Here is a 288,358-nt window from a genome sequence, read left to right as displayed (position 1 = left end):
AAGGAAGATAAAAAATATGGACAATAAAATGGCAACAAACTCATAACTATCAACAAATAAACCTAAAAAATAAAAGAAAGAAAACAACAAAAACTAAGTAAACAACTAGAACAGGAACATTACCAGGAAATGGACATCACATGGAGGGTTTTCAGTGGGGAGGGGGAAGGGAGGAATGGGGGGCAAAGGTACTGGGAAGAAGAAGCATAATTGGTAGGCATAAAATAGATGGGAAGAGGTCAAAAATGGTATAGGAAACAGAGGACTCAAAGAACTTATGTGTATGACCCATGGACATGAACTAAGGGTGGGGGAAAGCTGGAAGGTTGGGAGGTGCAGGGTGGAGAGGGAACAAAGGGGGGGAATTGGGGAAACTGTAATAGCATAATCAATAAAATATACTTTAAAAAAATAAAATAAAAATAAGATTTTATTTATTTATTTTTAGAGAGAGGGGAAGGGAAAAAGACAGGGAGAGAAATATTGATGTGTGGTGTCCTCTTGCATGTCCCCAACTGGAGACCTACTCCACAACCCAGAAATGTGCCCTGACCAGAAGTTGAACTGGTAACCCTTTGGTTTACAGGCTGGCACTCAATCCACTGAACCACACCAGCCAGGGCACAAAACCACTTTTTAATAAAATGTATATATCCATGGGATTTAAGCAAAGAGAAGGTAAAATAAAAAATTAGTGGCAAACAATGAATACATTTAAATATGGAATTAAATAGCTGTGATATATAGCATTATCTAAAGTGGTGTCCACTAAATATTTGTGATGATTTTTTCTGGGTGATATAACTTAAATATTTTTTAACTTTCTTATTAATATGCTTCTGGGTTATTTGAATGTTTTTCAAAGAATATATACTCTGGTTTCTCTTCAGATTGTATAAATCATCTTTTACAAAGAATATGCTATATTTTTATATTAACAAACATAATCATTGGTCTAAATATAAATTCATGATACAGCTTAAGTAAATTATCTCTAGAAAGTTTAGGAGAAGATAAACTTTAGGACAAAATTTAGCTTGATTTTTATTTTTTAAATATTAAATAACTTGTTCATAAGTCTACCTTTGCATGTAATATTTTGTATTCTTATAACCCAGATGTGTAGAATTATTCAACACAAAGCCGACTTTAATTTTCTTGGCTTTAGTGAATTACTAAGGCCTTTCTAAATTCTTGGAAAAAAAATAGAACTTAGGAAATAGAAGTTAGGAAGTGGGAACACCCTAATTTGTTATTACCCTAATATCAAAACCAGACAGACATCACAAGGAAAAAAACAAAATTAAAGACCACGACTCCTTGTGCACATAGTCACCAAAAACTTCAGCAAAATAATAGCTGCATATTTGTGCATTTGCAAACAAATTAAACAACACATAGAAAGAATTACACACTATGAACAAGTGGGACTTATCCCAAGGATGCAAGGTTGGTTCAACATACAAAATCAATCAGTATAGTACACCACATTAACAGAATAGTTAAAAGCCACACCATCGTCACAATATTTCTGATAAAAACATTCAACGAACTAAGAGTAGACAGAAACTTTCTTAGTCTTCCCAGAGTCTTTAGCAGCCGAAATGCAAAAACAATCTTTCACCCTGGTTGGTGTGGCTCGATGCATTGAGCTTTGGCTCTGCAAACTAAAGGTCACTGGTTTGATTCCTAGTTATTTTGATTCCTGGTCAAGGCACATGCCTGGGTTGCAGGGCTAGGTCTATAGTTGTGGGTGGGCAAGAGGCAACTGACTGATGTTTCTCTCACATACACAAACTGATGTTTCTTTTATACATTGGTGTTTCTCTCCCTCTTTTTATCCTCTCTTCCCTCTCTCTAAAAAATAAGTTTTTAAACAATCTAACAATAGTCAGAGGGGAGGGAGGAGGGGACAATGGGGGGAAGTGTTTTCAGGAACTACTGTAAAGAGCACATGGAAAAACCAAGGGGGAGGGTGGAAGCAAAGGAGAGAAGTGGGTTTGGCTGGGGTCGGGGGAGTGGTGGGGGGAAATGCACACAGCTGTAATTGAACAACAATAAAATAATTTTAGAAATAAATAAATAAAATAAATGTTTAAAAAGTTTTTAAAAGTTACCTTTCGAGTGTGACATGATCAACTCCTCTCTGCCTATCTTTTACTATCCAGCATCTGCTTTTCTCCCTGCCACCAATTGACTCTCTCACCTTTGTCTTTTGTCTGGCTCACAGTGGTTGTGTACTCAGACTTCCAGTTATTCTCTTCAACATGCTCATAGCCCCTGTAGAAGAGGAAAGACTTATTTCCTACCTACTTAGAGTCTGAGACCAGGCTTAAGAATTAAACTGACATGAGACATATTCATAGGAAAACTGAAGACCTGAAGAAGCAGTTAGGATTAAGAGCTTATCTACTGTTTTTAATGCAAAGAATGATAAATTTGTGGCAAAATGACAAGGCAAAGAGTTTAAGCTTCTTAAGAGTTTAAAAAGCTGTAAATTGTGAGGGACTAGGAAATCTATGGAGTAAACTAATGGAAAATGACCGTTGTTCTCATAGTTTTGTTTGTACAGATGTATTTTGGCATTCACTCCCCTCTGATAAGAACGTTCTTCTCACCTGGGCTGGTATGGCTCAGTGGATTGAGTGCCGGCCTGCAGACCGAAAGGTTGCTGGTTCGATTCTCAGTCAGGGCACATGCCTGGGTTGCAGGCCAAGTCCCCAGTTGGGGGTGTGAGAGAGGAAACCAATCACTGTTTCTCTCCCTCTCTCTAAAAAATAAATAAGTAAATTAAAAAATCTTAAAGAAAAAAAAAAGAATGTTCTTCTCTTCCTGTACAAGCAGGTCAACTTTCTCATAGGAAATTTTGTGATATGTTCTTAGGCAGAAAGAGGAAGGTCAGAGAGCCCTTCCTGCATATTTCTCCAGAGCCCTCCACTCGAAATAAATATGCCGCAGCATTATATTTTGAGGCTGGCAGGTCCTAATCCCCTCAGGGATCTCACTTCTGACCTGCTGCTCTCATCTTTATTTACTGAACTCCTATGAGTGAGAATCTGCTTGCCATAGCTCACTCTCCAATACTGCAGATTGCCACACAGGGCCAGAACTAGGCTAAAGCAAGCAAGATGCTCAGGGCATAAAATTTCATAAGGTACTTTTCTTACTTGTGATGCCCAACCAGCATTACACAACCCTGAAAGAGAGTACTTCTTGAAATGTTTCACCCTGGGCATCTTCTTGCCACACCCTAGCACCAGCCGGAAGTGCTGCAGCACAGTGTTTTGAAACTATGCCTTCTCCTATTCTCATGTGAGAGCCTAATTCTTGCCAGAGCGCCCTTGAGCAAATTTCTCCTCCCTAACATCCATTTCTCAAATTTCCAAGGCTCAGAGTAGGGAAATTGTTTTATCTTTCCAACAGAATCCTCATTTTATGCTCCAGAATTTCCTCTTCCCAGGATAATTAAAGGGTAAAGGCAAAAGCACACCTTCTCTTCATCCTCCAACCTTTCTGTAGTGTAGGCTCTCACTGAAATGTGCCTCTGAAAATAATGAGCAGTACATTTTCCAAAATAGGAATAGTTCACATATAGGCTTGCAACCAAACAGTAAAGTTTGTTTTGAATAATTGTGGTTTGTCTTTGGTTCTCATTTCCTATTTTTACTCACTTGAACAAAATCACTTTTATTTCTCCAAAACAACAGTTTTTAGGTATAAGCTATTCTAATATTAGATTAGGGGAAATGCCTTTAATATCATGATCAGGGATGTGGTTCTGCTGAAAGATATTCCAGTTTTTCTAAATAGGACACATATTTTCAACACAGATCTTCTATATTGGGGCATCTTCATTGAATTTCCCAAGAAAAGTTTATATAGATACTTAATTTATATCCATATAACTAAAAAGTCATGCAAAAATAATACTTCTCAGAACACAGGGAGCATCTGTTCCCCAAAACAAGCTGTTTTTTCACCCTGGCTGGCAGAAGGTGCTTATAATATGTTGGGTTGGTCAAATATCCATTTTGTTCTTTTCATAAAATACAGGACACATTTTTCATTTTAATCAATTACTTTATTGATTTGAATATTTTGAGTATGTCAGCTATTTCTCACTATTGGATTCCAGTGGGTAGAGGCCACAGCTAAACATCTTCCAATGCATACAACAGCATCACAGCAAAGAATTATTTGACCAAAATGTCAATAGTATCCAGAAATTTCATAAATTACTATTGACATGTTTGATCAGCCACAGAACCTTCTCCATACACTGCACAATTTTTTTTGCTGTCACATTACAATCTAAAAAAATTGTCTTGAATTAAGTTAAAAATAACTAAGCACTACTAGGACCATTGTATGAAAAAACTAAATGAACTTTTGGGTCAACCCAATAGAAATTGAAAATCTTTATACCTCTACATTTTTTGTAAAGTTCAACTGTTTTTTAAATTATATTTTATTGGTTATGTTAGTATAGTTGTCCTGATTTTTCCCCCTTTGCCCTTCCTGCCCATAGCACCCCCAACTCCTGAGGTAATCCACCCAATATTGTTCATGTCCATGAGTCATTCCTGTAAGTTCTTTGACTACTCCATTTCCTATACTGGACTTTACAACTCCATGGCAATTCCATAACTATCTATTTGTACTTCTTAATCTCTCACCTCTTCACCTACTTCCCTATACCTCCTTCCAATCTGGCTACCATCAAAATGTTCTCTGTATCCATGATTCTGTCTCTGTTCTTGTTTGCTTAGTTTGTTTGTTAGACTCAACTGTTGATAGATTTATATATTTTACCATTTTATTGTTCAGAGTTTTGATCTTTTTTTTCTTAACATTTCATATAAGAATGCTTTGGTAATGATGAACTCCTTTGGTTTTTTCTTGTGAGGAAGCTCTTTATCTGCCCTTTGATTTTAAATGATACCTTTGCTGGGTAGAGCAATCTGGCTTGTAGGTCCTTGTCTTTCATGACTTGGAATGTTTCTTTCCAGCCCCTTCTTGCCTGTAAGGTCTCTTTGGAGAAATCAGCTGACAGTCTGATGGGAACTCCTTTGTAGGTGACTGTCCCCTTATCTCTTGCTGCTTCTAGGATTCTCTCCTTCATTTTTACCTTGGCTAGTGTAATTATGATGTGCCTTGGTGTGTTTCTTCTTGGGTCCAACTTCTTTGGGGCTCTCTGAGCTTCTTGGATTTCTTGGAAGACTGTTCCCTTTGCCAGATTGGGGAAGTTCTCCTTTATTATTTGTTCCAATATGTGCTCCATCTGTTGCTTTTCTCCTTCTTTTTCTGGTACCCCTATAATTTGGATGTTGGAACGTTTAAAGGTGTCCTGGATGCTCTTAAGCTTTTCCTCGATTTTTTGAATTCTTATTTCATCATGCTTTCCTGCTTGGTTGATTCTATCTTCCTTCTGGTCCACTGTATTGTTTTGAGACTCAGATTCCTTCCTTTCACTATTGGCTCTCCTCCGCATATCTTCCTGCATCTCTTTTATGGTAACCTGCATCCTTTCATCTAAATTGCACCCAAAATCAACCAATTCTGTGAGCTTTCTGATCACCAGTGTTTTGAACTGTGCCTCTGATAGATTGGCTATTTCTTAGTCGCTCAAAAGGATGAGTCCTGGGGACCTGATCTGTTCTGTTGGATACATATCTTAAGTCTTTCCCTGTCTCTGGTCGCTCTTGTTACGGTGCGGGGCGGAGCCTTAGGTGTTCACTGGGGCTGGGCACCCTGGTCGCTAGATTGTGACATTATATGTGTGGGCGGGGGTGGGAGCGGGAGGGGACAATGGCGATAGTTTCTTTCTCCCGGGCTCAGGCCCTTCCTTGGGATCCTGGGCTGCGAGCTCTGCCCTGGTCCACAATCGCTGCCCCACAGGGTCCGCCAGCCGCAGCTTGCGTACTCAGGGATCACCGCTGCGTTCTTGCGCCCCGGATGGCTGTCGCACCGATTTCGCACCAAATTTTCCCCGACCTCCACGCGCCGCCGACCCGCGCCAGCCCCGCGCCTGCCGGGCTCGTCGTCTCCTACCGATCTGGATGTATGGGTTTACTTCAACTTCTTGGCTGTCCGACTTCCATTCAGATAAATCCTGTCAGTTCTGAGTGATATTCTATCTGTAAATTATTGTTGTTCTAATCTTGGTTGTGCGAGGAGGCACGGTGCGTCCACCTATTCCTCCATCTTGCCGGATGTCTCTGAATATTTATCAATCCTTTCTAGCCTGCAAAGTTTCTTCAGAGAAAACAGCTGACAGTCCTATGGAACCTCCCCTGTAGGTAGCTGTCTGCTTTTCTCTTGCTGCTTTTAAGATTCTCTCTTTGTCTTTAACCTTTGGCATTTTAATTATGATGTGTCTTGAAGTAGTCCTCTTTGTATCCATCTTGTTTGGGACTCTCTCTGCTTCCTGGACTTGCATGTCTATTTCCTTCACCAAAACAGGGAAGGGTTATTTCATTATTTTTTCAAATAGATTTCCAATTTGTTGCTCTTCTTCTTCTCCTTCTGGCACATGTATCATGTGATAGTTGGAACGTTTGAAGTTGTCCCAGAGGCTGCTTATATTATCCTCATTTTTTTGTGGGTTCTTTTTTCTTGTTATTCTGATTGGTTGTTTTTGCTTTCTTATGTTCCAAATCATTGATTTGATTCTCAGCTTTATCCACTCTCCCCTGTAAGTTGTTCTTTATTTCAGTTAGTATCCTTCATTTCTGACTGGATCTTTTTTATGCTGTTGAGGTCCTCACTAAGTTCCTTGAGCATCCTTATAACCATCTGCATCTGATAGATTGCTTATTTCCATTTTGTTTAGGACTTTTTCTGGGGTTTTGATCTGTTCTTTCATTTGGGCCATGTTTCTTTGTCTCCTCGTTTTGGCAGCCTCCCTGTGCTTGTTTTTATGTATTAAGTAGAGCTGCTTTTACTCTGCATCTTGGTAGTGTGGCCTAATGTAGTAGGTGTCCTGTAAGGCCCAGGGGCACAACCTCCTCTATCACCCAAGTTGGGTACTCAAGGTGTGCCCTTTGTGTAGGATGAGTACACCTTTCTCTTGTAGTTGAGCCTTGGTGGCTATTGGCAGACCAATGGGAGGAACTTATCCAGGCCAGTCAGATTTAAGGACTGGCTGTGACCACTAACCACAAACCCCCACGCTCCATAGAGGATCAGCTGTGCAGGGGCAAGGTGATGTGTTGGTACTCCAATGTGGTCTGTAGCTGTCCACTGGGAGCACAGGCTCTGGGGTTTCCTGGGTGGTGCAGACCAAGGTCATCCCTTACCTATGTTTTGCCTGGGGCCAACCTACATGAGCTATAAAGCAATCTGAAATGGCTGCTACTTGTGCTGGGCTTGGAGATGCTCAGGCAAAGTCAAGCTGTGAATATACGTTGGCTGCTGCTAGTGCTTGGTCTGGTGCTGGCTGAGGTCAGCTGTTGCTTATTTGCTAGGATTTACAAAGTTGTAAAGCATGAGCCAAGACCAGCCATTCATAGGGAAAAGCAGCTAGGGTGGGCCTGAAGGTTGGTACGGCAGACTCTCTAGGGATTTTCAAGGTCAGTCAAACAGTGTTAACCAGATTTCTGGCTCTGTTGAGGAAGGGTTTAGAAGAGGGACAATGGCCTCTGCTGGCTGTGATATGAGGCACTTCAGGTTCTCCCTGTATAGGCAGGGAGAAACACTAGCACCTTTCAAGCTGCTACCCTAGTGCTGGGAGTCAGGTGGAGTGAATCTGAGTAGCTAAGTCCATGTGTGGGTTCTTCAAGAGAAACTACTTGGAGCTCCAGCACTTTCTTCCACCCACTCAATCCCCACTGGTTTTGTAGCCAGAAGTTGTGGGTACTTACCTTCCTGGCACTGGGACCCTGGGCCGTGGGGCCTATAGTAAAGCTGGGACTTCTTGCTCTTGAGATATCGCTCCTGAATTTTTATCTACCACATCTGGGTAAGGGACCAGCCCATTCTGCATCTGTGCCCTCCTACCAATCTCGATGGATGTGGTTTCTTTAATTCCATAGTTGTCAGACTCCCATTCAACTCAATTTATGACTGTTCTGAGTAATGGTTGTTCTATATTTTAGTTGTAATTTTGATATGATCCTGTGAAGTTGTGAGCCACATCTCCTTACACCACCATCTTGACCAGAGTCCTACATTCAGTCTTCAGTGAGCAAACCCCTATCTCAGTTAAGGAAGACTTTAGCCCTGGCTGGTGTGGCTCAGTGGATTGAGTGCCAGCCTGCAAACCAAAGGATCACTAGTTTAATTCCCAGTCAGGACACATGCCTTGGTTGCAGACCAGGTCCCCAGTAAGGGGCATTCAATAGGCAACCACACATTGATGTTTCTCTCCTTCTCTTTCTCCCTCCCTTCCCCTCTCTCTAAAAATAAATAAATAAAATCTTTTAAAAAATAAAAGGAAAAGACTTTATGGCATCCCACTGTATAGTATGTAGGCCAGCCTATGTTTTGGTTGTTCTTTAGTCAGTTTTACTCTGTCAGCTATGGCAATTGAGTATGGGATGAGGTGGTCACATGATAGAAAACAGGGTTACTAGGTCAGCATGGGCCATGAATAGTGCTGGGGACATGGCAAATGTCTTTCAACATCATTACAAGTAAGTTCTGACCACAGCAAGGAGCTTGGTGGAAAAAACACATATAACACAGAGTTGGTTGTTCTTCCATAAAAACCCACCCAGTCTTCCACAAACAGTGGTGCAAAAAGCAACTGAGTTCCTTATTGGTGTTCCTGCTTCCACTGGTTGGTGTTAGGCAACCTGAATAGATGGGTTGCCCAGTCTATTCATCACAAGCTACCCTGGAGGAAGAGCAAGTATCCAAAGACCAGAACAGAGTAGGTGAAAGACGGAGCCCACTAAATAGAGGTGTCTGGTCAGTTGGTAGGAATGCAGTGATTGTATAGCACTAGAAATGTAGCCCTTTATTTGGTTTTTTGAATTTCCTTTAGGCAGGTAAAGAAGAAAGAAGCAAGTGAGACAAATTCCTATGTGGAAACCTCTGGCTTAGAACCACATTCCGCAGGACATTATTTTGCTTTTGCTTTAGTTTTATTTTATTTTGTTTTTGTTTGGTTTGTTTTTAAGCTTGAACAGATGACTAGTTAAAAGACAAATGTTAAAGGGTAGAAAAGATTTTGCAATTCCTTTCCTTTTACCTCCATCTTCAGGAAGATTTTTGGTTTCATGGAAGCTTTATTTATTGTGTTTCATTTTTAAAAAATCTTTGTCTAATTATTATTATATGTGTGAAATACCTTTCTTGAAATAGTGTCTTATTTATTTGACACTACCTCTACTTTTGAGAAAAATTCTTACCTTTTAAAAGAGCTTTAGACTTCTGGTCAAGATGGAGGTGTAGGTAAACACAGCTAGCCTCCTCACACAACCATGGCAAAAACTGCAACTAAACTATGAAACAACTATCACCCAGAATCACAAGAAAATTGAGCTGTATGGAAGTCTAACAACAAAGGAATTAAAGAAATCACTTTCATTTGGATGAGAAGAAGGAGTGGAGACAGAAAACATGGAATGGGTGGTGCCACACCCACATGTGATGGATAAAAATCAGGAGAGATATCTCAAGAGTAAGGGATCCCAGGCCCATACCAGACCATCCAGCCTAGAGTTCCAGTGACAGGAAGATAAGTTCCCATAACTTCTGGCTGCAAAAATCAGTGGGAGTTGGGATGGCGGAAGACACTGCACAGCAGACTTACGACTTATGCATACTCACTCCCTCTGGGATCCAGCACCAGGGCAGCAGCTTGAAGTGCATCTGTGGTATATGAGGAGAAACGGAAGTGTCTGGCATCAGTGCAAGTGCCAGGGAACAGCTTCATCATGAACAAAACTCCAAAGGCCAGGCAGTGACCATTATCCCTTTTCTGGGTCCTTTTTCACACAGAGCTATATATCTGAGACTCCATCAGCTGCTTCACATGGGCTGCCCACCCAAACAATTACCCAGGGCTTTCCCCCATCTAGCTTATGGGTGTGCTTTTCTACAGAAGGCCATGCTACGAAGACAGGGAGTCAAAGCAGCTCTATCTAATATATAGAAATAAATATAGGGAGGCTGCCAAAATGTGGAGACAAAGAAATATGACCCAAATGAAAGAACAGGCCAAAACTCCAGAAAAAGGACAAAACAAAATAGAGATAAGCAATCTATCAGATGCAGAATTCAAAACACTGGTTATTAGTATGCTCAAGGAACTCATTGGGTACTTCAACAACATGAAAAAGATCTAGGCAGAAATGAAGTATACACTAAGTAAAGTAAAGAAAAATTTATAGATAACCAACAGTGGAGTGGATGAAGCTGAGAATCAAACCAATGGTTTGGAACCCAAAGAAGGAAAAAATTCAATCAGAATAGCAAGAAGAAAAAAGAATCCCCCTGCCCCCAAAAATGAGTGTAGGATAAGGAGCCTCTGGGACAATTTCAAACATACCAACATTTGAATCATACGGGTGCAAGAAAGAGAAGAGAAAAAGCAAGAAACTGAAAACTTATTTGCAAAAATAATGAAAGAACCCTTCCCTAATTTGTGAAGGAAATAGATATGCAAGTCCAGGAAGCAGAGAGAGTCCCAAACAAGATGGATGCAAAGAGGCCCACTTCAAGACACATCATAATTAAAATGCCAAAAGTTAAAGACAAAGAGAGAATCTTAAAAGCAGCAAGAGAAAAGCAGACAGCTACCTACAAAGGAGTTCCCAAAAGATTGTCAGCTGATTTCTCAAAAGAAACTTTGCAAGCTAGAAGAGACTGGCTAGAAATATTCAAAGTCATGAAAAGCAGGGACAGACCTACAACCTAGATTATTCTATCCAGCAAAACTATCATTTAGAATGGAAGGACAGATAAAGTACTTCCCAGACAAAGTAAAGCTAAAGGAGTTCATCATCACCAAGTCATTATTATATGAAATGTTAAGGTGAGCTATTTAAGAAAAAGAAGAATATTAAAACTATGAACTTTAAAATGGCAATAAATTCTCAACTATCAATAATTGAATCTAAGGAACAAACTAAGAAGCAGAACAGAACAGAATCAGATATGCAGATCATTTAGAAGGTTATCAGTTAGGAGTGGGAAGGGATAAAAGGTGCAGGGATTAAGAAGTACAAATTGGTAGGTATAGGATAGAAGGGGGATGTTAAGAATCATACAGGAAATGGAGAAGCCAAAGAACTTAATGCATGACCCATGGACATGAACCATGGGGGTGACAATACCAGAGGGAAGTGGGATACCAGGTGGAGGGGGACAAAAGGGAAAAATTGGGACAACCATAGTAGCATAATCAATGAACTATATTAAAATTATCATATCTTTAAAGAACATTTTTAAGGTTAGTGTATAAAATGCATGAAAGTTTGATGAGAAATAGGATTATTTACATGGTCTCATAATAAATTCCCACAAGGTACTTAATAACTGCAAAGAGAAAAATAATAACTTCATAGAAGAGAAAGTGCAGACACCACATTAATATAGATCAAAATGTGAATCATTAATAATGGGACAAATTGACATCATGTTCCTCATAATAGGATGCATCAAGGGTACAATGTCACCTCTGAGATATTCCTGCCAAAAATGCATAACTTGATTCTAATCATGGGGAAATATCAAACAAACCCAAACTGAGAGACATTTGACAGAATAAATGATCAGTATTCTTAAAAAATGTCAATGTCGTGGGGATTTTAATATTCCCTGGTTTCTATTGTGATTGCCTTCCACTCACCAATATACCATCACACTATTATCTGTGTGTCATTGGTGGCTTAGAGGAAAGCTACTGGGTTTTGTACATTTTTCTCATATGCCCCCATTTTACCTACTGTGAATTAATGTTAAGAGCTTTCAGCTGATTCTCTTGCAGTTTTTAAAAGGTATATTATTATATTGTTTGCGCTTAACAGTAATTTTGACTCTTTTTTAAAATAATTTTACCTTTTATTCTTGTCTGATGACTTACTGCATCAGATAGAATTTCCAGAAGAGTGCTACATAATAATGAAGACATGTAACATCTCTGCCTCTTCCTAAGTTAATGGGAATATTTCTGGTATTTCGATGTTAAGGATGACACAGGCTGTCATCCTTATAAGATGCTATACCTCATCAATATAAGATGTTATATGTTACAAGGAGTATCTTCCTATTCCTATATTTCTACAAAAAATACTTTTTAATCAGACAAAATATTGAATTTATCCAAATATTTTTGTCACCTACTGAGATTATCATACAGTTTTCCTTACTGAGGTGGTTGAACTGATGTTTTTGCATTAATAGATTTGTCTAACATGAAACTATCCTTGCTTCCCTGGAGTAAACCTGATTTAGCTGTGGTAGATAATTCTCATAATACTTCATTTTGCTCTTCTCATTGTATATTTTGTCCTTTTGCAACCGTGTGGTAAATGTATATTGTGTCAGTTCAGTTTGGCTGGGACTGTGTCCAGAATTCCCTTCCCTGCGTAGTTCTGGGTTAGCCAGGTCACAGGAGACAGTTGTGTGAGATTAGGAAGGCAAAAGTGAAGCAGAAGCCATGTTCTCATTGCACTCAGGTCAGTACTGAGCACAAGGAGGTGATGCCACTGCTCTGCGGCCTTACCTGCTTGAGATCTAATGACAGCTGGGCCAACACCTTTACCCTCACTGCCTCCTAGGCTGGACACATTGCAGCTCCATGATAAGAGCACCAATTTCTCCCGCAGATCCTATCCCTCAGTTGGTTGTACCCAAGCCAAGAACCTTGGCAGGATGTCCATCTAGATCTGAAATCTGGGACAGAATCCTTTGAGGAAAAGTATCAACTTTTGCCCCCACCATGGAAACAGGAAAACAGGTGCGTCTCACAGAGTGTATATATCCTTAAGGTCACTATCGTACCGGGGCCTGACTGCTGGGCCAGCCACAACTTAGGCTGTGGTCTGTACTGACATTTTCTGGATATGAGGAAGCAGATGTCATTTCTCAGGAGAACAGCCTTTTAGGAAGAAACAAGATGTTACAAATCTCTGTGCCTTATTGAGGAATCTGAACACCATCATTTCTTTCTCCCCCTGATTTTTCTAGCTCTTTCTGAGGTAGAGGAACCACATGTCCTGTGGGCATCACCATAACACCCTTGTGAACGTACTGACGGAAGAGGTGTCCTAATGGCCTCTCAGCCCGTTGGTCAGGCTACCAGTAATGTTGCCCCTCAGCTCCTGACTGCTCATCCCTTGGGGCAGGGGCAGGACCCCATCCCTGTCACACCATGCTTCCCTGGGCTGCCAGTGTCTCCAGAAGCTCTGGCATGGCTAGAACATGTTCTCACACCCACACTCACTTGTTCTGGTTTCTTGTGCAGAATGCCACATGGTGTATGAGGATGGCCAAGGTTCATCCTGGGCCTGGGGAAGCACTCTGGCCTGACCTTGGGGTTGGCCCCTCAGTTGTAGTTATCTTTGGGTCTGTGACCACCCCAGCTGGCAGGCTGGCCTTGAGGGGGTCTCGAGGGCTTCCAAGGGCAAGTCCTCCTGAACAGAAAACATAAGCCTCAGTTTCCCAGGTTCTAAGTAACATCTCCAAGCCAGCTTCCTGCAGCTGACAAGGGTCCTCACTGTGCTAATTGTGGACTGAATCTCATCATGACTGTGATGCTGACAGTAACAGGGCTGATTAACCAAGTGCAGGATGAACATACACGAATACCGTTCACCCCTCCACCCCTCTGTACTTGGCACCTTTATTACATGCATTGTAATAGTAATGTAATAGCATAATCAATAAAATAAAATTTAAAAACAGAGCTTTAGAAATTTGCTAATTTTACCTCTGGAGCAGGGAGAAGGGGCCTTGCAGTGCAATAGACAAAGCTTGTGAGGATTGTTGTGTGACTGAATCTGGGGGTCTCCTATCCTAATCACCAAGTTGCTTTACTTCTTAGTTACCACTGTACAGGGGCCTGAGTGCTGGGCCCCTTTCAGGTGAGATAAAAATGAAATTCAACACTTAGTGTAGAACTTGGTATGCTTGAAACCTCTGCTGAAAACATAAGTTTAAAGCCAGACCCCCAAATCAAATTTGATCAAGTTGCCCATATTTAAGCCTTAGATTCCCATGGGAGAATGGAATGAGTAAACCTACCATTTATTGAATATATATTGTGTTCTAGGCATATAAAGTATATGTAATACTTTATATTCAATCCACACAACAGATCATTGTAGGAAGTGCCATTATTTCTACTTTTCGGTTGAGATAAAAATGCAATTCTGAGTTGAGTAAACTGCTGCCTGAGGGCCACCCAATGGCTGGGAGGCAGAGATAAAACTCTAATTCTGACCTGTTTGGTTCTTAACACTATTTTTCTCTTGCATCACTTCAGATCATGACTACATAACACTTACATATTGCTTATGAAAACAATTTTTACCTTTACATTCATATACCATATTGTTAAATATTTGATGAACTCCAATTCTATCTTAAAGTTTCTTTGTAATTCTGCCATTTTACAAATATTTGTGTCTTTCTTTCCTTAATAAATGACTTTCTTGGATGACACCACTGTAACACTTCTCACATATTAAAAGGTTTAACTCAATTTCTTTAGCATTATCACACCTTTGAATATCACAAAGTTTTTTTTATCTGACTCTCTTCCAAGATAATATAGACTGCTGTCTGATTCCTTGAACTGTGAAGCTGTGAGGCTAAAAACAGAATATCTTTTATTTGCTGTCAAAGATCTTAGGGCAAAATGGTGCATAATAAAGTTGTATCTGAGACTGAGATAGGATGTTATGCATAAAATGGGTCTTATTTAGTCAGGAATGTCAGAGGCAAATAGTAAGAGCCTCAGTGCAGAGCTAAAGAAGTGAGAAGAGCCCTGGCACCTTCCTTCCCCTTTCTCTAAAATCATGTCCATGGGTGAAGATAAAAAAAAAGTGAGATGATTCAGCAAATAGGAAGTAGTAGTAGTTTTCAAACGTGTGTGCTGAAAGAGATTCTGATTTGTAGTTCTTGAGTAAAAGCGAGGTATTTGCTTCATTAGCAAAATGATTCTAATTTGAGAATCCTTTGGAAGGGCATCAGCAAAATCAGAATATGTCTAGCAATAAGTTCCCATTAAGGAGAAGGAACAGGGAATACCTGTGGTTGGGATTTGTCCTGCTTTACTCCCAGCCCAACTTGATGTACAAGAGTCTAATCCATGTAAAGGGGAGAAGGTTCAGAGGACAGGTTGAGGGAGTAGGACATTTGGCTTAAGACCAACACTTCCAAAGGGCATAGTGAATTAGGGAGATTACTGGGTTAGATAACTAGAGGGTGCTCAGAGCTGTATAATTTAGTATGTTCCATCCTTTTTAAAAAATGCATCATGACCCTCACTTCCCCTTGTAGATGCTGCTTTATTTCTCAATTCCACTTTACAGCAAGACTCTGCAAAAGCGTTGTCCACTCTATTTCCTATTCTCCTATTCCCTCTTAAATCCACATCAATCAGGCTTTGTCTCGACAACTTTGACATTATCAAATTTCACGTTTCCAAATCCAATGGTTATTTCTCAGTTTCATATTGTTAACGTCTTAGCAGTGCTGACAGAGTTGACCACTTCCTTTTTCTCAAAAAAGTTCTTTACTTAGCTTCCAGAACATTGTATCCATTTAATTTTCCTACTACCTCATACACCACTCCTTCTGAGGTTCCATTGTTGATTCCTCCTCCTCAATATCTGCTGGAGTCCATCAAAGATTAATGCTCAGCCCCCTGTTCTATCTATCTTCCCTTTTCAGATTATTTCATCCAGTCTCATGGCATCTATCTGCTGATGACGCACAACATTCTTATCTTTAGCCCTGATCACTCAACCCCGTCCCAAGTCAGTAGCTTTCTCCAGTCTCTACTTGGTAACTGCATTTGGAGAGTGTGTATGTTCAATAATGTTTTTTCTTCCCCAAACCTATTCCTCATATAGTTTTTCTTAATATCTGTATATATTTAAACTTTTATTTATTGATTTTGGAGAGAGAAGAAAGGGGAAAGGTAGAGAGAAAGAGAAACATTGCTTTGTTGCTCCACTTATTTATGTGTTCATTGGTTGTTTCTTGTATGTGCCCTGACCAGGGATTGAATCTACAACCTTGGATTATTGGGACAATGCTCTAACCAACTGAGCTACCCAGTCATGGCAGTTTATCTTATTTTAATAAATGACAACTCCACTCTATTAGTTGCTCAGACCAAAATATCATCCTGCATTTCTCTTATTCTCCTATCTCACATCTAAAACCTCTGGATATCTTATATTTTCTATCTTTAAAATATAACTTGAGCACTGACTGGTGTAGTTCAGTGTACTGAACATGGGCCTTCAAACCAAAGGGTCTCTGGTTCGATTCCCAGTTAGGGCACACGCCTGGGTTATTGGCCAGGTCCCCCGTAGGGGGCACATGAGAGGCAACCACACATTGATGTTTCTCTCCCTCTCTTTTTCCTTCCTTCCCCTACAAATAAATAAATAAATAAATAAATAAAATCTTTTTTTAAAAAAGTCTGATTTAAATAATAAAATAAACTATAACTTGTGTCTGACCATTTCTTTTGACAACTTCTATTACTCTGGTCCCAGCCACCATGGCTTTCAACTAGATTAGTTAAAACTTCTCACTTATCTTCCTTCATTTATACTTCCACCTTCCTACATAGTCTGTTGTTGAGACAGCAGTCATAATGATCTTTTAAAAACATATTACTCTTGCACAACTCTCTCAGCCAACACCCCATCCCTGAATTTCCAATCATGGAGAAAAGGATACATTCTCAGTACTTGTCATTGGGTATAATTTGATATTCCTTTGGCAAAAATTTGAACTAAGAAATCTGTATTATTTTTCTATTGCTGCTTAACAAATTACCACAAGTTAAGTTAGTGGCTTAAAACAACACAACTTGCAAACCAAAGTATCGCAGGTTCAATTCCCAGTCAGGACACATGCCTGGGTTGCAGGCCACGGCCCCCAGCAACCACACATTGATGTTTCTCTCTCTCTCTTTTTCTCCCTCCCTTCCCTCTCCAAGAATAAATGAATAAAATATTTTTTAAAAAACCCACAAACTTATTCTTTTACCGTTCCAGAGATTGGAAGTCTAAAATCAAGGTATCAGAAGGGCTACATTCCTTCTGACCATAAAATTCATATGGAATAACAAGAGATCCAGAATAACCAAAATAATCTTGAAAAATAACAAAGTTGGAGGACTCACAGTTCTAAACTTCATAACTTACCACAAAGTCACAGTAATCAAAACATGGTGGTATTGGCATAAAGATATAGATCAAGGGAATAGAATTGAGGGTCTAGAAAGAAACCTTTACATGGTCAATTGATTTTCTTTTTTTTTTCTCTTTTTTAGGTCTTTTTTTTTTAATTTTTAAATTTTTTTATAATTTTCTTTTAGTCATTGTTCAAATACAGTTTTCTCCTTTTTACTCCCAATCCAGCCCCCGCTCCCACCCCTCCCCTCTTCCCTCCCATTACCACCCTCCCCTTACTTTATGACCTTGTGTCCTTTAAGTTTGTTCCCGTGAACCCTTCCCACTGCCCCCTTAAATTCCCTCTACTCTCTTCTGTGGGCACTGTCAGCCTGACCTCTATTTCAGTGTCTTTGGTTGTATTTTGCTTGTTTCTTTGTTTTGTTATTTAGGTTCCTGTTAAAGGTGAGATCATATGGTATTTGTCTTTCACTGCCTGGCTTGTTTCGCTTAGCATAATGTTTTCCAGCTCCATCCACACTGTTGTGAAGGGTAGGAGCTCCTTCTTTCTTTCTGCTGCATAGAATTCCATTGTGTAAATGTACCATAGTTTTTTGATCCATTCATTTACTGATGGGCATCTTGGTTGCTTCCAGCATCTAGCTATTGTAAATTGTGCTGCTATGAACATTGGGATGCATAGGTTCTTTTGGATTGGTGTTTTAGTATTCTTAGGATAGAGTCCCAACAGTGGAATTGCAGGGTCAAAAGGCAGATCCATTTTTAGTTTTCTGAGGAAGTTCCATACTGCTTTCCATAGTGGTTGTACCAGTCTGCAGTCCCACCAGCAGTGCACTAGGGATCCCTTTTCTCCACAACCTCTCCAACACTTGTTGTTTGTTGCTTTGTTTATGATGGCCATTCTGCCTGGTGTGAAGTGGTATCTCATTGTGGTTTTAATTTGCATCTCTCTGATAGCTAGCGATATTGAACATCGTTTCATGTGTCTTTGGATTTTCTGTATGTTCTCCTTGGAGAAGTGCCTGTTCAAGTCCTTTGCCCACTTTTTAATTGGATTCCTTGTCTTCTTAGAGTGCAGTCGTGTAAGTTCTTTATATATTTTGGAGATTAAACCCTTGTCTGAGGTATCATTGGCAAATATGTTTTCCCATACAGTTGGTCCTCTTTTAATTTTGATACTGTTTTCTTTAGCTGTGCAGAAGCTTTTAATTTTGATGAGGTCCCATTTGTTTATTCTTTCCTTTATGTCCCTTGCTCTAGGGGACAAGTCAGTAAAAAAGTTTCTTCGTGAAATATCTGAGATTTTCCTACCTACGTTCTCCTCTAGGACTTTAATGGTGTCACATTTTATATTTAAGTCTTTTATCCACCTTGAATTTATTTTTTGTATATGGTGTAAGTTGGTGCTCAAGTTTCATTTTTTTGCACGTGGCTGTCCAGTTCTCCCAACACCATTTGTTGAAGAGGCTATTTTTACTCCATTTTATGTTGCTGCCTCCTTTGTCAAATATTAATTGATGATCAATTGATTTTCAACATAAGTGCCAACACCATTCAAATGGGACAAGAATAGTCTTTTCAACCAATGGTGCTGGGACAACTGAATATCCATATGCAAAAATAATGAAGTTCAACATTACCTTACATCAAATACAAAAATTAACTCAAAAATGGATCAAGATCAAAATATAAAAGCTAAAGAGATAAAATTCTTAGAGGAATATATAGGGACAAATTTCCATTTCTTGAATTTGGCAATGGATTCATAGATATGATACCAAAAGCACAAGCAAATATATATATACTTGTATTTATATTTGTATGTGTATATATTTGTATATACATATTGGTGTATATATAAACAAAATAGAAAAGAAAAATAAATGTCAGACTTCATTAAAATTAAAAACTCGTGCATTAAAGAGCTATCAAAAAAGTTTAAAGACTACCCATAGAATGAGAGTAAATATTTACAACTCATATCTGATAAGGATCTAGTATCCAAGTAACAGTTAAAAAAACTGTTACAACCCAACAACAAAACTCTAATTTAAAAATGAGGAAAGAATTTAAATTGAAATATCTCTTTTTAAAAGGTATATGAATGGCCAATAAGCATATGAAAAGATGTTCATAACATTAATATTTAGAGAAAGGCAATAAAAAACCAAAATGGTATATCAGTTCACAGCCACTAGAGTGATTATAGTTTAAAAATAAGAAAATAGTAAGTGTTAGCAAGGATATGGAGCAATTTGGAGCTCTCATATGTTGCTGGTAAGAATGTAAAATGGTGTAGCTGTTTTGGAAAATAATTTCGCAGTTTTTCAAAATATTAAACATAGATTTCCTACAAGACTCAGCGATTCTAATCCCAGGTATATACACAAGAGATTGAAAACAGTTGATCAGACAAAAACTTGCACAGGACTGTTCATAGCAGCATTAGTCATGACAGTCAAAAATTATAGTAAACAACCCAAAATGCCCATGGCTGAAGAATGAGTAAATAAAATGTAATATAACCACATAATGGAATATTGTTTGGTAATAAAAATGAATAAAGTACTGATACAACATGAATGATCCTTGAAAACATTATGCCAAGTGAAAGAAGCCAGATGCAAAAAACCCCACAGATTATGATTCCATTTGTATGAAATGTCCAGTATAGGCAAACCTACAGAGATATAAGCTGACTAGTGTTTGCCCAGGGACTTGGTTGGGAATGGGGGATATGGAGTGGATGCCTAATCGGTATAAGGTTTCTTTCTTAGAGGATGATTTTGTAGTGCACAAAACATAATTTTCCTCCCAATTTTCTAATTCTTCTGTCTAGGCTAATAATAAAATTAATGTGAGAAAGATTGATAAGCAAAAACATCCAAATTTATTATATATGTACATATGGGAGCTACATAAGAATATGAAACCCAAGAACACACTGAAATATTGAGGCTCATATGCCATTTTGAACTAAGGGGAGGGAGGCAAGGGTCTTGGATTTCAAAGGGAAAGCAGGCAATTCACAAGTGGATGAGAAAAAGCAAACATGAGGTAAAGAAATTCTTGCTGGGCCACCCTGAAACGATGGGGCACAGAAGGGAGTCCAACAAACAGGCTTGGCCAGAAATCTTCCTGACAGCCAGACTTAGTTTCTTTTATGATTCTAAGATGATGCTCTCTTCCTTGCAACTGGTTTTTCTAAATAAACAGGTTTTTCTTGCTGAATTTCTTTAGGTAGGTAAGGTGGAGCATCAGCGGTTCTTTCTGAGGCTTTTATTTGTCAGCTTAAATTCACTATCCCAAAAAGCGTATTTTGGGGTGGCAAACTCTGGTCTCCCTCAAAGTTCTAGAAATATGTAATGGTGAGGGTTACATAACATTGTGAATACATCAAAATCATTGGATTGTGTACATACTTTAAAATTTCTAAAAGGGTGATGTTTTATGTGAATTTTACCCCAATTAAAAAAGGATAAAGTCATAAATCAACTTTATCAACATTTAAAACTCTTTTCACCAAAGACATTAGTGGTGAGAAAAAAGACCACGTGTATAGAAAAGATGTAAAAGATGTAAACAGACAACTCACAAAAGAAATATAAATAGCCATAAAGGTATGAGAAGACACTGAATTTAACTAGGAAACAGAAAAATGCAAATTATAACAGTGAAATAGCATTTTCTTTGTAGATTTGCAAAATAAAAAGAATCTGGAAATATCATGGGTTGTTAAAGGTTAGAAAAAGAAATCATCTCATATACTGCCAAAAGTAGTTTAAATTGCAATCATTTTGGAGGGCGATTTGGCAGTAAAGTGTTAAAATTTTAAAACATACACACTCTGCAACTCAGCAATTCTACTGCTCCATATTTGCCACAAAGAAATAGCAGTAGAGGTGCACAAAAATACATGTACAAAGATATTCATTGCAGCATTGTTTGTAAATGCAAAAATATGACACAAGCCAATGAAGGTAGAGAAATAAACTCATACCACAAAATACTATCTAATCACTAAAACAAATAGTATTGTCACAGGTGTGCACAGGTGTGCACAGGTAACCAGGTTCTTAGTGATCGAGAACAAAGAATTGAACCGAACACACAAAGTTTATAGCATAAAGAAAGAGGGGAGGTTTATTAAGTGATAGTACACACCACAGAACACGGGAGTGAGCCAGCTCTGAGCAGAGGAAAAAAAGGGCACGTGGGCTGGGGGATTCTATTCTTATAGGGGCAGAAGCCCCCCTGCTAGTCTTTGGCGGGCTTTTCCTGCGCAGGTACAAGGAGTTGGATTTCAAAGCTACTGCGCATGCGTGGTTTCCCATGACTTTCTTGATTGGCTACTGGAGAAGGGAGTCCCACAATGTTATTTCATTATAATGATATTATAATGAATCAGGGGGTAGCGCACAGGCGCATTCTATGATTCAGAGTTATCCCAGAAAACAGGAACAACCCATCTTAGGGGGTCTTTGTCATGTATAGATGTTTTCTACCTCAGCCCTGCGGGGCCTCGGGAGCTTCCTTCCTGACTATCTCCTGCCTCAGTATTAATATGGAACCATTCCTAAGACATAATGTTAAATGGAAAAAAAAAACAAACCAGTTTCAGAATGTTATTTATTTTTGTAAAATCTACAAATCTTACAAAATCAAACTAACAAATAACTTTGTTTCCCATTGTTATCATTGATATTGAGCTAGAAAAGGGTAGAAAAGGCAACTAGACCTTGAGCTTAATAAAATGGGAAACATACCCTGGCTGGTGTGGTTCAGTGGATTAAGTGCCAGCCTGTGAACCACAGGATCACCAGTTCTATTTCCAGTCAGGATGTTACAGGGTGCAGCCAAGAGGGGGGACCCCAAACAGGCATTTGAAATGGGGTCCAGAACTCAAGGTGTCTGGGAGATTTTAAGGTGTCTTCACCCCTTCCCCCACAGGTGTGAGTTGGGGGAAGGGGCACACAGAGCAAGAACATGCAGGGCAGCTTTGCAGCTAATCCATGGCATGGTCATTTAGCATACCTATAGCCTTTGGCTGGTCACTTAGATATGCTAAATAGCTATGGCCATGCTCAAGGCCAGGGGGGATGGAAAGGGATCTCCCCCCCAAGATGTGACTGGGGGGCAGGTCCCCTGAGTTACAGCGCCTGCGTGGGAACTGGGAGAAGATTGGCTCCATGACATGGGGTGACACCTGCCCAGACCCACGATGGCGACCAGAAAAGCTGGAGAAGACAGCAGATTGAGGGCAAGTGTGCCCAAGTGTAGGAGGAGTTGGAAATGGGGCTGCAGAAGAAGATTGGTGCAGGGGATTTAAACCCAGACACGGCAGCCATTGAGGGGGAACCACGCGGCTTTGGACAGAGTGGGGATTCTCCCTTCCCGCATCCCAGAGGAGGAGAACCACGCGGCCTTGACAGAGTGGAGACTCCTGTGGCCCTGGGAGAGAGGACCACGTGCCTGTGCCAGAGTGGGGACCCCCACAGCTTTAGAAGGGGGAACCACCACCTGGTTTTAGCAGAGATCCTGGAGACTCAGCCAAGGGTGCCGGGAACCCAGGGCGGTCTCCCAGTTGAGATGGAGGACTAACTAAGAACCAGAGGACTGCCTGAGCCATGGACTTCTATTTCCTTTCCTGAGATACGGTACTCCGGACTGGGCAAAAGGGGAAGGAAGGAAGGACTGTGTGTGTTTGTGGGTGTTTTTAGGGACTTTAGGATTTTTGATAAAGACATTAGGCCACTACTTTAAGTTAGTATAGCATTAAATAAACATTTCCTTTCCTTTTCATGAATCTCTGGTATTGAGAGACGTCTTTCCTAGGGCGGCGGACATAACGGACCCGGGGTCTTCTTTCAATAATAGTATATCGTCCCAGCCCCCCCGCCCTTGTTGTGTTCTGTAACAAGGACATGTCCTGGGTTATGGGCTAGGTCCACAGAGGTGGGTGTGTGAGAGACAACCTCACATTGATGTTTCTCTCCCTCTCTGTTTCCCTCTCCTCCCCTCTGTCTAAAAATAAATAAATAAAATCTTTAAAAAAATAAAATAAAATGGGGAACATAAGCCTGCTTGTTAGCCAGGAAGCTACAGCTTTTCACACTCCAGGAGACAACAGCACTGTGCTCCACCAAGGAGATTAACACTCTTCCCTTCCCCTGCCTCCAGTACCAGATTGTTGAGGGATGCATGGGAGATACTAGACCATAGAGGCCTGACAATCTAACAAGGGGGTATAAACCCATCCAAAACCTACTAAAGTTTGGGAAGTTGATTGGTCATTTTGAAAAACTACCACGTCCAAGCTAATATAACCCCAAGGAAACAAAGAAACCCTCTCTCTTACTCACCCACCTGGTAATGCACTCACCCCATATGCTCATGTGCTGTCTCTCCATAGCCATGTGGCCACTGCAGCTGCATGGCCAGCAGCCAGGTGAACTGTGCCACCTGAGCAGCAGGGAACAAGCTAAGCTACCTAGACGGGGACTGAGACCACTTAGCAGCCACCGGTGGGCTCCAAAGGACTAAGCTTTCATTTAAAACAAAAACTCTGAACAATGGCTTCTGTCTTGGCCTTGCTGAGGATACAGTTGGACTTTTTCTATGGTGGAACGGAGCAAGATGGGACATTGGAAATCCATGACACAGCTTCTATTTTCACATGAATAAACCATACCACACCACAGTCTCCCACGTGTGGGTCAGTGGAATGCTTTACTCATGGTCCTGTGGAAGAGCCTAATCTACCAACAACACCATGGGATTGTATGTATGTATGCATGTGTGTATACATGTATATACATTGGGGAAAGCCCCAAAAGTATAAATTCAGGATTGATTCTGAAGAACTGACACATAGTCTTATTCAAATTTGTAAGAGCTTTAATAGAAGAAACTTGCATATTGAATACATGCGCAAAGCAGCTGCTTCCAGTGGTGGTGGGCCAGGAAAAATCCACACTCCTCCCAGGACAGAATTTCTTTTTAAGTGGGATTAATAGCAGGGTTAATAGGAAAATCAGTTGGCAGGAAGACCTCCCAAGAGAACGATGAATCACTGCATTAAAAGAAAAGTTAAAAGATAACATTAGGCAGTTACTACACTCGATACATTCATTTACCTCCTTCCTGGGGGCATGATGTTCATCTTTAGGCAACATTCTGGTTTTGGGGTAGTCAGCCCCGTGTGAGGTTACAGAGAGCTCAACAGTCACAGAGAGTTCAACATCTCCCAGGTGCCTCTGTTGCTGGAGCCATATTGCATTTCTAAAATGAGTTTCCTGGTACTCTACCACAAATGTGATATGGGTCCTTCCATTCTATGTGATAATTTTCTGCAAATCCCTTGGATTTGGCACGATAATAGTTTGTCTGAGAGCACAGCAACAGTATATCCACAGATTCCCAGCACAATTCGACAAACAGATAACAGTAATGCCCAGTAGAGCCCCCTTCCAAGGTAGAGACAAGGACTGAAACCAAGTGGACACAAGATCAATTCCTATTTGCTGAATAGTTGAGATTTTATAAGTCTTTTGTGTCGGAGCAAGGGATTTATTATGATGGTTGTCAGGAATATATATATATTACAATCAGCATGTATAAGGGCACAAGTTCCTCCCTGAGCATCTGCAAGTGTATCTAAAGCCATGAGGTTTGGTAACACGACTTTTCTTCTCATTTGCCTAGTTTCTTGATGTAAAAGAGCTATGGAATACTTACAACTATTAAAGGCTTGGGCAGTACGAGTAGCTAACACTTGTCTGGTATAGCTGTTGAGTTCCACCAGAGCTTCTGCAACCTATATGGGTCCACTCCTATAAAGAATGGGTTTCTCTTTGCAGAGCCAGTTTCAAAAGGCTGTTCATTCCCTCAATCAATCCAGTGGTTTTAGGATTATAGGATTATATTGTTGTTTTTGGCCCACTCCTGCACCTGCTGACCGGTGAAATGAGTGCCTTGGTCACTGTTGATGCCCATGGGTTGTCTGTATGTAGCACACAATGCCTAAGTCCCTGTATGGTAGCCTGCATTGCTTTCTTGCTAGGGAATGCTTGTAACAGAGCAGTGGCAGTGTCGACACACATCAAAGAGTATGTACAGTTCTGAGACAGTGGTAAGGGCCCAATGTAGCCCACCTGCCATCTCATGGCAGGTGCTTCTGCCACTGCTATCTGTCTGAGATGCCATGGTAACTATCTCTTGCAGTCAGGTAAGCAAGGGGTATACTCCTGGCATGCCTCTTTAATACGCACATGGATGACGTTCATGCCCATCTGTTTGGCAATTTCCCAAAGGGTATGCACCCACTTGTGCTCATTCTTTCTGTGTAGCCAGTGGGCCACCCTTTGAGGGTCATTGATGTCTTCTCTGTGTCATACCTGGGCCAGCTGATCTGCCTCCTGATTCCCCAGAGGGACACATAACACTGTGGGCTGGTACATGGTACACTGTGCCCTCCAAGCCTCTTGTCCTTTCCCAGATCTCATTCCACATTTCAGCTTCCCATAGAGGGCAGTGCTGAATTTCCCAGTTGTCTTTTTTCTGTTGTCCCATCCACAAGGTGAGGGCTTTGTAGACAGCCCAACTGTCAGTCACCAGAGCAATAGGGTTTGGTTCATGCATCAGTACCATCCAAGTGCTCACTGTTCAATCCATTGACTGCTTGGCTGGCTTCCTCCATTCAGCCGTATAGTATTAGTACTTGGTTGTATTGGCACTGTGGTCCAATGGGGCCAATTGCCCTTAATAGACCCATTGGTGTACTATGCAGTCATGGGGATCAGTATTTGACTTTCCTTAACATATGATTCTAATGATGTCCATATGCCCAGATCGGTGTCTTCAGGCATTTCACTAATATATGTGAATGGTCCAAAATGTCATGCAGCTCAGCACTGAGTGGACTAGTCAACAGAGTACATCATTGCTGCAGGTAAGCATACCACTTATGCAGGGTAGTGGACTGGGCCACTCCCAATTGGGGTTTAGTCAATTCCTGGATCTATCCAGCAATGGGATATTATGTCCTTAATGTCACTGGCTGGGCTTTTGTGATTCTTTACATGCTGTGAACTAAAGTATGCTGCCAAAAGTTGTTTCTTCACAGGGCTATACCTCTGTAGCTACTTTCCATAATGAGACCACAAATCTAGGGGCACCTATCTCCCAACCTGCCTTTGCCATAAGCCCCACCCAAAGCCCTCCAGATAGACCAAAATACCTAATTCACAGTGTTGGTTGCATCCACTATCCCCAATTCTTGACTTTGTTTTATTGCCATCTTTGCACTGGTAAAGGCATCAGTATGTTTGTCTCCAATTCCAAATGGCTCCTTTTTTTTTACTAATCTGTACAAGGGACGTAACAACTGGGCCAGATGGGGAACAAAAGGCCTCCAATATCCAAGCAAACCCAAGAATGTTTACAGTTGTTTAACAGATTCTGGCAAAGGATAATTTTGAATTTTATCCAACACAGCAACTAGAATGACTTTTGTCTTTCCAGACCAATCAGCTCTTAAGAATTTGACAAAGGGCCCAGGCTTTTATTGTGGTTTATAGCCCATCCCATTCCTTCTAGATGCTCCAGAGGACTCTCTACAGCCTTGTGTAAAATAGCTAGGCAATTACCAGTTAACGTAATATCATCAATATAATGATGCAGTGCTACTCCTTCTGCACTTTTCCACACAGATATATCTTTTGCTACTAAACCATGGCAGATAGTGGGGCTATGCAGGTAGCCTGGTGGTAACACCTGAAACCTCCAGTGTCCTCTGTTCCAGCTGGAGGCAAACTGGTCTTGGCTTTGTGGGTCTGCAGGAACACTGACGAAGGCATTAGCAAGATCTAATACAAAATGGTATGTTCCCAGAGACTCACTGACTGCACTTGCTAATTGGGTAATGTTAGGTACAGACAGATGGACTGGGGGAACTGCTTTGTGTTAAGCTCTCTGTAGTCCACAGTCATCCTCCACGCCCCATCTGGTTTACAGACTGGCCAGAGAGGGCTGTGAAAAGGCCTATGAGTGGGACAAATTATGCCTACTGTGCATAGCTCTTTAACTGTATGGGTGATCTCTGTGCCCCCTAGATAAGCAATACTATCTCACTGATATTACCTGCTTTGGTGCAAGGGCTTCACAGCTGTCCATTTTGCCTTTCCTCTGAGCATGGGCTTGATTGCTCTTATTGGCAAACAAACTCTCCTATGGTGGTAGATGTTTGGCCTAATAATGGACACCTGATGGAGCCTCAGGGGCAACTGACCAATCTGCATGCAGAGCAAGACTCACTTCGCCTTTACAGAACTACCCCCATAGTCCTCTATAGCAGTAACATGGTCCATAACTTTATGGATATTACCATAGATCAATGTGCATTCTACTCCAGCATCTACTAGAGCCAAGACCGGTCATTTATTTTGTGGGCATCCATGGATGGTTAGTTCTACATGGGGCCTCTGGTCCCCTTGTTCTATCCTTACTAAGGGATGTCAGCCAGTGTCCTATGCCAGTGACTGTTTCCTCCCATAAAGGGGAAATGGACAGCATAGCCTGATTTCCGTCTATGTGAGGTCCCTTCTTAGGTGGCAGCTTTCTGTTCAGGCTTTAGTTTCTGCCACAGTTGTACTAAAGCAGCATTCAGCTGTTCGTCAGTCTTTCCTAGAGGTGTTTCTGCTTTCATCAAATTGAACCATAATTGTCAGCAGGACACCTTGATCAGACCCTTTTCACCATCTCTTCCATGCTTTTTCCCCGTAACCCGAATGTTTGCCCACCCTCTAGCCTTACTCAGTTTCTCCCAAGCCTGCTATGGCCACAGGATTTAGGACAGAGACCAGAAGTACATACCACTGATTAGGAGTGGATTACAGGATGATCTCTTTCATGCCAGCAGTAAAGATTTTATTATCTGGCCCTAGGAAATGCTAACATACATAGCATTCCTTATTTCTAGCTCCCTGACTAGCTCTTGTAATTCTTCAATAGTTTGCCAGTGAAGTTGGGAGGAAAAAGATCTCTCACTTTCAGCCATTCACCTCTGTATGCACTCTGTACCCTGACCAGTAAAGAAACTACCTGGTCTTCATTCACTACACCATACAATTGTCTCAAGGTTGCTGGGTAGTTACTAAGGCTAACTTGGACATATCTCCCCCAGTTAGGATGATGCCCCCTACACCCGAATTCCACAGACAAAGCAGCCATCCTGCTACAGGCCCTTCTTTTTCTGTCTATATCTGTTCTCCAAGCCTCCTAGTTTGGCCTCTGTATATTCTCTCATGGAGATAAACTGATGCAGGGTAAACTATGGTGCAGGGGGATACAATGGATCTACACCCTGAAGTTTCAGCTGTTCTGTTTTAATTTTAGTTACCATGATGGGGTGGGGGTCTGTAGTGAGTCCTGGAGTCCTGAGAGATGTCAATCATTGCATCCTCCTCAGATGAAGGGGAAGAGAGGGTCTTCTGTTGGATCCCAGGTCTTTAGACCCAACTGGCCTTAACCATAACCACCCGGACTCGGCAGTGTGGCCCTCGTTTTCAGTTTCACTACCTGGCAGGCTAAGGTTCTTAGCTTATCATCACTTTCCTGCAAATGGTGCAAGAGCCCTTCAGTAGCAGCTACCTGTGTTTGGCCGTCTTTCCTTTCTAATCTGAATTCATCTTCCAACCGCCAATCCTAGTGGCCAGTGTCAGTTCCTTTTCCCAAGAAGACCTCCAGGCACAAAGGAGGGACCAGGCTACCGTGAATATAGCGTTAGCATCTTTGTTTTATTTATGTATCCTCTCCCATAACTCTGCTACTCCAGCAGGCATTTTGGGGGCATCCCTGTACTCACACACAGGTCCCCAAGTATCCAAATGTGTGTACCAGCTGGCCTAGAGCATGGGTACTTGGCAATCCTGGATTTTCCCCCAGCAGCACCTGTTTTTCCCCCTCATTTCACCCTCAGCTTTTGGGGGTTCTTTGGAATCCTGCTCACAGGCCAATTGTTGGAGGAAAAACCCCAAAAGTCTATATTTAAGGTCGATTCTGAAAAACTGACATGTAGACTTATTCAAATTCATAAGAGCTTTAATAGGAGAAACGTATGAATATGGGCAAAGCAGCTGCTTCCAGTGGTGGTGGGCAGGAAAGATCCACACCCCTCCCAGGAAAGTTTCTTTTTAAAGGGATTAATAGCAGGGTTAATAGTAAAACCAGTTGGAGGGCAGACCTCTCAAGAGAACAATGAATCACTAAGTTAAAAGAAAAATTAAAATATAATATCAGGCAGTTACTACACCCTATGCATTCATTTACCTCCTTCCTGGGAACACAACATTCATCTTTGGGTGACACTCTGGTTTTGAGGATAGTCAGTCCCGTGTGAGGTTACAGAGAGTTCAATGGTCGCAGAGAGTTCAACATCGCCTTTGTTGCTGGAGCCAAAGTGCATCTCTAAAGTGAGTTCCCCTACATATATAAATGTACACAAAAAAGTTTGGAAAGTCAAAAATGAAAGAGATATCATTGGTTACCTATGGTGGAAGGGGACAGATCCATATTGTTGAAGGTAATAAAAGGTGATGTTAGTCTTATTAAAAATTATTTACATGAGACATAATATTAATCATAAAATAAGAAAAGTGGATTCAAAGTCTAATATGTAAATAGTGAATATATTTTAATTCTGATTAAACATATTCTGAACTGCTCAAAGTCACTTGGTTGAAAGCAAACTTTGATTTATAGTCTTGTCTTCCTGAGGGTAGGAAAAGTAGAAGGGGACAGAAAAACATATTGGAGTAGTTTCTGATTTTACTCTGCCAAAATGGAAGCCAGGTGAATCTCAGGTAACAGTTTTAAAATGCCTTGGGTCAATTATTTAGTCACACAAAGAACTCATTAGAAAAGCTCTTTTGAAATATCTAAGACTTGAGAATTCATCAGTAAGGAATTCTATCTACAAATAATTTTTCAAGAAACACTTGAATTGGGTTAGCAAGCTCTCTTGATAAAACAAACTTGGATATGAAGGGAAGCTTGCTGCTGTTGCATGTTAATTATTCAGTAAACTAATAGACTATGGGGTGGGGGGGAAAGACAAGCTAAAAAGCAAAAAGAGTAATGGCAAAAAAAAAAAAAATGGAGGAGGATGGTATTTTAGAATGCCAGTGTGACAAAATGCAAACAGCACACAGTCTAGAGATAATAACCTTGGCTAATTTTGAGTCTTCCAGTTTCTAGTGTGACCTTAGGCAAACCACTTAACTGATTTGTAAAATGAGAATAAGAATACCTACCTTGCTTACCTCACTAGGTTGCTGAGAAAGGCATTGTAAAAAGAAAAGTACTAACAAGATCAAAAGAGTTCAAAAGAGTTAGAAAAGAATGAAAGAGATCAGCTCAATAATGTAAAATTCTCAGGAGAATGAAGAGCTGCCAAAAGACTTGAGACAGGACAGACTGTTCAGAGACACTCATTCTAGACCAAGTACAACTTAGTTCTTTTTTCCTCCGCCTAGCAATACACACCTTCTTTGTATTATGCCCAGGTTTCACCCTCATGGTTTCAGGAAAACTGCTCTTTAATCATCCACTAAATTATTTTTATCATGTATATATCACAGTTTCATTGACTTAACTAAAATATATATCAGTCTCTCCCACCCATTCAAACCATGTGTTTTTGAGAATTATGTATTCAAGTGAGGCAGTACCAGGGAATAATTAACATGAAGACTCTTGGATCAGATTGCCTTGATTTAAAGTCAAAATCCAGCCATCGTTGGTGTGGCTCAGTGGATTGAACGCCAGTCTGCAAACTGAAAGGTTGCCAGTTCAATTCACAGTCAGGGCACATGCCTGGGTTGCGGGTCAGGTCCCCAGTCGAGGGCATATGAGAGGCAAACAATCAATGTGTCTCTCACACATTGATGTTTCTCTCCCTCCCTTTCCCCCTCTCTTCCCTAAATAAAAGTAAGTAAATAAATAAATAAATAAAATCTTTTTAAAAAATTCACCAATTATAGTAAGTTTTAAAAAATAAAGCCCAAATCCATGCCTTAACAAATATGTAAGAGTAGAAAAATTACTTAACTTCTCCATGCGTCAGTAAAATAGGTGAAGGTCCATAACAGGATTCTTCCTTTTGGGGTCTGTAATTGACACTGTCCTGTTGGGTGGGTCTGTAACTGACTGGCGGTAGCATGAGGGCTCCCCCTTCTGGCCTCCCAACTCCATTTTTTTTTATATTTGTTGTTTTATTATAGTAACAAAAAGTTGTTACAGTGAAATCTGCATGCATACACAAAATCTTTACATTTAAATTCATACAAAACAATATTTACATTTTTAAGTTACAACTTGTGAAGTTAGAAGATAAAGTACAGCTTAAGGTTTACAACAAAGAAAACAAAAATACACAAGACAAAAATAGAGTTGACAATAAAAATATAGCCATCTGTTCTTGATACAACATATGGAAACTCTTTGTCAGAAAGCTACATCTTCTTAATCTGACTGTCAAAATCATTAAAATATGGAGGATTCAGTGCCATTTTGCCAGAAATTTGTTTGTCAGGCTCGAAGACTAACATCTTCAAGAGCAGATACAGGCCATTTTCATCCATGTTTTTGACATGGGATGCTAGACTTCCTGGTTTCCACATGGGGAATGTATTATGGTAGTCCTGTAAATTCCACTTCTGGCTTCACAAAAAATTTTTCATAGTTGGGATACCTAAAGCTCTGAAAAGTCTGAAGAGTTGATCGATTTCTGAATCCTCATGGAAAAGTGTTTGTTTAGTTGCTAATTCTGCAAATGTGGTGCTTACATTTCAAATGTCAGCTGGAGTTGAATAGTAAGCTGATCCCAGCAATACTTCTGGAGACTTATACCAAAGTGTTACTACTTCATGTGTATATACTCTAATAGTTATTCCAAAAGCTCTGGCAAGGTCAAAATCAGCCAGTTTAATTTCTCCTTTGTTATTCAATCAGTAGCACTTGAGGTTTTAAGTATCTGTGAAGATCTGTTCTAGACTGACAAAACACAATCTCTTGCATGATTTGGTACAAATAACTCTTTTTTTTAAAAAAAGATTTTATTTATTTACTTTTAGAGAGAAGGGAAGGGGAGGAAGAGAGGGAGAGAAACGTCAGTGTGCAAGAGGTACATTGATCAGTTTCTTCTCACATGCCCCCAACTGGGGATCTAGTCTGCAACCCAGGCATGTGTCCTGGCTTGGAGTAGAACCAGTGACCCCTCAGTTTGTAGGTCAGCACCCAATCCACTGAGCCACACCAGCCAGGGCTGGCACAAGTAACTCTTAACAAGAGAAGAATCCATGGACTGACCAGGAGGGAGACAATCCAAGTATTTCTTTAGATCTATGGAAAGGTATTCCAAGATGATATATAACCTGGAATCCTGCATAAACACATCTTCAAGACTGACTGTATTTGGATGACAGTTATTTTAATAGAGAAATTTCCCAAATTGCAGTACTGCTAGGAACCCCTTTCTAGTCTGTTTTTCTTCATGGCTACCACTTCACCTGTAGTTTTGTGTCTGTCCACCTTTATGCACAACTCCACAGGCACCTTCTCTAATTTTCTCTGTTTTGGTGTAGTCTTCCATAGTCAATCAATAGTTATGGTAGATACCAGCTAATGACCCAGCAGCAGTGCTACTAAAGCGGCATCACTTTTTCCTTCCCAACTCCATTTTAAATGAGGTTACCCTTCATTAATTTTCACAGAGGTTAGTAATCAGATCACTACAGTGCATCCTGATTTCCTCACTGGACCTAGCCTGAATGGAGCCACTGATGCTTGTGATCCTGGACTATCTACTGCAGAGTCACCTCAAGTTGATTTATGTTTTCAAAGTGTAGGTCAGACCTTGTGCTTCCAAATCAAGCATGTAATAGCTAACAAGCTATTCATGATCTATTAAGGGAGAACACCAGGATAATCAAAGTTTATAAATTACATTCTTTGGGGCTAAGAAACAGGCTGTTTATCTCAGTTTCCTTTAAGTGATGGAAAGCGTGCAAATTTCTGAGACCCATTCTTTGTTCTGCCTTGTATTATAAGGAACGGAGTTTCCCTTCCCAACTGGCTTTTCAGTAGGCTCCACCAGTTGGAGGCATCAGGACAAAATTGAAATTTGGAAGGTTAGAGGGGGAAGCTTAGGTATTTCTTCAAATATTTAAAAAAGTAATTATACCAACTCTACACAAATACTTATAGAGAATACAAAAGGAGGAAGAATATATCAATTTATTTTATAAATCTAGTATTACTTTTACACAAAATCTTGTAAAAACCTAGTAAGAAAGAAATTGTGGGTAATTCTCACTCATAAACATAGAAGCAAAACTCTCAAAATAGTAGCAAACCAAATTTGGTGATATTTATCTATAAAACCAGTAAGGAACAAGTAGAAAATAAAAATTTTAAATGACATAATTTAAAATTTTAAAAACCATAAAATAGGAATACTTAGAAACAGAAGATGCACAAGGCTTCTATATAAAAAAATCACAAAACATTACTGAGAAAAAATCAAAAGGATTTAATTATGTATGGATTATAAAACCTATTATTATAACAATATTAATTCTCAGCCCTGGCCAGTGTGGCTTAGTTTGTTGGGGCATTGTCCTGTAAACTGGAAGGTGGTGGGTTCATTCCCAGTCACAGCACATGCCTAAGCTGCAGGTTTGGTGCCAGTCATGGTGTGGACAAGAGGCAACTAATCAATGTTTCTCTGTTTCTCTCTGGAATTGATGTTTCTCTCCCTCTCTCTCTTCCTCCTTTCCCATCTCTCTAAAATCAATAAGCATGTCCTCAAGTGATGATAAAAAAAAATCAATTCTCTCCCAGAAGATTTCTAGGTTCAGTGGAACTCTAAACATATCCCAGCAAGTATTGTCTTGTGTATAAAAACTGACAAGCTGTTTTAAAATGTATATATGGAAAAGCAAAGAGCCAGGAATAGCATCATATTCATAAAAAACATTACAGAGGGGAATATTTTCATGATTTTGGAGTATGCAAAATATTTCATAAATTTGATTAGTTTAAAATTAAGAAATCTCAAAAGATGCTATTAAGAGAAAAGGCTTTAAGAATATATGTGTGTGTGTGTATATATGTGTGTGTATATACATATATATAAAAACAATAACAACCTCATACATAGAATATATAAAGAATGCCTATAAATTGAATAGACAATGCCCCCTCCTGAAAAGGGCAAGAGACTTACTTCACAAAAGAGGATAGAGAATAAACATTTGAAAAGATACTAAACAGTCATCAAAAAATGCGAGTTAAGAGTAAACTACTATACATCTACCAGAATGACTAAAAATTAAAAATAGTGAAAATGCCATGTCTGGGAAATTTTAAAGCTACTGGATCTCTCAAAACACTGATGATGTAAAGTATATTGAGGCAATCAACTTTAGTCCTTGATATAGGAAATGAAATCACATGCATATCAAAACATATGTAACACTGTTCACAGAAACACAATGCATTATAGCCAATTGGCTATTATCCAAAAATCTATCAAGACAGACAAAAACTAATCTAAGGTGCTAGAAGTCAGTCTGTGGTTAACAGTGGGGAAGAGGCAGTGGCAAGAAGGAATTAAGATAGAGGTTTCTGGGACCCTGGCCATAGTCTAATTCTTGAATTGGGTGTAATTACCAGAGCATGTTCACTTATGATAAGTTATTGATCTTCACACTTACAGTTTATGCACATATCTGCATCTGTATATATGTTGTACTTCAATAAATTTTTTAAAAGCCAAAACAGTGTTATGTGTTTCAAGAATATGAGTATAAATGCTTGTAAAAATGAACATATGGAAGGTACATTGAAAACACACGCACTTAGGATGCTAAAATGAATGCCTATAAAGAGAACAGGAATGGAAGTGGGGAAAAGGGAAGAAGGAGAAATGTGCAATTTCCTTTCTTCTAATTTTCTCTATCTGTGACCCATTCCTCCTTTTATGTCTTTCTGTTCTCTCTCTCTTCTTTCTTAGACTAGCTAGTTTATCTTCTAAATTGCTTTCTTTTGATTTTTTTCTCCAAATAGCTATATATCTTTAATTTATTTTTCTTCCCCATGTAATGGTTCCCTCCAATCTATTCTTCATGTTGCCACAAGAATTATCTTTCTAAAAATGGAAATTCATCAATTGCTGTAATGATTCCCCATGACTTTCAGGAAAAAAAACGAGTTTTTCAAAACATGTGATAGACCCTTCAAAATCTGGCTCCATTTCCATCGATATGTTTTATTACATTTTTCAAACACAAACAACTCTGCTTTTTATTTTTATTAAATAATTCATTCATTAATAAATATTTATTGAGTATCCATGTTCCCGAACCTGGGTATAGAAGTGAACAAATGAAATTCCTCTTCTCGTTGCACTTACATTCTAGTGTCAGCTAGGTGGAAGAGAAGGGAGCAGAAAATTTTTTTTCTTAAATCTTTTTTAAAGATTTTATTTATTTATTTTTAGAGAGGGAAGGGGGGAGAGAGAGAGAGAGAGAGAGAAACATCAATGTGTGGTTGCTGGGGGCCATGGCCTGCAACCCAGGCATGTACCCTGACTGGGAATCGAACTTGCAATGCTTTGGTTCGCAGCCCATGCTCAATCCACTGAGCTATGCCAGCCAGGTGGGAGCAGAAATTTGAGTAAACAAAAAGACAGAATGAGGGAGGCTCTAGAGAGTCAAGAGGGGTGGGAGGTTGTTTTAGATAAGGCGGAAAGAAAAGTTTATTCTGACAATGCGATAATTAAGAATGGGCTAAAGTGAGGCTCTGGTGGAGAGAACAAGCATGAAAGCCTTGAGGAAGGAACTGGCTCAGTGTATTTGAAGAACTGGAGGACCAATGTGGCCAGAGTGGAGTGATTAGGGAAAGAAGGGGAGGAGACAAGGAAAGGTGATCAGAAGCCACATCATGCAGGGCCTTGTAGGCCAAGGTAAAGGCTTGGGGTTTATTCTAAGTGTGACAGAAAGTAATTTGAAGTTTGAGACAAAGACAATTAAATGATTCGATTTGTGTTATAAAATACTTTGGCTACTATGTAGGGGTCTAAGAGTGAGAGCAGAAAGGCCACTTAGGAGGCTATTACAACAATCAAATGTGGGATGCGCAGAGCAGGGCTAAGATGATAGTGGTGGGGAGGTAGGAAATGACTGGAATAGGGGTATGTTTTGGTGTTACAGCCAGCAGAACCTGCTGACAGACAGGATGTAGGGGGTGAAAGAGAGAAGAATCAAGAATGACTCATAGTCTTGGGTCTGAACAACTGAGTGAATGACAGGGCCATGAACTTAGAGAAGGATAACTGAAGGAGAAGCAGATTTGGGGTGGGTGGGTGGAGGAAACCAAGAGTTTTGATTTGGATATGCTGCCTTTAAGATGCTTGATAGAGAGGATGTTATGTGCAATGAAAAAAATATAGTCATTAATATTGTAATAACTATGTATGGGCACAGATAGTTACTAGACTTATTGTTGTAATCAATTTGTAAGGTCTATAAATGTGGAATCACTATGTTGTACCCCTGATACTAATATAATATGATATATCAACTATAATTCAAAAATATAAACAAAGCAAGACCAAACAGATCCTGAGAACATTAAAAAAAAAAATGGATGCCTGATAGACTGACCTTCAAGTAGAGAAACTGAGAAATCAAACATCTTAACACAATCCCAAAGCTCAGGGGCGAGTCACTGGTGTCACTGAAGTCATGAGACATTCAGAAGAGAGAGGATAAGTGAAGTCCTCAGTAGAGGGGAAGAGATCAATGAATAAGTTACAGAGCATGTCAGTTCTATCCATTGTAACCTGAGGATCAACAGGGTAAAAGGGTACAGATGCTGGAGGGTTGGTAGATTTGTGGTGAGCAAGTACCTGATTTTCTCTAAAATCAACAAGCTTATCACTTGAGGGTAGAAAAAGGGAAGGAGATGTCAGAGACTTGAAGAGAAAGGAGGGTCAAATAATGATTTCTGGAGAGTTGAAAAGACTAAATGTAAATACTCCCAATAAAACTAAATGCTGGCAAGTTTGTGTATAACATGCACATTCTTAAGGTTATATAAGTAGTCTAGAGGTTAACGAGATAAAAAGTATGAGAACAACAATAATTTTCTTTGATGCAATCTTATTGCTGGAAATTGTCCCAAGGCAGTAATTAAAAAGAAAATAGTAATGTTTGCCAAATGTTAGTTTTAAGTTTTATTAGTGTCATCAATATGTTTTACTCTACATGTTGCACAAAGTGACAATTTATGTAGTAGTCACTGGGAGACCAGTCAGAAGGTTCCATTTCTCAAGCATGAGGAAGGGAGACAAACTGGCCCTCTATCACCCACATGCTTCTTTGTAAGTCGTGTGAGCCATTCCTGGCCTGGCTCCTGCGGATCTCTCTCTCTCATCTCCCACTGGAGTCGTCTTGTACACTGTGCCCTAGAAACACTGCATGACTTGTAGTTGGCTGCATTCAAGGCATTTGGTTCATTCTTAGCATGGCTCAAAGGACTGTGCTGTCATGAGTTCAGTACCAGTGCTGTGTTCTTTAAAAAGACAAATCCAAGAGACAAAGCATATAGATGAGCATTTTATAGCAGATAAGTTCTACACAATTTAAAATAAGTGTTCTCTTTTCTTCATTCAACCCAGGCCAATCACCTGAGAACAGAATCATGAATGTTTTTGGGTCCCAGATTTGTCTTTTCCTCATTCAGATTATTAATTTAATGCAGCTTTTCAAAGAAGAAGGGCAAGCCTTGCAGGAGGTTTGTGACGTACAACATCCCAACTTTCTCAAGAGGCAACACAGGACAGTTGTGAAATCACAAACCTTGCATCCTAGCTCTGCCACCCACTCGTAGAACTTTGAGCAAGTTATTCTCTCTGTACCTCAATGTTCTCCTTGTAAGAACGGGAATAATAATAGTGTATATATATTATAGACTTATTAAGATCAGATAAGTTTATCTGTACAAAGTGCTTAGAATGGCTCCTAGTGATTTCAGTTGTACTTGCAGGATTTTAATTAATGAAGATGACAATGATGACACAGAGAGATTAATGTCATTGAAAGAAGATTTTAATCTCATGTTTTTAGTGGAGGTGGAGACATTACACCATGCAGGGCCACATGGGGGAAGCACCAGGGTTTATCAGGAGGCTGAAAGAAGTGGGAGGGGAAAACTGGCCCAGAGCTTTCATTGTTTCTCATGGGAAAGGCAAGGCACAGCAGGAGAAACTGCTTAGGATTCACTAGTTTGAATAATTGTAGTGGGCACTGGGCTATCATCTCCAGTTGTCTGGCACCTGGCCCTCAGCGATTTAGGGCAGGGGAAATACTGTCTTGGTGTGGGAGAGTAAAGTAAAAAAGGTAGTTTGGGGTAAGCACTTGGGATTGGTTGGTTTATGCATAAAACACATGTTTTCAGGCAAATTGTTCATTATATCTGGGAATTAGCTAGCCCTGGGAAGGACAGTTTCTCCTCAGCCAGGTAGACTCCCCCAGTAACCCCCCAGTATATATAAAAACATCATAAAATATTAAAAATACAGTTAACACATGAGCCAATGGACAGTGCTGCATAAGTTCTTGCTTTGACCATGGTAGTAAAGCCTTTATGACATTGATTATCAATCTTTAAATAAGACAGTGTGAAACTAGTACCACCAAACCAGAGTAACAAAACAAAAGTATGGGGGCAGGTGTGAGCAAAACATGCTAGTGGCATACACCATCTGGCACTGTTGCGCGTGGGTCACCGGCTAGCAGTGACCACGGAACGCTGTGGATGGCTCGACAATAAACACGCGAGAAATAACAACATGCACAGAGACAAACTAGTTTCTGTGGGGAAGTAGGGACAGAATGGCCACCCCCCCTAGTGGGGAGCGCGCTGATCCACCGTCCATACCTGCTTTTATTAGGCTCATTTTGCATAATAACTCAGGTAACGTACAATACTCATTAGGGGAAGTAAGGAATATAGGAAACAAAGAACTCTGCCGGTCTATTGAGTTGGGGGGTCAAAGAGCTGTAAGGCTGAGGAACAAACTAGCTTCCTCCTAAGACCCTCCTCATTCAACTGAGAGCATTCTCGAACAAAGAAGGTTTCACAGTAATTTACATGTTCTTTCTTAGGCCTGATCACCCCCGGGAAATCCGCACTTCCCAGTACCGAGCTGTACTTCCCCGTCATTGTTTCAGGCTTAGGTGGAGCGCGGGAACTAAGGCCACCGAGAGATAAGGAGATTTTCTTCCGGACGCTGAGAACTCAGACTTTGTCAAAGCCGAGGAGTGAGGGTCCATCACCCCCTTTGCTGCAGCCCCCCAAGTCCTTCTTTTGGGGGGCCTCCCAAAAGTGATCGTGCCTGGCTTGGGTTGTTCCCCCGTGGGGAATCTTACCCGTCTTTGGCTAACCGACCAAGCTTTTGGGGGTTCAGTAGCAGAAACAGCATTACTGCCAGGGAGATAAGCTTTTGTCTCCTTGCCGGCTCACGGTTCCAAGGGCGTTCCCTTAGCCTTAGCTAGGCGGGGGTTTCAGTTTCTGATACCAGTCAGGGCGGTTCCCAACATGGCACAAGTGGTAAGGAGTTGTAGAAACACTATTCTGAGCAAGAGTGTGGTGATTATTGAGGGAAAGGGGTGGGGGACATAGAAGAGGGTAAAGGGGAGATGAACGGTGATGGAAGGAGAATTGACTTGGAGTGAGGAACACACAATGCAATACACAGATGATGTGTAATAGAACTGTACACCTGAAGTCTATATAATTTTATTAACCAATGTCACTATAATTAATTCAATAAAAAGCAAGAATAAAAAATATAAATAAATACAATCTCAATGTATTAGTTATATCAGTTCTTCGTGACACCATGTGAAAATGACCCTCATATTTGATCAATTGTTCATTGTATCTTCCTCAGCTCTTAGGGCCTAATTTGCCTTCGAAGTTGGTGCATGACTTGCAGGTTAAATCTCTTCCTAAGTCTCCCTTGATCTCATGAACAAGACACTTGATGAGCAATTGAACAAGTAGTAGAAGTGGAATGGATGTGAATAAATTGGTTTGAGAATTTTTCCAAAAAATACTTGCAGAACTTTCTGGCAACTGATTAGATATAGGGCATGAAGGGGCAAGGGAACAGAATCTAATGACTTTAGGAAATGGTTGTTATGACTAAGAAATGAAGTTGAAAGGAAGATGATTTGGAGGGTAAGTGGGTCCATATCCAGACATACCTTATTTAAGGTGATGTGTTATACAAGTAGGTAAGAGGGTGCATGAGCCTGGATGAGAAGAAGCTGGAATAGGAATGGCTGTGAAACCACTGAGCAAGGCCTAGGGTAGTCTAGGACATGTTCCTTGGGTGTGATGGGAAGAAAGATTACCGAAGAATGTAGAGACCAGGTGTTTGGAAGTAGAATACCCAGGGTGGTATTGTACCTGGGCAGAGTTCACAGAACTATGCTCACAAAGCAAAGAGTAGGCAGTCATATGTAATGCAGCGTAGAGGTTATCTGGGATAAAGAAATACCTGAGTATTTCTTTGGCAACACAGGATGTGGTAACACAGGAGCTCTTGGCAAGAACAGTATGAATGGTGAAATAAGAAAGCCACATTTCAACCATTAAAGAAACACCTTATCTGGGTTGCATAGAAGTGACTTTTAAATCACTTAAGAAGTTTCACAATGAAGAGAATGGGCTGAACCCACAGAAAGTATTCAGTATATATATATCCTTTCTGTTTTAAAATTGTTATATTTGCAGTGGTGATTACCAGAGGGAAATGGGGGTGAGGGGAGATAGGAGAAGGTAAAGGGGAGATAAATGGTGATGGAAGGGGACTTGACTTGGAGTGGCTAACACACAATACAATGTATAGATGATGTATTATAGTAGAATTGTACCCCTGAAACCTATACAATTTTATTAAACAATGCCACCCCAATAAATTCAATAAAATTTTTTAAAAATAAAAATAAATGAATAAAAGTGTTATATTCTATTTGATTCACAGATATTCTCTTTGGAAAAGAAATTCCATACTAATGTAAAGTTACTGAATTGAATTTCAAGATTAAGGCTAAAGTAGTTGAGAAATATAATGAAGTTATTTTAGAGAATATTTTTATTAAAACATATTTTCAGCCCTTTTTTATTAAGCAAAATAAGAAGAAGCTATCTGCCATGTTGCTAAATTTATCCTTTGCAACAAAATTATAACATAGTACGTCTGAAAAAAATAAAAAGAATCTTATGTTGTGTTTCCCTTATATGTATATTACTATGCTTCATGAGCATAATATAAAAAAATAGATTTTCATAAAGTAAGAAATCTGTGCTATGATTTCAACTGCCAACCTCTGAATAGCAACTTCACAGAATTTCACAGTACAAATGAACAAAGCAATAAATATGCATGAAATTTTCAATATTCATGTTATAATGTTTCATTATTATCATTTGTAGAGCATAAGTAATTGACTATTAACAAAAGTTAAAGTATCAATGTTTAATCATAGCTGCCTTTTCTGCAGGAAATCAGTGGGAAAATGCCCTAGCCTTTCATCCTTCAGAGGGACAGTTCTGAGGCCCATTTTGCATGGCTCTTTAGAGGGTCCTGAGAGGGACTGAACCCCAGTTGTTTGCACCATAACTAGCTTACTCACACATCCTTTACCAGCGGTTCTCTTTATCTGCTTCATTCTCTCTACCCCTTTACTCCTGCATCCTGAGGCTGCACGAGTCCTACACCCAAGTCCTTGTGCAGACTTCGCTTTGTGAGAAATTTTGTTCTCACAAACTGTACAACAGTTGTTCTCCAAATTAACTTTACACATGTTATGTGTGATATACGGTAATGCAAACACGTGTGGGGACCCTAGTTATAGGGCTTGTGTTAGAAGGTTGACTGCCTTGAAGCCCTGACATGAGAATTCATCCAGGTTGCTTCAAGGTAACTGACCATTTATCACCAACAGCAGGTGCCAAGAATGTAACTTTTTTTTTCTCTTTTTAAAAATTTTCCACTGGGCAAGTTTTATTAAGATAAAAATAGTAATTTGGTTACACTATACCTTATAGGAAAACATCTGTAAAAGGTGTTTGTGAAAATCTTTACCAAAGGCCCTTAGAGATAAGGCCCTCCAGGCTCCTTTTCACCCCAGACTTGTCCCCAGACTTGCCCCAGAGTAACTATTCAGTAGCAATTTGGAGTGAGTGTGGCTGTAAGACACACCGCTGGGAATCAGAGGTTACTTTTCAAATCCATTCACACGTTCTTGGACAGAATTACAAAGTGGAAATCCAGTAGAATCAAGTCACAAAGATTTTCATCCTGGCTTTTTTTTATGCACATCTAGGTGTTCCCTTTAGACCCTCGGAGAACAGCTGTTAGAGAAGAGGTCACAAGAGGAGTGTCCCCACAGTTAGAAAACCAAGGGTGATATGACAGCCCTCCATACTGGAGAAGCCCATATGCAAAGACACTTCAGCGAGGCTAAAAGGCACCCAGGCTTTCAAGAGAGTAAGAGACCAGAGGGGAACCCTTATCTCCGGGCGCCAGCCATTGTCATCCAGAAAGGCTGCTCTTGGTCCCAGGCCCATGGAGTCCTTACAACCAGCTTCCCTGCATCCAGTCTAGCAGTGGCTTTTTGGGTTGTCAGGGACTAAACTGGCATTTTGGTTTTACACGCCAGTCTCTTGAATGTGGTTAATGTGAATACAGCCCAAGAAACAAAGCCCCCTCAGGGACTAACAAAATGAGCTCCTGAGCCCGCAGGACTAACATTCACCAAGGTCAGGAAGGCATCCTGGGTGAGCCTCCTGCAAGCCAGCTGTGTGGCTTCCTATGCACAGCAATCCTGCCAGCTGTGGGGAGAGCACACTTAGAATGATAAACGTACACTAGCCTGGCTTTTAAAAACAGGGATATAAGCGGTTCTAGTGTTGTTTCTTATAGACATGATTATTGGGATAAAGGGAACTGTTCACAAAAGTGGTCTCCTTCCACTATTTTGTCCCAAGAATTGTGTTACATATGCAAATGCAATCAACCACCACTTACTGCAGCTGCTTTCTAGTTAAAAGGAAATGGGAGTTGTTTGAATGATCACTTTCTCAAAGCCTTTTAGATGGAATTTATAATGGTACCCCAGGAAGCAAAGTTTTCTTGGTCCCCCCACTCCTGTCTCCAGAGGCCACGAAGAGAAAGAAAGGCTCACCTGTGTTAACCACCCCAGGCCCCAAGCTGTCTCATGTGCCACCAAGGCCTCAACAAAGGCAGAGCTGGTCCTAAAGGCCTTCTGGATGTCGGTCACCAGATGAATGCAGTCCTGGCAAATGCCCCCACTGGCCTGTGGCTGGAGATCTCTGTGGGGGGCATCCTGAGGGTAGAGGAGGAGGGGGATGTTGGCCATGAAGGGAGTCATCGCCTCAGCCAAGTCCAGTTCTCGGATCTTACTGGACTTGAGCTGTTTCTGGTGACTGAGCTCTGCCAGGTGCTTCTGAAGAGACTTGCAGAGACTGAGAGTGGAGCATATCTCCCCCAAACAGCTTCTTTGTCGTTCAGTCATGTCCAGGGTGATTGGAACGTGGGAGTACACCATCTCCATAAATGACACAGGTACATCTGGCTTAGGAAGCCAGTCTCAGGTCTTCTCCAAGTACTCAAGGATCTCTTGCTCAGGGGTATTGTCTTTCCGCTTGTCGCCAGCTGTGGTGATGACATCTTTGCATATGCAGGGAAGGACTTTCAAGGTCAGCTTGTTCCAGACTGCCTGCAGGCAGTGAGTGCCTCACGGCCCTACAGTCAGCTGCTGACTTCACATTCTGGCACCACACTGCTGAGCCTGTGGTGCATTCTTTTAGGCCAAGGACGAGGCTGGCTCCAGCCCTGCCCAGGACTCTGGCCAGGAGCAAGAGAGAACACATGGAGCCACCGGACCCTGAAGTCTGCAATGCCTGTTTTTCTTTGTCAGATTAAATCTTATGTCAAAGTGAGTGGTAAGTTCAGTATCAGTCATTCTTCACAGTCCCCTTCCCTTTCTTTGGGCTTTATCAGAATTCCAGAGCTTAGAATAAACTCTGGCCTTTATTATGTTGTGATCACTATTGAATATATGCTCAAGCACTAGCCTTTTAGTCCATGATTTTACCACAGAATTATATCTAATTAGACCACGTTAGACAGAAGATAGAGGGTTCATTTGTGCCCACTCAGCAATGGGACCTTTGTCATAGATCATCAAACCATGGTGCTCAGGATTCTGCCTAGCTTAATGCAGGCACATATATCCTTCCCACCTTTGAGTGGTTCTACTTTCTACCAGTAAAAGAGACCCACTACTTTTCCCCCACTTCTCCACAGCTTTCTCCCACTTTTTCCTAATCCACCTCTCCAGGGACAAGGCTTTTTACTCTTCCAATACTTGAAAAACACCCAGCCTTCCCTTTCCCATTACTTTCTTTAATAATAGGCTTAATAGCATATGAGGAAGCTCTAGATTTTTTAAATAATGAGAACCTAACCTTAGTAACAAAAAAAGAAAAACATTTTCTGGGCATACGATGCTTCCATAAAGATTGGTAACAAGTATGCCTTGTTCATTTGCGTGTGTACACAATCATGTGCAGCATAACACCTGAGTCAGTGATGAACCGCATATACCACAGTGGTCCCATAAGATCATAATGGAGCTGACAAATTTCTATCCCCTCGTGATGTCCTAGCTGTTGTAGTGTCCTAGCACAATGCATTGCATGTCTGTGGTGATGCTGGTATAAACAAACCTACTACATTGCCAGCCATGTGAAAAATAGCACATACAACTATGTATAGTACATGCTACTTGATAATGGCAGTAAATGACTATGTTACTCATGTTCATTGTGTCTTTTGATTGCATCATTTTCCCTTGTTCTTGCTTTAATCTCATATTGTTTTGTTCATTATGTACTTTAAATGTACAAAATTCACTGCCAATATTGTCAGGAAGAGGCTAGGTCTAGCAATTGACTTGGACACAAAATTTAAAGTGACCTATGACAATGAAGGTGGGAAATCAGTGATGGTTTTTGCTTGCCAGTCAGGCATGTCCCATGCCATCATAGCTATGAACTTGAAAGACAAGAGTAAAGTCATGAGAGCTGTTAAAAGATCCACTTCATCGAAGGTAACAAGACGAACAGAAATTTGAGAGGAGCCTGTATCAGACATGCTCAAACTTATAATGACCTGGGTTGTGAGGCAGACAGGGAAGTGTATCCCTCTCAGCACCATGACGATCACAGCTAAAGCAAAACATTTGTTCGCAATGTTGGGGAAAAAAAGGCTGAACCTTATTATGATGTTGAATTTACTGCTAGCTCTGGGTGGTTTAAATGATTCAAAACCCATTATTCATTACATACAGCAAAAGTGAATGGTAAGTCTATGAAGGCTGATATAAAGCAGCAGAATTTTCAGAAACTCTAAATAAGTTGATGGTGGAGGAAAATTACTTGCTGGAGCAAATACTCAACATAGATGAAATCATCCTATTCTGGAAACAGATGTCTTAAAGGACTTTCATCCATAAAGAGGCCAAGTCAATGCCAGGTTTCAAGGCTTTTAAGAACAAGATAACAGTCTTGCTTGGAGACAATGTTGCAGGAAACAAATTAAAAGCCTTTCGGATCTGGTGCGGTGAGAACCCTCCGGCCTTCAAACATATGGACAAGCATGCACCGCGAATGTACTACAGGAGCAATCAAGCCATGGATGAGCCAGCTCCCCTTCCAAGATGTCCTTCTGAATTGCTATGCCAACAAAATGGACAAATGCTGTTTGGAGGGTACATACCTTTTAAGATTTTTGTTAATAATGCTCCCAGACAGCCTCCTTTTATTGGTGATCTTCAATACAACATCAAAGTGACATTTTCCCTCCAAATACCACCTCTTTGATCCAACCAATGGATCAAGGAGTTATAACATCTTTTAAGGCCACTACCTGAGGGGTACCTTTGCCTAGACTAACACTGTAACTGATGAAGACACTCATAACAATTCTGAAAGGATTACAAAATCTATGCACCAAGAACTATGCTTGGGCTTAGGGTGGTGTTGCCAAGGAGTGTACAAGGGCATCTGGACAAAAACACTCAGGGGGTTTCTCCATGACTTCAAAGATTCGCCAAGGATAATGAGGTTGCAAAATCAGCAAAACTGTGGTTCAAATGGCTGAGAACTTTAACCTGGGTGTGGTTGAGGACCTCCTAAGAGTGGTTCCCGAGGCAGTGACTAATGGGAAGTCATGGGAATGGGAACAGGAATGCATAACTAAAGAAGAAGAGGCAAGAGAAAAGGAAATTTCAGAAGAAGAAAAAGAACTCCCAAGAAAATACACAATGAAGAGTTTAGCAGAAGCTTTTGCAGACCTCAACAAGCTCCTTGAAAGGTTAAGAACATAGACTCCAACACTATAAGCTTTTCATTCACAGACAGGAATATTTGTGGCACATTATCAGCTTATAAGCAAATCTATAATGAAAAAAAGAAACAAACCAAGCAAACTACCATAAACGTATTCTGAAAAGAAGGACACCTTCTTAAAAAGAGTCTTAGGCAGGTCTTTCAGGAGCTGTTCCAAGAAAAGGCACTGTTATTACAGGAGACATTCGCTCTGTGCACATTACTATTACCCCTGAAGCTCTTCCAGCAGGACAAGATGTCGAGGGTGGGGGGGAAGACAGTGGCATTGGTGATCCTGCCCATGTGCAGGCCGAGGCTAATGTGCGTGTGTCTTAGTTTTCAACAAAAAAGTTTTAAGGGTAAAAATAAATTTTAATTAAAAATACAAAAATGTTAATAAAGATATAAACATATTTTTGTATAGCTATACAATGTATTTGTTTTAAGCTAAGTATTATTACAAAAGAGTAGAAATTTTTTTTTAAATTAAAATTTTTATAAAGTAAAAAGTTACAGGAGGCTAAGGTAAATCTGGTTTTGAAAATTTTTTCATAAATTTAATGTAACCTAATTGTAGAGTAGTGTAGAGCAATGTCCCAGGCCTTCACGATCACTCCCTACTCACTCACTGATTCAGCCAGAGCAACATTCAGTTGGGCAAGTTCCATTCATAGTAAGTGCCCTATGGAGGTATACCATTTTTATCTTTTCTACCACATTTTTCTGTACCTTTTCTATGGTTAGATATGCAAATACTTACCATTGTGTTATGGTTTTCTACAGTATTCAGTACCTTAACATGTTGTACAGGTTTGTTCACTAGGAGCAATGGGCTATACCATATGGCCTAGGTGTGTAATAGTCTATACTGTCTAGTCTGTACGATACTATATTATGTCAGTGTGTTGGGAACTTCCCTGCCTGGTTTCAGAAGCTGTAACCCCCCATGGCTAAGGCTGAGTGAGTGACCTTGGTGCCATAAGCCACTGAGGAGCCAAAGCTTATCTCCCTGGCAGGGGTGCCACCTCTGCCTCTTTTACTTTGCCCTGCCTGGCCCCCAATGCATGCTCAGTTAGCCATTGACAGATAAGATTCCTCAAGGGAGGGGCAACCTAAGACAGGCATGATCACGGGGGGCCCAGGGAAGGATTTGGGGGACTATAGCAAAAGGGGGTGATGGACCCTCGCCCCTCAGTTTTGACATAGCCTGAGTCCTCATTCTGTCTTCAAGAAGTCTCCTAATCTTTTCGCTGCCTTACTTCCCCACCTGACTTAAGCCTGAAACAATGACAGAGGGTGGTGCAGCCCTGGGCTGGAAAGGGCAGGTTCCAGCTGATAAGGCCTAAGAAAGAATATATAAAATCCTATGAAACCTGCTTTGATAAGAATGCTCTCAATTATATAATGATAAGGGTCCGAGCAGGAAATGAGTTTGTTTCCCAAAGATTTGTAGCCCTTTAGCTAACAGACCCGGACTCAGAATAAGCTCTCATAGTTCTTTGTATGCTAGCTATTGTTTGATCCTTACTGCCTGACAATGATTGATGAGCTTAACCTGTATTCCTGTGCAAAATGAACCTAATAAAAGCCCATTGAGGAAAAGGCTCTTTGTCCTTCTCCTTTGAGAGCTGGGCCACCTTTCCTCCCCAAGCAGATCATGTCTTGGTAGACTTATTCTCATCTGTGGTGGCTGGGGGGCCCTGCAGGCAGAACCCCCCAACATCAGTGCACTCTATGATGGCCACACAACAAAATTGTCTAACGATGCATTTCTCAGAACGTATCCTCGTTGTTAAGTCAGGAATGACTATAAATAAAGTTGTATTTCTTTTACTGTTTAAATGATTATAACCTAAATCTTATTCTCAGTTTAGCAGCAATACAGTTAGCAGAAAATATAGTTTTCCCTCTTGGTTCTCCTGCTCCAAGATACCTCAATGACATTTCTCAATGTTAATTTTGTTGATCATTTCACAGAACCAACTTTTGATTTTGTTGATTTTTTCCAAGTATTTTTCTATTCTTTATTCATCTCTGCTTTTGTCTTTTTTAAAATTACAGTTTATTGATTATGCTATTATAGTTGTCCTGATTTCTCCCTCTTTGCTCCGCTCCACCCAGCAGCCCCCACTCCCTCAGACAATCCCCCTACCCTTGTTTATGTCCATGGGTCATGGGTGTAAGTTCTTTGGCTATTCCTTTTCTTATATTGTACCTTACATTCCCATGGCTATTCTGTAACTACCTATTTGTACTTCCTAGCCCCCTTACCTCTCACCCATCCTCCCATACCCATCCTCCAATCTCTTTATCTTTAACCTTTGGCATTTTAATTATGATGTTTCTTGGAATGGGCTTCTTCATCCATCTTGTTTGGGACTGTCTGTGGTTCCAGGACTTTCATGTCTATTTCTTTCACCAAATTAGGGTGAAAGTTTTCTTTCATTATTTTTTCAAATACATTTCCAATTTCTTGCTCTTTCTCTTTCCCTTCTGGCACCCCTATGAAGTGAATGTTGAATTGCTTAAAGTGGTCCCACAGGCTGCTTATATCATCCTTGTTTTGTTGTTTGTTTGTTTTTACTTCTATTTTCTTCTTCTTGTTCTGATTGGTTGTTTTTTTTGCTTCCTTATATTCTAAATCACTGAGTTGATTCTTGGCTTCCACCACTGTACTGTTGTTTCCTTGTAAATTGTTTTTTATTTCAGTTAATGTATCTTTTGTTTCTGACTGGATAGTTTTTATGTTGTTGAGGTCCTCACTAAGTTCCTTGAGCATCCTTAAAACCAGTGTTTCGAACTTGGCATCTGATAGGCTGCTTATCTCCATTTTATTTAGCTCTCTTCTGGAGTTTTGATCTGTTTTTCATTTGGGCCACTTTTCTTTATCTCCTCATTCTGGCAGCCTCACTGTGTTTGTTTCTATGTATTAGGTAGAGCTGCTTTGACTTCACGTTTTGTTAGCATGGCCTAATGCTATAGGTGTCCTGAAGGGTCCAGTGGTACAGTCTCTGCTATCACCCTGGCTGGGTGAGAAAGGTGCACACCAGGTGCACCTTTCATATCGGTTGAGTACACCTGCCTCTTGTAGTTGATCCTTGGTTGTTATTGGCAGATCAATGGGAGAGATTTCCTCAGGCCAGTCAGCTTTGAGGACTGGCTGTGACCACTGACCACCAACCTCCACCCTCCGTGGAAGATTGATCAGCTGTGCAGGGACAGGGTGGTGGTGCTCCTAAGTGATCTGTAGCTATCCACTTGGTGTGCTAGCCCCTAGGGTTTCCTGGGTGGTGCAGGCCCAGATCAGCCCCCACCTATGTTGTATCCTGGGCTTTCCTGCCTGAGTTATAAAGCAATCTGAGACAACAGCTGCTTGGGCTGGGCTTGGAGATTTCCAGGTGTAGCCACACTGTGAATCTAGGCTGATAGTCCTCATTGAGGCCAGTTGTTGCTATTTGAAAGGATTTAGGAAACTGTGAAGCATAAGGGAAGACCATTCATATGGAAAAGCAGCTTGGGTGGCCCATAAATTGGGTGGGGCAGAGTCTCTGGCGATCTCCATGGTGGGACAAACACTGTTAGCCAGGTTGATGAATCTTAGATAAAATACCAGTCTATCAACTCCTTGTGGGAAGGGCCCAGAAAAGGGACGACGGCCTCTGCTCGCCTTGATGTCAGACACCTCAGCCTCCCCCTGCACACCACTAGTGCCCTTCAAGCTGCTTCCCCATTGCCGAAGCCAAGAGGGAGTGAGTCTGAGTAGATGAGACTGTGTGTGGATTCTTTAAGAGGAACTGCTTGAGGCTCCAGAAGTTTCTTCCACTAACTAAATCCCTTCTGGCTTTTGTAGCCAGAAGTTGTGGGGACTTACCTTCCTGACACTGGAACCCTGAGCTGGGGGGCCTGGTGAGGGGCTGAGACTCCTCACTCCCAAGATAATCCTCCTGAATTTTTATCCACTGCATGTGGATGTAGGACCAGTCCGTTTTGTGTATTCACCTCCCCCCCCCACCCGCCCCACACACACACCAGTCTGGATGGATGTGGTTTCTTTAATTCTGTAGTTGTCAAACTTCCATTCAGCTCTACTTCTGTCATTTCTGAGCAATGGTTGTTCTCTATCTTAGTTGTAATTTTGTTGTGGTTGTGTGAAGAGGTAAGCCATGTCTCCCTATGCTGCCATCTTTTTTTTAATAGCTTGTATAAAAGATTTTATTTATTTATTTTTATAGAGAGGAAAAGGGAGTGAGAAAGGGAAAGGAACATCAATGCACGGTTGCATGTCGTGCACCCCCTACTGGGGGACCTGGCCAACAACCCAGGCATGTGCCCTGACTGGGAATTGAACCAGCGACCCTTTAGTTAGCAGCATACCCTCAATCTACTGAGCTACACCAGCCAGGGCGTTATGCCACTATCTTGACAGGAAGTCTCTGCTTTTGTCTTTATTGTTTTTTTTCCTTCTAGCTTAAAATTTTTTTTAAATATGTAATCTTTATTATATATTTTTTCCATTACCATTTAGTACCTTTACATTCCTTCCCCCTTCTTCCCTCTAGCTTGGGTTTAACCTGCTTAAAGGTGCAAAGTTAGGTTATTCATCAAATGACAACACTCTTACATGGGTCTTCTGAATCAGTGCCCCTTGACAATGATAGGAGAGCTTGAGGATTCAAGTGCATTGTCCGTTTCTGAAGTAGACCTTGACTTTTCGACTGTAGCTCTTGATTGGCAGGCTTTTCCACTGCTTCTGTACACAGCATTCACTAGGATCACAAGCTTTTTCTCATGCAAACTGAAACAGTGCAAAGGCTAATGTCTGCTGTCCCACAGACCCTAAACCTTCTTCACTTTCATAGTAGGGCAGAAGTCAGCCCACCTCCTTCTCTATTTTTGATGGTCATAGGCATTTTTTAATCTTAGGGACCAGTTGCCTGACACCCCAAACTGTTCAAGACCACTGCTTCAATAACTCTGAACATCAAAGAAGGATCTGGAGTGTGTCCCTCTTGGAGGCACTAGTTCTCCTTATACAAATTTTCTTTCCCCTATACAGTAAACTTCAGATTCTGCATATGTCACACACATACATAGAAATGTGACTGAAAAGATTTTCACCAAAACACTAACAATGGTCATGGAATAGTGTGAGTAGTGTTTAGTTACTTTTTTTTTAACTTGCATATACTCCTGAATATTTGAAGTGATGGACATGTATAATCTACTTACACTTACTAATCACTTATTATGCATAAACACTTCACATTTAATCCTTCACGGGATCTCTATGAAGTAGCTACTATTATTATCTTCATTTTACCAACAAAAAAACTAAAGCAGAGAGAGGTCAAGTCACTTGCCCAGGTCACAGAGCTGGCAGTGGCAGAGCCAGAGTACCAACCTAGGCAGCCTGTTTTTACTTTCTATGTATAATGCACAAAGAATTTTTGTTGGGGTGGCTGAAATAAACCCAAAGATGAATGTAAATTATGCGCTCAATATATTAATGTTAAACTGTGAGTGTCTAAAAGATGAACACTCTGGTAGGACCACAAGGTGTATTTCAGGATCTTGCCACATTTTTATCACTGATAAAAATCTACAAAGTGTTTTAAGTGCTACTGCAGTATATTCTCATGCATGATACAATATTCCCTGCTTTTCAAATTTGTTGGTTTGCTCAGCAGGACTTATTGTTTCCAGAAATTATGCTCTTATATTATGATGACTCTAGAATTTTTTTCTAGCACATTAGTAAGGCCTGAGGCAAAGCTACAAATGATCACTAATCAGACACTGTTAAATAATAGATCTATAGAAAACATTCTGTAACTTAAAGCGGGTTGTGGCTTTATTGAGACCCACCAGCCACCCAGGCAATTTTTAGAAATTATTTTTCAAGTTAAGAAAATATGTGTGATTATAAAATCAATCACATTTTAAAGCAAATGTAGATGGACAGGAAAGTTAGGTGAACAAGCTCAGGTTACTGGATTTGGGCAGAGAGAACAAAGTAAGAAAATTTAGGGGACTTCCAGATTTTTAAATTGAATTTATTGGGGTGACACTGGTTAATAAAATTGTATACGTTTCAGTGGTACAATTCTGCAATATGCCATCTGTGCATTGTATTGTGTGGTTCACTACCCCAAGTTGACTTCCAGATTCTTGACTTGAGTGATCAGGTATATACTGATGCCTCAACCAGGATGAAAAAACAGGCGTGACAGACTGTGGGGAAAAAAATGAACTGGATTGTAGGCACTGAGTTATGAAGTCTGTGAAGAATGTCTAGATGGGGCTGGCTGGTAGAGTGTAGGAATTACACATCTAGGATTTGTGATTGTTTGGCTGAAAATTCAGGCATGGGAGTGGTAAGTGTATATATTTTAAGTTGTTGAACTCTAGGCAAGTTACTCAGACTCTCTGGGTGCTAATCCAGTAGTTCCTTCACAGAGACATTAGGAGGTTGAATCAACTCTTGTATGTACACTGCCTGGCATAGGGGCCAGCACAGTGCAAAAATACGGGTCTCCTGCGAGATGAATCAATGACAGGTGATGACAGGTCTAGGTAGCAACAGTACTAACAGACTAGTCAGGCAGGGAGTGAACACCACCGAGTAAGAGCACGTGGACTTCTGTGCCATTGCAATATAACTGGACTAGACCATACATATCCAAGTTTTCTGTATATAATAGCTCCTCTGGAAGTAAACACACCTAGCAGAGAGTTAGTGACAGTGAAGAAGTGACATAAAGTATATTAGAGCTTTAAATAAATATATTCTTAGAAATTGTTATACAACAGAAGGCAATATGATGATATACGAATCCAACTATATTGTACAATTTGCTTTTGTAAGAATTTTAAATTACTTTCATTAATATTTTCCTACCATAAACAGCATTGCTAGCCTATAAAACACAGTATAGTACAGTGCAATGAGCAGAAGATTTGAAGTCAGAAGACCTGGGATTGAATTCTGGACCCACCACTTACTGGCCCCAAATCCTGGGTTCTATGTATGGAGAATGCAGCATTATCATCCACCCGGTAGTTTAAACATGGAGTCATTTTTTTCTCCTCCTGTTCCCTTAAACCCACAAATGCAACTGATCACCCAGTTCTGACAAGTCTGACTCCTGGCATCTCCCAGTACTGCCTTTTTGTCCTCATCTTTGTTGTGCCTTGGTTGCCAGTGTCATCATTTCATGCTTGACTACTCCAGCAGCTCCCAGCTAATTCACCTCATTTAGTGTAGCTTCCTCACTACTCCAGAATTATCTTCCCAAGACGTTAATCTGCTGACTTTGTAAGCAGTGGCAATGCTCAGAGATTCAAAACCCAACCTTTTTAGAATGGCACAGAGGCCTTTTACAATCTGGTTGCAACTGTGTTTCCTGGGCTCAATCCTATGACTTCTCAGCAGGCACCTGATGCTCTAATCCAGGGTATCAAAGTCATTTTCACCGGGGGGCTGAAATAGTTTTAGGACTGTGTAAATGTAACTACTTCTTAACTGTTAAGAAGTTGAAATTACATTCAGCCCTTTGAGGGCAACCATGAAGCTGATGTGGCCCCCAGTGAAAATGAGTTTGACACCCCTGCTGTAATCAGGGGAATTTTCACCATTCTCTTACTGCCTGGGTCTTCTGTAGTCCCATATCTTTATGTATGATTTCCCCCCTGCCTAGTAACCTCTTCCCTACATAGCAAATTTATTTTCACTTTTGGAGATCCAACTCGCTGCTTTTAGGAAGTATTTCCCAACTCTTCCTATCACAACTGGAGGCTTCCTCTGTGCTATAATTATTTTATATACTTAAAATGAACAGTGAGTTTCTCAAATTTATTTCTCCTTATATCCCTAGAACCAGGCCAAGTGTATAGTAAATAGTAGAAGGTACTCAATTTTTTAAAGTACTTTCTAAAACAATAATCTTGGGCAGATCTCTGCTTTTCTGATTCCCAGTTTTCTCATCTGTAAAGTTAGAATATTAATACCTACCTCGAAGAGCTATTAGAAAAACAAGCCCACTACATTTATTAAAAACGTTTTTGAAATATTTTAAAACTTGCATAAAAGCATCTCGTAAACCATATATTTTTGTAACATTTAACTTTTGATTCCAAAGTGGTCTGTCTCCAAGTATCCATCATTTCCGAGTCAGTCTAACACTTGTATAATTAATAGACTTTTTATAAAGCTTACTGAATTACATCCAGTGCTGGCACATTATGCATTAGCCAGTCCGGCCACTATGACAAAGGATCCGCAGTACCTAAATGAACAAGAGGTCAAATTAGCCATTTTATTTGGTCCCGCCTCCCGCTTCCCTCCACTGCGGCTCTCTTCTCTCTCCGCTTGGTGGCAGTATCACTCAAGTTCAGTAACAAGAAGCAACACCAGGGGGCTCCCTCCGTTTTCTAAATGAAGTCTGCGGAAAAAAACGTTCTTCAACACCTGAATTAATACTTGAAAGTTCTCAAATATTCACTTTCTTTTCAAACAAGACAATAGAGAAAATACAAAACAACACATAAGCCTGGAAATAACACTTTAAATTTCTATCAAACTACTGTCCAAGACTTAATTTTTCTTAGTCTGTTAAAGAGCCAGCAGGAGGAATTATTAACCCTCTTTTAGTGAAGGGATTTAGAAACTGACAACCTACCCCTCAGCTGAGGACTCCAATAAATTGTTTATTATTCAAAGAGATTCGAGCCCAGGTTGAACTAAACAGAAGACAAACCTGAGAATACAAACATTTATTTAATTACTATGATCCCAAGAAAATCTAATGAAGAACACGAAGGGGGGTACCTAGATAAATGAACATACATTTGATGCTTTTCTTTCTAGAAAATCAGGTGCAAATTGTAACACAAAGAGCCCTAGGTGAGGGGTCAAGGACCGGTTCTGATGCAGGGCAAACCTCTAACTCCTGCCACTTGTGCAATCACTCACCTTTAGATCTCAGTGTTTTCACCCTTAAATGAGGTTTTGGGGTGATGCTCTTTTTTAAAAAATAACTTTAATGAGATATGTGCATAAATAATCCACTTTTTAAAAATTTATTTATTGATTTTTAGAGAGAGAGAGTGAAAGGGAGAGAGATTTATTGTTACACTTATTTATGCATTCATTGGTTGCTTCTTATCTGTGCCTTAGATACAGGGTGCAGCCAGGGGGCCCCCAAACAGGAATTGGTCATGGGGTCCAGAACTCAGGGTGTCCAGGAAATATTTTGAAAAATATATATAGGATGTCCTCACCCCTACAAGTCTGAACTGGGGGATGGGACACATGGTGCAGGGCTATTGAGAACTGTTCTGAATAGCAATAGTTTTGAAACTAATCTCACACGTAGTCATTTAACGTATCTCTAACTTTTAACTGGTTTCATGAATATGCTAAATACTTGTGGCCATGCTTTAAGCCAGGGAGATGGGAGTGATGTGGACCCAGGATGTAACTGGCAGGCAGCTCCCCCTGGTTACAGGGCCTGCATGAGAACTTGGAGTAGTTTGGGGCCATGTGGCTTTGGGGCTCCCTTAGCCATGTAGCTTAGGAAGCTGGGAAGCAAGATGTACCAGCAATGCAGAGCTCTCTCTTAGCAGTTTGGAAGAATGCAGGAGAGGTGCTGTGGGAAGAAAAGGGGTAAAAGGACTCTTGCTGGTGGGCCATGAGAAGGCGCCACATGGTTTTGGATTAACTGGAGATTGAGGTGGTGACAGCTGATGGTGCTGGGAACTGAAGGAGGCCTGCCAGCTGAGCACCAACTACTGGGAAGAACTGGGGGCTACCTGAGCCATGGACTTCTATTTCTTTTTCCTGAGATACAGTATCCCAAACTGTGCAAAGGGGAAAAGAAGGACTGTGTGTGTTTGTTGGTATTCTAAGGAACTCTGGGATCTCAATGAAAACATTAAGTCATTACTCTAAGTTAAGTCTGTACAACCTTTGAATAAATAATTCCTTTTCTTTTCACCAATCTCTGGCATTGAGAAATGTCATTCCCTGGTGGTGGGCAAGGTAAACCTTGTACAGGGGGACCCCGGGAGAAGACAGGAGAATCCATTCGGTAATAGTATTTTGTACCCAGCCCCCACAGGTCCATTCTGTAACACTCTGACCAGGAATCGAGCCTGCAACCTTGGCATATCAGGATGATGCTCTAACCAGCTGAGCTACTTGGCCAGAGCCAATTTGCCAATTTCTTAAATATAATTTGATGAGTTCTGAAAATGTATATAGTCCTTTAACCACTGCCATCATTATGATTTAGAACATTCCATTTCCATCACTATAAGAATTCCCTCCTGATCTTTTGTAGGCAATCTCCTTCCCTTATTCCTGGCTCTTGGAGAACACAAATACAAATATAATTTTTATCATTGCAGGAAATTTCCCTTTTCAAAAATATTTCTGAGGTATGGGAGGAGAGCGCAGCTCAGGGATCCTGGCAGCTATCCCTTCAGCTTTCTCCCCAGAGCCGCAAGCCCCATTGTCTCTTCAGCCACTCTGGTCTGATCTACCCTCCCTCCACCAGAGCCCAGGGACATTTTATTTCCTTACATAAAAGAAAATGTTAACAAGTATTTATTTGCAGAGGCATTGGGAAGAAGAGTGCCAGCAGGATGTCAATCTTTTGAGGAACCAGCTGAAGAGGACTCTCACCTGGATGGGCCTGCTGGGATCCCTGCTGCACCTGAGAATGGGGAGGATGACCTAAAACTGACGATCCAGGTGGTGGTTGACTATGTGTGCTGGCAGATGTCTCTGGACCGAAAGACCATGGCGCTGAAACAGCTGCAGTGCCACATGTGAAGGGCAGCATTCACAGCTCGGCCGGGAGAGCAGAGTTCTTTGTAGATGTAGCTCCAGCAGTCAGGAAGTGGAGAGAAGCTGGAATGAAGTTGTATATTTATTCTTCAGGGAGTGTAGAGGCACAGAAACTATTATTTGGGCATTCTAACTCTGGGGTGGGGGGAGGATAGTCTTGAGCTTGTTGATGGTCACTTTGATACCGAGAATGGACACAAAGTGGAGAATGAGAGTTATTGGAAGATTGCGAACAGCATGGGGTGCTCAACCAACATCTTGTCTCTGACAGAGATTGCTCTAGAGGCCAGAGCGGCTGAGGAAGCAGATGTACATGTAGCTGTGGCGGTGCAGGAGTAACAGGTAATGAAGAGAAGACTTACTACAGCCTCATCTCCTCCTTCAGTGAACCGTATCTCCCTTCCTCAACCGAGAGGAGGATTTCTAAGGAAAACCCAACTGTCTTCACAGAGTGGTCACTGTAGTCTAGGTTTTTCTAGCGGTATTTATAAAAGTGACTTGCTTTAAACATACATATAAACACACATACATATGCAACTATGTATGTATGTGTTCAATTTGCCTTTCACAGGCACAGAATTCGGGGGGATCTCAGTTCAGTTTAAAGGAAACTAATTTAAAGATGCTTTATATGTAGGAATTGTTTCAAACCACAATTCTCACCCTTATTAAAGGTAAAATGTAGATGATAGAAGAAATTATTACAATACAGATCCAATGTGTTATGTTTATCAAGTTATATACCAACATGGAAAGATAGTTTGAGAAGTTATTCAGAAGCCTTGGTATTTTTAAAACTGGAAGTATTTCAAAGACTTACTCCTAATAATAATCCATCCCCCCTTTAAATTGTGAGTTAGAAGATCACAGCAACTGAATTTCAAAATATTAGCACCCTTACATACAAAAGACAAAGTTATTTATTTCTGCTCCAAATGAGACAAAATTGGGAAAGGAAGTTTGAGTCTTGATCAATCAAACATCTATTACTTAAGAAACTTGCTCATCATTTTGGCACCCTCGACAAACAGTTGCCTTATCAGTGAAAAGGGTGCACTGATGTAACTGGTGAAATAGAAACATGGTTCCTAACATTCCTAACAAAACAGTTCTTTAAAAAAAAAAGATTATTGCCCTGGCTGGTGTGGCTCAGTGGATTGAGTGCCAGCCTGCAAACCAAAAGGTCGCTGGTTCAATTCCTAGTCAGGGCACATGCCTGGGTTGCAGGCTGATCGATGTATCTCTCACACATGAATGTTTTTCTCAATCTCTTTCTCCCTCACTTCTCCTCTTTCTAATACAAATAAATATTAATAAATATATATTTATATTACAGAGAGAGGGAGGGAAACATCAATGTGTGAGAGATCACATCAGTTGGTTGCTTATCACCTGTCCCCAACTGGGACCTGGCCTGCAACGCAGGCTGGGAATCGGTCCAACAACCTTTCAGTTTGCAGGTAGGTGCTCAATCCACTGAGCCACAGTCGCCAGGGAACAAGACAGTTCTAATCCTGCCACTTGTTCTCACCGTAGTTTTCACAGTTGCCTTTCTAACTCCTTAGCACAGTTTGAGAATATATGTTAATTGCTGTTTACTATTTTTAAAAGTTTACTGAAATCAATTTATAAGATCTAGAAAAGCCCTACTATGTACCGCTTTCCTCAAAATGAATGTGCAAAATGTAAATTGTATAACAGCATTATTTATTTTGGTTCAGTTCTAATGGGATGTCATGTTCATTTTATGTTGTGAATAATAAAAACACTTTCTTCACTCAGAAAAATCATACCTGGCTTCTTTTACTTAACATAGTGTTTGTTAAATGCATTAAAGCAATTTATTTATTTCTGAATATATGCCACTGTATGAATGTATCATAGTTTTAACCAATTTGTCAGTTGAACATTTGGGTTGTTCCCAAGTTGTTTTCTTTTTTAACTATTATTATTAAGTCTACAAGTCTTTGAGTGATCAAATTTTCATTTCTCTTGGGTAAATAGTTAGATGTGGGATTGCTGGGCTAGAGAGTAAGTGCACATTTAACTTTTTGAGAAGCTACATTGTTATCTAAAGTGGCTGTGCCATTTCTCATTCCCACTGGTGAAGTAGAGTTCCATTTATTTCATATACTTATCAACACTTGGTATTATCAGTCTTTTTCATTTTAGCCATTCTAGTGGCTGTGTAATGGTATCTATAGTGGGTTTAATTTGCATTCCCCTAATCACTAATGATGTTGAGCATCTTCACTTGTATTTTTATCTTTACATGTAAAGATATATATCATTATTAGTCAAAGAAAATGTTTTCAAACCTTTTACCTATTCTTTATTGAGTACTTGTCTTATTACTGAGTTCTTTGTATATTCTGAATAAATGCCACCTGAGTGGCGTGGGGGCGAGAATAAAGACTGTATCTTACAGGTTTCTCAATTAGATGGATATCACTCAATTATTTATTCATTTAAAGAATATTTATTGACTTCTGGTCAAGATAGTGCCATAGGTAAACACAGTTTGCTTCCTTCCAAAAGTACATCAAAATTACAGCCAAAATATAGAACAGCCATCACTCAGAACTGCCAGAAATTGAGTTGAATAAAAGCGTGACAGCTATGGAATTGAAGAAATCACATCCATCCAGACTAGTAGGAGGGGCACAGTCATAGCATGGGCTGGTTTCACATTCATGTATGGTGGACAAAAATTCCAGTTGGATATCTTGGGACCAAGAAGTCACAGCTCCAAACCTCATTCCCCAGCCCAGGGTTCCAGGGCCAGAATGATAAGTTCCCATAACTTCTGCCTGCAAAAACCAGCAGAGTTTGAGTTGGAAGAAACTTTGGGAGTCCCAAGCAGTTTCTCTTAAAGAACCCACACATGGACTTACTTAGACCCACTCCCTCTGAGCTCCAGCACCAGGGTAGCAGCTTGAAAGGCACCAGAGGAATATAGGGAGAAACTAAACTGTCTGGTATCAAGGTGAAAGCTGGGAGACAGCTTTCTCCCAGACAGAAAGGTGGGCAGAGGCCATTGTCCCTTTTATGAATCTTCCTGCACAGCCACAGAACTGGCAGGCTGGTGTCATATCTGAGGCTCCATCAACCTGGCTAACACTGTTGGACTTGCTTTGAAGATCCACATAAACTCTGCCCCACCCAACTTATGGGCCCACCCAAGATTTTCCATATGAATGACTGGTCTTGGTTCATGCTTCACAACTTTCTAAATCCTCTCAAATAAGCAAGAGCCAGCCTCAGTGAGCCCCAAGACCCTGTACCTCTTTTTAAGTGGCCCCAGGCCTGGCAATAGTAGCAACCAGCCTAGATTCACAGCTTGGCTTTGCCTGAGAATCTCTTAAGCCCAGTACAAGTAGCAGCCATTTCAGATTGCTTTATATAGCTCACACATGGTGGCTCTGGGCAAAATACAAGTTGGTGATGACCTTGGCCTGAACCACCCGAGAAACCCCAGAGCCAGTGCATCCAATAGAAGCTACAGACTATGTCAGAGCACCACCACCCTGTCCCTGCACAGCTGATCCACCACGGAGGGCAGAGATTGGTGGCCAGAGGTCACAGTCAGTCCTTGCAGCTCATTTGGCCTGGGGAAATCCCTCCTATTGATCTGCCAACGGAAACCAAGGCTCAAGTACAGGAGGAAGGTATACTCAGCCCACAGAAAGGGTGCACCTTGGGTACGCAGCTTGGGTGACAGGGAAGGCTGTGCTACTGGACCCCACTGGACACCTATTATACTAGGCTACACTACCAAGACACAGAGCCAAAGAAGCTCTCCCTGATACATGGAAACAAATACAGAGAGGCTGCCAAAATGACGAGGCAGAGAAACATGGCCCAAATGAAAGAACAGATCAAAACTCCATTTAAAAAATGGAGATAAGCAATCTATCAAATGCAGAGTTCAAAACACTGGTTATTAGGATGCTCAAGGAACTTAGTGAGGACCCCAGAGCATAAAAAAGATCTAGTTAAAAATGAAGGATATACTAATTGAAATAAAGTAAAATTTACAGGGAAATAATAGTAAGCTGGATGAAGCTGAGAATCAAATCTATGATTTGGAACATAAGGAAGCAAAAAAAAAACCAATCAGAACAACAAGAAAAAAAAGAATACAAAAAATGAGGATAGTATAAGCAGCTTCTGGGACAACTTCAAGCAGTCCAACATGAGCATCATAGGGGTGCTAGAAAGAGAAGAGGAAGAGCAACAAATTGGAAATCTATTTGAAAAAATAATGAAAGAAAAGTTCCCTAATTTGGTGAAGGAAATAGACATGCAAGTTCAGGAAGCAGAGAGAGTCCCAAACAAGATAGATGTAAACAGTCCTACTCCAAGGCACATAATAAATTAAAGTGTCAAAGAGTAAAGATAAGGAGAGAATCTTAAAAGCAGCGAGAGAAAAGCAGTTAGTTACCTATAGGGGAGTTCCCATAAGGCTGTCAGCTGATTTCTCAAAAGAAACTTTGCAAGCTAGAAGAGATTGGCAAGAAATATTCAAAGCCATGAAAACCAGGGAGCTACAGCCAAGATCACTATACCCAGCAAGGATATCATTTAGAATTGAAGGGCAGAAAAAGAGCTACCCAGACAAGGAAAAAACTAAAGGAGTTCATCATCACCAAGTCATTGCTATATGAAATGTTAAAGGGACATATTTAAGACAAAGAAGAAGATCAAAACTATGAACAATAAAATGGCAAAACAAAACACATCTATCCCTTGATTCTGAATAACAAACTAGGTAAACAAGAAGAACAAAGACTGAATTGTGGAAACAGAGAGCCTTTTGATGGTTACCACATGGGAGAGGTGTGTGGGGAAATGGGTGAAGAAGGGAGGGGATTAAGAAGTACAAATTGTAAGCCCTGGCTGGCGTAGCTCAGTGGATTGAGCTCGGGCTGCAAACCAAAGTGTCACAGGTTCAATTCCCAGTCAGCGTACATGCCTGGGTTGCAGGCCATGACCCCCAGCAGCCGCACATTGATGTTTCTCTCTCTCTCTCTTTCTCCCTCCATTCCCTCTCTAAAAATAAATAAATAAAATCTTTTAAAAAATTGGTACATCCATTAAAAGAAAAAACAAAGAAGAAATACAAATTATTAGTTATAGAATAGCCAGGGGATGTAAAGTACAGTACAGGAAATAGAGTAGTCAAAGAACTTATTATACACATGACCCATGGACATGAACAATGGTGTGGGGATTGCCTGAGGGAATGGGGGTCTGGGTGGAAGAGAGAAAAGGGAGGGGGAGAAACCAAGACAACTGTAATGGCATAATCGATAAAATATAATTTAAAAAATAATAAAGAATATTTATGAAAAGCCTATTATGTGGGGAGAATTAGTGATATAATAAGACTAGACAATGTCACTGCCATTTGAAGTTTACTTTCTTGTCTGGAAGACATACAACAAGGAATCTCACAAATAAAATAATTACAACAAAAAAATTTCAGGTTGCTGTAAAGAAAAGAACAATGTGCCATAATTAAGAATACTAAAATAACTTCTGTAGATGGGGTGTTCCAGAAAGCCTTTTTGAAGAGTTAAAATTGTATCACCTCATGAAAATAAGAAGAACTAGCTCTAGTCAAGAGCATTCCAAACACAAAAAGTACAATAGAAAGTCCCTGAGGCAAGAAAGATCTAGATATACTCTAGGAAGTGACAGAAATCCAAAGTGATTGGAATGTGCTGTGCAGAGAGGACAGTGACACTGGAGAGGTGAGCAGGCAGTATGTGCAGGGTGTCAAACTGACTCAGAAAGAATCTGGAGGCTTTGGCTAAAAATAAATGACAAAGATTTATTAAACGGTCTTAAGATTTGCAAACCAGAAACACAACTAGGTAAAAACCAGAAGTATTCCCCCCCAAAAAAGAGAAAAGTTAAGAGTTTTTATATTAAAAAGTACATTCGGGAGAAAAATTATCCCTGCATTTTCAGTCCTAGGATTGGTCCATGGCATTTATCAGTCAGGTGTCAGGTGATCTGGGTGATGGATGCCGGGTGGTCTGAAGGAAGCTACACCTGGAGGTCTGGTCACATCCAGTGCTCTGGGTAATGTAGGTCAGGTGGCTATCAAGTGTTCTGGTCATGTGAGCCCTTCAGGGGATAATTGAAGGATTATCTGGAAGTCTGATGTAAATCCAGGCATTGATACAGGATTGGAAAATTTTGTGCAAGCTCCCAGGCCAGTTAAAACAGAAATAGAATTGTTTCCTCATGCCTCACCCTATTTGATTTTAGTAATTTAACAGCTTGACTATGGTGACTACTTTTTTTTCTTCACTGTATTCCTCAAGGTCATTTAAGAACTGATTTATCCAAAGTGCAACTGGACCCTTTTGAAGGATTTTAAGCCAAAAAAATGTTGTGATCTGATTTACATTTTTAAAGCCCACTCCGGCTGAGTCGTGTAGAGGGAGTTGTGTATGTAGGGTAAACAAGATCAGAATTAGGAAGTCCAGCTAGAGGCTATTCCTGCAGTGAAAGAAGGGTGCCTCAGACTAGGATGGTACTCGTGGAGGTAACAGAGATCAATGAATAGATTCTAGATCTAATTTGGAAGTGAAATCAACATGTGTATGCTCAAGTTTCTAGCTTTAACTTTCTGAATGGTGGCATCATTTGCAGAAATGAGGAAGAATAGGAGAGAACTAGAGATTATATGGATTTTTAACATTATCAGTAATTTTATTTTAAATGTGTTAATTTTGAAATACCTATTAGATTTCCAAAGGGAATGTAGAATGAGGGTCATCAGGCTTTTCCAGCAAGTAAAGCATCGGAGCAAGAAGTCTTACTCTCAAGGGAAGCCTGACTCCCTGGGTGCTAGGGCAGGTGTCAGATGAAGGAGAAAATTATCCTGAGAGTCAGAGAAACAAAAACCAAGAACTAGTGGTGCTGTTTAATAAAATTTAAAAACATTTATTTTAAGTGATAGCTAATAAGTTTAGTAATCAAGCATGTAAAAGTTATTGTTCCAGGAACTAGAAGTATGATCCACCAGTAGACTCCACCTGACTCCAGCAGACCATAAGCAGTTCCACCTTTGTGACTCCGGAAGACTGCGAGCAATTCAGGATGGGACTGAGCCATTGTACTCCAGGGTGAGAGGCTCAGGACACTACTAAAGATCATCGCCTAGGGCACAGCTAAAGACCACCACCCAGAGCAATAATGCTGCAGTTTTTTAAATCCAATTAACTTTTCCCTGAATTCCAAACCCCTTACCTACACTTTGTTCTCCTTATAAAAAGGGCCATTTTAAAATGGAACTTAAGACAGTCTGTTAGAGTACAAAACCACCATCTTCTCAGATCGCTGGCCATCTGAATAAAGCACCCATAAAGATTCAATCCCTGTTTCTGCATATTGGGTTTGGTAGGTGACAGGCAGCAGGAACACTGGCTTTTCCACTTACAGCAGGTGTGTCGAGCTCATTTTCACCAGGGGCCACATCAGCCTTGCGGCTGCCTTCAAAGGGCTGAATGTAATTTCAACTCCTTAACAGTTAAGGAGTAGTTACATTTATACAGTCCTAAAATTATTTCAGCCCTTTGAAGACAATCATGAGGCTGATATGGCCCCCAGTGAAAACGAGTTTGACACCTCTGACTTACAGTGCTCTTTTGGCTCATCTTAGCAAATACTTATTGAATGCCCACAGTGCTGCCGAACAACACATGGGGTCCTGCTGCCCAATGCTACCCTTTATCAAAATTCCAGAGGCAGAGGTTTAGGTAAAAAAAGGAAAGGCATACCTTTACTGGCATGTACTGCCAAAATTTGGGGCTAATGCTGACAGGTGGGCTGTGAAAGAAGGTACAAGAAGTATCAACAACCCTCTGATGTTTGGGCTGCAATCACAAAGATGGCAGCCAGTGTAACTGAGCTGTGGCTGTTAGTCATGGTCAAATGCAATCAGGGTAAAGATCTGCTGAGACCCATGGTCTCTGAGGTGTGTTCTTCACCCACATGGGAGCTCAGTGTACACACATCATTCTCCATGGTGTCATTTTGTCCTGATCTTTTCACCTGGTTAATGCAAGAGCTGATCAGGGCACATGCCAGTAACCCAGGCATGTGCCCAGACTGGGAATGGAATGGGCAACCTTGTGCATTTTCTGTATAGCTGCTACGAGAACTCCAAGTTTTATTAAATGTGTTCTTGATAATATTCAGTGTCATTGAATATAAGGCCAACAGGACTTAGGAATTCAAACAGAAAAGCCTTTACATAAGTGCCCTCAAGAAAAGAACGACAGTCCGACATCATTGATTTTTATCTCTTTTTTATGCTTCACCTCCAAGAACTCAGATAACAAAGGAGTTCTTGTCCTGAACCCCATTTGGGACTTGGGAAGGAAATCACTGGTTTGTGTGGCTCTGTACAAGAAGTATAATTAAGTTTGTTGAGTGACCTGGTTAGGTAGAGAGAGGGTTCACTTTGCTCTCTCAAGTGCCCTGGGTTTCCTTGTGGTGGTAATTATGAGTCGAGGGGCAGTGTTTCTGGCATGTGCTGATAATAGAAATAAGATGATCATCTAGCAAAGGCATAGACACTGGACAGCCCAGGCTATGCCTGGTTGGAGAATGTGGTGGAAACTGAGAGTGGAAATTGTAATACCCAGAGACAGGAGAAACTAAATCATCAAGGAAAGGCCACTGGAAACTGAGCAAATAACAAATAGGCCACTAATTTCATGCCAAAGGTCAGGAATAAACCACCTATATTTATTTGGATGACAGGGCATACATATAGATGAACCAACCCAGGTGTGGGGCTTTTTCCTCATCAATGTTACAAGACCGTGAAGGCCAAACCCCTCTGCCTTTACACCTGGATGTCATCTTGGAGGGGAAAAAGGCAAGGGGGTGAATTTAGAAGGGTTAAGTTAAAGTTATAAATCCCCTTCAATGAGTGACTTGAACTAACTTTTTATTTTATTTTTTTACTGTAGAAAAATATACACATAAAATTTACCATTTTAATCATTTTTAAATGTACAGTTCTGTGGTGTTATGTACATTCACACTGTTCTACAGCAACGACCACTACTTAATCCCAGAACCTTTTGATCACCCAGGCTAAAACTCTGTACCTCTTACAGAACCACTCCCCACTAACCCCTACTTCTCACCCCCTGGCAACCACCATTCTACTTGCTGGTGCTATGAATTTGACAGATAGTATAATATTTGCCCTTTTGTGTTTAGCTTATTTCAATTACCATAACATCTTCAAGGTTCATCCATGTGGTGACATGAATCAGAATTTCATTCCTTTTTAGATTTGAATAATATTCCATAGTATGTATATACTACATTTGTTCATCCATTCACCTGGTGATGGACATTTGGTTTTCTACCTTTTGGTTTTTGTGAATAATGCTATGAACACGGGTATACAAATATCTGTGTGAGTCCATGTTTTAAATTCTTTTGGGTATATACCTGGAGTGGAATTGCTGGTTCATATGGTAATTCTGTGTTATTTTTTTTTTTTTAGGACTCACCATGTTTTCCACATTGGTTGTGCCATTTTATAGTTTCACTAATAGTGCACAGGGTTGTAAGTTCTCCACATCCTCACAAACACTTGTTATCTTCTGTTTTGCTTTTGTTTTTAAACAGTTATCCTGATTGGTTTGCGGTGGTATGTCATTGAGATTTTGGTTTACATTTCCCTAATGACTATTCATGTTGAGCATCTTTTCATGTATTTATGGGCCATTTGTTATCTTCTTCAAAGAACTGTCTACTTAATTCCTTTACCCATATGTTTGCTTTGTTGTTGAGTTGTAGGAGTTCTTTCTATATCGCAGATATTAATCTCTTATCAGGGATATGAGTTGCAAATGTTTTCTCCCATTCTGTGGGTTGTCTTTTTACTCTGTTTAGGACTTCTCGTACTATGTTGAATAGAAGTTAAAAGAGCAGGAATCCTTATTTTGTTTCTGGTATTAGAGGAAAGTTTTCAGTCTTTCATCATTCAGTATACTGTCAGCTGTGGGTTTTTCATGTATGGTTTTTATTATATTTCCTTTTAATCCTAGTTTTCTGAGTATTTTTATCAAGGGTGTTGAATTTTGTCAAATGCTTTCCTGCACCAGTTGAGATAATCATGCCTTCCCCCCTTTATTCTGTTAATGTAATATATGCTAAACCATCTTTGCATTACAAGAATATATCCTACTAGGTAATGATTTATAATTGAACTTATTTTTTTTTTAGGTTTTATTTATTTAGCTTTAGAGAGAGGGGAAGAGAGGGAGAAAGAGAGGGAGAGAAACATCAATGTGTGAGAGATACATTGAATGGTTGCTGATATGGACCCGGGCTCATGGGGTCCGCAACATTGTGGATGAGATACGAGACAAATTCACATGGACTACTGAGTCCTGTGGAGGAAAAGGGACAGTATGGCCACTCTCTCAAAGGGAGAGTGCCTTGGACCATCTCAGTCACTCTCTCAGAGGAGAGCGCCCACTCTCAAAGAGGAGAGCGCCCCAACCCTTGCCTTGACAAGCTTTTATTGCTTTTCTGGGCACATTACATGATGGTCCTCATTTGCTATGCACAGGTTCACTTTAGGTAGTTACCTTTTACAAAAAACAAAGAAAGGAGAGGATGCTGCTAATCACATCATAGAAGAAGGATATTTGCAAATGCAAAGGGAAAAGTGGTGGAACTGGTTACACTTATTCTTGGAAGGTTTATGCATAAATTTTAGCATAAAGAAGTTACTTTAAAGATATGCAGTAAATGTTTGCTGTCTCACTTCAGGGTTAGGGAGTTTTAGCAAAAAGCAAGTCTCAAAGCGGCGTAGCTACAATGTAGTCCTGATTCCCCACGGGAGAACCTATCTGTGGATGTGGGTCCTGTGTGGGCCCATGCCACGCAGAATGGTCTCCTGTAGGTTGCCTCTCGCACACCCCCAACTGGGGGCCTGGTCCACAACCTAGCCTTGTGCCCTGACTGGGAATTGAACCAGTGACCTTTCCGTCTGCAGGCAGATGAGTGCTTAGTGCACTGAGCCACACCAGCTAGGACAAACTTATTTTTAAACTTAATCTAATTCACGATATTTATGCCCTTGCTAATAGGCTTTTGGGGAGCTTGAGAAGATCAAAATAATTTTGGAGATTAGAGAAAATGTAATCCTCACATGTAAATTATAACATGAGTAAACATACTTTAACATACCATTTCAGTGTGAGTGTGTGTGTTGGAGGGGTAGGTGGACAATGAAACATAATAATTATAAAATGTTTTCTGGAGTTAAACTCCTGTTGAAATTATGTCTCTGCCATTATAGTTGGGTAACCCTGGACAAATATTAAACTTTCAGATTCCTCAGTTGTAAAATATGGGTTAAAATAGGCCCACTTCAGTATTGTTATAAAGATTAAGGAGAGAATGTTTTTAAAAAACTTAGAGTAGTTCTTGACATTTAGTGAGTGCTCTATAAGGGTAATTATTATAATATTATTGCATTCCAATTAATGAAAAATAAGTCTTTTGCTGAATCCAGGCTTAAAATCAGATTTTCAGCTGAACTATTTAGTGTCAAGGAGAGCATTTACAGTTGAAAAACTATAGGCAGAGATCTTTACACTGGATAAAAGATTGTCAGCTTTATCATTTGTGAGTGTCATCTAATTTACACTTGAAAAGAAACCAAGAATCCTATCCTTCAATGCTCCCTCAGGTTAAAAGAAGTAATCTTCCAATCTGCAGAGATTGCATGTAAGTGCAGGAATCTGACCTTGAAACTTCTTACCACCTACAGGAATAAGGTTGTGTGCAGGTTAAACAGCCACATCTGCCTTTCTTTCCCACTCCAGTGCACCTGGTATTATTGTAAACCATATTTGTCTGTTTTCCTCACTCGAGCATACATTTCTCAAGGTCAGGGTCAATGCTTGGTCTTCTCTATAATCCCATACCTTCCAAAACAGGACCTCAACCTTAGCAGGTATGTTTTGAATTGAATTTCCTGTTTCCATTCTATTGACCTTTATTCTCCACAGTACAATGTTGAGGGGAAGAAATAAACCATGGATATAAAACACATTGGTTTAAATTCTGGCTGTGTTCACATAGTAGTTGAATAAACTTGAACCAGTAACTTCATAAGTTTAAGCTATAGCTTTTCACTTAAAGTATAGAAATAATATTTACCTCACAGATAGAGTGAGAATCAAACAAGATTGCATAATATAAAATACTATGGGAAGTGACAACAAATGATCCAAGAAATCTTGTTTGACTCAATTTTGCTGTGTGGTCACCTCTCTAATTCTCAATTCAATTCCTAAACTTCTTTCAAAATTGAGAGTTGTAATTGCTTGCCATTTCTCCATAAATATTTTTAAGTAATGGACTTCATTTTTTAGAGGAGTTTTAGATTTACAGAAAATTGAGCAAGTAGCATAGAGGGTTCCCATATACTCACTCCTACACACAGCTCCCCCATTATTAACATGTTATATTAATAATGTATTAGTATGGTACATTTGCTGTAGTTAATGAGCCAATACTGATACATTTTATTAACTAAAGACCATAATTAATTTATATATCCATAGTTTTTAGTTAATGTCCCTTTCTTGTTGTACCATATTACACTTAGCTGTCATGTTGCCTTAGGCTCCTCTTGGCTGTGACAGTTTCTCAGACTTCCCTTGATTTTGATAACAGTTTTGAGTCCTGGTCACCTATATTGTAGGATGTCCCTCAGCTGGAGTTTGCCACATGTTTTTCTCATAATGAGGCTGAGAATATGGATTTTGGGGAAAAAAATCACAGAGGTAAAATGTCATTTTCACCACATAATGTCAAGGACACACTCTATAAATATGACCTATTACTGTTGCTATTGATCTTGATCACCTGGCTGAAGTCATGTTTTGGGGGGGGTCCTCCCACAGAGCTCCCCCTACCCCTCCCCGGCCACCATGGATGAGAATAAGTCTACCAAGACACGGTCTGCCTGGGGAGGAAAGGTGGCTGATTTCTCAAAGGAGAAGGGCCAAGAGCCTTTTCCTCAATGGGCTTTTATTGGGTTCATTTACACAAGAATTCAGGTAAAACTCATTAATCATTGCCAGGCATAAGGATCAAACAATGGATAACAAAGAACTCTGAGGGCCTATTTTGAGTGAGGGTCAGATAGCTAAAGAGCTGTAAAACTTTGAAGAACAAACTTACCTCTTGTTTGGACCCTTATCACTTAATTGAGAGCATTCTAAACAAAGCAGGTTTCACAGGATTTTACAAATTCTTTCTTAGGCCTGATTGCCCGGGGAACCCACCCTTTCCAGCACAGGGCTACACCACCCTGTGTCATTGTTTCAGGCTTAGGTGGAGCAAGGGGGGTAAGGCAGCCAAGAGATTAGGAGATTTTCTCACAGACAATGAGGACTCAGGCTATGTCAAAGCCGAGGAGGGAGGGCCCATCACCCCCTTTTGCTGTAGCCCCCCAAGTCTTTCCTTGGGGGCCTCCCACATGATCGTGCCTCTCTTAGGTCGTTCCCCCCTTGGGGAATCTTACCCGTCATTGGCTAACTGACCAAGCATTGAGGGCCATTTATGGATGAAGTAAAAGTAGCAGAAGTGGTGCTCCTGCCAGGGAGATAAGCTTTTGTCTCCTTGGTGGCTTATGGTCCAAGGTTGCTCCCTCAGCCTTAGCCTTGGCAGGGGTTACAGATTCTGAAACCAGGCAGGGCAGTTCCCAGCAATGTTTATTGGGTTACTCTACTGTAAAGTTATGCTGCCCCCCGCCATACTGTGCTGTTTAGAGAAAGTCACTCTGCACAGCCCACACTCAATGAGGGGAGAGTTGCACTTCCTCTTCTACACATTGTTTGCAGCACACCTGGTGCACGAGCTGATGCTGTAAGGTAGGTGTACATCACAGCCTGCCTTGCTCTGACACATCTCCTCTTAAGAACAGTTGTCCCCACACAAAGTCCTTCTTTAGTGTACAGTAGGCCACATGACCATGATTGGGACAGGGATGGCCATCTGACCTTCAGTTTTTATTCTATTCAAAATGAATGATCAAATTATTTTTGTGATTTTTTTGTTGATTCAGTTCTCTCACATTTAAAAACCCATGGTCTCTATTTAACAAATATAGTTAGAGAATCCACAGCTAGATCTATATATTGAAGTCATACTTTCTGAAGAAAGGGTTCCCAAAATTCTTGCTGACTTTTAAAATATTTCATTAAGTGAAGTCTCCTTATTTCTTGTTTATGGTTTTCAGTATTTCCTTAGCAGTGATTATTCATATTTAAAGAAGAGCAGTCTTATTAAAGTGCTCCATTGCTTTAAGGAAATTGTTGAATATGTTAAAGAAATAGTTGATGAAAATATCCATTTAAGTGCCTGTTCTTAAAAAGGACAATTCTGCTTATGAAAAGGAAAAGAAATTCCAACTAGAAGTGAACAATGATTCTGGCATTTGTCCTAACTATCTTGAAGAATTTGATTCTTTTACGTGGATATTTTTGAATAGTCATCCAGCATGGGAATGAGTGAAATCATCATGTGTGGTGATGAAGAAGAGGGGAATCAAAATTCATGACAATGTTCTCTTTTCAGTCAGTGGATAATTATTTAAAAGTCATTAATTAAGAGATGAAATCTAGTCCTGAAGAATGGAAAGCAGTTGATGTCATGAAAGATGGTATTATATGCTTTAACAAATAGAATTTGAAGAGTGGTTCTTGGAGTTGTTGATTTTTATTCCAGTACATATTCAGGATATCAGCTCATAAGATAATGTTGAGCATGTTTTCTTATTAAAGTATGTTCAGTGCAAAAAATGAAGTAATTTAGATATAGAAGCTATGTTACCATGTAATTGAAACATAAACTGTAACTTCAGGAAACTCTATAAGCAAATGCTACAAAATAAGAACTGTTAAGAAAAGCCAAATTAGCCCTGGCTGGTGTGGCTCAGTGGACGGAGTGTCGAAAGTGTCACTGGCTCGATTCTCAGTCAGGACACATGTCTGCATTGTGGGCCAGGTCCCCAGTTGAGGGCGCATGAGAGGCAACCACACATTGATGTTTCTCTCCCTCTCTTTCTCTCTCCTTTCCCCTCTCTCTAAAAAATAAATAAATAAAAATTTTTAGAAGATTTTATTTATTTATTTTTAGAGAGGGAAGGGAGGGAGATAGAGAGAGAGAGAAACATCAATGTGCAGTTGCTGGGGGTCATGGCCTGCAACCCAGGCATGTACCCTGACTGGAAATCGAACCTGCGACACTTTGGTTCACAGCCTGCGCTCAATCCACTGAGCTACGCCAGCCAGGCCAAAAAATAAATAAATAAAATTTTGTTTTAAAAAAAGAAAAGCCAAATCATCAAGAAAATATAACTTTAAAAAGAGGTATATAATTTAGATACTTATAATTTATTACAGATAAATACAAATAATTTTTAATATAAATATGTCCCATGCAATATTTTTCTTTTATTTCAATGTATATATATGTGCACAGGCAATTTGCAATGAGTCTAATTTAATTGGGTGTCCTGTGGAGTTTTCTTCATTCCTTTTTTTTTCATGTTGTGAAAAGAACATTTACCATGATATCTACTTTTAGGATACAATATATTGTTGTTGACTGGTGTCCAGTGTTTTGGGTTTTTTTTTTAGCAGGGGACAAGGAGTCGGCACATGAAGTCAGAGCTATGCTCCCACGTGGTGGTGTCCAATATTTTTATTTGCTGAATATGGTAACATTAGTAATGCCAAGATCTGAACTAAGGTCTTCTGGCTCTAAGTCTAGCAATCTTTCCATTGTGACCTTCCCTCTAGTTGATTTCTTAAAATAACCAACCACATGAGTATGTTTGGAATTAAGTCTCACAGTGACTTTTTCACACTTTATTGGGAAGTTAGACATATGGAGAATGTCCCTGGAGGGGAAATATAGAATCTTATCTGCCTGCCTGTCTTTGTGCCCATTAGAGAGTTCTTCTTGACAATTTGTTGAGTTAAGCCATGCTGAAAATTCTCTTCATTGTTGAAAGATGAAGTGAATAGCATTCTAGGTTGAGCCTTTAGAGCAGCTCTGTGATGCTCAAAATGCCATTCAATCAGCTTAGAAGGGGGACACAAAAGCTGCAAATTGCAATTATATCACCTTAACAGGATTTATGAAAATAATGTTACTACTGTTGATTGTGAACTTAATATTATGCATGCATGATATGTATGCATGACAAAGTTCATTATTCTATAGGATCCTTGTAACAACTCTATGGGATAGTTAATATCTATTATTCTGTGGAAATTAAGGTTTTGTAAAAAAGATGACTTATTCTGGGTTGTGCAACTGTTACTGTAGGTAGCTAGTTATTAATAAAGGAAAGAGAGCAAAGGGAATTAGACAATGAGCTTAATAAACCAGGGAGCATAAACCTCTTTGCTTCACCAGGAAGCTACAGCTTCATACCCCAGGGGATTAGAGCATTGCTCTGCCAAGGAGATTAACACTCTTCTCTTTCCCTCTCTGGTACTGGAATCCTGGGGTGGTACAGGGGGAGGTGCTGGACCATAGAGACCATTCGGTCTAACTAGGGGGTATAAACCTACCAAAAGCCCTTGAAAGCTTAGAAGGTTGATTGAATATTTTGCAAAAGCACCTGGTGCATCTCAAACCCAAACTAATATAATCCTGGGTAAACAGAGGAACTGCCACTCTCTCCCTCATTCTCTATCTCTCTCTCTCTGGCTTGGTAACACACTTTCCTTGTATATTTGTGTGCTTTCTTGCCCAAGAGCAAGTGACAATATGGGTCTAGCAGCCACCAGGGCCCACTGCAGACTGCATGGGCTCTGAAGGACTAAGCTTTAATATGAAGCAGAAACTCTGGACACTGGCTTTTGTTTTGGCCTTGCTGAGAATATGGTTAGACTTTTTTCCATGGCAGGGGAGATGGAGAAGGGACACAGGGGCAGCCTTCCACACTAATAAACCATCATTTGACTTGTGCATGGGTCCTTGGAATGCTTTCCTCACAATCCTGTGAAAGAGCCTGATTTCCACCGATGACGCAACTAATAAGCGCCAGAACTACAACTTTTACCCTCATCTTTCATACTCAGGTCCTGCCCATTTCCACTGTACAGTGCTGCTAGGTGAAGAATGTAGCTTCTAGGGATGCTTGTCAGTATAACTTGTGTAGGAGTTCACTTTTAGCACATTGTGTTACCAACAATACAAAGATAGGCTTCATTTTCGTTTGAATTTACAACTCCTTGTGCAATTGGCAAATTCAGAATGGATTTTATGAACATCGTAACAGCCTACTGCCTCTGAATTCTTGGCATTTTATGTGGCTGGGCTGGTAGATCTTGTTGGCAGAGAGTAGGTTGGGCCCTGAAGCTCAACACTCTACATGTTTATTACTGGAGACATCTGGAGTGAGGTGGAGCCATCTGAGGCAATGGGCCAGGGACACTTTCAGATTTAGATTCAACATGCATGTTTTTAAATGCCAGTTATATGCAAAACACTTTCACATTTAATAACTCTTGTTCGAAAGCTCCATTCAAAGGAAGGAAGGCAGTATTCTACTCTAAGATGTGGAATTTGAGATCTAAAAGGTTAAATGCTCTAACTTAAAAAAATCACATGACAACAAAATTCAAGGAGAAGTTTGTAATCAGGGAAAAAGACTAAGGTTTCTGTACTGTCTGACTCAAGGTGTGTCACAAATCTTTGCTGTATTGGATCAAATCTTTACTAAATTATGGGTCAAAACCATAATTTAGACCACAGTATCAGCATTCTTAAACTATGAGTTGGAGAACCCAGATCATTTGACTTAGCTTCACTAATGGGAAACCAATAGTCCTTGTCTGGCTTTTTCCTCACACTATTTCAAACACATATAGGGAAGAGTCAGAGTACACAGCCTATTGGCTTCAGCTGAACATTGAGAAGGGATGTGAAAGACATTGTTTTTTTTCCTAGTATCGTAAATTGTATATGACATTCTACCAACAGTAAGGGGAGAATAGAGCAGAACTATGAACCTATGTAATCCAAAGGAAGATCCACATTAACTGAAGAAAACTTACTATCTGCACTCCAAATTAGAACACTTGGTCTGAAATGTAGGAGTATCTTCATGGGACAACAGAAAAATAATATTTAGAATTGGGAATGATGACATCTGGTCATTCAGTGAGTCTGGTCAGCGCACTGAAAAGCATCACCAGAAGTGGGAGACGTCACTCCTCGATTAAATTGCTGTGGCTGTCCATGTTCCTTATGGTTTAAAAAAAAGAGAGAGAGAAAAGAAAAAGGAAAGAGAAGCTCTCAGTTAAGCCTACTTTCTTCCCACTGTTTCTTTAAGAAACAGGATAAAAGGTTAAAGCCCAGAGAGCTTTTAAATGTGGAGCACTCAAGGGCATGTTCCATTCCTTACCTATGTCACAGAGAATGTTACAGAGGCAACTGCACAACCAGCAATCTTTTCAATCACATAGGATCCAAAGATTTCCCTAAATGACATCCTGTTTTATGCTGTCACAAGACAGAGACATTCCTTGCTGTATTTGGAAAGATTGCCTCATGCCAGACATCCAGCATCTCATTATTGAACCTCAGTGCCCCACCTAAAGAAATGCCCCTTTCTGCCTGTGAAGATGGTGCGGGTCATTTTAACACTCCTCCATTCCACATAAACATGCAGAAGGCTGGCAACACATGCAAGGATGGACATTCACGGGTAGAATGGACAAAAAGCAACACGTTATATTTTGTCTGTGAGGGTAGCTGTATATTTTATCATCAAAGGGCTACTCAGATATAACGGACACCAGGGTTTATACCATCTCATGAATGGGAAGAGATCGTTGACTTACTAAATGCTATCCATTAGAGATCCACACTCACAGCATCCATCAATAAAAGGTTGTGGAGGAAGAAAAGTAAGGAACTGCACATTACAAAAGCACTAGAAAGATTCAACAGTTATTATATGTTATCCTTTGGTGCATTTTTGTTCTTTGTCTCTAACTACAGATAAGTTCAGGAGCTGGTGAGAGGGAGGGAGGAAAGTTTTCTCTGATAGATCAAGAACTCAGTAGCTCAGTATCCCACAGAAGAGCTTAAAGCAAAAAAAAAAAAAAAAAAAGTCGATTTCCCTTCTCTGTGGAGCAGAGAGTTTGGACATTGAGTTAATGATCCATTATGCCCAAGCTATGGAGTTCAGAGAGCTTCTCAGTTGGTAAACATATCTGCGCACTGGAAGGGTGAGACATACCAACTCCATGGGGATAGAAGCTTCTGCTCTCAGGAGCTCCTAAAAAAGGGGGAAAAAAGGAAATAAACTGTTAAGATAGACATCATCTAACCTATCAATAAAACATGGAATGAGGAGAACTATTGCTACTTTTCCCAGCCCTGGAAGTTTCTTCTTGATGTTAAGTCATCAAAGCCTACTTACTAATTCTAAGTGAACAAACAGAAGGAAAAACAAGACAGTCTTAAATAAAACCTCCCATAATGCAAAAGGAGATAATGCATGGCCCTTTATTCTTCCCAAATGTGAGAACTACAGTAGGATGCCTGAATCTAGCTTTGGGAAACTTGAGAGTGCTAAGAAAGGCTGAGCTATTCAAAGCAAAAAGCTGTGCTCAGCTCTTCTCTGTCACTGTGACATCAGCCTCTTTTGCCCACATAACCCTTAGCCCTCTTATTCCTTAAATGATTTCCTTCTATCTAATGCCTGCAGTCCCATGGCCTGATGGTTCAGATAAATCATGTGCCAAATCTTGTCAGCTATATCTCTTATTTGTGGGAAGGTCAAGTAGTCCCTTTAGAAATCTGAAGGACACAAAAATATTACTAATGCAACTATGGGTTTAGAGAGGACTACAAGAAAAAAATGATTGGTACCCACCCTACTTCTTTGGGATCACCCCCGATTTTCCCTCTCCTCCCACTAGCACATATTCAGTCTTTATTGCCTTCATGCCTTTGTACTTGCTGTGCCCTCTGTCCTTTCTCACCATCTCTGATGGGAAACTCATAATCATCCTTGAGAATATTTCAGATTCTCTGTAAAATATCTTCCAACGACTCTGAGGAAATGCAGTCACTTCCTCGTCTGTGCTTTTATAAGCCTTTGTTCATATCTTTATTATAATACCTATCACATTATACTGTAACTATGTGTTAAATTTGAAGGCAGAGATCATGTCTTAACCATCTAGTCATTAACACAGCCTCTAAGAGATAGTCGATGCTCAGTGTATATTTTATATGAATGAATATTGTCTAAATTGTTTGCTTTATTTCTCTGTGAAACTAGTTTAATACTGTGGTTGTCTTCGATATGGCAATTTATTCTTAAATACTTGTAATAAGAGGAAGACAGTGAACAATACCCCCATTCCTGGAAGGCTGCCAGTTATGTTAAACTTATTCAAAAAAGTGGGGAAAATCTACAAATTAAAATGTTAAACATGGCTTTATAATAACACTGAAAAATGTGTTTATAAAACCATTTCCATTTCCAATTCTTTCTCTCAATGGAGTAGGCATAACAAAAGAGATATGATACACACATATCATGTTTAGCAGTCTTCTACATCAGGAGAGGTCTTTAAAAAGATCAAAACAATAGATTTTTCCAGTGAAAAGGGACCTCTCTGTTATCCAGTTCAATACTCAGCTATGTATGAATCTCTATAATATCCCTGATAAATGTTCACCTAGCCTCTGAACACTTCCCAGTGATGGAGGAACTTGCTACTTACAAGGTGATTGATTCCTTATTTTTACAATTGTAATACCCAAGTTGAGTTCAAATCTGCCTCTTTGTAATCTTTAACCACTGAAGTCTGTTCTTCCTCTTAAACCACAGAAAATATTCCTCCTTTGTTATGATAATCCTGTAAAAAATTAAAAACCAATATATAATCATCCCAAACCTTTTATTTTTTTTCTTTCCTTTTCTTCCCTCTCTTCTTTCCTCTCCTCCCTTCCCTTCTCTTCCCCTTCCTTCCTCTCTCCTCCCCTTTTCTTTTCTTTGCTTTGCTTTTTCAGTTTCACTCAACTGCTTTCACATATTGTTTTCCAGCATTTTGAACAACCTCATTCATACCCCCAGACACATCTCAGTTTGTCTCTGACACTTCAGAAATGGAGTCTGGGCATACACCGTAAGCGATATTTGTCTAAGTAGATTTCCTGGAGTGGGACTAACACAACTCTCTCATTCTAGGCTTTGTACAGGTACTATTCAAGCTTGGACAGGCTCTTGCATGTTGTAGAGACAAACCTTAATGATGGTTTGCAGGAAAAGGGTAATATGAAGTCCAGATGGGACCAGAGCTAAGAGAACTGATCCAATTCTGGGACTTCAATTGGGAGACAAGCTGCCTTAATGAATCCTAGATTAACAAGGGAATTCAGAGGATTTTGATCTGATAGATGGAGACCACAGTGTAGCCATATTTGAAATCAGATAGGTGGCAGCATTATGCCTCCATTAGATTTTGACACAGGTCCTCAGTCATTAGCAGGGGACATGAGAATCAAGACCCAAGCCCTGGAACCAAGCCCAGAATTTCATAGTGGTAAGCTGATATATGGATAACGTATAGATTGAAATAATATATTTGCATATGTCTTTTAAATTATTAATTCAACATTTATTTAAAAACTATCATTCTCTATTGAATTGTCTTTGTGCTTTTGTCAGAATTCAGTTGGTCAGGTAAGGGTGGTCTTTAGACCACTACCATAAAGCAAATATCAGAATTAAGTAAATCTCACAAATTTTTTGGTTTTCCAGTACATAGAAAACTTACGTCAGACTATACTATGGTCTAGAAACTGTGCGATAACTTTATGTCTAAAAAAGAACAATGCACATACCTTGATTTAAAATACTTTATTGCATACAAAAAACAAACAAACAAAAAGACCCAACCCCTGGGCAAAGAGGCTGCAAAGGGCTAGGCCAATTGAAGTCAAGCTGACTGGAGTTCAAAGGAAGGACTGTGTTTCTAGGGGGAAACTGTGTAAGAATGAAAATGACTCTGGAGTCTTAAAAACCTGGGTTGAATTCCATTATCTTTTCTTTCCAAACCTCAGTGTCCTCCTGTGGAAATGGGCTTAACAATGGTACTTACTTTAAAGAATTGCTATGAAGACTTGGTGGAATGACATAGGTAAAGTCTATGTATAGTATCTGCTTACCAAATATGTTTAATTGGGAATAAAAAAACAGAAAATTAAAAGGCATGAATAAAATGTAAGTTAAATAAATGTTTAAATAATTTTACTTTTGAAGCCTTAAAATTCATTACATGCTCAGACCTTTTTCTCAAAATATTTTTAACACCTCCTTTAAGAACACTGCTGCATTAAAAAAAAAAAAGAACAAGACTGTATTTTTTCAAAGATGACCAGGACTAAAGTGGATTAGTTGAAAATGGCTCGTAAAGGAAGAGTTATATAGTATAATTCAGTATAATCCTCACAATAATTGTACCTATAATATGGTTATAAAAATATTTTTCACATTTTACTTTCAAGTAAAATGATAAACTTACCATAAATCATTGAAATCAATCTTTTATTATATATACATTCATTAATCCAGTCAGAACTTAGAATTACAATTTATATTTGTTAGAAATCTTTGCATAAATATTTTTTCCTAGCCCCACACTGCCTTCCTCTTCATATCCAGTTATCTAAAACTGAAGAGGAGTGGGCACCGCCCAGTGGGGGTGTCTGTTGCTCTGCTCCTAGAGTTATGATCCACAGAATTGGAGTGATGTCATCTGCAACAACAAAAAAAAGCTTCTCTTGATCAGTGGAAGACCTATATATAAAAGTCACATTTAAGGGTCTACAATCCAAATCCTCAGCTTTCCCAAGTTTACTCAACTGGAAGAGAGCACCAGCTGCTAACACACCTGAAAGACCTTGTCCTGAGACATAGTGTGGTGAGTGATCTTTATTTTCTCTTTTAAATCTCATATAGGGTATTTTTTATATTCTAGGCATTATTTATTGTGCATCATTTTCTACAAATATCATGCTGTTTGTTCATGTTAAAATGTTAAAGGAGGGTTTGAGTTATGTTCAATATAAAATGCCACAATACAAATTAAATATATGCCACTAAAATACTCCCAAATCATTTACTTTTGTGATCAAAGTCTTTCAGGAGTCCTTGCTTTTTCTAAATTTTTCTGAAATTACACACACAAATTATAATTTGGCATATGCTTTAATAGTATCTTATTGAATTTTTGAAATAAAACAGACTAATAAGGAATAAATAATTCTGAGTTTAACCAACATAAATGTATTGAGTTGAGTTAAAGTTCCATTTTTCCTGCAGAATATCCTTACCAAATACTTTGTTTTATGACTCCTGGAAATCTCAAACTATATAGTGTAGTTGGAGAAAATTAGTTTGACTGCTGAATATTTATTTCTTTACATAAAGCCTTTTTTAATTTTCTATTCTGAAAAATGTACATAGATTGTAAGGGTATGGTACACTTGTTTTCAGTTTTTTGTGACATTCTTGTAAGAAGCTCATCTCTATTAAGAATAGGAAGCAGAGATGTCTGAAGTCACCAGGTGAATGTGGCAGAGCTAGGATTAGAAGCCAGTGCTCTGGTCCTCTAGCTACAGTGACTTTTTAAAAATTAACATAAAGCAAAATTGAAGTATATAGTTTCGTTACTCTATCAATAGCTTTATATTGCATAGTGAAAATAAATGTAATAAATTATAATGTTACTTATGCTACTTCAAAAGGGTATAATTTCAAAGGTAAATAAATAATTACATAAATAAAGCCATGTTCCTTTAAAAATATGAGTACATAGCCACTTTGTGTGTAGGTTAAAGCAGAGAACATTAAGCACTAAGAAAAAGTACTTCTGTCCTGGCTGATGTGGCTCAGTGGACTGAGTGTCGGCCTGTGAACCGAAGGGTCACCAGTCTGATTCCCAGTCAGGGCACGTGCCTGTGTGGTGGGCCAGGTCCCCAGTAGGGGTGCACAAGGGGCAACCACACATTGATGTTTCTCTCCTTCTCTTTCTTCCTCCCCTCCCCTCTCTCTGAAAATAAATAAATAAAATCTTGAAAAAAAAATGCAGATTAAGGTAAGACTTCTATTTTGAGATGAAGAGGTTTATGAGCAAAACAGGAAAGTGCTAGAAATTAAATTCAAGCAAGACTTTTAAAAAAGGTGAGGGAAAAAAATAGACAAGCATTTTATATAAAGCCAAAGCTCTAAACTCATTTAACAAGTAATTAATTAGATGATTTTTAAATACTTTAACACACACATTTTTAATGGTAGAAGTGTTCATTAATTCAGTTAAAAATATCTCTAAATCGGCCCTGGCTGGCACAGCTCAGTGGATTGAGTGCGGGCTGCGAACCAAAGTGTCGCAGGTTTGATTCCCAGCCAGGGTACATGCCTGGGTTGTAGGCTATAACCCCCAGCAACCGCACATTGATGTTTCTCTCTTTCTCTATCTCCCTCCCTTTCCTCTCTAAAAATAAGTAAATAAAATCTTTAAAAAACAAAACAAAACAAAATCTCTAAATCAGAGCCTATTAATTTGGTATTTGTGGTTATTATTGCAATGCCTGAAATGAAGCTGACTTAAGAAAAAGAAATTTGCTAAATAAAATGTATTAATAATTTATCTAATTAAGAGGATTAGCCATTTGCAAGCAAATTGTAAGTACTTAGTCATAACCAATATAAAATATAGGAGAAAATTCTAAAATGTAAGTTTTTTCATTCCTCATGTGGCTTAAAATTCATATATTATAACTTGCAGAAGAACTCTCAAAAAGATACCTAAAAAATAAAACTAATTTACATAGAAAGTAAAACTAATCTGTCTAATTTGTAAGTCAAAGTTTTTAAAGTATATTTTATGGATTATGATATTACAGTTGTCCCAATTTTTCCTCCCCTTTATTCTGCTCCTCCCTGCACCCCCCTCCCACTGGCATTCCCTCACCTTAGTTCATGTCCATGGGTCATACATAAAAGTTCTGTGGCTTCTCCACTTCCTATAATATTCTTAACCACCCCCTATTTTGTACTTACCATTTATGCTTCTTATTCCTTGTACTTTTTCTCCCATTCTCCCTGCTGATAACCCTTCATGTGACCTCTGTTTCTGTGATTCTATTCCTGTTCTAGTTGTTTACTTAGTTTGTTTTTGTTTTTGTTTTTCTTAAGTTCAGTTGTTGATAGTTGTGAGATTATTGTCATTTTTGTAAGTCAAATTATGTGTATATATAATATATACTAATGTATCTGTAAAATAGTCTGATTCTAAAAGTCTTTCATGAAAACCAGTTCAATTAGTTCCTGTAACGTTTTGTGTAGCTGTATAGTTATAACATAAACTAATAAATTTAATTGTAGAGTTTGGAATAGTAACAATATTTTAAAATAGCTGCATTTTGCTTTTCTTTTTTAGTGAAGATGATGTCTGCAAAAGACATGGTTAAAGTAATGATCGTCATGTTTGCGATTTGTTTTTTTGCAAAATCAGATGGGAAACCTATCAAGTAAGTACTGTAGCCTCTTTTGCGTGGTGAAGGCATGTGAACTGGATTTTTACTGTTGGCTTTATGATTGGAAGAGGGAAGCTAATGGAGTGGCCCTTCTGTTTCACTCCCTTCAGGAGGAGATCTGTGAGTGAAATACAGCTTATGCATAACCTGGGCAAACATCTGAACTCGATGGAAAGGGTGGAATGGCTGCGGAAGAAGCTGCAAGATGTGCACAATTTTGTGGCCCTTGGAGCTCCTATAGCTAATAAGGATGGTGGTTCCCAGAGGCCCCGGAAAAAGGAAGACAATGTCCTGGTTGAGAGCCATCAAAAAAGCCTTGGAGAAGCAGACAAAGCCGATGTGGATGTATTAATTAAAGCTAAATCCCAGTGAAACACACTTATCAGAGCACTGCTCTGGAGAGCATAGGGCAACAATATTGCATGCTGCTAATGTTTTCAAGCTCTGTTCTGATCACCACATGCCAATATTTCTAACACTAATAAACTTTGCATATAACCCATTGCTAGTTATGACAGCTATCATTCTCATTGCTTGATTCTACTTTTATTCACAAGCTCATTTAGTTATTCTATTCCTATTGTTTATTCTTTTTAAAGTATGTTGTTGCATAATTTATAAAAGAATAAAATTGCACTTTTTAACCTCTCTTCCATCTTACAATGCAAAATAAAAATTTAATGATCATGATTCTAAATAAATGAAGTTAAGTATTTTTCACTTATTATAAGAATGTCTTTTTGGTTATAAGCAACACCAATGTGTTTAAATGGACTGTGATTAGGAAGGACAGCACAAAATGGTTTTATTTCCAGTTTTATTGAGAAATAACTGACATACATCACTATCAATCTAAGGCATAGAGCATGATGGTTGCATTTACATATATTGTGAAATGGTTATAGCAATAGGTTCAGCTAACATCCATATAAATTTTTTTTATCATGTGTTTCATATTCTGAGATTTTGAACATCATCCTTTTAATATTGCCAAAGCACCAGATCCCCAAATCTTACTAGCTTGATTCTATTGTCCTCTTCATTTCAGGAAAGATAATAAAATACTCAGCAAGGAAAAAGAGAAAGTGATCTAAAATTTGCATGCAAAACATTTGCCTGTATACAAACCTACTGATCATATTTCTAATCTGAACACCAAATTGTACAGAATAGAATTTTTGTATATTTTAGAATAAAACTTTATTCATTTCTCATTTGACACATATCTATCTATTCAGTATCCATTATTTGCCATGTACTGTCATGTACAAGATACCTCAGGAATGTAAAATACACAGCCCTGATCTATTAGATCAACGCTGTTCAGCAGATCCATCTGTGATGGTGGAAATGTTCTATATTCTGTGCTGTCGATACAGTAGCCAGCTGTGCATTTAAAATGTGGCTCGTGTCACTGAGAGCTGATTAGAATCCTATCCTTGGCCTCAAAGAGTTCATGTTCTAATGAGGAAGACAGAGCAGTAAGCTCTGATTTTCTGGTCCTATTCATTTTGAATTTTTTGCATGTTCTAATACAAATTCCTTGGTTTTAAATGACACAAATATTTCCTCCCAGTGTATTTACTGACTCCACGATTAATTTTGGTGGATGCAGTATTCAATTTTTACATCTTAGTGTTTGTATTTTGGGGAGTCTCATTGGAGAAGTCTTTCCCCAGCTGTAGGTCACAGAGTTATCTCTTACATCTGCTTTAGAGTTTTACCTTTCACTTTAAACTAATATTCTTCTGAGGTCCAACTTTGTGTATCACAAAATGTGATATTTGAACTTTATTATTATTTTTTCACATGGATAGTCAGTATTCCAAATACCATCAATCTAATAATTATTTTTCCACAGTGTTGTAGATACCTTTAAAAAATTAAATCTTAAGTTCCTATGTAAACATAGGTTTGTTATTTTATTTTTAGACAGTGAAAAAGTGCTTGATGGTGCCCTTTGCATCAAGATTCAGCCTATGAAATGTCAGTCTCAGGTAGGGGGACAAAGTCACGTTTCCTTGACTTTTCCCCCATCTCTTTATAATTTAATTTAATTTAACTTTTTAGATTTTATTTATTCAGTTTTAGAGAGAGGGGAAGAGAGGGAGGAAGAGGCAGAGAAACATCAATATGCTTGAAATACATCGATTAGTTGCCTCTTGTATGCCCCCAGCTGGGGACCTGAGCTATAAAATGATCTGCAGATGGCTGCTACTAGTACTGGGCTTGGAGGTGTCTAGGTGAGGTCCAAGCTGTGAACCAAGGCCAGATGCCACTAGTGCTGGGCTTGGAGCTACTTAGCGAGAAGTATGAGGCATGCTGAGGCCGGATGCTGCTTGTTTGAGAGATTTTTAGGAAAGTCTGAAGCATGAGCAAGACAGGCCATTTGCAGCGATAAGTCACTGGAAACAGCTTGGGTGGGCCCACAAGTTGAGGGGGAGCGGGGTCTCAGGGAATCACCAAGGTGAGGAGAACAGTGTGAGCCATGTTGATGGGATCAGATATGGCATTTGCCTGCCAGCTCCGTGTGTGTGGCGGGGAGGGGTTACGTCTCAGAAAAGGAACAATAGGTTCTGCCAGCACATTTGCCTGGCAGAAAGCTGCCTCCCTGGCTCTTGCTCTATGCCAGACAATTTAGTTTCTCCCCATATGTCCCTGGTTCCTTTCAAGCTGCTGACCCAGCGCTGGAACTCAGAGGGAGTGCGTCTGAGTAAGTCCCTGAGTGAGCCCTTTAAGAATTGCCTGGGACTCTAGAAGCCCTCTGTCTCACTCAGCCACAATACTCACTGGTTTTTACAGCCAGTGAGAAGACTTCTCTTTCTGGTACAGGAACCCTGGGCTGGGGAGGGCCGTGGTATTGGGCTGGGACCCCTCATTCCTCAAGGGTGACCTCCACAGCTGAGATATTCCTCCTGATTTTTATCTGCCACCTGTGGGTGTGGGACCAACCTATTCTGCATCTCCACTGCTCCTATCAGCCTCAATATTACTTCTTTCTTAAATCTGCAGTTGTAGGACTTCCATTCAGCTAGATTTCAGGTGGTTCTGAATGAAGATTGTTCTGTAGCTTAGTTGTAATTTAGATGCAGTTGTGGGAGGATTTGAATACCGCATTTATCTATGTCGCCATCTAGACTGGAAGCCCTTTTTTATTGTTTTATACAAAAGCATGTATAAAACACATATGAAGATTTTTAAGAAAAAATATAAAATGGACAGCATTACTCACTACTCAGATTATGAAATAGAATATTATCATTGACTTAAAAATTCCTTGTTAGCCCTTCCTCAATTATATCCCTCTTGATCCTTGCCTTCTTGTTTTTGTGTTTATTATTATTCCCTTGCTTTTTCTTCATAGAATGTCAACACGCCTTGCTTAAATGGATAGTCTAATATCATTTTTAAATGTTTTTACTGATTTATTCTTAGAGATAGGAAAAGGGAGGGAGAGAAACATTGACTTGTAAGAAAAACATCGATCAATTGCCTCTTGCATGTGACCTGACCAGGGACTTGGCCTGCAACCCTGACTAGGCATGTGCCCTGACCAGGGTTTGTGCCCTGACCAAGAATTGAACAGGCAACCTTTTGCTTTGCAGGACAATGCCCAACCAACTGAGTTACACCAGGCAGGGCTAATATCACTTTTTAAATGTATGCTGTAGTATAACAGGGACTCTGTCTTTCCAGTTCATGATATCTATTTCTTGCCATTCCCTATACCTAAGCCCCAGCTCCATACTTTTAGGTTTTTGCTTGTCTGCACTTTATGTAAAGGTACTCATTTCTGAATTAGTTAGGGTGAGCAAATTGCTGTAACAAATGTATGACCACCTGAATTAAATAGAAGTTTATTTCTTATCCACATAACAGTACTGGAATGTTATATTACTAGGCAGCTTAAGAGGTCAACAGGGTGGCTGGGGATTCAGTTTCTATCACGGTAACCCTAGGGTTGTCTGTCTCCATTCCAGTGAGCTCTAAGTAAGTAAGTAAATAAATAAATAAATAAATAAAGTAGGAGTGCCACGGGGGAAGTTTTTACTGGCAAGGCCTAGGAAAGGTGACATCTCTTCACATTTCATCGACTATAATATAGTCACACCTAATATTGTAATATTGGGGTGGCCTAGGGAAGCTGGAGCATGTAGTCTCAAAAAAAATGTCGTCTCTGGCTGGGTAGGTATTTCGTTGGGACAACTCTACACTGTTTACTGCAGTGGCTGTACCAATTTACATTCCCACCAACAGTTAATAAAAGTTCCCTTGTCTCCATATCATTGCCCACACTTGTTACCTTTTATCTTTTTGATAATAGCTATTCTAACAGGTGTGAAGTGCTATCTCAGTTGTTTTGATTTGTACTTCCTCAATGATTAGCGATGAGCACCTTTTCATGTACCTGTGGGCCATACAAGTAATGCATGTCCCCTTTCGAGAAATGTCTATTTAAATACTTTGCCCATTTATAAATAGGGTGATTTGTTTGTTTTGTTTTGCTGTTGAGTTGTATGAGTTTCAGGTGTTTTTTAAAAGTAAACTAAAATAGTGATTTTAAAAGATGGGACCCAACCCTGATCTGTGTGGCTTGGTTAGGCATCGTCCTGCAAACTGAAAGTTTGCCATGGATGTTTCTTTCTCACATCAATGTTTCTCTCCCTCGCTTCCTCCCTCCCTTCCCCTCTCTCTAAAAATAAATAAATAAGATCTTTGAAAAAAACTGGGACTGAAAGAACTGACTGTTATACATAAAAGTCACCTATTGTATGCAGCAATACTTAGTATCTATAAAATTGCACAACTATCACTCATCTTGTTTTAGAAGCAGTCTTTTCTATCGCTGGCCTCCCATAGCACATTGTCTTTATCTTCCTATAACCCAAACTGTTTTCTCTTGTTAGTTAATCACATAGCTCATTTATATCACTAGAACCTGCACGTTAATAATGTCTGTATATCCCCTAGTGTTCTTACTCAGGGTCTTGGTCAATGAACAAATTTGCTGAATAGGGATAGAGTCCTTTTTGTGTGTGATTTTTGTGTTCCTGCAATTAGGTGACCAAGCTCAAACCTTATAGGCAAAGCAATCTCAGGTCTTAAAGAGGATTTGGGGCTTGTGACTTATCATTTATTTGTTGAGTAAGTAAGTATTGAACAAGAAGTCTAGCTTATCCTCCTCTGTGTAACAATCTTGAGTTAGCATGCTATGAGGTGGAATAATATAGACAACCAAAGAAACTGGTTTGTTCATTGCTTCTATATGAAACTTTTAATCTCTGTTCAATAGGAAATTCTGTATTGACGTCTTTGGTGCATGCATTGGTATTGCAGAAGGAAGCCCTTCACTAAGGGTCTGAACCTTAACTCATTCAGTCAGCACCTGCAAATTATTGTGTAGAGCAGTTCGTGATAGTGTGAATCAATGGCATTGCCTAGTGGACATATAGGGACTACCCATGCTCCGAAATTAATATTTGAAAGGTAAATTTTCTTTTTAAAGCAAAAAACAGTGGTAACTTTTAGATTCATTCTCTCTCTCTCTCTCTCTCTCTCTCTCTCTCAGGAGTAACAATAAAATGAACTGATGAACTGTAGGTCCCTCACAGCAATATAAAATAGTTTGACTGGATTCTGTCATGGAACAAAATCTCTGTATTTCATCTGAAATCTCTTACTGGTATAATTCTTCCAATGTTTTCTGGAAAATTTCTAGAGCTTGCTAAGCAGAGCATCTGATTGACCCACAGCAGGGTGAGAACTGCTTTTTGTTTGTTTGTTTTATTATGCGTTGGGTGCATTTGTAGGAAGAGTAGGGTGAGCCAAGTGAAACTATAGTATATATAAATATGGGTAATACTATGAAAATAGTGTGTCTAAAGGGAAACTATATAGTAGAATACTAGAGACTTTCTTTAGGAAATGATAGCTTCTATTTTGATATAAGGAAATATTTCCTGTTTGACAGACCTCACTAACCCTAACTTGCACTGTAGAATTACCTTGATCTTAGCTTACAGAAGAAAATTTTGATAATAAATCAAGGTTGTTGAGGTTTTTATTGTTTTGTTGCCTGAGGATTTTTTTTGAAATTTGTCCATGAGATTACCTATATTACAATATTCTTATTTAGATTCTTCTTACTTGGAAATCCTCAAAGATCACCGGCAATTTCCAATTTAGCAGAATGTTGGCAATAACAACTTGCTATACCATGACAATAACCTGTTTCCTTTATGTCTCTGATATCAAAGTGTCCTTAGATGAAGAAGAAGATGTTCACTATCCTATATTGTTCAAGTACAACTGTTCATCTCAGTTTGGAAAACACATTGGCTATCACATGTGGGAGCCTGGGAGTTTTTTCTCTCCCTAATGTAACAGTGTGCTAAGCTAGAGGTCCCCAAAAGGAGAAGTCCCGCACTAGCCTGGATCGGGGAAAGGAGAAGTGGAGCAGGGCCATTGAGAATTACTTTGCATATCTAAAGAGGTTGGCCAGTGTTTTAGTAACGCTAATAACTGTGTCTGCTGCTGTGGGAGCCAGGGAGATAGGCGTGACTCTAACTGGAGTGGAGTTGTAACAGGAGGTGGTACCCTAGTTATCACGCTTGGGCCAGTGGCTTGGAGGTGGATGCCACATGAGAGGACCAAATCAGCCCGGACTAACCATGGCAGCCAAGAAAGGGAGAAGAAACCAGAGTACTGACAAGTGTAACCGTTTGTAGGGGGAGCCAGAAATAGGGTTATGGAGGAAGATCAGAGCCGGGATTTAAAGTTGGGCATGGCAGCCACACTAGGGTTTAACCAAGGTGACTTGGGAAGGAGAAGCATCTCTTGACCATGTGGCTTGGAAGCAGTCTTGGCCAGGTGGATGCAGAAGGACAACCCCCCCAACCCACCATGAGGAGGGTCCTTGGGGTTCTGGATTAAGAGCAGGAGCCTAGCTGAGTACCCACTACTGGAAGAAGCCAGAATACAGGTAGGAATCTGCCCAGCTAAACTACAGACTTTTATTTCTTTTCCTGAGAGACGGTACTCCTGACTGGCCTAGTTTTGCAAGGGGAGGCAGGACTGTGTGATTATGTTTTTTTTTTTTTTTCTAAAGGAAGTGAGATTTAATGGCAGAAATCTACCATTATTCTAAGCGTGTTCTAAAACTTCAGAATAAATGATTCCTTTCCTTTTCATAAGACTCTGGCATTGGGAATCATGGTTTTTCAGTGGTGGGCAATAGAACCCAGAGGAATAGAACCCAGAGTCGTTCTGTTTCACTAACTAAACAAGGATTCAAAGTTGTTTTTTTTTAAAGTTCTTCCTGCGAATCTGTTTTCATACCAAAATTACTCAAACCAGGTCCTCTTCCTCTTTGCTTCCTCTGCTTGCAAAGCCCCTCCCACTTTTCTGAAAACTGGGGAACTCTTACTCATCCTTTAAGATTCAGCTTAAATGTTACTCCCAGGTGGAGGCTTGCTCAACATGGCAGGCAGAGGCCGGTTAGGTACTCCTTTCCTGCTCCCAGAGATCAGTGCAAGCGAATCAGTATATAGGATTATCTGTCTTTGGGTGGGTCTCGTCCCTGGGTGGGAGGGTGTTTCGAGGGAGGAGACCTTGTCTTTTATTTTTTCCTTTTGTATATAGTCCAACATTTGGCACATGGTAGGATCAGTAAAATTGAACAACTGAAACTATTACTTGGCGACTTTCTGCCCACAGGGAGCAATCCCCTACCTGGGTTACTCCAGACGTTAGACGGGCAGCTCAATTGCAGGAGTTTCAGCTGGCACAGCGGTTCCCGCCAACCCAGCGATTAAAAACGAACAGCTGTGGACCTTAGGGAGTAGAGGGTGGCCCTCAAAACGACCGCTTTTCATGAACCCGGGTCGGTTAATAACCCGCAGCTGGACTGGTAAAGGCGATTCGGAGTTTATTCAGTTGAGAAAAACGCTTTCCCTAAACAAACTCAGGACCCCAAGGTATTTCTCTAAACCTGGGCTGGAAACGCTGTCCGCTTTTTTTCTAACGGGCATAGGAAGTCGAAGAGAAAGACGTGGGACTCAGAGGTTATGGGGGGTATCGTAGCCTCTCAGACTCGAGACCCGCTGTTGATCGCCAGCTGACGACTGCGAGGACCAACGCCTTCCAATCAGTAGCGCCAGCCCCGGGGCTGGACGCACAGCCCAGGGGCAGCTCCCACCACAGCTCGCACAGCTGGCGCCCCGCCCACTCCTGGGCGTTGAGCCACCATTCTCGCGAGAACGCAGTTAGCCTCGCCTCTTTGGATTGTGGGCTCTCGCGAGAACAGGATTAGGAGCCGGCCTGCAACCTGCCGGGGCGGCTCTGGTAACTCGGGCTGCCGGAGTGGCCGTCTAGCTAGACACCTCTGGAGGGGTCCAGTTGAGGAGAAAGCAGAGGTGTTTCCGGCCCCGCCTTTTGCCTAGGGTCTCCGTGGACGCTTAAGGGGCACTACAGGTTCGGGGGTGACTGGACACAGCTGGGGACCTCGGTGGGGGCGGCGCCGGAGGCTGGGCTTGGCGGGGGCGAAGGAGGGGGGAGGAGGGCGAGTCAGGCTGGAGAGCTGGGCTGCTCAGGCGGTGGTCTGGGCGTCTTGGAACCTACTAGGGGGCTGTGGGTGGGGCTCTGGGCTCCCGTCGCTGGCACCCAGTTCGCAGAGGCAGGGATGGCGCTTGGGTTCGGCGGTGCTGTTTTTGGGTTGGGAGCCCCCGAGGCCTTTCCTCAGGGGTGAAGTCGATACCTTCATCCATCCTTCCCTGGGCGAGTAACCCCATGCCCCGCCCCTTTTCTGTTGTCCCTGGGCTAAAAGCAGCGACGTCCGGATGAGGGCGCATCACAATAGGGGATTAGGTGGTGAGTTGCCTTCCACCTAAAGACGAAGAGCAGTGAAGATCCTAATAATGTGCTGCGTGGTTTTATGCCGTGATAGCATCACGTGTGGTAAAGCTTTGTTTCCCCAAAACCTGCGAAGGAAAACTTTTTTCCTTCTTTAGATGCAAGTTTCCTAACACCCTTTATCTTCTGGAATGGGGTGTGGGGAGGTGAGACATCACTTAGTAATTTGTTAATGTGGGGACAGTGTCACCATCCCTGGTTCTCACAGATTTCATACTTTCTCAGTATTTTGAGTACGTGATGAAAAGACAGTAATTCGGATATGCTAAAGATAGAGCCTCATCTGTGTGTCGCTTTGTGTACTTACCATACAAAAAATATTTAAGTTTTGTATCTTTGAGAGTCTTCATGCTTTTTATTTAAATTTACAATCAGTGAAGCAGCATGGTATATTGATTTTTTAGGACAATCGGGTACCTCCCCCCCTTCCCCTACTGCACAACTATGATCAACATTTTTTAGAGAGGAGGTTAGGGATACATTTTGAATGAAATAGACTGTAGAAATTGTAATAAAAGATATGTAAGGAATGAAACCATAGGGCCAAAAAATATTTCTGTATTGGAGAGACCATCCAGGACTGAAGTCTAAGCATTGAAAGTGAGGACTGCGGTTGTCATTTGAAAACAAAGCAGAAAGCAGTGGAAAGTACTTGGGAAAGGATTTGATGGTGGATTGAGACTGTTAAAGTGTGAGGAGAAGTCTTTTTGAAGGTCTAAGTGTTTCATAAATGTTTCTAACATTTCTCAGAGTTTATGACCTAACTGCTATTGTTACACATAAAGAGAAAGTGGGAAGGGAGGTTCTGCATGGAGCAGGGTAAGAAGGACGTAATGTAGTGTTTGATCAGAAAAGCCTTCAGTATCTCAAAAGTGTTTTTGAGCTCTTTCACCTTTTTTTTTTCTTCACTCCCAAAAAAGCTTTCAGATGGGCTTTTTTGCTTTCTCTATGTCACCCTTCTACTAGTCTGAATTTTTTTTCTTTCTCACCCCTCTAAACCTTGTGAGATTTTTAAATTATTAACTATGAAGTTGCAAACTGCTATGGTCTGCTATGTGGCTTTTTATCTCTAGTTGACTTGGTGAAGTGTGGAAGTGATCTGGAAAACATTATGCACTCTTTCAAAGAAATAGTTTGTGAATAGCAAGCTCACATGCCTTCAGATGCTAGGCAGATGAAAATAAGAATGAGTGAAAGACACTGTAGAGTTTGTTTATGCTTCATCCAAGAGGGACGTCCAGTTCTCAGGTCCACCTGATTAGTGCCCTTCATGAACATGGGCCCAGTCTTAAGCTTTTTCAAGAGAACACAAGAAGTTTAAATTTTTGCTTGCAGTCTCTTGATTTTTAAAAATACTAAGAAAGAATTACAGCAACTGAAAATAGCTTCATGTGGCCCAGCCATACCCAAACCTGTATGTAATTGTATCCTGCTCTTCAGTTTAGGACCTCTATTATAGGTGAGAATTAGTAAATTTTATCATTAAAAAAGAGATTTAAAGCAAGTATGCCAATTAGTTTGGAATTTCAAACCTTGGAGGACTTGGGAAAAATGTGAAGTGTAATCGAAAACAGTAGATAAATCTAATAGCCAAGTTCAATATCCTTTAAATACAGTAGGACAAATTGAACTGGTACTTATTAATATTTTGACTGGAAATAAGTAAAAAAAGACCCCTCAGTATTTATGGTTTAATAACTCAGGGTTTTGGGCAAAGGTAATTTAAAGGTATCTTGTAAGGAAATGGAGTCAATTTATTGAGATTCCTTTATAATACTTGCAATTAATATGTAAAGTTAAATCCAAGAGACACCCCACAATGCAGCTATAGTTTTAAATGTTTAATGCTTGCTATACCATCCCACATGTCTTCCCAGTCATTGACTTATTGGAAGCAAATATTGATTCTTTGTATTATATTCTCTGGCTCTTAGAGTGGGGAAAGGAAAGAAATGGGATGGGGAGAGTGTGATGTGAAACAGTCACTCATGTGCCTCTTGCTTACATTGTCCATTAAAAGACTGAGTTAACTAATTTTTCTTGTAAGAAGAATAGGTACTTTGGTAGATTAAACACAGTGCCTTATACATAGTAGAGCTTAATATTCGTGGAGTTGAATCCTGGTGGATTAAACCACATTTACCAATTAGTGTGAAGGACTTTAATTACATAATCTAATTTGTACTTAGTTGGCCAGTGGGGGATGGGAGTTTAGAGGTCAGACCTAAGGAATAAGTGGACTGCAGGGTGTAGAGAGCAACAGAGGTCTTCCCTGGAGATAAGGGTGAGAAGAAGCTAGGTGAGGGAAAGAGTTTTAGAAAGGAAGATAAAATGGTTAAATACCTTTTTATCTATGGTGCTGTTTTACAAAGAGGCCTATCTTTTATGACTGAATTGGTCATAACTCATGCAAAGATGACATAGAACACTGATTTTTAATCATGACTACTTTGGGAGTTTGCAACCTTGAATTTCTTTGAAGCCCGGTCTTTGCAGGTCAAACTCGTCTAGTTATCTCTTCATCCAATTCCTGCCTCTCTGGTATAGGAAGTGAAACAGGAAGAGACTATGTTTGTGAGGTGTTCCTGTTGAAGAATTTTTAAAACATTCTGAAGAATCTGTTGTGTATTTGTGGAGGTTATGTTTGTTCAGGAGGAGCCATCATTTTCCTCCCTGCATGTTTCTACCCTGATTTGTAAAGTAGGAAGTTCTTCCTAATGAGTACTTTCCCCTCTTCTTTATATGCCTTTATATGCCGTCAGTGCCTTCACAAAGGAGGGTTAAATGAGGTTAGGAGAAGGATTTGAGTATCCTTTTTTTTTCTTTGAGTATGCTTTTGCTCTGTCTTCTGGTTCTGGTTCTGGCTTATGAGTTCTATTTTTGGAGCTCTCAATTCTTAGGATATATTTCTCTACTTCTTTGAATGGCAGATTTATCTGAGCAGGCTGGACCCATAATGGCAGAAGCAAATGGAACATCTACTGTTCCAAGTTTAATTTACAGTTGAAGTTAATAGGAAGTTTTTGGTCACTGGTTTCAACTGTTTTTATCTTTATCTGTTGTTTTTATTGTTTTGCATCTTTATTGATTATGACCCACAGTACTGGAAGAAAAGGTAGTTGTGGATGTTCACTAATGGAGGAGGAACTACACATTTTTTTTCTCTTGGATAGAATGTTTATGAGGGTTCAAGCTAATGTTGCTTGCTGTGGTTTACTTTGGCATCCTTGGAACTGAAACCTACCTTGCTCAGCAGGTAGCAATGTAGAACTCAGAGATGGAAGGTAAACACTCAGAAGTCAAAGAGATGCTCTCTGGGAGAGGATTAAGAGGTTGGCAAATGTTAGCTGTAGGCAGTGAGAATGAGAAAGATTGATGGGTTGCTCTTGCACACACCCAAACCAGGGACAAGCCTGCAACACAGGCATGTGCCCTGACCAGGAATCCAACCAGAGACCTTTTGCTTTGTGGAAAGATACTGAACCAACTGAACTACACTTGTCAGAATGCCTTTTCCATCTTAACTAAGCACTTAAAACGCACTGTAGTTATAATTTACAGTGAGGTGAGAGCAAAACTAGCATGACTTTCTCTTTTTCCGTTACAATTTCACAGATAGAAGATTTTGTTCTTACTGTAGGTTTCAGCAACCTCAGCATGTATTTTTTTTCTTCTTATTGAGAATCTTCACCTTTTCACTTAAAGAAGTGCTTTACGGCTTCTCTTTGGCATGCATACATGAACCAAATATCTGAATTGCCAGCATCACTACTGTACTTTGGGGCCATGATTAAGGAAAATAAGAGTTACTCGAACACAAGCACTGTGAACAATTGATTTTATAATTGAGAAGGTTACTAACTGACTAATGGGCAAGCAGTGTGGCTATGCTGGGCAGAGGGATTCATATTCCAGGTAGGACAGAACAGGATAGTGAGAGATTTCATCATGCTATTCAGAATGGTGTGCAATTTAAAATGTATGAATTTCTGGAATTTTCCATTTAATATTTTGGACTGGGTGTTAATTGCTGGTAATTGAAACCATGGAAGGTGAAACTGCAGATAAAGAGGGGACCACTGAACTTGAAAAGAGGAAAGTTTTTATGTCAGATATGTGATCTTATGTCACAGTAGTGGATTTCTGAAGATTATAATATGCCAAAAAGCATCTATGCCAATAAAAGCATCTTTTTTTACTACCAACATTTTATTTAAATATTATTTTTTTTGTTTAAAATGTAAGATATCTAATTGTATGGTATTTTTCTTTTGAGTTGAGTGATCGATCTATTAGTATTTTGGGTCACAAACTGAAATTAACATTTAGTATTTGGGGGTGAGATTCTGTCATAGTGAGTCACTGATTGAAGTACTGCTCAATTAGAAACTATGAATAACACTAAGTTCATTTTAATTGTAATCATGCTTTTTGCTTGGATTACCTTATTTAGGTTCACATAGACCCGGGTTTAAAGCCAACTTTTAGCTTCGTGACATAAAAGTTACTTAACCTTCATGAACCTTCCTTTCCTCACATGAAAAATGGAGATAGAACATACTAGGAGTTTAAGAATGAAATGAAATAAAATATATAACAGTGCTATGTAAATAGTAAAATAAATATAACTTGTTAGCACTTTGTTCTTATTTATGCTTAGAAAATAGCATTCTGGCCAGTGATCTTGAAACACATCTATTAGATAAATTTACATTTACATCTAGCTGTTTGATTTGGAGAGAACAAATTCAAAGTGTAGTATTTACAGCCTTGCCAGTATGACTCTTCCACTCTTATGCTGTAAATCACAAAGGTTTTTCTTCCTTTCATTCTTTTTTTTTTTTTAGTCAACACTAAACAGTAGGAAGTTCTTTTTCATGTTGGTATCTATTGATTGATACCTGGTATTCTATGTAATTTGAATGCCAGGTGGAATAGTAGAAAAAAGGGAATGGAGAATAGATGAGAGAGATGGTGTGGGATTTTAAAAATCATCTATAGGATACTGTTATCTACTTCTAAAACATAAAACCATTTTATTTTTATTAATTTGGGACTGTCATTACTAGTAGCAGATGAGTAGAAAATTATTCTGAGCTTTCTATTTGTAGACTACATTAAATGTCATCTTAAAAATAAATTTTAGAGCTCAGATGCCTGAAGAAAAATCTCAGGTGCAAGATTGTGCAAGAGAACATTTTTAGAATTTTTTTAAAAATTCATGGATAGTCATACAAATAGAGCTGATTTATTTTAAAGGTAATTGTTTTGCCCTGGCTGGTGTGGCTCAGTGGATTGAGCATGGAGCCAGCGATTCCCCATCAGGGCATGTACCTGGGTTGCAGGCCAGGTCTCTGGTTGGGGGAGGCAAGAGGCAGCAGATTGATGTTTCTCTCCCTCTCTTTTTCCCTCCCTTCCCCTCTTTCTAAAAATAAATAAAAATAACACTTTTTTTTTAAAAAAAGGTAATTATTTCATTCAAGGCAGTTTGCTTTATACAGTACAGGATTGAATTTGATTTTTCTCATATCTAGAAAGCAATCAATACAATAGGTTTCATCCTTTTGCCTCTTTATTTGTTAATTTAGTTTGCTTAAGGAAGTTCCTATAAAATGAGTAACTGTGGGGCACTATTGTTTCCTTTTTAATGAACAGTTCAGATTGCTGAAGTTTCCCTTTTAAAAGATAATATTTAGTTATTAGAGACTAGTGGGATTATAAAACCATAATATTGAAAGTACTTTAAAATCTCCTCTGATTTTTGGAACTGAAGTTCAGGTTAAACCCCCCTTACTTGATTTTGATAAAAGGTATTGAGACTAGACTACAGGTTTATTCCAGTGATCTTCCTAGTGGTTTGCATGAACTTCTGGGAGTGTGTGAAAATCTTGTACATTGTGCCATGTGAAAAAAATGATAGAACCTCTATTTATATTTGTTTTAGTATTCTGTCGCTTTTTGACTTCCATTTTTTGTTTATGTGTAGTATATATAGTTAACTGGTGTGACAGTATATGTGCATTATTTATATACACATATGTGCAGCTATTAAAGTTAGTTGAACTTAAAACATTGAGAAAGGGGAAAATACCATATTTCAGAAGAAAAGTAGTATGACATCTTTGATCATCTTTCCTTCCATAGTGAATGGTGTTTAGCAGTAGCCTTGAAAGCTTATTGATTTTGAAATTGTTTTACTATGAATACTTAGAAAAATTACTTATAAAAGTATATTTTTTGAGTAATATAAAAAAGGATAGATCAAAGAAGAAAATGGCACCATAATTCATGACCCAGTGAATTGCTTCAAGTCACAAATACACACACACACAGAAACCTAGAATTGGGATTCTTCTGTGTATATTCTTCTTGCTTAAAATTTTTATTTTGAGAAATTAAATGTAATTTGAATAATGTAACTGATTTTCAATCTTTATCATCTCATAGTACACATAAACTAATTACTAAAATTCTGCAGCACACCAAAAATGTATTTTTTGCCAATTTGACCAATAAAATAGGTATAATTATGAGTCATTCACATCGGACAGCTATTGTTGTGTTGGCTGTTGTCAGTTTTTTTATTTCACACTTTATGGGAAAAGAGGTCAGTGTCCTTGACTAAATAGTCAGGTGGTGCATGTTTAAAAATTTTTGTGGCACACTGGTGTGTCTCTTGCAGCATACCTGTTGAAAATCACTGATATAACAGATAATTAGATTTAAAATTAACATTCCTTCCCTCCTCCTTTCCCCCCTTTCTTTTCACTTCCTCTTCTCTCATCTACCATAAATGCTTTGATAAACATACTTCTTAGGATAAAATTTTAAAGGTAAGGGTTTTGTGCATGATACCTTCCAAGTTTTATAATTTATAGTCCCACAAGCTTGAGTAGCTATTTTCCTTGTATGTACTTTAGCTATCAATGGTCATCATTAAACAAATCAACATACATTTGCCAGTTTGATAGGTTAAATATCTCAGATTTAATTGGGTTTCTAATATTACTAGTGAGGTTGAATATTTTTTCTTTTCCTCCTTTTTTTGGTCAATATTCTTTTTGTAAGTAGTTGATGAACTTTGATAATTTTTTTACCATTGTATTCAGATTTTTAAATATGGGTTTATAATCATTCCTTATATATTTAAGATTTTAATCTTTTGTATTATAAAAATTGTTTTGCGATTTTTTATTTTTCTTCTGTAGTTTGAATTTTCATGTAGTCTAATCTAATGCTTCTTGAAAGCTGGTCTGCAGGTTCTTCATCTGATCCCTGATGGAAGTTTTCATAGCCTTTGGTGAAGATGTTGGTTTGCTTAAAGTGGCTGGCTGCACTTTCCTGTTTTTCATACTAAGTCTTTCACTTCATAATTTTTTTTTATTTTAGTCAGATAAATATCCACTTATATTTTATTTTATTTTTTATAGCTTTATGTTCTACTTTGAATTATTTAGTAATGTGGAATTTGGGAGAGATAAAAGGTGAGGAAGGAAAGGATCTTCTGCTCAAATAGTTAACCAATTAAATAAATTTTTAGAACCTATCTATCTAACCAACCTTGAATCTGTCTATAATCTATCTTTATATCTCAGTGATTCTAAATGCTAACCACTAACACTTGTTATTTCCTGGGTATAGCATATTCGTGGGTTGTGTATTAAATTTGAGGGACAATATAGTGGGGTGGGAACACAGTGAATTTGCCTATAGTGACATGTATCTGAGTCTTAGCTTATTTATTAGCTGTGTGATGTTAGGCAAATAATATACTCCCTTTAAGTCAGTTTCCCAGTTTTTAAATAGGAATCACCACTTGTGTGTTGTAGGATTGATATGTTAATTAGCTTAGATAATACAAGGGTGGGCAAAAGTAGGTTGACAGTTATGAGTATGCAAAAACAGATTTTATTTTTTATTTTTTTAAAAGGAGATTTTGCTGTATTTCCTTTTTTTTAAAAAAAAAGATTTTATTTATTTTAGAGAGGGAAGGGAGGGAGGGAGAGAGAGAGAGAGAGAGAGAAACATCAGTGTGCGGTTGCTGGGGGTTATGGCCTACAACCCAGGCATGTACCCTGACTGGGAATCAAACCTGCAACACTTTGGTTTGCAGCGCACGCCAGATTTTATTTTTGTATTATTATTTATTAATTATTGTATTTGTTTGCATTACAACCATAAACCTACTTTTGCCAACCCTGTATATATGAAAATCCAACTTACTATCCAAGGCTTCCTGAATTAGATGCTAGTATTCAGCCCCTGTGCCTTCATCCTGCTTGAAATATCTCACTTAATATGTACCTCTAGTTCACCCAGCATTGAGGAATATTTCTCACCCTCCACCTGTGTGGTAACTTTCTCAAAGGAAGGTGGCTTGACCTTATTCTTGAGGAACCCATTCTCATACTCATTGGTCATTGCTTACTGTTCTAGATGGTAGTATTTTTTTTTAATATTTTATTTATTTATTTTTAGAGAGGGAAGGGAGGGAGATAGAGAGAGAGAGAGAAACATCAATGTGCGGTTGCTGGGGGTTATGGCCTGCAACCCAGGAATGTACCCTGGCTGGGAATCGAACCTGGGACACTTTGGTTCCCAGCCCGCGCTCAATCCACTGAGCTACGCCAGCCAGGGTAGATGGTAGTATTTAATAAGAGATGAATGAACTTGAGTTGACATGGCAACCCATTTTCATTGCTGCTAAATCTTCAGTTATATACCTAGTGTACATCTACTGTTTCCTTTATTAAACAACACTAAAGAATGGTTAAGTGGTACAATTTAGGACATAATAGTATTAGGCCTTTTATTTATTTATTTAGAATATATAAATTATTATGTGGTTCAAATGTCAAAGCTGGATACAAAGAATACTCAATGGCCTTGCTTACATCTGTATTACTTTCACACCATTCCCACCCTGCCACTGTAGGTAACCATTTCTAACAGTTTTATTTACCCTTCTAGAATTTTTTCCCCCCAAAACAAATATATGCAATAAATATATGTGTATTTGTATTTATATATGTATGCATGTTTATTTGATTTATTCACAAAATGTAGCAAACTATACCGCTTGTTCTGTAGCTGTTTTGTTTTTTTTGGCTAACAATATATCTTGGATCTAAATCCATATTAATACATGAAGATCTTATTCTTTTTTTATAGATGTATAGTATTTCATTGTGTGGATGTATCATAGTTTATTATTATTTTTATTTTGAAAAGATTATTTATTTTTAGAGAGGGGAATGGAAGGAGAAAGAGAGGGGAACATCAATATGTGGTTGCTTCTCGCATGCCCCCTACTGGGGACCTGGCCCACAGCCCAGGCATGTGCCCTGACTGGGAATTGAACCCGAGACCCTTTGGTTCATAGGCCAGCACTTAATCCACCAAGCCCCACGAGCCAGGGCTCATAGTTTTTTCATTTAGTCCCTTTGGATGTGATTCATATTGGTTTTAGTCTGTTGTCATTACAATAATGCCACAGTGAATATATTTTGAATATTTTGTTTAGTATTTGTCTAGTTATATCTTTAGTGTCGATTCTTAGTAAGACTGGTAAGTGTGTAATTTTGTGAGATGTTGCAAAATTCCTTACCATAGGGGGTTATATCATATTGTATTTTTAAAAAAGGTTTTATTTATTTTCAGAGAGGGGAAGGGAGGGAGAAAGAGGGAAATGTCAATGTGTGGTTGCTTGTCATGTGCCCCCTACTGTAGGGGACCTGACCTGCAACCCAGACATACACCCCAAGTGGGAACTGAACCGGCAATGGTTTGGTTTACAGGCTGGCACTCAGTCTGCTGAGCCACACCAGCCAGGGTTCATATTGTATTTTTTTATTAGCAGAGCATGAGAATGTGGAGAATGTCTGTTTCTCTACAGCAGGGGTGTCAAACTAATTTTCATGGGCGGGGGGCCCATCAATCTCACAGTTGCCTTCAACGGGCCGAATGTAATTTCAACTCCTTAACAGTTAAGGAATAGTTACATTTATACAGTCCTAAAATTATTTTGGCCCTTTGAAGACAACCATGAGGCTGATGTGGCCCCTGGTGAAAATGAATTTTTCACCCCCGCTCTATAGTCTTACCAGCAGAATACATGGGCAAAATTAGAGGTGTTGAAAAAAATTGGAGGTGTTAATTTGCATTTCTGTTATAAATTGAGCATACTTTGATATGTTTAAGGCCATTTGCCTTTATTTTTCTGAGAATTGCTCATTTTCTGCATTCTGTGTTTTTTTGGAGGGGTGTCCCCCCTCATCATTTACTTATTTATTTAAATTATTTTATTTATTGAATTAATTGGTGTGACATTGTTTAATAAAATTATATAGTTTTAAGGCATACAGTTCTATAATACATTTGTGTATTGTGTTTAGCACCTATCCCTCCTCTTTAAAGGACCCTTTATGTAGTACAAAATGTTTGTTTTTTGTTTTATTTCTACTTTTTGCAATGAAAAGTGTTATGTTTTACGTAGTCAAATAAAAGCTTTTTCTTCTGCTACGTTCTAAAGGATAGCACCCATCCTTTTCTCCCTTGGATTTTGAATGATTTCAAATTTTACATTTAGATAACTGATCCATTTGGAGTTTACCCTAGTAAGGTGTGAGGTACAGATTTAAATTTATGCTGTCCCAAATGTTTCTTCAGTTGTTACAGTACCATATATTAGTGTTCTTTCCTCAAATGATTTGAGAAACCACTTAATCACATATCAGATTTTCTTATAGTTTAGAGACCTATTTCTGGGCCTTCTGTTCTACTTGTACTTTTCTGTCTGTGTATCAGTATCTCAGACTTTTAGTTTTCAAAATAAGCCTTTAGTGATCTTTGAATATAAGAAAAGTTTTATCAGAAGGACCAGTACCTATAATATTGAGAGTCTATCTTTGTGAGCAAGTATTTTATCTCAAGGCAAATTTTAGATTCCTTAAAATGAAGCATTTAGTGGAAAAATAACTTTTTTGGTGGAAGTCTGATATTCTGCTTCTGTGTTGACATACATGGAAGTTACCAGCCACATGTGACTATTTAAATTTAAGATGGAAAATTAAAAATTCATTTCCTTAGTTGTGGTGTATTTTAAGTGCTTTTTGCACAGTGTAGGCATAGAATGTTTCCATTGCCACACAAAGTTCTATTGGGTAGCACTGTAGTTTAGAACTTAAATCATACTTAGGGCCTTGTGTAACCTATTGAGTTGATTTGGCAGATAAACAAGCAAAAATCTGAAGGAAATGGTTGGTGATGGGCATAACGAATGGCCCAAAATGGAACAGTATGGTAAAGGTTATATAAAAAAATGTATAAAATTTATTTTAAAAGCCTCACAGAGGGAAAAAAGGAAAACACTGTTTAAGAGTTTGACTTTGTTTAAAGGGTGACGGTTCTTAGGGGTTGAATGTAATCTCCTTTGATTTGGGCACTTCATCAGATAATGGAGATTTACCTATGTTCAATTTTATGTCAGGGCGATTTATTTTTGCTAAGATGTTTCTGGTTTTGAAGGCAATAATACTGTTTAGTCATAGGAGAAAAGAAAAAATAGGGACATAATGCACAGAAACCAGAATGTTGTTCTTTTAGAATATAAAAAAATCATATGCCTTTTAGTGTGTTTTAAGAAATTAACACTATAAACAGTATTTAGTTCTTTACAGTGCTAATCAGATAAAATACTTAGAACATGCTTAAGATATGGAAAGATTTTCAAACATTTATTGAGCTGTTTAAGTTTGGGGGGAAAATGAAACATTTCTTGAAGTGTTAATGCTTTCAACAAGAAGTTAGTAAAATTCGAAAAGGAAAAAAAAAAGGAAGTCAGCAACATTTGAATAGAAATTTTATAAAAGTAATACAGGAAATTAACTCAGAGATTTTTATCTCCAGGTCACCTCTGGAAGATCAAGGGCTGAATATGAGGTGACTTTGAAGTCTTACATTTTGGTGGATTGGATAAGGGGGCCCTTTAATAAACAGAGTACCCTACTTTTTGTGGAAATTCCACGCAATTTTATTAAATTTGTTAAGTATCCCCTGCAGTTAGCAAAATGCCTGGAAATGTGCTAAATACTCAGTAAATACATTTTGAAAGAATAAATCAATTTAAATTGACATCACAGAACTAAAACATAAAATTTAGTCAGATATACTCTAGTATAAAAGTATCCTGAATATACTTATTAGCTTTATTTGCTTGCTTTATTTTAACCAAGGAAAATCAGAAAAGGATAAGCCTTGACAATTGAAAGGAATTCTGTGAGAGTTAGATAGGCAGCTTTGAGAAATACAGTATTATGCTGTGTATAATGTGCACCCATAGTTTTGGTGCATATTATACACAGTATTATTATGCCCATAGTATGTAATTATTACACCCATGTATAAGGTGCACCCTTACTTTTCCCTCAAAAATTTGGGCAAAATACGCATTATACATGGCAAAAGACCGTATTTGGGGGAAACTTGGGGTTAGTTTGATAATTTCTTTAAAAATGTTTTCAGGGATATTTGTTATATTTTCCCTCTTTTAACCCCACATTTAGAAATTGAATTATTAGAATTTCTGCTCATTCTAGGGTGAGATTTAAGACAGCAACTAAGTTAAAGACTGCCTATAAATCTTCATCATTTATATTTTCTCTCCACTAATGGATTATGTTAAATGTTTTTGCTTGTTTCATCTTAATTAATTAAAACACTTTGTAAAAACTTACATATAAGTTGTACCGAGCTATGGGAACACAAATACAAATCATACCTTGTTATTGCCTTCAAGGATCTTACATTTTAATAGATGTGTGGCAGAAACATATTCTAACAATGCATAATGATGGGGTTTAGGAAATGCTACCCAATTTGGTGTATTGAATACCTTAAGGAATTTGAGAAATGGCATGTGTAGGAAGGACTTTCTGCCCTATCACCAAAACAGGTTGCAAAACTCTGACATGAGAGGTGTCCTCTGCATATCCAGAGGACAGGAACATCCTTAGCTCCAAAGATGAAGGGGACATGGAGGACTCTGGACAACAGGCCTTGCTAATAAATTTCCCTCTGTTTACTACACTTAGCTTATACTTGTTGTTGTATCTTTCCATGACTTTCCACTCTTCACCAAACTAGCATAAGAACATCCAGGTTTAATTGTTTCTTCAGGGCTTCATTTCTTTTTAATTAAGATTTTTAAAAAATTGATTTTAGAGAGAAGGAGAAAGAAACATTGATTTGTTGTTCCACTTACTTATGCATTCATTGGTTGATTTTTGTATGTGTCCTGACCAGGGATCAAACCTGTAACCTTGGCCTGTTGGGACAATGCTTGAACCAACTGAGCTACCTGGCCAGGGCCAGGGCTTCATTTCTTTATGAAGGTCACTTAAAACTTATGTTAAATACATTTGTATGCTTTTCTCTTGATTATCTGTTTTTTGTCACAGGGGTCCCAACTGAGAACTTAGAAGGGTAGAGGAAAAAGATATTATCCAACCCTTAAAATATATTGACCATATTTAAGCAGTACATGTAAGTAATAAAATTAAACAAGGGGAAAACATTTTTGTAACAAAGCCATCTTCAAATTCTTTATTGTAGACTTTCCCTCCACATTATCATCATGAAAATAGTATGTAATATTCAAATAGTGTCAGGGATACAATGAAAAGTCTCTTTCAGTCTGGCCTTCCCCCAGAGTCATATGTTTTATTTGGTATTTGTAGACATTTTTAAAACATATACAAGCATGGGTGGGTGTTTACAGATATATTTTAAAAAATATTGGAGTACATAATGCTATCTGTACCTTGCTTTTAAGCTTAACAGAATATCTTGGAATGTTTTCCTTATCAGTATGTATCTGTCCATCTCATTTTTACTAGTTACATGACACTGCATATTTTTATGAAATTCATTTTTTAATGAATATTTAGATTGGTTCTAGACTTTTGCTGTGACAAATAATGCAGTATATGTGTCAAGGAGAGAAAAGAGATGTATGTGTTTTGTGTATATGCGTGTGTTAGCATAATAGTATGTGTAGTTAACACAAGGGCTAGGCAGAATCTTAAACTTTTAGTGTAATACATAGATAGAATGTGTTGGACAATATGGCAAACAGAATATAAGGTAGTTCCCATGATTCCTGCCTCCCGTCTGGTATTCATGCCTTTGATAATCCCTTCCCCTTGAGTGTGAGCACAGTTTGTGACTTTCTTCTAACCAAAAGAATATGTTAAAGGTAATGGGATGTTACTTCCCCAATTACTTTACAGAAGATGCCATTTTGCTGGGGGCCTTGCTTTGAATCCTACAGCAGTAAGGAAATGCATTGTTACAATGTCAGTAAACTTGGAAGTGGATCCTTCTGCAGTTGAGCCTCCAAATGAGTCTTTAGTCATGGTTGACACCTTGATCATCGTAGTCTTGCAGAGGACCCAGCTAAACTGTCATATTCCTGACCTACAGAAACTTGAGATGATTGATGTGTGTTGTTATAAGCCACTGGATTTGCAGTAAAGTGTTACAGAGCAAGGAGGCTGTTATGTACAAAAGAGAAAACTTTAAAAATTTAAGCTTCTTGGATACCGCAAAAATATTATGATAAAAATAATTGAAGGAGTTTTCTCAGAGGCTAGAGAGTAGGATGATTGGTTTGTACGTCCAGAAATTAAAATTTACTCTGAAGCTAACAGTGAAATGTTTCTGTTTTCATTTTTGTTACTATAGGAATGACATAAAGCTTTGATTTAGCTCTTAATGTTGTTACCAGAAATTGTTTCCAAAGTACATGACTCACTGAGGACCATGTAGAAGTCTAAGGTATTCTATATATTTATTTAATTTTATTTATATTTATTTATTTCTAGAGAAAGGGTAAGGGAGGGAGAGAGGGAGGGAAACATCGATGTCAGAGAAACATCAGTTGGTTGCCTCTTGAATGTGTCCTGACTGAGGACAAACCTGCAACCCAGGCATGTGCCCTGACTGGGAGTTGAACTGGTAACCTGTTGCTTAGAGGGACTATTACCAACCAAGTGAGAGCCACAATGGTCAGGTCAAGGCAAGTCTAAGGTATTTTTGGTGTTAAGTGGGATGGGGGAGAGTTCAGGTGTACCCTGGAGAAATTATGAAAGCTCAAAATGAATAGAAATCCTATTTCTGATCATTCTTCCTCTATCACCTGTGTTGTGATTTAGGTTTTTTTGTTTGTTTTGTTTTTTAATTCAGGACATGGATATCATTTATTTTTTAATGTCAACCATCTAGTACATTATAGGTGCTCAATAAATGTCAAGTGGCTATTTAAGAATTCTCATCTTCTGTGATTTTAAAAGTGAAATAGAAAATGATGAATGAACTAATGAAATACACAAAATTTGCATTCAGTAGTCTACTCAAAAAAGTCAGCAGTATATCCAGCACTGTGTTGTTTAGAATATCCTGTCTCTTTTATTCTTTACAAGAATTTGATTGGCAGCTACAGTAGTAATAGGTAAAATAATGGTAATGAGAGTTGTGTTGTTTTCTTCATTTCACATTTAAGGAAATCAGGGTCTTGGATGTTAAGCTTGTACAAAGTTATACAACTAGTTTTATCTGATTCTGAAACCTTCTCTTGGTCACTTACTATTGTTGCAGAAGTAGAAAAGTTCTTACCAGTTTTCATTATTGAAAGTTTTTGTATGTCGTTTTTGGCTGTGGGAAGAAAGCTTATTGATTAAGTATCCTTGGGATGGTAATGGGGGCAGTATGACTTGGGGTTTTGATCAAGAAGTGGTATACTTATGCCATGCTAATATGTTTGATATTTATAAGTATTAAATATCTCTGCTGATTTTTTTCTATTTTAAAATTTCTTTTTAAAGTTATGTGCAATAAAATTCTTTTTCTGGTGTAAAATTCTATGCGTTTTTCCTGTTTCTTTTTTTGTAAAGTGCAATGAGTTTTGACAAAGGCATACAATTGTGTAATCACCACTACCACAATCCAGATCCAGAGTAGTTCCATGACCCCCCAGAATTACTGTGTGCTGTTCCTGTGTAGTACCCCAAACCCTAACCTGTGGCTGCTCTATTCTCTAACCCTGTACTTTTGTCTTTTGAGAATTATAGAGCCATATGGTATGAAACTTTTAAGTTTGGCTATTTTTTCCTTTTTTAAAAAATATATTTTATTTTTTATTTTTTAAAATATTTTATTAAGTTTGTCTATTTTTCACTTATAATGCTTTTGAGATTCCATTATGTTGTATATATTAGTAGTGACTCTGTTACTGGAAGAAATAGGTTCTTCTGTGGTGTTGGGAAAAGACACATAGGAGTTTTAAGCCACAGTGGCAAGGTTTATTAAAGAGAAAAGCAATCGTACTCTCTCTCGGAGAGGAAGAGAGCAGACAGACAAGAGGGCAGCGGTTACCCTGAGGTCTTTGTTAAACTTCCTTATATTTCCTTGGGTTTGGGAAAGAGCAGGCTTTGTTTCAAACTGTGTAATCTCTTCCCTGGATTTTCCAGGGCTTTTGCCCTCCCTGTTTTATGGCAGTTCCACTTGGTCATTTGGCTTCTACTGCACATGCGCAGTAAAATGAATTCCCTTTGTGCCATCTTGGCTTCTATTGTACATGCATTTAGTAAAAGGAAATCCCTCACCATTTTCTCCCTTCTCCCATTACTTGGGTGGACTTGCGGGGGTGACTGAAAAACTGTCTTTGTTTCCTTTGGTGGAAAGATGTTGGTTACTCCCCAGGGTGACTGAAAAACTTTTTTCTTTCTTAAACGGGCTTAATCAGATGTCTGATTCTGTTCACACCCTCTTTCGTTATCATCTGTCTACTCTAACGTTGCCCCTCTCTAGAATTCTGGGCCCTTGTAATCTTACAAGGGTTTTGGTATGTATTCCCCTATCGTTTCTGGATTTTGGCTGACACTAATGGCACTGACTCAGTCTCTGATACCTTTCTCCTTAACTGGGGTGATTTAAAGTACTCACTGGTTGGGGAGGAGAGATACAGACCATCTGTATCAGATGGTCTTCCCCCCTCTTCTCCCCTTCCCCCTCCCCCTCTAAAATCAATCAATAAAAAAATTTTTATTTTAAAAAAGATCTTGCTATTAGCAGGTTGTTAATTGCTTGGCCTTGTTTAATTATCTTGTCTCAGTTTCCCTCATTCCGCTTTCCTAGCTTCTTACTATAATGCCTCAGCTCCAGTTACTTTTATGTTGTATCATTAGATGTTGTCCCACCTGCATCTGCAGATCTGTTCATTTTCCTTCAATCTTTTTCTTTATTCTGTGGATTGGGTAAGTTTTGCTGATCTGTTTTCAAGTTCCTTGATTCTATTTTTGTTATTGCTCCGATAGCTATTCTCATCTAATGAATTTTTCACTTTAGTTATTTTTTTTCAGCTACATCTGAATTACTACATTTTTAATGGTTTTCACTTCTCTATTGAGATCTCCTTCTGCTACTGTTATCTTAGTTTGTTGAATATACTGACTTTTAATTGCTTGACTATATTTATAATATGTGCTTTGAAGTGTTTATTTGTTAAATCTTATGTTTGGACCCACTTGGAGTCAGTTTCTAGTGACTACCTTTTTTGTCTTGTTTCTTTGCATCTCATGGTTTTTGGTTGAAACCTAGACATTGTAGTTTATTATGAGGATTGTTTTTTTAGTTTTTTTCTTGTAGACCATTAACTTGCCTGGACTCAAACTGCAGCTGATAATCTATGCTTAATTCTTCTTTCATTTATTTGTTTTTTAACTTGGTCTCCTCGGGAGTAGGGTCGGGGGAGGGATCTCCTGCACCTGTGCAGTTTGGTGGTGAGTCAAAAATTGGGGCAGAGATTATACTCAGACTTTGGAACTCACCCTTTGTGGTTCCTTTACTTCTGGGGATTCCTTCCTCATTTCTTGTTCATTGGCCACTGTTGGTCTCTGTTCCCTGATACCCAAGCCAGTAACGGCTTCAGCTTTCTGATGCTTGGGCTGTGCATGGTTGGGGAATGAGCTTGGTTAAAAAAACATCAAACTTGTGGATCTTGTACCAGCTTTCTAGGGTGAATTTACCTGTAGCCTACCATAGAGCTACCTGGGGTGCCCCATGCATGTGTAGCTTAATTAAACAGAATTTATGCTCAGATTTTTGGGTCTCACCTCTCTGGTTCTTTTACTCTCAGTATATCTATCTTAAATTTCTGGATGCACTTTCAGCCTTCAACTATTTTCTTAATTACTTTGAGCTGTGTGGCTCTCTGGTTTCCTTCACTGTATTTGTCAGGGATGAGGAGGGCACTCAGCATAAAAATTTCAAACTGAACTCATGAGTCTGTTCACTCCCAGTTGTGGTTTTTCAAGAGTAAACTATTTTTTCACTCTTACATGCTTCGGGGACTGTCCGGTGCTCTTAAACAGTTGTGTGTGTGTGTTTGTGTGTGTGTGTGTGTGTGTGTGTGTGTTTATAATTTACTCAGATTTTCTTTTCTCTTAAAAGTTCTTTCTTGTTCTTTCTCTTTGAGAATTATCTGTGCTAGTACTCATTCCCTCCAGGCTTTCCATTTCTTGATGTAGCTAAAAATGACCAATTTAAAGATTTATCTTACACTTAGAGCGGGGTTAGCCAGCAATCATGAGGAAATGATAAAAACTTTGTAGAACTTTTTCAAAGCTTTTATGGTTGTTATAGGCATCATTTATTTTGTACATTTCAGGGTTGTACAGTCTTTTTTATTCCTGAGGCGAGAGGCTTATTAAATGATCCCTCAAGCTTCTGGCCCTTCAGAAATTCTTTGTCTAGGGCCCTCTTGTCAACTGATGGTTGGTGCAAATTCAATACCAACAGGAATCTGCAGTTTGGGTTGTGGTGAAGAAAGAAACTTTATTCAAGAAAACAGCTCATAGGTGATACAGCACGGAATAACACAGCTCTGAGGCTGCCCAGGGGCCAGGCCAGTCTTCAGCTAGGCAGTGCAGCTCTGCTCTGGTGTGGTCTGGTCTGCTCCACTCTGCCTCTCTGCTCTGGCAAGACATCTTCTGTTTTTCAACTGTAGCCAGGAAATGCAGTCTTCAGTCTCTGGTTGAAAGGGAAAGTGTGTTTCCACAGCCAGAGGGAACAGACTTATATGAACAGAAGTCTGCTCCAGTCCCTGATTAGTCTGAGGACACCAAATCCTTGCAGTTTGATAAGGCACTGTCTTGATTGGTCAGAATAGAGCCACTCTGGTTGGTTGGAGCTGCACAGCTCTGACTGGATGGGGAGAACCATAGTCCTATAGGTTGAACTAGGATTATAAGAACTTCTTTATAAGGGCTGGCTGGGATGGCAGAAAACACAGTGCAGGCAGGCAATTCAGTATAGGCTTCTCCCTGAAGTAGAGTTTTGCTTGAGAGGCCCCTGTGTAGAAACATCTGCTAGACTCCACTTATTAAAATTTGAGCCCAGTTAACCACCAGTAGCCCGTAGTAGGCATCTTCTTACTTAGGGTCCACACTCTGAAAATGTTCTGTATAGTTAGTACAGAATTAATGTGTGAAGTCAGGTTTTTCCTCTTCAGTTGCAAATCTCAAATTATTTATTTGCTCTCTGGGGCTCTTTCTCCTCCTTTTGGTCTTTTCCACATAGGAAAGAATGCCCGAGACCATTTTACTAGCTTGGGTGCTAGCTTGGCTTCTTGGCTACTTCTTGATCAGCCTCTACCACCCATACCTCTTGATATTCGGCTTTCTATGTGCTGAAGGTAGTCCTTGGCTCCCTATCACCATGTGATTCTGTTCTTTTCATTGTTTTCCCTTTTGCTTTGATGAATACAAGCAAAAAGCAAGAATAGCATTCAGTGTGTTTTGCAGCAAGCTGTTATTGAGGCAGCATGAATCCCTAGCAATGAGACCACCAGGTTCCTCCTTCCCTGGGAACTACACTCGGCTTCAAGCCCCATATAGCTTTGAACTGTTTCTGTGAACATTTTGTACATCTGTTAGCAAGATGTGTCCTAAGATACCAGAAAAGCCTAAGAGAGCTTGTTGAGGTCTTGCACTTAGCATAAAACTGGACTTCTTAAGCCTATTTGGTATGATTTGGTAGGTTATTTTTGGGTCTGGGAATGGTCAAAATTTTTTTCCATGTAAATTAATGGTAATTGTTTCTTTTCTTTAGGAGAGGTTTTGTGGATGAAAAAGGAGCACATACTAAGCCTGCAGGCTCAGGGCCCTACAAACCCAGAGACCCAAAGTAACCCCACAGGGTGGTCTCAAAGTAAAAATTTCTGGAAGTGGGGCATAGTGGTTAGTCATGTCCTAGGGCTTGTAGCTTCCTTGACAAAAGGTCTGTCTTTACCTTTGAAATTGTTTGTTGTCTTTGTGCATCTAAGATAATAGTTTTCTGAAATGGCAGAGTAATTTTCTTTTGCAGACCCAACTACCAGCACCAGAGCAGGAGACCACATTGTTATCTTGTTGCCCAAATACCACCTCTGTGTATTGTAAATGTTAACTATCTAATACTCACCAGTGTAAAAAGAGAATTGCTTTTTATCCAGTCTCAGAGATTTCCCTACTTTGCTTTCTCCTGCCTCCCTAATCTGCCACTAATGAATTTCACATAGCCCTCATTACATTTCTACTCCTTTGATTTTAATGTATAAAATAAGTGGCAAAACTTCCATGTCCCGGAGCATTTTCTCAATTCATTTACTTTTATTTCCTGGTAATTATAGTCAGTTTGGTTCAAATAAACTCATACAAGACTTTTCTTGCCTTGGCTGGTGTAGCTCAGTGGATTGAGCGTGGGCCTGTGAGCCAAAGGGTCACGGATTGATTCCCAGTTTAGGGCACATGCATGGGTTGTAGGCTGGGTCCCCAGCAGGGCGAGCGGGAGAGGCAACCACACATTGATGTTTCTCTCCCTCTCTCCTTCCCTTCCCCTCTAAAAATAAATTAATAAAATCTTTAAAAAAAAGTATCCATTCCTCAATTAAAAAAAAGAAGACTTAGGCTGGATGTTCTTTTTCATAGGAGCTCTACTTAGTGGGGATGCCTTATATTTAAACTTCCTAGTACATTGATACATAGAACAGAGTAACTTGTCTCCATATACTGTCTATCAGGTTGTTTTACACTTCCATAGATCATTGTGTTAATATTACCTAAAAATAGTGCCCCTGAGAACACTTATTTATGTTATCATAATCCTCCCCCCTTTTTGGATAGTAATATCCAAGAGAAGGGGAAGTAATGGAATTACCTTTTTACCAGTTAACTTTTGGCGGTCTCCTGAATTCATGTTTCTAGCCAATAGGCCCAGTTGTTCCAGCCTGTAAAAAGATTGTATCTAGATTACTTAGAATCTAGATTATTTTTTATCATGCCTAAAAATAGTAACGGACTGTGCCATTTTCTAAGTATTTTGTTTTGAGTAGTCTAGTATAATTTTTTTGCTTTCAAGATCCAAAAATAATAAACTTTAGTTTGCCTAATATGAAGTAGGCATTGGGGATCCAAGTGTCATATTTTGAAGGAACTTTTTCTGGTGAGTTTGGATAGCGGAAATGGAGAGCTATTAGAAGCTTTTAGAAAGATAATTTTTATTACTACAGAGCAGATGCAGAATTGAATGGAATGGTAAAGAGGTCAACCAGGAGGCTTACTGATAGCTGTTAAGAGTTTTAACTGAAGGCAGTATAGCCTTATGGGTGAAACGGGAGGGAAAGAGTCAAAACATTTTGAAGTAGGTTTGATATAGGGGAATGAGAAAGTCAAGGATGACTTCAAGGTGGGGTAACAGTGCAAGAACTATCTTGGTAAGAGAGACACGGGGAAGTGGCATATGGAACCATTGGTGGAGTCTTTTTTCCTTTATAAGAGTAAGTTTTTTGAGAACAGGAACAAATAAATGTCCAACTTGCTTCAGAATCTTGTAAATTGCTTGGCTTATTGTAGTAGTTGTTCAGTAAGTGCTTGAATGAATGAATGAAAGGATGAATGAAATAAGATAAATACAGTGTCATTAGTATGGCAAAAAGTTGAAGAGATTATTAAAATAGAAGAGATCATTAGACGTTTCAAAATTCGATCATTAGACATTTCAAAGTAGTATATAATGTGTGATTTGCCTTTTATGTATTTGTAGTAACAGGTTATTGATGACATTTAAAATTCACTAGTATGTATAGACTAATGCAGGTATCTTTTTTTCCAGATATCTTAAACTTTAATCTTATTTGTTTTTAGTGTGCTTGTATCCCTGACAGTTGGGAGGAGTGAAGAGTGGGGAGAAAGCTTTCACATGGTGATAACCAACTTTTGTTGACAAATGAAATAGAAATAGGATTTTTCAATTGATTTTTTTTCTTTCTTGATAGCCTTCACCTGAACATCCTTTACTTTCCTGTGGCTGGTTGTAAACACACAGGCTTGTTAATTTCTCTCAGATTGATTAGGAAGACATACTGGAATTTCCCAGCTGCTAGATATATGCCACCCACTATAAAATGGCTAAAACACGCATCTGAATTTACCTTAGCCATTCCCCGTGGTTTTATTTTTTTAGTTACTGCATGCCTCCCATGGTTTAGGATCCTTCTTCCCTCAGGTCAGTTGTGGCTATCTTATCCACAGGGGTGTATGGTTATGGATTAGGAGATGGAAAAATGCTTGTGTAAAGAAATGTTAATGCCTAAAATAGCTTACTAGAAGACTTATGAAGTAAGGAGAAAATGTGCTAAATCTCATTCTACAGAACCCGGTAAGCCTCTCTACATCTTCTTTTCCCAACTTACCAATTTTTCCCAACTATTTTTACCTTTTGTGTCTCTTTTGCTCTGTGACCACTTTTTTCCATCTGACTTTCTCCTTTGTCTCTAATTTGTTCTTTCTCACTCTTCTCTTTTGCGTCATTGCTTCAGGGCAGATAACTAGCTATAATATTTAGTTGAAGTTTTACAAAGTTTCTTTTTTGGTAAATACATTATTTTTATAATTAAAAACTCAAATGAGTTGGAGAATTTTTTGTTTTTGAAATAATTTTATAGGATTTATGTTCATTTAATATGTAATTGATTCTCAATTATTCAGTGATCCTTGAGGAAATAGGTTTCTTTTCCAGGGTAATTCAACAAATAAACTGGAATTTGTTTAGAATTTAAATAAGCCATTATGAAATTCTCCCCCTTTCCCTTTTCTATTATTTTTATTGCACTCCTTGATCTACCTACTTATTTACATATTTATTAAAATGTTCATGTACATGAACATCTTTGGAAAGAAAATACTGAGTATCTATAAGGAAAAAGTATAAACATAGAAAAATAGTTTCTCTAAAGTGAAAGTATTTCTTTTAATGAGTTGAGATAGACTCACAATTTTAATGAGTTTATGTTTTGTGTGTGTGTGTGTGAGAGAGAGAGAGAGAGAGAGAGAGAGAGAGAGAAAGAAAGAGAAAGAGAAAGTTGTACTGAAATCCCTTATAAAACTCAAGAAGGTGTAGTCTTCTCCCATTCTGGGTTCCCCTTGACTATTGTGCACAGCTCTTCCTCACTTCTAGCAACTCCAGCTTAGAAAAATTTATAGAAAGTATACAGGTATAGGAGTAGGTATCAGGAAACCTGGGTTCTTGTCTGACTTAATATAACTTTGTCCACATTGTTTAACTACATTTGGTTTTTCTTTTGGTGTTTGCAATCTCTAAAAGTCAAATCTGACCTACTGTTTCCAAACAATACTCCATTCTGAGCCTTTTTTAAGATCAAGACTCTATATCATAAATTCTCATTGTTCTTGTTCTTTATAATTCTGCCATTTATAAGCATTGGGAACTTTGGCAATATTATTAAGCTTCTGAGACTGTTTTCTATTGTGTACATAGGGATTATAATGCATACCTTGTAAAGTGGTTGTGAAGATTAAATCGGAAAGTGAGTATACTTTAAAGCCTTAGTTCAGGTATTCTGTGTATAGCTATTATGCATGTTTTCTTATACTTTCATACAACTGTTGTGGAAATAAGCCACAAACCTCAAATGTGAAATGAATAAAGTATATAAATCATGTTGATAAAATATTTTTGTGGAGTCCTGGCTAGTGTGGCTCAGTGGATTGAGTGCCGGACTGCCAACCAAAGGGTCTCCGGTCACATGCCTGGATTGTGGGTCAGGTACCCAGTAGGGGGCATGCAAGAAACAACCACACATTGGTGTTTTTCTCCCTCTCTTTTCCCCTCCCTTCCACTTTGTAAAAATAAAATAAATAAAATCTTTAAAAAATATATTTTTGTGGTAATCGCACTGTAAGTTAACATCAGGATGCTTACATAGTTTTATTTTGGGGCAAATATTAAGTATCTATTTAAATAGGTCTTTAACTTGGTTAAAGAAGTAACAGTGTTGGTTTTTGGCCTTACTGGATGCTAGATGCTTTGTTAAAAATCCTAAACTTTTAGTAAGTAAGAAATGTATATTCCAAGTGAAATTTTTGTCTGAAAGAATTTTCTGGAATTGTTTTTGCCTTTTTTGGTACCATATTAATGTTTGGAAACATGAGGTATCCAGATGGCAGTTAAATATATTAGTAAATATAAATAGCACATTATTAAACTCTTGCATACAGCAGTAGCAAATTTAATGGAAGAATCAAATGAAAAGTACCTAAAGAGGCACCGGTGTTCATTTTAATCTAATTTGTGGTATTTTGTATGTCTAGTATTTTTAATCTGGTTCATCACTTTTGAAAAAATGTCACTAATATTAGAAAGTAATGAAAATTTTGTGACTTTTCTTCTGCATGGAGTAGACTTAAAGGTCAACACTACTCTTTTATGTAGGTTATGGGTGCTACATGTGTGCTTTCAGAGCGGTAGTGTGAGAAAGCTTGAAGTGGGATGGCAGGACGGCCTCATCCTTATGACAGTAACTCCAGTGATCCAGAGAATTGGGATCGGAAATTGCATTGTAGACCTCGTAAACTTTATAAACATTCAAGGTAGGTAGAAAATATGTATTTCACATATCAAAGCTCTGATAAAGTAGATTTTTATAAAGAACCAAACTGCATTTGGTTCTTTATAAAAAGTGGCAAGTCCTGTCAGAGGATGGGGTTTACAAAATATTATGAATGTTTGCATTTCTCCTTAAATTACTTTTAGAGAAAATTTCTTTCCTTTTAATTTTCTTATATTTATTTGATTTTTATTTCTGCTTGTAAAAATGTTAAAACTCCTTAGTTAACCCCATGAATAAATGCAATATTTAATTTAACTGGGAACTCTGGCAAGATATTTTAGTTCTTTGTATTTAAAACTCCCTACTGGGAATTTATTTTCAAAGTACATTGTGTATAGATTATCCAGGATAATTTATAGGCTCTTTCCAATCTTCACCTCCATACATTTTTAACTATGTGAATATATATTGTGTTGTCATCCTGATCCTAATGGGAAAATCAGTCTTTCTGCAATGGCTGTACTGTTTCATTTAAAGTTTGATATATTAAATAAAATTTATTTCACAAGTTTTGACCCATTTATAATTTTTGAAGCGTTCATTTTGTGCTGTGTGGCATAATAAGGACCACCTCATTTAGAACACTAAAGTGATCTGATATTTTAAGGTGTTAATTAGCAGCTCATAAACCTCACTTTCATTGCAGGTATGCAAGCATGTTCTCATAAAGTGCTGTGCTTTATGAATGTTTACTAAAGGGATATTGAACATTTAACTTATGTGAATGTAAAATGCTCCTGATACTGAAAACTTTTATCAGCTTTCTTAAAAAAGAATTTAAAAATGTTGTGATACTGAACTTTTTTGTAATTTTAAAGAAATAATTCAGGTACTTTAAAATTATATGCTGTTGCTAGGAAATATGAGTGGCTGGTACTGTTTAAGTCTCCTGATAAGATGTCTACCTTTATTATGGACTTTTAATGTGGTGAGGTCTAAAATGAAAATGTTGAGTTGATTTTATTAATTTATAAGTACATACCAATGACATGAGTGTTTTGGGATTCATTTGTATATGTGTGTGTGTCCTTCAGCTTCTGGTTCTAGTTCTTTATCTCTGTCCTGCTTACATGGATAATTGTTTTGTCTTTGAGATTAAAGAGATACTGGTTTTATCTCATTAAGTGTTGGGGCTATATTTATATTTCTTAGTTATGTTGTGTATCTATTTTCTGGTGAATAGTATGTTATTCTTCCTAGTTCTTAACATTTTTCTGCTGATGTACAGTAGTGTATTACATATGAAATGGTGACAGAGTGAAAATAAGCTGCTTTATAAAAGCTACATGCATACAATGAGGAAAATTCATAAAAACTAACAGTACTTTTTTCATTGCTGTTATTTCAGTAACACATAGAGCATCAGTAACTTTTTGGTGCTCTTTTTAGGTAGACTCCTGCAGCATAGAAAATAAATACTGATACAGGGTTTTTTTTTTTTTTTTAGTGCAAATATCGTGAAACCCTTTGAGCTTATTTTAACCTCTTTTGTGATCTCTTGTTGTGTGTATTTAGGAACATGTTTAGGCTACTTTAAAAAATGCACCATTTGACTTTTTTAAACGGTATTTTTTGAGCTGATAATTGACTGAGAAGTTTTAAATACTAACAGTCAGCAGGGATTGTTAAGAACCTGCACTCGGTTCAAGAGAGATTCAGCAGTTTGTCAGGATATCACTAAAAGGATGCTCTAATAACCATATATGGAATAATTAGTGAACAGTAGGGCACTAAACTATGGTAGTGAATTATAGTAAAAGAAGAGTTCAGAGGAGGAATCGGTGAAAATGAGACTTGAGCTAATCTTCAGATGATTAGGTGGATTCCTGCCAGGGATCTTCTGAAGAGTATCTTGACTGAGTTTGAAGGTAGAGCTCTCTGAATAGTATTACTTGTTTCCATTTGACAGATGAAAAGGATGAGGTTAATAAACTTGCCCAAGGCCATCCAACTTATAAATGGCAGATCCATGCTTCTACCTACTCTCTTCTTTTTTTTTGAGTCTTGTATACTTTATTTATAGATTTTTGATTAAAGGAAAACCAGACTAAGCACTGGCTTAAGTTAGGGGTTTACTTTTCTTGTACATAAGCAGTCCACAGGTAGGCAATACCTGATGTAGATTTAGTAGTTTAAGGATGTTGGGATCAAAAGTCTTTGATTTTCTTGGCTCTTCCTTATGTTCACAAGATGGCTTTACTGTAGCTTAAGCTGTTATGTCCACCTTCCAGATGAGGAGGATAAAGGTAGAAGGGCACAATGGGAAAGGGGTTTTACTGATACCAAGAAATTAAATATCTCACTAATTTCCACAAGGCATCTGTTTATAAATTATTGGCTACAGCTGTGTCATATGGTCATGTCTGGATGAGGGAGACTGAGATATATAATATTATAGGTGGGCATATTGCCACCTCAAATAGAATTGGGGATTTAAATTTACAAAAAGTGAATGTCTCAGTCTGTTTAGGTATACTGTTATGACAGTATACCATAGACTGGGTAGGTTATAAACAACAGAAATTTATTTTACCTGGTCCTGGAGGCTGGGAAGTCCAAGATTAAGGTGCTGGCATATTTTGTATCTGCTAAGGGCTTTCTTCGTGGTTAAGACAGCTCTCTTTTTTGCTGTGTCCCCACATGGAGGATGGGGCTAGGGATTTATCTCTCTGGGGTTTCTTTTATAAAGGCACTAATCCCATTCAGGAGACTCCGCCCTTGTGACCTGATCACCTCATCTCCAAATGCCATGGGGCGGGGAATACATTTCAACATATGACTGGGGGACACAAACATTCAGTCTTTAGCAGTAAAGAAATAAAAATACTTTATTGATTCAGTTTTTGTAGTTAACCTAAAAAGTTGTCTTGTTTAAATTTATTTTTTATTTGTTCTCTTCATAATTTAGAATAGCCTCTCTTTTCCATCTTTTCCTTTCATCCCCACCTTTTGCTACTGGCAAGGATGAAAATAGAAAATAAATGTACTGAATATAAAAGTAACAGTAATAGTTACTATTTTGTATGTGCTTATCATTTAGGTTTGAGAGTTTGGTGGGCATTGCCTTATGGCTTCTCTTTCATCAAATATAGCTAATGTACTTTATTTTCTGAGCTTTATTTTATATGTAGATCTGATATGTATAACACTGATAAATTGATAAAAGGCAAGACAAGACTGGAAGCTACCCTGGACATGGGAAAACATACAAATGAATTACAAAGTTATAAAAGTTACTGATCTTTCTCAGTAGTTATAAAACTTATAATAGTTATTACCTGTATAAGAGGGATTTAATAGTTTGCTGAGAGATTAAAAATCTATTCAGTTGAAGTATATTTGGCTTGAATTATGACAACTTTTAAAAAATTATAGAGGCATTTTTGCTATTTAAAAAGGAAAAAGAAAGAGCACCCTTTCTGTATAATTAATGTTAAAATGCCTAGATCGACAATGTGCCAAAAGCTCTTGAGTATATAAATTGGGTCGAATCTGACTATTTAAAATTCAGATCTGCAGGCTGCTCAGGTTACTAAAGATAAATGCATCATATATTCAATATCAGACTTTGCTGCATGGTTTCATTTCCACATAGAAATACGCATGTCTGCTTCTTCTGAGACTGCATGAAGATTGAGCTTTCCAGTTTGCCTTTTAAGCCACTCTGTAGTTCCAGCAGCAGTTTAGAAATGGAAAACTTTTGTTATTTTAGAGTAGTCCTTGAGTGGATTCTTAAAGTACAAATAACATTTACTCTTTGGTTTTAAAGAGAAGCTTTACTGTCCAGTACGGGTACACAATGGAATACTGAAAGAAAAAAAAAAAGCTGCATCCTAGTTTCCTAAAACCTGGCAAGCTGGCAGAGCTAGAATTAGCTTTACAGATGGCATTTGGCAACATATCTTCATATCACTAAGCTCTTATCTCCTGAGTTTTCTCCAGTCTGTCTATCAATTACAATAGCCAATCACTGCACAGGGATGGGGAAATGGGATGATCATAGCTCACAGGATGCTGTTTGGTTAGAAACGTCAGTGCTGCACAACCCACGGCTGAGTCAGTGTCTGTGAGAAAAGGAACTGAATTAATATAGAGAGGGGGTTGTATCTCTGAACATTTAAAGCCTAAATAACCACAATAGCATCATTACACAGTAGAGGGAAGAAAGCCAAAGGAAGTCTGGACAGGTGAGGTAGGGGGAGACTGGGAAATTTTCTGATTATTCAGAGGAATCTTGAAGATGATGGAAATATCAGATGTGCTAAAGTTTCCTAGTAATGCCCAAGGATGCTGACCTGGCTTTCAGTGCTGCATTGTTTGAAAAAGCAGAGTCCCTTTATACTCTGATTTCAAAATTTTTTTCTTGTTTTTGTGTGTCTACCCTGGCATATACTAAAGTAAGGTGTGTATTCATTTATTACATGATATTGCTGGGTTATAATTCTATACATATGTGTATATAAGTGATATTGAGAAATGTTTGGCCTTTGTTGATTATGCTCATTTGCATTTCTGGATGTAAAAGATCATATATCTTGATGGTCAGTTTAATGGCAAGTTATTTAAAATAAATGTGTATATTGGTTTTATGGGTTCGATGCTTTCCTTTTTTATTTCGTTTAAAGTCTTAGTAGGATCTTCATTGTAACTTGAGAATGTATTATGTTTGTGTTGTTTTTTATGAATATCAAAACATTTCTTTAAGGAAAGACTAATTTTGAAGTCATATTTTTGATATATTTGAAGAAGCTATGTATGGAGAAATAGAATAATTGAAATAATGTGCTAAAGAAGATGGTGAATATATTTTTACTTTTAGATGAATTAGGATTAGTTAAACCACTTATATGTAGTAGTATTTTACAGAATCGAATGTATTTGAAAGATAAGGTGTTAATTGGTTAATATTACCTTTTTCTTTTTTTTAAGTTTCTGGGCATTTTGGATTATTGCAGATTGACCTTCAACCAGACAGAATTTCTAAATAAAGATAATTGTTCTTGCTATGAGATTTTAAATACTAAATATTTAACAGGTGACATAGCTTACTTTATTAGGAAATTTTAGCACAATTTAAAACATTTTGACTTTTTTTGTCTTCATTACCCCTATTCTAATCCTTCATTTTGTAGGGATATTGGGGGGATATACAATAATTTTTAAATTATTTTATTTTTAATATATTTAAATATTAAATAGTTCATAACTATATCCTTTTCTTGACATGTGAGGAAGTTCTTGTGATTTTCCCCATTTAATTTCTAAAACTTTGAATGGTCATCTTGGTGGTTGTTAATGACTTATTATATAGTTTGGCTAACTAGTATTACCTAGTACTGGCTTTTGATGTGGTGTCCAGAAATGTTTTTCTAAGCTTGTTTTAGTAATAGAATTATAAAAGCAGAAACCTCAAGCTAGATAGACCTTTTTTTATTGTACTTTATAAGAGCATTTTCTTCTGGGTCTGCTGATTCTTTTAAAATTATAATGCTTATGTTGTAAAAATGATACATCTTTATTACATAAATATGATAAATATAGAAAAGCACATGGAAAAAATAAAATGTTATCAGAGAAAAATACTTTAAATATTTTTGCATATAACCTTTTTTCTGTGTAATATATAAAAATATAAAATCACACATATACTTAAAATGATTTTGGTATATTACTATATATACCATTATATAACCATACATTTAAAAAAAACCCCTAAAACTTAATCATGAACATCCCTTATCTTTTCTGGCATAATTCTTAAGAACTGCTTAGTGTTTATATATATATATATATTTTATAATTTATTTCACCAATCTAAGTTTTTCTGATTCTTTATCAGAGAGATCAGCATGATTCTACAGTATAAATTTCTTCTAAAAGGGAGAATATTTTAGGGAGTTATGTAAAAATGTAATTTTGATATTTTTCAGGTAGAAAAAGATCCTTAGAGTTACTATACAGTGAACTCTTCAAAGGTACGCACGCTATTTTTTTAATCCTTCCTCAAGGAGGGTATGTTCACTGATTTTTACAGAGAGGGGAGAGAGAGAAAAACATCGATTGGTTGCCTTCCATACATGCCCCAGCTGGGGATTGAACCTGCAACCTAGGTACGTGCCTTGATGGGAAATTGAACCTGCAACCTTTTTGTGTACAGGACGATCCTCCAACAAATGGAACCATCTGGCCAGGGTGATATGCATGCTACTTTAAAAACAAAGCAAATAGCTAAGATTGCCACAGTGAAGTATAGAAAATGAATCTTTTTAAAAATCAGGGAAATGAGCTGAAATGAGCTGATACTTCAAAAATATGCTAAGACTAACCAAAAGGGTTTTTTATATTACATTTAAAATGGTAATCAGGGACAGTGTAATAATAGTGGTTGGTGTTAAGGAAAGAAAAAATTCCTTAAGTCTTACTCAGGAAGAGTAAACCACCAACACCACTACCAATAATAGTAATAACAAAGCAAACGATGCCAGGAAGGACATAAAACCAACATGAGTATGGAGAAAGCATGCGTCTGGTTAAATGAGCTGTCTTCTGGGCTAGTTAAAACATTTTATAAAAGGAACTGCCTGCAAAATCTTCAAATTATTGTTCTTACTTGTGGTCTTAAAAAGTTTTGGGGGAATACAAGGAGTGCTAAAAGAATAGAGGCTTCTAGGCCTTATTTTTTAAAAGGTAGAAGATTTTAGAACAAGAAATAAAAAGGATAGTTTATGACTGTCTTGAAGAAAACAGGTTAACAATGAACGAGAATGGGTTTGCTAAAAATAGATGGTCAGAGGAACTTTGGTTTTTCTCTGATGCAGTTGGTAGATTAGTAACAATATAATGTGTTTGGACCTAAGCTTAGTTTTTGGTGCACTCATTTTTAAAAAAATATTCTTGGGTGTAAAATGAAGGAACATTGAGTCAGCCACTAGTTGATTGTATTAATCAACACGGTTTTGATTTTGAATGATGCTCTCTACCCAAAGGTTATTGATTGTGGAAAGTGGCTTTGTTCTTTGCTTTATCTTATGCTTGTCTGGAGAAGGCATATTATCAAATTTATAGGTGACAATGAAGAAAGAAGGATAGTAAATAATATAATAACCATCCAAAATGATCTCTGAATTTGGATTGTTGGACTAAATTTAAATGAACTTTTTAGAAGTATACATAAGGCCTGAGAAACACTGATATATGTTAAGTTTAGTGTGGCTTTACAACATTACTTATGGAAAAGACGTGAGGGTGGTTTTGGCAGTAAATGATGTAAAACAGAAGAACACTATGGCTGCCATCATCACATCTTCTCCACCCCCCAATAAAACCCCATGATAATTAATGGGAAAGACTAGATTCATTATGCTGTACACCAAAGTATGTCATCTTTAGTTCTGTGTGTATTCAGTGGGAAGGATGTAAAGAAATTAGAACTCTTGTCAGCTTAAAAAAACTGAGAATTTAGAGGTTCAGGGTAGCTCCGTAAGTATTAAGGAATTTCACAATAAGAGCTGTCTTCACATATGTGAGGAATTAGACTTGGTTTGTTAGACTTGTTTGAATTAAAATCGTAAGCTCTGAAATGGACTCCTTAGGTCACATCTCAAACTCGCCACTTAATTAGTTATGTGATTTTAGGCAAGGTGCTTAGCCTCTATACTTCTATTTTCTTAACTGTAAAATTGAGATGGTGTTGAGAATTAAATGAAAATATATGCAGAGTGCTCAGTATTGTGCCTGGCATGTATTAAATGCTTCAATGTGAGCGTTGTTACTTGGCCCAACTAAACAGAACTAGAGTAGCGTGGTTCTCAACTAGCTGGGTGATTTTGCCCCTTATTAGGCGTTTGGTAAATGTCTGAAGACAGTTTGGGTGTACAACTGGGAGAGGAGGGACTTATGGTTAGCATCTAGTGGGTGGAGGCCAGGGAGCTACTAAACATCCTGCAATGCAGAGGACTGCTTCCTTCACACAACAAAGAATTAACTAGGCCATAACCCCAAAGTAGGGTCAGGTAAAAAGGTTTAATTAATTAAACTTAACGTTAAGGAAAAAACTGCTTGAGTCAGAGCTTTCCAAAGATAGAACTAATCTGTTAAAAGGAAAAGTTACTCTTCCCTGTCATACAGCAATAGGTCTGTAGATGAGGTTCAGGAATTAGGCATTTGCACTAGATTTTCTAAAAGATTTCTTCTAAACATAGACTCTTATGTTTCTGTGGGGTTTTCTGAGAATAGTTAGGCATATTAAATGACCAGTATCAAAGGGCCTCTGATGCATATTCTCTTATTCTTTAATTTTATCGACCTAATTGCAGTACAGCTTGGATTTTTAATTTTAATTCTTTATTTTTATTTTTATCCTCACCCAAGGACACTTTTTTTTATTATTGCTTTTCAGAGAGAGGAAGGGATAGAGAGGAAAGGGGAGAAAGAACATTGATGTGAGAGAGGAGCATTGATTTGCTGCCTCCCATAGGTGCCAGGACCAGGGATTAGTGCCCTGGGATCCTACCTGTCTGAATGGGGGGTTGCACATGCCTGTGCCTGGACAGGGATCAACCCCCAACCTTGGTGTGTGCCCTGACCAGAATTGAACCCGAAACCTTTCAGCTACGGGATGATGCTCCAACCGAGCTGAGACTGAACAGAGCTAATTTTAGTTTTTTTTAATACTTAAAAGTTTAGTATGAGGCATAGAAGGAATTGAATAGAACAAGTCAGTTTGTGTTTTCAAAAGGCCATTTGAAAGTATGAGGGATTGTGGGATTGCTGTAATTCTCTCTAGAAACTTGTTTTGTGAAACTAATTTGTCAAAATATTCAGTCATTTGACAAATATTTCCAAAACTTGATCTTTTATTTGTGCTTCATATCTTTTTTCTATTGGTTTTATTTTATTTATCCCCTTTAGCAATAAGTAGAAAAAGTGCTCCAAAAGGTTTTTAAAAATAATTACAGTTTTTAAAAGCACCTCTAAAGTACTTGATTGTGTGTGCATTATAATATTCTCAATCATGAGCCAAACCCGAAGCAGTAACTGGCACAAAATATCATATAGTAAATATTTGTTGAATGAATGACTGACTCAGTAGATACAAAATATATGTCTGACCCTTAATTTAGGTCTGCATAATTATTAATAGTGGTAAGCTGTTTTTAGAAGTACTTCATTATTTTCTATGGTAGGGGGTGGCTTGAGAATGTTAAGTACATAGTGATTTTCACTTCTCAAATTTTTATCTCTAGCCTGAACTTTCCCTGAACTTCAGACTTTCATACTTAATTTCCTATTTGATATCTCTACTTGGATGTCTAATAAACATTTTATTCTATGTCTAAGATATACCTACACTTTCCAAACCTAATCCGTTACCTGTCATTCAGTAAGTAGAACTTCCTCAGGTAAAAATCGGAGTCATCCTTCACACCTCTCTCTCACCCCCTACATTTAATCTATCATTCCCAAAGTCTTGTTCTTCAATATATATGCTAGTGCACTGTTTACCATATACCACTGCTACCACCCTGGTTCAAGTCACTTTTGGCTTCCACTTGAATTATTTTCAGTCGCTTGAATTTTACCTTTGTTCCCTTTCTTCTGTTGTCCACTTGATTTAATTCACACTTTAGTGGTGCCCATTTCCCTTGATCAAGAGCAAAATCTCTTTAAACATTTCTTTAAGATCCTTCATGATCTGGTCCTAGTATCTATCTGAGCTCTTTTAATATTGTTCTTGCTTTCTGTGCTCCAGTGATCCTGGCCTTCTTGAATGCCTTGAAAAAGCTAGAGAAGACTATTGCTACAGCCTCTTTGTACTTATTCTTCCCTAATGTTTTCATAGTTCTGTTTCTCACTTTTTTGGGTCTTTGCTCAGACATGATCTCATCAGTCCTACCTTGATCACTCCTGTAAAATAGAACCTTTTCATTCTCACCTTAAAATGATGACTCTGTCCTCTTTACCTTGCTTTATTTGACCTCATAGTACTTATCACTGTATGCATTTAATGCATTTATTTTATATGTTCTGTGTTTTTCTCTACTAGAATGTATTTATTTTGAGAATTGAGACTTTCTTGGTTATATCCAGGAGGGTTAGACTGGTAAGTAGCATCTGATAGGTGTTCAGTGAATATTTGGTAGAGTGATGTGTGATAAAACCAAAAACATTGCTGGGGGAAGAAAATACATTTAGTTGTTATAGGGTTTAGTTATTGTATATTGCAAGCACTTGATACCTATTGATGATTTAAAGCCATAGTATTTTAGAACTAAAAAATTTAGCAGTATAATGAATTAAATATTACAGCATCAGTTCAGAGACTGCTCAATTTGTCAAGGTGTACCTAGCAACATCTTTGTTACAATACATAAAAAGTTCAAAAGCTAGAAACAAGGTAAATTCAACAAACATTAATAAGATGCACCAGATTATGACATTAGTTTCTGGAAGTGTTTCAAAATAAGTAAGATAGTTCCCCAAAGTCTTACAAGGTTTTGCCATGTGTATATTATATAAGGATGCCATATATAAGTGAGTATCATTTACTTTATAGATAGTTTAGTTTTTAATTTTAGTATTTGATAGTTTCTATCAGAGAGCAGCAGTGCTAATAATGTCAGCTACTTCTGGAGATTTTTTATGTATTATTTCTTTGATAATTTGCTTCCCTCTTTTCCCCCTGGTACAAATATTAGTGGAATGTTGACCTCATTCATTAGTTACCTAATTTTTTCTTAGTCATTCTTTTATCCCCATTCTTTTTTCTCTCAATCCTTTTAGTAACCTTTTAAAATTTATGCTATTGTGTTTTGAATTTCTATGAATTTTTTTCATTCTCTAAATTAAAAAATAGCGCATCCTTCTTATTTATGGATACAGTATTCTCTATATCACTGACTTTATTGATTATAGTTTTGCTTTCTGTCTCTACATAGTCTGTGGCCTTTTAAAATTATTTAATTAAATTTTTATTGTGAAATAATTATGGATTTGCAGGAAATTTGCAAAAATTGTAGAATGAGTTCTTGGATACTGTTCTCTCTGCTTCTCTCAGTGATAACATCTCACATAAATGCAGTACATTATTGAATGAGGAAATTGACCTTGGTACTATACTATGACTAAACTATAGAGACATCAGTTTTTATATGTACTCCTTTATTTTTCTGGTGTATATTTTATGATATTTTTATCACATATATAAATCAGAGTATAGAACTGTTCAATCACCACAAAGAAACTCCCCATGCCACCCCCTTAGAGTAACACCCTTTCCCCATCCCTAACCTCTGGCAATCCCTGATTTGTTCTCCATCACTGTAATGCTATCATTTTAAGAATATTATATAAATGTAATCAATAGTATGTTAGCTTTTGGGGTTTTGGGATTTTCATTCAGTATAATGGCTTTGAGATTCATTCATATTGTTGGGCATATCAGTGGTTTGTTCTGTTTTTATTTTTGTTTTTCTTTAAAAAATTTTTTTACAATTAAAATTGGCATACAATATTATTAGTTTCAGGTGTACAACATAGTGAGAAGACATTTATATACCTTGCAAAGTAATGTCCCCAATATGTCTACTACCCATCTGACATCATACAGTTATTATAACATTATTGACTAAATTCCCTGTACTGTACTCTACCTCCTGTGACTATTTTAACAACTGGCAATATTTACTTTAAGATTTTCAAAAATTTTTGAATTATAGTTGACATTAAATATTATATCATATGTAACTTAAAATGATCCCCCGATAAGTTTAGTACCCACCTGACACGAAATAACAGTTATTACAATATTATTGACTATATTTCCTACACTGTGCTTTCCATCCCATGACTGTTTTGTAACTTCCAATGTGTACTTCTCAATTCCTTAGCCTTTTTTACGCAGTCTCCCTACCCCCCTCCCATCTCACAACTACCTATTTGTTGTCTATATCTATGAGTTTGTTTGTTTTATTTGTTCCTTTATTTTGTTTTTTAGATTCCACATATAAGTGAAATGTGATATTGGTCTTTCTCATATTTCACTTAGCATAATACTTTCTAAGTCCATCCATGTTGTCACAAATGGTAAGAGTTCATTCTTTTTTATGGCTGATTATCTATCTATCTATCTATCTATCTATCACATCTTTATCCATTTGTCTATCATTGGAAACTTAGGTTGCTTCCATATTTTGGCTATTGTAAATAATACTACGATGAACATAGGGATGCCTATATCTTTTTGAATTCATATTTTGTATTTCTTTGAATAAATACCCAGAAATGGAATTTCTGGGTCATATGGTAATTGTATTTTTAAGGTTTGGAGGAACCTCCATACTTTTTTTTCCATTGTGGCTACACCAATTTATAGCCCCACCAACAATTCATGAGGATTCCCTTTTGTCCACATTCTTGTTAACACTAGTCTATTGATTTATTGATGGTAACCATTCTGATAGGTGTGAGATGACATCTCATTATGGTCTTTATTTGCATTTCTCTGGTGATTAGTGATGTTGAGCATCTTTTTATATGGCTGTTGGCCATCGTATATTTTCTTTGGAGAAATTCTATTCAGGTCCTCCGCCTACTTTTTAATCAAATTACTTTTTGGTGTTAAGTTGTATGAGTTTCTGATGTATTTTGGATATTAACCCCTTATGGAATGTGTCATTGGCAAATATCTTCCTTCCATTCAGTAGGTTGTCTTTTTGTTTTGTTGATGGTTTCCTAGGTGTGCCAAAATCATTTTAGTTTTAGTCTCATTTGTTTATTTTTTATTTTGTTTTGCTTCCTTAGGGAGACATATACAAAACAACAACAACAACATTGCTAAGAACCATGTCAAAGAATTTACTTGCCATGTTTTTTTTATTAGTTTTATGGTTTCAGGTCTTACATTAAAATCTTTTAAGTTTATTTTGAGGTTATTTTAGTATATGGTGTAAGAAAGTTGTTTAGTTTCTTTTTTTTTCTTTTTCTTTTTGCATGTACTTGTTCAGTTTTCCCAACACCATTTATTGTATGTCACTGTATGTTTTTGCTTTCTTTGTCATAGATTAGTTGACCATATAGGTGTGGGTTTACTTCTGGGCTCTCTGTTTTATTGATCTCTGTGTCTTTTTTTTTTATGCCAGCATCATGCTTTTTTGATTAATATAGCTTTGTAGTATAGTTTGATATCAGGTAGTATAATACTTCCAATTTTGTTCTTTTTAAGGTTGCTGTGGCTATTTAGGGTCATTTGTGTTTTCATATAAATTTTAGGATTATTTGTTCAAATTCCATGAAAAATGCCATTGGTATTTTGATAGGGATTGCACTGAATCTGTAGATTGCTTTGGGTAGCATGGATATTTTAATATTAATTCTTCCTGTCCATGAGCATAGTATATCCTTTTATTATATTTTTTTCATTTTCTTCCTTCAATTTGTACAGTTTATTGGGTATAGGTCCTTTACCTCCTTGGTTAAATTTATTCCTAGGCTCTTTGATGCAATTCTAAATGAGATTGTTTTCTTGATTTCTCTGTCTGATAGTTTGTTATTGGTGTATAAAAATGAAACACATTTATGAATATTAATTTTGTTTCCTGCTACTTTAGAATTCACTGATCAGTTCTAACATTCTTTTGGTGGACCCTTTAGGGTGTCTACAGTGTCATGTTACTTGCAAATAATGACAGTTTTACCAATTATGGTCTGCTTTTTTCTTGTTTGATTGCTATGGCTAGGACTTCTAATACCATGTTGATTTAAAGCGGTGAAAGTCGACATCCCAGTCTTGTTTCTAATCTTAAGGAAAAAGCTCAGGTTTTCACCCTTGAGTATGATGTTAGCTGTGGGTTTGCCATCTATGGCTTTTATTATGTTGAGATATGTTTCCTTTAGCCCCACTTTGCTGGGTGTTTTAAATCACACGTCAGTGTTGGATTTTTCAAATGCTTTTTCTGCATGTATTAAAATGATCATAGAATTTTTACTCTTTATTTTGTTTATGTGTTGTTTTGTGAATGTTGAACTAAACTTGCAACCCCAGGAATACATATCACTTGATAATTAGGAATGATTTTTAATCTGTCGCTGAGTTCAGTTCCCTAATGTTTTGTTGAAGAGTTTTATATTTATGTTCATCAGGAATATTGGCCTATAATTTTCTGGTTTTTGTAGGATCTTTATCTGGTTTTGGTATCAGGGTAGTGCTGGCCACCTAAAATGAGCTTGTGATCTTTCCCTCCTCTTTAGTATTTTTGGAATAGTTTGAGGATTTTCCTTTGAGTGTTTTGTAAAATTCGCCCCTGTAGCCATGTCCAAGACTTTTGTTGGGAGTTTTTTGATTACTGACTTAATAATTTCATTAGTTATTGGTCTGTTCAGATTTTCTGTTTCTTCCTGATTCAGTGTTGGAAACTTGTATGTTTTTAGTAATTTGTCTATCTCTTCCAGGCTGTTTAGTTTGTTGGCATATAATTGTTTGTAGAATTTTCTTGTAACTCCATGGTATTTCTGTGGTGTCTCTTGTCACTTCTCTTTTATGAGGGGGGACCCCAAAAAGTTGAATTATCTTCTGGAGGGCAGGCGCCTTGTAGTACAGGTTCCCCACTAGATGAGTGTCTAGGAACCCATCCGTATCAGTGTACCAGCTGGCATTGTTGTGAGTGGCTGCTTTCAGCTTCACTGAATTTTTTTTGAAGACTCTTTCAACGTGTTTGCCCATTTCATGATGGGTGATACATGAATGCACCTGCGCACACCTCACTGAGTGCTCAGCAGTTTTTCACCAAAAACAGCATGAACCCCATGCCCCATACTCCCTATTCACCTCATCTCCCTCAAGAGACGTTTTGTTTTTTTTTGTTTCCCTGATGAAAAAAGCCCTCAAAGGAGGGAAACATTTTGCTGATGTGGAAGAAGTGAAACAAACAGCAGTAAAAGACATCAGAATTGATGAGTTCAAAACTGTTTTTGAATAGTGGAAAGAACATCTCGATAGGGGTATTGCATCAAATGGAGAGTACTTTGAAGGTGACTGGAGTTTAAACATGTAAGAATAAATACACAATGTTTTATAAATAAATTTTGAGTTTTTTTGGGTCCCCCCTTGTATTTCTGATTCTATTTGAGTCCTCCTTTTTTTGTGATGAGTCTGGCTAAAGATTTATCAATTTTGTTTATATGTTCAGAGAACCAACTCTTGGTGTCATTGATGTTTTCTATTTTTTAGACTCTATTTCATGGATTTTTACTCTTATCTGTATTACTTTCATCTTCTTACTTTAGGCTTTATTTCTTTTAGGTAGGTGTAAGGTTAGTTTGTTTATTTGAGATTTTTCTTCTTTCTTGAAATAGGCTTGTATTTAGCTATAGTTTTCTTTCACCTGTGTCCCATAGATTTTGGGTCATCATGTTTTCATTTGTGTCAAGATATCTTTTGATTTCCTCCTAGATGATCGTTGTTAACCCATTCACTGTTCTGTAGCATGTTATTTAGCCTCCATGGATTTGTGTATTTTTCAGTTTTTTTCTTGCATTTGATTTCTGGTTTCATACCATTGTGATCAGAGAAGATTCTTGGTATGATTTCAGCCTTCTTAAATTTATTATATTGTGGCCTAACATATGGTATATCCTAGAAAATATGCCATGTTCACTTGAAAAAAAAAGTGTATTTTGCTGCTTTTGGGTGAAATGCTCTAAAGAGATCAATTAACTTAATCTGGTTTGTCTTAGGTGTCACTTAAGGCTGCTGTTTCCTTGCTGATTTTCTTTTTGGAAGATCTGTCCATTGATGTCAATGAAATGTTAAAGGCTCCTCTAATTGTTGTCTTACTTTTTATCACTCCCTTTATATGTCCTTCAGTATTTGGTTTATTTATTTAGGTGCTCCTGTGTTGTGTGTGTGTTTACAAGAGTTCTGTCTCTTGTTAGTGTGATCCCTTTTATCATTATGAAATGCCCTTTGCCCTTTGTCTTTTATTACAGCCTTTGTTTTAAAGCCTATTTTGTCTAAGTATTGCTACCCATTTTTTCTATTTTTTTTTTGTTTTGTTTTTGGTTTCCATTTGCATGAAATATCTTTTTCCAGACCTTTACCTTCAGTCTGTGTGTGTTTTTCAGTCTGAAGTGGGTCTCTTGCAGGCAACATATGTATTTTTTTGTTTATTTTTTTAAAATCAATTCAGCCACCTTATGTCTTTTGATTGAAGCTTTTAGTCCATTTACATTTAAAGTAACTATTGATAGGTATGTTGGTTATTACCATTTTATTGTTTTCTGATTGTTTTTGTAGTCTTTGTTTCTTATTCTCATGCTCTCTTTTGTATGTTGATGACTTGCTACAGTGTTGTGTCTGAATTCCTTATTTCTTGTAGCTTTCTTAGAGATTAAATCTCAGATGTTTTGGTTGTTCCCAAGTGCTTCAAATATATCAAGCTATGTTTATATCAGCCTATTTTAAGTTATTGGCCATTTAAATTAGAACACATTCTTAAAATCACTACAGTTTTTTTAAAAATTGTTGTTCAAGTACAGTTGTCTGCATTTTCCCTCCACCACTCCCCCAACCCCAGCCATCCCCACCTCCCTCCTCTGATCCCACAACTCCTTGGTTTTGTCCCTGTGTCCTTTATAGTTGTTCCTGATAAAATCATTAGTTTTTACTGACTCCCTCCACACTAATGTTTTTGTCATACTTTACCTCTTTTGTGCGTGTGTGTTTGTGTGCATCTCTTTATATTGTTGTATTTACACATTACCTTCCTACCTGCTTTTGTTTTTTAATCTTTGTGTTACCTTTATAACTAGTTGATCTACTACTTTACTGTTTACTTTTGTCAGTAAGAACTTTCCTGTGCTATTCATGGTTTTGATCTCTTAACATTTCTTGTAATACTGGTTTAGTGTTGATGAATGAATAGCTTTAGCTTCTTCTTGTCTGGGAAACTCTTTAATCTCTCCTTTGATTCTAAATAATAACCGTGCTGGATAGAGTAATTTTGGTTATTGGTCTTTGCTGTTCATCACTCAGAATATTTTCTTTCATTTCTTCTGGCATGCAAAATTTTTGTTGAGAAATCAGCTGACAGTTTTATCACAGCTCTCTTGTATGTTAGTTAATGCTTTTCTCAGTGATGGTTCTGTAATTTTTTTTTAATCCTCACCTGAGGATGTTTATTGATTCTAGAGAGGGAGAAAGAGAGAAACATTGATGTGAGAATCATCGATCAGTTACCTTCCCTTACCTGTCCCCTCTGAGAACTGAACCTGCAACCTAGGTATATACCCTGACGAGAGATTGAACCCATAATCTTTTGGTATACAAGAGATGATGCTCCAACCAACTGAAGCCACCCAGCCAGGGCTGTTCTGTAATTTTCATATGGTTGTGGGAGGAGCTGAGCATAGAGTTGACTTACTTTGCCATCTTGACTGGAAGTTCTTGCTCTTTTTAAAAAAATTTTTAAAAAATTTCTGATTAGTATTCTATAGTATGGATTACTGCAGTTTATTTACCCATTCAGAGAGTGACATGTTTTTTGTTATAAACTTTGCAATACTGTTGGATTTTTAACATTGTATATATATAAAATTATATGTATTATTTTTAGTAGTAATTTTTCTGTAGGAGTCTGTAATTTCACTGAAAAAAGGTTTTAAATTTTGATGTAATCCAATTCATCAATTTATTTTTTAATGAATTATACCCTTTATCCCCTGGAAGTTTATAATTTTAGGTTTCAAATTTAGATTTTAAATTTTTCTTTGGTCTTTAGGAACCTCTCTGCCATTGGAAGCTGTTGCCGTAATTAGAATTTTTAAACAAATTAGGTGGCAAAATCATGTGCTTAAGTTCATACAGAATTGATGTTTGTAAGTTTGGTGCAGAGATATTTGTTTGTCAAAGTGACCATGTTAGTAAAATTTAAAAATTTTTGAAGGGACCACCTATTGATTTACTTTATGCTTCAAAGCGTAAGATAAATCAGAAACACTATCAGCTTATACAGTTGCAAAATTTAAAAATGAAAATACTTTTTTTTGATAAGGGTTTATGATTAAGGTGGATTTATTTACATAACTAGGGGTGCTAGAAATAGTGTTATTTGGTAGATGAAAATTGTAATCTTAGAGGATTGTTACAGATTCTGATTTGGGTTTCTGTAATAACTTTATTGGGTAATAAATGTTGACTTGTGAGGTTTTCAGGTGGTGATCAGTTGGAATGGTAGTTGTTTTTAATTTGATAATAGAAATACTTTTGGTTTTGTGAGAACATGAACCATGTTTTAAGTGGGGAATGTAAGAATCTATGTAGGTTGGTGAAAGGGAATTTGGTGAACTGGTGAGAAAAACATGAGAGGAAAAGATGAACTATTAGAAGAAAGGCATAGCTTTTATTAAGTGTAATTGAAATAGCTAAGTGGCAATTTCCTGGGAGGGTAGCCTCTTATAAGCAGGTTGTTTAGGCCAAGAGGCCTGTTCTGAGGTCCAGTTTGGAAGGTTTTGACATATGTATGTACTCACAAAACCTCACCACAATCAGAATGATGAACATACCTGTCACACTCAAAAGTTTCCTTGGGGTCCTTTGTAACCCTTTCCTTATGCCCCTTCCAACGCTCATACTCCATGCCCAGACAACCACCAGTCTGTCTCCTGATCCTATGCATTAGTTTGTATTTCCTGGAATTTGATGAAAATATACCCCTTTTTGGGAGGGGAGGGAATCTGGCTTTTTTTCCTACTCCGCATAATTATTTTCAGTTTGATCTATGTTGTAACTTTTATCAGTAGTTCATTCTTTTTTTATTGTTGGGTAGTATTTCACTGTGTGAACATACCACAAATTGTTCACCCATTTACCTATTCAATTGACATTAGATCGTTTCCATTCTGGGGCTCTTGTAAATAAAGGTACTAACAATGCTTGCATCTTTTCATGGACATATGCTTTTATTTCTTTTGAGTAAGTACCAAGATGAGATGGCTGGATTATATAGCTAGTGTATTTTTAACTTCCTAATTGTTAACAATTTGGCATTGTTTTCCATTTCATACACACATTCACCAGCATTTGATATGGTCACTCTTTTTATTTACCATTCAAATAGATGTGAAATAGTATCACATTGTGATTTTAATTTGCATTTTCTTAATGAGTAATGGTATTCAGCATCTTTTCATGTACTTTCTTTTCCATTTGTATATCTCAAATCTCTTGCCAATTTCTTTAAGAGTTCTTTATAGGTATTTGGATACAAGTTCTTTATCAGATGTGATTTCATTTTTAACAGTGTCTTTCAAATAGCAGAAGTTTTAAATTTTTATATAATCCATCAATTTCTTGATGAATTAAACCTTTTTTCCCTGGAAGTTTTATAATTTTAGGTTTCAAATTCAGTTTCAAATGTATTTGCATTAACTTTTGTATATGATGCGAACTTTAGATAATTGTTCTTTTTTTTTATTTCCCTAGAGGGGCTGTAAGTGAGTCATCAATTGTATGTCCATTTGTTTTAGTACCATTTGATGAAAAGACTCTTGAATTGACTTTGAACCCATGTTGAAAATGAGTTGTCCATGTATATGTGTGAGTCCTTTTCTGATCCATTGATCTGCTTGTCTGTCATCATGCCAAGAGCACACTATGTTCATTTCTATAGCTTTGCATTTCCATATGCATTTTAGAATCAATTTGTCATTTTGACAAGGAAATGGCTCAATTTTTGATTGGAACTATGTTGTATCTGTAGATGAACTTGGGGAGAATTCACATCTTAACAGTTTTGAGTCTTCTGACTTGTGAACATGGTAAATTTTTATTTAGCTCTTTTTAAATTTCTTTCAGCAATGTTTTGTAGTTTTTAGCATGCAGGTCTCCCACTTTTGTCAGATTTATCATTAAGTATTTGTTTTTTGATGCCATTGTAAATTTAACAAGATTAATTTTTTGTTTAGAATTTATTGATTTAAGAGAGAGGAAAGGGGGAAGGTGGGGAGAGAGAGAGAGGAGAGAGACAGGAGAGAGGGAAACATTGATTTGTCATTCCACTTATTTATGCATTCATTGGTGGATTCTTGTGTGTGCCCTGACCAGGGATGGAACCTGCACCGTGGCGATTGGGATGATGTTCTAACAAATTGAGCTACATGGTACACGGCAGGGGCTAAATGTTGTTTTTAAAATTTCAATTTCTTATTGTTGATAGTATATAGAAATGCAGTTGATTTTTATATATTGATCTTGTATTCTGTGACTTTGGTAAACTAATTTGTTCTAGTACCTTTTATACTAAAATCTATAATAGATGATCATGTTCAGGACAGTTTTACTCTTTTTTCCAATGTGGATGCCTTCTGTATCTTTCTTGCCATACATGTTACTCTAGATAGAATCTTACATAGATTTGTGAACAGAAGTGGCGAGAGTGGAAATCCTTGTCTTATTCCTGACCTTAGGAGAATATTTGATCTTTGACTGCCTACTAGGAAGTTGGCTCTAGGTTTTCCATAGATATTTTTTATCCTGCTGATGAAATTCTGTTGTATGTCTACTTCGCTGAGATTTTTTTTAAATCAGGAATGGATTTTTGATTTTTTTTTTAAGATTTTATTTATTTATTTTTAGAGAGGGAAGGGAGGGAGAAAGAGAGAGGGAGAGAAACATCAATGTGTGGTTGCTGGGGGTTATGGCCTGCAATCCAGGCATGTACCCTGGCTGGGAATCGAACCTGCGACACTTGGGTTTGCAGCCCGAGCTCAATCCACTGAGCTACGCCAGCCAGGGCGAATTTTGGATTTTGTCACATATATTTCCTATGCATATTGAGCTACAAGATTTTTCTTTATTAATTTATTAATGTGAATTATATTAATTTTTGAATACCCAACTAATCTTGTATTTTTTTAGGGTAAAGAAATTTTTTTTAGGGTAAAGTATTTTTTATTATTAGGTCATGATATATTGACATTTTTGTATATTGCTATATTTGAATTATTAAAATTTTGTATAAAATATTTGCATTTGTTGAGAGATGTAGGTTTATACAACTGTTTCCTTATAATGTCTTTGTCTGGTTTTGGTATCCAGATAATTGTGGCCTCAGAGAATGAGGAAGGAAATACTTTCAATTTCCTATAAGAGTTTGTATGGAATTGGTATCTTAAAAACTTGGTTGAATTAATAAGTGAAGCTCTCTGGTCATGACATTTTCTTAGAGGAAAAATTCTTTATACAGATTTAACATTTTAATAGATAGAGAGTTGTTCACCTTATCTGTTTGTTCTTGTGCAAGTTTTGGTAGTTTGGAATTTACCAAGTTCTTTCAAGTTGATGAATTTATTTGCATAAAGCTGTTATAATATTCTTTTTTGATCATTTTTATTGTCATTCTATTACAGTTGTCCCAGTTTCCCCCGTTTGCCCTCCTCTGCCCTTCTCCTCCCCCTTCCCTTGCTTCCACCGTCAGTTCCCACACTGTTGTCCATGTCTATGAGTCATCATACATGCTCTTTGATCAATCCCTTCCCCCTTCCCTCTGGTCACTCAATATGTTCTTTTATCATTCTTTTAATATGTATCATCTTTTTAGTGATATCAACTCTCTCCTGTTACTAGTAATTTGTATCTTCTCATTTTCCCCTCTAATCAGTCTAGCTGCAGGATAATCAATTTTGTTTATCTTTTCAAAGAACCAGCTTTTTTTCTTTAATTTTTAAATATATTTTATTGATTATGCTATTACAATTGTCCTTTTTTCTCCCCTTTATTCCCCTCTGCCCTGCATACCCCCTTCTATCATCATTCCCCCAACTTAGTTCATGTCCATGGATCATACATATAAATTCTTTGGCTTCTCCATTTCCCACCCTATTCTTAACTTCCCTCTGTCTATTTTGTACCTACCATTTATGCTTCTTATTCCCTGTACCTTTTCCCTTATCCTCCCCACCCTCCTCCCCTCTGATAACCATCCATGTGATCTCTATTTCTGTGATTCTGTTCCTGTTCTAGTTGTTTGCTTAGTTCTTTTTTTGTTTTTGTTTTTGTCTTAGCTTTTTCAGGTTTGGTTGTTGATAGCTGTGAGTTTGTCGTCATTTTACTGTTCATATTTTTGATCTTTTTCTTAGATAAGTCCTTTTAACATTTCATAAAATAAGGGCTTGGTAATGGTGAATTCCTTTAACTTGACCTTATCTGAGAAGCAGTTTATCTGCCCTTCCATTCTAAATGATAGCTTTGCTAGATAGAGTAATCTGGGATGTAGGTCCATGCCTTTCACGACTTGGAATACTTCTTTCCAGCCCCTTCTTGCCTGCAAGGTTTCTTTTGAGAAATCAGCTGACAGTCTTATGGAAACTCCTTTGTAGGTAACTGTCTCCTTTCCTCTTGCTGCTTTTAAGATTCTCTCCTTGTCAAAGAACCAGCTTTTATTTTAATTGTTTTACCTTATTTTTTTCTGTTTTCTATTATTTTAATTTCCACTCTGATCTTTATTTTATGTACTTCCTTAGTTTGCTCTTTGGCTAGTTTCTTCAGGTAGAAATTTGAGGTCACACTTCTTAGTCCTTCTTTTCTAGTATAAACACTTAATTTTATAATTTAGTCCCTCACCACTATTTTATGTCATGCCATTCCATATATTATGATCTGTTGGACTTTTTTTCACTTCAGAATTTTCTCTTTTCCCTTCTGATTCCTTCTTTGCTCATGGGTTATTCAGAAGTTGTTATTTTATTTCCAGACATTTGGGAATTTCAAATGTCTTTCCATTACTTAATTTTTATTTAATTCAAATGTAATCAGAAAGCATACTTTATGATTGAATTCTTTTAAATGCATTGACTTGTTTTATTTCTCAGAGTCTTGATAAATGTTCTGTGTTCACATGAAAAGAATGAATTTTCTGCTCTTGTTGGTGAAATGTTCTATAAAATCAGGTCAAGCCAGTTGATAGTGTTCAAATCTTATTCACCTTTACAATTTTTTTGTCTACTTGCTGTGTTAAATATTATGAGAGGGGTGTTGAAACCTCTGACTATAATTTTGGAATTGTCTAGCTTCTTTGTAATTTTATCAGTTTTTGCTTCATGTATTTTGAAGCTCTGAGGCAGGAGAATTTTGGGGACTAAGTGCTCTTAATGAATTTATCCCTTTATCCACATGAAATGACTTGGTAATATTCTTTGCTCTGAGGTCTACTTTGATAGTAATATCACTTTCTCTCACTTTCTTTTCACCAGTGTTAGCACTGTTTATCTTTCCTTATCCTTTTATATTGAACCTCCTTGTACTTTTCTATTTAAAATGTGTGTGTGAGGGGTTTGTAGACAGCATATCATTGGGTCTAGCTTTTATATCCAGTCAGATAAGCTCTACCTTTTATAGCTGAGACCATTAACATTTAATGTAATTATAGATATGGTTAATACTAAGTCTGTTTTGTCGATTATTTTCTATTTGTCCCATTTATCCTTGTCTCCTCCCCCCTTTTTTCCTATTTTGGATTAATTGTATCTGTGATTTTCATTTTATTGCCTTTGTTGGATTATTAGCTATAATTCTTTGTTTCTTTAGTGATTAGTTTGGGGCTTATAACATACCTCTTTATCTCCGTTCAAGTGAGAGTATACCATTTTATGTGTAGTATAGAGCCTTTTAATAGTGTACTTCTATGTTTTACCTCCCAGATTTGGTGCTATTATAGTAATAAGTATATGTTATAAACTCCACACTATATTGTTATAATTATTCTTTGAACTAATGTTTTTCAAGAGATTTAAACAATAAGAAAAAAATTTATATATTTTCCCAGGTAGTTACACTTTCTAATGTTCTTCATTCATTTGTGTGAACTCATATTTTCACCTGGCATTAGTTTGTCCTCTGCCTGAAGGGCTTCCTTTAAATTTTCTTGTAGTGCAGGCCTGCTTGTGATGAATTCTTCGTTTTTGTTTGTGTGTTTGTCTTAAAATGTGTATTCCATTTTTTTTTTTGAAAAATGTTTTCACTGGGTATAACAAGTGCAGATTGACAGGTTTTTATTTTGCTTTGCTTTGTTTTTGTGTTTTATTTTTTATTATAATGTGTTTGGGAGTTTTGTGCATGTTGTATCTGTGGTTTTGTAGCTGTCATTACATTTTAAGACATTATTTCTTCAATTTTTTTTCTCTTCCCAACCTCTTTCTTTATAGACTCCACTTATACCTATATCGGGGCACTCAAAGTTGACCACAGTTTTCTTATGCCCTATTTAGTTTTCTATTTTCTCTCTGTTTCATTTTGGATATTTCCTATTGCTGTGTCTTCAGGTACCCAAACCTTTTCTTTTATGATGTATATAATCTTTATTCATTCCATTCAGTGTATTTTTTTTTAAAGATTCTATTTATTTATTTTTAGAGAGGGAAGGGAAGGAGATAGAGAGAGAAACATCAGTGTGTGGTTGCTGGGGGTTATGGCCTGCAACCCAAGTGTATTTTTAATCTTAAGTATCTTCATTTTTGTCTCTGGAAGTTTGATTGGCATAATTTCAAAATCTTCTATATCGCCATAATTTTTGGAGAGATATGGTTATAAAGACTATTATAATGTCTTTGTAATTATAAAATATATGTCAATTCTGGGTTGGTTTTGATTGATTTTTTTCCCTCGTAGGTTATGTTTTCCTACAGTTTTTGTATGCCTGGCAGTTTTTTATTAGATGCTGTGTGTTGTGAATTTTATGTTGTTTGAGTGCTGGATATTTTTGTATTCCTATAAATATTCTTGAACTTCGTTTTAGGGTTCAGTTTAGTTACTTGGAAACAATTTGAGTCTTTCAGATCTTGCTCTTAGAATTCATTAGATGTGACTAGAGCAGCGCTCAGTTTAGGTCTGATTATTTCCTGTGTCAGAGCCAAGACTCTTCCACGGGTGTCCAGCCTTTTGGTGTCTTTGTGCCACACAGGAAGAGTTGTCTTGGGCCCCACGTTAAATACATTGCGACACATAATATCACAAAAAAATCTCATGTTTTAAGTAATTTACGATTTTGTGTTAGGCCACATTCACGGCCATTCTGGGCCACATGCAGCCTGCGGGCCTCATATTGAATATCCCTGCTAGGCTCTCTCCCCAGTGCCCCATGAATTATGAGGTTGTCCAGCCTGACTGGGAGGAACAGGCCCTGTGTGAGTCCTGGGCATTGTTTCCTCTCATCTTTTGAGTTGGTTTCTTTCTCCAGCTTCGTGTAGTTTCTTCACATGTGTGTGCTGATTGGTACTGAGCTCACTACATGAGGAAGACTCACTGTAGATCTCTGAGGTTTTCTGTCTGTGCTGCTTTCCTCTCTCTGGTACTTATTTATAAGAACTCTAGTCACTTATTGTCCAAAACCTCTCAGCTCCGTATCCTTAACTCAAAGGTCACCAGGTTTTGCCTCCTTGTGTTCAATCTGGAAACTTTCTCAAGGTTAATAATTTGGACAGTTGTTGGGCTTGTTTTTCATCTGTGAGGGATCACTTTCTTTGCATGCAAACTATTGTTTCATGTATTTTGTCCATTTTGAGGGGTTGTTTCAGACAGGAGAGTAAAATCAGTCGTTGTTACTTTGTGTTGGCTAAAAGCAGATTTTGGGATTTATGTACTTCTCATCTTTTTTCCTGTCCTCAATTCCTGTGTTTCACATTCTTTTAAATGCACCACAGAGCAGAAGTATCTCCTCTGAACATGCTTGTCCTCCTTTTATTTTGCACACATTAATTATTTTTACCCTTAGAGTGCTTTCATGATCTAAAATTATTTAATTAAATAGAGTAGGACATAATTAGTCTTTCATGACAATCTGATTTTGAAGGTCTAATTTAAAGTACATTCCACGTGGGAATGAAGAGAAAGGATGGAAGTGTGTTACATCTTTTGCATCCATTTAAAATCTAAACAATTTAGAAATGAAGCCAGTATTTCAACAGAACGCTTAGTGGCACTTCATCTTTCAGCTACAGAGATGTCTGGCTGAAATGCTTTTTCAATTAATCAATCTGCTTGGCCCTTATTCAGACTGAACATTTATCCTGCATATGCCTTAGTTGTAGTTGTGTTTGTATGTTGTGCATTAAATTATACATTAGATTTATATTTAGAAAATGTGCTTTAGCACCTTTAAAACTTAGCAGCCGGAAGAGTTTGAGGAGTTATTGTTTTGAATATATAATCCTTGTTATATTTGTATGGACTCCTTTTTTTCCTACTTTAGGACAAAACCCAGAAAATTCATTGTTTCTAGTTTAAAGTTTTTAACATAAATGTAGTAGGATCTTTTGATTTGTTCTATTTCAAGAAAAGGAGTATGTTCCAAAGATGCAATCCTATTCTGATCTTTTTCACTAGAAAGAAGGTGGGAATAGAATTTTTTTTCTTGTATGTTTATGAGAGACAAATGACTGATAAAGACTGATAGGTTGGTTGCCTTTATTTTCCTAGAAGTAACTCTTAGGGTAAATAGACTCTTTGTAGTCTGGTAGAGCGAAATGATAACTGATTTTCATAATGAAAGCAACCACATTTTAGTGGAAGATTAAATTTTAAATAGAGAGAACAGAGTAATGTTATGGAGGGGGCACTGGAATGAACCAAAAGGCTAGTCAACTTGCTTGTATTTCATTTAATCCTCATATTAACTTTAGAAGGTAAATAGGATCTACATTTTACAGATGAGGAAACTAAGCTTCCAGAATATTAAGTAATATTCAGCATGTCAAGCAATTACCTATTAAAGGACAATTAGATTCTGAGTCTTTATTACTCTAAAGCTATGACATTCCTTCTATTTTTATAAAACATTTTAATATTTCAAAGTAATGAACCATAGTATATGCTAAAATGGTAAGTTTCCAAAGTCCCTTAGGTCTGGCTCTTTCATTTTTGTTACTGTCAGTTTTCCTACCTATAATGTGTTCTGATTATTAAAATCTTACCTATTTGTCAGTGCCTAGTTCACAGTGACTAATCTGTAGTGATTTCTTCTTCTGAGATCTTAAAGCATTTATTATCAATCATTCATTTATTAGTTGTATACATATTTGAGATATATTTAGTCATTTTATATTTGAAATTTGGGTAACTCTTGAATTGTTTAAATTCTACACGTTCATGTGTTACTGCTACACCTAAATCAAGTTCCTTGAGAGAGCTCCTTTCCTGGCATGTAGCACAGTGTGGTACACAAGGACATCTAACTTAAATAATTGTGTGAATGAATTTTGTCAACTAGACTATTAATTATCATTCTTTACCCATTGTTACTCACTTCTCATGGGCAAATTTACATACGAGGTTTTAAAATGTTAAATTCTGTGACTTGACACAGGTGGTGCCATTAAGCTTTTTCGAGAAATGCTTTTAAAATTTTTTGAAAAGAGTTGTCAAAATCAAAATGAGTTGGTTGAAGTTAGCGTGTAGACTTATTTTATTTGGCAGGGAGACTGGTTTTATTTTACCCCATACCTCAGTTAAGAGTTCCAGAAGTTGATGCTCTTACCCTCTCTTTTTCTCCCACAGTCAAAGAAATCGAAAGAACTTTTGAATAATATTTCAGAGATTTGGGCGGTCACTGCTACTACTGCTACTATTACTTCTACTACTTGCTCTCAAGTCAATTAACCTTTCTGAGCTTTAGTTTTCTCATCCTTAAAACTAAGTTGGATTATGTGATCTTTAAAGATGTTGTGCTACAGAATTTATAAAACCTAGAAGTTGAAGTAAAATGGGTTTATTTCAGAATGATAAAGGAGCATTTGATTCTTGCCCTTCAAAATATTAATAATTTTATGTTAATTGAATTTTAAAACTGTTTGTATCTCATATCTTACTTTTATGGTTATTTTTCTTTTGTAATTCACCAGCACTCCCTCACGTGTTGCTAAAGGAGTTGTTGATCACACCAAAATGAGTCTACATGGTGCTAGTGGGGGACATGAAAGATCAAGAGATAGACGAAGGTCAAGTGACAGATCACGAGATTCATCTCATGAAAGAACAGAATCTCAGCTCACTCCTTGTATTAGAAATGTTACTTCTCCTACACGACAGCACCATGTTGGTATGTAGATCAACTAACCTTCCCAACAATTTTTTAAAGCACGCATTTACGTTTTTACAGTAATATTGACAATGAATTGTGCCTAACAGGTAAAATTAACTTGTCTCTTTTATTCAGTTGCTTCTATTTTAGCTCAGCTTGGTTATTGCTGTGAAAAAAAAAAAAACAAAACTTACTAAATGAAACTTAAAAGTGAATTTTTTAAGAGTCTGGGACACTTATAAAAGAAGTAATTTGAAAAACCTTTATATTTGTGATATGTAGGTTTAACTTTTTTCAAATTGATTTTTATCTTATGAAATAAGTAGCAGTGGTTTATTTTGTAATAGTTTGTAAATTATTGTGATAAGTACTATTAGTAAGTTTACTATAAATATCAATAATAAATTTGGTTGTCAATCATAGTAAATTATTGATAGGAATTCTTGGTTAGTCATCCTGGATAAAAAGAATTGAAAGCCATCAGAGAATTTATTTTGATTTTTGACAATATTTTTAATAATAAAAATAGAAGATGAAAGGGAAGGTGTGAAGTGTTTTGCTTTCTTGGCATCTAGCTCAGATCTTCTGTCCTACCCAGTAAATGGACATTATTACCCCTGGTTATTACATGTGATTGCAAAGCACTAGTCTGAAGCAGAGGTATGTAAGTAATGTGAACCTGTTCATTTTTATTTTCCCCTGGGATGGGGAAATTCATCATTATAAAGCAAAATCGTTTCTACTAAGGTCTAAGTATGTATAGAAGTTGTCAGTATCTTAAGAATTTCCTTAAAGTCAGACTAGTACTGATAGTCCAACAGAAAAGTATAAATGAGTAATTTAGTTTGTTATATGCAGAGTTCAGCATGTGGGAAGATAGTAGAAGTATATAATTATTTTATTACTTTAGCACATCTTGCTTTTGGGATCCTACCAGCATTGTGAAAACAGGCAATAAAATGGAGGTGTCTCTCTGGAGATACTGCAAATCTAATTATATAATCAGTAAAGCTGTACAGAGTGTTCTCAGTTGCCTGAGTCATGGAGGAATTTGGCAAAAGCTGATGAAACTAAGGGAATGGCGGAGGTACATTTTTAGGTCACCTTTAAAATTTAGTGATCTAGCTCTAAAGAAACTTAATCACAATAGTTTTATTTCCCCTATGTAGAATATTGGAACATCTAAAGAAAATATTCTGAGTTTTAATAATATCTTCTACCTATAAAATTATAAATAATAATTGTTATCCTGTAAAATTTGTGGCAGTGCTTTACTAAACAAAAGTGAAATAAAAAGAAAGCAGTATCTCATCAGCTGTAAAAGCCACTTAATATGGTAGACATTAAAAGTCATTTAAAAAAATAAATACTTCTTATCCTAGTGAAATTTGTTTCTTCCTCTAGCACCTTCTTTTTGTGAGATAAATTGCTGGTTTATGCAGTGCCTTTATTAACACAAAGATTCCAAAATTTGTATTTTGTGTTCTCAGTATTAATACTTTTAATGTTTAGGAGAGTTTAAGTTGGTATTCTTACTTATCTTTTACTAACTTTTCATGTTTACTTATTGTGATTCTGTTTCTTGGGTTTCTATATATTAAATAGAGTAATAACAAAATTTACCTGAATTTTTATCTTAGTCTGGGTCAACATTACTACATTATACACCTCTTTTAAAGCCTACAAAGGGTAGTTATTTTAAAAAACATTTTGATATTTTATCCCTGGGAAATAAATTAATATTTATGGTGTTCTGTGAAAATGTTTGAGATAAAAATACAGGAGTACTGTGATTTTAAACAACTGTTCTAAATAAAATTTTAAAAGGTATATATGGAACTTGAAATTTTTAAAAGAAAATTTGCATGACTCTGTTTAACATTTTTATTTCAGAACGAGAAAAAGATCACAGCTCCTCCCGTCCAAGTAGTCCTCGTCCTCAAAAGGCTTCTCCAAATGGTTCCAGTAGCAGTGCTGGGAACAGCAGCAGAAACAGTAGTCAGTCAAGTTCAGACGGTAGCTGTAAGACATCTGGGGAGATGGTGTTTGTGTATGAAAATGCAAAAGAAGGAGCACGGAATGTAAGAACGTCAGAACGAGTGACGCTAATTGTGGATAACACTAGATTTGTTGTGGACCCATCCATTTTTACTGCACAGCCAAATACAATGTTGGGCAGGTTTGTATCATTGCAGTTCCTTGTATTATTAATTTTGAAACCCTTTCACATTATTGTATTTTTCATTTAAGTTTACAGTAATTCTCTGTTGGAATGTAGTATTCCTATTTTATGGATAAAAGAATTGAGCTTTTGAATGTTAAATAATTATGTTAATACAGCTAGAAAGTGGTAGAGCCAGTTTTTGAACTAGGTTTTATTTCTATTGATCTTTGTTGTGCCGGTATGAATAGCAAATAGTTAGTGAAGACAAGATTCTAAAAGACTTTTCTATAGGCTGAAACCACAGATTGCGTCTAACAAGGTGAATTTAACAGTGGTAATGTTTCCTTTATTTGAGGCCCCCAAATTCAGCCATCAAATGCAGCAGGTTATCAGTCTTGTTGAAAGGGAAAAAACCCAACAGTTTGGTTAGCTGAAAAGTCATCATAAGTTGCCAGTGTGATATTGATACTTAAAAAATGGAATGTTATTAACATTAGCAAATAGTAGAATAAAAGAGTAGTCATTAGAAGCAGTCACGTAGTCTGTGCTCATCCAGAGTAGTAGGTTAATGTAAAGTTTTGTAGTTATTGGAACTGTAGTCCGAGAATAGTATGGACAATCTAGACTTGACTGAATACCTTTTAATTTTAAAGTCATTATCTTTTTCTGTTCACTCTAATATAAAATGAAGGGGCATATGTATGAAGTAGAAGTTTACATGAGGTAAAACAATTTTTTGATAGGGCAGTGATACCTTTATTGATGTTCTTTTTAATTAAAATGCTTCACAGTAGAGATAGCCTGCAGGGAAAGCAGCCTCCTAAATGTTTCTTGCCCAAACCCACAGATAGAAGTAGAATTTAGTTTATTCTCCATCTCCTTCAGTCTTGGTAGCTAAGAGGTAGTGGATGGAAATGGAGAGGATGATTAAGACTAAGAAGAGGCAAGGATGAGACTTAGTCTTTAAAGAAAAATCCGGAAGGGCTTCAACTTAAACTAGCTGAAGTTTGATTTACAGCTGTTCTTCACCCAGTTCCAGCCAACCAGGAATAAGTTGAATAGAGTTTTGCCACCTCAGCTGATGACAATAGTAGCAGCTTTCCAGAACTTGGGTGTAATTTGTACTAGTTGTCAACATCACAGCTGCTAAAATTACCAAAGGAGACTTTGGAACAGCTCCTCTATCCTCTCAATGGGAGGGCTAGGCTTCACCCCAGAGATCAGTCCATCAGGCAAGCTTCATTTATGCTCCTTCTCCTGTGTGCTGATAAACCAAGGGTCTTGGAGCTTCTTACTGTATAGCATAACTGATAGGCATGCACTTGAACTGCCAGCTCCAATGCCAGGTACATGAGGGACACAGCAGAAAAACCAAAGAGGAAGTGGTAGGCCTTGCCATGGCAGTAGAGCTGCTGTACAGCAGGGAACATCTCCATGCTGCCATAAATGAGGGGAGCGATGGAAAAGGGCCCCATGCTGATCATGGAGAGCACCAGGTAGCTAATGTTGTTGCGGGGGAAGGAGAGGAGGCCCAAGAGAGAGGAGGCACAATGCCCAGCAAGTATGGTACTCCCACTGATAGGGCATGGCCAACCTGATCATGAGACAAGAGCCTCAGGTGTCCCACACTCATCTTGGCAACCAGCAGCAGCCATATGACCAGATGCACGTAGATCAGCTTCTTGATTTCATCCTTGAGGGTCACGCTCATCTGGTAGTGCATGGCGACACACTCCCAGTGCTGGAAGTTGCGGCCATCCATGCGGGCAGCTCACAGGCCTGTCCGAGGGGTCACTGGCCCTGCCCAAAACCCTGGAGCCCCTCGAGCCAACCCTCTGCTGCCTGCAGACTCTGTTCACACCATCTCAGCTCCAGAACAAAAAATTTTTTTAGGTTACATAGGAGTACTTGGGATGTGTGCATGAGAGAGGGAGTCGGCAAGAGAAAGATTTGTCAGTGTCTCTGAATACAGAATAAATGCTAGCATATGACACTCTACATTTTGACTAGATAAATATTTAACATTGGCTTTGCACCTGAGAAAAATACTTGAACTATAGGCTTTTATGTATTTTTTGGTAGCACAGGAGAGATTATTTGATGGAAGCTATTAGGAGGATGACTTGTTAATACTTTACTTTTTACCTACACTTTAAAGAAATACAGTTAAAAAAGTAAATATTTAATATTTTGCTTCAGCTGTTAGGCTGTGTTTTCTTTAAAAACAAAATTTGAAATTTGAATACCATATGTGTATTGAATCTTTTGTAAAAAGTTCAGATATTTGAAAAAATTGCATGGTATTTGATTTCTGAAATACTGTCTATGTTACATTGATGAAGGCTGCTTTTCATGGTAATTGAACAAAGCATATCTTTGGGGATGAAAATTAATATTCATAGGAACAGAAAAAAACAGTTGGCATTCTTTTGGAAACTGGAATAAAAAAGCTTTGTTCTTTATAGGTTTATGTGTTATAACAAAAGGAGAAACTATTTTTATCCCCCCCCCACTTTTTTGGATTTTAATCACATGTGGGGGAGGGCGATGGACCACCCCCATACCCCCCCGTTTTAGCTATGGCAAACAGAGGACCAGAGTGCCACCTGCTGGTAGCCCTCAGTTGTAGGCTCCAGGTATCTGGGAACCCAGGGGTTTGAGACAGCAGGATTTCAAGGCTGCGAGTGGAAGCTCAGTTACTGCCTTGTCTCCATATGCAGGTTGTTCACTGTAATGATCTCCTGCACTGACTGATCAACATGGTTGTAGGTGAGGTGCAGCTTTAACCACCACAGGACCTTGTTAAGATTGAGGATTCAGAGGAGCTGGGTCCCTGGAAGCCCACCCTGAGCTGGAACTATGTCCCCACTGGGGTCCTGTAGCTGCACCTGGAGACTCTTGGGCACAGCAGCCTGACAGATGAAGGGGGTTCCAGGGAGTCTAACAAAAGACAGGTTCAGCTGCAGTCCTTCATGCTCAAACACTTTGAGATTTGGGTGGGAGCTGGAGCTGGGGGAGGAAAGGGAAGGACCAGCAGGTGCATTATAGTGCCTTCTGGGGAGGGATCCAGAGGGAGAGGCTCCTGGGCATCTCCAGAAGTGCCTTCCAGGTGATCTAGCAGATCCAAGAGCTTTGAGGCCCAGGGCTCTGTTGGGACAGGGGCTATTTCCAAACGCTGGGCTGCTGCTTTGATTTACTTTGCTTCCTCATCAGGCTTTTTCCACAGAAGGCATCTTTTTTAGCATGGCAGCTCTCAACAAAAGGAAAACTATTTAAACTGGGAAATTGTTGAGCAGAGTACTTGGGTCAGCCATATTTACTTTAGTAATGGTGGTATCAGATTTAGAGGTTAAACTTTTTTTAATTTTCCATGTAGTTAAGTACAGTTAAAGGACTATCATTTATTCAGAGATTATATTCTCCTAGTTTTTTCTTGTTAGAATGTCCTGACTTTTATGAAAAGGTAGTGATAGCAGATGGTACATAATGCTCCAACTTACAAAAACAAAACATTGGCAAACTTTTGGCAGGCCCCCAAATTTTTCCTGAAATTTTATAGTCAGTGAAATGTTCAAATCTGGAAATCTTTGGACTAAATGTTTTTGGAGGAGGTTTTACTAACTTTAATCACAATTTAAAATTTTTCTTGGGAGTAATGCATTAAATTCTTCATTTTGAAGGGCATATTTTATAAGTTGCTTCTTTTCTAAATGGTTACTGTTAAAGGCCAATAATATGTCCTGAAAAGACAGTAAGTCCATTTGTATTTTTCTTATGTATTATTGTATAAACTAATATTAAGAGCTTTTTACTCACTTGTTTAAACTTTTCATTCTCCTCTTAACTTCTTCATTCCTCTTTACTCAGCCTTTGATTTTTTGTTTTTCAATTCTAGAATGCAAGAATATAAGAATTTTGAACATGATTTTTTTACGTTTGTAGTTAAAATTGTGAGAAGTAAGATAACTAACCTGCTTATACTATCTTACTTTCTCCTAGTTTAGATTATTGTATGTGCTGCATTATGATACTAACTTTGAAAAGAAGATGACAGTTTTAAGGAAGATACATAAATAATATGGTTTCCCTTTTTTTTTTCTTCTGGTAAGATTAGTGTAACAGTGACCTTTTCCCTTTGATTAATTGTTTTTTTTTTTTTTTTTCCTTCCTGGGGAGAGGGTGCTGGAAGAATGTTCTTTAGCTTCTGAATTTTATCAATTGATATTTTTTGCTTATAGGGAATCTGCATTGGCAAGCAAAAGTAGTTTTACATTTGTAATACAAATAATGCAATAATTAATAAATAATACAAGAATAAACTTTTGTGTACTCACTGTAAACCAACTTTTGCCCACCCCTGTATACTACTGTTCGAAAGGAAATACAGTAAATATTCCTTTCTTAATCATGTTTACCAGAATAAATTTCTAATAAAAATTTTTGAACTAATTTAATTATATAATTTAACACTTAAATTATAGTTTCTTTTTTAGTTTTGTGCATGAAATCAATTTTCTCTTTTGAAGGAAGTATCTTATTGTTATGTCTTTTAATTAATTATTTGCTATCATAGGATGTTTGGATCTGGCAGAGAACATAACTTCACACGTCCCAATGAGAAGGGGGAGTATGAGGTGGCAGAGGGAATTGGCTCCACTGTATTTCGAGCTATTCTGGTAAGTTCTTGGTTCTTATGTGCTTTGACTTAATTATATGACCACTTCTTGGTAAATACTTGAACTGAAATCAGAGTTTGATCTGGATATCTTTGTGGGAGTATGTAGGATGTTGTTGTTTTCAAAATACCATTTAATTCATCTGTTTAGTACAAAAAGTAATATAAATAAATGGATTTTATGACCTTTGGAAAGATAGGATAATGGATGATTCTTCTGTTAGGTCTGCATGGGCAATTCTTTCAAGGGTTTAATGTTAACATACATGGAGTCATGTTACTACTGTCTCTTTAATTCTCTTAAATAAAATAAGTTGATCATTTTTTTGCTGCCTAAGAATGAATGTGGCTACTTGAATTCTGATATTTTTATTGCACATAAGCAGCAATATGGACATTTATGAATGTTTAAAATCAATTTCTAAAATATCTTTGTTAGCATCTTTGTTCTAAACTTTTATTTTTATTTTGAGGTTTTAACCTTCTATTTTTGAGGAATATTTAAATTACTATTAGAGTCCCTACTTGTAATTTCAAATCAGTGATAAAGATGTGATTATAGCGTATGACAGTTTCTGCCACAGTCTAGAAATAGGGCTTCCTCAAACAGTTTTGGGGGGATAGAGGAGGGAGAATCCTGAGATATAAGACAGGAAAAGTATAGGTGACCCTTGAACAACGTGGGTTTGAACTGTTCGGTTCCACTCACACACAGATTTTTTTCATAAATAATGTGGATGCATTTTCTCATGATTTTGTTAACTTCTTTAGCTTACTTTATTATAAGAAATAATACTATGTATTATTACAATAGTATGTATTATTATATACTATGTAATTATTTCTTATAGTAATAAGAAACATATAACATGGAAAATTTGTATTAATTGACTGTTTGCTATTGGTAAGGCTTCCAGTCAGTAGTAGACTATTGTGAATTACATTTGGGGAAATCAAAAGTTATATGCGGATTTTCAACTGCACGGTGCATTGGTGCCCCTCTAAGTCCGGTGTTGTTTGGGGCTCAACTGTAGTTGATCTCGATTGGGTTGTCAGTACCAGAGATGTCTTGTTTACATTGGTGCAGCAGCTTTAGAAATTGTGTTACTGTTGTTCTGAGCCTCAGAACCTTGAGACAGATCTTAACTTTTGGGAAAATGCTTCCTTTAGCAGCCTGTACTTCCATTGGAACTCTAATGGAGTTGATAAGTAAGAAAAGTTTCTGTTACTCAGCTATGGAGTAACTTATTTGTAATTCTGGGGCCAGTCTCTAACAACATATTAAGTAGCTCTTTGAAATAATTACTACTGATTGATTATAGTAATATGGGAAATACCAAAAGATAGTATTTCGAAGAAAAATATCTGTGCATTCTGTTTTACATTATTTTAATACTTGGATATGACTTTGAAATTCTTTACTAAGAACTTTAAATTTTGCTCAGTTCTCTAGGTAATGTTTAAGTAACTTAAAATGTTGTTCAACTTTCTTACCTTTAAAAAAAGCTTCAAAAATTTGTGGTAGTTATTTAGAAAGATAACTCATAGTGGGAAAATACATAAGAATTAACATGATATAGTAGAGAGAAGAGATGTATAAATAATGGGGAGACTTAAGTTCTTATTTTACCTCTGCTACTAAATAATTCTATGACTGGTTGAGTCAGTAAACCAATTAGACCTTAATAATAAGTTTTGGCCACTTCATGCTTCAGATATTTTATGTATTCTTGCTTTCTTTTTTTTTAGGATTACTATAAAACAGGAGTAATCCGCTGTCCTGATGGCATATCTATTCCTGAACTGAGAGAAGCATGTGACTATCTTTGTATCTCTTTTGAATATAGTACTATTAAATGTAGAGATCTCAGTAAGTATGCTGTTTTGTGTATGAATAGTTTGTGCAGTTGGCAATATATTAGAATGAAAAGCCTGAAGTGGTATCATTTTTATCTCCCAGCTTGGGAACCCTGGCTTTGGTGAAGTGTGGTGGTGTTTGGCTTTATTCCTGAGATTTTATCAATGAAAAGCTTATAATTTTTTTGTACCCAACATGTAAGGTAATATTCTGTGTCACTATGGAAGATACAGATAATTCTCAAAAGCGGTATGTGTTATTAAAGATCTTAAATTGAATACCTGGCCCTCATTTATGCAAAAGGCTAAGGGACTTTATTCAAGAATTTCAACCACAGTCTCAGAGCAAGGTCTGGAGCTTGGGAATGCTAACTCTGTGGCTGATATTCTCCTCTCACAGTTTTCTCAGCCCCTCATCGTTTCACCATTATAGTATGCCTAAGAAAAAAGGGTGAATATATACAGAAAAGTCACAGAAGTGTGTGAGCATTATCAAATGTTGACTGGGGTGTTAAGTGATTGGAGAAGTTCAGAAGAAGGAGAAGGTATTGTGGGCTAGAGAGTTCAGGGACGAGTTCAGATGTTACAGGTAGTAAGGAATGAATAGGAATGATTTAGAAATAGTCGAGTAGCGTGGTCATTCTAAGCTGGGATTTTTTGGTAAAGATATAAAAGATGAACTTTGTGTTTTTAAAACTATTTTTGTTTAATTTTTATTTACTGATTTTAGAAAAAGTAGGGGAGGGAGACACACACATCATCAGTTTGTTGTTCCACCTATTTGTGCATTAATTGGTTGCTTTTTTAAAAAAGATTTTACTTATTTATTTTTAGAGAGAGGAGAAGGGAGAGAGAAAGAGGGAAAGAAATATCGATTGGTTGCCTCTCGCACACCCCCCTACTGGGGACTTGGCCCACAACCCAGGCATGTACCCTGACCAGGAATTGAACTGGGGACCTTTTTGTTAGTGGGACTACCCCCACCCCACTGAGCCACACCAGTCAAGGCCATTGGTTGCTTCTTGTATGTGCTCTGGCTAGGGATTGAACCTGCAACCTTGGCTTATCAGGATGATGCTCTAACCAACTGAGCTACCTGGCTAGGGTCACAAAAGAAGTACTTTTGGAAATAACCTAGTTGGACCAGAAGGAGACAGGAATAAATAGGTGGGCCAGATTATTACGGAAGGTCTTTAATCCAAACTGATGTTCTTACATTTTATTTTATATACAGTGGGAAGCTGTTTTAAAAGTTTCCTATCTTGGTGATAGCTTTGTGTTTACCCCAGACGTAATGGTTATCTTTACTTTATCACCTAAACTTAGCACTAGCTTGGCAGAGTAGTGTCATACCCTTTCAAAGATTAGTGTGTCAGAAACTGAACAGGACACTTTATTTAAAATTTTTATACTTTATTTATTTATATTTAGAGAGAGGGGAAGGGAGGGAGAAAGAAAGGGAGAGAAACATTGATGTGGGAGAGATACATCGATCAGTTTCCTCTTACACACTCCCAGTCAGGGACCTGGCCCACAGCCCTGGCATGTGCCCTGACTGCGAATGGAACCAGCAACCTTTCAGTTCGCAGGCCAGTGCTCAGTCCGCTAAGCCACACCAGCCAGGGCTTATTTAAATTTTTAAAGATAACTCCTGTATACTTAAATGTAACTATTCTTCATGCTTAGTTATGCTCTTAACTCTGAAAGTGAGTGGTTTTATTAAGTCTCTCCCTAAGTATCACTTTATTTTTGTCAAGCATCCTTTAAAGTGTCCATAAAAATATCAGCAGGTGGGACAAAACACTGTATGGTCCAACCCTGAGTCCATTTCTCTGTAAATGATACTTAAGCGTTTAAAGTCGACTAGTTGGACAGCTGGGACATACAGCTGTAAACCTGAAACAAAGTTGCTGTCTCTTCACATCTTAAAAAATGTTTTTTAGTTGAAACCCTGCATTATGCTAATTATAGATCCTAGACTTTTAGTGTTTTTTAATTGATGGAATCATTTTAAGTTAACTTCATATAATGTTGAATTTTGGTGACTGTCAGATTTTTTTTAAAGTAGAATTTCTTACACATGATTTGGATTTTAGTTCTGTAATCCTTTGGACATAGTTTACCTTGTCATCACTTAAGCGACTTCATTTATTTGTTACAGAATTAAAGGTAAGAATCATTATATAAAATGCATGTAGTATGGTTTTCCTAGACTTCTGACTTTTAAATAATACTTGTAATTATCTCTAGATTACTTATAATTTATGTTACTAAAAATTTAGAGATTCTCATAGACTTTATTGCAACAAAACTATGTAGAATGTGAAGAGACAAATATAGTCTTATAAAAATATAAAAGGATACTATGGGTGTAGGTTTGAGTCCAAAAATGATTTTTTTCCTGCAAATAAGTGCATTTACTGAATATTAGAATGACACCTTACAATAAAATATCTGTTTGTCTCTTAAAAAGAAATCATGTAAGTATTAAATATTTATTGAATGGAGAGTTCTGTTTCTTGGACAGGTTACTTAAAACCTTGCTTCTTAGTTGCCTCATCTTTATTTTTTTATTATATTTTATTGGTTATCCTATTACAGTCTCAGTTTTTCCTTCTTTGCCCCCCTCCACCCAGCACCCCCTACTACTTCAGGCAACCCCTACACCATTATACATGTTCTTGGGTCATGTGTATAAGTTCTTTGGGTGCTCTCTTTCCTATTATGTACTGTACACCCCCATGGCTAATCTATAACTGCCTATTTGTACTTCTTAATCCCCTCACCTCTTCACCCATTCCTCCAAACCTCCTTCCCGTCTGGCAACAAAATGTTTTCCATATCCATGATTCTGTCTCTGTTCTTCTTGTTTGCTTAATTTGTATTTTTGATATGTATTTATTGTTCATAGATATGTATTTATTGCCATATTAATGTTTATAGTTTTGGTTTTTTAAAAAAATAAGTCCCTTTAATGTTTTATATAATAATGGTTTGGTGATGATGAACTTCTTTAGTTTTTTTTTGTCGGGGAAGCACTTTATCTGCCCTTCAAGGCTAAATGATATCTTTGCTACATCCAGGAGCAACCTTGGATGTAGGTCCCTGCTTTTCATGACTTTGAATGTTTCTTGCCAGTCCCTTCTAGCCTATAAAGTTTCTTTTGAGAGATCAGCTGACAGATTTATGGGAACTCCCCTGTAGATAACTAACTTCTTTTCTATTCCTGTTTGTAAGATTCTCTCTTTATTTTTAACTTTTGGCATTTTAATTGTGATGTGTCTTGGAGTGGGCTGTTTTGCATCCATTTTGTTTGAGACTGTCTGTGCTTTCTGGACTTGCATGTCTATCATCATTTTTTCAGGTAGATTTCCAATTTCTTACTCTTTCTCTTCTCCTTCCAGCACACCTATAATGTGAATGTTGGACTTCTTGAAGTTGTCCCAGAAGCTGCTTACACTATCCTCATTTTTTTGGATTCTTTTTTCTTGTTATTCTGACTGGTTGTTTTTTGCTTCCTTATGTTCTAAATCATTGATTGGATTCTCGGCTTCATCCAGTCTACTGTTGTTTCCCTGTAAATTTTACTTTATTTCAAGTAATGTATCTTTTGTTTCTGACTGGATCTTTTTTATGCTGTTGAGGTCCTTACTAAGTTCCTTGAACATCCTTATAACCAGTGTTTCAAACTCTGTATCTGATAGGTTGCTTATCTCCATTTTGTTTAGTTCTTTTTCTGGAGTTTTGATCTGTTCTTTCATTTAGGCCATGTTTCTTTGTCTTCTCATTTTGGCAGCCTCCCTGTGTTTGTTTCTATGTATTAGGTAGAGTTGCTATGACTCTCTGTCTTGGTATTGTGGCCTAATGTAGTAGGTGTCCTGTAGGGTCTAGGAGCACAGCCTCCCCTGTCACCCAGGCTGGGTACTCAAGGTGTGCCCTTTGTGTGGGCCGAGTGCACCCTCCTCTTGTAGTTGAGCCTTGGTTGCTGTTGGCAGATCAATGGGAGTGATTCCCTAGACCAGTCAGCTGCAAGGACTGTGACCTCTGACCACCAATCTCTGCCCTCTATGGAGGATCAGCTGTGCAGGGATAGGGTGGTGGTGCTCCAGTGTGGTCTGTAGCTCTCCACTGGGTGTACACACTCTGGAGTTTCCTGGGAGGTGCAGGCCTAGGTCAGTCCCCACCTGTGTTCTGCCCAGGACCACCCTGCATGAGCTATAAAGCAATCTGAGATGGTTGTTACTTGTGCTGGTCTTAGATGTTTCCAGGCGAAGTCTGGCTGTGAATCTGGGCTGGCTGCTCATAGTACTGGGCCCAGGGCACCACTTAACAAGAGGTACAGGGGTAGGGACTTACTGAGGTTGGTTTGTTGGAGAGGATTTGGGAAGTTGTGAAACATGAACTAAGACCTGTCATTAATATGGAAAAGTCACTGTTAACAGCTTGGGTGGGCATAAGATGGCTGGGACAGAGCCAGGATCTCTAGGGCAGGTCAAACAGTGTTAGGTTGATGAAATCTCAGATATGGCACCCACCTGCTGGCTCTGTGGCTCTGTGGGGGGAGGGTTCAGGAAAGGGAGAGTGGCCTCTGCCTGACTTTCTGTCTGGGAGAAAGCTGTCCCCCAGCTCTTGCCTTGATCCCAGACACTTCAGTTCCTCCCCATATGCCGCTGGTGCCTTTCAAGCCGCTACTCTGGTTCTGGAGCTCAGAGGGTATGAGTCTGAGTAAGTCTTTATGTGGGTTCTTTAAGGGGAATTGCTTGGGACTCTGGAAGTTTTCTTCCACCAACTCAGTCCCCACTGGTTTTTGTAGCCAGAGGTTATGGGGACTTATTTTCCTGGCATTGGAACTCTGGGCTGTAACCTGGTGTGGGCCTGGGACTCCTTGCTCCTGAGATAACTCCTCCTGAACTTCTACCCACCACATGTGGATTTGGGACCAGCACGTTCTGTGTCTCCTCCCCTCCTGCCAGTCTGGATGGTTGTGGTTTCTTTAATTCCGTAGCTGTCATACTTCCATTCAACTTGATTTCTGATGATTCTGAGTGATTGTTCTATATTTTGGTTGTAATTTTGATATGGTTGTGTGAGGAGTCGAGCTGTGTCATCTTGACTGAAGTCTCAGTTGCCTCATCTTTAATACGGAGATAGTAAAATTTATCTGACTGCGTTGTTGTGAAGATTAAATTACTAGTGCTTGACATATTGTTAAATAAGGGTTTGCTTAAGAAAATAAGGTAGCAAAGCTGTAGCCAAGGTGACTTAGTTGGAGCGTCGTCCCTTGACCAAAAGGTTGCAAGTTTGATTCCCAGTAAGGGCACATGCACAGGTTTCAGGTATGACCCCTGGTTTGGGCACTCATGATCCCTGGTCTGTGTATGGGAGGCAATAATTGATTTTTTCCTCTCACATCGATGTTCCTCTCTATGCCTTCCTCTCCCTCTAAAAGCAGTGAAATACTGTCCTTGGGTGAGGATTAAAAAAGAAAAATGAGGTAGCAAAATTAGGAAATAATGGTGAATTAAAAGAAAAATAATAGAAGGTTGTATTGTACATGCTATTTTATATTTCCATGTAGAAATATATCATGATTAACTATATTATTAGTGTTTTTAAATAACAAGTTGTTTAATGGTTACATAGTAATCATATTTTGCATTTTTATTGAGCATCACTTTATACCAAATATTAGGTGTATAAATTGCAACAAGAAACGATAACGTCCCTGCTCTCATAATGCCTGCAGTATAGCAGGAACACAGAAAAGTAAACTATGGTGTTAGAGGAAGAATGGGCTACTAAAAAGGAGTTTGCAGGAATAGTACCCAAGTCAGGTATGGGGGCTTAAGGAAGCAGTTTGGAGGAAAGGGAAGTGGAAGCGTATTCCAAGCAGAAGGAATTGTAGGGTCATGAGTAAGATTAGTACAGGGAGGGACTGACTTCTCAGTCTTCCGTCATGTGAAGGAAATCCAAGGTGAGTAGCAGCTCCCCCGGCAGACTGTACATTTCTTCAGTGCACATGTTCTCTTGCTAGCCCAGCGCTGTAACCCAGAAGAGGTTTTGAGAACCAGGTGCTGGATTCAGGAATGAAGGCCCAGGGCAACAAGAAATGAAATTACAGTGGGCGTGTTAAGTTTGAAATACTTATTAGACATCCAGGTGGAAATGTTGAGTGGATATTGGGTATGCATGTATGAAGTTCGGGGGAGCAATGTGGGCTAAATATGTGGGAGTCATCAATATGTGGACAGTTTTTTAAAGAAAATTATTTGTTTAAAAGGTTGTTATACACACTTATAACTGCCTTTTTCACATACTAGGACTTTATGGATCAGGTTGAGGATTTGGGACTTTTATTTTAAGGGTAATACAAGCCATGAAAGGTTTAAACTAGGAGACACAATTAGATTTGGCTGCTGTGAGGAAAATGAGTTGTGGTAGTTTCTCCCTTAGCTGAGGGAAACACATTCCAAGACCCCCAGTGGGTGGCTGAAACCGCAGATAGTAGTGAACCTCATATATGTGTATCATTTTCTGGTCATGTCTTCTACCCATGAATTTCATGCCTTTTAACTAGGCACTTGTCTCACACCATTGCTGTAACTTCTGCAGTTTGAGGTGCGAGAGCAAAGGTAGCATGAATTTCTTTTTCCTTCTTCACAGTTTCACAGAAATTTGGTCTTACCAGAGACCTTACCAGCCTCAAGCCTATGATTTTTTTTTTTCTTTCCTTAAGTCAAGAACTGTCACCTTTTCCCTTAAAGAAAACACTTTCATGACCTCTCTTTGGCTTATGTGAATTGCCAGCATCACCACTCTTGTGCTTGGGACCATTATCAAGTAAAATAAGGGTAACCTGGACACAAGCAGTGTACTCTTGTGACAGTCCACCTGATCACCCGGATAGTTACTGGTGACCGACAGGAGGGCAGTGTGCACAGCATGGAGATGCTGGACGAAAGGGTGATTTGTGTCCTGGGTGGGACAGAGCTGGGCAGGGCGAGATTTCACCATGCTGCTCAGAGAGGCATGCAGTTTAAAATGTATGAATTGTTTATTTCTGGAACGTTTTTCTGTTTTTAAAGAGCTTATTTTGAACTAAACTGGTGACATACAGGGGAACAAGATCTCAAATGCTCTTGGTGTTTTCCATTTAATATTTTCGGACCACGGTTGACAGTGGCTAACTGAAACCACAGAGAGCGAAGCCATGGACAGAGGGGCAGAAGCAAATGTGGGGGAGTTTAATTAGAAGGTTTTACAGTAGTTTGTGTGAGGGTTCACAGTGACTTGGACTATGATGGGGCAATGGGAATAGAATGTGTTCTGTTTATTGCTATTTAACAAACCATTCCAAACTTAGTAGCATAAGGTATAGTCATTTTTATTCTCTGGGTCAAGAATTCAGAGTACGACAGCGGTGGCTTGTTTGCTTTACAATGTCAGAGGCCTCATTTTATGAAAAATTGAAGGGCTGAGGTGACTCAAAAGGTGGGGGCTTCTCTACTCACATGTTGCTGCTTAGACTGGGGTGATTCAAAGGCTGGGTTCAGCTAGGACTGTCAAACAGAATACCTACATGTGGCCTCTTCATGTGGTCTGGGCTGCTCCAGTTCTAGAGACTGGGTTCAGAGAGGAAGTGTGTGGGGAGGAAGTATTCCTCAGACCATGACGGGCAGAAATGCAGGTCATGCACCATCATCTCTGCCACACTCCTTTGGTTACAAGTCAGTCTGTATAACCAGCCTAGATAAAGGGGAGGAGAATTAGATTCCACCTCTTGCAAGGAGATGTAGATGTCACATTGAAGAAAAGCGTGTGGTATAAGAGGGTTTGCAGCTTTGGAAAATATCATCTTCCAGAGAAGAGCATGACATAATTCAAGATGCATTTAAAAAGTGAACTTAATAGCTCTTGGGGAACGATTGAATTAACAGATGGAAGAAGAATCAAGGAAGGAATCAAGGATTCATTTATTTATTCCACAGATATTTAAGTGCCTGTGCCCATCAATGCCTGGCACTTTTTCCAAGATGATTCTGAGAACTTGAGTGGATGGTGATGGTGGTTACTTATTTTGAAAACACTGCAGAGAGATGCAGAAATGATTAAATTCGACTTGGGATACATTGAGTGAGTTTGAGGTACCTGTGAGGCGGCTTCTGAGTGGAGACATCCAGAAAGCAGTTGGATATAAATGCATCTAGAATACAGAAGGCAGAATTATTAGAGTAAATTTAGGGATTGTCAGCATAAGGTGAGAGGAGAAAAGATGTAAAGGTGTCATGAGAAACAACACAATACTTAATGAACACCCAGAGGAGAAAGAGTTGCAGAGGCAACTAGAGAAAAACAGCCAAAGAGAGGAAAGAACACCAGGCAGATTGTTATCAGAGCTTCTCCGGGATGAGAGCGTTTTCAGGATGAGGGAGAGAGATTCAGCCGAGAGGTCAGTAAGATTGGGATGGAAAGACGTTCATTGTCTTTAACAGTCTATAAGGCATTTGAAGACTAAAGTGAGAGCTGTTTTCAGGACTAATGAGTGTGGGAACCAGACTGAAATTGGTTCAGAAATTAGCTCAAAGAGAATGTGTTGATACATCTAGGAGTTTTGCTATAAATAGAATTTTAAAAAATGGGAAGTAGCCAGCCTAGAGAGAGACATGGTTAATAATATAGATGATTATTTAATCAATCATTTATTATAATTATGTATTATTAATGGTTATTATATATTAGAGAACCCATTGTAGGGGGAAACACGTCCTTGGGAGACTACTGATTTGAGCTCTGGCGTTATTCTCTAGCCTTCCCAGTGGTTCCTGAGATGGTAGAGCCTTAAGTAGGAGGTAGGACATTACCATTGAAATAAGAATAAAAGAAAAAACACTAGGTCAGTTTAGATGAGTTTGTGTGCTTGTGTATTTGGGGAATTGAAGTTGTTCATTATGTACCTAAGGAGTGTGAAGTATATCTTTCACTATCCTCAAGGTAGGTAATTCCTGTACCTTGTAGTGCTTTGCTTGGCCTTTTGGCTTCCTTATTTCAAACCAGTTGATCCTTCTCATCTAACCTCTTTACACTGAAATATTCATGCTGTTTGTGAACAATTTTCTGAGAAAGAAAACGTGGGAGGTGGAATATGGGAGCTATTTTAGTACATACTTATAATTTGAAAAATATCCTTATAACTACTCTAAGACATAGTTGCATCTCATGATGGAAGACAGAATGATATAGTGGGGGGTGGGGGGAAGCCCTGGCCTGGAGGTGTGTATGGGGTGGATTTAGTTGATTTTGCAAATTAGTTTTATTATCTTAGGCAGATGACTTCATGGTGTATAAGGTGAAGGAGCTGGTTGTTGGATGCTGTTATTGGTTCTTTTTTTTTCTGTAAAATTCTACAGTTCCATAAGAACTCTTTCTAGTAAAAGTTTTGTTTACTGAAGAATAACCACAATATTGTCTATAGGGTCCAAAAAGAGAGGCTGAACTAATGTGCTGTTCTGTGTGGTCTGCTCTTTTTTTACTTATGGGTTACCTCCCCCAGCCCTGCAAAAGTCAGTATATTTTGGTGGGTTTCATTGCAGGTGCCCTAATGCATGAGTTATCAAATGATGGTGCTCGTAGACAGTTTGAGTTTTATCTAGAAGAAATGATCCTGCCTCTCATGGTAGCGAGTGCCCAGAGTGGGGAACGAGAATGCCACATAGTGGTGCTTACCGACGATGACGTGGTGGATTGGGATGAAGAGTATCCACCCCAGATGGGAGAAGAGTATTCACAAAGTAAGTATTGTGGTGTGTTTTCTCTCTCTTGAATCATCACAGGTATTTTTTTTTATAATATTGATTAAAGAAGTTTTATTAAGAAAGTACATTGAACTCTTAACTATACCAGGAATCAGCAAACTGTGGCCTCTGGGCCAACTCCAGCCTACTGCCTGTTTATACAGTTGTATGTATTGTCTGTGGCTGCTTTTGCGCTACAATAGCAGGGTTGAGTAGTTGCAGTGGAGACCGCATGGCTCGCAAAGCCCAGAGTATCTCCTGTCCGGCCCTTTCCAGAAAGTGCACCCATCTTGACATGCACAGAGGTGGTTCGCTGTTTGATGAATATCTGGATCATGGTGGATTGTTTTTCTTTGCATTTGGAAGCATCCTAGATAGCAGATCCTGGAGTAGTAGATCATACAAAATAAGCTGTTTTTTTAATCAAAAACTTTTTTAATATAAAATTAGCTTCAGCTCATTGATTTTGAAGGTGACTTTAGTTTCTAAGATGTTTCTTTTTAAATATCATCTGTATTTGCAGAATACAGGGAGCCTTCAAGAAGTTTTATGGAACTATAGTGAGGTAGTTCTGCCCAAAACAGCATATCTTGGGCAGTGGTGAACAACTTTTTTACTGCACTTCCAAACTTTTTCCAGTTAGAGCCTTTTGATCTTTTTTGTTAGGAAATTTATATTATTTATCTTGATGAACCTAGTAGAGTATTTTTTACCAGTTTCATAGATTGAGAACAGGTAGAGTCAAAAGAATGATGGAGGAACTAGGTAAAGTAGCCCAGCATCTTGTTCTGTACTCCGTCTGCGTTAACTCGGTGAGGATAGGGTTTAAGTAAAAGTACAGGAATATACAAAGTACGAAAACCCTTTAATGATTTTTTCCATTTTACTTGCCCTTTTCTAAAAACAAAACAAACTCCAAGAGGTATTCTTTTTGACTTGTAAAGATTTTCAAAGATTATTTTAACATGAATTATGGTAGCATTTTTTAGAGTTTATATTGAGATGTTTCCATTGCATGATGTACTTAAATGTAATGTGATTCTTTTGTGGAGAGTTGTAGTAATAGATCTTTCTGTTACTATTTCCTCAGTCCTAGGTTCTTTGCTGACAATGGTTTTCTATAATAATATGTGGAGTAAAAAGTTGAACAAAATACAGGAAAAATGAAAGGTTGCTAAAAAATTAAAAGAAATAGATTTCATTATTTTCTGTCAAGAAGGAATGAACAAACTTACTGTTTGTATTTTAGTTTTGACTTAAAGCCAGAATGTTTTGACTTGAAAAGAGTAGAGCCAGCCGCAGAGCACAGAGCTGACAGTGCAGTGACAGAGAGTGCACAGCACCTACCTAGCCTTTCCTTCGTTGCCGAGCTTTCCATTTCAATGTGTTCTGGTTTGTTTTCTTGTTTTTTATCTTAAGCTTTGACACATAGAAGGACTGAAAACATTTTTACTGGACTTGTCTACATGTGTCTCATTTTGTGTCAAGATGTTCCAACCTAAAGAAGATGCGGTTAAGGGGACAGAGATAGCCTGATGTGCCTAAATGTGCCATTAGCCACTCTACGACACCATCCACTCTGAGGTGTCAAAAAAATATCCTGAGATGTCAGTAATCTTAAGGATGTAGTTAGTAATCACAAATTTACCCCACAAGTAGCATCTGTATACGTATTTTCCTTTTATTGGCTCTTAAACCAGCATGTTTGGTTTGTGAGTGTTTTTTTCTTTTTTTGAAAAAACCTTTGCAGTTCACCTTTTAAGGGAGATAACTCCACCTGAAAGAGAGAAGGCGAGGAAGGTCCATCAGTCTAACTCCTTGAAGTTCCCAGCACATTTGGAAGACTCAACATGTTGTCAGTGGAATGTCTGTCCTTTGCAAAGCCAGTTTGCTCTAAACAGACTAACCGAGGCAGAACATGCTCGAATCTGCCATTTTTAACATCAGTATTAAATGGGGCTCTTCGCCTGAATGGAAAACAGTTTGTGGGGAGGGTCTTTGCCTTTTTGGGAAGTTATTAATAGTTGCTCAATCCATGAAATGTAAGATGTATCCATTTTGTACCCTCTGACAAGGCATTTTCCTCCCTTTCCAAACGAGGCCTTGTAGGCATCACAGCAGAGTCCTTTACTTTGCCTGCTTGATAATGACGTGGTCCTGATGTCTTCTTTTGGTTCTTATTTGAAGAACTTGGGGCAGATGCTGTACCAATGTCTGTACATGATATATCTTTCAGAAGGAGTTTCTTCTTATGGATTGGGTTACCTGATTAGTTATTAAAGCTTTTCTTGTTTCAACTTAAGAATTGCTTATGCATTAACTGTACTGAATCGTCCCGTCGTGTTGGCTAGTCACCCTTTGGCACCACTGCATCCACCGTTTGGGATTTAGGGTTGTCGGCCCCTTTGATGATCAAGGTAAATTTTTATTTCCCAGTTCTTTGATTTTAATAAGAAAATATTTTTGTCTTTTTGTTTCCAGTTATTTATAGCACAAAATTATATAGATTTTTCAAGTACATTGAAAACAGAGATGTGGCCAAATCAGTTTTGAAAGAGAGGGGTCTTAAGAAGATTAGATTGGGAATAGAAGGTAAGACGTTTTCACTATTTTCTGTTGATTTTCTTTTGGAAAAAAAACAAGGTTTAAAAATTGGATCTCATTTAGAAGACAGTTTGAATACTTTGAGGAAAAACTCAGATAAATGATTTTTGAATGGTCATGTAGTAGGCCTATAAATAACAAAAATCAGCTTCCTTTATCTGAGAAAATATATGGAAGGCCATTAGAAATTTTTATTCCATAAGATTCCCTAGCAATATAAGAGATGTGTATTTATCTTTTCTGCTGTAGCTTGTTCTAATGCACTTTTGACTAAGCCCATACATTTTTAGAATGCTTTTTACTTTATGACTTAAATGAATTTTTCCAAGTGCCATGTCAGATGCCTTTGATTTTTAAAATGTCCTTAGTTAAGGATTAAGTATCTTCATAACATGGCATAGGATAAAGAATAAAGGTTCTGGAGCCAGATTGCTTGTGTTCAAATCCTATGACTTAGTAGGTATATGACCTTGGCCAAGTTATTTAACTTCTCTGTGCCTCAGTTTCCTCATCTGAGGGTTATTGTGAAGGCAGAATGAGTTGATACATGAGAAACACAGCAAAACCTGGCATGTAGTAATTTCTCAATATGCATTTGTGATGGTGAAAATGGAGATAATGGTGTTGATTGGTGACCCAGCCGAGCTATTGAAGATCACAAAACTTCAGGTCCTTGAACAGTGTCGTTCCGTTGTTTCATCACAACATTGACGGGATGCTGTAGGAACCTAACTTGTTTATGTCAGCTAGCCTGTGGTAAAGTGTTGACTTCATTGTATCATTTGCTTGAAGTCACAGAACTATTGACAATGTTAAGTGAGGACTTACTTATAAGGGGCTGCTGAGACACGCAGGGAAGAATGACTGGAAACAGTCTTTGCAGGAGAAGACTTGGGGCTTTAAAAAGTGAAGTTGCTGACACATTAGTTCGGTGTGTGTGCGTGTCGTCTTGTCTTCTGTCATCCTGCAGACAGTGGGGTTTAGCTGCTTGGTCTCAGAGCTAGAGAGAAAGCACTGGGAGCTACTTTGGAGTGGGAAGACAAGGGTGGCCTCTGTAAGGAGAATACATTTAATTTGGAACCAGGCTGTAAAAAAGCTTCATATACTACGCTACGGAGTATGGATCTTCCTCTTTAAGCATGAGAAAACTATTGGTAGTTTTAAGCAAGGACGCACTCTGATTGCACTTGTGTTAGAGTAGTGATTCTGTGTGGAGAGTATGATGAGATGGGAATTTTAAAGACTCTGTAATAGTCCAGGAGGAATCCAGGAGGAGGGACTAGAGGTGGGGGCCTTTCTGATCTCTAGTGCTGACCTTCAGGTGGCAGTTGATGTGTGAAGCGCAGGAGCCATTCTGTGGAAGGCCGTTGGAAGGTTTGTAACCCTGTTTGCCCATGTGCCCTCCTCACCTTAACCACATACCCACACCCACACATGGCTAAATATGTGTACTAGCTACCAATACCGTCTTTTTATTTTTTCTGATTTTAACTGTAGTCTATGGCCTATGGGCAAAATCCAGCCCATTCCCTGTTCTCTTATAAAATTTTATTGGAATATAAACATGCCCATTTATGTATTGTCTGTGGCTGATTTCACTTTACAGTGGCATAATTGAGATAGAAACCGTAAGGAAGGCAAGCCTCAAATATGTATTTACTCTAGCCTTTTACAGAGAATGTTTGCCACTTCCTGGTCTAAACTAGTAGTTTTTGCTAGTAGGAAGGAGGAAAGGGACTCATGATAATTTCTAAGGAGATTATGTCTTTGGAGAATTGCCTTACCTGGTAAATGACCAAAAATTTTCCCAAACTAGGATTGTCCTGACTTGCTGCTTCTCAGTGATTATGAGCCAAGAGAAGGAAGGTATAATTAATTAGGAAAAGCTGCTTTGGAATTGCCAGTCTGGATGAACTGCTTGGTAGTTGGGAGTAGTAACCATGAACATGACATATGGGGGTTAAAACACTGCCTTTGCTTCCCTCGGTGCAGCCATATCTAGAACCAGTGAAACTGGAGAGCTCTACACCTCTTTGTCATTTAACCAGAAAAGGAAAGAACAGCTCAGAGCAATATGAAAATGAGATTTAGGTTTAAAGAAGGTAGAAGGCAAATGCGGCAGTAAATTGCACATCTTGAGGCCAGATAGTCCTGTGAAGGGAAGGAAGAGCTCAGGGATATTAAGGATACACAGCTGGAGCCCCAGATGCACTAGATTCCGTACCATTTTCTTTGAGACCTGCCCTTTCCTTGCTCACAGAGAATGTGTTTCAGGTGATTGGTGTATTGAGAGGATGGTAGATGGTTTGTGAATCACATCAGTAGGATTTCAGTTTCTGGCTGTTGAACCAATGACTTAAAGGGATGGATACTGGTTTTCTTCTTTTTTAAATTTCTGTTTGTTAGGAGCTACTGGAGAAGAGCCCTCTTCTAGGGTAAATTGGATGCAAAGTTTTGGAGGGCCATGTATGTGCAAGTTGTATCCTCCATTTTTAAAGTTTTTCTCTCCTCCAGGTTATCCTACCTATAAAGAGAAAATAAAGAAAAGGCCTGGGGGCCGCCCAGAAGTGATTTACAACTACGTCCAAAGACCGTTTATTCGAATGTCCTGGGAGAAGGAGGAAGGAAAGAGTCGGCATGTAGACTTTCAGTGCGTGAAGAGTAAATCTATCACCAACCTTGCAGCAGCTGCCGCAGACATTCCCCAGGACCAGCTGGTGGTCATGCACCCAACTCCGCAGGTGGACGAGCTGGATATTCTCCCCATCCATCCCCCTTCCGGCAGCAATGACCTCGATCCTGATGCGCAGAATCCGATGCTGTGATGCTGATATTCCTCAAAACCATTGCATGCTACTCTTCACAGTGACGTTGCGCTCTCCTCATTCTGCACTGCAAGGCCACTCTCTTCATCGTGAGATGCACATAACAATGTTTAGGATATTGCAGTGTAGCCTTTTTTAAAGACCAAAGGTAGCTGAATGGTTTTTTAAATGAGTACAACTCTAGCATCCTGAGGTTCCAGTTATATAAATGTATTTGTTTACCAGTGGGTTTGTGAAATTGGTTCTTTGTATGGGGGAACAGTCCTTTTTCACACATCTAGATCTTTTCAGAAGTGGTGGAAATTGGCCACTGGGGTACTTTCAGTCTAGACTGACATTTGTCACACCTCAGATAAAATGCAGAATATTACATAGTTGCACTTTATAAATGGTGGTTAAATGGAATTGTTCAAGCCATTTTTATAGTTGTGATGCACAATGTAACTTAAATAAGTGCTTCTATCAAAGTATTCCTTCAGTAAAATGTGTATAGTTTACTGCCCGTGATGAGCAAAAAATGAGTATTTATCATTGGGCATGTTTGAATGATTAGAATGAGATTCAGTGCCCACATCTTAACAGTCCAGTTATCTCCAGTGCCGTTTTTGCCCTTTTAGCGTGAGTCACATGCAGGGAATGTGAACATCATGGGTGGTTTGTTATCCAGTCTGCCTTACCCTTAACCTGTTCACAGATATTTATTTACTAATGATTTTTTTCTTAAGAGTTATGAGATAGGAAAATGAAGTGTTTGCTCTTCATTTACTAAATGATTGTAAACTCGTTTTTCATCAAAATAAAAATCCCATTGTTTTCATGTTTCTGATCAACTTCATAACCTTGCCCATTTTTAGTTCCATAGTTAGCAGACTCCCTGTCTTGGTGTCAATATAACTAGAAAACAAATAGTAGCTCATGGAACTCCAATTTGGTATTTGTGTGTTGAGGCACTTATTTACCTACTGATCATAAAATGCTATAAATCCAAAACAATGTGAAATCTGAAGAGAGAACATTTTCTAGTTCAACCTGATACAAAGGGTGGAATACCTTAATGTACAGTAATGTACAGTAACCTTAAGTTTCAGAGCTGATTTCTGACACTAGTTTGGTTCTTTTTCCATTATACTGTGCTGCCCTACTTAGCATATTACTCATATGAATGCTTCTTTTTTAAAAAAGATATTCTGTGACCCAATTCAAGAAGGAGTCAGAAGCATTAGGTTCTTTGGACCTGGGGTCACATACTGTTGGAAGCCGTACGGTTGTGAGTACTAGGGGAGAGGAGTTGTAGTAGAGAAGCTAATCTGTTACATCTAATCTTGAATTTGTAATTTAAGAGGATTTGAATTTTGTGTTTAAGCAGTGACATCTTTGTTCTCACATAAATGAAAACTGCAATGATTTGGAGATTAACTATTTTAACAAAATAGCCAAGCTTTTAACACAGGGAAGTGATGTCAGTCCCGGAACAGTTACGAAGGCCAGAAAGATGTAGATGTTACTGTCATGGACCGTCCTTAAAACCCAGTGTAGAAAACTGATGATCCAGCCCTGGAGCATGTAGCCTTTTTTTCTAATTATTAGAAACGTGGACAATATTTATAGAACAAGGGAAACATTTATTAAAAATATTTAACTGTCTAATACATTATACTTTAACCCATATTTATAGTAAAGGATTCTTACAAGGAAGAATAAACAGCTTTATGATACAATTAGTATAAGAAATATCCACATGGGGGACTTCTTTGTAGTGTAAAAACACCATACATCTGAAATGACCATTTGCATATAAAAGCTACCAATGATGCTTCTGTGCACAATGATTAAAAAAATTTAACACAAACAGAATCCAAAATATACAATTAATGCAAGCTATCCACAGCTAGCCCAATAATCAATGATGAGGAAACACTGGAGCAGGCTTAGTTCCACTTTGTCTGCAGTTACACATAGTAAGATTGACTTGTATCAATGGCTCTGAGATGGCTTTTATGAAGACAGTACATAAAAGCTGTTCTCTGTTTACCCAGTAAGCTTCACAGACTGTAAAACTCCACCAGTAATGCACTTTGATACTGTAGCTGTTGCTAAAGCAACATGTAGTGTTTACAGTGGCCACGGCAAGTCGCTAAAGTCAACAGGGCCACCCAGCCCAGCATCTGCTTCCAAGAGGCTCATTATGACCGCCATCGCTGCTTCATCGTTACTGGGACTACTTGAGCCTTGATCGTTGTCTATCATGTCTATGCCTATGTGCGGGTTCTCACCTGTGAGAGGAGGTGAAGACTGGTTAGTGGTAATAGCACACTGTGTTCGCCTTAGTAAGCAATCCCTAAGCACACTTTTATCGAGAAAGTTACACTGAACACAGTAGGGTGAGAGGCGCTACTTTGGGTGCTACATTACCTATATCTATTTTTTAACTTTGGGGTTTTTCAGAGGGAAAACCCAACTTTTTAGAAACTCAGTGCTTAAAACACAGTAAAGATTAAAAGCATTCGAGTTGACCTCATTTTAATATTCTGATACAGCCAATTACAAGGATGGAGTTGCAGAAGAACTAGGGAAGTAGAGATTAGGAAAAAAGGAGATCTAGAAAGACAAAAAAAAAAAAAAAAAAGACGGGTGGGATGGGAGAAGCAGGCTCTTCATTGCTAACTGACTTAATGCCATATGAAATGCTTATTGATCACCCTTCCGGGCTTTATCGTTAAGCCTTCATGGACTTTTGTGCTGAAGAGGTTAAATGTCCTAACGTGGTGGGAGAAAGCCTGTGTCCAGGCTGCTGTAGTCTCCTGAGTCCCCAGGATAAACCTGGGCACCTCATCAGACCTCAGCCATTAAACTCAACTCTGAAATAAAGATTTAACAAATTTTAAACTTACTTTGTTCTTATGAAATCATCTAGAACTAGAGTGTTTGGTACATTGACATTCACATTATTAAAACTCACTTTGTGCCAGATGTGTTGCAAGCTCATTATAATGGAAAGTAGTAAGAATGCCACTTACCAAGAATAGAAGAACTATCAGAGTATGGATAGCCTGGATTCTCCTGAGCCTGCCCCGGTAGTAGGCCAATGGAAGGAATGTCTGGAGTCCCTCCATTCAAAATCTGCAAACAACAGTGAAATTTTCACGTTACCAGCAGTTTCAATCCATACCATTGTCACCAAGAAAATGAATCATGTTGAAAAGAGGAAAGTGGGAGAAAACTTCAAATGGCTTCGGTTTCCTATTGGATTGTTTTAAACAAGAAACTGTTAATAGTCATGTAAGACATAAACCTCTTCCCCCACAAACTATTCTTTTCTCTTCATTAGACTAAGCCCACATGAGCAATTTAAAGCACAGGTGGCAAACACAAGGCCCACGGGCTGAATCCGGCCCTCCACCTTGTTTCATCGGGCTGAGTACCTTGTTTGTATCCAGAGGCAGCGCTGAGCTCCTTGCCCTTAGTTAAGGAGTAACATTTATACAGTCCTAAAATTACATTCGGCCCTTTGAAGACAACCACAAGGCTGATGTGTCCCCCCCACCCCCCCGTGAAAATGAGTTTGACACCCCTGACTTAAAGGCTGAATAAAATCCCCACAGCATTCAGTTACCTTGGATCATGCTGCTCACATGTCTCTTTACGGCCAAGGACTAAACCTCAATGAGCCCAACTGGGCAGTTCCCCTTTAAGGGAGTAAAACATTACAGCAACAGATGTCGAAGGAATAAGGGCTTGTTAACACACTGTGAAGAGAGAAGGCTCTGAGGAGTTAGAAATGAACAAAACACCGGAAGTAAATACCTCATCACCAGTGAACTACGGGTGTCCACTCCAGTAATCAGTGGTTTATGTTCTTAAAATAGGCCCTGAGAAGCATTGTTATCACTCCTCAGTAGCAGAATTCTCATTCGGTCTGCCCCTTCCCTGCCAGCTTCCTTCCCCTGGCTGAGTCTCAAAGAAAAGCATCTTTGAGTATTTGAAAGTAGGAGAGGAAACTGGGTAGCTCCTTGGATTTCAGGAGAGGCAGTGATTTCAGGCCTTACCAGTAGGTGGCATTATGCCTCCATCTTGCAGTTCAAATTTTTGGTCGAGACCCCTTTACACTCTAAATAAAAATTGAGGACTTCAATTTGAAAAGTTCAATTGAGAACTTTTGTTTATTTAAACTATATTTATCAATGTTTAGTGTATTTAAATACAATGTTAGCATAAAGTTAAAACTTACAAATTCTAAAATGTAATAAACCTATTACCTGTTGACATGAATAGCATTTTAATGAAAAATAACTATTTCCTTGAGTGCGGGCTGCAAACCAAAGTGTCGCAGGTTCGATTCCCAGTCAGGGCACATGCCTGGGTTGCAGGCCATGGCCCCCGGCAACCGCACATTGATGTTTCTCTCTCTCTCTCTCTCTTTCTCCCTCCCCTCTCTAAAAAAATAAAATATTAAAAAAAAAAACTATTTCCCAAGACAAAAAATTAGTGAAGGTGTCTTGTTTTACATTTTTAAAAATGCAGTATCTGCCTTAATGGAATTCTCATATTTGCTTCTCCATTTAGTCTGTTTAGATATGTTGTTTGATTGTAGTATATGAAGGAAATCTGGCCTCTCACAGATACATAGTTGGAAAAGGGAGGTGTATTTTAATAACTTTGTCAAATAGTTGTGGTATCCTTTTTTGATATCACATCAAAACCCAGTAAGTGGCCCTAGCCAGTGTGGCTCGGTTGGGGGTCATCCCAAAAACCAAGAGGTTGCTGGTTCAATTCCCAGTCAGGGCACATGCATGGGTTACAGGTTTGGTCCCCAGTCAGGGTGTATGGATGGCAGCCAATTGATGTTTCTCACATCAACGTTTCGTCTCCTTCTCCCTCCCTTCCCCTCTCTAAAATAAAATAAAAACTCAGTAAGTGGAAGCTTCTCAAAAGGTTTGCTGCAGCATGGAATCTGAAACTCTATCAGTGAAATTTTTGTATTCATGTTAAAATCCATTGGAATATCCATCTTCAGATGGATTTTTTTTACCTTTGCATGATTTTAAAATACCTTGCATTGGGCGCCCTCTCCCTCCTGTGAGCACACCAACACCTTCCCCTCCCCCTCTTCTTCTCCCACAGGCATGCATCTCCTAAACTCTAAGGGACCCCACAAGACTTGCAACCGAGGGGGCAGTGGGCAATGGGCAGCGGCCACTTGTCCTGGGATAGCTCCCTGAACCTGTCTGCAAGGCCCCCCTTCTCTGACTCTCCAGTGCGCTGACAGCAGCCCCGCCATGGCTTACTCCTTTCATGGGGACTTTTCTCAGTGAGCCTAAGCAGCCCCACTGGGGCTCTCCTGTCGCTTCTGTCCTAAAGCCCTTCTTGTTTCACTGTCCCCAGCCTTAATAAACGTACTTTCAAAACAAAAATAAAATACCTTGCATTGGTCATTTGGAAAATACTGGTTCAAATGAGTTATTCAAATCTTCCAAAAGTTGACACATTTCATTGTACAGCACCAAAGACATCACCATGATTAACATTATCCAAGTCATCAGAAACATTTTTTAAGCTTTAGAAAGCTGTTGAGCTCAAAGTAGCAAAAGTTTTCCGAAAATTCTAATTTTTCCTTGAAAGCTAGTTTATCATTGGCAACAAATACTATCAGTTGTTTTCCTTGAAGTTACAGGTTTACTTCATTTTCAAAAAAAATCTGTGCTCAGTGCCGAAGTCAGAATAGCCATAGTTCACAATAGTAAAAATAGGGCCCTATGAAGACAGCAGTTGGCTCAGCTCACACTCGACACGATCACACACGTGCCCTCCCTGGGACAACTGCCACGGGTCGGTGCACGGCATAGGTGCTCTATGCACACTTCCCACTGTGCAGAGTGTTAAGATTTACTCAAGGGTTTTATACAAGCAGTTCTTTTTGCTGCTTCACTGAGGACATTCTTAAATGAAACTCGGTGAAGATGCCATTGCTAGTATACAGTTTGGTGTCGCTGCCCTGATTTTTGCAAAAACATCAGCAGTTTTACCCAACATTGCTTTTGTGCCATCAGTTCACATCTCTGCACAGTGATTTTAGCATTATTATGAAAATAGTTTGGACTTGACAGAGACCTGAAAGGATCTTGTCCCCCCACCTCTCCCAACAAGGCCACAGTTGGCATTTAAGGAACTGCCGCTTTACCTGAACCTTACTGCCTCTGGATGTCCCCACCGTCCTGGAAACAATGAGGCTCGCTTACCCGCTGTCTCCCTTGCAGCTTAACCTCCGCCAGAACGGCAGGCCGACCTGCTGCACTGGGAAGTGACTGGCAAGGGCTGGGAGCTGTGTGGCTCTGGTGTACTGTTTACTGCTGCGGACACTTAGCTCTGTATTGTTTAGGCTGCTCTTACTAAGTCCTGCTGCTGAGGACTCAGAGGGAATACATTCAGAATTTCTCCTCTCTGACCCACTCTTACAAGCTCAAAGAAAAGGAAAATTATTTTCTCATGAATGCTTTAACAATACTAGGGGCTTTGTGATGCAGAACACACTGGTTCATCTCTGGCAGTTACTGGTGTGAAATGAGTCAGAAGTCAAGAGTCCTGAATGTGGTTTGGAGCCGTAGTTACGAAATGCTGGGCTAATCATTTAACACCTGGGAGCCTGGGTTTCGTTACCTAGGAAGCTGTGAGGACTCGGTGAGAATGGGCACTGAAAGTTCCCGGAGTGCATTTAAGTGCTGCACTGGGTTGATAACTATAAAACAAAGAGTACTGGGATTCTTGGTAATACCGGGGAGTTGGGAAGCAGAGGAGGGAACCCTCTCAGGAGGCAGTGGAGTCCACATGGAGGAAGGACCCGGGGTGCAACAGGACAGCAGAGCTGAGAGCACAGCCTGTAGGCAGGGGTAGAGGGGTGCACCTAGCCTGGGCTTCATCTAATTGGTGCTGTTTTCTGCGTCTCCCCCAAAGGCCAGGCACGTTCACATATTGTCTCACGACAGGAGTTCGTGTGCAACAGTTCTGGCTGCCCCAACCTGTAGTCATCCCGCTATAAAGAAAACCAGGGCTTAAAGACGGTACAGGGTCACGGAGCCAGCATAAGGCAAAGCCAGGCCTGTCTCACCTTGACCATGCTCTTGCCCATTAATTTACTGACTTTGAAACTATTTCTTGGGGGTGGGAAGCAAAATTTCATTTCAAGCAGAAGCTTTTCTGGAAGATTCATCTGTAACAGAAGTAGAGCTGCCCTGGTGGAAGGCGCGGGAGTCCTGCCCTCCCCTCTTGGCCCAGCTGGCCTCGCCCCACCCACCGGCAGGACCACCACTCCCTGGGCCTCTGGGGGACCTGTTTGGAAAACCCATGTCCCGCTTCTGCTACAGTGTGTGCCCCAGGAGTCTCGCCTGTGTAAACTAATAATGCTCTTTCCCTATGTGTTTCGGAAGGCAGGAGGAGGAAGACTCTATGTGTGAAGATGCTGGCCCTTGGGGCATCCCAACCTGTGTTAACATCAGGCACTATAAACAGAGTTACGATGTACAGTTGGCACAGCCTGGACTTGTCGATGCTCTGGCAAAGATGAAACAGACGGGCCGTTTCTAAGCCCATGCACACTGCAGCCTTCTAGCTAGCTCTTCACGAGGGCTGACGACTCATGAGCCCCATGGACCCATGCCGTCATATCACAGGTCCCCAGGCACCCTGCGGCTGCAAAAGCATGGCTTGCTTTCCAAAGCCCTGCTGCTGGCGTCACTGTGTCTGGTCCCTGCACTAGACACCGACAGTATTCTCTCCCCGGGAGACTCCCGGCAGAGCGCTGGACAGCCTTCTAGCGTGGTCCCCACCAACCCTTCCCTCGTGGGAGCTCTTCGATTGCTGCCTCAAGGCCGTGGGCTGATAACTCCCCATTCCTTAGGATCATCTTTCTGCTTTGCCCACTGGCACGGAATTAATCCTCTCGGGGTGTCAGCAAGACCCCTCGCCCCACCAGCATGCCTTGTGCCTCGCCTCACACATGTGCGTTTCCTTCAAGGAGGGAGAAAGTGTTTCGGCAACCACAACTGTAACTGCATCCTCTCTCCCCAGCATTTCAGAACTTGGGCAAGAGGCTCTCTAGATTAAGAAAGTCTGGGTCTAAGAGTCTTCAGCAGCCTTACCTTCTTGCCTCCTGGAGAAGCCGCATCAGGGGGAGGTGTGCTTGTGATGTTCAGCGGGCTGGAGCCACAGCTGGAAGGCGATGACCCCCTTATCCTGTCAGAGAAAAGGGAGTTAGTTACACTGCCTTGCTTTTTTTTCCAGTGGAGCGTGTGTGTGTTTTGCTGAGGTGTGGGGGTAAGACGAAAGGTGACGATCTAGACCAGGATTTGGCAAGCCTCTTCTGTAAAGGAGATAGTAACTACTCTCCTGTAAGGGGGAAAGTAACTACTTTAGGCTCCCGATGGTCCTTGTCACAGTTACTCAGCTCTGCCACTGTAGCCTGAAAGCAGCCACAGACACTACGGGAATGAATGAGTGTGGCTGTGTTCCAATAAAACTTTATTTACAAAAACAGGTGATAAACTGGATTTATCCCATAGGCAGCTAATCTAGAACACAGACTGTGGAGTCAAGCATCTCAATGACAAATCCCTCGGATTAGGGTTTGGGTTTCAGGTTGGAATTTCAAGTAAGTGGCCAGGTTTATTTCCTCACAAAATCCAGACCTCAGAGTTGGCGGGGACTTTAGAAGTTCAGTCTCTGTCTCTGGTACTGTGAACTGGAGTCCACAGCAATGATTTATCCTCTCCCCTGTAGACACTGTTCAGCTGATGAACACTCTTAGGAAATGGAGGGTGCCGGGGTGGCTCAGCCCTCCTAGGAAGTGGCTTGGCATCATCCTCTAAGGCCACAGGTGATGGAAAAGGGGTCCCGGCCCCTCTCAGCCGTCACATTCTCAGCATCACAGGTTTACAGAGGGAGAGACGTAGGAGTATAAACCCGCATTCACTCTTGTCAGGCTGGAGAACCTCGGGACAGGGAGCCACGGCCTGGCACTGAAGCTCAAGTTTAGGGAGAGCACGGTGGCAGCTGCGTGAGCACCGGGCTCTTAGCTCCTACATGGATGAAAGCAGCTTCTGCGTCCCCCAGGGATCCCCCCTTCACTGCCCAGCAGCCTCCTGGCTCCCGTACTGTACTGCCTAGTGCTATGGGCTTGTGAGTGAACAAGCTCTGTCCCCTGGATCACAAGCTTCTCAAAGGCAGGACACAACTATATACCACGCTCTCTTCGGGTGCACAGATGGCTACTAATTGCTTGCTAAAAAGTGCTGAATGTCTCTCCTTTCCTTATCTCTGTGAGGCCACTATTTTCCCAGGTTCCCCATCTTGGAACTGCCTTTTCAGTGTTTCTTTTTCTTTTTAAGATTTTATTTTTAAGAGAGGGGGGAAAAGGCAGGGAGAAAGAGAGGGAGAGAAACATCAATTGGTTGCCTCTCGCATGCCCCCAACTGGGGACCTGGCCTGCAACCCAGGCATGTGTTTCCTGACTGAGAACGGAACTGGCAGCCTTCCAGTTTGCAGGCTGGTGCTCAATCCACTGAGCCACACCAGCCAGAGCTATTTATTTATTTTTAGGGAGAGGGGAAGGGAGAAAGAGAGAGAGAGAGAAACATCGATGGGTTGCCTCTCACACACCCCCAACCGAGGACCTGGCCTGCAGCCTAGACATGTGCCCTGACCCAGAATCGAACTGGCGACCTTTTTCTTTGCGGAACGACATCCGATCAATTGAGCCGCACCAGTCAGGGCCATCGTTTCTTGTTTCATCTTCAATACCTAGCCCTAAAGTTACTCATTTCTGCCTTGAAGAGTATCGTCACTGCAGGATGGGCCTGCTTCCTGGGCTATCAAGTCTGCTCGCCTTCAGCTCTTCCTACGCCAACCCAGCTTCCGCAGTGCTTACAAACGCAACTCTGGACACCTATTCAGCATCCCATGGCGAATGAGGTCCCATAATGTCTTTCCAGTCTAAACTACTTAGCATCATTTCTTAGTAATGTTAGAAATTGCGGCTCCTTCCTACAAGGAGACTGCCCGGTTAGGCGCCCCACTTCCTGACCCAGAATATGCCACTCGCATGCCCACTCCACTGGGCGCCTGTCTTTTCTAGAAGGAATGCCCACCTTCCTCCCAAACTCCAGCTTCAGCCAAGTTCAAACCCTTCCTTGCTTGCTTGCCTCACCCACGCACTCTCCCTTTTTCCTATTACCATAAAGAAAACAGACTTCTCAAGATTTAAGACTCTTGAGGTCCAGGACTGCTTTACACTGTTCTCGGACGGTCCCGAGCGATGCACAGGGTGTGCAGAGGCTGAGGAGAGCCTGGCCATCCCTGCGCGCTGCCCACACCTCCTTTCCCGAGTGGACTTGAAGCCTCATCCCTCATGCCTGTCGGGAGGGAACGGAACTCTCGCCAGGGCAAGAGCCCCACTGCGGCCACCTAGAAAACGAGGCCAGTTCTCCTGAGAGAACCCAGTGTCGGCCAGAAATCGTCATTTCCCTGCTGTTGCCTGGTTACCACCCTCTCCATTCCCCCAACTGAAATGGACTTATAGTAAATGCTTCTTTCTCAATGACTGCCCACCCTTTTTTAAAAAGTTTATTTTTTAAAAGATTTTATTTGTTCATTGTTAGACAGAGGGGAAGGGAGGGGGAAAGAGAGGGGGAGAAAGCCGTTGCATGAAAGACACATTAACTGGCCGCCTCTCGCACGCCCCCAACCAGGGACCCGGCCCACCACCCAGGCGTGTATCCTGACTGGGAATCGAACCGACCACCCCTTGGCTCACAGGCCAGTGCTCAGCCCACTGAGCCATACCAGCCAGGGCTCAACGATTGCTTTTAAAGAGTTAGATTTAACTAACAATTTTTGAGCACTCTCTCTATCAGTTTCTATTCTAGAACTTTCCTGAATCCTCTCACAATCCTAAACAATCCTTGTGAGATAGATATTGCCTCCCTTTTATGGCTTAATTCAACAGAGGCCAGGAAGTTACGTGAATCTCCCAGGCACAGCCAAGGGGAAGCCCAGGGCTCAAGCCCAGGAACACTGCCACCCCCTTGTCGCACGTGGAAAAAGTCCTGCCGAGGGAGTTCCTTCCAGCAGTGACCTGCCTGCTGTCCACCACGCGCCCTCGGTGGCTTTGTGACGGGCAGAAGCCAACGCTTAGCTGAGGCCCAGACCACCCTGCAGCTCGCAGCTCGACGCCTGCAGTCCTGTACCGTTGGTGCTCAGACGCCCTCACCAGGAAACTCCCGAGACGCACACTAAAAAATTAGGAAGTCGAGCCTCCCAGAGAGTTCCCTTTAGTTCTGGACTGTCTGGGATTAGCCTATTCATTTAAGGCAGGATTTCTCCATCTCGGTCAGCACTACTGACATTTTGGACTAGAACATTTTTTTGCTGGGGGTGGGGGCGGGAGGAGGTCCTGTGTATACACGCTACAACTACATACATCCACCCACACAAGCTGTTCAGAAAGCAGCATCCTGGCCTCTGTACAGGGACATTTAGTAGCAAGCTCCCACCCAATATGACAACCAAAAACATCCCCAGACATTACAAAACATTCCCGGTGGTGGGGGTGCAGAAAGCCCTGGGTTGAGAACCACCAGTTTAAGGGACCAACCAGAAGACGCTACTTGCCTGTGGATTTCCATGATTTCCTCAGCGATCATTCGACCTATTTTTCCTGCCCCCGCCCTGGTGCCCCCTGGAATCCCTGGAACCGTGGGCTGGGCCCTCTTCGGACCACCTACAACAAAAGAATCTGAGCATGAGAAGGGGAAAACCGAGGGAGACATGCTTCTGTGTGCTGGGTTAAAATCAGTTCATCCCACGATCCACGTGAAGCTCAGCCTTGGCGTGGTGCCTGGAGGGGCAGAAAGCCATAGCTGGATAGGAAAAGGCTCAAGTTTCCTTCCAGGTTCAGAGGCCCAAGCGGTGACTTGAAAATCTAATTCCCCTCCTGCAACCAACACGCACTCACTGCATCCCTCTGGGCTGCACGGAGGTGAGCCACTGCCCTGCCCTCGAGGGGCTCCCAGTCTAACGTGAGGAAGGTGACGAAGAGGAAGGAGGCCGTAGCCACCCAAGTGGGTGGAGTATGACGGGTGAGTGTGAGGCGCCCAGCTCTTTGGGGCCCGTCTGGTGCAGCTTCCTGGGAGGTTTGAATTCCCAGCTGAGAATCGGAAGGGGTGCGAGGGGGTATAAATCAGCTTGGCAGAGAGGCAAGTTGTGGGGGGGGGAGCATTCCAGGCACAGCAGGGGTGCGTGCAGGGGTACCGAGGCAGGGCACAACTTGGGAGACTCCAGGACATTCATCGTGAGTGACGACGAAGCAGCAGTGGCAGGTCGCGGAGGGCCCTGGGGGCCACACTAACGGATGAGGACAGTATCCACAAAGGGATCGAACCGAAGGACTTGACACAGAAGAGGCAATGACTCGGATTTGGCGATCAGAAAGTCCAGTGCACGGAGAATTAACGATAGCAGAGGATGGGGGGGTGGGTAGAGGGAGACCAGGGTTAGAATAATCCTACAATCCAGGCAGCAGACAGGAGGGTGAAGTAGCGACAGTGGTGAAGGAGAGGGTTAGGAGACAAAAGAGACAGGGGTTTTTTGTGTGTGTTTGGATGTAATGGGACAGGTAGGAGTCAGGTTTCTGTCCTACCAAGCACAGCATCAGTTTGGATGTGCTGAGTTTCTGGAGCCTTTGGGACTCCAGGCAGCCTCTCCAGGAGGCGGCTGGAGAGGGTGGGGTAGCAGTGGTTGGTGGGGAGAGGCGGGGGCTGAAGCCATGCAAGCAGAGGCGGCCCGAGGAAGGAAGGACAGAGTGGGACCAGGGCCCAGCCCTGGGAGGGGCCCCACCAGTACAGCACACAGCCACTGCTGACAGGCACCCTCCCCCACCTCAGGAACCAGAGCCGGTCCTCAAAGTGCACTCGCATCCCAGCCCCAGGCCACACAAACGGAGGAAAAGCACTCGAGGAGCCGGGAGTTTATTTCAGAGCTTCCAGGATCCAAGCAGCCTCGGGAAGGCAAGAACGAGTTCCCCGAGTTCCAGGGAAGGCAAGAATGAGTTCCCCGAGTTCCAGGCTCAACCGAGAGTGAGATGACCGTGTCCTTAGTGCTTATCCCCTCGAGGCCTCCCTTGTTCCACAGGAAATGGTGGCTGGGGGCCCCCAACCCTTGGGGGGGGCGTTCGGGTCACGAGCAGCTCCTCGAGGGCAAGCCCGGTGCCCCGGCGGTGCATAGTTACCTTCTCCGGAGGGCAGCATGCTGTCCATGCTGTGGGGGGACGCTGTGAGCTGCGGGAAGGTTGGGTCCCCGCCTTCCAGAACGTTGGCTCTGTGAACATCCCAGCAATAAGGAAACGTGAGTCAGGCCTGCTCAGAGCTGTGCACCTTTCACCTTGGCCAAGGTGTCCGGTGTCCACTCTGGACCTGGACAGGCCAGAAAATGAAGGGTCTGTCTGAGTGGCTCAAAGGGTCTCCTTGCTGTGTCACAGCACGATGGACAGCGTCCCGCTCTTGGCCCCACTGCCTGCCTGGGCCTTCCCAGTTCACGTGGGCCAGCTGAGGCGGTAACTGTCCACTGCCACGACCACAGGGCTGCCTCTCCTGTGGCGGGCCCAGCCCTGGCCCCTCGCTCAGCTCTAACCATGGTGGGGTGCGGGAGGGGGTGCAGTTTGGACGCCATGGGGAAGGAGAGGTGGGCAGCAGGCCTGGCGAAAGTGAGGATCTTTCCTTTCCCTGCTCTTAGCAAGCGGCCGCTTTTGAGATGACCATCCAGCTGCCAGTACTCGGGCCACCAGCCTGGTGGGCATGGACAGCCCCCCCTTGTCAGCCAAGGCCAGGACGAGCTGATGCCTGGTTGAGCCTTTCCCCGGTGCCACCCCTTCCCTCCACAGAGTACAGTGGGTGCCCAGGGCGCAGGGTCTGCAGGGTCTGCGGATGTCAAAGGCTGGCTGCTTTGTCTGGAGGGAAACATTGCTGTTTCCCGGAGCAAGGCCACGGGCTGGGGTCTGCATGGTATGAGCACTGAGGCTTGTCCTTCCTTAGCAGCCCGTTTGGCTTCTGCCAGCCCTGAGGCTTCCTGGGATATTAGCAAGGTGGCAGTACACGATGTGACACGGGCTGTTGCCTGTGCCCCCTGTCTCAGGTAAAGGGTCTAGGGCATTTCGTCTGGAAGCGAAGGAGCTTCTGATATAGGAAAAACACTTACAAAACAACAGTGTTGGTTGAGACAATGTATTCTACTTCCTTGGTCCACGGGTTCATGAAACTGAACCATCGACTCCGCAGTGTGATGAAAGAACCATCTTTGATTTTAAACTTATAGCAGTTAGTTGTAATCTTTTCTCTTGTCTGTAGAACTGAAAATGCAAAGAAACCATGAACAATTCTGCTTCCTCAGATCAGGGGACAAACTTCCCAAACCCTAAGTGCATCAGGCTCTGATGCCACTGCCCTTTAATAAACCTCGGGAGCTGGCACTTCGGAGAACAGGTCGTTTCTGAGGGGCTGGTTCAGGGCCCGTGATTCATTTGGGAATCCGTCCTCATTTTTCCGAGTGTGTGAACTGAGGGCTCCAGGGAACACGACGGGCTGCGTGACAGGCCTCCACTGGGAGTCAGCTGGGCGTGAGCACCAGCTAAGGAGCAGGCGCTCTGCGAAGGGGCGGCGCTCTTTTCCTGTCACACAGCCCGAGGGCTGGACAGCATTTTTAGGACATCCGAGTCCAGGGAAGTCACTCACCTATTCAAACCTACTCTTTTGTGCAACAGACACGTAACAAGCCTCTTTCAGGTGCCAGACCCTGGACACAGGAGACAGGATAGGACACCTGGCCTCAGGAGAGGAATGAGAGGCAGCTGTGCAGGGGAGGAGACTGGAGCCTTGAGGGATGATCACAAGTTTGCCAAAGGAGGGAGGGGACACGAGGCCTGTGGAGGAGTGGGGGTGGGGGGGCAGTGAGACAGTCCGGTCCGTGTGGCTGCAGCACACAGCCTCTGCAGGCGAGGATGCGGGTGGGCAGTGGTGCTGAGGAAGCAGGTCGGGGCCAGGAGGTAAAGGTCTTGAATGCCTATAAAAGGCATTTAGCCTTCAGTGTAAAGGCAGGTAGGTTTGTACTGACAATGCGATGTCACCAGGGTTAACTATGGAAGACGGAAGATGGACTAGGGGCAGAAGGCAGACTGTGGTAGCCTGTCAGGAATCTATCACAATCATCAGGTGGGCACAAGGGCCTGACCCAGGGCAGTGGAGGTGGCAAAGGAATCCCCTTTGGACATTCACATCTGAGGTGAATGAGCTGGTCTGGTGGACAAAGAAGTAAAGGAAGGGGTTCAACATGGGGCCGTGCCATCAATCAAGAGGCAAATACAGGCAGCAGTGTAGGATTTTATTTATTTTTAAAGAGTTTATTTATTTATTTTTTGACAGAGGGGAAGGGAGGGAGAAAGAGTGGGAGAGAAGCATCAGTGTGCGGTTGCCTCTTGTGCACACCCTACTGGGGACCTGGCCTGCAACTGTGATGTGCCCTGACTGGGAATTGAACCCGTGACCCTTGGGTTGGCAGGCTGGCACTCAATCCACTGAGCCACACCAGCCGGGGCAGCAGTGTGGGACTTTATGAAAAAGAATTAGAACTGTTTGGGCCATACTAAATCTTCATAGGGTCCGGATCAATCCTCTGGGTAAAAGATGCCTTCCAGAAATTAACCTGGCATGCGTACAGAAAGCTGCTGGGCAGTCAGGGGCGGGTTATCTGTAAGGGGATGAACAGGACCTGGGAGCCTCAGCCTCCTCTCGTCACAGATATTTTGGCCTCGGCTGAGACTCCTGGGCGGGCTGACTCCCACACCACCGGGGGCAGGTTTCTCTGGAAGAGTGTGCGGACTAGTGTAGAAGCAGGGGGGCATTTTAAACTTACGATCCTTTGCACAGCCAAGCTTACCTTGCCTATGACATTCTGCGAGATGTCCTATGTCATCTTGGTGAAAATATTCATAACATGATGTGCCTAGAAGTTCTTGTGGTAAATATGCCAAAATAGCCGTTGCCCTGGAAGGAAATATTAAAAGAAAAAAAAGCCAGTCAGACAATAGCATCTCTGCAGTGGGTGACCCCTGCTATGGCCAGTGAGAACAAGGTCAAGGCTAGGTGGCTATTCAGAGGGCTTACTCTGGAGATTTCATTTATTTATTTAATTCATGTAACTGACACCAAGGCTATGAAAACGGAGGGAAGGGAAGCAAAGAGGCCTTTCAAAGGGGCTGTTATAACAAGAAATCAAATTTAGGAGGTTTAGAAATGGTAACTATATTAGTGAGATAAAAATGTGGTTGGAACCTAAGCCCTGGGGCAGAATTTCTCCAAGTTACTGCCTGCTTTTATCAGGAGAACCAAACACCAGAAGCTCCAGCAGCAGGAGCCACAAGGGCCTTGGAAAGCGGCCGTCTCCTTTCCCAGCATTTAGTGACTTTCAAGCAGCCAGAAAAATGACTAGCCTGTGTGTATGCTTAAAGGGCTGCAAGAGCAGTGGGAAGCCTGGGATCCCTGGGTCTACCACCAGTCAGTGCGAACCGCGCAGCAAGCCAGGCCTCAGGTGGGCCCTTGGTTCCTCAGCCGTGAAAGGTGAGACTGGACCGGACCACTGCTGTCCAGCAGGACTCTCTGTGATGATGGCAATGTCCTGTATCTGTGCCATTAGCCTCATGCGGCTGCTGAGTACTTGAAATGTGGCTGGTGAGCCTGAGGAATTTCATTGTTCATTTTATTTAATTTTAATTAATTAGATTAAAACTTGAATAGTCATATGAGATTACTGATTGCCTGAGGCCCACACGCTCTTCCCAGGGCCTGGGTTCCAGAGCCCAGTCACAGGAGTGGTCCTCGAACAGTCCACAGGTGCTGTGCCCACTGTTTCTCTTTTGGCTACAGACACCAAACCAACCTGCTAAGTGCATGTGGCTTTCTACATGACAAGGAATGAGAGAGAAAAATCTCTGTGTTTATGATGGTATTCTGATGATAAGTCTCATTTTTTAGCAGAGATCTCCACCACTTCCTTCTGTTTATTCTCAGGAAAGACAGCAGATTGTCTCGGCTTTGCTCAGGGTTGAAAATCTTCCACTATTGTTCAAGAGCAGCGTGTGGACACTTACCTCTGGTCTACAAAGACGAACTTCCCATCTATGGCGTGCCGAGAAACATACTCCATAGATTTCACCCTGATCTCCCCATTCACCGGCTGTGGCACCACGTGAGAATGCAGCCGTCCTATCGCAACGAGGCAGCTGAGGTTACACCCCTCGTTGTCCGGTTCATTGTCTTCATCCAGCCCCATCTTTGTGGGCGGCCAGCTTTTCAAATAGCCTGTGCTGTGGATTGTGCAGAAGCTTTTTCGATCGGCTGGAAAGCAAAGTCCATGGTGAGTGTCAGTGTGGCTTTGGGGTAAGGAGGCATGGGCAGCCTATGATGGGCGGGAATGTCGAGAGGAAGTCAAATAGTTAAAAACAAGGCCTTACTCTCCAAAACTGAGCATCCAATGAGAGAGGAAGACTGAAAAATAACTACCATCCAGTGTTTCACGTGCTTAGTAGAGCTGGTTAAACCATGGGAGGAGCATGTAGTTCTGCCTGGGGAAAGGCAGGCGGCCCGGAAGAACCCAGTAGGGTGTGGAGAAGGAGGGACGAACACTGGCTGTGGGACTAGGATGTGCAAAGGCTGAGGATGTGCAAAGGCACAGAAGTGTGTCCTGTACTAGAAAGGCAGAGGGCTCTGTCTGGCTGAAGCGGAAAGGGGTGGGGGGGGGGGGCTGGGGGTAGAGTTGGAAAGGCAGGCTGGGGGCAAACTATAGGGGCCTTGGATTCTTTGCTAACAATTGTGTTAGTCTTTTCTGACAGGAAATGGAGAGCTTCCAAAGGTATCTGAGCGAGGAAACAGCAAAATCAAACCAGGGTCTGGATGCTCAGAAGCAGAGGGACAGGTAAACGGAAGAGAGGAAAAACCAGAACAGTCACACAGCCAGTGACACTGAGGCCTGCGCTCTGGCCGTGCTGGGAGGAGGAAGCAGGCGAGGATGCAGGAGAAGCTTCTGAGAATTTGTGGGAGTTGGTGTGAACATCCAAAAATTTGGCATGAAAGAAAGCAAATGAAGACAACTCCAAATTTTTTGGATTGAGTGGTTGCTGGAGTAAGTCACTGACTCCGGGAAGAGAGTTATGCGTCAGAGAGGAAGGTTTCACTTGGGGGCACTGGAAGTGTGGAGCACCTTCGGGTTTCAACAGTAAAGCAATCCTTTTGGAGGGTTTACAAGCACTGGGTCTGTGCTAATTGTTGGGAGCTCTGGAAAACTAATCATGTTCCTTAACTTTTCTTCAAGAGCAACAGGAACTATCCAAGGGTCTCAAATAGGAAACTGATAAAAAGATATGCATTTAAAAAGGTCATTCTGGCTGTTGTGTAGAGAGATGGCAACTGTGAGGAGCCTACTTTGCAAAGACTAGGGGAGAGCTGAGCATAGCCATGGTCCAATGATAGTGATAAACATGGAGGTGGATAAACACGTAACATCTGTGGCAAGATTTCACGACTGGGGGTGGGGGGTGAAGTGGGGTGAGGGTGCCTCGCAGGCTTCTAGTATGTGCAATTCAACGGATGTCGGATTACGTTTTGGTTTACTATTTGTTTCTGCTGCCATTTACTTATAGCAAAGAGAAGATAAGGTGGTTGCTTTTACATTTACTATGTTTGAGGTGCCCTTGAGATATCTAAGTGGGTAGATTTAATAAGCAGTTAATTTATGGGTCTGGAATTCAACGGAGAAGTCTGGGCTAGAAATATAAACTTGGATGTTACTGAAATATAAATGGCGGTGAAAGCTAAGGGAGTACACGGTGCCACCTATGGAGGGAGAGGAGATAGAAAAAGAGAAGGTGGCCCAGGACAGAAGAGGGGCCAGCTAGAGGAACCAGGAAGAGAGCCCAAAGCAACCGAGGATGGGAGAGATGAGGAGTATGCAGTTTCCCAGAATTCTAGAGAAGAGGAAGATGGAAGGAAAAATGAAAAGTGACCATTGCATTTAGCATAGAGGTCATTGGTGAATTTAGCAAAAGTAATTCTGATGGATTGGTGGGTTGCTTAAGAGACAGAATAGTGGATGGTAGTGTTCTTTCCCGACCAATCACAGACAATTTAAAGAGAGGAAGCCTTCCCACAAATCTCGGTCATCATGGCAACACATCAGGCTTCCCAACATTCCCTGCTTCCGACTGCCCTACATTGTCAGTGGGGGTGGGGGGGGGGGGTCGGGTGGATTGGCAGGTAGCGGGGTCCTGGCTGCAGTTCTGGAAGCTGCCACTCTGGCCAGCTGGCGGACACTGGCCAACACCCTGCTGAGGGCGCCAGTGCCGCAGGCAAGCCTCCCTGTAATGTGCTTTTACAGATCTGTGAAATGGTTACCTTTTTTCTTTGAGCAGGTGGAGGGGAAATCCTTGTCTTCAACCTTTACTGAAGGCCTGTTACACTTCATCCTACAGAAGAAAGAACGTCGTGCTCCAGAACATAACCGAGATGGCCCAGGGGTTATATCTGTTTTAACTGGAAGTCCAGCTGCAAATCAACACACAAAATGTGATAAACTGAGGGTAACGTCTGTCGGGTTGGGGAGTGTGACCTTGAAGAGAGCCTCTTCTTTCCTAACAATGACGTGAGAGTAACATTTCTCCTCAGTCTAGGCCTTAAAGGACACAGGAGGGAGAGGTGTGTTGCCTGGATGAGTTTCCAGATCACAGAGAATGAAGCCACTGGGCGAGTGGCCTGTGTGCCCCGAGGGACAGAAGGAAATAAGCTCAGGGCTCCCATGCAGCGGAGTTCATGGCTGAGAAGGGGAAATGGAAGTTCACCACGAAAAAATTTAAAGCAACGTGGGGCGATGTGTGATTCGTGCCAAACGAACGGCAGAAACCACCCGTGTTTTCCAGAGGAGGAAGGACTTGGGCGGGGCCTGGAAGGACGGGCAGGCTATAGATACCGAAATGGAAAGGATGGAGCAGAACACCCTTAAACTCTCAGCCCGGGTCCTGGGCCGCATTTTGGGTCTGTGCTGTCCAGTTCAGGAGCCACTCACTACGGGCGGCCGCTGGATGCCTGAAATGCAGTTATTCTGACTGGAGTGTGTGGTGTGAACACTCACAGGATTCCAAAGACTTAGTACGAGAAAAAGTGAAAGATTTCATTCTGGATTTATTCGGTTAAATAAAATATAGTACCAAAATTAGTTTTACACTTATTTTTACTGTTCTTAATGTGGCTACCAGAGATTTTAAATTGCAAACGTGGCTCCTATTTGAGGTTGACATTATGTCTGCACTGGACTGTGCTGGTGGAACCAACTGAATCAGCGTCCGTGGAGGACGAGCACTGGCCGTGACCCTGACGGACACACCAGCAGCTTGTCACGGCAGCGCATGTCTGGGGGCACAACCCACTGCCCACCCAACGGCAACTGTCAGGGCACAGGCTGTTGTTCAGGGCTCCTCCTGGGCCTCCCCCTGCAGCCTGCCTCCCACGCTGCCACCTCAGGGGTCTTGCCCAGAGTGCCAATCTGGACCTGTCCCACCTAGCTCAGAGCCCTCATTGTGTCCCCATGGACAAAAAGGTCTCCATATTCCAGCCTCCCCCTCCCCTGCATGTTTTGTTCCAGTAGCACCAAACAGGCCACACGGCGGGGGCCACTCTGTGGAGGCCACACCTCTGCTCCCACCCACAGATCATTTCCTCAGCTGGTTTCCTCTCTTCCTCACCTGGCAAACATCAATTCATCTTTTCAAACCCACGTTGGCTGTCGCCTACTTGGTGAGGCCTCTCCCCGTGCCCCCATGAGAATGAATCATTCGTTCTCTATGGCTGTACCTATTATGCAGGGAGCTGTCTGTCTCCTGGTCTCCAGGGCTACACACTAAGGGCTTTACAGGTAGGGACCAACCACCATTCATCTTTTTCTCCTTAGGTCACTAAACTGTTGCAAGGGCCAGGCTGTAAAGGACAACAAGTACCAGGAACTGCATTGTACTTTTAGGAAGAAGAAGAGTGCCTTAATGACAAGCATGGTTTAAAGGAGATTCCTTTGCTGGTATTTACCTCCAGGAATTACAATGGGAGCTTGGAAGCAGGAAACTAGTTAGGCCACATCTGCACTGGGCCAAGGTGAATACCAACCTTGACATTGTGCTTAGATGTGCCAGGAACTGTCCCACATGCTTTATGTATATTAACATGTTCAATCCTCACAATAACCCAATGGAATAGCTACTATTTTGCACATAGGAAAGCTCAGGCACAGAGAGGTTAAGTAACTTGCTCAAGGTCACACAGCTGGTCACTGGTGAGGTCAGGAAGTGAGCCCAGCAATCTGACTGCAGAGCCCACACTCCTAACTGTTGTAGTGCACGGCCTCCCGAGGGACTGAAGGAGAAGAGACCGACAGGGGCCGCACACAGGAGGCCCAGGAGAGAGAAGGTCAAGACAGAAAGCTGGGAGAATGAGAACAGTGCGTCCACTGCTTCAAGAAGGAGACCAGGAAGGGAAGCTGATACAATGAGGAACCACTTCCATCAAAGAAACATTATCTCTATATTTTAAGTTTTCTAACTTTTGTGAGGCTGCAAGTGTGCACCCCAGATAAACAGATTATTTCTTTTTCGGGGGAAACAAATCAAACTTGTGTGAGCCCTTTAAACTTAGGAGCATACAACAGGGGATTTTCTGGTTCTGAAAAAAAAATGACTAAAAATCAGAAAGAATCACAGTAGCTGTTTTCCCTCTCAATGAATTTGGACGCTGAGGTCTTTTTCCTCTGTGTAAAACAAAACAAAGACAAAGACAAAAGAATGTACACGATTCCACTTAGCCGAAGACAGCACCTGTGGCCCCGGTAAAGGGCAGAGAGGGAGGGACCCAGAGGCTGAGACCACGGCGCACGGTCTGCGGTCTTCGCTCTGCGCTCAGGTGTGAGCGGGGTCCCGAGGAAGCAGCAGCCTTCTCTGTACTCACTTTTTGCATCTATGAGTCGCTCCCGGGGTGCTGTGTCGGACGAGGAGAGCTGCTCCTTGACTTTGGCAATGTCTTTAGGATGCAGGTAGTCAAACAAGCTCTGACCAATCAGATCATTCTGTGGGGATGAACCATCAAAAATGAAGTCAACAGCATGCAGAACATAAATCATCTAAGTGCTTTGCCTATATTTTGTCTTTTAAGTGTGACAACTGTAAACACTCCATATATGCACATGTACACACATGCAATCACTTTGCCTAGATATGGACACAATGAATGAGGCATCGGGAGTTTGCTTGTGATAGCACACGAGGAAAGGGGCTCGATTAAATAAATAGTTCACGCTTCCCAGAGGCGAGGATCTTTCGGCTCTGGGTGTGCCTTTTCAATTCCGATGCCCGCGGAGTCCCTTCTGAGACTCCCAGCGGGGCGGACTGTCGGCAAGGGCTCTGTTTTGAGCCCCTTTAAGCCTCCATACCCTATCCTGTTAGCAGAGACAATAAACACTTCCTCTATAACTTTCTTATAAGACTAGATGAATAAAACACTCGGAAAACATTACATTTACATGAATTCTAATGCATACAGGTGTTATTTTGACTCTAATTCCTCTGTCTTATACAGTGTTCATGCAACCACCAGCATGCAATGAGTGAAGGAATGAATGAGGGGATGGACACAGAATAAAAACTCTAGGGACACAACAGGTGAAAAGCTGTGCCCTGGAAGCTTTCATAAATGTTTATCTTATTTGATCCTACTGACATTCATAGAAGGCATGGACCATTACAATCGGTTTTTAGAGGACGCTGAGGTTCCACAGAGCTGGTAGTCACTGCAAACACAGCATCACAGTGGCGCCCCACCTCTCCTGTTCTCTGGCACTGCAATACCTGCCTACCTTTCTCCCCACCCCTACCCCATAGTTGTAGGGGATGGATTTTGCAGCCATAAGAAAGTTAAAAAGCTGCTGCTGAGATCAGAGCTGAACCTTTCCAATGGCAGAAACATGGAGCACACATATATTAAAAAATTTTTCTAAGTTTAAGTTCATTTCCCCGTTAACACGCAGAGAATTCTCTGGAGGAGGGACTGGTGGGAGACAACAGACGCACTGCATGTGTGACTGGGGCACGTGACTGCTCTGACAGGGGGTGGCCTCTGCGTGGCCGCGCCACCGGCGGGAGCAATACCTGGCTGTAGTTGAGGATCTTGAAGACAGACTCTGAGACAAAGAGTATCTTCCCTCGGTCACATCCTACGACAAACAAAAATCCATCTGCTGCCTAATCAGGAGAAATGGATAATCAATTTATCACACTTCAAGGAACATGACTGCAATCACTCTGATAGCAAACAAGGGCTGGTGTTCTAAGTACCCAAAGCACAGGACTGCTCTCTCAGCGGTTTCACGGGCGTCCTGAGAACAGGGAGCTTACAACAGATGCCTTATGAGAAAAGAAAGATTCTGCCCAAGGCAGATCTATGTACCTATACCTATGATCTGCTAACTACAGGGGAAAGTCCAATTATGTAAATTTTATTTCAGAGCAGAATTTAGCTTAAGACATTTCTTTTGCACTGAAGTCCAGAGAAGTCTTATTTTATTCCTCTGATTGAACAACTCTATGTACAATCCTAGCATCTGAGATGAGAAGAAAACTGTAAGGTCAGAATCCCCTCTCCAACACCTCGGCCACCATCTTGAACACCTCCATTTTCAGGGAGCACTAGAACAGTGGTTCTCAGCATTTGGAGCAGTGTTTTTTTTTTTTTTTTTTTTTAAGATTTTATTTATTTATTTTTAGACAGAGGGGAAGGGAGGGAGAAAGAGAGGGAGAGAAACATCAATGCCTCTTGTTTGCCTCCTGCTGGGGACCTGGCCTGCAACCCAGGCATGTGCCCTGACTGGGAATTGAACCAGCGACCCCTTGGTTCTCAGGCCAGCACTCAATCTACTGAGCCACACCAGCCAGGGCTGGAGCAGTGTTTTTTTGTTTTGTTTTGTTTTATGCTGACCATCTGGGTACGGCTGGATCACTGGTATTGTTTTACCTCCCACTTGTGCCCCACAGTGATTCTAACGTACACAGGATAGAAAGCTACTACTCTCAAATATTATCCTTTAACCCAGGGCGAGGCTGTTCCTAAGTGAGGTAAAAAAAGAAAAACAAAAATTTCCCCTTAGATTCTTCTTACCTCCTCTTCCCTTTATTTTTTATTATTATTTTTAAGATTTTATTTATTTACTTTTAGAGAGGGGAAGGGAGGGAGAAAGAAAGGGAGAGAAATATCAGTGTGTGGTTGCCTCTCACACGCCCCCTACTGGGGACCTGGCCTGCAACCCAGGCATGTGCCCTAACTGGGAATCGAACCAGCGACCCTTTGGTTTGCAGGCAGGCGCTCGATCCACCGAGCCACCCAGCCAGGGCACTCTTTACTTTAAATACAAATAAAAATCTAAAGTGCCAAACAAAGACAGATGTAGAGACAGAACAGTGTTTGTTAGAGAGACTGAGCAGATAACTGCCAAAGCTCTAGTATTTGTCTCCATGTGTGTGATTCCTGGCCAAAGCTTTTCAGATGGACAACTACTCGACCCCTGCTGGGGGAGTCCTAGTGACCAGGAACCTCCCCCCCAGTCTGACATGCACTCACTCTTTCCTCAGCTCCCGCAGTTCCAATACATAGTGGGGCACTATCTTGCTTTATTCACTAGCGCTGTCTGCTCTTTGGAAAAGCAGAGAAACTCCATTCTCTTTTCCACAGAAAGGCCCTTGGGATATAGTTTAATTCAAAGAACTAGGAAATGAATTCACGTGCCAGAAGGTTAAGGAATGGTGCATGCACCTGTGCTGGGGAAAAAGGCGTGAGAGAAGCTGGTGGGCTACCTGGTGAGGCGGGGGCTAGGAGCAACCCCTTCCTAAGTTAGGCCTCGAAGCTGGTCCAGGGGCAAGGAATGACAGTGAGGGGGAAGCGACTTTCTAAGCACCATCTGCTGGAAGCCTCATTCTGTCAGAAACGAGGGTATTAATAACTTCCTCATTTGCCTTGCAGACAATCTTCTATCCCACAAGAGAAGTATTTTGAGGCCTTTCATTGATGAAGTGGTGAGGTAGGAAAGGTTCCTGGGAAGAAGGTGACTGTGACACTCTGACATCTGGGCACTGACAGGCCTGAACAGACGACACGAGCCAAGTAGAGTCAAACCCAGCCAGGGTCTCCCAAGGCCAGTGAGCACAGTCAGTGCAGGGCAGGCCCAGGTGCTCGGGCCTGCTTCACTGGGCAGATGGACACCATCAGGGCAAGCGGCAGGGGCCGCGGGAACAACTAGAGAGCAGAGGAGTGTGGACACCAGAGCACTATGGGGACACCGGAAAACCAGGGCCTGGCTAGCTCTTGGGTAGGACAGTGTTTGTAAATAATCCAGAGCCTGGGCGGTCTGCCTGCTTTTCAAACTGCGGGGAAGTGGAGTATCTAGACACCACACGCCTGACACACTGTTCACTAAAGATCTAACGGCACTGAGTAAAGCTCACAATCAGTCAGATTTGCATTGATGAGGAAAGGAGAAGCGCAGTTCCTGCTGCCAATCTGTTCGGCCCTTGCCCGCTGTTGAGGCAAATTCCTGGGAACTGGGTACCCGGAACCAGCAAGGGATTGGGCGGGACTTCACAACCCCTGCAGCGAGCCGGAGAAAGAAGAAAAGGGTCGTCAGGGAAGACGGACCACCCTGGTGGTGTGTGAAACAAGAGCAGGGAAGGTGAGTCTCAGATGGAGTGTTTAGCCTGAACAGCACTGAAATCCTTGTTATATACCCTACTGAGTGTGAGCGTGTGATACGGAATTAGTTAGAAAAGCAGCAACAAGAAAATTACTATGCATCCGTCACTATAAAAGGCTCTTTATATATTTATATATATAAAACAATTTATAAACATTTTTTTCTTAAAAACATCAAATTACCAGTACCAGTGTGGCAATCAAGACCAGCTACATAATTTACAGGTTCTGCACAAAATGAAAATGCAGGGACTCTTACACAAAAAATTGTGATTTCCAAGGTGGCGACGGCAGAGCATTAGAACCAAGCACTGGGCCCTGTGCGACTGCACAGGTCACAGGCCCCTGACGCTGGGCCTGCTGGTTTCTCTAGGGACGCAGCAGACAGAGCTTACAGCTGCAGCTGCTGAGAGCAAGGACATCTGTTAGGAAGGGGCTGGAGAGGTGAGGGCAGAGGTGGGTCCGAATAACTGTGCCCCAAGAGTGGCAACCAACAGGTCATCACTAATTTGCTAGGAAGCCTTGGCCCCACCCAACATGCTGAGCAGTGAACATGCTAGGATGTTCCTAGAATAGTGCCACGCTTATACAGTAAGTACTAAAAAATGTTTGCAGAATTAGGGAATGAACAAAAATGAAAGACACAGAAGGTATGCCTAGCAGATCTACAAGTCACGTGAAGCCTCAAGGGATTGCTAATGACAAGCTAGAATGTGGGACCATCCAAGGAATATGTTTTGGCAGAGATAAAAGAAGTGAAAAAAAAAATGAACTGCATCTATCCAAGCTGGCAAAGACCTGGCCTAACAATAAGTCACGTAGAAGTGCGTTGGGGAGGGGCAGTACTACAGCTGCCCAAAAGGTGGCACCAAGGTGGCTTCTGTGGCAAGGGAGGGGCCGAGCAGACCACAGGTGAAGTTCTGTTTGGGGCTGTGAGAGCCACTTCTGGGGGGAAATCCAGCAAACGGATGTGGCTCTGGACAGTGTGTGTGGCAAATGCTGCCAGGGCCAGGCCCGAACCGTGTCTCCCTCTTGCCTGTGTCCGCTACAGAAGCTGAGAAATCTAAGCCCGGCTCTGCCACCTGCCCTGCACCAGGGGAGACCAGGCGAGTCTTCACAAGCGGACGTCTACTGCTGGGCTTCCAGGAAGCGGGTGCATCCTTTCCTGATGGAAAGGACCACTGGCCTAAAGCCGCCTCTGCCCTATCTTCCCTGGCACAGACATCTCGCTACACCAAGGAAGCGGCTGCACCGCTAGCCCAGCATGGTTGTGTGCGAAGACCAAGAGCCTGGCTCCTGCTGACCTCACTGGGGCACTGCACTGACCCATCACTGCCAACCCCAGGACCAGCCATACTTGAGAAACAAAACCTGATTTGTCACAACATTATCAGCTATGTTTCCTGTGCTGTGCTTTACATCCCCATGACTATTTTGTAAGTAGCTATCAATGGTCCAGTGCCAGCTGGGCACTGGAAATATCAGGGAGGACACTTAGTAAAGTATATGATTGGCTGACCACTATGCATACACCTGAAACTAATGCAAAATAATACTTCGTGTAAACTAATTAAAATTTTTTAAATTAAAAAATGAAAAATAAAAAAAATCCTATTGCTCATCATGTCTTCTGTTCCTTGCAGTGGAAAGCTTTCCAATTAATACAGCAGGTCATGAGGGGAGGGGCAGAGAGCACTGGAATGAGTAGACGGGCCGGCAGGAGGGGGAGGGGAGCCGGACTGGGACTGGACGGTGCTGACACGCAGGTCCACGTGGAGGCGGATGAACGCCCGCTCTGCGGACGGACATCTGCTCACACAAGGGAGCCAAGATTCGAGAGGGGCCTTAGCCAGCACGTCAACCGGACTGTGGGGGGCCTTCCAGTTACGCTTTTCTGTTTTTCTTTTTACAGTTCTTGCAAGGGGACATATTTCTGAATTCCATTTCTTTCCCTTCAGTTGGATCTCACTTCACCGGGGACGTGCCTTGGAGCCCTGCGCAGACCCAGCCCGGCGAGTCCGCGCTGCACGGGGCGGCCCCAGCGGCCTCTCTGCGGAGGCAGCAAGAGGAAGGAATGAAGAGCTGCAGTCAACCGAGTGAAAGCGCCACCCCTTCCATTTATTCTCCTCGCTGGATCATGAAGTCCCTGGAAGTTTTGTTATTTTGAAGGGATTTTGGTATAAAGATTTCAGTGGGTGTTTCTGTGCTAGTGGTTAAGTGAGAATCAGAGAAATTCTCAGTTGTTCTCAGTTTCAGTCCCTTTCTAAAACCTTCCTGCAGGAGTGTGATTCTTAACTACTGCCTGTTTTTAACAAGATCCTGCCTCTTCTGATTTAAAATCACAGGAGCACAGACCTCTAATTTTTGCTGACGCAAGGGCAGAAGAGGAGGAAGAAGGTCTCGGGAAGGAATGTGAGGCCTGTCCAAACAGTAAGATAAAGAGGAAGTGGGCCTAAGAGAAGTTCAGTGTTGAGACATCAAATTCCCACATGCCGGTATCGAACTCTGACATTTGTGAAAATAAATATTGTGTAAAACAATCCCATAATTGCAACATACCCTGAGAATGAGGTGTTTCAATTCATCATCTGACAGAAAGGTTGGTTTGTAGTTTGCTTCTGTGTATGGGTTAGTGGCACCTTGGGGGGAAAGAGAGAAAGAGTTGGCTCCCTTTATATTCGGATGATGCCTCAGCCCACTCCACTGCCTCACCCCTTCCAGCCCAGCCCCCACCACCAGGGCCTGGCACTTTGCCTTCTTTTTCCTTAACTGAGATAAGGTGAGACCTGGTTCTAAACAGAATCCTGTAATGCCTGAGAGAATTCCACTGAAAAGGGAACACTGTTGCCCCCAGGAGACTTCACGGGCCTGCCTGTGTCACTATGGGAGACACCGAGAGCAAACAGAAGGAAGTTACACATCCGCCTTGAAGAGAGAGGGCTGCTCTAGATGCAAAGCAGAGAGGCCAGCAGTCCCTGAGATCGCCACCATACATGTCCTTGGGCAATCACCCAGTCTGCCAGGCCCTGAGTAAACGTGCTGCAGAAGGCATTTAGCGTGAGTTCCCCTTCATCAGTGGTGAGGTAAATGAGCCCGGCAACCCAGAGAATTGCATTGCTTCAGAAAATGCAACTCTAGCTCCTGGGACTGAAATGGAGCAAGACTGCAAGACCTCTGTTTAAACGGCTGTCAACCCAGCATCGTTCAGAGGCACACTAACTTATTAGAGAAAAATGCCAGCAGTAGACAACTTGGAATCTGCAGAATGGTTAGGAGAAGAGTGAAGAAATAACATGAAACGGGTTCATAACAGTCCAAAGTGCCACGGGGAAGGAGGTGAACAGAACGCGTCTGTGACTTTCAGAGCAACTAGCAAGGCACAGACGACGGGTCTGCACCCCTGCTGTTCGTGACAACGCAGGACCTGCCACTCTTGTCCTTCCAGTGTAATGGAAATTGTCTTACAGTAATTCAGTCTTACTGTTTTAGCTAACATGAATTTTTAAATGCCTTCTCCAAGCACAGGATACAACAATTATATTTTTGAATAGTGATCAAAAGTCAGACAAAACCAGCTACTTCTTATTTCTGGTGGCTTTGTGGAAATAACAAGATGCAACTCTCTTACCACACAGCTCAGAGATCTGACTGAGCACCCACTTTCCAACTCCCTCAAATAGTTCAAGGCGAGCTATGGAAAATTCCAGGAACAGCAATCACTAGAATGCCCGATATGTCTCAGATTTCTCTTGTGGTTGGGATAAGTCACTTCCACATCTCCGCCTCGGTTTTCTCAACTGCGCCGCACTCAGAAGAAAAACACCACCTCCCTCACATGGGGCCCCGCCAGCTTGGGGAAATTCCAGGAGGACGCCTGTCGGTGTTCCTTCCTGACCACAAGGAGGCAGCGAGGAGCGCGGACCAGCGATGCCTCTTCCCAGGAGCCAGGACAGGTCTTCCTCTTAGCCACTGACACCGACCTTCTGGTCCAGCAATGTGCCTGCATTTCTGATGTTTATCACTGCAAGGGTGGGGTCTGGGCCCACATGTCTGAAAGACGGGACATCAGCGGCGTCCTCTCTGGTAAGCACGTGGTCTGATTACACGCACACGCAGACACATGCACACGGCCTCTACCCTCTGAGGGCGCAGGGCTGCAAAACTGCGTCTTGACACTCTCGTAAGCTCAATAATCACTTTATTTGGCATTGACTCTATTGCTGAAAATTACAGGCGTATTACTCAAGGCCACACATTTGCAAGTCATAAACAATGCCCTTAGGGACTTAGGAACATGCTAGGCAAGGGTGACCCATTTGTGAGCAAGGGCGTGAAGGGACAGTAACACCTGGGATCTCACCTCGTAGTGTTTTCATGTGCTGGACGGCCATCCGGAGCACGGTAAGTTTGTCCAGTTTCCGGGACATAGCGTTGCACGTTGGTACCAAGGAAGCCAATTCATCAATAAAACTGTTCATTTTGTCCCGACGCCTTTTTTCAATTTGACTGTGAGCTTCCCTGAACAACAATATGAAAAATAAATTCCATGAAATGTAACCCAGCACCAAGGAAACAATGGCAAAAATAAGTTATACCTGTTCTCAACAGTCATCTGAAGAGGCAAATCTAGAATTTGCAGATTATTCTAAACTAGACTTTTCTACTAAAGTCATCCAAACAGTGGCTTCACTGCCAGGTCAGTATTAGTTAGTTACTTTTTAAACTTTTTTTTAAGGCTTACCTCAGCCTTAAAATTAAGGAGAAATGTTACAAAAACTGTCTTTTCAGAGAACTGTATTGTTAACTTCTCATTTCTTTTCCTCTCAGCCTCCGTAAAGCTGGATTTTAAGGTGGGGGCAGAAGACAAAAAGGAGGTGGAGGTTTTAAAGAGCAAAACATCCGGAACAGTCCCGTGGTCCCCTGTGAGCTGTCTCTGAGCTCTGCGAGGAGCCTGCTGTGTGGCCTGCGGGAGATGCACTGACTGAGTCGCCAGGTAGCCACCGCTGCCGTCCTTGGATCAGACACGACCCCACATGGACACAGCAGGTGCGACACCTGCCCCCGCAACTTCCTCCAAAGACTGTCACGTTCCTGCCTGCCGGGAACTGCTGCCCACTGAGGCAGCCTGCCGGCTCCACGGGCACGCACTCTTCCTGACTGGTTTGCACCTGCCATTTGTGACTGTCCCCCTGAAGAGGTGCATCCATGGTGGAAATGTAGTTTGCTGCTGCTGCCATAGCAACAGAACCCTGAAAGCCTCTGCCAAGGCAGGTCTGCCAGAGGAAAGCTAAAGCCTCAGGTCAGCCAAAGCCTGCAGCCCTTCATTCTGTGTCCTGACACAGCCCCACAGCAGGAGGGCTGAGGACCCACGTGGGAAGGGGTTGGCAAGGGTGGTTGAGGAAGGAAGGATCAAGTTAGAGAATCTGCTCAATGGAGCAGGGCATCCCTCCTGTCAGGCTTTCAGCTGCAACTCACAGAGCAATAAGGGCCCCTGCAGGGCGAGGTGCAGCCCAGGAGCCAGATCACTGAGCCAGGTCTCCTCTGGGGGCCCTGGAGTCAGCAGGGAGTACCCTGCCGCAGACTGGGGGATCCTTAGCCGTGACTGATTTTCCACTCCCTCCAGAGTCCTCTTCCGATGACACATGCTTAGACAACAGAGTGTGGGCAAGCACAGCCTGGGGAGAGTGAGGGGCGGAAGGCCACACCAAGCCACAGCCTGCTGCCCCCTTCTTTATTCACTACGGATGTGGCAGTGTCAGAAGAACTGTTAGACAGGCGCAGACACACAGAGCCCCCAGGACCGGGATAGTTCACACACAGAGTGAGGGCCCCTCCTTACCTTGCATTTTTGATCCTCCCTTGGTGCTCTGTGTATTCTAACCTGGAAATAAAAAAGCAAAAGATGAAAACACAATCCCCTGGACAGTATAACTAATGGTAAAGTTTACATCTTTGCTTTCTTCCCTATTTAATTAATTTTCCTGTTTTAACCCCTGTCAACTCTCTACAAACACATGAATGCTGGTTGTTAGCCAAATTGGGGGCTGGAGGGAGACGACCTTGAGCCCACAGGCTCAGAGCCTCCTTGCTTATCCCCCACCCGGAATACGGGTGGAACCTGCACCCAGTAACAGAATATGCAATTATGCAAGGAAATGGCTATAAGGACACTGAAGTTCAAATAACTAGGTTTGTGGTACCTTCCATGAGGGTCATCTTTGTCTGTGTCCATGCTTTCCCTGAAAAGAAAAAAAAAAAAACAAGAGAACGTGATTATCAAAGACATAAAAAATGCCTTCTAATCACATGTGCAAGGCTGTCATTTATCCAGAAACCAACAGTTAGAAAGCTTAAATAGCACCGGATTGAGTATGGATATATAACAGTCAAACAAATAAAGAAAATAACTTGAAACTACTATAAAACTCAAAATGGTTTTCCAGATTATCAAATGAAATTTATACATAGTCTCAACAGAGTTTCCATGTTAACATATTTGACTGTGTGAAAATTGGGAAAACATAACACTTATGGAAACTCTTAGTTAACCGGATTATCCAAATAACTATAATACCTTGTTCCCTCACCGTTCTGGATAAATGGAGTTTATTCATTTGCAAAGCACACCAAGCATCGAATATCTGTGCAGACACATGTATTAGATTGTGCAGAGACCGAAGTGAGGAGGGGAATCAAAGTACCAACAAAGAAGCACCGAGCAGAGTCCTAAGGCGGCTTTTCAAAGGCACTGCTGCCCAGCGTCTGGTCTCAGCGAGGTGGGGAACCCTGAGGACCGGGACAGAGGGGAGGCCTGGGGCAGAGGGGCGTGGAGCTGCCTGGCTGCAGAGGGTGCTGGGGTCACAGCGTAAACCTGCCTCCCTTTATCAGACGCCAGAAATCCAAGTGGCATCGTGTGCTTCAGTAGAAAACAGACTGACATTCTCCGAGGAAAGGGTTCTAAATCCCTCCACCCAAGGTCACAGCCTTCTTCAGCTCCTAAATGTATCAGGCAGGTACTGACTTCTACCTGAGCCTCTCCTCTTTCTCCTTTATCTCATAAAAAAGGAGGAATTACACCCTCCATACAATGTAATTTCAAGGCCAAAACCATCTTTCTCAGCAGCACTGAGTTGCATCACGGGCATTCTGGAACAGGAGTTCCCACTAGGTGTCCTGGATTTCCTCCCAGGCAGAGAGTTTCTTGAGCTAGACCTCAAGTCCAGAGAAAATCAGACAGGCCACACGGGCAAAGGAGAACTTCCCCTCCCCTTTTGTCCAGACTCCTGTCTGCTTACTGAGGCCAGAGTGATCGTCTAGGTGAAGAGAAGCTCTGCCAGACTTTAGCTGTGGCTTTAGTACATCAAAAGTATACAGAAATGGGCTACAGTGGCTTAATTAATAGGGTCTCCATGAATTACAAGAGATCTGCAAACGGGTCCCTGAGGGAAACCTGAGGGTCTTGGGTGGTGACAAGGCTGGAGACCACAGAGACCATGTCGGTGGTCCAGAGAAAACACCTGCTGGTCCCGCTGCTGGGAAGTCGCTGCTGCGAAAGGACGCCCTTCTGGGCCTCACACCCACTCTCCAATCCCTGGGCGTTTGCTCTCTGCATCTTCTGGGATAACTTACATATTAATCATAGCACCTCCTAGTGAGCCTCTGACCTCCAGCCACTGTGCTCCCCACATTCGACCTGTGAACTTCAGCAGAAAGGACGTCTGCTGTAGGGGGGACACCTCCTTGGAGATCTTCCCTCATTAAACAAAAGCAAACCTCTTAAGTGGGCATTTGGGTAAGACTCCACGCAGATGCCTCAACAAAGCAAAACGTGCCTTTGGATGTTCTGCACACACTGCCTTTCTCCCTAGGTGTCTGAACAGGCATAGAAGGGTTGACTGTAAGTGTGAAAGTTTACTTACTCAAAAGAAAAGTCATCAAGTCTAAAAAAAAACACAAAAATACTATTTAATATCACAGGTACATACTAATTTCAATACTACTTAAGGACAATATCAATGCTCCTGTCCTCTTTTCAGAGATGGCCCCTACCTAACTTATTCTGCAAATGCTCATTAAGTGTCTTCCTCAGGGCAAGGCCTGCAGGCAGACCTCTCTGAAACCACCAAGGTTGCATCCATGGATTTTAGCCATCTTGCTCATAGGAGCAAAGGAAGATAAAGGAAGGGGTAAAAGGCAAAACTTGGCTTCAAGACTCTTCTTCTTCCCTTGATACGAAACAACTTGAGGACAGAAAGGGGGAGTAAATGCCTCAGCAGTGCTGCAGGCCCCCCACTACGCGCTTCCCGGGGAGAGACAGAGGAGAAAAACCAGCTGTGTGGCCACCTGGAGTTGCAGCATTCATGCCCATCCCTGTCCACAGAGAGGGTCCCTTCTCCTGGGGCCAACAGTAGCTGGCCCATGGACATTCCACACCCGTGAACTGACTGACACCAAGTCCAGCCAGAGGAGGTGAGCCTAACGGCCTTACTGGTAGTCGGTGGAGCTGCCTTTCCGTTTGCGGGTGCAATCCACGGCACCGGTGCCGAGGGGGCTGGAGAGGAGGTCGCTGGCGCCTGGGGACATGAAATCACTGATTGTTGAAGAAATGTCCATTCTCTGGTCCGCCATTGGAGGTCTGGAATTGGTACAAGGAGGCACAGAGTCGTGTTTATTTCTATGTGCTCTTCTGAAGTGGTGGAGCTGTGAAGGGATGGGGTGCTTGCTTACAGCACAAACACATCTCTCACCCAGCTACTGGAACAGGGACTTGGCAGGAAGGGAAGAGCATCGTGCTTGCTTTAGGAGTTACTATGGTCATCTAGGCTCGCCTCTTTGCTTTTCTGATGAAAAGCCCACAGAAGCTAGGCTGGGGCACGGAAGCACTAAATCAGAGCCCACGCTGCAGCCCCGTGCTGCTCTCCGAGGGGCCACGTGTGCCGGGTGTTCTCTGACAGTCAGCTCAATGGAATACATGTGATTTACTTGTTATCTTTGTAGTTTGTTACAACTTTTGTAAAAGTCCCAGGGAAGCAGAAACTACACCTTCTCAGGCTACACAGGGTGGGGCAAGAGTATTTTTACAGTTGTTCATACGAAAATAATACAATAATTAATAAATAACAATGTAAGAATAAACTCTGTTTCACATACAAATGTAAACCTACCCCCGCATACAACGGTAGGTATACTTGTAAACCTTCCCTGCCCCATATACAAGGTCTGACCTGGGAATCAGGAAAATACGATCACTTTCTATCAACGGCCCAGACAGAGCCTGTCCCTTCTTCCCCTGCTGTCCTTTCATACCCAGCATCCCCTGCAAGGGAAACCTTGCATAATGAAATGAAGACATTACAAGTATATTTGCAAGGTATTTTGAGAATTTATATTTTAAAACCACAGTGAGCTGGCCCGAAAAGGAGGCTAACAAGTACCTTACAAGGAACTCCAGCTCCAAACCAAGTGGAAGAGGTCCGTGGGTGGCCCTCGGCTGGGGGTCCGAGCTCCAAATGGCGTGACTGGGGTGGTCACTCCTTCTCTCGGGGTCCAAGTTTCCTCATCTGTGAAGCAGTACATAAGGGTGAGCTCTTGCTTTCACAGTCACTATCATGCCCATGGACTAGAGAACCAGGTGCTCCTGGTTAGGAGTGCACCACATTTTCACCTTCCCAATCACCTGCTGGAGGGAACATCTTCGTGCATAGATCTTCATACATTTAAGCTGTCATCTCTTAGTATAAATTTCTAAAAGTAGGGCTCACAGAGCAAAAGGGGACGCACACTGTATGTTTTGTTGCCCCCTGAAACACTGCACTCCGGAAAAGCTCCAGTAATTTGTATCCTCAACAAAAGCTCCTGTCAAGCTGGAGGTACAAACTAACCTCACTGTTTTTACTTGTACTGTAAATCACTACAGATGGTGTTCCTATGTCACAGGCATTTCTCTGTTTGCCTTCTCACGTCCTATTTTTCTGTCTTCAGTACCTACGGGCCTCCTAACTCATGTCCACCTGGGCACCTGAATGGGGTAGGAGAAAAACGCACAGCAAGCTCACTGCTCTTACCTTCAGTCCGCCCCTGCTCACCTCAAAGCCCAGTGCTGCCCAGCGGTCCCGGGCTCCCTGCCCCATTCACTCTCCCACTCTGCTGATGAGGACTCCGTACTGTCTTTTTTTCTCCTCAAACCCCCAGCATCTTCCAGATCCTCAGTCTCAGCCAATACCTTTGCTTTCTACTTCACTGAGAAAGGAGGCCAGCCACCATAGCCACCAGCCTACCTAGATACTGCTGGTTAGGACCCCACACTGGGCGTGTGCTGGCTTCATCCTCTCTCATGACTCGAGAGAGGAGACCATCGCTCCAGAAGTCTCTCCTGGACCCCAACCTGTACCATCCACTTCCCCATCTACTGGACCATTCTCATGAGGATCAAAACATGTTGTAACAACTCTCTGTTGGAGGGAAAAAAAACTTTGGGTTCCATTCCTCTCTAGCCATTGCCCCATTCCTTTCCTCTTACTCTCCATAAACCAACTCCAGTCAGGTGTTTGTCCCCACCGTTCCAATAAGACGGCCTTTCCTGTCCCCAGTGACTTCCTCATGGCTAAACACAATGGCTGGCTTTCCATTCATTCACCCTCGATTTGACCCAACAGAAACATCTGACAGACCTGATTTATGTCCCTCCTCATTGTCTCTTGTTTCAGAGATGCCACCTTCTCCTGATTTTTCTTCAGTGGCATCGTTTTTGGTCTCTGTAGCTGGTTCCTCCTCACCTCCCCGCTATCTGAGTGAGGGCCCCACGGATGTCCTTGGACCCCTCCCTGTCTGTACCCATTCCCTAGGAGATCTGTCTGCACTATCTATGCTGTTGATACAATGCCCAAATTTACGTCTCCCGCCCGGACCTCTCCCTGCATTCCAAGCTCGTAAAACCATCTCCCTGACACCTCCACTTGAATTTACAACGGGGACCTCCAACTGAAACACCCAGAACCAAACCCCTTGGCTCCCCAAGCCCAGCCTCAGCCGTGCCCGTGTCAGTGCTTCAGTCCCTCTGGCTGCTCAGACCCCAAACCTCTAAGTTACTCTTCCCTCCTCTCCTTCTTTCACAACCTGCATCCAATCCGTCACAAATCCTGTTAATCCAATACTTTTTAAAAACCCAAAATTCACCCACTTCTCCATTTTTCTCCTGTATAATATTTCTGCTCAAATATCACTTTATCAGTGAAGCTTCCTTGAATGTCCATATAAAATAACCTCCTGACAACCCTCCCTAACCACCCCCACCCTGCTTAATTTTTTCCATAGCCCTTACGGAAATGCAGTCTGTGGTAATCTACTCCTTCCTTTATTTCCTCTTCACTAGACTATAGCAGGAGAAGAGCTGGGACTTCGTTTGGTTTAGTGCTTGTACCCTCTGTACCGGGAACACTTCCTAGAAGTACTCAATAAAGAGATGTTGAATGAATAAATTTGTGTATTAGAAATGTATTCTTTGTTCATCATAGATGTTGTAAATATTTGTTCTTCCTTTTTCCCTTTTAACTGTGTTTATGGTATTTGTATGATAATAAAAGTGACATTTTAAAAAGTCTTTTCTCACCCAGCTGGTGCAGGCCAGTGGGTTGACCACCAGCCTGTGAACCAGAAGGTTGTGGGTTCAATTCCTGGTCAGGACACATGTGTGGGTTGTGCGATGGGCAACGAATCAATGTATCTCTGGTACATTGATGTTTCTCTCCCTCTCTCCCTCCCTTCCCATTTCTCTAAAATAAATAAATAAATCTTTTTAAAAAAGAAGCCTTTCTCATCCCCAAATCATAAAAATATTCTCTTTACTGATTTGGCCTGATTATACATTTCAATATCTGGTAGAAAAAATCCTTTCTCTCATTACTCTTTATTTGCAAAAATGTCCTGGCTATGCTGATTTATTCTTTGAGAAGCACTTTATAATCATTTAATCACGTGAAAGGCCCCACCGGGCGGCTGCCGTGGTTGTTACGTTATTCCTGACATTAAGGGAAGTAGGCCGGGAATGAGTGAGTGCCCTGCCCTCGGGGCCTTGGCAAGCCCGGGCTGCGGCTGGATGTGAGCGCCACCGCTGGCCCACCCTCCTTTTGTGACCAGCCGGAGTCTAGCTGCTGGACAACTGCATGAGGTGGAATATTCGAAGTCTCAGGGCCTGGGAGCAGATACTCTTTCTGAAAGAAGAACCACCGTGGAGGTTGCCATGAGTTAGCAAGGCAAGGGGGAAGGCAGGGAAAGCAATGATTTAGTACCTGAAGCCACAGTTCCTCGACCTCAGGTCCACCCTGGGAGGCGTAAGGAGCCACTGGACTTGCTGGTCACCTCAAAGAGATTTTCATGTTTTATAGTTTCCTTCCAGGCAGTCAGCTTCTTTCAGAAACCTACAGTGGGGCCACAGGAAAAGAACACGCGGACAGGTCACTTTGGGGTAAATCAGTTTTAAATCTCATATTAGCTGAGGGAGATGGGGGAGCTAACTCATGACTCCTGATTACAGGGAGCACCTGGACGGCTCACAGCCCATCTCTCAGCTGCCAGTTAAACGAAACCACAAACACACGACCCCCTCATATGTCTGTGGTTTAGTTTACCAGGAGATGCTGTAGCAGGGGATATTTTCTGTGAAACAATGCCTTTTAAATTACTAAACATGGATTTTGGACATGGCCTTAGCAGAAGATAATTTTATTTTTCATTTCTCACACTGGGTCAAGCAGTAACCACAGTGAACTTATTGAGTGCGCACTCTGCATCGAGCCCTGTTCTTACTGCGTTACATAGACTGACTCAAACCTGAAAACAGCTCAGTGAGGTAGGCACTGCTGTGTTCTCCACTTCACTGATGAGATGGCTGAGACAGAGGAGAGGAGCTGGGCAAGGTCACACAGCTGGAGTGGCGGGGCTCCAGGGGCCACGCTCATTGCCGACCACGTCACTCAGCTCTCCCAAGTGAGGTCAGCTAGCTAAACGCAGACAATGGAATACAGTCTTCAGAAAACATCAAGCCAAAACAATATTCCAGCAGAGCCAACGCTTGAAACATCTTAGCTTAAGAACCTCAAGTGCATCTGTGCACCCACAAAGCTGAGGGAGAGATGAGCTCTGAAAAGGTGCCCCCCGCCCATCTCCCGGCGACTGGGAGGAAGTGGCTCTCGAGGGAGACCAGAGGCGCAGCCCGGCTCCTCCTCCTCCTCCTCCTTCCCCACTCGGCCTTGAGATGGCAAAACCCGGATTTTAAATGGGGCCCTACCGGCCTCTCCAAAGCAAGAGTTCTGGTGTTTCACATTCCACGGGCTAATTCTTGTCATCTTGGGACTATCTTTGTCTTGATTGTTCTAAAGGTCTTTGGATGCATATCCAGGAATAGAACTGATTTTGTTCTCTCAATTTAGTCCCCTTTGCGGTCTGACTCAGAAACCTTCACTGTCCAACTCTGACGATCCCAGTCCCCAGGCCTGCGCTAACAACCTGACCAGGAGCCCTGGACTTCAGCTCCTAAGCCTCAGTTGACACAGCAGTGGCAAATGCAAGCGCAGTCCCCAGGTAAAACCGCTAGAGGCAGGCTTACCACTTGTGGTTCCTTCTAAGTCCAGTTCCCCGTCCAGGTCCCACACCATCCTCCAGCCCCCAAAGGAGCATCCGGGGATCCATGCTGGGCATCCTTCTCTCTCTCCTTCCACACCTCAGACCCTCACGTGGCCTTCCAATGGATGGGTCCAGCCACGTCCCTCCATCCCCTGCTCATTGCCTCCATCCAGGCTGCTCTCCTCTCCAGCCTCACCCCCTCCTCAGTGGGGTCAGTGATAGGACACCCCTTGCCTTCCTTGTTTAAAACACATCACTGGCTTCACTGCAACAGGCTGGGCCAAAACACTTCATTGGCTTCTGCTCCAAGCCTTCCAGATAAAACCTCAGACTCCCCAGTAGGAAATGCCAGGCCACCGCCATGGTTTGCTGGCTCTCCAGCCCAACCTCCTCATCTGTTGCCGAAAGCTCAAGGTCACTGATATAAATTCCCAAGAACACATGGCCTCAGCTGTGCCCACGTGGTCCTGCAGGCGAGGCTCCCTTTAGCCACTCTGTCACCTGCTTTCTTCTCAAGTGCCATCAGGTGACACCTCCATGGAGAAACCTTTTGGCTCTACCCACGCTGCTCCTGCCCTTCCCTTCACGCCCTGCAGCCTCTCCCTACCTTCTGCCCCCCACCCTGTGGTTTTATTGTTAGGGGTCTCCCAGTGCCACCCCTCACTCTCTTTTCCCTACTTCTCTGATATGTAGGCAAAAGTTCTAACAACCAAATGGCATATGAAATTTCTTATTTTGATCAATTTTTTCAAAACTCAAATTTGCTTTATAGAAATAATAAATCCTAACATGGATTTTGGCACTATAGTTTGCAGAACAAAAATCAAGAGGCCTTTCTTACATGATTGGACTAGGTAAGGAATCTAAATCCGCTGAGACACTGAATAATTATTTTTGGAAAACTGCTTTCTCTCCAAGAAAGTAATCTTAGATGTAAGACTATAAATGAAACAACAAAAGAGAAAAAAAAACCCTCTTTCTGGCTACCTACTTCCAAAAGAGATATGAGCCGAGGGGGCTCCAGCTGATGGGGGTGCTGTGTGAGGGGCCCTTGCTAAGGGGGTCAGGCCCAGCTTCGGGGCTGCCTGCCGTCCAAGCGGCACAGAGCGAGGATGATTTAGGGGAAGGCCGGCCTGTGCTCCTGGGGTTGGGGGCCACATGTGTGCCCACTTCTGAGTTAGAGATTCCAAAAGTGGGGGAAGGCTCACCGGCTGGTCAGAAAAAGCAAAGCACACAGGGACTTGCGCAGTATCCTGGGAAGAACTTGTGGGTACCCCTTGTCCCACCTCAGTCCCCTTGTGCCCCTCAAAGTGGCACAGGGAAAGGAATCTCAGGCTCCACACAAAGAAGTGAGGGGGCTGGAAGAGGAGCCGCAGCTCAGGCTGCCCCTGCAGAGAGGCCTCGGCACCCAAGAAGGGTGAGGGCATCAACCGCTGCTCAGTGCCCAAGGGAGACACAGCAGCTCCTCTGAGCAGAGCAGGGCAAGGCTGAATGGCCCCTTAAGAAAACCATACACACCGTCTACAGGAAGACAACCACATCCAAGACCACCAACCACACACCAGGTGTTTCTCTCTGCTTCCCCTCTGCCCTGCCCCAGCACCCGGAATGCTGCGAAAAGAGAAAGGACAGCCCTGGCTGGTGTGGCTCAGTGGATTGAGCACAGGGCTGTGAACCAAAGTGTCACCAGTTTGACTTCCAGTCAGGGCACATGCCTGGGTTGCAGGCCAGGTCCCCAGTAGGGGGTACACTAGAGGCAATCACACATTGATGTTTACCTTCCCCTCTTCCTCCCTTCCTTCCCCTTTCTCTAAAATTATATAAAATCTATTTTTTAAAACAAAAGGACAGTGTGTAGGTTATTAAAGTTCTAAGTATTAGCTGCCTTCCTGTGGGGACAGTCTGTAGGCCACCTCAGCATCAGGCCTTGCTCTGTGACTTGACAAATAAATATGACTATACAAGACAGCCATAACTTTGGAACAGAACCTTTAACATGTGTTTCTCTGTGAGGAGACCAGCAATTTTCTGAACAGAGGAATAAATAAGCCTTTACTTCTATAAGCCATTGAGATGCTAAGGTTGTTTATTACTAGGGTGACCAAGTCTTCTAAAGTTTGCCTGGGACCTTTCCGTTTTAGTATGGAAAGGTCTGGGTCCCGGGAAACCCCCTGTCCCCGGTAAACCAGGACGGTTGGTCACCTGGTTCTTAGCGCTACATCACTCCTCCTAAGCTGTCTGATGCGGGTAGGAGGAAGGAAATAAAGGCCAGGATCCTGGAGCCACAGACCTGGCCTGACCTGGGAGGAGCCCAAGGGAACAGAGGCATTCACAGTGGGCTGGTTTAATCTTCACGATAACCTATCCATTCACTGTGATCATTATCCAGTTTTCCAGGCAGGGAACTAAGGGCAGAAGAGGCCAAGTTATCTTAAGACGGCACAGACTGCAATGAGGACTGCACCAGGTCCACCTGGCTCACTGTTGGCTCTCCCCACCACCCTGCTGCTGGTCCTGCCTCCAAAGCCACAAAGTAACACACAATACTCCCCAAACAAGCACGCCCGAGGACAAAATGAGGGAAGATGGTAAGAAGGCAAAAGTCTGGTTGAGGAACACTCCAGAAACCGAGCAAACGAGTCATCTCTGGGCTTCCGGGTGAAAGGGCAGAGAGGAAGGCACTCAGACCTCACATGGGCTATGGTGGGCAACAGCTGGTTCACTGGAACAAGTTGAGTGAGGGTGGGTGCCTGTCAGGGAGGTCTCTCTATGGGCTCTGAGCCATGCTGTGCGTAATGGCTCTGGGGAAACACGCTTTGTGAAAGAAGATAGGTCTCCCCCACTTTTTAAATGGGACCCCAGCGAAAGCCTGCCCCCACCATCTTGCCCCCATGCCCAGGTGCGACAGCTGACTAGAGTAAAGATCACTTAGTGAAGCCCCAGGATGTCGCTGGAGTAATGGCTTTAGACGGTGTGGCTTACTCAAAGGGCAGGGCTTAGGGGAAAATGAACGACAGTGACTCAGCATCTTGGACTACCCTTGTCTGGTAGCTACGTGTTTATTGGTCAACTTCCCCACAACATCCCACACGCTCCAGGTTTACTGATGGGACGAATGTGGACTTGCTCTGGTCTGCTTACATGGTGGTGGCCTTTGAGCAGACAGGCCGATGGGGCCTGCCCCCTCTGCAAGTCCCTCTTGACCCTTGTGGTTACTCAGACAGCCTGTGGGGAGTTCAGTCGCCTCCACAACAGAAGGAGAACGTTCACCCAGGGGGACCAAGTGCCTTGACCTGCGGTGTCTGCACCAGGATTACTCAACAAGCACTTCTCCAGCTCCTAGTGGAAGCCAGGACACTGGGGACACGGAGGAATCAGCAGTCCTTATGTTCAAGATCCCCTCAGTCTGGCTGAAGGGACAGTGTTCCAGTAAAGACACTGTGATGCCATGATCCATGCAACAGGCAGGGCCAAGCTCTCAGTCGTGTGAGCAGCACACAGCTCCAGGATGTGCCGTGGCCTTTATAAATGGCAGAGATTTGTGGTGCCATTATGACAAACTTCCAGCAGGTGGCAGTCAAGTGTTTTGAGGAAGGTGTGACCTTTTTCCCCTGGCTGTGGGGCGTGTGTAAGAGAGCAGAGGAGGAAAATAAGTCACTTACTGGCCAGTGGGCGTGTGTATGGAGGGATGGGCAGGTAGTGAAAAGAGAAGGGACCGGGGAGGAGGTGAGACTTGAATTAGGTGTTGCAGATATTTGTCTGGTGGACCGGATGGTGGGGAGTATGTTCTGAGCAGGGCAGAGTGACATTTGCAGTGGCTCTCGGAGGCTTGGGGGAGAACTCTGCTGGTGGCACTGTGTGCCCAGTCCTACTGGTGATTCTAGATGCTTGGGCGTCTGCAATCTAACATAAACCAAGGAGACTGCCTTTGGAACGACAGGGTTCAGAGGGCGGATGACAGGGTCTCAGAGGGGCAGAATTTGTCAACCCTGAAGTATTTATGAATCAAAACAAGGCTGGTCTTTGTGGAAAACATCCCCACCCCCAGCACCACTGGTGGAGGGGAGTCCCCAGAACTCCAGTCTTAGAGGACTACTGAGGGCTGTTAGAGGGGCTCGTGCATCTAATTAAGAGTCACCAAACAGGGCACACACCTAGCCCAACAGGCATTCAGAGAATGTTTGTTCAATAAAAGGGATGCCTTCTTAGACCTTCGCCAAGTCTATCTCTGACATACAGGAAGGGGGACAACCCGAGGAACAAGCTAAGGCCCCACTGGGCTTTCTGGGAGGACTCTTGGTCCTGAATGGGGAGGTATGCAGACCACCGAAAGAACTGGTGTGGGAAGCAACCTAATTCCAGCTGACAGTTGAGCAACTGCCCAAACTGAGGTGACTAAGGATGTGGAGGCAGAATGAGCAGAAGGGTCAGACCTGGAACAATGGGGTGGACAAGCAGATACAGATTATTCCTTTAATAGGCTTGATTTAAAAAAGACTGCAAAATGACGTTAAATCTCAGGAAGGACTGACCCCCCTTCAACATCTACGCACCACCTGAGAAGGGAGCTGATTTACATGGTGCTTTTAGTGCGCCAGGTAATCTGTGACACAGTGGTGAAGAGTATGCTCTGACCGTGTTTCTGATCCTGCCTCCACCATACACTAGTGCCTGGGGTGCAGGTCTCAGCTCCCACACACGCATGGCCTCAGCTCCGAGTGCTGTGGTCTCCCGACCGGTGTGATTTGGGTGGTGTGACACTGCTGACCTCAGAGCTGTGGTGGACATAAAGAAAGTGCTTAGGATGGTGTCTGCCATGTAATAAGCCCTCTGTAAGTGTTACCTATTGTCATTTTCTCACTTAACCACCACGACAGCCCTCTAACGTGGCTGATGTCATCTCTCCCACTTGACAGATGAGGAAATGAAGTTTCGGAGCAGTTAAATAACTTGACCAAGCAGGTGGTTTTATAGGAATGTTAATTTAAACTCAGGTCAGCCCTCTCTAAAGCCCATCGTCTTTCTACTATATGGCAGAGCCCCCTGCACAGAACAAGAAGTGGGCACATTCTAGAGCAAGCAGGGATTTAAACATTTTTGAAGCTAGAACTTGACAAAGGTCTGTCTTGGAACACTGGTTCCATGGGATTTCAATGATGTTATGTGGGGGAGAATGTCAATAGCCAGCGAAACATGGGGAACTCGGGGTTAAACCATTAGGTGTCTCTTCTGCAGGGCTTCCCAGAACCTTAAACATGTCAGGTGAAGGTCCAGAAGCAGCAGCACCTTCGTTCCCCACACAAACCCATTCCTAGGCCTTTCCTCCTTGGACATCAGACAGACAAAGGGTCAGTGGGGCAAGCCCGGGGACCTGCTCTGCAGAACAAGGCAGGGCTGAGGATCCCTCCCTGTGCCCCTGCCGCCTCTCCCTCCCTAATGATTTCCTGGCCAGAAGTGCTTGGTATGGCTTTATCCGCCTCTTGGCTCCTCTGAAAGCAGCTGAGGTCTGAGGTCCCTAGTCTACATTTTCCCACACGTGGTCTCTGACCACTTCCACTCCCCAGCCATGACCCCTGCCCCAAGCTGCCCTCTGCCTCTCAGCACCCACGGGCACTTAGCCCTCTTCCTGGACTTTGCTCCAAGGCCTTTCCCTGCAGCCTAGACCCAGGATTTCTCTGCATTACTTGGAGGGTGACAGTGGAATCTGAAGCTGCCAACAGGTCCTGCTTCTCCCAAGCAGGGGCCAGGCCTCACTCTCCTCTACAGCCCAGTGCCCAACACAGGGCCTGTCATGGAGGAGATGCTTGATGTCTTGTGTGCGCACCAGGAGGGGGTGCTCTGTAGCTGCTACATTCTGGCTGTCCCACCATGTCAGCTCTGGGAGGCAGCTTCCCATGGGTGAAGCTCTCCTCCCGACCCTTAGCCTTGGCATAGCCCTACATTCAAAGGCGGAACGCCTCTCTCCCCATACCAAGAAGGATCAAGGAGTCATACTTATTAACCAAGACATATCGGCCTGGCTCCTGATTTCTGTTTTTTTTTTCTTTCCTCTTCTTTTAAATACTACAGAATAAGAAAAAGAAAACCTAGCCCTAAAGATTCAGGGGAACACTGTCTCCACCAAAAAACTTGCTGCCTGAAGTTGCACAAAGTTCTGGGAAACGCCTGAGTCTTGTTCTGAAGGAAACAAAAGGATGCACTGCTGTTGGTTGGTGGCAAAGGGGAGATGCCAGGTGAGGGAGAGCCGAGTCAAGATGGGGTGGCCAGAAAGGTGCTTTGTGTTTCTGCGTGGGCTGCGGCTGCAGGCAGCTCAGGCAGGCAACAGGGGTGGATCCAAGGAAGGCTGAGTCTCAGAGATCGTGGGGAAGGCTGGGAGCAGGACAGAAATTGGGAAGAATATTAGGCAGTGGAGAAAAGGGGCACCGAAGGACCTTATATGGAGTGGCCTTCACCTTGGCCATGGCAGAGGGTGAGGCCAACTGTGAAGCAGGGGAGGGCCCTGAGGACGGGCCAGGACGGGGTGCAGGGGCTCAGGGGGGTGCACAGCAGCAGAGCCTCTTGGGGGAGGCCACACAGCAGGTGTTTATTCAGAGCCTGTCCACCAGGCCTGTGATGTCCCTGAAGTGGATGACCACATGCTGGTGAAAAAAGGAGGACAGAAGGCTGTGGAAAGGTAAGTGCTGATGTCAGACAAAGCAAACTCAGACTGAAAATTGTGGGCCTAAAGCTCAGAAACCATGAGAAAGAAGTGCAGGGAGCAGGGCAGACTGACCAGCAAGTGGACATGAAGGAACTGAGAGTGGAGGAGCTCCAGGGCGCTCCCCTTGGAGTGGAGGGTGCTCCAGGGACCAGGAGGGAGTCGGTGAGGGGCCCTGGGGAGACGCTGGACTGGGGGACCTGGGAGGGGCTGGGGAACATCTCAGCGGTCAGCATTTTGCGGCAGGAAACGCTGAAGAGTAAGAAGTTGAAAAGTACGTGGTATTTTAAAAGTCCAATCCCTTCATTTTATGGTCAATGAAACCAAAATACAGAGAAACAGCTCCTTCTACAGAGAGCTAGGAATAGGATAATGAGACTGTCAAGCCGACAGGCGATAATAACAGAACCATGGAATTGCCCAGGGAGATGAGCTGGTGAGAACAAAGGACCATGACTTCCCTAGAGAGATGTAGCTGCAGGAGAAGGGAAACCAGCAGGTAGGCAGCTGCTGCCCAGAGCCAGCTGCACCCAGGGCTCTGGGGTGAAACAACAAGCCCTGGCTAAGAGGCACTGGGGGCAGGGGGAGGTAGGCATCCCCTTATGTCCCATCTGCTGCATGTTCTGGTAAGGAGGCCTCAGATGGCTACCACAGTTCCAACACCATAAAGCAATCCATCCAACATAACTTATTGAGCACCCATATGTGCCAGGCAATTTCTATCGTGAAAGAATTGGTAATTTGAGTAAACTCCCACCACAAATTGCATGTAGCCGTCAAATTTCAATTCAGGACAATTTTCTAATAATAAAGACACTTGTGCACCAGCCCACAATCATTCATTAATCTTTCAACAAATATTTTGAGGGCAACCATGTGCCAGGCGCTGTCCTCCTTAGCAGTGCTGGGGCTGGGGGCAGGGGACAGAAACCCTTGTCCTCATACCTGCTGGTGAGGGAGGTGAGCAAAGGAGACACAGAAGTAAATAATGCCGGGAGGGGGGACTGCTGGGGAATAAAGTCAGGCAGGGCCGGAAGCGCACTGGAGATGAAAGCGGTCTAGACATGAGGAGGTGAGGGGTCAAGGAAGGAGCATTTCAGGCCAAGAAGAGCCAGTCAAAGGGCTACTGTGGAATCAAGCAGTGTTGGAGGACCAGCCACTAAGCCCTCTTAGGTTTTAAGGCTGGCTAGAGTGTTGAGAAGAGGCTGTGGAGAGGGGAGCTTCTTTAGCGGGTACCGTGTGTGACGAGGGGAGGAGAGACCATGTGTATGTGTTGGGGGGGACCTGTATGTTTATGAGTGTGTGGTAGTATTCAGGGGTGTGTACGGGGGTTTGCGATAAAGGTAGCAAGCGGAGGCCAAGAAGGAGACAACTAGAACAGCATGGGGAAAAGATCGTATGGCTCAGCCCTGGTCTTAGGAGGGGAGGTGACCAGAAGCAGCGGAATTCTAGATACATTTTCAGGCAGGCTGAGCTGATCGACGGGATAGGAAGTGCAAGAGGAGTCCAGGCAGGGTGGCCATGGTGGGGTGAGGAGATGTTGTTGATTCTCGGTATACTCTGAAGGAACAGCCAACGGGATTTCCTGACTGTTTTTTTCTGACATGAGGGGCGACAGCCAGTCTGTGAACTACACAAAGGCCTGGAGAGCAAGGGGATGACAGGCGGAGAAAATATAGCCCAAGTTTACTTGCCAGGCAGTGTGCCATGTGTGACAGCTGGAGGGACCCACCCAGCGCAGGCAGGAGCCGGTGGCCTGGGGCATATGGTGCCTGTGAGACATCCAAGCTGCACCGCAGAGCACACGGCTGCAGTCTGCCCGCCGCCCACCTTTCTGGAGCAGTGACTGCCTCCATTTATTGAGCATCAGACGTGCCAAGGGCAGTGCTGGCCCCGACACAGCTCATTTGGTCCTCACAATGACCTCTTGGAGAAGATATTGTTAGCAAGATCATGTAGAAGATGGCACTGAGGCTCAGCGAGGTGCAGCACCTTGCCCAAGATCACACAGCTGGGAGGTGGGCAATAGCGACTGAACCCAGATGTACCCAACTCCACAGCCAGGGCTCCATATAGGCCTTGTTGCTTCAGTGACTCAGCAAAAAAACAGCAAAAGCTCCATCCCAAGCAGGAGAAAGAGGGCAGGGCAGGCTTGTGCCCATCCACCTTCCGCCTACGCTGCAAAGATGCCAAAACTGGTAACAAGGCCGTGATCTACCACGTGCTGGAGGAATGGCAGGTGTGTTTGGCTGGTTCATTCACAGGTAATCAGATGACCCTTTTCGTTTCAACTCTGAATGACTGGAAACCCTTCCGAAATGCACTCGTCCATGTGTCTGCCCTGGCAAGCACAGTTTGAGGGAGACGATTTAATCTTGAGACAAGTCTCCAGGCCTTCCAGCTCTAAGATGTTTATCTAAGTGTGCACTGACCCCAGGAGTAACCCTGCAAATGCTTCTGTAACTGAAACGAAATCAGCTTGCTTTCTTTCATCTGCCTCTTTCCTACCAGAGCGCTAAAAAAACATGTTTCAGTGATTTCAGTTTCGTTTTCCCGAGCTTTGGTTGCAGCAGTGGTTACAAAGCTAAGGATCTGAGAAACCATGGATGTCAGAATGCAAGACACTTTTTCTGAGAAAACACTCGGTGCAGGAATCACAATAAAAATAATAATGCAAAAAGAGTAGCAGCGGAAACTACACGCTGAGATTCTGTTTTGTGCCAGTGTTGTTTCGTTTTATTCTCAGAGGAGTAACTATTCTTAGAGAGGTCGGGTAACCGGCCTGAAGTTTCTCAGCTCACGAGTGGGAAAGCCCAAACCCAGGTGTGTTGGCTCCAGAGCAGGTGAAGCAGTAGTATCCTTTCTGAATTAGATTAATTGAAACAAGAAATAAAACACAAACTCCTGTAAGTCAATAAAAAGACAAATACCGCGGTGTAAACACCAGTAAAGAACGTGAACAGGGAATTCACGAAATGGACACAGTTCATTTGGGCAGGCAGAGGCCACCAAACAGCCAAACACACTTGGCAAGGAGAAGTGAGCCCGGCTGGTTTTGCTTTCTATAAAAACCTACACATGAACATTAAAAATATTTATGTACAGGTGGGAGGAGAGAAAAAACAGATGATGATAATAAAAACTGTGTCAGACTCTTTGAGGTACGTATTTTCTAAAAGGGACAGCAGAAACATCAAAACATCTTATTTCTCTGACAATGAATGCAGCTCAAAATTCTGCTTTCTATTGCACATCTAAGAAAAATAAAACCATTTCTTTTAATTTCAAATCTATACTAAGGTTCTTCCAGCTAATTTATAAGCTAACACACACACACTCCCTTTCTCGTACTTTCAAGGATTCAATACATATATTTTTAACATTCCTTTCCCTCCCTTCAAGTGAAATTTGTAAATAATATAACCTACCAACACTTATAATTTCAAGAACAATCAAACATAATATCTTAACTGCAAAACAAAGAAGAAAGAAAATAAAGTTAGGCCCTGGCCATAGTGGCTCAGTCGGTTGGGTATTGTTCGTGAACTGAAAGGCTGCAGGTTTGACTCCTGGTCAAGGCACACGCCTGGGTTACAGGTTCAATCCCCAAAAGGGGCATATGCAAGAAGCAACTGACTGATGTTTCTCTCCCTTTCTTTCTCTCTCCTGTCCCCTCTCTCTAAAACTAAATAAATAAATGCTTTTAAAAAATATAGTCAGAGTAAGATAATATGTATGTTGATAAGCAAATGTACAGAGCTACCCTAGAGAGTAATGAACGATGCTTATACCTATTTCTAACAAAAAGTAAACCTCATATAAGTGGCAGTTGTGTTCCTGGAAAATTCCACATGCAGTACGTCCTCAGATAATGTCATTTCACTTAATGTCATTTCGTTATAACACTGATGAGAAAACCAAGACTTCTGGCTAGGCTTACTGTCTCCAGGAATTCTGCACAGTCTCCCCTGTCTGCGTGACTTTTCCCTGGTGCTCGGCTTTCCTCCCACATCCCGGAGATGTGCACGCCAGGTGAACGGGCATGTCTCCATTGTCCCAGTCTGAGTGAGTGTGGGTGCATGTGTGGCCCTGCGATGGAAGGGCGTCCTGTCCAGGGTGGGTGCCCGCTTTGTGCCCTGAGCTGCTGGGATGGGCTCTCACCACCTGTGACCCTGAACTGGAGTAAGCAGATTGAAAAGAACTGTCTTACTTGTTTTTATTATAACTCTTAAATGTATATATAGCTCATATTTATTTCAGTGTTTAATATTAGAAGTGTTTTGGGTGTTTATATAGAAGCTTGGTGATGTTTTCTGAGACCAGAAATATGCTGTAGGAACTTAACTCTTGTTTCTATCAATTAGACTATAGCAAAATTGGTTTTGTCATACATCATTTTGCTCAGGGTTGTAGTTTCCAAGAACCTATAGAGGATGTTAAGTGAGGACTTACTGTATATGAAAAACATGCAAAAATCGTATTCATATGTAAAAATGGAGTCAGATTCCAGGCTCAGAAAGTTATAAACAGCATTTCATCTCCATGAATGCCCACTGAACTTTAAATAGAGAGCTGTGAGGATGCTGGATGATCCTTTGTTCTCCACGTGTTACATCCAGCATCCCTGCTGCCCCACAATGAAAGCCCTGTCCCCATCACTGTGACAGCCCGTCGCCCCACACATCCCCAACATGTCCGATAGGAGGCGCTATGTACCCATTTAGTACCTCTAGTGTGGTTCAAGTTTCTTTTCTACAAAGGAGGGGCAAAGAGAGGTTAAGAGATTTACCTAAAGACAAACAGAAAATAAAAAAGCAGTCAGGACTAGAAACGGAGAAGGAGTAGCTAGAGGGGGAAACGAAATTATTATTCCAATATTTATATTTATGAATTGCTACACAGTGTGCCTTTTATTATAAGCCCATATAGGCTCTCATCTAATCCTATCAACCTTAGGTGTTAGTTCTATTACCATCTCCAATTTTCAAATAAAGACATTTTAGGGAAATTAGTCCCCCTTTTTAGTAATGATAAAACCTATTTTGTCCAGTTCTTTTTCCCATTGCTTTGAGCAGCTCTCCCTCTAGGTCTCTAGGACCACATGTCAGGGATCAGGCCCCTCACTTTACAGCTCAAATCTCTAGGAAACAGTAACTGTGATGCATGCTATCTGAAAAGACACTGGCACAGAGAAAGATGGTTCAACCACAGCTTCTCAGCCCTTTTGACTCAGCCAACCTATGATAGTGCCTGGCCAAAACAGCCCAGGAGCCCTGAGCACAGGAAGCAGACTCAGGAGGAAGTCAGGGATCATCTTTCTCTAGACTCTTGGGGAAGCCGGGCCTGAGCCACCAGGGCTCAGGGCAGGACGACCACTGTGACTGCAGGGACGACGGTTCCTGCTCCTGAAGGCCTGCGCATCCAGTCGCAGCAGAAGGGCTGGGGCCCCTGCTACAAAAGCAGGAAGGGCCAAGCACAGGACGAGGGCCTGGTCACCAAACCTTGGGTGTCAGGTGTGGGGAATACCCCACAACAGTCACAGCAGCTTCGTGGCTCACCCACCTCTGCTCATTTAACCCTCAAAACATCCTTAAGGAAAGGTAAGTGTTATTTCCACCCCACAGAGGAGGAAATGGAGACCACAAGTGACTGACACCCTGTTCGTTCCACAGCTGGCGAAGGGCAGGGCTGACACTCAAGCCCAGGTCGGACCAGCCCCACCCACCTCCCTTCTCCTTCAAAAACACTTCCTGATTTATGTATGTCAGGAAAAAATACTGACACCCATACTTGTCACCCCGATCTAAACCCACCCTGCAGGGCCTGGCAGAGCTACGATGAACCCACCCGTTGGTGACAGTGCAAGGGCCTCTGCCCCACAGTCCTTCCTGTCAAAAACTCCGAGGAGGTTCATAGGGAAATGGTTCAACTCGGGCTCTAGTCAAATTATTTCTTGCAAAACAAGTCTGAGTCGGCCAGCCCCAGTTGAACGCACCATGGGCTTCCTTTTGGTGCTAAGGCTGTGAGAGAAGAGCCCCACAGCCGAGGACGCAGGCTCTGGAGCCAGCCCACCTGCATCCAGATCTATGCTCTGCCACTGCCCTGTGTGACTCTGGACAAGATCTGACCTCTACTGCTCAGTGTCCTCATTGGTAAGTGAGGATATTGGTATCATTCACCTGACCGGGTGGTTGTGAGAAGTAAATAAGACAATTCATATAAAGCGCTTAGAACAGTGCCTGGCACGTGGCAAGCACTCAACTAATGTCGCCTGTGGCTAATGTTAACATGACTACACATCACAGAAAGAATGGCTGAAGGTGCTGGAGAACAGAAACCCTGGGGAGGGAGGTCTGGGGGTGGGGCAAGGAGTTCATGAGCACGGCTTCCACACTTCGAAAGCAGAATCGTGCCACACCGACAGACCTTTGTTCTATGTCACTACCAAGGGCAGAACTAGGTCAATGAGGAAACAGTGCCAAGAGGCAGATTTGAGTTAGAATACAGAAGGATTCTCTAACCTGCAGACATGTCCCTGAAGGGGGAGAGGAATGCCTGGCTGTGTGGGTTCCTGACGGGGTGAGGGCCTCCCGTCCTGAACAGTACGGATGGGATTTTCCTGCACTGGAGGGTGGACAGAGGAAGTGACCCCTGGTGCCCCTTCCGACTAGAGTTTTCGGTCACTCTGATAAAGGGCAAGTTGATGCTGATAGCCAGGGTGTGGCTGATTAGCCTGAAGGAGGGAAGAGGGACTTTGAACCAGTCTGAACTTCCCCAACTCTTCGAGACTTTCACTGAATGCTCTCAAAACACCATTTGGTGGTGATGGTGGTGAGGGCAGAGATGGTGGCTGTGACCAACAGTGGGGCCACGAACCAAGCACATTCCTTAAACACCTGCTGGGGGGTTGGCAAAGTAATTCAGGGAAAGTGTGAAATGACAGGGTCATGGCAACAGACTATCACCGTTTTCTTACTCTGGAGAGTTCAAAGACAGCATCAATCACTCAGGAGCTGCCATCAGGACCCACACAGCGTGAGGTAAGGGCGTAGGCTGACCAGCCCCACGCTGGGCCTGAGACAGGAGGGCTGGGGGTTGCTGCAGTTCACAGGCAACTTCCCAACCTCCTCACAGGAGAAGGTCTCGGTGTTTTTACCGCCTGGGCCTTTCACTGCCCCACCCCACCGCCCTGGGCACCTGGTCTCTTGGGCCCAGCCACACACAGTGAAAGAGCAGGGGACACAGGGACACGACCAGGAGCAGGGGACCGGAAAGAGAAGGGGGAAATCTGCTCCCTGACAGTTGATTCAGAGGTGGGACATCCAGGAGGTATCCTTTGGCATGGGATGCTATTACTTTATAAACTAAAAATGAAAAATAGAAATTATTTTATGAACAAAATATTACTAGACTACATTAAAGCTATATTACAAATCCAAGAAACAAATGTGAAATTCTCAAACTAAAAGCTCATCATCCATTTCGTAAGTATTGAAAACTGCTAATTTATATATTTTCAACTCTGAGAAATCAGAAGCAGGTGAGTTGCTGGAGGTAGCAAAAGATTAGGAAAAGAAATGTATGAAGATGACACTGAGGACATTCCATGCACCGATTTCACTCTTCACCACCTGGAAACACCTGGCCGGCACATTTAACCACTGTCGGGGTGGCTAGGAACTCACCGGGCAGGAAGACAGACCTTCTCTCCTCAGAGGGGCCGTGCTCCATAACCAAAGCCCCCGGCTTCAGTAATGCGGGCTCCTGAGCAGCTGGATCACAGACCTGACGCCTCCCCCGCACCACGAACCACCCTTGCAGTAGTAATCCACGTCCCAGCGCATGGCTGCCCTTTACCCTCCAGCTGGCAGTCTTCCTGCAGCTCACTCCCGTTGCTTCTTCCTCCCCTGTCATCTCTCCTCTCCCACTTGCTCCGCTCTGTGTTGGCTGTGACAACCTTCACTTAGGCCCTGGTCACCCTAATCCTGGCCTCTACTGTTGCCATGAGCTGACTTTTCCAGAAGCTTTCACAGTCCATCCTTCCTCATAAAGGCTTTTCTCACTCGCTCCGCCCCCTCCCAGCCTCAGACCCCTCCCAGCCTCAGACGGAGAACTCACACCCAGGGAGGGCACGGCCCAGACGGAAAGGGGCAGGTTCCAGCTCCAGTTCCAGTGCCAGCTCTGGCCCATGGACGCTGGCTGCCCGGAGTGCTGCACAAAGAAGGATTCTGAGGGCCGGACAGTTATTACTCTTCTACCTGGGGCCCAAGGGTGGGGACAGCAGCTCTCGTGCCATCCACATGCTGTCCCAGCCCAGGGCAGAACATCCATGGAATTCACCTGTCCCGGGCCTGTGCCCCAGTCCCTCACTTCCTTTGGTGTTCTTGAGACACATCCTCAATGATTCACTTTCAGGGCTCCTCCAAAACGGCCATATTTGTCTTCACTGGCACCCAGCGCTGCACCGTCCTTTCCCTCCCCCAACACTCAGCAAATGAGCTGCACCTTTCTCCATGAGCAGCTTTATAGCATCTATATAGCTCTTTCCAAGTGGGTCAGAGAGCAACTGATATCATCTTGCCTTGGTATCCAGACACACAGGTGTCGAAATGCCACATCCTCACCACCTCCCCCACTCAACTAGTGCTTTGTTGGACACATAAAACTTGGCCTACGTGATGCATATGGCCATTATTCGACTGTCCTGATGCCCATCTACCTGTGACTGTGAGCCCTGAAGGCCAGAAATTGGACCTGCTTAACTGGCTGGCTCTGAGCTCAGTGCAGCAGGGCACGTCAGACAAAAGCACAGAGACTGCAGCCCCAGCCCAGCTCTACCATGACTGGCTATGGGTCCCTGGGCAGGTCACTGTCCTCTCTGGGCCTCAGCTTCCCCACCTACAGTAACATGTACTTGAACTAGAGGGTCTCTGCAGGCTCATGCCGCTGTAACACACTATGAGAACGCAGGGTAGAAGCACTGGATGCATGTCTTTTCATGACTACGTGGGTAACAATTACTCGGGGCTGGCGCAGTGAGACAGCACAATACAGCCCCTGTGAGTGGCACAGAGCCGCCATGGCAATCAGTGTGTGGCCCTGAAGTGGATGTTCGTGCTGCAGAGTGAGCGCTTGCATAGCTAAGTACGATGGACAATGAGGAATGATTTTATCTCCCTTGGGGAACGTAAGTGCACTAGTCTATATTTATACCTCCCATCTCCTAATATAGACAGTGTAGGACTTTTTCTGATCAGCACTCACTTGCCAATAATTTCGCTCTACATCTAAATGAAGAAGAGGAGTCATATAAGTTCACAGATTGAATGGATGGTTGATTTACAAAGCCCCTGAAATGTGTGGCTGCAGGCTAACACTGGCAACCCCATAATTAGATATGGCATGCTCTGCAATGATGTATTTTTTACTGTTTTTTAATAACTCAGTTCTCCTTCTGGGATGAGGGGAAAATGGAATTTGTTAAAAATAAATTGAGATTTAGTGGCTTTTCAGCCTTCTGCTGCTTGTTGCTCACAATATTCTATAAATAAAAGAAGCCCTGCCCTATAATGCACTGTAAACACCCACAGACACTCAGAGCCAAATTCTTCCAATTATGACCCTGTGCCAGTTGCCAAGCTACTGCAAGGACCTACTTGAAAGGCAGCCATCTAGGCCATTTCCTGATTAAGCTGCCCTGTAGCAAGGAATCAAGGCCTGCTGCTTTGGCATTGTATCTAGTCTCACATAATTTTTCCATGTTCTTGAAATTAAACCCTTTCCTTGTGATCAAATTACAATTCGGAGGTAAGTGAAAAACTAACCACCCATCCATCCATATGCCTGGGTCATGTGTGTGTTTAAGATCCTGGACGGTCACACGCTGGACTTAAATCAGACAGCAGTGGTGCACTCACATCGGTGTCTTTAACTGCACTGAGCAAACCAAGGTCAAACAAAAGTAGGTCAGCCATGGACGTGACAGGTGAGTCAGAAGCAGCCCGCCCTTCTGCTCTGCGGCTTCCCTCACTAATAGGTTTGGGCGGCTGTTGCCCAATGCACCAGGCTGCAATGGTTATTTAAAAATCCGTACTATCCCCCTCAAAGGGCGGTGGGGTTGGCACTAGTGTCGAACTGACTGCTCTGTGGTTCAAATGCCAATGAGCAACTTGGGACCACCCCTGTGGCCTAGCTTTCAACGAGCCCTTTAAAAAACTGCATGCAGAGAAGCAGAAGATTGCTGTGTGCCACAGTCTCACCGAGACAGAAATTATTTCCAGCTCCTTAGACAGCAGAATGCTCAAAGCAGCCCTGGCGCACAATGGGCCCTGGCGGGAAACTGATCACCCGCCCTCCCGCAGCACAGAGGGAGGCCCCTCATTCAGTGTCAGCTCCACCGGGCGGGTGAGTGCTCCGAGAGCAATGCTAACCCACGGCTCGCTCGCCACGACGCCTCCTTCAAAGGGCCCTATGACCCGGTTCCCAGCCCCAGGAGCTCAAAGTCTGAATGGGGAGCCAATTTGTAAACAAGTACCACCCAAAAGAGAAGTGATATGTTATGTGGTCAGATTTTCCAAACTCAGACTTGGCACTGCTACTCAGAGGGGCGGAACTGTTCAAAGCAGGGATGTCCTGGGCAACTTGAGGCCTGGGAATCACAAATCATGGAGCCTCCTCAGAGAGGAGGCTGTCCAATCTAAATAACATATAGCAGTTCCTGTTACTCGAAGACCACCTGTGGGTTCTGATTGGGTCATTTCTGAAGTGACCTTGTTCCTTTGTGCCCCCTGATTAGAATGTGACCGTCAGGAGAGCAGAAGCCACTCCTATCTCATTCCTGGTGGGTGGGTGCCTCCGGGGCAGCTTGGCCAGGGGCTGGGGAGAGGCAGGTGCTCAGTAAGCACTCACTGAGCACAGCGAGGCCATGTCAGACCTCTGGAAGAACATTCTGTGAACCAGGCCCCCCAGTCCTCACAGCGGTGTTATGAGGTGAAATCCTCTCTCCTGTATGAGAAAATCAAACGCCAGAGAGGGTGCGTGTTTTTCCCAGGCCCACACATCTAACGAGTTGATGGAGCTGAAATTCTAAGGCAGGCGTGAAGACTTCTAATCCTGGCTTTGAAGTGAGCATCTGTTGCTTTTATAATTTGGGGAAATCAAAGAATAAAAACTTTAGAGGAAAAACTACACATCAGAAAGAGCTTTATAGCAAGTGATCTCATATATGATGGATTCGGTTCCTGTGCCCAAAGCCCGAGTGTCATGTCTGCCTGCAGAGGGCACTGGCATTACAGCCAGAGCAGAAGGAAGGGTTTGGGACCTCCTCTACAGAGGGTTCACTCCTGCCTTTCTGTGGGGCCCCCAAAGGCTGGCAGGGAGGGAAGTGGCCACCAGCAGTGATGCCCACATTCCTGTCACTGTTAGAAACAGCAGGCATATTCCATGGTTTGCTGGACAGGTTCCAGGGAGAGGCCTGCAAGCAACTTAGAAGACTGGGGAGTAAGGTGCTTGAAATTTGCCTTCTCCCAGGACTTTGCCTTCACCCACACTTTGAAAACTGAAATTTAAAAAAGGAAAGGTTTACACTGACCTGAATTTAGAACAAAAACCCTTCTGAACATAAGCTTGTGTACCTTTATGATCTATATATCACAATGAAATTCCTATCAGTCTGATATTCTAAGCTAAAAACCTCCTCTAGTCTGTCTGCTAGATGCAGGCTATGGCTTAAATTTATGTGCAGATCACCAACCAAAGTCAGTCTCATCCAAATGGCCAGGTCAGCTCTAGGGTGTGAATACACACCTCAAATATGGGAAAGCAAACAGGATAAATAAAACAAACAGGATTAGCCAAGCAGGTATTTCCAAATGCTGCCAGGACGGCCCAAAACATCTGAGTACAGAACAGCACAAAGTCTAGAGTGTAGCAAACAACTACTCAGGTCCTAACGAAATAACATACGCTAGTGTACTTAATTTTCACAGTAACCCGCTGAACCCTCTCTATATTGCCCCCACTTCCTAGATTTGGAAACAGAAGGCTAAAAGATTAAGTGGCATGCCCAAGGTCCACAGCTAGCTGGGATTCAAAACCAGGTGTGTTTGACTCCAAGTCCATGCTCTTAGCTACTAAGTTCCACCTTAGTGCGCAGTCTCAGCTTCCTCATCTTTGAACATGATAATGAAACTCACCCCTGCAGGGTGGTGAGGATTAGACAGGATGCGGGTAAAGTGCTTAACACAGTACCTGGCACACAGGATAGCTATTAAGGTTATTCAGAGGACATCTGGACCTTTGGAAGCAAGAGGGAGATGTGGGAGGTGGGCATCTGACTATACAGATGGCACAGCATTTCACTTCATATGGCACCACAAACAGGACTGGCAACTTCGGGCCACGGCCTGGGATGGCACGCTCTTGGAGAGGGACAGAGAGGTACCTCAGCAGGATGGATAGGAATGTGTTTACTCAAAGATGAAAGACTTTTCCTCAAAACTTGGAGAGAGTTGGGGATTTGGGGAAGAATAAATAATTCAAGCTTCAGAAGAAAGTTCTCGAGAGGCAGTACCGGGCCTCATGCCCACGCCCGGGCTAGGAATGGGTGCCCGTTGTCGGTCTGACTGCTGACACCCGACAGAGCACAAGAGTTCCTGTGCATGTTTGTGGTAAGGAAGATGCAGAACCCCCAAGTTATCAGTACACCTGGCCTGAAACTTGGGCAAACCCCAGGCATTCTAAAAGTAAAAATTAAAAAAAAAAATGATTTTAGAGCAAGTGTCCTGCAGTGACTTAGTGAGGCTTGAAGTGTGCAAGAAGATCAAGGGGCCGTCTGAGGGAAGGGGAGTCGGACTCACGGGCACCACCACCTTGACTGCACTCTGGAGACTGAATGGGAGCCTGTGGGGCGGCGGCCACTCCTCAGAGGGCCAGCAGCATTGCCCAGGACGTGTGCCCCTGCCGACAGCTGCCCAGGGAGGAACTGGTCCTGGAGCGTTGCCAGCCTCTCCCCAGACTAGTTATCCCCTCCTGTTTTTCTTACAAAGGAATCACCGTACCCAGTTCTCCCAATAGGAGCCAAAGATACTCAGTTTTTCACATTCCGTCATTGGTTCCCTCTTCTCCATCCCCACAGCTCCACACAGGGCTCAGTAGCAATTTCCTGGACCATTTTAACTGCCTCTAACTAGTTCTGCTGCCTCCTCCTACAGTCCAGCCCCCACACTGCCACCAGCTGGCTTTCTAAAATAAAAGTGCTGACCACGTCACTCACCTCCCGAAAGATGTCTACTAGATTTGCACTACCCACAGAATAAACACCGAAGTCTTAACTTGCATAAATTCATTCACTTTTTTCATTCACCTATCTAAAATATGATGATCACTTACTGTGTGCCAAGAGGCACCATTCTAGGCCCTGGGGATAGAGTGGTAAATGAGATAGATAAGACAAGAACCCTTCCTCACAGGTCTATATTCTAGTGGGGCAAGACAAACAATAAAGACAAATAAACATATCATGCAAAGTCAGGTAGTGGTGAGTGCTAACGAAGAAAAACAAAGTAGGGTAAGAACACAGAGTGATGGGGCAAGGGATGGGGTGAAAAAGTACTTTTTTACATAGGTGAAAGACCACTTGAACAAAAACCAGAATGAAGTAAAGGTGAGCTGGGCAAAGATGCTGGGGAAGAGTGGTCCACACAGAACACAGCAAGTGCAAAGGCCCTGAGGCAAGAAACACAGTGGCTGGAATGAAATGAGCAAAGTGGAGAGTGCTAAGAGATGAGACAAGAGAAGTAGGAGGGGCTGGCAGGTGATGGCAAGGAGTTTACATTCTCTTCCTAGGATGCTAGGAAACTACTGGGGAGTTCTAAGCAGGGAAGTGATGCGATCCTGTTTACTTTTTAAAAGGTCATTTTGCCTGACTGTGTGGAAAAGTGATAGCAGTGAGGCCAGAGTGGCAATAGGGAGCCTTGCTGAGAGATGGGAGACATCTGGATGAAGGTAAGGAAGTGTGATGGCTTTTGAGATATGCTCTGATGGAACAGCTATCAAGAATTGCAACAGGCATTGTGAGCACCAAAGGGACGAGCAGCATTGAAATGTCTCCATTTTGGGCCTGGGTAACCAGGTAACTGGTGCTGCCACATAATATGGGGGAGACTGGGGAAGAGCAGGGTTACATTTTTGCCTTTTTGTTCTTGTAAAGAAAAAATAGCCCTGGCTGGTGTAGCTCAGTGGATTGAGCATAGGCCAGGGAACCAAAGTGTCGCTGGTTCAATTCCCAGCCAGGGGACATGCCTGAGTTGTAGGCCATGTTCCCAATTGGGGGCGTGCGAGGAGCAACCACACATTGATGTTTCTCTCCCTCTCTTTTTCCTTCCCTTCCCGTCTCTCTGTAAAATAAATAAATAAATTCTTTAAAAAAATAAAAAATAAAATCTATAAAAACAGAAAGAAAAAATAATGAGACTCCTATTTCATTATGTTGGGTCTGGGATGCCCTTGAAACATCAAAGTGTGGATGTTGCGTGGGCAATGGGTACGTAAGCTGGGGGCTTGGGAGACAGGTCTGGAGCCGTCAGTGTAAGGATGACCACAGGACATGGCCACTCAGGTTCTCCACCTCTCAGCCACAGCTCCAGACAAATACCCTGGTGTCACCTCCCCCAGCGCTCTGGCCTCCACCCTGTGCCTCCCACGGGCTGGAATGCTCTGTCTGGACTTTTGCAGCACAAATTCCTTTTCTCTCTCTCTCTTCAAATTATTGAAGAATTTTTTTTCTTTTTTTAGGATATGGTACACTTCTGTATTGATCTTGAATCCTTAGCTAAATGATGTCTTGATTATGAAAAGCCAGGGCTTTTCATTGGGTTTGCTCATCCAAAAGGGTTTTTGTTTTCTCTTTCAACAAATATTTATTGGGGGCTTATTGTATGCCATGCTTTGTCCTAAGTGATAGATAACTCGGAGGAAAGACAGATTACAAGCGACTAAACAGTATCTGTCATTGGATTGACAATCATTTGGTCTATCTCTCCTGCCCCTATCTTAAGACTTGCTCAAAAGTCACCTCTTGTCTATGAGGCCCCTCCCGATTCCCTGGGAGAGAGACACTCAGCGCTCTCTTCTCCCATGGTGCCCTGTTGTGTGGCCTTGATGATGTCACAAGCCCAAGTCTCAGCACAGACTATTTGCATGCTTCCTCTCTGAGAGCTCCTAGAGGGCAGTGACTGTAAGTCTATTCCTCTCTGTGTCCCACCTCCTAACATCAGGGCTGGGCATGGCAAACATTTGCTAGATGAATGGAGTTCTCTCTTCAAATAGGCATAGAAGAAATTATATACATGCAAACAAGCTGCTGTGTGCAAGGAGGGAAAAAGTTGGAAGAAATAAGGTGCTATCACTGAAATGCTAATAAAGCTCAATGGGGTAGAATGGTGACTTCCTTTAGGAGTTTCTTAACAGCACAAAAGAGCTTTAAGAAATCTAAGAGTTGAGTTGAGTGTCTTAGGGTGTTGTAAGGTATAACCTCACCTGAAGAAGGTGTTCCACTGCAGAAACACCCAGCAAGTCCCAAACCAAAGCACTCAGGAGTTGGAAACAGAGGAAAGGACACTGATTGTGTTTACCTGGATTCCTGTAACCCTGACAGTGATCCTGGAGGTGCGTCCTATGTGACCTATTTACAGATGTGGACAATGGGTATCAGAGAGGTTAGGTGCTTTGCCCAGGGTCACAGAGCTGGGAAGACAGGGACCAGTATTCACACTCAGGTCTTCTCCACACCAATGCCTGTGTTCCTTCTGGCACACTCCACAGCTTTACTCTGCAACAGGAGGTCATACAGCGGTCAGAATCTTTAGAGACCACCCGAACCCCAAACTGCAATGTAATTCTGCAGAGTGGGTGGGATTTACCCACTGTGACTGGGGAGTCACCAGCAGAAATGAAGCTGGAACCTAAGTCTCCGACTCCCAGACTGGGCTCTCGGAGCACTGTGCCTGCACTCCCTCTAGGGGTACTTACAGGGGAGAAATAAAGCTTGCAAGTACCTTTGACATTAAAAAAAGGATAAGAAATTGAGTTTTTCATCAACTACTACTGCTGTGTGAGTCTGAGGCCCCATTTATAGGTGGGAAGCTAAGTGAGGAGTGCTAGCGCCTCGCCCAGGGATTACAAAACCGGCACCATGAGTTAAACAGACGGTGTGTGGCAGCTCCCTCATTCCTTCAACAAATGTTTGCTGCCTACCTACTGTGTGCAAGACCCTGAGCAGAAGAAAGGGAAAAGAACCCCAGAGTGGAACTGTGGTTCCCCACTTCTGTAACATTCAGAACCTTCTGTATACTAACCTCTCTGAGCCTCGGTTTCCTCATCTGTAAGAAAGAATTAACAGTCCCTGTTCTACAAAGCTGTTCTGATGACTAAATGGGATGACACATGGCCCTGGTATACAGGAGTGACTCAGTAACCATCAAATGGCTGGTAGTTTCTCACTGCCAAGAAAACAAGGAACTTACTCATACTGTAGAAAAAAGGGATGGAAAAAGTTAGCTACACCCAAGCTCTTGTGAAAAGCTTAGCAGAATCAAGTGGCATCATACTCTGAGAATTTACTAAAGCATAAAGAAATTCCCTAAGAAATTTTTAGTAGTTGAGCACCTTAACGGGTAGATAGAAGGAGAGGCAGAATACAAGAAAAGAGAGAGGATGAATTTGAATACATCAGTGTATTGGTAAGAGTCAAGAAAAGTTAAAAAAATATATAAAAACAATGTAACTGTATTATTAATGGAGAAAGTTGCCTATTATATGTGGTCCTATTTCTCTGTCAAGCTCCTATACTTATTTCTCTGTCAACCTTCAATACCCTACTTGCTTGATGATTTCTTCCATCCCACCCCCACCTGGAGGTTAATTAATCTTCCCTCTCCTAATTGATTCTTATTATGCACGTATTACACCATCTCTGTCCATTGAGCCCCCCTTCAAACCGAGCTCCTGAGAGTGCACATTGCATATGAGCTATCTCAGGGCTCATGTGGCGGCCTTCCCCTGGCTCCAGGGCCCTCAGCCAGCAGCTAGCAGTTTGGGGCATCCCCAGAGGAGAAGCTTCTCTCTACAGCAGGAAAAAGAGAGGACGTACATTATAAAGTATCTGTTCTATGCTGAACATCTCAGAGGCACCTTTCAGATGTTAATTCATGCATTCCTCAGAATGCCCCTACAAGGCAGACTTATTATCTCTGTTTCCTAGAAGGGGGACTCTGAGTCTCAGAGAGGTAAAAGCAACAGCCAAAAGTTCATGCTCCCCGTAAAAGTGATCCGGCTCCACATCCCTGTTTTCACCAGACCAGACCACCCTGCCTGGGTCTAAGGAAGTGAAGGCACCCTGGGAGAATGTGTGGTCTGGACATCGAATCTATTATCAGGCTCAGAAGTGAGTTAGTGCTGAGGAGCTCTGGCCAATATAGGATAACCTGTTATCAAAGACAGACATGAGGTCAAAGAGACAGAGAGGAGGCCTCTGGAGAAGACAGAATTCAGAATTTCACGCGCAGTTAGCAGGTGGTAAGCTAACCATCTCCAGAGACCTGTCCTTTTTAAGGAGAAAAAGATGTATTCCAGATCAGCAGTTCTCAATCACATGCGATCAGTTAAGGCTCCTTATCAAGAATTCACAGACCCTTCCCAAATGCTAAAGAAATATTCTAAAACATGATCATAAATGTCAATACTCTGCGGAGAGAGCTGTGGACAAAAGTGGCCATAGGAAGTCTGGGAATGTTACTTCCCTTTCCTTTCTCCACCCCCAGCTCAGAAAGGAAACATCAATGGTGTGCTGCATGCAAAAAGCCTGTCAGGCGTCTGACTCCACTACCTTTGGGATCAGAAGACCTGTGCGCAATGCTCTGTCACTTACCAGCTGTGCAACAGTAAGTTAAACCTCCTTTGAGTTCAAGTGTCCCCAGATATAATGGTGGGGAGAAGGGAGTGCCTGCTCTGAGAAAACACATGTGGGAAGAACCTGACCTTCAGGTGTAAGGAGGTGATGTGGGGAGCCCTCGGTGCCTCGCTGCATCACCTGCCACCACCTTCTCCCCAAGTCTCTTGGGCCTGGCACTCTCTGGTGCGGCCCGTTTAGATGCTGACCCAGCCTTGGTGGGAGGGACAAGGCAGCCCTGGGAGAGCTGAGGAAAAGGAGTGGTTTGGCTGCTATTCTTCCAGAGGCTACCTGGAAAAGTGCAATCCTTACACAAGTATTTAATAATTAAATTGGTTGCAGTAGTTGGGGAACATTTTTATCACCCTACAGGATGATATCCACCAAAATCAAGGCATGAAAATCTTTAATTACATCTATAGTTTTACGAATTTTGAATGCTTTTCTAAGATGAATGTATCATTTTGATGGCATATTGGTGAGTTTTTAAAGTTTACTTTTTTTCATACATGTTTAAGCAAAAACTAGATTATTGGAGCAATAACAACTGGACATACTCTTGGGAGGACCGTGAATTGGTACAGCCTTTTTGGAGGACAATTTGGCAATACTGACTTGAAATTTAAATGGTAAACTATTCAATTCGGCAGTCCCATTGCTAGATATCTGTATCACAGGAAGTCTAACGCAAAGGCTGACAGGTGCATGCGACAATCTCCACAGCAGCCATGGTTGCAATGGCAAAGGATCAGAAGCAACCTGGGGTCTACCGATACAAGAAATGAGTAAACAAACTTGAAATGCATCCATACCATGGAGCACAACCGTTAAAAACAATGAAGCACATTTATCTGTACATACAGACTTAAAGAGATAATGCAGTAATCGGAAGTAAGCTATAAAAGGAGAGCAGTATGAAGAGTATGCATAGAGAGATTCTGTTTTGACAGAACACAAGTGAAAACCAGCATGCTGGGGGTGAGGGCAAAGGAGGCAGGGGTTGAGGGGTGGGGGGACACAAGCAAATGACAAAGTCCAGGACTGTACCCAACGAAGTCTCAAAAGTGCCTCTCTTTGGGAAGATTGGGGTGGCGGGGGGGGGTCACAGAAGACTTTTTTCCTTTAATGCAGTTCAGTGTTGTCTGAATTTGTTAAGTGTGTGTACTCTTTCATGATGACAAAAACTAGAAAATTTAAAAGCTCATAGGATAATAATTCTTTACAATGTCAGTGTTTGTGAGGACTCCCCTGAAGTAACCACTGTGGGAGCCCCTCAGCCATGGGAGCCCCTCCCCCCGCATATGGGCGTATGGGCATGCGGGCACCGTCCCTGTGCACTCACTGGCTGCAAGGAGGGAGGGACCCGCCTGAGAGGAAAACTGTGACGGGACAGTTTCCAGCAGGAAGAGTCCCAAACTCCTCACCTATTTCCATAAGGACTATGCCAAATTAAAACCGTTGTTACGAGATGGCAAGTAAAAAGGGCTAAGTGTCTTTAACAGTTTAAATTTACACCATCATAAATTACTGAATTAAAGCAGTACACTTGTTTTCAACCTCCCTTAAGTAGAGGCCATCAAAATTTATATCCTACGTTATCCAACATTTTATATTGGCTTATAAGTCTTGCTGAAGACTTCTTAAAAATTGTTAATGAGAAACTCACACAGGGAAAAGGGAAGGGGACTCTACTAAACCCAAAAAGGCCTAAATAAGACTGTAAAGGCCACTCAGGTTATCATAAAAAGGACAACTTAGCGAGTGAAATGACCTTCCCATCTGTGATCAAAGTTGCTAGTGAACATGTTTCAAATTAACACACAGTGTCTAGGAGGCACTGTTACATCCAACAGGCTTGCTTGCCTACAGGCCACGCAAAGCTGCAGCAGCTGGGCAGAGCCGGACAAACCGGAGACACGAGTGCCTGAGGAGGGGAGGGGGCACTCCGCAGGACGGCTGTGAGGGGGCATGGACCCCATGCTGCTGCCAGTCCTTCGCTTTTTCATGAAGAGCTGGGAATCCAGATTTCAAGACAATACCTACCAATTTTTAAATGTTAGTCAGTAATTTAAAACTTTTAAAACATTGTGAGTGCTGAACAAAATACATCCACAGGCCAGATGCAGCCAGTGGACAAAGAGTTTCCAACCTCTGCTTAAAAATATCTACATATTTTTGCCCTGGCAGGTGTGTCTCAGTTAGTTGTGCATCATCCCACAGACTGAAAGGCCTTGGGTTCGATTTCCAGTCTGGGCACATGCCTGGGTTGTGGGTTTGATCCCTGGTTGGGGTGCTTCCAGAAGAAAGGCAATCAATCAATGTTTCTCTCTCACATCAGTGTTTTTCTCCCTCTCTCTCTCCCTTTATTCCCCTCTCTTTAAATCCTCTCTCCCTTCCTCTATCTCTGAAAGCAATGAAAAAATGTACTTGGGTAAGAATAAAAATTTTAAAAAATAGCCTACATTTTTAAAAATAGGTAATTTTTGTTCACTTTTATTTTCAGAGAAAGACAGGTGGAAGCAAGGACATGATACAGAATGGAGACAAACACAAGAGCAGTTGAAGCTAAGAAAATGTTTCTGGCATTGAGAAAACAATGGTAGTTGTCCATATCAAATTCTGAATAAATCATTTAAATGTATTCAGCTATCTCAGACACAAAGTTCTGAGTGAGAACTTCTCAGGTCCAGAGATGATTCCTACCATTTACCATCAATGAACCTGCAAGAACTTATTATACTACTGTATATTAAATGTTTATTATTAAATATTTAAAAACTAACAGTTACCATAGCAATGTGCCCTGGTACCAGGTGCTACTCAGGCATTTGGCACCCAGGATCCCCAACATGGGTCATGTAGCCTCTGGGCAAGATTCCAACAAGGCCTCTCTGAAAAGTCTCCCTCCAAAACAAAAAACAAAAACAACAGCAAACTTGGACTTAACATCATACAATTGTGCTCATTTTTCCCAAAGCCAGAACAATAACAGATATTTTTTTGCTCATAATGATACTTTTTTGCTCATATATACTTTGCAATCGACAGAGTGATTGCAAATTTTCTCACACACACATACTGTCCTCACAGCCTTCAACTGTGTATCCAGACTTTGTATCTCATCCAAAGTCTGCTTACAATTGCTATTCACAACACAACGTTTTAAAAACAAAAATAGCAATTGCAGATATTGGGTGTTTTCTACATGTATGTACAATGTGGAAATTTTCCACATGTATGCACATTTTCATTCCACCTGCACAAGAACCTCATAAAGGTGATTACTGTTGATATTTTCACCATCTCCTTTTATAGGTGAGGAAACTGGGGCTTAGAGAGCATGGGGTTTGTCTTTAGTCCCACCCTAGCAGGCACAGAGCTGCCACTCTGCAGCAGGCCCCACTGAGACCAGTGTGACCAGTGCCCTTGAATGCACCCTTGTCCTGGAGGCCACCCGCCGATCTCAGTTTGTGGCACCACATGTGCTGAAGGTGTGGCTGGCGTCCTCCTCTGCTCCTCCCCCATGCCCATTTTCCTCACTTGGCCAGAAGCCACTTTTTAATTTTTATTTTGCCCACTCAAAACCAGTGTCACTCGGAACTCAGCCAGCCTGGCCCTAATGGGCTCTAGAGGCCCAGCAAGGTCCCCCAGAGGACTGGGCTTCCCTGCTGCTAAGCAAAGTAGCCATTACTCTCCCCAGCCTGCTGGAGGCCAGCTGGGGCTTTCACATCACTAAGACCTGAATGGGGTCCAGGAAGAGGGTCCTGCCAGCCCTCTTCACAACAGCCCTATGAAGTGGTCTCCAAGGTACCAAGGTAAGGGAAAGAGGAGGCACCTTTGGCTTGGGAGAGGAGAAAATATTTATTTAGTCAACAGCTATGAAATATCTATTATTTGAAGTGCCACATTAGACCCCTGAGAGAAGGAGACATGTCTCCAATTCGTACAAGGATGAATTATGCAAGTAAAAGGTCAAGCAGGAACCACATGTGCACTCACCAGCATGGGCACATGTGCACACAAATGGTAGTGTGGGCCAGCTGCCCTCACGGTCATAACTTGTGCCCACCCTTCCTCTCTCGGGCAGCCCCCTTGGCCTGAGTGTACCAGGCTCTGCCCTGTCACAGAGCCCACACCAGGGCTGGTCCTGAGGGGCTCTGGAAAGATGAGGCCAGGTACAGAACTAGGTTGTCCTGACCCGTGGTGGTCGGAGCCATCCCCCGAGCTGGTGTCAGTACAGAGGAGCAGAGGAAAGACGCTGGCCCTGTCCTGGGAGGAAAAAGGGCTCTCTTCCTTACAAAGGAGTGATGTGGGGTTACAAGAAAAGAACTAGGGGAATGAGGTACAGGCCCTGCCAAGACCCAGGCACTTCCTTAGCACAGCTGGCTCTGACAGGGAAAGGGGGGTGGGGGTGGGTGAGAGTGCAGACCAACCTTTGAGCAGCCCTGGGGAACCCCTTTGCCATTCCTAGTCCAGACACCTATGATGCAAGGGGCAAGGACAGCATGCATGGCTGTCTGGGCAGTCAGGCGGGCTGTCAGTCAACTCTGGAGCACCCACGTAGAGGTCAGGCTCCTGCCATCATGGGGCTACGGGGGGCTGCCCAGTAGGGGAGCAAACATTCATTTATTTATAACCATGCAAACACATGTAAAATGACCTCTGAGGTGAGTGCTGTGGATCAGCGGGGTAATGTGCTACTGGAATGAGTGGCAGAGGGACCTGTGGAGCACAGAAGAATGGCTAAGAGCACCAACCCAGTCAGGCACGGGGGCCAAACCTCTGCTCGCATGTCCTCTGTTGACCTGGACCTCAGTTTCCTTGAATGCCATCTTTGGGATAAGAGTGATAACACCTCAGCTGATATCTCCTGAGGCCCTAATACTAAGTAGTAAACACCAAGCACTCTGACAGTGCTGGTCATGTGGTGGGCAGTGAGGGATCACTAAGCAGCATAAAAAGATAATGGTAATGGTGATGATAAGACCTTATCAGGGAGGTAGGAAAGGCTTCCCAAAAAGAGGTAAATGAGCTGACATCCGAAGAGTGAACAGGCATGAACTAGGCAAACCAGAAGGAAAACGCATTCCATGTCGAGGGAACAGCTATGGAAAGCCCCTGAAAGGGAAAACTGCATCCTAAGTATTTCCAGGCAAGGACAGCAGTCCCAAGGGCCTGCTGGAGCGCCACAGTCATCAGGACACCTCTGTGTTAAGAAGGCTTCTTCGAGAAAGTGCTATTAGATTACTGTGAACCCCCAAGTAACGGCTGCATCCTCAGCACAATTTCCCAGTTGTGTGGCAGAACGAGGGAGTGAAGGAGATGCATCAAGCCGAAGGCCCCAAATGCAAACGTAAGAATGTGTTGGCTATCTCCTCAGTGCATTGTGCCAGCGCCCCTGAGGAGTCCAGGCATGGACCTGGCATTCCTGGGGCCAGCGCCCACTCCTTAGAATCACTGAGGGCTTAATGAAGATAAAGAGGCTCTTGGGCAGCCCCACAAAGGACCACCAGCTAGCCTCATCCTCCAGCCAGAAAAGCATTCTCAGCTGAACTGTGGGGGGAAAGCTGTCAGCAGTTAGCAAGAATCATTACTGTTGCTAATTTAGAAAATTTGGGATTCGTCCAGGATAAAGCTGGGTGGATCTCATTCCTGAGCATTTCTTGATGGATGATTTTTCATTTTGAATAGCTATTACTATCCCATCAATAACAGTTTTTCTCTTAAGATTTTATTTCTTTTTTAAAGAGAGGGGAAGGGAGGGAGAAAGAGAGTGAGAGAAACATAGATTGGCTGTCTCCCGCATGCCCCCACCTGGGTACCTGGCCTGCAACCCAGGCATGTATCCTAACCAGGAATCAAACTGGTGATGTTTCATCTTACAGGCCAGTGCTCAACCCACTGAGCCACACCAACTAGGGGAGGATTTTTTGTTTTTTTTTTTGTTTTAAAGTCAGCAGTAAAGAATACAGAGAGGTTCTATTCCCAAAGCCTCAGAACAGACAGACACAAACTCAAGTCCAGAACAAGCTATGCTGCACTCACAATGAGGAGAAGGAGGGGCTCCATCAAACTCAATGGCCAATGAACCTCCAACTTCACATATATTTGATCATGTTATAAATCTGCTATATGGCTGCACAAACAGACTTTGCTACTCTCACTCTTTTGACAAACACTTCCTGAGCCAGGTGCACTGTGCTGGCACCAAGAACCCAGAGACTGTATGTGTGTGGGCCCCACCCTTAAGGAGCTCAGTTTACTCAGCATAACAGATAGTGAGTAAATCAACAGTTATTCTGATAAGTGCTTTGGGACAGAGAGAAATGCAGGGTGTTCTGGGAGCCAGGAGGAAGGTCATCTCCAGGTCACAGAGAAATGCAAGATGGGGAAGGAAGGTGTCCAGAAGAATGGAAATTTGAGCTGAGTTACCAACATGGGGAGCAGGGGCGGGTCTTTCCCAGGAGAAGGCCAGCACTGGCAAAGGCACCCAGAAGTTACGGCTGTTGGAAAATTGGGCTGAGGTTAGAAATATGGGTTAGGGAAAAAGTGCAATGAGGAAGGTGGCCACAGGCCAGATTATGAAAAGGATTGCAGGTCCATTGACGGAGCTTAGGTTTTATTCTAAAAGCAATGAGAAGCCCTTGGGGACTTTTAAGCAGAAGAAATCCATGATCAGATGTGTGAGTTAGACACATCATGCTGATAGGAGTGTGGGGGTGGAATGAGGGAGGACAAAGATGGACACAGAACGACCAATGAAGAGGCTGTTTTAAAAAAAATCCATGTGGTGAGTCCCTAAATGAAGGAGTGCAGAGGGAGAAGGAGTGAGGTGACAAATTAGAAAGATGGGCTCTTCAGGAAGTGGCAACTGATGGATGATGACAGTTGAGGTAAAGGACAAAGCCAAGGATGACTCCTACAGTAGACAGAACTGAGGGGGCGTAGTCCCACCCAAGCCAGGCAACAGACAGACAGAGACACATTTGGCACCAGGAGAGCGAGGAGTCTGAGGTGCCTGCAGGGCAGCAGCCAGCCATGCGGGTGGGGAGGAGGTGCTGGGCTGGATGTGTAGATCTGGGTGACTTCCAGATAGAGGTAAGCAGTAGATGAGCTCACCCTGGGAGAATACTTAGGGTGACAGGAAAGGGACCAAGCAAAGCCTTATAAAGCTAAGGACAAGGAAAAGAAAACTGGCAAAGCAGACTGAAGAGGCTGAGGTCTTCGAGGCTGGAGGAGACCTCGGAGAGGGCAGGCCAGACTAGGAGAGTGTGCAGACCAAGGAGGGGAAGGGAGTGCTCAGCTCGGCCGGGGACAGGAGTCTGAAGAGGGAGCCCTTGCTGAGGGGAACAGTTAGCTGGGTGTTAGCAACCACAGCAAGTGAAGGCAAAAACCAAAGCATCGAAGGCTCAGTTGACATGTCTATTGTCATCTCAATAGCATTATTATGTCATTTTCCCCCAACAGCCACACTGTCTCACTTCATTTCTTGGTGAGGACTTCCTGATGACCCTACCTAAACTATCAGCCCCATCACCCTCCACCCCTTCCTCTCACTTTACTTTACTCAGAGCATTATCATGCCTGCCTGGCCTTCCGTCACTGCACATCTCATCCGTCTGCACTGATTGCCTCCCCTACCAGGATGTCTGCCTAATAGGACAGAGCACCAGTCCTGTGTCACCTCCATCACCACGGCACTGAGAGCAGTGCCTGGCACACAGAGGGGAGGCACCTTGTCCCAAGTCGCCTGGCTCATTAGAAGCAACTAATATTTAATGACAACATGCGACACGTCTGATACTGTATAGATGCTGGGGACACAGAACTAAACAAGACAAAGCAGGACTCCGTCCTCGAAGCTTGACGTCGGAGGTGAGCAGAGAGAAATACCAGCACTTAAACAGAAAGTAGGTTATAATTGCCTTAGAGCTGGGACTGGAGTCTGGCTGTCATGTTTCCTTTTCAAGCCCGAGGCTGCCACCTTCCCCAACTGAAGGGAGACTTTATCTAGTGAAATAGTTAAAGTGAGTGTGAAGTCGGTCTTAGTCTCTTCCAGAGATCCCACACTCCTTCCACCCTTTTAGTAGATGCCTAGGAAGTGACAACACCCACTAGAGTCTCTGAATATTTAACCGGAAGAGCTCAATCTGTCTCTAGTACTTCTGTGTATGTAGGAGGAGGAATTCTAGACTTCGATGGGGAAACAGGGAGTGGCATAAACTAGGGGTCAGATAGAGCTGGGTTCAAATTTCCCGTAACCTTGGGCAGGTTACTCAACCTGTGATTTGATTTCCTTATTGCTGAAATGAAAATACTACTTCCCATGTCACAGGTTGTCACAAAGATAAAATAAAGTGACAGCTACAGAGCACACAGCACTGTACCAGGTATATGGTGAGTGTCTGATAATTGGTGGCTCTAAACCAGTGACACCTGTTCCTTTTATTACTCTATCTTTTAAATTCTATATTCACATAAACCAAGCCAAAACCACTTAGAATTCAAACTAAAGAAGGTGCATTTGAAATGATCAGAGCATAAATTGATATCCAGTTGAATGAATTACTATACTTGATAAGACTCTGCAGTAAGAAGTTTCATTCCAATTTTTTGGTCCTCCAAACTTAGGCAAATGCAGGTATTTCCCAAACAGATCACATCTTGTCTTGTGGCAAGAGTCCAAACATGGGCTGGATTCCGAGGTGCAAGTTGTGGCAGAGCTACGAACACCACACCTCAAAGGGAGCATAAGAACACAACGCGAGTGCAATGTACACACAAACTCCCAAACACAGCTCGTTTCCAGAGAAGGAAGTGAGGACTGGTTACAGCATGCTTTGACTGCCTCAAAGCTAAAGAAAAGGTTATTTTGACGTGCAAACACTGAAACCTTACGTGTCTCCCTTATGAGTGGTCTCCATTACTAATGTCTCTGATTCCTTCCTTATTCCTTTTGTCTGTCGGACCCTCTGCAACCCACCCTCCCCTCCCCTTCTTCCTCCCCTCTTCCGGCCTCGTGGCATCACACATCACATTTCCCAAGGCCATCTGTAACCCCCTTGTCACAAATTTGGCAGCCTTCCTTCCCGTCCCTTCTCCCTTGTCCTTTTCCCTTCCTGAGACACTCTCTTCCTTGGCCTCTGGATCTCTTCCACCTTCTTTTTTCCATCCCAGAGTTATTGCACTCCCCAGGGCTCAGCCCTCTGCTCATTATGGGGAGAATTTATTTAATCCGATGGCTCCTGTTCTACATCTCCACGCCTGCCCTTCTAAGTCCAGGTCTCAGCCTGCATTTCCAGTTGTCCACTGGACATTTCCTATGAACCACTGTCATCTCAATTCAGTGGGTCTGAAGCCAGACAGGTCAACCACTCTTCACCACACCTGATATCCACATTTTTGTCAACGGTACCAAGTAAACTCCCAAGTTTACATTTTCATCTTCTTTGGCTCCTGTCTTCAAAGTCTAAGAAGACTGTAAATCCTACGGTTCTCCCTTTACAATAGCTCTTCGATTGGTTCTTTGTTCTGATTTTAACCATTGTTAACCACATGACCTCATGCCTGGATTGCTGCCACTGCCTTTGAATAGGGCCCATGTGTCTTGTCCAGGTATCAGATGAATGTTCCTAACGTGTCACTTCTGCCATTTCACTTATTTGCCCAAAATAACTTTAATGGTTCCGTGTGGCCTACAGGAAAAGGTCCAAGTGCCTTAGCCCAGTACTCAGGGCTCAGAAAAGGAGTGGGCAAACTATCGCCCGCAGACCAAATCTAGCCTACTACCTGTTTTGTAAATAAAGCTTTATTGGAGCACAGCCACACCCATCATTAATGTATTCTCTATGGCTTCTTTCATGCTTCAATGGCAGAGCTGAGTAGCTATGACAGAGACTACAGGGCCCACGAACCCGAAACTATTTACCATTTTATCCTTTCTAGAAAAGTTTGCTGACCCTGGTCTAGAAAAAATCAGACACCAGCAGATCCTGCCCAAGTTCTTGCCCATGATGCCTTTGGATGACATTTCTGTTCCTGAGGGTCTGCTGCTGAGCCCACTTACATTATCTCATACTTACCACCTCAAGCCCAAAAAGCTTATTTCTCTCTTCCTTGGACTATTCCTTCAAACAAAGCCAAGGCTCCATCCACCTCTCCATGAGGTCAGTGGCATCTACCCACTCCAACCCTGGATGTGCCTCCTCTGGCCCCCTCTCCACAGCTACCGCAGAGGCCTACCCTGAGATTCTGCTTCTCCTGTGGATCCTTTCCACCTCTACTGTAGGCTTCCCCAAGGGCCAGGCTTGGTAACTTCCACAGAGCAGTGCCGGTGATAACCTCTGCTCCGAGATAGCGTAATTTGATGATAAGGCATCAAACAAACTTACCAATGACGGCCTAGGATTCCACATTTGAAGAGTTGAACTTGGGTCCAGAAGCATGCACTCTAGCCAGCACTACCTAAAAGCCAATGAAATAAGAATTAAGCTTTATAAGAGAATATTTATACATTTTCTTTAAACTTAACAACTCCCTCCCAATAAGTTTTGATTTACCCTCCTCCCAGGATGCCCATCTCCGCTTCTCTGCCTAGCAAATGCTGCTCATCCTTCAAATCCACTGCGCAATCGTTCCCTGGAAGTCTCCCCAGTGTCCCAGGCAGGCGGGGCGCACCCTCCTCTCAGCTCCCATAGAACTCTGGTGAGATGTTTTTGGCAACACTTTGGCACAATGTAGCATAATTTCTTATTTAGGAATGGGGTTTCCTACACTGTAGGTTTATCAAGAGAAGAGATTTAGTAAATTCGTTCCTTCCCTTACCCCCACTGCCTAGCACACTACAGGTATTTAGACAGTCCTCAGTAAATATTTGTAAAATGGGTGGAAAAATAGCCTACTCAATTCATTAACACATGCCTGCGTATCTAATTTTCTGCTGGCCTACAATTTTTACCACACAAATGCATGCCTCAATCCCACAGCCTTTAATAGGCAATGGTTTAGCAGGAAGGATTAATGAGATTAATCTTCTAAATGCACTCCTTTGGAATGACACTCCCCTGGGCAGGAACTTCCAGAGGCTCCCAGAATCTAGGAAGGCAAGCCCAGTTCTACAGCCAGGCTGCCAGGCCTGCACCGACTCGCCCGGCCTGATGCTGTAAACTCAGCTTGCATGGTCTCCCCAATGAACCCTACAATCCAGACAAAAAGAACTGATAGCCAGTCCCTTCCCGCCCAGTACCCCTTCTGGCTAGATGTCTTCCTCTGCTTCTCTCCACGTCATTTCCTCCTACTAAAATGCCATCCATTTCAAACGTCATATTCCCAACTAAGTTCATGGGGGTGGGGGAGGGGGAATAATAAGGTTGTGTTCTCTCTGATTTTTTTTTATTGTGATAAAGTACAGATAACAGAATAGATGAGCTTAGCCATTTTTAAGTATACAGCTCAGTGCTATTAAATATATCCATATTGTTGTGCAACCATCACCATTCATTTCCAGAACTTTCATCTGCAAAACTGAACATTTATACCTTTTCACAATAGCTCCACCATCTCCCTTCCTCCCAGTGCCTGGCACCTCAAAATATTTGTGGAATGAATGAATGAACAAATGAAGACATCAAAGAATTTGACCTCCATTCGCCCCATAAAAGCCAGAAGTACTCTCCCCTTCTGCTGGGCTCCCATGGTACTATCTCATACCTTAGATTTATTTCAATCAATCTTAAGTGACCCTTTTTGCACGATGGTATTCTCGTGCAAAAGGCAGGGACAATGACTTACTTGAAAGGTTAAACTTGAGTCCGAAAGTACACACAGACCTACCCTCCATGTTGCTAGATCCAATGGGCAGGTCTTAGTCCTCATCCTACAGCTTTTGCTACCAGTGAATCATTCCCTCTTGTTTGATTACTCTCTCCACCTGGCTTCCGTGATCACACTCTTAATTTTCCACCCACCTCCCTGACTGTTCTTTCCCTTTGTTGTTTCTTCCTTATGTCCCTACCTTTTAATATCAGAGTGTCCCAGAGTGCCATCCTTGTTCTCATCTGTTCTCTGTATACCTTCAATCACCCCTGAGTGATCTCATCTAGTCTCAGGGATTCAAATGTTAGGTATATGCTAATGATGCCCAGATTTCTCTCCAAGCCTGGGTCTTTCCTCTGAACCCCTGTTGTCTACTTCAAGTACAATGTCAAATGGACAAGAGGATTGTGCAAGGCATGTTCGACATCGAAAGCTTAACATGTCTCACTCAGAGCCCTTGACCTTCCTCCCAACTTACTCCTTCCAGAACCTTACCCATCCCAGTTTAATCCAATGGCTCAGGCCAACAGGTTTAAAGTCATTGTCACTTCTCTTTCTTCCTTACTCCATATCCAATCCTCACCAAAACTGATTTCTGCCCTTAAAATATATTCAGAATATGACCATTTCTCACCCCTTCCGCTATTACCATCCTAGATTATTGATTGCCATAGCCTCTAAGACAATGCCTCTATGTGTGTCCCTGTGTCCCTGCTCCTACTCTTGATATCATTCTTACCTCCACCCTCTGTCCATTCTCAAGAAGGGAGGGACTCTGTAACAACGTAAGTCAGATTATGTCATTTTTTATTTCTTATTTTTGTCTAAAATCCTTAAGATTCTTCCTAGCAAGGATAATGCCAAGGGAATGAATGTTTCTTAAATAGCCCTGGGTCAGGCTGGTAGGGAAAGTAGGGACTTCAGGCCAGGGACCTCTTCCCATTCATCTATTTCTTGACTGGAAGTCTTGACTCCACCTCCTATTATCTGATTTCTTAAAGAAAGAAAATTTTTTAAAGGGAGAAAAATATAATCAATCATCTTCCTTTTTGAGTTAGTGCACCACAAGAAGCCAACATGCTCACAATTCTCAAGAAGCAGTAAGATATGTCGAGTGTGCCACGACTTAAGAACTAGTTTCCAAGGATAAAGGCAGCCTTCCAGGGCACAGTCACTACCCCTGTGAGGTGGTGGTGAATCCTCCTTAAACCCCTCCCTCCCTGCTCCCTCACCAAGCCCTGTGTGTCTAATTGTCTGTAGTCTCTATCTCTTTCTTCCACCCTGCTGATGTGGTGGCTGAAGGTGAAATCCAAATGAATTAACTAAGATCTCATCAGTTCTCTTCAGAGCTACAGCAGCCTCCAAACCATCTCTCCACTTCTAGTCATTTAGTCATTTCAACTACAATCTCATGCAATGTCTGGGATGATTTTAAGTAAACCTGGATTTGATCAAGTCCCCCACTTAAAACTCTCCAGACTTCTTACATTGCCATACTATATATTCTTCAAGAACATATTACAATAAGCCCCAGTAAATGTTCTTTTTTTTTTTTTAAACCTCCCCTGGATGCTTTTCTTCTGCATTCTTAAAAGGACCTTGCTTGCCCTAAAAGGAATGGGCAAATGATCCAGCCCAGGTTAGAATGCTCCAGCCCCTAGCAACAGTGACTGGTCCAAAAGGATAAGGCAACCAGAACCTTTCTCTGGACTTGACATATGGATGCAGAGGAAGGGATTCTCCCTTCACTGGAAGTGTTAACTGGGGCTGTTAGCAGGGAAGCCCCCGCAGGGAGGGCGGCCTGTCTGTAGTGGAAAAGACTGATGCAAACACACAGAGAACGGAGGGCAAGGAGCCAGACAGACCACCAGCAGCATCACCGCCCACATGAGACTTCGTTTTGTGAACTCCTACAGACTCCTGCCCAGTTATGGAACCAGTAATTCCCTGTTATCCCTCAGCTAGCTGCAGTCCCAACAGGCCCACCATGCTGTTTCCTGTATCTGTGCTTTTTCCCATATTGTTTCCTCTGCTCATAGTGCACATTCTTGGATTTGTGCACAGCAGTCAGACTTCCTCTGTGGAACCTTCCTTGAAGGGAAGCACGGTTAGTCCAGATTTCCTGATGTGCTCTAAAATGCCTAGAATACACCCCCTCTGTTGTACTTACACTCCTCCCCTGCCTTCCCCATCTTATAGCTAGTTGCCCACACTGGAAACTGCAAACCCAACCTCCTTTCTTCGCATTTCCACATTGCCCGTGTAGATTTCCCTTATCCTCCTTCCGCCCCATGTCCACTGTCACAGTCTAGAACCACATTATCTCCTACCTGGACCCAGGCAACAGCCTCCTGGTTTCTCTGCCTCTCCCCCAACCCAACCATTCCTCCACACTGTCATAAAGTTGGGCCTCCAACAGCCCTCCTACCCTGTACAGAGTCAAACCCTTGCTCTTAGGGCCCTTCAGAAACTAGCTCCAGCCTACGTTCTCTAACTTCTCCCAACCACTTCCACTTCCAAGAAGATGGTATTCCACTTGCTAAGTACCTGGACATTGCATAGAAAACAAACACGAGAAGACTCTGAAAAGCAGAGTGAAGAGGACAGATCTTTTAGGGACCTCAGGACCCCGGGAAGAACACTGTGGTGGGTTCCCTGTATTTTCTTATTGCCTCACATACCCAAGACTTGAAAACAAAGAAGCTGCTGACCTGGAAATGTCAATAGGCACGTACAAAAGAAAGGGAGGGGGCCCTAAGGAAAGCTTGCTCCATCCAGCAAGACAAAAAACTTTTAGATAATAACTACTCTATTTCAGCCAAACACCACAGAAAATCTCATATTCTAACCATACCCATACCAGCAAAGTGCAAACAACATTTGGAGAAAACCCTACCACTAACCATATACTTAATGGGGAAAGACTGAATGCCTTTCCCCAGAGATTAGGAACAGGCAACGATCTCCAGTCTTACTCAGGATAGCACTGGAAGTCTTAGCGCAAGAGGTGACAAAAGGAAATAAAAAACATACCGATTGGAAATAAATAAATAAATAAAACAATCTCTGTTTGCAAATGATATGGCTGTCTAGGTAGAAAATCCCGAGGAATATATTTATAAAAATGTCTATGACTAATCAGTGAGTTTAGCAAGGATGCAGGATAGAGGATAAAAATAAAAAATAATTATATTTCTATATACTAGCAGTGAACATGTGGGCACTAAAATTAAAAAGACAATACCATTCACTATCACTGAAAAAAAAAGAGAAATAAATACTTAGGTATAAATGCAATTTTTCCCAACAAGTCATTCTGTGTTCTAGCCATAAGAATCTACCTTTGTCTTGAGGGTAGGAACAGTATCTTTGTTTTCCTCTCTAATGAAACCAAATTACCTAGCCATTGCCCAGCACCTACTAGACATGCAATATTCATTGCCACAGCTCATACCCGTGCCGTTTAACAGGCTTTCTTCCCCTCTAAGCTCCAGTGAGATCATTGTCTATTAAAAAGTGCCATCTCTAGTTTCTACTTTGGCGGGTCGTGATTGCCAAGGAAGAACCAGGGAAACTGTCTCTGCCCCCACTCCCAAACACACTTATGCTCTTACATGACAGACAACAGGGATTGGAAGTGGCCTGTGTAGGCATCTCTCAGCCACACAGAGGGGACATTAGGCCCCGTCCACATCAGTCCAACTGGGACCCAAGGCTTGGCCTGAAGACTCCAGATAATGGTGACAGACCACTGCCACTGCGGTCTCATCCACGCTCTGTGCTGGGAGGAGCTACAAGCACCCCACCCACCCAATCTGACAGCTCAGTTATGAATGGAAAGTGTCTGTCTGTCTGTCTGTGGGGCAGAATGTGCTGTGGAGGAGAAAAGGCTATGGTCGGGGCCCAGAGGGCATTCAGATACCTTTTTCCAAAAACTTTCCTCCTCTTCTTACTTCTGAGGGTAGAAAGTAAGAGTAGTCATTAAGCAAAAGCAAAACCTCAGAACAATCTTGATTCCCCTCTTTCTCTCACACCCCATCCCCAATCCCACAGCAAAACCTGTTGTTTTCACTTTTTTTGTGGCTCGCAAATCCAACCTCTTCTTACCGTCTCTACCATTACCACCACCTGGGACATGGCTACTCTCATCACTAACCTGGATAACTCCAATACATTCCGGCTTTTCTTCCCGAATCCTACTTGTTCCCCGTCTATTTCCAACGCGGTAACAAGATGATCCTTTCAAGATACAGCTCAGATCATGTCATCCCTCTTTCAAACTCCTGCCACGTTCCTGGCTCTCCTGGTCATTCACAATGGAAACAAGTCCTGACAGTAACCCCAATGGCCTGGCCACCATTACTTCTTTGGCCCCACCTTCTACCACTCTCCTCCTCACCTTTTTCTCACTCCACTTGAGCCACTCTGGCCACCTTCACCTTGCTGTTTCCACTGCCTGATACTCTTCCCCCAGTTACACACATGACTCACCTCTTCACCACATTCACTGAGGAATCCACTCTGCTATGAGTTCACCAAAACTCATTTGCTTTCTCTTGTGGACACATGACTAGACTACATTTCCCAGCCTCCCTGCAGTTTAATGTAAACACATGACAGAGTTCTGGCCAATGGGTCGGAGGGATGTATGCTACTTCCAGACTAGCCCATAAAAACAATGCCACAAAATCCTCTCTTTTTCCCCACCCTCCAGCTGAATGGAAAAAAATCTGAGGGCCTGATAGGAGGAGGGTGGGTCTCTTATTAATCACAAGGAAGTATGACTGCTAACCAGGAGTAGCCCCACTAGAATTTTTTATGTGCAAGAAATAAAGTTACCTTAAGTTGATACACTGAGATTTGGGGGTTTGTTTGCTATTTAATCTAACAATTTCATTTCTTTCTCAGTGAGGCCTGCTTTGACTACTTTATTTAAAGTCCTCTCACTGTTTCTTAGCAGACCTCCTGGCCTTTTCTCCATAGTCATTATCATGCAGCAGCAATTTTCAACCTTTTTCATCTCATAGCACACATAAATGGATTACTAAAATTCTGCAGCACACCAAAAGAAATATATTTTATGTCTTGCATAAAAGTCTTTATTTACTTTTTACTGTATTTTTTCTCATTACCTTTTAGTCCCCTTAAACCCCCCTCCCCTCAGCAATCACCACACTATTGGCCATGTCCATGAGTCCTTTTTCATTTTGCTCGATCCCTCCATCCCCTAACCTCCCTCCAACAGCTGTCACCCTGCTCTCCATCTATGAGTTGGCCTTTATTTTGCTCATTAGTTCAGTTTGTTCATTAAATTCCACATATGAGTGAAATCATATGGTATTTGTCTTTCTCTGACTGGCTTATTTCACTTAGCATAATGTTCTCCAGGTCCATCCATGCTCTTACAAACGGTAAAATTTTCTCTGTTTTACGGCCAAGTAGTATTCCTTTGTGTAAATGTCCCATAGTTGTTTTATCCACTCATCTCCTGATGGACATTAGGGCTGCTTCCATATCTTGGTGATTGTAAATAACGCTGCAATGAAGATAAGGGTGCTTATGTTCTTTTAAAGTAGTGTTTTGGGTTCCTCCACATATAATCACAGAAGTGGGATCACTGGGTCAAAAGCCAGTTTTGTTTTTAATTTTTGAGGCATCTCCATACTGCTTTCCACAGTGGCTGCACCAGTCTGCACTCCCACCCACAGTGCACCAGGGTTCCCCTTTCTCCACATCCTTGCTGGCACTTGTTTGCTGATTTACTGATCACAACCGTTCTGGCAGGTGTGAGGTGATATCTCATTACAGTTTTAGTTTGTATTTCTCTGATGGTTAGTGATGTTGAACATCTTTTCATACTGCTATTGACCATGTGTATGTCCTTTTGGATAAGTGTCTATTCAGGTCCTTTGCTGATTTTTTAATTGGGTTGTTTGTTTTTTTGGTGTTGAGTTTTCTAAGTTCTTTCTAAATCTTGGATATTAAAACCTTATCAGATGTATCAGCAAATATGTTCTCCCATTCTGTGGGCTGTCTTTTTATTTTGTTGATGATTTCCTTTGCTGTGCAAAAACATTTTAGTGTGATGCAGTCCCACTTATTTTTCTTTTGTTTCCCTTGCCTGGGGAGACACATCTGATAAAATATTGCTATGAGCCATGTCTGAGATTTTGCCGCCTATGTTTTCTTCTAGTTTTTATGGTTTCAGGTCTAACATTTAAGTCTCTAATCCATTTTGAATTTAATTGTGTATGTGGTGTAAGAAGGTGATCTAGTTTCATTTTTCTGCACGTATCTGTCCATTTCCCATCACTATTTATTAAATAACCTTTAGCCCATTATATGTGCTTGCTTCCTCTGTCAAATGTTAATTGACTATAAAGGTGTGGGTTTATTTCTGGGCTCTCTATTATGTTCCAATGATCTATGTGTCTGTTTTTATGCCAGTACCAAGCTATTTTGATTACTATGGCTTTATAGTACAGTTTGATATTAGGTAACGTGATTCCTCCAACTTTGTTCTTCTTTCTCAGGATCGCTGTTGCTATGTGGGGGCGTTTGTGGTTCCATATACATTTTTGAAATATTTGTTCTAGTTCTGTGAAATACATCATTGGACTCTTAATAGGAGTTGCATTGAATCTATAGATTGCTTTGGGTAATATGGACATTTTATTGCAAAAAATATGTTTTTACTGATCTGACAAAAAATAAAATTTTGATTCATTCAAACCAGATGGCTATTAGTGTGTTGGATGTTGTCATTTTTTAATTGGACAATCTAAGGGAAAGAGGTCAGTCAGTGCCCCTGACTAAATAGGTGTTGCACATTTTAAAAGTTCTTTTGGCACACCACTGTGTCTCTTGCACCACACTGGTTGAATATTGCTGCCATAGAGCATAATGCATATTTGTTTATTATTATTTTTCTCTATATTCCCACATTTGAATGTAAGCTTCCTCCCCCGCCCCCTTTTCCCTTTGCTGTATCCCTTGGGGATAGCACAGTGTCTTGCATGCTGTGAACGATGTTCATTATTGAATGAATGGACAGAGTAAGTGGGTTTGAAGGTCAGAAAGACCTGAGTTGAGGACTTGGCCCTGTCATTTACTAGCTGCGTTACATGGGGCAAGTTACTCTGCCTCTTTAAGGCTCAGTTTCCTCATCTGTAAAATGGGGGAAGTAATAGTACCTTCTTTATAGAGACTGAGGATAATTAAGATCATGAACATAAACCCCTTAGTACAGTGCCTGGTAACAGCTCAGTCTCTATACATGCTAATTGCTTTATCAACTCAAGGCCAGAGGACAAGACTGGGTATCAGGTCCCAGCAATATCCTTGCTAGGACCACATTTCAGAGAAGAAGGAGCTGAATTGATATTTACATGCACAAACCCTTCTGGAAGAAACTGTGGCAAACACCTGGGTAGTGAGATTCAAGAGCTGCCTAAAATTTCTCAGTAAATTGCCAGCGATTACAGAAACATGCCAACTGGTGTCAGGGGTGATGAAGTATGTCAAGTCTGTAGAAAAATGCTGCTGGGGCGAGAGCACCACCCGAATGATAAGAGATCACTTTGTGCCTTTTAAGAAACAATTTTCACAGCAAAGCTGGAGAAAAGAGAGGCCTCTTGCATCATGGGAACAAGGTAATAAGGCTATAAAAGTGGAACTCAAATAAACCACACAGAGAGCCCACGTGGGCCCAATTTTCCAGGAAAAATAGCAATTGCCTCAGGGCTCAGATGAGGGAGTCACACTTGTGCCTCAGCATAGCAAATCGCTTTAAAAAATCATTAGGCTGCAGAAAAGCCACAGGGTTTGCCAAATTAGCAGTGCCAGCTCTCACCTGCCCCTCTCCGTCATGCTCGTCTCTTTCAACTGACAAAAGGACACAGACAATGATACCCAATGCTTGTGCCTGCTTCACCATCTTCAAAATGTAGAACCCTTGAAGGCTGAAAAGCACTGCGCAGTCAGGAGAGCCCAGGCAGCTGCTCCCTCTCCCAAGGCCTTCCGGGCTTTCTCCTTGATTCAGACCTGCTCTCAGTCTCAACTCCTGGAACTCCCTTTAGCACTGGGCCTTGTTGACAAGCCCCCTCTTTCAAATTCTTTCTTCCTGTGGCCCCTCAGTGCTCTCACCCAACTCTCCCATCCTCATCCTGGCAATGCCTCTCATTTCCATCTGGGGCCCCTCTTCCGTCTCTGTACCCCTACAAGTTGGTGCTACAAGCCTCCAAATTAGTGTCTGCCTACCCTTCTGGTCCTAGGGCCTGTTCTTCCTCTGTATGAGAGCAGGACAGCTTTGTGGTTAGAAACAGATTCTGAGGTCAGACTAACTGGATCTAATCTTAATTCAATAGCAATATGATCTTGGGCAGTTAGCTAGTTGCTTTATGTTAATTCTTTATCTGTGAAGTGGAAACATTCACAGTACCTCATGGGATCACTGTATACATATAAAGCTCTTAGAACCATGCCTGGTATATAGTGTTACCTCAGACCACTAAATCATGTGCCCATTGCTTCAGCCAAACCTGAAACATACCCTGTGTCCTCTCATCTCCATTTCCTCTACTCAGGAATTTTACCTTTGCTGGGACTGGCCAGCCTCCATCTCAGCCAGCTCTTTAAAAGGTATTGTTGACAAAAGCAACCACTCCTTAACACCTTTCCTGATTCCCCTGTTCCAGTTGCCCCCTGAGATGAAATTCCTCCCTTCTCGAATAAGGTGGTGCTGTCAGAGAAGGGTCTTCTTCTTCATCTCTCTTGAGGAATCATCAATTTTAAACTTGATGTATCCTTCCCACTCCCAGTTCATGAGCTTCTCAGAAACAAAGATATAGTGGGGTTTTTCTTCCCAAATCTTTATTCCCTATACGCTTGTACGCTGTAAAGATTCAGTAAACATTTGCTGGATTAAGTTAAAATGCAAAAGCCAACCAGAGACTGAAACAACAGATCAGCGGGAGAGAGGAAGCCTTTCCCTTCACCCCTGAGCCCACACAGATTTCAGTCTCAACACAGTACTGGGACTCAAGTCAGTGATATTTGTTTTTCGGTTTCGTTTTAGTCATTTCCTAATGGCCAACCAAAGGCCAAATCCTTTCAGCAAGTTTGCGACCTGCTTCCACTGCTATGAGTACAATACTTTCTGATGGGCTCTCTCTGGCTTAGGGAGACATGTTTCTCTATGAAATCCTATTTAATTATCCCTTTTTAGGGTGTTTCTTAAAAACATCCTTAAAAAAGGACCACTGTTTATTTTATTTTATTACTGTTTTTTTAAAGATTTTATTTATTTATTTTTAGAGAGAGAAGGGTGGGAGAAAGAGAGAGGGAGAGAAACATCAATGTGCGGTTGCTGGGGGCCATGGCCTGCAACCCAGGTATGTGGCCTGACTGGGAATCGAACCTGTGACACTTTGGTTCGCAGCCCCCACTCAATCCACTGAGCTACGCCAGCCAGGGTTTATTTTGTTACTGTTTTAATCAAAGTATCAGAGATATAGGGATACAAGATTCTTAGGAACAAGCAACAAATCGTGCATTACTTGTAAACACACAGCCTTTCACTCATATCTGATTTCACATTACCACTACCTTGCTTCTTCATTCATGGAAAACACGACAAAGGCGTTCCTGGCATTTAAAGTAAAAATTTAATATACCCTCAAGACAGTCTTCTTGAAAAAAGAAATTCTGACTCTTTATGTAATCTTGGGCCATTGCCATTAGCTAGATAAATGCCAACCTAATGAAATGACTCTGTAATACACAAAGATGGCTTAATGCAGCATTAGCTGAAAGAGCAAAAATTAGAAGCAATCTAAATGCCCCATTACCAGCTCATGCCTTACTGAAGACATTCCCTTGATAGAATATTATGCAGCCATCTTAAACGAGCATAATGAAAACTAGGGAGGCACAGGTAAAAAGGCTGAGGTCATGATCTTAAGAGTAAAGGGCAGGCAAACGTGTAGGGATACATGTCTGTGCCATCAGGGTTGCACCAGCTGAACAGATGAGGCCCAGGATCTGAGGTTGGTTGCAAGGAACATTAGCGGAACACTAGCAGGAAATCTCGGTATACAGGGCTGGAGAGGATGGCAGTAGCCACAGGAAAATCAGAATCCTTGCCATGGGGCAGGGGCCCTATTTAGAAGTGCAGCATTGCATACAGGAAGGTTCCACCAAGTCACAGTCACCTTAAGCATTCCACCCCAAAGTAGGCAAGGGGAATGGGGAAAAGAGCTTCCTCTTGTTTTGTGAAATCTATCAATTCTTGGGCGAGTAAACAATTTTCAAAACCCCTAGGACACTCAATGCCAAGCCTTGTCCTTTCCATAGCGTGGCTACTGGGCCCCCGTCTGAAAGCTCAGTACCTCCCAAGCCTCCGAGGTGAATTCTGACCCAAGATAGGGGAGATTTGAGGGGCTTTAGGATAGAACCCAGGGATTTAGCTTGCTTGCTGCTAATCTGGTAGATAAAGAAAGTGAACCCCCAAGAGCACAAGCATCTTGGCCTACGCCAGACAGAGAGCTGCTGGCCAAGCTGACATTTGATCTTGAGTTTGCCTGTCTCGGGTTTAAAGTTTTTTCTGTAGAGCAATCTGGTATAAGACTGACTGATGAGTTGGACTGCTTGGGCTGGCATACAACATAGGGACCCAACTGACACAGTGAAACAGTGGCTCATGAATAGCTGAGCCCAACCAGAGCAGTGCAGGAAAATCCCAGGGACACCAGGGCACCCACAGTTGCCCTAAAGGGAAAAGTCCCCTTCATGCACCCCAGCCCATGTCAACCCCCACCTCTAACTCCTCAGTCCCTTGTACTTTCTTGGTGCAGCTGAAACTCTGCTCTCCTGTGGGTGCCAATGCTGGTCCCCAAAGGCATAGCCTGTGCCATCATCTGTGGGCCCACAAGACAACTGCATCTCTGGATAGGGAGAGAGATGCCTCTAGAGCTCCTCCCCACACCCCATGCCCCCTTGATTCATACCCCTACACCATCGCAATCCCCACTCTGGGCCCCATCCCCTCAGCTCATCAATAAAAGAGGCCAAACTCATGGCCCTGGCATTTAAGGTTCTGCCTTACATGGTCCAAACCACTTACCTAATTGTGCCTCCCGAGGCACTCACCATCTCCCTAGATTGGACAGGGGCTGCTCCCCTGTTCCTTATGTGGCCTCCAGATGCCCTCCTCCCCAACCCCAAATCCCTAAGAGCCAGCTCAAGCTTTCTCTCATTCTCCCAGCCTTCCTCCAAACACACTGGCATTGCTTACACTGTATCCACTGAGGGACCCCAACCCCTCGGGGCCTGAGCAGCCAAGGAGCCAGCCTATCCCATGTGGAACAAGCAGGTCACTCAGATGCTGTCGTCCAAAGAAGTACACACAGGAGGCCCTCTTTCCCCAAAATTTGCTCTGAATATAACCTTAGCAACTCTATTATTTAAGTAGTTGAGAAACTCCCCCTTGAGCCCCACCCCCTAGGGGGGCTGCAAACATTAGGCAGTGATGCTGGAGCCAGGACAGATGGTAGGGGCCCTGGCTGATTCTGGAGCTCATCCACCTGTCCTGGCTGCCTGCAGTGAGCACTTCCTGAACTCCTACTACGTGCTGATCAGAAGGCACAGGACACTCAAGACACAAATCCAAACAAGCCAGTCTGCCCTACAAAAATTCGTACTCAAGCAGGAAAGAGTGAGATAATCCCCACTAATGCAGTGTGACAAATGCCACACTGGGAGAGAAGGTGCAGGCAGCATGATTCAGTTCTACCTGAGAAGGGGCTGAGTAAGGGCTCAGAGAAAGCCAAATGGGGCTGGTCCCTGAAGTTTAATCAACAAAAACAATAAAAATAACAGCAGCCAGCATTTATTGGGTGCTTACTGTGTACTATAAGCACTGTACCAGAGACTTCATTTGCTTGATTGCAAATTCAATCACTCTTCATTATTGAGCCTCCACTATATTTGTCAGGCACTGGGGACAGAGTGGTGAACAAAATAAACACTAGTCTCTGCCCTCATACTTATGTTCCATCGAGAGAAGATAGACAGTAAACCAAATAACCTGTAGAATACGGTAGATGGTGTTAAGTTCTAACAGAAAAAAAAAATAAAGCAGAAAAAGAAAATAGGGAACATCTATGGGACAGTGAACTGGGTGGTACAACTTGAATCGAGGTGACATTTGAAGCCGAGAGGCTGTCAGTAGAAAGAGCTTGAACACGAAGCCCGCCTCTTGTGCTTGAAGAACAGCAAGGATGCCGATGGCTGCTGCAGAGGAGCGAGAGCGGCCGGCAGGATCAGTGTGTCCAGCCGCACAAGTTGTGCACTGCATAACTCTAGGGGGCGCCTCTCACAGGCAGAACCTGAGCTACTGAACTATACACTGGCCTTGGCCTGGGGGTGGGTGATGAGGTCAGAAAAGTACCGGGAAGCCTTGTGGACCATGCTGAGGATTTGGCTTTTCCTCTGAGTAAGACAGGAAGCTACTGTCTAAAGGATTGTAAACCACAGGCATGACCTGATCTGACCCCTGCTTCACGGGCTCCTTAGGCAGACAGCACACGGTCGTCGGGTAAGGTTGGAAGCAGGAGACTGCTTCAGAGGCTCCTGCAATAACCACACTCAACTGTATATTATGTTATACTCACATTCCCCTGAGGTAGGTTCAGTGATCACTCTCATAAAGAGATTGAAGCTCAAGAGAGATCTAGTAACTTGCCAAGGTCGCTCAGTGAAGCAATGGCAGAAACACAAGGGTTAGAAGCAAGGGATGAGAACATTCCAGGTGGAATGACAGCATCAGCCATAGAGCAGGGCCTGGCACACTTGGGAAAAGGCAGGCTCGTGATCCAGGGGGCTAGAGCCTGGGGCAAGTGGCCAGGGCAGCCAGTGAAGGATTGTCATGCCCTGCCCACTCTCACTCAGCACGGATCCCTAGACCAGGACAACCACCTCCTAACCTGTCTCCCAGCTCCACACCTGTCCTCCCCCCTCAGTCCACAGGCAGCCAGAAGAACCCTGAAAAAAACCTAAATCAGATATTACTTTTTTGCTTTCAATACTCCAGTGGCTTCCCATCATGTCAGACCCTCAACTGATGTTGAATGAATGGAGGATTCCCTCATCCAGGCTTGTTCTGTCTCCAAACAGGCAGAATGAAACCACTTTGTCCTTTTCTCCTTAGTGAAGAGGGAGGGGTGCAGGGTGCCTGCCAGTCAGCTGTGGCCACTTAGCCCAAGGCCAGGCTACAGTTTTAGCCAGTCACAACAAATGAAGACAGCCATTCAGAACACCTAAGGGGCAACTTTTGGATTAAACTTTTTTAAAATAAAATTGCTTAGTCCAGGGCAAACTGGATGCAGTTTAGCATATAGCATTCAAGTAGAAGGCGGTCTACAGATACGCCTGGGCTGTAATCACCGCAAAGGGCACACTCTGAATGGGAGCCTTGGCCCTCTAAGTCCCCAAAGCTCCTGACAACATTTTCAGTGATGATGATGTGTAACAGCTGCTAAAAGCCCACAGTGCCACAGGCACTGGGCCTGCAACAGAAGGCTTTCCTCGCCAAGTCCAGATTTAAGGGGTAAACCCAAGGACCATACACTGTTCTGGATGCTGAATACAGTGGACCCCAAACTTACCTCAGAAACAGGGAGAGCTCTAAAACTCAGGCCAAAACAACAATTTGCAAATTTCAGCCAACAAACATTTGGAGTATAGGGATATATTTCAAAAGGGATGCATTTCTCAAAGGATGACTACCCCTCTCAGGGTTTAAATCCAGGCCCTTGAGGGCCACTCTCATTCTAAAGCCCCTTGTGACATGTAAAGGGAGACGTGTAAACATACACACAAACTCATGCGTGTAGGTCTATTTTTAAAAGAATGGTAACGACACCAAAAGAATGAGAATACTAACAAGCTTCCCCACCACCCACCCTTGAAAATTTAGTAACAAAGAGCCTTCCTAGTGGGCCCTGGTAGGAGTGTTAAGTGATCGCTGATGAATGACTTGTTCTCTGGTTAAATGCCACAGTTCAAGGGTGGGTGGGTGAGGGGTAGGGAGTAGTGGAAGCCAAGTGAGTCCTTCAGGAGGCAGATAACTTGAAGTTTTCCACACTGAATCAAAATGGGGCAAGGCAAGCTTCCAAGGCTTTGTTCTTTGAACAGGAAGGTGGGAGAAGGGCCAGAAACACAGTCATTACCAGTAATGTCCATAGGAGGAAAGGCACTGAGTCCCCATGGGGTGAGGGTCTCATCTGTCCCTGTTTTCAGAAAGAGGGGACACAAAGAATAGGATGGATGGCCAAGCCCTAGATCTGACAGAGACGTATAACATAAAGGAAGACTCAGTGAAGATGCTCAGGGAAACCACTTACATTCGCCCAACTCTGAACTTTCTGGGTTGTCAAAAGCCAAGCAGACAGAGATGCAGAAAGAACCTGTGAGAGTTGGTCAGCAAGAGTTTCAGAAAGGGCAAGAGCACAGAAAAATACTGTGAATATATGCCAGACTCACAGCCACCAGGAAAAGCACTGGGGGTGGCTGGGTAATGAGGAGGCAGGGAGGAGTTCATCAAAGCTAGTTTCCTGAAGGAAACAGCCCAATATCCCAGTGGAGGGATACTGACATGCTGGTACTCATTAGGAGTTGAAAGTAAGGGAGAAAATACTAGCTTATTATCAGACAAAGCTGCAGGATGCACACTATGGACTCTTCAGTGAAGATGGGCCAGCTCCGGAGGCAGTCCAGAGATAGGGAGGTGGAATGACCAAGACAGCCAGCCCCCAAGCTCACACCTTCAGCTTCTGCTCTCTCCTGCAGGTCCTGCCTGGGTCTAGGCTGACTGAATGGGAGAAGCAGCTCAGCTTCACCAAGAGGTTTCCTTGGTCTCATCCCTCCCCAACAGAAAGAACTGGGGACATACAAGGAGCCTGGCCTTGGAACCATCCCAACCAACTCTGACCATCCCTGTTCCACTACAAATGGACCTCTATAACTACCTCTGGGACCACTGTTATAATCTGTGATTGTAAGCATGGGAGCAGAGGTCAGGTCTACCTTGCTCATTACTGCACCCATGCAGCATCTAGAACAGTAGCACATTGCAGGAACTCAACAGAGGTATGCAGGCTGCCTGACTTCAAATACCAAGCAGTCATCTCCAAGAGCCAGGCCTGAGCCTGCCCTTCAGGTGTGGGTCAAGTGCTGGGGCGATGGCCCAGTGCCTTCCCCAAGGTTCTCAGCCAGCTGAGAACCCCCGTCCCTTCCCCTGCAGTCCTGATTGCCTCTCCTCACTGCATCTCAGGAGCACTGCTCAGCGTACTTGCCTGAGCAATGACAAGGAGGAAGGAGAAGCTGCTACAGGGAAAAAAACAACAATCGGCTCTTCTCAGTCTACAAAAATGTTGGAGGGAAGATGACACAAACAAATCTATAAAGTCATGAACAGATAGAGGAGAGGTAAAGTGAGAACACCAGAAATGAAAGGAGCTTGAGAGGACACAGGACAGGGTCGTCCAATCCCAGGATAACAGAGTCAGGGGGACCTGAGGAACACAGGAGTGCAGGATAAAGGGGAAGGAAAAGTCACACAGTGAATGGGAAACCTTCCAAATTCATTACCTTAAGTGACTGTAACAAAAGCTAGTCAAATTTTAGGAGGAGAGTCAATCAGGATATCTTTCCTAATACATCATAAACCCGTAGTATTCTGGAAAACATCCTCTTTATAACAAGTTCTTTAATGCCTCAGTTGTGAAATAATCAGGATAGGTCTGAGTTAACATGAAGGTTTATAGCCCAGGCCAGGTTGCCAAAAATAAAGATTCTTGATTTGGCTGGAGACTATTAATTTGTGGGACTAATTTTCAACTGGACTGTTATGATTATAAAAGTAATACATGCTCACTTTTGAAAAATAAGAAACCACAGAGAAGGACATGAGAATAAAAATCACCTCTCAGTGCACAAGATGAGAACCACTATTAACATTTTGGTGCACTTCCCCCCTTCTATGCATGAGGGTTTAACAGAGTCAAGTGCATACTGTGAATATAATTTCAATTCTCGCTTTTTTCCCCAGTGAAGTCCATTTTGAAATGCTCCCATGAGTTCTAAGAAAGAAATTCACTTATAGTGAAAAAGCAAATTAAATAACAAAATGAATAAAAGAACCCCTTCAAAAAGTTAAAAACCCCTGATTATTCCACTAACCCCCCACTTTCTCAGCAAAAGAAAAAAAAATCCTATTGCTAGAAAGGTAATAGCCCATAAGATAGAAACAGTAAGCTCATCTTTGTATTCTCTTACCTATTATCATATTTTCAACAAATAGTTATTGCTTCGAATAAACCACATTTTTTTCCAAATCAACAAAATTTTATAATTGCATCTGATTATTTTGAAGCAATAAATCAAGTTTTGGTGACCTTCATCTTCCAATCTGCAAGTGGGCCAAACCATTTGTATTTTTATTATCTTAAAATTTTTTAAAATAATTTTTTATTGTCCTTCTATTACGGTTGTCCCAATTTTTCCCCCTTTGCCCTATTCCACCCATCCCACCCCTCCACTCCCACAGTCAGTTCCCACATTGTTGTCCATGTCCATGGTCATCAAATATGTTCTTTGTCTAGTCCTTTCCTCTTCTTTCCATCATTATCCCCTTCCCCCCTCCCTCTGGTCACTTTCAATCTATTCCATGTTTCCATGTCTGCGGTTCTATTTTGTTCATTGGTTAATTTTATTCATTAGATTCCTCTTATAGGTGAGATCATATGGTATTTGTCTTTTACCAACTGGCTTATTTCACTTAGCATAATACTTTCCAGTTCCACCCATGCTGTTGCGAAGCATAGGAGCTCCTTCTTTCTTTCTGCTGCATAGTATTCCATTGTGTAAATGTACCATAGTTTTTTGATCCACTCATCTACTGATGGGCATGCAGGCTCTCTCCAGCACTTGGCTATTGTAAATAGTGCTGCTATGAACATAGGGGTGCATAAGTTCTCTTGAACCGGTGATTTGGGGTTCTTAGGGTATGATCCCAGCAGTGGAATTGCCGGGTCAAAAGGCAGTTCCATTTCTAGTTGTCTGAGGAAATTCCATATGGTTCTCCATAGTGGCTGTACCACTCTGCACTCCCACCAACAGTGCACTAGGGTTCCTGTTTCTCTGCATCCTCTCCAACACTTGTCATTTGTTGATTTGTTAATGATGGACATTCTGACTGGTGTGAGGTGATATCTCATTGTGGTTTTAATTTGCATCTCTCTGATGGCTAATGATGTTGAGCACCTTTTCATATGTCTGTGGGCCCTCTGTATGTTCTCCTTGGAGAACTGTTTATTCAGGTCCTCTGCCCATTTTTTAATTGGATTGTTTGTCTTCCTGGTGTTGAGTTGTAGGAGTTCTTTACACATTTTGGAGATCAAACCCTTGTCCAATGTATCATTGGCAAGGATGTTCTCCCATATGGTTAGTTCCCTTTTCATTTTGATGATGGTTTCTTTAGCTGTGCAGATTTTCAGTCTGATGTAGTCCCATTTGCTTATTTTTTCCTTTATTTCCCTTGCCCTAGGAGATATAGTGGCAAAAATATGGCTACGTGGGATATCTGCAAGTTTCGTGCCTATGTTTTCCTCTAGGACCCTTGTGGCGTCGCATTCTAGCTATAGTGATCAGACAAAAAAAAAAGAAATAAAAGGCATCCAAATTGGAAAAGAGGAAGTAAAATTGTCATTATTCACAGACAACATGATAACATACACAGAAAATCCTATAGGCTACACCAAAAATTCTGCTCGACCTAATAACTGAATTTGGCAAAATAGCAGGATACAAAGTCAATATTCAGAAGTTGATGGCATTTCTGTATACCAATAAACAATGAAATATAAGAAAGAGAAAGTTGGAAGAAAATACCATTTACTGTAGCAACAAGAAGAATAAATTACCTAGGAATAAGTTTAACCAAGGAGGTAATTCCTATTAAAATATCAATGGTATATTTCACAGATCTAGAACAAATATTTCAAAAATTTATATGGAAATAAAAAAGACCCTGAATAGCCTCAGCAATCTTGAGAAAGAAGACCAAAGTAGGAGGGATCACAACACCTGATATCAAACTATACTACAAGGCTGGTATAATCAAAACAATCTGGTACTGGCATAACAACAGACACATAGATCAATGGGACAAAATAGAGAACCCAGAAATAAACCCAACTCTCTATGGTCAATTAATATTTGACAAAGGGGGCATGAGCACACAATGGAGTAAAAATAGCCTCTTCAATAAATGGTGTTAGGAGAACTGGACAAGTACATGCAAAAAAAATGAAACTAGACCACCAACTTACACCATATGCTAGAATAAACTGAAAATAGATAAAAGATTTAAATATAAGTCATAACCAAACCATTTAAAAATGATCAGTTCATATTCATGGACCATGACATCCAAATGAAAGTCCTATCTCCAGTTTTGATGTACTCTGTCACCTAAACAGTAGCATAAACAAGTGGTCTTGCCAAGCACATATTAGATGTCATATGGTACCCAGCCAGGAGTTTTCCTGGGGTCTGCCCCAATCCTGGTGGGGTACCTGGTTTTACATCTAGGCCCAAGGCCTTGGATAGTGGACTGCAGAAAACTTTTCTCCTTAACAGAGAAGACTGTCCAGGATCAAGATCTTCTTATCACAGTGCATTCTCTCCCATCTCTCATATTTCACATTTCATTCAACAAATACGTCCATGCCAGGCATTGGGCCAGGTGCTGGTAACACAAAGGTGAATAACACAGATGTTATGTCCATTTCCATAGGGCTGCAGTTTGTACAATGCTTCCCCATTCATTATCCTCACACTAAGCCTGGGAGACAGGAAAGGCCATCACTGTTATTCTCATATTCCAGATGATAAAGTAAATGTTTATTGGGGTATTTTGCCCCAGGTTATGAAGTGGAAGGGCTTGATTCACACCTACGTCTTCTGACTCCTGTACAGCTCACACAGATGAATTTCTTCTTACTTAAAACTGAAGCCTTCTGGATTACTTGTATTACCTCTAGCAGCTGGGTTCTACCTTTCTCAGCAATGAGCTGCTCTGACCTCTAGATGGCTGCGCTGGTCCTGATTTCTGTGTGCCTGCCTAGATTCTGACCCTGGACTCATCTTCCCAGCTATCCTGGCACCAGCTTCAAACTTTGTTTATTCCCTCCTGTTGGTACCATGATGTAGCAGACTGCTAACTTCCTGCAATGTGCTATCTCCTCTGCATCGTTTAAAAGCAGAGATTTTGCTGGACTCATGACCTCTCAACTAAAGGTATCTCCCAGCCTCCTTTGCAGGTAAATGTAGCCATGTAACTACGTGCTGGTCACAGGGACAAAAGAATGTGCTATTTCCAGGTCAAGCCCTTAAAACGAGTGTATGTGTGCCCCCTGATCTTTCCTCTGGGAGATGGTAAAAACCAAAGCTTCCACTTTCAACCACCAAGTGGAAGCCACATATTGAAGACAGAAGGCCTAGACCACTACCTACTCTAAAGGCACTGAGAGCTGCAATGATGTGAGCCAAGGCTAATTTCTCCATGGAAACAATTGATAATAGGACCTTGTATTTCTAACCAAGAACTCCACAGTTAACTTTTTAAATAAATTATGTAAACTCCCTGTTTTATCATCTATTAAAGCCTTGGGATTTTTAAAGCTAGCAGGGATGCTGACCCAACAATTTATCACAAAGGATCTATGTATAGTCTGAACCATATAAAGTAGGTACAAAGCAATTAAACCCAATGACCAATCACATGACCTTTTATTTTGAATCAGTGAGAGTGTAGCACAAAATACTTTACTTTAATGATGCCTGATGATTTCTATATACAATAAGTCATATATGTGGAAACATCTTCAATCAAGAAAGCAACGCAGACTTCCGGCCAAGATGGAGGTGTAGGTAGACACCCTGTGTCTCCTCGTACAACCAAGATAGGGACAACAACAATTTAGAAACAGAATAACAACCAGAACTGACAGAAAATTGAACTGTATGGAAGTCAGATAACCAAGGAGTTAAAATAGACATGTTCATCCAGACCAGTAGGAGGAGTGTAGTTGGGCAGCCGGGAGGAGAGGGGTCATGGAACAAAGAGCATTGGGACCAGCGTAAGGCATCCAGGCCGTGAAAGACCGCAGAGGGCGGACCCTGGGTGCACAAGCTGTGGCTGGCAGACCCCGGCTGAGGGGTGGCAACCAGCAGACCCAGCGAGGCAGCGATTGTGAAGCAAGGCACTGTGTGCAAGGCAGCTGGCTGACCAGGCAGTCCCAGGGTTGCAGCGCCAGGAAATAGAGCCTCGGGACACTGATTGAAAACACCTGTGGGGAGTTTCAGCCCAGGGATAGACTCCCAGCCTCACAGGAGAGGTCGTTGGAAAGACCCACAGGGTGCACAAGCCCACCCATATGGGAATTAGCACCAGAAAGGCCCAGTTTGCTTGGGGGAAGCGGCGGAAGGGACTGATGTCTGACGGAGAGCGGAGCAAGCGCCATTGTTCCCTCTCAGACCCTGCCCCCACATACGCATCACAACCCAGTGACTGGGTTGCTCCGCCCTGGTGAACACCTAGGGACCCACCCCTCCCACATAACAGGCGCAACAAGACCAAAAAAAAAAAAAAAAGATGGCTCAAACAGAAGAACAAATGAAAGCCTCACAAGCAGTATTTTTAAGCAACTGAGAGATAGCCAACCTATCAGATGCACAGTTCAAAACACTGGTGATCAGAATGCTCACAGAATTGGTTGACTTTGGTCACAAATTAGATTAAAAAATGAAGGCTACAATAAGTGAAATGAAGAAAAATGCACAGGGAACCAATAGTGATGGAAAGAAAGCTGGGTTTCACATCAATGGAGTGGACCAGAAGGAAGAAAGAAACATCCAATAAGAAAAGAATGAAGAAACAAGAATTCAAAAAAATGAGGAGAGGCTTAGGAACCTCCAGGACATCTTTAAACGTTCCTACATCCAAATTATAGGGGTACCAGAAGGGGAAGAGGAAGAGCAACAAGTGCAAGAGTTATCTGAACAAATAATAAAGGAGAACTTCCCCAATCTGGCAAAGGAAAGGAAAGGAAGTCTTTCCAGGAAGTCCAGGAAACTCAGAGAGTCCCAAAGAAGTTGGACCCAAGGAGGAACACACCAAGGCACATCATAATTACATTAGCCAAGGTAAAAATGAAGGAGAGAATCCTAGAAGCAGCAAGAGATAAGGGGACAGTCACCTACAAAGGAGTTCCCATCAGACTCTCAGCTGATTTTTCAAAAGAGACCTTACAGGCAAGAAGGGACTGGAAAGAAGTATTCCAAGTCATGAAAGGCAAGGACCTACATCCCAGATTGCTCTACCCAGCAAAGTTTTCATTTAGAATGGAAGGGCAGATAAAGTGCTTCTCAGATAAGGTCAAGTTAAAGGAGTTCATCATCACCAAGCCCTTATTATATGAAATGTTAAAGGGACTTATCTAAGAAAAAGAAGAAAAAGAAGATAAAAAACATATAGTAAAATGACAGCAAACTCACAATTATTAACAACCACACCTAAAACAAAAACAAAAACAAAAACAAAATAAGCAAACAACTAGAACAGGAACAGAACCACAGAAATGAAGATCACATGGAGGGTTAGCAACAGGGGAGTGGGAGGAGGAGAGAGGGGGAAAAGGTATGGAGAATAAGTAGTATAGATGGTAGACAGAAAATAGACAGAGGGAGGACAAGAATAGAATGGGAAATGTAGAAGCTAAAGAACTTATGACACATGGACATGAGCCAAAGGGGGGAATGTGGGTGGGAGGGGGTGTGCAGGGTGGAGGGGAGTGAATGAGGGGTAATGGGACAACTGTAATGGCATAATCAATAAAAAAATATATATATAGATTTTAAAGATTTTATTTATTTATTTTTAGAGAGGGAAGGGAAGGAGAGAGAGAGAGAGAGAAACATCAATGTGCAGTTGCTGGGGGCCGTGGCCTGCAACCTAGGCATGTGCCCTGACTGGGAATCGAACCTGCGATGCCTGGTTTGCAGCCCGCACTCAATCCACTGAGCTATGCCAGCCAGGGCTAAAATATATTTTTAAAAAAGAAAAAAAAAAGAAAGCAAAGCATAACTTGGGAAAAGGGAAGTTAAAGTCAGAAAAAACAGGGTTTAAGTGTGGGCTCTGCCACTGACTAGCTTTGGGATCCTAAACAATAGCTTAAACTCTTTATCTTTATTTCATCTCTTCTTATAGGGTTGTAGTAAGGACTAAACAAGACAGGGCAGTAAACAGTGCTCTGTAAGTCACACACAGAGGTAAATGGTGCCATCAGTATCATGGCATCTGCAAAGGCTTCTGTGGGCAGATTTTGACAAGCACCAACAAGAAAACTGAAGCCATTCTTTGAAAAACTGACCCAGAGCAATTTCTTTTTCTGTCTTCTTTTTCTCTCTTTAAAATCCCCCACATGCATTAGCTAGTAAGAGTTAGTCAATCTGCTGCATTCATCGCTGGCATCCATTTGCTCGTGGGCCACAGAGCAACCAATGAGAACTGCTAGATGTCAGCCATGGTTGCAAAGAAGGGAGAGCTGCAGTGAGCTTGAAACCACTGTGGCAACATGTCTATCAACCAAAATGCCTTCCAAAGACCCACTGCACTGTCAGAAACCTCAAAACCAGAGATAGGAGGCATTTCAGGGTGCCAGGAAAAGGGAGGAAAAAGATTGCTGCTATTAAGAGTGCAGGCTCAGGAGAGAGACTGTCCTGGGTTTGAATCACAGCTTTCCCACTTCCCATCTGAGGCACCTTCAGGTCTCAGTCTGTCTAACTAGAAAGTGAGACTGATGGTGCCCCCCACCCCCAGGACTATGGTGAAGATTAAATGGGAAAAGGCACATAAGTACTTAGCACAGTACTTAGCAGGCTATAAATACTCAAAGGTTAAGTGCTGTTATTAATAATATTAATAATAATAATAGCTACAGCATGTAGTACTAACAAAAATTAAGATTTGGCAAATCTTTCGTCCTTCATGTGAAGACTCTGCTGCAGGCTTTGCAACCAGGTATTACCTGAACTGCATACTGGTTCACGTATTAATCCCTGAAGCAATTCAAGGTTTTTCTGGACTTCAGCTTTTTGCCCCAGGATAGTAAAACATTCAGAATAACCAACTGGCCAGTTGCCTAGATCCTGACACTTGCTTTTCAGGTTCACAGCAGAGCATCATTATCCTGAGAAGTGTGTTCAGAGAAGAACAGATTAACTTGGATGTCTGTGCCTAACTTTACCATCCATGCTCAGGCTGTGGCTCCCCATGTCTAAAGGTGAAACATAATATCACCCTTAAAATATGGCCCTACGCAGCAAAGTGAAGCCTGTCAGCACCCACATAGTGGACAGCGCCACATCCCTAACAGTGCCCTTGAGGTGGGAAACTTCCTTCTGAGCTCTCCAGGCTGTTCCTAAAAAGCCAGAACACCTTCTTATCAAAACCAGGAAGTTGGCCCTTGCCAGTGTGGCTCAGTTTGTTGGAGTATCATCCGGTGCACCAAAAGGTTGGGGGTTCAATTTCCAGTCAGGGCACATACTTAGGTTGTGGGTTCGATCCTGTATGGGAGGCAACCAATCAGTGTTTCTCTCTCACCCCCTTTCTCTCCAAAATCAATAAATATATACTTTTAGAAAACTAGGAAGCTGCTCCCTACAACCATGGAGCAACTTTACAGCCTTCAAACCATTTCCACATTTCACTCCAGCATTAGATCCACACTGTAAGGTGCAACAAGAATTGTTACACCTGTTCTGCAGATGAGGAATCAGCCAGTTTGAGGCATTAAGTGATTTGGCTTAGGCTGTCTGTTGCTTAAGTAGTGGAAGCAGCCTAGACTGCAGGTTATCTGGTTCCCAATCCAGTGCTCATTCCAGAAAATGTGGGTATTTGTTTTTAAACATTCAACTTTCAAAATGGTGCTTTGGTTCTGGAGAATTCATTAACCGAGGTATCGCAGTCGCCATATAGTGCACATTCACATACTTGAAGGCCTCTCACACAGGCAGATGTTCCGCACTCTAAAAATCTAGACGGTGACTGCAAACAGCCATGCTGATGAACATAATTGACAATTAATTTGCGGTTCTGGCTCCCTCCCACCCTATGTCTGGATTCAAGCTAGCAGCCTCCTGTCAGATCTCTGCTGCAGTTTGCCCCTCTTTGCTCCAATCTGACAGGACCACTTACACTGGACCAGTGCTCTCAGGGGAATTATTTCATGTCACTAACATAATAACCATAATGAAAATAAATTCAGAGGTTCTCCAATGCCTACCAGTCTCCACCTCACTAAGTAAACTTTGACTTGTCACTTAACCTCGCTGAGTTTCTTTACCCACAAAATGAAGGAGTGGGTTAAACATTGTCCTGTCCACTTCCAGTGCTTGCTCTAGAACCACCCCCAGCCAAGCCCAAATCCTGCACCTGGAGGACATTAGGAGACAGCAGAGTCCACTGGTCGAGAGCCTTCGGGGCCTGGTTTCTATGCCTGAATCTACCACCTACCAGCCACACAACCTTAGGCAGGTTACCAGACCACTCTGTGCCTTCATTTCCTCATCTCTAAGATGAGGCTAATAATAAGACCTATAAGGTTTTACAGGAATTAGATGAAACTCTCTCTTAGCAATTATTATTTCCTGAAATGGCATGCTTCCGGTTTAGGCCTCGAATGATCTTTCAGACTAAAGTTCCCACCATTATCTGTGAATGCTCCATTTTGGTAAGTCCATGTCCCTGACTGAATACAAACTGGTCATTTCTACTTCCATGCTTTTAATTGTGCTTTGTTGCCACTTACCCATTTCCTGGAAGTAGCTGTGCTATCCTCATGTGTCAATCTAAATCCTACTCATCCTTAAAGGTCAGTATTAAATGCGATCACTTCCATGAAGCCTCCTCTCTACTGGAAAAGCTCTTTCTGGTATCTAAATTTCTGTAGCACTTATAGATAGTCTAGGTCACTTTATTGGCATGGCCTTGGATAATCTTCTACCAGTTTATAAAGTTGCAGGCTCCTTGGCCATAATAACTATTTCTGCTTATCCTCTGGGTCTAGCATGGTGCGTCATACAATGGTCCTTCAGATAATTGTTGACTGAATAAATAAATGTGCAGTACCGTGTCCAAACACACAGTAAGTTTTCTTTAAGTTGATATGGCTCAGTTATTAATTTGCTGTGCTTTGAAACCAAGTAAAGATAACATAAAGATGAACATCAGCAAAGCAGGGACAACCACTGCCAGTTAATTACGGAGCATCAATAAAAGATACTGATATATGGTCAAACTAAAGAATAAGATGACAAAAGGAAATGGTGACTTAAACTCCAAAGTCCCTTATAAGACTGAGTTCATGAACCTGTACTATCAGAAAGGGAAAAAGTTGAGGTTTTTCCCAAGCTGAATTCACTCATTCAACAACTATTCATCGAGTGACTACTCTACACAGGTACTGTCTTAGTTGCTGACGGTTCAGCAACTAAAATACTTGCTCACATTTCAGCATCAAACGAGGAAGCTTAGGTACAATGCCACTTTCTAGCTCCAAAGTGAAATCCATGAAGCAAGAACTTTTTTGCCCCACTCCTTGCTATGCCTTCAAGCAAAGACAAAAGAAAAAAAAAATGGAATGTGCCATTCTCAACCAACCAAACAGAGGCAGTGCTAAAAATGTCCTGTCACCCCCCAAAGAAGCTTCCCTCACTGTAGAATCTAATCTGCTGGGAAGTTCACAACTTAGCATCTTGCACCCTAAGTCACGTAAACTCTACATCCCTAACACCCTAAATTCCAGTTGATCTTGGCCACTATCGTTATTTAAACATCAAACCTCTCAAACAGCACATGTGGCGTGCGATGCCAGAAACAAAACTGAGGTTGGCAGTGAGGGAGGGAGGCAGTTAAAGGATCGGGGAGTTTTCAATGCAGAACCCATGGCTCTTTTCTCCTTTGGAGCAGAAACCTCTTGTATCATCTAAGGCCTTTAAAAATTTTTTTTTCTTCCAGCAGGATACTGAAAATAGCTTTGCAGTTAACATTTAAAACTGTTTTGATCCCACACTCTTTCAGCTCTGCTCTCTCCTGCAAACTCATTCCATTCCTTAAGGGCACTTATATTTCATAAGCAACAAACCAGAGTCCCCATTTTTATCCTTAAGAGTTAAAGAGAAAAATGATTTACATAATCACATGAAAGATAAGCTGGCCAAGAACACAGGAATCTTATCTGGACCAAAAGTTCTAGGACAAAATTTCTTTCAACTCATCAAGACAGATAGCAGATCAAAACCAAGGTTCACGTGGAATGCGTAATTGCTGAGCACCGTGCATGGGAACTTCTTGAGTTCCTCATTTTTGTGTGCTGTCTACTTTGTCAGGAAGCAATCTGTGGTGGCCATCTGAAGGTGGGCTTACACAATGAAACATATACGTTTCCCTGTCACAGTGAGAAAACAGGATCTTATAGCCAACAAGGACCTGAGAAATCCAACTTCAGTGGAGGCGAGTTACTGAACATCAGTCAGTCGGCGGCTCCACAGTCTGCAGCTCCACAGTCTGCAGCCTGGGCTTCCCCCTGCTCCCCGTGCAGGGCTCCCCCCACTCCGCGGGCCACTGTCCGATTTACAACACATGAAGCAAAACTGTAAGGGCACAAAGGTAAAAATCCCTTTTATAAAACTTTCTGGCAGACTGGAAGAAGAGTAGGAGATGTGGCAAAGGTAAATGGGCCCCATTAACGCTAAAAGTAAATGACCTATAATGCCATATAGACGAGGGGTCTAGCTTCAGAAGGCTCACTTAATTCTAGTAATGTTTTAGTACTAAACAGCATGGTTTCAGCTACAGTTAGCACTAAATGGCTTTTGTGGGCTTGCCTGGGAACAAAACCATGTTTTAGTTCATTTTTTTTCTGTAGGAAAATGTACCCTAAATTTCCATCAACTGTCTTACAGATGAACTTTTGGAACAAAATCTGTTTTTAAGATGGCCGTGCATGTGAAACGAAATTCTGAGGTCTGAAGCTCTACACTAAACATAATTAAAACAATAATGGCTGGTGATATATGCTAAGAGTACATTTATGAGAAAGCATTTCAAATCCTTAATTTGTTCATACGCAATATGTTTTAGTAAAAGTCTTCTGAGTACAGTGAACTGCTATTTATACCATATATAGCCAAGGGCAATAACCAAGGGCAATTGCTCCAATTCTGCATCCAAGTATTTACAGCACCTTTCTAGCACTGGGCTAAAGGCTACAGGAAGGAGACAACATCTGTACATAACGAACCCATGATCCAGGTACACTGGCCTTTACTGTCCTCAAAAAACAATCAAGCCACTTCTAGCCTCAGGACCTTTGCACTTGTTGTTCTCTCTTCCTGGGATATTTTCCCCTAGATCTTCCTGCAGCTGAGCTCCAATGCTACCTCCTCAGAGAGGCCTCCCTGGAAGACCCAGTTAGATCAACCGCCTTCCTATCATTCATCACCACTACTGTTTTACTCTGTTGGACTGCTTTCCTAGCATCTCTCACCATCAGGAGTTAACATGGTTAACTGTTTACTGTCTGTCTTCTCCTGCTGGGACTCTGTTCTGTTTACTGCTGTGTAGTCAGTGCTCTGCACATGGTAGGCATCCAATAAACTTCGCTGAATGAGTAAATGAGTAGAGTTGGAGAGTGGGAAGTGAGGACAAGATAATTATTCATGAAACAATTTTAAAAATGAGAGAATTGGCCATCTGATTAGATACAATATGATAATTTGCTAAATATGAAGCACCAATGCTTCTGAATGAATGGCTGGCAATTAAAAGGGGAGAGAGAGAAAGAACACACAAAAGGGGCCAATGTCATCAGAAGAAGCTTCTAAAGAAGTGAGAGACTCAAGGCAGGCTAAGGCAAGGAGGAGAGCCTCTCGGGTCAAGAGAGCGATGCGAACAAGGGCATACAACAGAAGAGAGAGTGTGGCACGGCGTGGCCCAGGCAGGGCAGGGACAAGCACAGTGGAACCTCAGGCTTGCCGCTCCTTCTGGGAACGGGGATGGGGTAGGGAACAGGGCTGGTGAGAGAAACAGGGTCAGACTGGAGAGCCCGGAGGGCTGGACACCGGGTGGTCAACCACATGCTGCCACATCAGGTGGGAAGAACTGAAGGAAGTAGAGGGGAGAGCGGAAAACTGCTTGGAGGATGACCTGAGTAGTCCAGGGCGGGGCGGGGGGCGGCAAGAAGAGCTTCTTCCCCCTGCTTAGATATGAGAAAGATGTCAGTGAGCAACATGTCAAGGCATTTTTTCCCCTTAAAAAGAGACAGTTTCCAGAGCATCTATCTCACAACAGATTTGATGGCAGATTCAGGTCAACTTCCCCTGCGTCCTATACTCGGAGCACCCGAGGAGAATGACAGAGGTTCAAAATGGTAGCTGGGAGGGCAGACCACGTGACTTTCCGTGCCTTCTAAATCCAAGATTAATTACGTTCAGTATAGCCTGTATTTGTTATCTTTTTATTCTTTGGGGGAAAAAAGTGGTATCTAACTTCCCTGTGCAGTATATATTTGAACATTATATAACACATTTTTATGTAACAGGTTCTTGACATAAAACAATGTTTCCCTTACCATCTAAATGTATTTGGGGAACAACAGGCATTAAATATATATTTTATATATTATATATATATTTATACACACACACACAGCAGGACTGTAAATGTCTGTCTTTGGCTGAGGAGAGGAGGAAGAAGGTGAGAGACTTTGAAAAGGTCTCTTCTCCATTGAGGAGCTCTGCAGATGGCTATGATGGGGGTTGGTGGTGGGGAGGTAATGAGTTCTGTTCAGAGGTTCATCTCACACAAGAAGCTGCCTGGGGAGGGGGAGCCACACGGTATCCAACGCTGCAGAATGCCAGGAATAAGCGAGAGAGACAGAGATGCAGAACAGCATGTGAGAATAATGCTCACAAGCCCTTGTAACTGCTACTAGAGTAATACCCAAACATGCATCCCTTGCACCCCACTGCCAAGGGCTTCGGTCCTGCTTAAAAGGAGGTACACCACATTTGTCAACAACAAGATTCGTCACCAATCACTGTGGGCCTAGCAGGCTCCTGGCGTGGGGATGGGTGCTTCACATACAGGACGTAATACAATGGTTCCTCCTAGGAGACATCTGCTACAGCAGTTAGAGAGTGCACTCGAGGCCCCACACACAAATCCTGCCCCATGCCACACTAGCTGAGTGACCTGGAGCAGTTTATGAAACCACTCACTGTGGGTAAGTGAGGATAATCATCACACCTACCTCATAGGGCTGTTATGAGGGTTAAACAAGTTAATAAACATAAGATGACTAATTAGAGAGTGTTTTTCTTATTTTGCAAATGAGGTAAATCAGACTAAAAAAAAAAACTGATTTGCCTAGGTCACATATTTCAAACTAGTGGTTGGCAGCTAGAAGCAGTTAGTTCTATAAGATTTCTCTTGACTTTTAAAAACATGTAAATGTTTTACTCAGTATATGTACAAAATCCAATGGGTAGAGTATTAACCAGAATATCGAATTAGGCAGACCATCCAACCCCTTCTTTAACTAGGCTGGATAAATAAGAATTTATACTACTTAAAAGAACAGCATATACTAACATAAAAATCATTTGCCATCAAATGTCAGCGCTCAACATTCCCCTGAAATAAAGATGACTAAAGCTTATCCAATTCCATCTCCCCAGATGTTAAGTTCCTAACCCAAACCGCCCTTCCATGCAGACCTGTATACTTGTGACCACATCCACTCGAGCCTCTATTGCATTCCTCAGCCCATGCCCCCACCTCTCTGCAGGCATAGCCACCTTCCCTCTACCTGCTTAGTTCCTGAGCCACTAGCCCACCCTATCCCCTCCTCCAGACAGTTCATTGGACTAGCAGATCCTAAAGCTCCCTGCGCCTATCATTTTGAGAAACCACGATGAGCTCCCCCAAAGTGCTTGCCCTGATCATGCTGTTGAGATATTCCCAGAGAATGCATCAGTGCCTAAGAGAATTAGGTAGATCAAGGGCTGGAGCAAACTGCTGCCAAGCATGAGGAGTAAGAAAAGCACAATGAGGCAATAGCCCCTTGGAGAACCAAGCATTTGAGCTGGGTCTTAAAGCGGTGTAGGATTTGGTCATGAGAAGGTCAGGGCATGGGATGGGCCAAGGGCTGGTCCAGGGAATGGACAGTCCTTCAGTTTGGACAGTTCTGTGTACACAGCAAAGCCTGGTCTATAGGCGGGCTGGATATGGAGAGGCGAGAAAGAGCAGCAATGCAGACAGCTAACATTCATGGAGTGCTTACTATGTGCCATGAATAGCTTAATGTATTTTTAATGTTTTAACTCATATAATCCACACTGTAACTCTTAGAGATAAGGACTACAGGGATCCCAGTTTTATACATGAGGACACCAAGACAGAAAACAAAGCAACTTGACCACAAGTCATAAACCTTGTAAGAAACAGGATATAAAATCTGGCTCCAAAGTCTGCGCTCTTAACCACCTAACCAAACTGCCACTCAGGACAGCTTGGCTGTGAATGGGTATGGGCAGCAGGGTATTAGGAGGATGATGGTGCTTGCAAACAGTTTGCAATCTGTAACTCCAAGGCCACAAATGCTGGCTACAGGCTGCTGTCAGTGTATACAGTGAACCTGTTTGCAGCTGAAGCAAGAGAGACTGATCAGATCAGGACTAAAAAGGGGATTCTGGGCAAGGGGGATAATGTGAAGAGTGGAGGCCAGGACAGACACCTACCTCTAGGGTATGCAGGAAGAGAACCAAAAAAGCATCATGACCCAAAGGTAAAGGAAGGAAGGGATTTCAAGGAGGGAAAGAAAGGCAGGGTAATAACTGCAAAAGAGCCAAGAACAATCATGTTGGACTAAGAACAGGCCCCCGAAACTCAGGGTTTAAAGTTTTTAGAGATCTTTGAAAAGAACTATAGAGAAGGGTGGTAGAGAAAGAAGCCAGAGGCCAGGAGCTAAGGATAGAGCAGATGAGGGAATGGGTATGGTGAATGTTCACGGCCTGTGAGAGGTTGCTGGGCAGGGAGGAGAGTGAGGGACATACAGACTCAGGGGACCAAGTGTAGACATGTGAAAGGAGGCCTGTAACAGATCTGTTTCTCCACCCTCCATCCTTCCTCTCCTAAATCAAGACAGAGGTTTTACTGGGTTTGGTGATGAGGCTGAAGAAAAAAACAGCATGAAGGATATTCCGGTGAGAGGACTCTGGTAGCAGTGGGAGGGAGTGGCAGCAGGCACTGAGGGAGGGCTTCCTAGTGCCAGGGATTTTACATGCATCATCTCCCTTGCTCCCCTGATCCTCATACAGATTCCATGAGGCCGGCACTGTCATTACACCACAGAAAAGGAGGCCACAACCAGAGGAGCCAAGCACTTTCCAAGGCCACACAGCCGAAGCCCAAGTTCTAAGTACTGCTACTGAGCTCCACACGTCCACCCAAAGTGAGGGTCCAAGAAGAAGGAACAGAGGAAAAATTCACTTGCTTTTTCTGTACTAGGAGGAGACATGGGGAGAAAAAGACAGGACATTATGGGAAGAAAGGAAGAGATACTGAAGGAGCTTAAGTCAGACAGAGCAGGTCAGGGAGAGAGAGAGAGAGGGTGGGCGGGGAGAGAGGGAGAGAGAGCAAGCAGGTATACATGGGGTGGGGGGATTTGGGGTAAGTCTGAGTATTGTAATAAAATGGCAATGTGGAGAGAAAGAACTATAGAGAAGGGCAATACGCCTGCATTTCTGGGCTCCTAACTAAACTTTAAGGTTTGTAAAGGATTTTTTTTTTTTTACTTCCCTGCAAGTGTTTACCATGACACTAACTAAGATCACTGTCTATAATTGTATCATTGGAAGGGGCAATGTTTCTTTAATATTGACTTTCTTCCACCACAGTGAAAGCTGATGATGGAAATGACAAATGAAAGTGAGCTCGGAGAAGGAAGGCAACCGTTACACGTTCTTACAGAGTTGTGTGAACACAGCCAAGTCTTTCTACAATACTTGTCCATCATTTAGTATATCAATTAGGCAGAGGTTGTTGGTGTAGAGGGATAAATCTGAAAGCACAGCCACTTCCTTATCCTCCCTGTGGTAGGCAATCCTCTTTTGCAAATAGCAGAAAAACTCCTAAGAAGTCATCATTTTATAAATCATTTGAAATGGAGTCTTTAAAACACCATCTGTTGATCTGTTTAAGCTCTATGAAAACAGGATTTCAGCTCACATATTCTGGAGGTTCCAGCAGGTAAAATATCAAACTGAATTCAAATGTATTAAACATTTAGGGATACACAGAACTTTAGAGCAGAAGGAATCTTTGAGATCAACCTAATTTAACTACCTTACTTTCCATCTGAGGCTAATAGAAACCGGAAAGGTTCAGCAACTTGTCCCAAGCGGCATAGCCGTGAAAGCCCAAGTCTGGGTTGGGACCACAATGTTTTAACTCTCAGGCTAGTGCTCTTCCACCACACTGGTCCTTTCCTCTCTCCTTCATTTTAAATTTTTTGGGTTGGAATAATGTGCATATTTAACGATGATTTTAACTTATTGTCATTATTCACTGGCTACATTTACAATCAAAACCAAAATGTCTCTATAGAGCCAGCTTCAGGTGATACAATTTCAAATCATGCCCAGGAAATTTTAGAGCCTTCTAAATATGTTTGTTCAACAAATTGCTTTAGAGACTTATCAATAAAGTGAACTCAGTAACAGAGCATGGACTGAAACATTCAATTTTGTGTTTTAAAAAATATTTTTGGAATCTCATTGATATGGAAATCAAATTTAACAGCAATGATTTCTTTTTTCCTGCAAGCATAGAGAGCATGGGATTATTCAAAACTGTTCAGGAGCAGCAATGATTATTTTAAGCTCATGATTCAACCAGTACATTAATTAAGAACTCCACCAACCCAAATTGACAGATCCTGATATCAATGGGACCAGAAAAATTAAAATAATAGTTGTCATATAAAAATAGATTAAAAAGGGGAACAGCAGCAAATGTCAGAAGGGCAAATGACAAGCAAGTGTTGGGGCAAATGAGATGCATTTGATCAGCAGTTTTTCTGGATTTTTTTTTTAAAGAAGACCTTGGAAATACAGGTACAGTCAAGAAATGCTTCGTAAATAGCGAATCGTTTTTCTGGAAGTTGGGTGATAAAACTTGGCTAATAATTCCTTGCTTGGGAGTAACTAAGCAGAGAGAAGAAACCGCAAGCGCCAAAATGACAAAACAACGCTATATGCCCGGGAAGAAGCCTATCCGGTGAGGGAGGGGAAAGGGGACAAGGAATGTGGTGTTCGGGGTGTCAGCCTGGTCCCCCCGCCGGCCAGGATGAACTTGACAACAGATGCCCAAAGCCGATGTAGCCCTTCCTTCTCCTGCGGCAGCCCTTTGGCACCTGCGTGAGCCCTGCAGCCGCCTCTCGCGACCCCTCGGCGTGGTTGACTCGTGCCCTACAAGGTCGGCATTAATTTCTATTATACTTCTTCCTCCGAGCAAACGAAAGCTCTTTTGGCTGTCAACGCCCGGCAATCACGAGCGGGAACCTTTTTTCTTCTCTGACATCTGTCAAACCTGGTGCTAGAGCTAGCCTCTCTGCGCCCTCCGCAGCGCTCCAGAGCTCCAGGACCCGCGGCGGGCCCACACCTGGACGCCGGGCGACATCCCGCGCTGTGAGGCACTAGCTCGCATACCCACGGGAGCTACCCCCGGGGCTATCCAGTACCCAGACGGCGCAGGCCGTACGAAAGTTCGCAGGCTGGGGTCGGCCCCATCTTGGGTCCAGATCAGCCGGGTGCAGAGCCTGACCCCAAAATAAAGCCGAAGGGGCGGGCAGGCTCGGACTCCCTAAGCCCGACGGAGACGCCCTCCCCGCCCCCACCCAGCCCTGCAGACTCCCGAAAGGGAAGTGAAGGAAAGGAGGAGGAAGGGCAGAAGCGGCATCGCTCGCCCAACGCCCTTGGCGGTGCGGCCATCAAGGATAGTCCCCTCCGGGGTCCCAGCAGCTCCCCATGATACATCCTAGGACTCGCCCTCAGCCGGTCATTCCTCCCAAAAGGCGGAGCTGTCCCTTTAAGAGGCAGCTGGTTGCTCCCTACCCCCGTCAGGTAGCGATGCCCGCGGAGGGGAGATAGGTACTTTCTTGGTCCCTTTAGGAGCGCCTGCGGCACCTCTTCCCTCCCTACCCGGCAGCGCCAGCCCCCGTGAGGGAAGATGGGGATGGACAAGCGCGGCGCCTTTAAGGGGCGCAGCCTCCCTACAGCCCGGGTGGGGGCAGGGAGCGGGCACTGGCCCTTTAAGGCCGGCAGCGGGCACGTCGGGCAGGGTTCCCTGGCGGCCGGGCTGCGACCCGGACGGCGGCGGGGTCGCCATGCCTGCCAAGGTGCTAACAGCCCCCGACGGGGTGCTCGGAGCCGTGCGGCTGACCGCCGCCAGCCCGACACTCACCGTGGCTCGCCGAGAGCGCCCGCGCCCGCGCCCCCACTCCGATCCCGCGGCGGCGGCGGCGGTGAGTCCGGCGCGGGTAAACAGGCACCTCCGTCCCTGACCTACTTTCTGCCTTCCCTAAATGTCGCACCACTAACCTACTTTCCGACCAATCCGCTCCCCGCCGGCCCAGGCCCGGCCCCCCGCCCACCAATCGCTTTGCCCAACCCCCTTTTCCCGCCCACCAATGGAGGAGCCGCGGAGCCCGGATACCTGCCTCTACCCGCTAGCCAATCCAAGAGCCCGAAGGAAGCTGAACTTGGTCGTAGCTCCCGGCCAATCCACGCGCTGCTTGGCGCCCTGCTGGCCAGTTGTGTGGCTGCTGGAGAGACTGCTAGCCAATGGCGAGGCGACGAGGGCCGTTTACCTGCTACTTTCCCGCCACCAATCGCTTGGTACACAGAGGCGCACGCCCCGAGCCGAGGACCAATCTGAGCACTTTCCCTGGATTTCCTCGCTTCTGCCCTCTTTCCCCTCAGGTCTCCCGCTCTCTGTGGCCACTGCGGGTGCAGACTCTGTGCTTCTTGCCGTCGCCTGGGATGTTCCTCTTCCCTGGATCCGTGGCTTGCGTCGGGCTCACCACTCTCACCTCTCCTTCTTCCTCTTCTTCACTCGGGGCATCCTGACTAAAAGCAGCATTTTTTCATCCTCTTCCCTCCAAGTCCATCTAGGAAATCAATTTTAGGAACAGGAGGACCTAAAACGCCTTGTTTTGCCAAAGTCCAAACGACAGAGCGAATATTTATTATTTCTAGAAGGCTTGTGCATGCAAGTGTTCTTTTCGTTACTCTGACCTCCAAGCGTCCGGTTGGAGCTGTCGTCTCATTCAAAAAGAAAACTGAAACCTGGAGCGATTCCATGGCGTTTTCTTCCAGTAGCTGGGTTTTGACCACCTACTGTGTGGCAGACACCATCCCAGCAGCCCTGGTCTCTACCGCAAACAGCTGTCCCCGGAGTGAGACAGAAGGAAACAAATAGTTACAGAAAATAAACATTTTATAATTGTATCTGCACTTCAAGCATTTAGCAGAGGGCCTTTGGCACAAAGAACTTCCAACCCTTCCAGATGTTAAACTCCGTGAATACCAGGACAGTCTCTTTTTTTATACTCACCCATACCCCTTTAGCAGGGTCTGTTTAAACCCAACAGGGTTGAGATGGAGGGATGGGGGCAGGGGTCTGGCATAAATATTTGTTGAATGGATAGTGAAGAAACAGAACTAAATCACTGCACTCATTTCTGCGACCCAGACTAGCCCTTCTGACTTCAGAATTCTATCCTTATTCCTTTAAACAGACACTGAATTCTAATCACTGTAAAACTGTTGCCCATTTCCAGCTCATGGCCAGGCACAGAGTTGTTGCCCAATAGTGCTTGTGACCTGAGGATTGACTGTTTTCAAGGTCAACCAACTTCATTGGTAGCTTATTTCTTTTCCTAAGTTTACATGCAAGTAGAATCATACTGCTGTTTACTTTGTCTCTGCTCTGATTTGAAGAGGAGACTACTCTGGGTAAGTGGGATTTTAGCAATGCACTTTTTGAGATATTGCAGACAAGATGGAGAAATATGAGCCTGGATTCTAGTATAATTAATTGGACAAATAACATTAAGTAACCATAACCAAAAATGCTGATTAGTGAGTCCATGTTGACCAGAAGAAAGGGTGGAGAGAATCAGCATTCGTGCAGCATCTACTCTGTGCTAAATGTGTTCCCTGAATCTTCTCCCTTAATCCTCAAGGCCCCATTTCACAGATGAAGAAACTGAAACCAAGTTTAGCCAGCTGGCTCAACGTCACACAGTACGTGGCAGAAGCATAATTCAAACCAGGTTTATTTGACTTCAGAACCTTCATACCACACCAGGTACCATCAAGATGGCATAAGGCTCTCTCCAGGGCCCAGATGTCAGGACTTGTATTAGTTTTCTGAATGAAACCCTGGAGAATTTGCATCACATTTCCAAATGATACAAAGCCAGGAGGGGAAGAGACACCATTACACAATGCAAGCCAAATGCAATGTCGTAGCAATGAACTGACTCTAACAGGGGTACATGTGAGGGTTCCCACACTGGGAAACCAACTGCTGAAAGGCAGGCTGGGTGCAGAGGTATTTTAATGTAAGAGCAAGACTAAAATGGATCTTAGGTGACAGACAATTCAATCTGAGTCCTCAGCGAAATGTGGCTGCCAACATGAACAAAGGCTGTCTTAGCCTGTGTTGATACAGTGGAATATGACGCAAGATGGGTGTTACAGTGCTGCCCAGTGCTGGTCATTATGCATGTGGAATATTGTCTCCAATTAGGGTTTGGCAAGCAAAAACTTTCTGCATGTACAGAGAGAGGGATGTAAAGAGACTGGGAACTCTGTATGTCATATGAGGAAAGATGAAAGGAAGCAGAAGCTTTTGCCCCTGGGGGTACAAGGTAACTGTCTTTACATATTTGAGGAACTGTCAAATAGAAGCTAGACTTATTCTTTAGGGTCCTGAAGGGGTTTAAAGGGGACCTGTGGGTAGAAACCCTAGCATGAATAAATATGAAGAATTTTCTAACAACTAGAGTCTCCTCTGCCTTAATAAGTTAGGTTTCTTGTCACAGAAAGTGTCCAGGTGAGAACTGAATGACCACATGGCAGGAGTGGGGCTGGAATAGGTGTCTGTTTAAGCCTTTGCCCCCCTGAGATGATGTGGTTCTATCCTCATGCCTTGGTTTCCTCTTTTCCTGTCCTCACAATAACCCTGTGACCTCAGTGGTCACACTGCTATTTCTGCTCATGTGCACCTGTTCTTCTACATGTAAATGATACTTTCTCTTGTAGTTCTCGCTATTAAAAATCCCCAAAATTTTCATCTTCCATTGATACCTAATACCCCTTTATGTCTGCCTTCCAGAATATTAAAGTTTTAATTCTCCAGACACTGTTAAAGGTCATAATATTGTCCTCAATGTAAAATTCATTGGGTATGAATATAATCACATGGACAAAGTGAAGGGAAAAGGGAACATGCATTGAGCACACACTGTGTGTCAGCTTTAAGTATATTATCTAATATAATCTTCACATGAACCCGGCAAACGGTGTGCTTGCTCTCCACACTTGCTAGCTGAAATGACCTTTATCAACTAATTTAACCTCTTTGTATCTGAGTTTACTCATATGTAATGTGAGAATATTCTAGTATCTACCTCACAGCACTGTTGTGAGAATTAAATGAAATAATAGAAAGCCCTTATCACAGTGCCTGGCACACAGTAAAGATTCAATATATATTAAACTAACAATGATAGAAAATATCATTGTTATTTTACTGTACCATGTTAAAGAGAAAGTTAGTGAGTAAAAGTAGTGTAATCCACAGTAATTCCCCAAACTCTGATTCAATGGTTAGGTCCATTATTAGAATTAACTGAGTAGTTTTCTAAATTACAGATTCCTGAGTCTCATTCTGGAAGATTCGGATTCCATATCCATGGATCTGAGACGCAGTCAGATTTGGGAACTTCTGGTCTAATGGGATGAGCACAGGCTCTGAGGTCTGACAGACCTGAGGCCAGTGGAGAAGCCCACGGTAGGGCCAGGGAGTTCTGCAGTTGTACTGTCTTTGGAAGGAAGGTGGGAAGTCCTGAGATTGATGTGTTCAAGTCCTTTTGGAAAACCAAGATGAAATGTGTCACTATAAATAAAAACAGCAATATTTACTGCAGGTCTACAGTGTGTCAAGCACTGTTCTAAGAGTTTTATATGCATCACCACATTCAATTCTCCCAAACCCCTATAAGATAGGAATTCCAATTGTTCCTATTTTACAGACAGGAAAGTGAAAGCACAGAAAGGTCCTGAGGCCTCAGGCTGCTTAAGTAGTCTGACCCCAGAGCTCACATTCTTACCTACTTCAGTGAATTGCCTCATCCTTTGGAAAGTTCCTCTGGAAAACAAAGAAACTTAATAATTTAGAGACATACAGGGTGGGGCAAAAGTAGGTTTACAGTTGTGAGAGTATGCAAAACACATTTTACTCTTGTATTATTATTTATTAATTATTGTACTATTTTTCACATGAACAACTATAAACCTACTTTCACCCCACCTTTGTAGATTCAGGAATCATCAATTCAAAGGCGGTGAGAGTGTTACTTTTTAAATTCTCCAATTGATTAGGGTTTCATGTGGGGAAAAGGAAAATACCCAGGACTGTGTTTCAAAAATAGGGGTGTTGCCTCACATTTAGGGGATGTAAGAAACAAGAGCCTCTTCAACTGACTTAAATGCACAGGGAGAGATTTATCGAGAGGAGATGAGGGTATCTCATGGAACCCTAGAGTGAGAAGCCCAGCAAGTCCTCACGAAGGACTGCGAAAACTGAGGCACCCTTAGGTGTGAAGCAGTTCTCACCTCCTCCCCTCTCTGTGGTCATGTAGCCCCTGGACTCGTCCTTCTTCTGTCTGTCTGCTTTCTGATTCTCTTTTTCGGTAGCTCTTGGCCCTTTGTCCCATCTGTACATGGGCCTTCATGAATGATCTCAACTGCCAAGAGGAAGAGGGAAAGGGAAAGGGAGGAAGAAGGGAGGGGAGAGGAGGGGAGGGGAGCAAAGTGGAGGGAAGGGGAGGAGAGGGGAGGTTCAGACAGGTAATTCTCGAAGTGGAGGGCATGGGCTGAGCAAGGTTTCCTAAAGGTACTTAATGAAATGAAAGAAGAATCAGATCAGAAGAAAACACAGAGTGATAAGAGCCAAAGGAAGAGAGGCAAGAAGTGAAAAGTGAGATTTGGAAGAAAGTCTCAACGGATAGGTTTGGAGCAAGATAAAGGAAACTTACACTTAAGAAAAAGTTTTGGTAAGCACAAAAGAGATTCCACTGTAAGGAAGCTGTTTTACTGAAACTGCTTTTAGAGCCAGAAGACCTGCCTGAGGATGTAGGGGAAGTCGGGGACAGGAACAAGTGAAGATGACAAGGTGCCAGAAAGTACAGGTCACTTTTCATAGGCATTTGTTGCTTAAGGGAAAATTAGAAAATGAACCACAACTATCTCTTAGTAGTGAACCCAGTTGAAAGTAGTTTATGTTTATATGGGTATGCATAGTTTGATTTTTTAAAAATCAAGGTTGACGTGTCTGTGCATGTAAAAATGGGAATTAAAAAAAATCAGGCATTGATGGGTTAACCAGTGTTTATAACTCTTTCATCTGCTTTTAAAAAGACCTTCCTTGGCTCTTTTTTTTTAAATGGGATGGTCATAGCAGCTCAGAATGGGATAGTAATACCTCACTTGGAATGTGTCCTGGACCATGTAATTAAGCTTTCGACTAGATCTTGTTTGCAGACATGGCCAAGATTCCAGAGATCTTGATGCTCAAATGTCAAAGGGGCTTTTCCATTTGGCTGAGGGGTGTTTGCTAGAGGGAGCTAAAGCACCAGTGACCACATCATTTCTCAACAGAAGCTCTGAAGAACAAAATGACACTGTCTGTGAAACTGGCACGATCTGCCCTGCTTCGCTAGAATGAGCAGCACTAAAATTTACTCTTTGGATCCTATTTTTTTTTAGGGGAAGAATTCATTCTAGTTGGTAAAGAAAAGAGATGTTAAGTAAAGCCATTTTAGAAATGCGTTAAGTAAAAAAGTTACAATGTATTCTTGAAAAAGAAAAGAGGGGATATATGGGTGGGGTGGGGTACGGTAGGCGCCGGTAGGATTTGACCTAACACATTATCAAAGCAACTACAAAACTGTGGTAATTCAAATAGTCTGGTATTGGTTTAGAAACAGAGCAATAGATGAATGAAAAGGAATAGTATCCAGAGACAGACCCAAAGAACATAAACATCGAGTATAATATAAAGATGAATTTTAAATTCTTGGGGAAAAGATGGATTTTTCAATAAATGCTATTAAAACAGCTAGTTAGCCATTTGGAAACATATAAAACTTGCTCTCTACCCAAATCCTTACACTAAAAGATAACCTACTATTATTCATGATTTAAATGTAAAGAGTAAAATCTGTAAAAACACTAGAGAAAATGGAAGTATGGGTAAGATTTTTATAAACTTGAAGGCTTTTCTAGGCATAACACAAGTTTTAGAGACATAAAACTAAGTGAATCACACACACATACAAACCATGAAGAAAGAAAGGGCCAGCCAGCACAGAGGCCCACATCAAATGCACCACGCACATTGTAGTCAAAAGGTCAGAAGCTGGGTAGTGAGTGAGATGTCAGTGATGCTTCTTAGTGGCGTTACTTAAACCTGTCCTTTGCAGTAGAAGAATTACTCATTGTAAAGCATCACTCCTTGTGAAATTGTTTTATTTTGTCGGCCCTCTCTTTCTTTCCTTTCTTTCTTCTTTAGTTTTTTGTTTGTTTTTTTTTAAATAAAACTGGCCCTGGCTAGCATAGCTCAGTGGATTGAACTCAGGCTGCGAACGAAAGTGTTGCAGGTTCGATTCCCAGTCAGGGTACATGCCTGGGTTGCAGGCCATGACCCCCAGCAACCGCACATTGATGTTTCTCTCTCTCTATCTCCCTCCCTTCCCTCTCTAAAAATAAATAAAATAAAATCTTAAAATAAACAAACAAAAAGCCAAAACAAAACAAAACAAAAAAGCTGAATACTCCCCAAACACTATCCCAGGCAAGAAAGCCTATTCGAATCCTCTGTAGCAACTCTGGGTCCTTTACTCACATAAAAGCTACTGATTCACAGCCTACCTAAGGGAGACTCTCATCTTGCTCTGGATATGTGTGTATTATAAGAATGATTCCTACTCAAATCCCTCCTTTCTCTTTGCAATTTAGAAACAAAGACAAGAACATCTGTTGCTTCTATTCAGATTACAAAACCAATACATTTGTGACAAAAAATTTGGAAAACACAAACATGAAGAAGAAAATAAAAATAATCTGTAATCTTATTAAGCAGATAGAACCCCTGTAAAATATTGATGCATTTTATTTCTCAAGATTTCTTTATAATTATATTATATTGTGGCCTATTTTTTATCACACTAGAATTTTGTTTGACATCTTGCTCTTTAAAATTAATTTATTTTGGCCCTGGCTGGTGTAGCTTAGTGGATTGAGCACCGGCCTGTGAAACAAAGGGTCACTAGTTCAATTCCCAGTCAGTGTACATGCTTGGGTTGCAGGGTCAGGTCCCCAGTAGGGGGCATGTGAGGGACAACCACACATTGATGTTTCTCTTCCTCTCTTTCTCCTTCCCTTCCCCCCAAACAAACAAACAAATAAAATTAATTTATTTTGAACATTCTCTCATGCCATTAAGACTTTTTCTACAGCACAATGTCTAAATGATACAGCATATTCCATTGTATGAAGGAACCATATACCATTATGCAAAACCCTCAGATCGTTTCTAATTTTTCTTTATTATGAACAGTTTTGAGTAGAGCATAGGGTTATGGGATGGGCCCACATGGTTTTCCTGCCCTACATTATTACCATACTGGGTTTCCAAGAATCCACTGGTATAGACAAAGAATAAAACTTACACATCTTCTAAGATTTTTGTGTTTTCTCCTCCTGTTACTGCTTCTCTATCATAAATTGTATGTTAAAGACACAAGAAAATTTATATGCTGTCCTGTTAAAAACAAAACTGAAAACGATGATAGGTGGATGACTGTCTTTGGAAATTTTATTACTCCAATTCTGTGTTCCAAAGAGCACTTCAGCTATCAAAAGGATTGACTGACAATAAAATGACTGTAAATAAAGATATCCAAAGCTTGAGTACAAGTCATTTAGTTTTGGTCGTATTGTCATTACTTTTTGCCCCCCACGGTGTCTTTTCCTTTATTTATCTACTGCTAAATCGTTTCTTTGTGCATTTGTACTTCTGCCAGAGAGAGGCAAGGAAATAGGATCCAATGATGTTGCTTTTTAGCCATCAGGAGATTGGATAGGTGACAAAGTTGAAAGTCATCAGTAAAATAAGGTTGTACAGTGACCTGTCTGCTTGTAAATTTCCCTCTCTCAGTGCCTTTGTCCACATTAATCTGGCTCACACCTGCTTCTCTGCTTAAAGGTCACTTCCTCAGGGAAGCCTTCCCTGACCTCCCAGCCATAAAAAGCACCCTGCACTTCCTCTGTAAAAGCACTATCACCCTTGTAATTTCTTGTCTTCCCATAAACCATGCCTGTATGGCTCACTCACGTCTCCCATAGCTATTAAACTAGTAGCACATTAACAAAAACAAATATCGTTTGAATCATGAATAAAAAACACTGAAGAGGTGAAAGTGAGCTGGACTTCTTCCACAGATACACACAAAACAATTCCTTTCATAGAAGAATGTAGGAATCACTCCTGTTATTAACCCCTATCAGAGAAAACTCCCCAGACCAGCCTCCCTAAAATGGCAGCCTCTGCATTTCACCCCACCCCTGTCAATCTTGACTCCTTCACCCTTCTTGAGTTTTCTTCATAACACTTAC

General features: G+C 41.7%; 3 protein-coding genes and 4 pseudogenes across 15 annotated transcripts; 3 read left to right on the top strand and 4 right to left on the bottom strand.

The window, feature by feature from the left end:
• Positions 1-9,880, bottom strand: part of LOC123809906 — a 27,662-nt pseudogene extending 17,782 nt beyond the window's left edge.
• A 21,957-nt stretch (positions 9,881-31,837) lies between these two features.
• LOC123810178 lies at positions 31,838-32,976 on the bottom strand (annotated as a pseudogene).
• Positions 32,977-57,447: 24,471 nt separating this feature from the next.
• On the top strand, positions 57,448-58,190 carry LOC123809905 (annotated as a pseudogene).
• A 22,391-nt stretch (positions 58,191-80,581) lies between these two features.
• Positions 80,582-83,748, top strand: PTH (parathyroid hormone). Its single transcript, XM_045825805.1, has 3 exons — positions 80,582-80,626; positions 83,280-83,370; positions 83,487-83,748. Coding segments are annotated over exons 1-3 (354 nt in total). The 5' UTR covers positions 80,582-80,625.
• A 7,921-nt stretch (positions 83,749-91,669) lies between these two features.
• On the top strand, positions 91,670-170,095 carry BTBD10 (BTB domain containing 10). Of its 8 annotated transcripts, XM_045825799.1 has the most exons (11): positions 91,670-91,848; positions 105,744-105,828; positions 107,029-107,121; positions 117,112-117,269; positions 145,175-145,371; positions 147,247-147,532; positions 152,091-152,193; positions 153,942-154,062; positions 163,640-163,837; positions 166,322-166,432; positions 168,959-170,095. In XM_045825799.1, the coding sequence occupies exons 4-11, from the start codon at positions 117,169-117,171 to the stop codon at positions 169,267-169,269; spliced, it is 1,428 nt and encodes a 475-aa protein (XP_045681755.1). In that variant the 5' UTR covers positions 91,670-91,848; positions 105,744-105,828; positions 107,029-107,121; positions 117,112-117,168; the 3' UTR covers positions 169,270-170,095. The 8 variants fall into 8 exon arrangements, with proteins under 8 accessions (XP_045681755.1, XP_045681757.1, XP_045681754.1 ...); XM_045825801.1 differs by lacking the exon at positions 105,744-105,828 and having other exon boundaries at positions 117,140-117,269; XM_045825798.1 differs by lacking the exon at positions 105,744-105,828.
• LOC123809884 lies at positions 148,757-149,279 on the bottom strand (annotated as a pseudogene).
• A 775-nt stretch (positions 170,096-170,870) lies between the features above and the next one.
• Positions 170,871-279,977, bottom strand: ARNTL (aryl hydrocarbon receptor nuclear translocator like). 6 transcript variants are annotated; one of them, XM_045825789.1, is made up of 21 exons: positions 279,855-279,977; positions 243,784-243,856; positions 207,416-207,544; positions 204,563-204,688; positions 203,617-203,763; positions 203,048-203,068; positions 201,329-201,367; positions 200,968-201,009; positions 199,489-199,646; positions 197,688-197,767; positions 192,539-192,631; positions 191,343-191,460; positions 188,751-188,900; positions 186,452-186,698; positions 185,242-185,348; positions 183,508-183,658; positions 182,543-182,631; positions 180,928-181,036; positions 177,402-177,495; positions 172,287-172,389; positions 170,871-171,542 (listed from the first exon to the last, which is right to left on the bottom strand). In XM_045825789.1, exons 5-21 carry the CDS (start codon positions 203,754-203,756, stop codon positions 171,382-171,384), a joined length of 1,902 nt encoding a protein of 633 aa, XP_045681745.1. In that variant the 5' UTR covers positions 203,757-203,763; positions 204,563-204,688; positions 207,416-207,544; positions 243,784-243,856; positions 279,855-279,977; the 3' UTR covers positions 170,871-171,381. The 6 variants fall into 6 exon arrangements, with proteins under 6 accessions (XP_045681745.1, XP_045681749.1, XP_045681748.1 ...); XM_045825793.1 differs by lacking the exon at positions 192,539-192,631; XM_045825792.1 differs by lacking the exon at positions 203,048-203,068.
• Between the last annotated feature and the right edge of the window lie 8,381 nt (positions 279,978-288,358).

The sequence above is a fragment of the Phyllostomus hastatus genome, unplaced genomic scaffold, assembly GCF_019186645.2.
Source record: "Phyllostomus hastatus isolate PE091 unplaced genomic scaffold, TTU_PhHast_1.1 phas_scaffold_585, whole genome shotgun sequence".
Taxonomy (NCBI): domain Eukaryota; kingdom Metazoa; phylum Chordata; class Mammalia; order Chiroptera; family Phyllostomidae; genus Phyllostomus; species Phyllostomus hastatus.
This window is presented reverse-complemented; position numbering and strand designations above follow the sequence as displayed.

Excerpts from the sequence above, each read along its gene's own strand:
- PTH (XM_045825805.1), top strand. Across the intron at positions 83,371-83,486 it reads TCAGATGGGAAACCTATCAA|GAGGAGATCTGTGAGTGAAA; the intron begins GTAAGTACTGTA and ends CACTCCCTTCAG.
- ARNTL (XM_045825789.1), bottom strand. The coding sequence starts at position 203,756 with ATGGCGGACCAGAGAATGGACATTTCTTCAACAATCAGTGATTTCATG. Across the intron at positions 203,069-203,616 it reads GGCAGCTCCACCGACTACCA|ACTTGATGACTTTTCTTTTG; the intron begins GTAAGGCCGTTA and ends GTTTTTTTTTAG. Across the intron at positions 192,632-197,687 it reads TGAAACACCTCATTCTCAGG|GCAGCAGATGGATTTTTGTT; the intron begins GTATGTTGCAAT and ends TCTCCTGATTAG.
- BTBD10 (XM_045825796.1), top strand. The coding sequence starts at position 121,567 with ATGCCCAAGGATGCTGACCTGGCTTTCAGTGCTGCATTGTTTGAAAAA. Across the intron at positions 154,063-163,639 it reads TATTAAATGTAGAGATCTCA|GTGCCCTAATGCATGAGTTA; the intron begins GTAAGTATGCTG and ends GTTTCATTGCAG. Across the intron at positions 163,838-166,321 it reads GGGAGAAGAGTATTCACAAA|TTATTTATAGCACAAAATTA; the intron begins GTAAGTATTGTG and ends TTTTGTTTCCAG.